The 288,358-nt window shown below is 41.9% G+C and overlaps 1 protein-coding gene and 1 non-coding gene across 2 annotated transcripts; both read right to left on the bottom strand.

The window, feature by feature from the left end:
* Positions 1 to 56,066: 56,066 nt before the first annotated feature.
* Positions 56,067 to 225,203, bottom strand: LOC126480760 (uncharacterized). The gene is made up of 5 exons (XM_050104048.1): positions 225,031 to 225,203; positions 81,383 to 81,521; positions 71,008 to 71,145; positions 62,376 to 62,528; positions 56,067 to 57,006 (listed from the first exon to the last, which is right to left on the bottom strand). Exons 2-5 carry the CDS (start codon positions 81,507 to 81,509, stop codon positions 56,984 to 56,986), a joined length of 441 nt encoding a protein of 146 aa, XP_049960005.1. The 5' UTR covers positions 81,510 to 81,521; positions 225,031 to 225,203; the 3' UTR covers positions 56,067 to 56,983.
* A 30,577-nt stretch (positions 225,204 to 255,780) lies between these two features.
* On the bottom strand, positions 255,781 to 255,855 carry Trnas-cga (transfer RNA serine (anticodon CGA)). Its single transcript has one exon. It is a non-coding gene; the product is annotated as a tRNA-Ser (tRNA).
* Positions 255,856 to 288,358: the final 32,503 nt, after the last annotated feature.

Genomic DNA, 288,358 nt, shown 5'->3' with positions numbered 1-288,358 from the left:
CAGTAGAGCTACATGCCCTAAGGAAATGTTGCAGCTGTAGTTTTCCCTTGCTTTCAGCCATACTGTAAATATATGGTCTGTATATGACTTTGTCTGCTACACTGGAAACCCTTTGAATTATGGTAAGCTTGCCTGTTATGCCTAGAAAGACAAGTACAGCTAGTCTATTATGCCTAGAAAAACAATGATGGTAAGATTTCTTCACATTATTCTGAAGTATGTCATGTGCACTACAAGACTAAAAGGATTTACCTTCACTTGTACAGTTAGTCTGAGCCCTGCTTTTATTCACTTTTACACCCGTTTTAGATTGAGTGCCTTGCATTCTCTGAACAACAGAAACAGACTGAAACCCAAAAGCAACTTCAGTTGTGTCCACAATGCTTTGAGACTGTACTATATTTATTTATTTAACCCGATCAGATTAGGGCCATCAGGCCCTCTCTTACATTGGACCAGTGTTCCACACATGCAGCATTTCACACATCAGAGTTACATCATGACAATAGTTTAAATAAGAAAATTAGATTACTCTAGTGACAATATGAATAAAGAGTAATGACTAAGTCCTAATAAAGTAAATGCTGGCAGTATTTTTACAACAGGTGCTATACATACAAATTATGATAAAAGCAATAATAATGACAGTAAAAAAATCAAATAATAATGATAAACATGAGAAAAATTGGCAATAGTAATGAAGATTTGTGCAGATGTACATTAATATCTTGGTGTGTTATATGTTTACTAGTATAGTGAGTTTTGGGGAAGGGAGATTTAAGGAGGGGGAAAGAGGGAAGTAATGAGGTGAAGTGCATTCACGTACAGAGGAAGGCATTACTGTTGCTTAAGTAGATACATCATTAACTGTTATTTGAAGCCGGACATGTTTTTAAGTTCTCTAACATAACGAGGGAGGTTATTCCAGAGTCGGGTTCCCGCTACTGTAAAGGACTTGGAGAAGGTGACTGAGCGATGCAGTGGAACAGAGAGGATTTTATTATGATGGGAACATGTGTTTCTGTCATGTTGTTCTGACATAAGCATTAAGGACGAGGAGAGATATGAGGGCCAGTGTACATTTATAAGGCAGTAGATGAGACAGAGTGTATGGAAATCTCTGCATTTATCTGCATGCAGCGAGGACAATTTTGCATATGCTGGTGAAATGTGATCAAAAAGTCAAACGTCACAGATATATCAGTCACAGGCATTCATAACCACTTCCAGACGTCACGAATTTTCCTGAGAGAGGCCTTGTTGGATAATATCGCTGTAGTCAATGATTGGAAGTATAAGCGTTTGTACTAATTTCTTTTTCAGATCGAAAGGGAAGAGTTTTTTATATTTTTGTAGGACATGAAGGGATGCTGATGCTTTTTTGTACACTGCAGTTATGTGCTCTGTCCAATTTAGATTTTCATCTATTATTACTTCCAAACTCTTTGCTGAGGGAGAGAAGTTAATATCTGTTCCATTTCGGATAAGAGATGGTACGGATTCCCAATGTTTTGGGCTGATGAACTTAGAGTGACCAACAAGTACCGCTTGGGTTTTAGATGGGTATAGTTTTAGTCCTATGTCCTGTGCCCATTTTGATAGTGCATCAAGGTCAGTATTGAAATTTTCAATAGCTTTCTTAAAATTGCTTGGTTTTGCACTTAGATACAACTGAAGGTCATCAGCATACATATGATATTTGCAATAGGTCAGAACCAATGACACATCATTGACATACAGAGAGAAGGGTATAGGACCTAATACTGAGCTTTGGGGAACGCCTGACACTACCTGCTGCCATTGTGATTTTATATACCCGGACAGGACGCACTGCTGACAAGACATCATATATGAGCGAAACCATATTGGTGAGAAATTGAGACCGCTAAGTTTGGCTAGTAAGATGTCAAAGTTGACAGTATCAAATGCTTTGCTGAAATCTAGGAAGCAAATGATAGTCGCTTCTTGTCTGTCCATGGCAAGTTTCAGGTCATCTGTCACCTTTATCAGTGCGGATGTTGTGCTTCGATGTCTACGGTAACCTGATTGATATTTGTGTAGTAGGTTGTTAGTAGTTAGGTAGTTGGTGAGCTGGTCATGGACTATATATTCTAAGGCCTTTGATAGTGCAGGAAGAAGGCAGATGGGGCGGTAGTCAGAGGGTGCTGTGGCGATGTCCTTTTTAGGCAGTGGCTTAATTTGTCCCAGTTTCCAGGCCTCATGGAAAACACTTGTGATTAATGAATCATTGAAAATGTCTGTTATAGAGGGCAGTAGTTGATCAATAATAAGTTTTACCATCTGGATAGTGATGCTCGATGTGCAGCATCTCTGAGATTCATGAGCTGTTTTAGTTCATCAATCAGCCAAGGTGCAGGTTTCCTTTTTACTTTTCTGGCCTTTATTGGAGCATATTTGTCATATAGTTGAGTAATTTTGTTAGTAAAGTCCTGGAGTTTGTCATTTGTGTCAATGAGGGGAGTAGAGGTCATCCCCCAAACTATTTCTTGTGCCTCAGTTTCGAGTTCAGGCAAATTTATGCGTTTGAAGTCTTGGTATGTAGACAGTTTTTGTTTCTTTCTAGGACATTCTAGTGAATATGTCATGAAAATGATGTCATGGGCAGACATGCCAGGTGCAGATATTTGTGAGGTATGGATTATTCTGTTTGGAGATTTCGTTGCGAATATATCTATGAAAGTGTGACTGGTAGTCATGTGATGAGTAGGTGCCAGCTGAAGTAGCGTCATATTTGAGGAAGAAAGCATCCTCTTAAATTTCCCAGTGGAAGGACTATTGCACAGAAAATTGATGTTAGTGTCACCTGCTATAATTACATGTTCATATGACGATTCGAGACTAGAGAGGGCAGTTTCGAAGCAGGCGAACCCACCTACTTTTGGAGGTTTGTAAAGGACACATATTAAGCACTTTCTGTTAAGGGATTTGATCTCTATGAACATCTACATTGTTGTCAGATGTATGTAGTACAGTAGGTGACAAATCAGAGCGTATGTATGCCCCTACTCCACCCCCTCGTCTGTTGCATCTGTTGTGCCTGAGAAAGATATAGCCATCTAGGTTTACGGAAGTTGTAGGAATACTTGTTTTGAGCCAAGTCTCTGACAAAAGTATTACATGTATATCAGTAGTCTAAAATATATATTTGAACTCGTCGAAGTGAGCTGGCAGAGATTGGACATTTACAAGCGCAATATGCAGCTTGGTGCGTTCGGGTGTTGATTGCCCGAGGAGACTGCCGACAGATGTTTGCGGGTCGTGGTTAGCAGTGACAAGAGGGTCTGGCATGAGGAATGCGGAAGGCGTGTGAAGGAGGGGGAGTGAGGGAGTGTCCTCCCAGTTCTGTGCAGTGAAAACGGCTGAGAGGGGGAGGGGGTGGGTCCCCGGGGAGGCAACGGGATCTGCGGCCAAGGTCAGCGAGGTTTGCAACAGTTCTGGAAGTAGCCATGGGCTGGTAGGGGAAGGAATTTCGCTATACACAATGGGAGTAATGTGCACGTAACGGTAGAGTGTGATATTAATTGCACTTATGAGGATAACAACTAAAGTATGATGGTGGGTTGCAAATTAAAGATTGAAGTGAGACTACCTTATGTAATAATTAACAAAATTACATGAGAAAAACAATTACAGATGAAAATAGTTATGTGGAGAAACGAAAAGCTGATGATACAAATAATAACAAAATTACATGAGAAAACAATTAGAGATAAAAAACTGTTTTCAGATCTGGATCTGACAGTTTTAGAATAGCAGTGATAATACACGTGTGTGGCACATTTTGCATGATTACATCCTTTATTGTATGATTATATCATAGCGGAACAAACACTGGTAGCAGTTACTTCTGTAAAATATCTGGGAGTATGCGTGTGGAACGATTTGAAGTGGAATGATCATATAAAATTAATTGTTGGTAAGGCGGGTACCAGGCTGAGATTCATTGGGAGAGTGCTTAGAAAATGTAGTCCATCAACAAGGGAGGTGGCTTACAAAACACTCGTTCAACCTATACTTGAGTATTGCTCATCAGTGTGGGATCCGTACCAGATCGGTTTGACGGAGGAGATAGAGAAGATCCAAAGAAGAGCGGCACGTTTCATCACAGGGTTATTTGGTAACCGTGATAGCATTACAGAGATGTTTAATAAACTCAAGTGGCAGACTCTACAAGAGAGGCGCTCTGCATCGCGGTGTAGCTTGTTGTCCAGGTTTCGAGATGAAGCAACCGTGGGTTGCGAAAGCTTGATGTTTGTGTGTGTGTTTGTGTGTTTTTTATTGTGTCTATCTACCAGTGCTTTCCCGTTTGGTAAGTCACAGCATCTTTTTTTAATATATGAAACTATAATTACAATCACCCCACATATGAACCACCATTTTGGATATTCCACTAAAGACAAGGAGGATTCTGAAGAGGAAATGCAGAGACAAATAACTGGACAGAGGGTAATGAAAATGGGTTCCCTAAATACATGTATGAGCAAGGAAAGTTTGGGTATGAGGAAGTAGCAGGAATGGAAACGTGGGGAAGGCGAAATGAGAAAGGATGAAAACTGTTAAGACTTTTGTAAAGGGAATGAACAAGCAGCGTGCAGCACTTGGTTTAAGAAGAAGGAACGTCATAAGGTAATATGGCACAGCTTTGATTTGATGAGTAAATCTATGGTAGACTACATAACGTGGGCCAGAAAGCAAAGCGAACAGTTGCAGATGTCAAGATAATACCTTCAGAAGCCCTAGATAGTGACCACCATCTTTTAGTGGTGACAGTCAGAGGGATTAAAGAAGAAAAGGGGAAAGAAAGATGGAAGAGGAGGATAAGAGTGTGGGAGTTGAAAGGGGAGAAGTGCAAAGAAGAATTTCAGGAACTAATAAAGAGCAACATACCAAGTGATGAAAAGCAGTCAGTAGAGGAGGAATGGGGAAGGTTCAAAACAAGAGTGGTGGAAGCAGCAGCAAAGTCTGCAAAAGAACCAATGATGCAAGAAGGTGGAAAGTAACACCATGACGTAATGATACAGTAAGATGTAAAGAAAAACAAAGCATTCTGTATATGGTTTCAGGAGAGGACAGAGAAAGCAAGAAAGAATTACAATGAGAAGGTGGCTAAGTGAGTAGTACCAGGAGAGAAGAGGAAATGGAAGGAAGAGTGGGCAAAAATGATGGAAGAGGACAGTTAGGGGAGTGGGAAGGCACTCTATGGAATGGATACAACTAACAAAAAAGACATGATGGAAAATGTCAGGATGATCAATGAAGAAGGAAAGGAAGTTGAAAATGCACTGGAAATCAAGAAGAAGTGGGCGGAATATTTTTAAGAATTAGTTAACTCCAGTGGAAATATGAAAGAGAAAAATGAGGAGCAAGGAAATATAGAGGATGTTGAGATGGACCTTACCTGGACAGAAGTAGGGGAAATGATGAAGACCTTGGAAGGGAGGAAAAGTGCCTGGACTGGATGAAGTAAGTGTGGAGATGGTGATATTAGCTGGAACTGCAGGAGTGTAATGGCTTTATCACATCATGGAAATAATATGGAAAGAAATAAGTATGCCTGAAGACTGGAAAAAGAAAGTCATGGTACCAATTTTTTTAAAGAAGGGTTGTATGTCAAAATTACAGGGGTGTCACTTTGACGTCTCATGGTGCCAAGGTATTTGGGAAGATTCTGGAAAAGAGAGTACAGAAGATAGCAGGAGGAGGACAGAGAGGTACAATATGTTTTTAGCCAGGAAGATTGATAGTGGATCTGATTTTCAGTGTAAGGCATCTCTATGAGAGATACCAGAACATGGTATGGATGTAGGCAATGGGGAGGAGTATGATAATGTGAAAATGAGCAATATGTGGAAAATTCTTTGGAAAAAGGAAACTGGAAGTGTGGTGACATCCACAGAATAAGGTAGCATGCAAAAGTTGGTACCTCAAGAAGGCACCACAAGTCAAGACAGTCGCTGCCAAATGCATTAACAAATCGGAAACATTGGCATAGAAACACCCCCATGTGTCTCCTTATGCTGCTGCAGCTGAAAAGTTACTCATAGCCAAGTGTGGAGCCACTCACCCCACTCTCCATGTAATCAGCGATCCACTGCAATCATTGCTTATGATGACAGCACTGTCATAGTGCACATGTGGCTGTGTGCCAATGTAACAGTTTTTCTGAACTTATTATTGGTTAAAGGCTATTGTACTCTGATGTGAAACCATCATTCTGTAAGGAAGTGCTACATGTTATAAGAGTCAGCAACAGCAACAATTGCATGTCATCTGTGTGAGTGTCACTGGTTTTCAAAGTTAAGTATTTAGCATTTTCAAGTTTTAATTACTTTATTACTAACAATATGTGTGTGTGCTGTATACACTCGACCTCCTCCTGAACTTGACTTGCTACAATATGCCACAATGCTGATGAAGGTGGCCCTTTTCAGTCTTTTGCCCACCACATAATGGCGATGCTGAAGGATGAATATTTATTCAGTGAATAGTCTTCCCATGCTTACATTGTGGCTTGTTGGGAAATGCTTGTTACAGTGGAATTCAATTGCACCTTTATCTTTGTATTCAACAAAGTGTTTAACTGAGTCTGAGCCCCCTGCCCAAGAAATGTCTCTAAACCAAGTTATTCAGTTTCAGCAAAGCAAATTGAACAACTGCTGCTTATTTTTCAACATAAGACCATGTTGTTGTCTCAACAAGCAGCACCACAACCAACTGCTGCTCCCAAGTTTTGCCACATTAACAGTAAAGATGTGGACTGGCTGGAATATCATGTGCAACTGGTAGCTCACTTCACACCTTACAACTTTAAAGATATGGTGGACACTGCTTATTTCCTGTTCACAATTCAAACTCACATGTACAGACTCTGTCTTAAGTGGTGGCCAGACTCTTGTCCTGAAGAACTTCCTTATGAGGACCTCATTTGTAAGCCGATGAGCATTTTGAAACACAGATCTACATAGCTGCAGTAAGATTTAAGTTTTTCTGTCTAAAGAAGCAGCCACAACAGTCATTAAAACAGTGGCTTGCTGAACCTAAAGGACTAACAAGAAATTGCAGAATCAAGTGTTCTTGGGGACTAAGTTACAGTTAAGTTACATCTACATCTACATCTACATTTATACTCCGCAAGCCACCCAACAGTGTGTGGCGGAGGGCACTTTACGTGCCACTGTCATTACCTCCCTTTCCTGTTCCAGTCGCGTATGGTTCGCGGGAAGAACGACTGTCTGAAAGCCTCCGTGCATGCTCTAATCTCTCTAATTTTACATTCGTGATCTCCTCAGGAGGTATAAGTAGGGGGAAGCAATATATTCAATACCTCAGGGACAGGTATACACTCGCACACATAGACATATCCATCTGCACTGTCTGCTTGTGTCTGTATATGTGCGGATGGATATGTGTGTGTGTGCGAGTGTGTACCTGTCCCTTTTTTCCCCTAAGGTAAGTCTTTCCACTCCTGGGATTGGAATGACTCCTTACCCTCTCCCTTAAAACCCACATCCTTTCGTCTTTCCCTCTCCTTCCCTCTTTACTGATGAAGCAACTGTGGGTTGTGAAAGCTTGATATTTGGTGTTTGTTTGTGTGTTTTTTATTGTGTCTGTCTACCAGTGCTTTCCTGTTTGGTAAGTCACAGCATCTTTTTTTAATATATTTTTCCCATATGAAATGTTTCTTTCTATTATATTCATATCATTAATTATAGTTTCAGTTTGAAATGCTGAAAAAAAAAGAACCAATGCTCAGAGCGACATCAAATTTGAATAGAAAATTATTGAAGAAGGGGGAAATGTTATGGAAACAATAACATTTACGAAAATTTTACCACTGTACGGTGCTGTAAGTGGCAGAATATGCAAAATAAAAGATTTCGAGTTCCCGCTGCTCCTCAATTTGGATCTGAGATGCTTGGCATTACTACTGCAACACAGGATTGTACACTACTGATAAAGCTCTTTTACAAGAATGGTGACTGTTCACCAGTGGTTCTGCAGAACTTCCAGACACTCAATGGCAGGGGCGGGCAGGAATCCTGCACATGTGCGGTGCACTTGCACGCATGCAGTTAACAGGTGTTCCGCGTGCACACAGGGGCCAGCTGGCCACCCGCTTATCTCCCATCCCCACCATACCTTCTGTCCGCTCCTTCCTCTGTAATGCGTTTTGTTTCCTAGCTTGCTTTATTGAGTGAATGAATAAGGTTAGTAGGAGTGCTTGAAAGAAATCGTGGTTTGAAAGAGTACCTATTACCTACGATACGTTTTATTTAATTATCGCAGATGGAGTTTACAATACGTTTAATATCTGGAACAAAATTTCTACATACAGACAAACACAAACAGTTACGTAAATTTTCATCACTGATGTTTGCTCTTAACCGAGACTTATTAATTCAGCAAATGGTTTTCCAGCTCTCGCTATATTAAGCGCAGTCTTATAACTTGCACGTACCGCTGGGCTATTATTGCTGTTGTCCTGAAAACTTGAAAACAGTGCTCCATAAAATGTTAAATCAGTTAGATGAGAGACATGACGAGAGAAAGTCGTAGATCTCTCGTGACAACAGCAACTACGACAAATTCAAATGGCTCTGAGCACTATGGGACTTAACTGCTGTGGTCATCAGTCCCCTAGAACTTAGAACTACTTAAACCTAACTAACCTAAGGACATCACACACATCCATGCCCGAGGCGGGATTCGAACCTGCGACCATAGCGGTCGCGCGGTTCCAGACTCGGCCGGACAACTACGACAGATTCATCTGGTATCGTCAGATCGCTCTTCTTAAGCTCAGTCAATTCCCCATCTGCTCATAATCCGACAATAAATTGTACTCGTCCTTGTGAAATTTATCATAATGGCCTTCAATACTAAACTTCTGTTGACCAGCGAGAATACTGCCACATATTAAAAATTTCGAATTTTCACGTTTTTGCACAAAGAATAAATGATTCTCCCATTACTTTTTAAAAGATGGCAAATCTCCACTTCTCCGTTTCTTGAAATACAACGTTCACTACATAGTGCTCTCTTCGCATCAACGTCCGCAGCTTAGCCTGGCACTACACTGCCGCAACCTGCCGGCTGTCGCCACAGCCCCGGTCGACGCCTGCACACGAGCAGCACACGTGCAGCGCTGTGCGCTCATGAGCCGCGTGCAACGTTTTCCCGCCCCTGCTCAAGGGAATGAAAAAAGGTTTTGGTCGACTGTTTGCCAAGAGTCTGGGGAAAATGGTTATGAAGTTCAAAAAGACTAGTTCTTTTGAAGTGCCATATGGCAGAGGGAGGAAAACAGTTTATCCAGCATCAGTAGATGATTGCAGGAGGGGTCAAGTGGTGCTGTGCAAAAATGTAGTGCACTGGGAACAGCCCGAACTTTAGATATGATTATGACCACAGCGCATAAAAATCTATGAAACATTCTGCACTTCTATCCATACAAAATTTTCCTTGTTAGGGAGTTGCTTCATGCTGATGTCCCTGTAAGACCAATGTTTGCTGTAGAACTTCTTGCTCATGTGGAAATGGACAATGAATGGCCATGGAACACTCTGTGGATGGATGAATCCCATTTTCATCTCCAAGGAAAGAACTATACACAAAACCTCAGAATATGGGCAATGGAAAATCCACTTGCACATCAACAGTTACTGCTTCATTCTGCAGAGGTAACTGTGTGGTACAGGTTGACGAAATTGTTTATCGTAGTGCCAATCTTTTTTGTGAGAAGATGAGTCTTGCAGGTCCTGTTACCTGTACAGTCATTGGTAAACACTTTGAGTCTCTTTGTGTACCTACATCATTCCAATAATGCCCTATAAGTTCCTTTAAGTCTAAATAATTTCTCTTATTTCCACTATTTTTCAGTTCATTGTGACCTACCTGACCTATTCCTTTAAGAGCTGTGTACTGAAGTACATTGGCAATAATTTCTGTGTGTCCTCTGCTTTCTTGAACTTCTAGAGCATATCTTTTATCTAGCAGGGCAGCAACTGATGCATTTTCTCCAAACTTACTTTTTAAAATTTTGAAAGACTTTCCAGCAACTACTGAGTTTTTGTGTGTGCAGCTCTTCTCATGCTGCTTCTAGGCAGATTTAAGCTCTGTTACTCATTTAGAATTAGTGAATCCCTCAGTTATAAAGTTAAGCAATTCACTGTTTGTATGATGACTTTGGAGACAGAAAATTTACAGACAAAAAAATGCAGTATCATTTATGGTACTATATTTCAGCCATGGATGAATTTTGTACCAAACTGGCTGGAAATTTCTCTCTCTGTATCCAAACAAGGGAAGAGGAGAATGCCTAAATAGGGGTTTTTTGTCTTATCAGTAGGTTTCATAGCTATATCACAAACTGAAGCAGTTGGATTAGTGCTGCTGGTGCTAGTGTTAGAAATAGAAAATAATGCTTTACCTTTATTTTCTTTGAGTTTTTCATTTTACAATTTTTTTAATTCTTTTCTACTTCCATTTCATCATCATCAAACACCATGTTTCACTTTCTGGATCATGAGAACTAACCTCTGCAGTTACAGATGGAGATGACCTAATTACCTCATTTAGTTTAATAAATTTTTGTTGCTGACTGAAGAAGTTTGCACAAATGGTCTCAGGTTTATTTAATCCATGGGAGAGTGTCACGGAGATACTGAAGGAATGAATTGGAAGACTCTTGAAGATAGATGCAAACTATCCTGATAAAATCTATTAACAAAGTTTCAAGAACCGTCTTTAAATGATTACTCTATGAATATGCTACAATCCCCTCGATATCGGTCACATAGGAATCATGAGGATAAGATTAGAATAATTACAGCAAGCACAGAGGTATTCAAACAATCATTTTTCCCACACTCCATACATGAATGGAACGGAAAGAAATCCTAATAACTGGTACAGCGGGACATATGCTCTGCCATGCACCTCACGGTTGTTTGCAGATCATGGATGTAGATGTAGATGCAGATGTAGATATGCTAGGCCATTTTGCCATGTTGCTACTTTCACTTCCAGCAACACATACAATTCACTAAACAAAAATGAGACACAGACCATGATGATAGAACATCAGTGTCTTCAAAACTAAGTTAGCTGAGGAGAAACTAAAGGATCAGAAAACAAATGGGAAAAAATTTTATAGGACAGTGGTGAAGCATTTCAACTGCTGCTGCCCTCTCAAAGAAATAACCAGGATATGAACCAACTCTCATCTTGAAAGTAATACTCTTGAAAGTAATACTAGGCTGAAACTTACACCTAGGCTGATTAAGATGAGGCAGAATATATATGATCTTGCCTGTTTATATAAGGAAACAAAGCTACATATATTTCAGGAAAAGTACAATCAACGCAAAAAAAACTTTTAAGACAGACCTTTTACACTTGAGGAAACAGATAAACAATGATGCAATAGAGTGTTCAGCCAACATTGGTAAGGCATCCTGGAGACTAATCAATAAACATTGTAAAGCCAGCAGCAAGGGACAGAGTGAACCAGTTAGCATTTGACATGAGGGCCATCTAGTGAAAGATCCAAATGAAATATGTAATTTATTCCATAAGCATTTTATCTCTCTTTTTGATCGACCAGTCCCTATTATAGATCTACAGGCTGGCACACCAAGTGATTCATGGATGGTATAGAGCTCGAATTTATGGAGGTGAATCAGCAGGAAATATTTAACACAATACAGAAGCTAAAGAACAAGTGCTCATCTGGAGTGTGGTGCTTAAGAAATGAGCCAATGAAATAACTAAATCCCTTACCTATCTTATCAAATGCATTATTAATGAAAACATATACCCAAATGCCTTAAAAATAAGTGTAATTCAGCCAATCCATAAGAAGGAGTGAAGAAGGAGTTTCAAATTATTGACCAATAATACTAATCCCTACCTTCAGTAAAATATTTGAAACAGTTGTCCTATCAGAAGTCACAACATTTTTCTCAAGACACAGAACGCTTACCGAGTCGCAGCCTGGGTTTAGGAAAGACCTAAGCACGGCCACTGCTGTTACCAGTTTCTTCCATGAAGTATATAGCTATATAGAACAGGGTACACACACAGCCAGAATATTCCTTGACCTGAGCAAATCTTTTGACTCAGTAAACCATGAGCTTCTCTTAAAAAAACTGCGGGTGTACAATATTAGTGATGCATTAATGAAACTATTATCCACCTCTCTGGTGAATTGAAAACAGTGTACCAAACTTACACATAAGATTGACAATAAGATCTTAATTTTTAAATCCACAAGTGAGACAGTGACACAGGGGGTCCCTCAGTGCTCAATTCTTGGGCCTTTCCTCTTTTTAGCATATATTAATCACATTGTACACCCCATTAACTCACACATTGTAAATTATGATGATGACACCTCAGTTTTATTTCATGGTAAAGATTGTGGGGAACTGAAATTTTCAGCAAGTAATGGGATACTAGAATTAAGTTCATAATTTCATGCACAAGGATTAAAGGTCAATGTAAATAAATCCCAGATTCTAATATTTACAACTGGCAGCTCACACCACTCATGCATAAATGAGGTATATGGCATAGTAGCAGAGGAAACAAATGAGTGTAAATTTCTAGGGGCCCATCTAGACTCAAACCTCTGGCTGATTAACCACATTAATGCTGTATACAAAAAAGTCAGCAATGGGCTGTATCTTCTTAGCCAACTGTCAAAAATGGTGCCCACCCACATGCTTAAAACTGTGTGATATGGGACAATCTATCCCCATCTTAGCTATTATATAGAAATATGGGGCTGTGCTGCAGACATTCACCTTAACAGATTACTATTGCTACAAAAAAGAGGGTTAAGGATTATACACAGACTAGGCTATAAAGACTCTTGCCGTGATGTTTTCAGACCGCACTAGTACTTCACCATATACGCTTTGTATCTTTATAAATTAATTACTTTTTTGTCTCAAAAAAACTGAAGTAACTAAATGTAGTAATATACAGGGTTATTACAAATGATTGAAGCGATTTCACGGCTCTACAATAACTTTATTATTTGAGATATTTTCACAATGCTTTGCACACACATACAAAAACTCAAAAAGTTTTTTTAGGCATTCACAAATGTTCGATATGTGCCCCTTTAGTGATTCGGCAGACATCAAGCCGATAATGAAGTTCCTCCCACACTCGGCGCAGCATGTCCCCATCAATGAGTTTGAAAGCATCGTTGATGCGAGCTCGCAGTTCTGGCACGTTTCTTGGTAGAGGAGGTTTAAACACTGAATCTTTCACATAACCCCACAGAAAGAAATTGCATGGGGTTAAGTCAGGAGAGCATGGAGGCCATGACATGAATTGCTGATCAAGATCTCCACCACCACCGATCCATCGGTTTTCCAATCTCCTGTTTAAGAAATGCCGAACACCATGATGGAAGTGCGGTGGAGCACCATGCTGTTGAAAGATGAAGTTGGCACTGTCGGTCTCCAGTTGTGGCATGAGCCAATTTTCCAGCATGTCCAGATACACATGTCCTGTAATGTTTTTTTTGCAGAAGAAAAAGGGGCCATAAACTTTAAACCGTGAGATTGCACAAAACACGTAAACTTTTGGTGAATTGCGAATTTGCTGCACAAATGCGTGAGGATTCTCTACCGCCCAGATTCGCACATTGTGTGTGTTCACTTCACCATTAAGAAAAAATGTTGCTTCATCACTGAAAACAAGTTTCGCATTGAACGCATCCTCTTCCATGAGCTGTTGCAACCGTGCCGAAAATTCAAAGTGTTTGACTTTGTCATCGGGTGTCAGGGCTTGTAGCAGTTGTAAACGGTAAGGCTTCTGATTTAGCCTTTTCCGTAAGATTTTCCAAACCGTCGGCTGTGGTACGTTTAGCTCCCTGCTTGCTTTATTCGTCGACTTCCGTGGGCTACGCATGAAACTTGCCCACACGCGTTCAACCGTTTCTTCGCTCACTGCAGGCCGACCCATTGATTTCCCCTTACAGAGGCATCCAGAAGCTTTAAACTGCGCATACCATCGCCGAATGGAGTTAGCAGTTGGTGGATCTTTGTTGAACTTCGTCCTGAAGTGCCGTTGCACTGTTATGACTGACTGATGTGAGTGCATTTCAAGCACGACATACGCTTTCTCGGCTCCTGTCGCCATTTTGTCTCAATCGAGCGCTCTGGCGGCAGAAACCTGAAGTGCGGCTTCAGCCGAACAAAACTTCATGAGTTTTTCTATGTATCTGTAGTGTGTCATGACCATATGTCAATGAATGGAGCTACAGTGAATTTATGAAACAGCTTCAATCATTTGTAATAGCCCTGTACATGACCACAACACCATGCCCAAAGAGAATTACTACCGGCGAAGAACAAGATTAAAAATGACGGACTAGAGCCCATATACTAATTTACTGGTATGGTATAATAAACTGCCAGAGTCCATGAAAAACAGTAATAAAAAGCAATTCAAATCAAAACTAAAAGAATTCTTAACTGAAAAGTGTCTCTACTAACTCAACAAATTTTAACTGGTTAAGTTTAAGAGCTGTAAAACAATGTATAAAAATAATTGGGTCTATTAATGTGTGTAAGATATAATTTATTTTGACAAACATCAATTTACTGTTTAATTATTACCTATAAGGCTAAGATCTAAATGTATTTTATGTTTGTAACAGTACTTGATGTTTGCAAAAGCCATCATATTGATGACTCTACGCAAGAAAATCTAAATAAATAAATGAACAAAAATATGCTTTTATTGTTTGCTGTTAATGGAACTTATAAAATACATGTGCAAACACAAAACAGAAACTAGGGAAGAACCACTCTTTCAGTAGATCAATCGGCTAGTTCATTTGCTTGTTTTTCAACATGCACAGATCATAGAATAGATTGTCCACCTGCTTAGCTGGATGGTAACGTGTTTGCCTCACATGCAAGCAGGCCCGGGTTTGACCCCCGACCAGGTTGGAGATTTTCTCTGCTTGTGGGCAGTGTTGTATTTGTCCTCATCATCATTTCATCCCCATCACCAGCTTGCAAGTCACACAATGTAGCTTCGACTGAAATAAGACTTAAACTTGGCAGCCAAACTTCCCCAGATGGAGCCTCCCGGCCACCAGTGCCATACACTCATTTCATTTCCATTGGCTAGATTAATGTTAACTTCATCATTATAAAACCCACTTCAGATATATTTATTTTATTTTATGGCTTCAATATGGGCCAATGCAAAATTGCTTATCAAATTAACAGAGGGGTTTGTCATATGTCTCTAACTGTATGCAAGTTATTTTAATTTTATAAAATGAAGTTTGACTTTAGACTTTGATTCCAAAATTTGTCTGCCTTATTTGGGTGGGCCAAACAAAATTTGGGTGGGCCCAGGCCCACCCCTGATGCTACCACTGTAACTACTGCCACTCCACATCTCCTTCCTTCCTCATTGTCAGCCCAGTACAGACAATGTCCAGTCCTCAATTCCTTACTTCATGTAGCCTTGCACCTGGTTTCTGACAATCATAGAATATCTAGTCTCCTCCTATATGTCAAGCACACCGCTTCCTACACCTCCTCTATCAGTGTGTGTGTCTGTTCAATGTACCAAACCATATTATCCATTTAATACTGATTGACCCCTGACTTTGAGCTCATATTCTGGTTACATCACATGTCGCATATCATTGTGTTGTATCTTGCTAGAATCATAGAAATGTCTGCTTTTATTCTATTTATGAATACTACATTTTAGTTGAAAATGGGGTAATATTTGCAATAATATTTAAGAAAAAGTGTGCTTCTTTGAGCATTTCCTTGTGAGGGTCATCTTTGAGGAGGCACAGAAGCCAGACCATAATTAGGAGGAAAGTTCCCTTTGCACTGCTTAAAGATACAACCAGGTTCTATATGTAGACAAACTTCCATTATTTTCTGAGTAGTTGTTTTATCACTGTAATGTCAAATGCCACATGCTGTGATTGAGCTTACATTGTAGCTTATGCGGCGCTGCTTCCATTGTATGTTATTACTACTGAATACTCCCTATATTTGTCAGTTAAGAGTTTGCAAAGTAATTGTGCTAGTAGTTCCAATCTATGTGAGGCTGTGGTGAAGCGTAGTTGTCATAAAAGCATGCTGTTACTCTAGTAATGTGCCAAAAGTGCCCATTCACCAGCAATTAATTGCAACTTTTTACCTGCTTCTAGTACAGCTTTGCCACAGTTAACTGTTGCAAGTAGAAGGCAATAAAATGAGAAATTGCAAATGAACAAGCAACATACAAGCAGCTGTCATAAATGAACAATGAAATTTAGTGTACATTTTAACAGGAAATGAAAAATCGATTAGCTTGAATAAATTATGCAGGAAAGAATGATGAATGAAATAAAACCTACGTTCATCACCTTCACTGGTGGGTGATGTCCTGTTGCCACTATTGCAGTTGCCTACCTGGAACAGCAATGGTTCTGTTGCTGTGTCAAGATGATGGGCTCTTTGCGTGTACGTGTTTTCAGGTGTGTACACATGACTCACTGAATTGTTCAAGACACTCTGAAGAACACTTCCCAGTGTGAAGTGACACAACTGTGAAGTATCATTGATCTTAAGGGCAAGAATGCACTTACCTGCTACTCACCAAGGTGTGTGGGGCACAATCACTGGTTATAACACTCTGGCTCGCTGATTGCTGCAGTGTGCGGGGTTTGCGGTTCTGCAATTTCGACAGGTTACAGTACACTGAACTACTAAAATCCACAGTGTGTGGGCTTGGTCTGTAATCTGTACTGCAAGTCCCATAGTAGATCTTGCTCTTTTAGTCATTTTGATCATAATACAGTAGATGAACATGTGGTGTCACCGCCAGACACCACACTTGCTAGGTGGTAGTTTTAAATCGGCCGCGGTCCATTAGTACATGTCGGACCCGCGTGTCGCCACTGTGTGATCGCAGACCGAGTGCCACCACAAGGCAGGTCTCGAGATACGGACTAGCACTCGCCCCAGTTGTACGGACGACGTAGCTAGCGATGCACACTGACGAAGCCTCGCTCATTTGCAGAGCAGACAGAATAGCCTTCAGCTAAGTCAATGGCTATGACCTAGCAAGGTGCCATTAGTAACATTGCATGTATCTAAAGAGTCTCACTTGTATCGCCACAATCTCCAGATGTACCAAAAGGATGGATTAAAGTTAAGTATTCCAGAAGCTACATGCTTTTCTTTATAGCATCATTACGTATCCTGTTTCAGACCTCACGCCATCCTGCTTTAACTTAGCGTGTGCCTTTCGGCTTCCTCTCATTGTGTCTAGGCTGTCTTGTCTAGATACAACAGAACATAATTTGTTTATGTGGATTATTGGAAATAATAAACAAAAATGAAAGTGCCTGCAGAAGCTGCTGTGACCATTTGGTTCTTGGTATGCCATTTGAAGAAGGAAATATGAAGCAGATGTGGAAAACACATATGCTCAGTGCATCCTTCCCTGCACCAAAGAAATACAAATGGAGTTTTTGTCGCCTTGCGCAAGGAGTTAAGGAAATATGAGGCTAAGTTTTTTATCTATACCAAAATGTCAACATCTTCCTTTTATGAACTGCTTTCAAAAATTAGAGAAACAGTAAATGGAATGACAACGCACTTGTGCTCATGTGTAGACCCTGAAGGAAAGCTACTGGTAACGATCAGATAAGCATCTTAATATTCAATTTAAATATTTTAATGCCATCAGGTTTCATATAATTAAATACACAGATCAGTAATACAAGGAGCATACAATAAATAATGCAACACATTTTTTTTCTCAGCCAATTTCAATTTCAAAAATGTAGAATTTGTTGTGGGACATTGTGGAATATTCCTGTTTCAGCCTCTGTAGTTTCATGAAATTCCAATAGGTGATGGCAGTATACATAACCTTCAAAATGGCATCTGTATTGGAGGTGCATTCCAAGCAGTGAGCTGTCAGTGAGTTTCTGTTGATGGAAAACCAGAGTGTTGCAGATATTTGTAGACACTTGCAGAATGTCTGTGGAGATCTGCTAGTAAACAAAAGCATGTGAGTTGTTGGTCAGTGCATCTGTCATCATCACAACAAGGTTGTACAGAATTGTCTGATCTCCCGTGTGCTGGTTAGCAACAAACAGCTGTGGCTCTTGCAATGTGGGAATATGCAGACACTCTCATTCGAGGTGATCAATGGATCACAATCAAACATCTCACAGCTTAATGAAGCCTGTCTGTTGGTAGTGCTGACACACTCATTCACCAGTTGGGGTACTCAAAGGTCCACACCTGTTGGGTTCCTCACTGCCTAGCACGAGACCATAAAGAGCAGTGAAGAATCATTTCTGTGGAACTGCTTGCACATTACAAGGCTGATTGTGACAACATTTTGTCAAACTTCATTGCAGGTAGTGAAACATGGGTTCACAAAACTGAACCAGAAAAAAAAAAACAACAACCCCAGAGTGGCACCACACTATCTCTCTTCTGAAGAAAAAGTTCAAAGCTGTGCCCTCAGCCTGTAAAGTCATGGTTATCTTCCGGGACTCTGAAATGGTTAATCTGTTTGATCCCCTCCAACATGGTGCAATGATCAACTTTAAGTGTATTCTGCTACATTCAGAAAACTGAAGAAACGGCTTCAGTATGTTTCTTGCCACAAAAATGCAAATGAACTTCTCCTCCTCCTTGACAAAGTGAGGCCTCACACAAGTCTGCCCACCTGCGAGGAGCTCACAAAATTTCATTGGACTGTTCTTCCTCATCCGCACTACAGCCTGGATCTCACTCCATCCGTTTGGGCCAATGAAGGATGCACTCTGCAGGAAGCAGTACATGGGTGATAAGGGGGTTATCGATGCAGCAAGATTTTTGCTCTGATGTTGACCAGTAGAGTGGGCACACAGGCCCTCTCAGTACAGTGGCGTAAGCCATTGCTGTGATTGGAAATTATGCTGAAAAATAGGGTTTTGTAGCCAAAATAGTGGGGAGTAATGCAGTGTATTGGAAGTCTGAGTAAAACCAACCCACTTTCAGAAGAAAAATGTTGCATTACTTATTGAATGTCCCCCATACACACTGTTTTATTGTAACTCAATACTAATTGTTTATGTTAGTCTGTGTGTTAGCAGTTTGGGATCATTTGATATCTGAGAGGAAGTTTCTGGAGACGTCACATCAGCTACATTTACATATACGTTTGTGTAGCTAGCTGATGGCTGGATGGTACTAATTACAGTGGTGTTCCATGGATAGATCTGGGGTGGTCGGTTCAGTTGAGAATGACTTTCATAGTATTAATTTTGGTTATTGTCTTCAGATGTTCAGGCAGTTGTCTGTGATCATTCAGCATTGATAACAATGAAGTGGGAACATTTAGGATTGCCGCTTACAGGTTAATGGTGCAGTGGGCCAGTATCATTGCCACACATACAATAGTACCTGACAAAGGTCATGTCTGTACGGTTATGCATTTATCTGTGGTGAAGGAATACACCTTCAATTAATAATATATTTTAATAATGAAAATCTGTGCTCTCATGATCGAATCGCCACAGTAACAGGTGTTGGACAATAGATCCACTCAAACGCTGTTCCCAGAGGGTGTACACTCCTCAGTGATAGAGCACATTGTTCAGTCAAAAAACGCTAAGAAAATTATGGACATGTGAGCGGACGAAACTGGTAACTGTCTTCCCAAACCACAGGCCGCAGTGTGCTTTCAATCAGAATGAAACGAGACTGATGAATGGACAATGCTGACTAAATTATCCTATATGTGTTGTGGGGAGCTCACATTAAGCTGTAGCCACATGGCTTGCAGCAAACAGAATCAGGCACCTGGGGAAGCATCTACAGCATTCCACTGCTCAGCTCTCAGTGATCTCTGCTTTGTCTCCTGCATACCCATGTACCTCAAGCTGTTACCAAAATCTGGCCTGATGGTACATCTACGGGCACACTGATGAATGCTGGGCTCCCTAGCTTGTGTTGGCTGGAGCTACAGCTTTGGCATTCATGCATTTCTCAGTGTGGCTGCCACACAGATCTGCCCTTGGAGAAAGGAGCTCAGGAGCTGTGAGAAGGCACTGTGAGAAGGCACCAGTGATCAGCTTGTGGCTAGCATATTTGGAGCTTGTGCACTTTGTTCTGACATCAGCATGAGTGCGATGGTGGCAGGCTGGTCTGCGGTGATTAGGTGGCAGCCAATGGCAATTGACACTAGTTTGAGTCATAGGCTGTTGGAGGTATTGTGGTGGAGGCTGTCCAGTTATTTGTTGCTCTGCTGTTCACAAACAAAGTCCTCAATGTTCACAGCAGGAATGGCACAAGTGTGGGACAAGCAGTTGTCGGTGGTATTGTCTATGCCAGAAATATTCTGAATGTCTGTGGAAAACTGTAACATGTACTTCAACTGCGGGGACTGGCATGACAAACATGTGGTGTATTTGTACAAAGTGTCAGCGATGGGCTTGTGGTTAGTGTAAATAATGAAGGAATGGGCTTCTGCTGATGGGCAGAAGTATTTTACTGGCCCATATACTGCAAGCAACTCATGATCATAGGCACTCCAAGGACAATATGACGTTGATAGCTCCCATGAGAAGAAGTTGAGTGGCTACTAACTACCAGAAATTTGCTGCTGAAGCACTGCAGATATAGTGGTCTGGCTAGCATTCACAACCATGGCCAGGTCAGCACCATATACTGGGTAAGTTAGCAGTATCACTTCTGCAAGGTTTCATTTGGTTTCAGGAAAGCCTTTATCCAGAAAGTCCAGCCAGCATCCAGTGCATGGGTATCCTTCCCTTCATGGTGGGACTGCGTAGAGCTACTGTCAGTAGTTCCTGCACATTGACAGCATTGGGGAGATGGCACCAATGAAAGTTCAGCATACTGAATTATAGTGGCATAATTCTTTATGCATCTATGGGGGCAGCATTTTTAAGAACACCTGTATCTTGCCAGGTAGTGGTGTGGATCTGCTCAGAATTATTAAGTGCCCCAGAAACTCTATTTCCATGGCACTGAACACGCACTTCAAGTGGTGAATAACAATGTCAGCCTCAGACAGGCACTGAAAGATGGTTGTTAGATGTTGGCGGTGGAGCTTAGACAACTTTGAGGAGACCAAGATGTCATCAAGATATGCGAATATGGTAATCCAAATAAGATGCCACCCAGTAAGTGCTGTCAGGTCTGAGCAGCTTTCCAAAGGCTGAACATCATATACACTATGTGATCAAAAGTATCCGGACACCCCCAAAAACATACATTTTTCATGTTAGGCGCATTGTGCTACCACCTACTGCCAGGTACTCCATATCAGCGACCTATCAGTAGTCATCAGACATCATGAGAGAGCAGAATGGGGCACTCCACAGAACTCAATGGACTTTGAATGTGGTCAGTAACTGGGTATCACTTGCATCATACACCTGTACACAAGATTTCCACACTCCTAAACATCCCTAGGCCCACTGTTTCCAATGTGATAGGGAAGTGGAAACGTGAAGGGACATGTACAGCACAAAAGCATACAGGCCGACCTCATCTGTTGACTGACAGAGACCGCCAACAGTTGAAGAGGGTTGTAATGTGTGATAGGCAGACATCTATCCAGACCATCACAAAGGAATTCCAAACTGCATCAGGATCCACTGCAAGTACTATGGCAGTTAGACGGAAGGTGGGAAAACTTGGATTTCATGGTCGAGCAGCTGCTCATAAGCCTCATGTCATGCTGGTAAATGCTAAACGACACCTCGCTTGGTGTAAGGAGCATAACCACTGGACAATTGAGCAATGGAAAACCATTGTGTGGAGTGACGAATCATGGTACACAATGTGGCAATCCAACGGCAGTGTGTGTGTATGGCGAATGACCAGTGAGCGTCATCTGCCAACGTGTGTAGTGCCAACAGTAAAATTCGGAGGTGGTGGTGTTATGGTGTGGTCGTGTTTTCCATGTAGGCAGCTTGCACCCCTTGTTGTACTGTGTGACACTATCACAGCACAGGCCTACACTGATGTTTTAAGCACCTTCTTGCTTTCCACTGTTGAAGAGCAATTTGGGGATGGCGATTGCATCTTTCAATACAATCGAGCACCTGTTCATAATGCAGACTGGTTACATGACAGTAACATTCCTGTATAGCACTGACCTGCGTAGAGTTCTGACCTGAATCCTATAGAACAATTTTGGGATGTTTTGGAATGCTGACTTCATGCCAGCTCTCACTGACCAACATCAATACCTCTCCTCAGTACAGCACTCCATGAAGAATGGGCTACCAATCCCCAAGTATCCTTCCACCACCTGATTGAATGTATGCCTGTGAGAGTGGAAGCTGTTTTCAAAGCTAAGGGTGGGTCAACACCATACTGAATTCCAGCATTACCGATGGAGGGCGCCACGAACTTGTAAGTCATTTTCAACCAGGTGTCTGGATACTTTTGATCACATTGTGTACGTGCTCTCGAAGAGTCCAGATGGGGTGCTGATTGCCATTTTTTGAATGTCCTTAGGTGCCATTAGAATTTGCATGAACTCCTTTTTGCAGCTGGTTTTGCTGAAAATTGCTGAGGCCTGTCTAAACGCCTGAATGTGCAGTACTGGATATCGATCCAGAACTGCTCGTGAATTCAAAGCATGTTAGTCACCCACATTGCCGCCACAAATTGTCTCTTTTGAGGAGTAAGTGCAAGGCAAAAGACAATGGCTGCTTGATGGTCAGACAGTGATTTGTTACAGCATGGCCTTGAACTCAGCCTTTGCTGCAGTGAGCCCACCGGCTGTAAGTCGACATGTATGGCATAAGGCGGGAGGACCAAGTGTAGTTTTGGTGTGGTGGACCACCCAATGTTTCACGTCCCTTGGAGCACCAGGCAGGCAAGTAAGCTCTGGAAATTTGTCATGATGTTGGCGTAGGGTATGGGGCACTTGACTGGTTTTACATTGATGAAAGTGATCTGCCACCATTGTCCCACTATATTCAAACTTGTGGTTGCATCTATCAGCTGATGAGGGTTTCTTTGCCTCATATTTAGCCCACTGATCCTTTATGGGTCCCCAGTGAAGTGGGAATGTGTAGGATTACCACTTACAAGTTAGTGGTGTATTAGGTTGGTCTCATTGCCACTGCCATGGTGACAATAACTGACAAAGAACATGCCTCCACAAGTATGCATTTATCTGTAGTAAAGGAATACACAACCAATTGACAATATTTTCTAATAGTGGATGTCTGTGCTCTCACAATCATGACTGCAATAGTAGGCATTGGACAATAGATTTACTCAAACGCTATTCCCAGAGGGTGTACACTCCTCAGTGATACAGCATATTGCCCAATCCCATAACGGTGAGAAAGAAATGGACACTTGAGTGGTCATAAATGATAACCCTCTCCCTGACCCATAGGGTGCTGTACAGTTCACAGTCATGATGAAACGAGATTGACAAATGGACAGTGCTGAGTAAATTATCTCATACAAGTTGTGAGGACCTCACGTTAAGCTCAACCCACATGACCCATGGCAAGCAGAATCAGACTCCTGCAGAAGTGACTACACCATTCTGTTCCTCAACTCTGACTGGTCTCTGCTTGGTCTCCTGCTTGTCTGTGCACATTGCACTGTTGCTAAGATTTATTCCAACAGTGAATCTGTCGGCATGCCAGCAAATGCCAGGTACTGCTAGCTCGTGCTGGCTGGAACTACAGTTCTGGCATTTCTGCATTTCTTGGTGTGGCTGCCACAATGGAAATGAATGGTCAGGGTCATCATCATTTCTTGCCAGACTTTCTGTCAATACTCCAACTAGCTATACTCCTTTGTTCTCAGTTTCTGTGTACTAGCCTTTGTCTTCTCCAGCATTAAGGGCCTTAACATGGAAGTCTCATATGGTTCTTCAGTAGCCTCAACTCTTTGTCCTGGTCTCCTATTTCAGTAGAGCTGAAACTGTTATACATATTATTTCTTACAACATTTACAAGAAACATAACCTCACTGAAGTAAACGTAAGTGGATTTCCTTGTAGCACTTGATCTTCTTTATAAACTGCTGACTTTCTTATACTACTTCCTGAAATTATCTCTCACATTTTCCCATTTCTTTTGCAGTGATTTTCCTGAAAAGAAATGTGTTTTATTTTTTGTGTACTTGACTTCTGGATGTTCTTTCGCTGATATTCACTACACATATTGCTTGGAAAGAACTGCAGTCAGTGAAATTATGCAACAAGTTTGTGAAGTGTTATGTATCAATATGAAAGCAAATGTCTAACCCAAGTGACAGAAGAAAATTGATTGGATATAGCTGACAATTTTGAATCCAAAGCAGATTTTTCTCATATTACAGGGACTATAAATGAGAAATATTTCTGTGGAATAAAACCAGGCAACATTATAAACATTTTTTTTCAGTAGTTTTTAATGGCACTCTGTGATAGAAAATATAAATTAATGTACATTGATATAACCACATTTGGGGGTTGTTAGTCCCCCATTATGCACCTCCTCAGGTGGTGGACTGGGGAAGCCTCCCGGATATGGATGGCACTGGGGAAATGAAATACCTGAGGTGAAGCAAAACTAGCAGCATAGGCAGTGTTTGTACTCCAGAGGAGCAGTCAGCCAAAGATGTCTGTACTCCACATTAGGAACAGTCTCAAAAATTGGATTTCGAATCAGTTCTGAACCAAGAATGGTGACTACACTTCAGACCTTTGAGTCACAATCTGCCACAGGAAGGTAAAATATTCCAGAGTTAAATTAGCCCAATTTACAGATCTCTAGGTGGGAAGCTGTTTTGAGTCATGACCTGCGACGGTAAGGTAAAATATTCCATAGTCAAATTAGTCCCATCTTCAGATCTCTGGGTGGGAGCTGCTCTAGTGTCACAAAATGCTAAGTCTTCAATATGAGAGAAGCAACCTTTTCAAATGTACCCATACTATTATTCACTAGTGGGAGGCAACAGAATGACAGAAATAGAAGATTAATTAGAAAAAAATAGCTAGAAGAGTAATTAGAAAAAAATAGCTGGAGCTATAGTGAAGTACGTCATAAAGGTGAAAAATTCCTTTAATTGAATTCAGGAAATCTTTTCTGTTTCTGTGGTGAACCAAATGGAAACCTAAATGGAGCCAGAGTTTAGTTAATAAAACCATAGTTAGTTAGTTAGTTAGTTCCATGTTCCATGGATCATTTTGTATGATGGATCATAATCTTATGGGATGAATCATTTTACATTCACATTGCAAATTAATTTGTACATGTGTTATCTTGAATACCTACACCATGGTGTTGACCACCATGTGACTGCAGGTCACATGTCACACAGCCTATGGCCAGCCATTCTTAGTGCAGGCACGGTGCTGGCAAATAGGGTAGTGCAGACATGGCCCAGCACATGCCCCACCATTGTACTCACATTAAATAGCTACATGACGGTACCATGCCAATCATAGCATCTCACACTGTTGTAGACTCATACTCCTATGGTGCCCGGGGCTTTAGAAGTGCGTGGAGCTCTCCAATTCAGTAGTCTCATCTTGGATTTTGCTACTGCTGGTACTGTGACACTACACCATTCAGATACTATCCTCAGGATATCAACCCCACTCTGGAACTGGACTACCCTAGGGATTCTGCTTCATGGCACTCTGACCTCAGTGTCAGCCAAGGACTTTGCTGATAACTGCCCCAGTGGCTGCTCTAGATCATTCCATGCTCTATAGTATTATTCTCTTTTGGCTTTACCCTTGTTGCAGAGTAAACCTGTTGTCTACTCACAACTAGTGTTCCAAAAATGAGGGTGTTTAGCTTTAAGTTTTGGGGGAGCTTCTCTTTGCTCTTGTGCTTGTCTTACTTTTTACTTATACTTTTTTGCCATGGCAGCTGCCCAGCAAGAGAAACCTGCATCATTACGTGAACTTCTTAAGTTTCAGGCAATGCAGTTAGATCAACTGATGGACAAGATGTCATTACTGTTGGAGGACTGACAGCTTCTGCAACAAGCCCTCTTCAGTGTCACCCACACTGATGAGAACAGCAGCAGACACCATTCAGTTCCACCATTCCACAAGTTTGACGCTGCCATAGGGGAATGGGACAAACTGCAACTGTTTCAACATTTCTTGGCCTTCAACATTTCGAAAGATGTTCAATGCTCATATTTCTTTTCTTGGGTTAGCGTGGATATCTTGCACATTTGCATTAAGTGTTTCCCCCATACTCAGCCTGAATATGTTCCTTTCCTGGAAGTCACTACCACTCTCAATAAATATTTCAACTCCCAGGTGTTGGTTGCTGCTGCTCGATATAAGTTCTTTTGAATGAAGTGCCGACGTACACAGCCCTATCAGCTCAGGTTCATGGTTTTACACGATATGACCCACATCTGCAAATTGGTATGTCCTTGTGGTATGTCTTACGTGGGTGCCATGGTGTGGAACACTAATATTCAAAATGTTACTGATTCCCAATTTTGGGCTGAGGTCCTCAAACTATCAGACCCTTTGCTTGAGGATGCCATTCATATAACCAAGGCACCCGGATTGTTTGACACATCAGAGCTGGAAATGTTGCCTTATGTGCTGCCTGTTGGCAATATCCACCATTCTTCCCCACATCATATGTCTGCTTCTTCTGGACACCATAAACAATCTATGACAGACTGCAGTGGTCTCACAATGGTGGCAAATTGCAATCCTGCCCTCAGTGTTACATCTCTCATGATAAGGATGCTTGTCATTTCCGCCGAGCCAAACATTTGGTTTTGCAAAAAGGTTGGGCACATCCAAGACATTTGCTGAAAGAAACTGTGAAGCCTGTCTGTTCTCACGGCAATCCACAGTTCTGAGGCAATGGATGTCCATCAGGTCAATGTCGATGATGCCACAATCCTGAACCACATGGCTGGGGGTGAACGAGGATGTTTAAACAGTTGCTCCCTGGCAACAAATTTGCGATGATGTCATGGGGCCATTTTTGGATTCATGGTGCCTTATTGTAGTGGACACTTTTTCTAAATTTCCTTTTGTGGTTCCTTTGAATTCCATGATGCTGGCCAGCAAGTTTCAAGCTTTAGTGACTATATTTTGCCAAGAGGGATTACCAATTACCATTATATCTGGTAATGGCCCACAGTTGACTTCAACAGAATTTGTATCATTCTGTAAAGCCAAAAGTCTGCTCAGCTACTTTCTCCCCACAAACCAATGAGGAAGTGGAAAGATTCATGTGTGCATTCAGGGTGCAAATGTTTAAATTAAGGCAGTCCCATTTGAAGGAAAATGCTCTGCTCCTATTCTTATTGATCTGCTGTATTATGCTGCAGGGGAATAAGTCACCGGCTGAACTTCTGCATGGCAGTTGTCATGGGAATATGCTACATCACCTCCATCCTCCACATTCCCCAGATGCCACCTCATCCTCCTTGAAATTTCAAGCCACTCATAAAGTATACTTCAGGGTTTTCAGCAGTGGTCATTCGTGGGAACCTGAGACTGTAGTCCAATCTGTGGGCAGAGCAACCTATGTTATTCAGGACAGGTCATGACACAATCATCTGAGACAGCAGAATCAGCTGTGCCCACAGACTATTTCTGATCCTGCTGTGGACCTTCCTGTTCCAGAACATGCTCCAGCAGATGATGTCTCCCCTAGCAGTCATCCATCACAGGTTGCAAGCCAGCTGCCTGGCTCTTCCAGCAGGATTCCTCTGTTGCAACCACCATCACCGCAGCCATTGGAGCCTGTGTCACCTCAGCCATGGGCTCCGCTCCCTCCACCACAGCAGCCCAGCTATCACAGGCCCTGATGTTACACCCGCCACCATCACAACATCCTTTGGTCCTACCACTGCCATCCCAACTGCCACTGCTTTCCTCTTCAGCGTCATCTACTGTAATGCCTACGGACCTGGACACACCTTTTCCATCACAGGAGTGCTCACACCCAGGGGGAGGAGGAGCATTCTGCCTCTGGTTTTTCTTCTAAATTTTCTGGGTTTCCAAGCAGTGGATGCTGGAATGTGGGTCAGCTATCTCTGGACCCAGCTCGTGGTCCGACCTCATCACCCTGCCTCCGTCCAAGATCTCGCCATCATCCCCATGGTCCTGCACAGTACATCACCATGGTGAGGCATTTTGGTGAAGTGTATGTGTGTGTGTGTGGGGGGGGGGGGGAGGGAAGGGGGAAGAGTGTGGTATCATCAATACCTACACCATGGTGACAGCCACCTCGTGACTGCAGGTCACATGTCACACAGCCCATGGCCAGCCATTATTAGCACAGTCACATTGCAGGTGAGATGGACAGCAGAGCACAGCCCATGCACATTGCTGTCTTCATGGTAATGCAGCAATGGTCAGACACTGTACCCAGGTCAAATAGCTACAGGACGGTACTGCGCCAGTCACGCTATGCCACGCCACAGTAGCCTCATTGACGGTGGGCATATTCCTATGCTGTCCAGAGCTTTATAAGGACGTACAGTCCCTCACTCGAGCAGTATCATCTTCAACTTCACTACCACTGATACTATGAGGCTACATGATTCGAATTCCCATCATCAGGATTTCAACTCTGCTCTGGAACTGAAGTACCCTAAGGATTCTGCTTCACAGCACTTCGAACTCAGTGTCGTCCAGGGCTCTACTGATAGCCATCCCTATTGGCTTTACCCTTCTTGTGGAATAAACTTGTCTACTCATGCCTGCTGTTATTTGTTGTTCCCCCTTCATGAGCCTAAGAGTATGTGTGGTTACATTCTTAAAATTTCTAACCCTTTTTTGTGATATTAGAAGGAACTTCAAGCAGATCAGCACATATGATCTACAAAATATCACAAGGTTATAAAATCCAAATACTCTAAGCGTGGTGCATCTACTTCTGTTCACTTGGATGAGGTGCTAGAATCTTTCTGAGTTCCTGAAAGAAACCTGTGAAAAAGGGAGAGCTGGTTTTTATAAATTAATAATGAGTGACTTTAATGCCAAAGTTAGAATGTATGAAAAAGGTGATTCATTTAATAGCAGATATGGAACAGATGAAAAAATTGCAAAGGTGAGAGACTGGTTCAATTTGCTGAATGTAAGGCAACACCTATTATGAAAACATTCTTCAAGAAGCAGCCTAGTCACAAGTGAAAAATGAAATAGACTTAATTTTTGCTAACAGGCCTCAAAATGTTAAAGATACCTCTGCGCTGAACAGTTTCAATGGAGTGATGATGATCTTTAGTTTGTGGGGCGCTGAACTGCACCCGTACAAGTTCCCAATTTTTTCACAGTCCAGTTTTTTACACAGTCCAATCTAGCCATTGTCATGAATGATGATGACGATGATGATGATGACAACACTAATACCCAGTCCCCGGACAGAGAAAATCCCCAACCTGGCCGGGAATCGAACCCGGGACCCTGTGACCTAGAGGCAGCAACACTAGCCACTAGGCCGCGAGCTGCGAACTTCAATACAGTGATAATTGGTTAAAAGTAAGATTTTAATTGAATGCAAAAGATGATTAATGGAAAAAGAAAAATTCTAAATTTCTAAAATCTTGAGGAATAGAAAGAGGAATTTCAGGAACGAATTAAGAGAAAATTAAAAAGAATGTGAAGCAGAAGAAGTACCAAAATTTACCAATCACAACAGCTGAAGAAGTGGGTGCACAAGGTGAAAATCTCAAAACCTAAGAAAGAAGCTTACAAATAAAATGATAAGTTTGTTGGACAAGAGAAGAAAAAATGAAAGTAGAAACAGACAAAGATAAGACAGAATATACAGAACTGTGCAAGGCTCTAAGAAAGAGCATGAAAGAAGACATGAAGAACTTTGAAGAAGATACACTAAAAGACAGTATCAAAAATAAATCTAATTTAATGACAACCAAGTGGAAGCTTATGATTGGAAAGGATCAGCTAATAGCTTTAGACACAGATCAAGACTGAATTATGGATAGGAAAGAGATAAAATGAACTGCTCCTTGCATAATGAAAACTTATGTTAACCTGGCCTGACACATTCCACATCATTACAAAATGTCATAGTCGTGATCTATGAAACAAGTAATAATGTAATGTAATATATCGCACTGTCAGTACAGTCATACTGCACAACATTTTTAGTAAAATTTTGACTGCCAGATTGAGCAACACACTTGACATAACTCAGCTCACTGAGCAAACTGGGTTTGACACAGGATTTGCTACAACTGATCGTATCCTCACTCTATGCCAAACCTTTAGTAGAACAAACGAGTACCATCTACCTCTTTGCCTTCCATTCATATATTTTGAAAAGGTATTTTATTTGATCAGTCAACCATCTGTGTTTGAGGCTCTAACAGAACAAGGACTAGAACAGGAATATGTTACATTTTCAGATTTATTTGTTTTTCATTTATTTATTTAACCAGATCGGATTAGGGTTATCAGGCCCTCTCTTACATTGGAACAGGGCTTCACACACACAGTACCTTTTTTACATCATAGTGATCTAAGAATTAATAATTTTAATATGAGAAATAGTATTAAAATGATTTTAGTATCTAAAGTGGCAATGTGTGTAAATAATACTGACTATGAACTACTAAAGTTAATACCGGCAGTACTTGTACTGGCACTGCTACCAGTAATAATGGTAACAGTAACAACAATAATGATAGTGGCAGATATAAAAAGAATTTCTAGGTGTAAAAGATAGATTTTTTCTGATATGGCAAGTTCTGGTGAAAGGAAATGTAAGGAGACTACACTAGCTAAGAACACTGGGAGATGAGTATAATCTAGATGGAAGGAAGGATGTACAAGGATAATAAGTGTGTACAGGCACAATGGTAATCATTATTGTTATCTTAGTAGATATGTCATTAATTGTCTTATGAAGCTGGAAATGTTATTCAGTTCTCTAATATAATGTGGGAGATTATTCCAGAGTTGGGTTCCTGCTATTGAAAGTGACTCAGAGAAAATGGCTTAACAATGGAGTGGGAAGAAAGGATTCTGTTCTGGTGGGAATGGGTGTTTCCACCATGTTGTTCTGACAAGAGTGTTAAGGTCGAGAAGAGATATGGGGGAAAATGTACATTGATAAAACAATAGAGAAGACAGAGGGTATGAAAATCTTTGTGCTTGTCTGTACACAGCCAGAATAGCTGTGAATATGAGGGTGAAATGTGATGATCTTCAAATATCAGAGATATAAGGAACACAGACATTCATAACCAGTGCCAGGCACTGTGAGCTTTATTGAGAAAGGCCTTGCAGGATAACATTGCTGTAAATAGTAGCTGGAAGTATAAGTGCTTGTACAAGTTTCTTTTTCAGGTCAAGAGAAAAGAGCCTTTTATATTTTTGTAGGGCATGGAGAGAAGCTGATGTATTCTTGCACATTGCAGTTAAATGCTCAGTCCAGTTTAAACTTTCATCTATTGTTACTCCTCTACTCTTTGCTCAAGGAGAAAAGTTGATATTTACTCCATTCAGGCCTAAAGAAACTAGGGATTCCCGATCATTTGGACCAATGAGCCTAGAATGACCAGCCAGTACCACTTGAATAGTGGATGGGTTGAGCTTTTAATGCTATAGCTTGCACCCATTTTGATAGAGCACACAGGGCAGTACTGAGATTCTTGATAGTTGTTGTCAGGTTTATTGGTTTTGCACTTAGATACAACTGGGGGTCTTCAACGTAGATGTGGTATCTGCAGTAGTATAAAACTGATGATACATCATTGACACACAATGAAAAGAGTATAGGACCTTATACAGAGCCCTGGGATTCCTTGATACTACCTGCCTCCACTGTGACTTCATTGTGCCGAGCATACCACATTGCTGGTGAGATGTCAGGTCTGAGTGAAACCATTGCACTGCATCTGGCAAGAAATTTAGGCTGCTATATTTGGCAAGTAAAATGTTGAAGTAGATGGTGTCAGAGGCCTTGCTGAAGTCTAAGAAGCACATTATAATTGCCTCTTTTGCATCCATGGCAAGCTTCATGTCATCTGTTAAGACAGAAGTTGTGCTGTGTTTATGGAAACCGGATTGGCATTTGTCTAGTAGGTTGTTTGTAGTTCAGTAGTTTGTTAGCTGGTCATGGACTATATATTCTAAGCCCCTGGACAGTGCAGGAAGAATGCAAATAGGTTAGTAAACAGAGGGTACTGTGCAACATCCTATTTAGGTAGTGGCTTAACTAGTTCCTGTTTTCAAGCTTCAGGCAAAACACTTTTGGATAAAGAGAACTGGAGATATCTGTTATAGTGGGTAGTAGTGAGTCAATACTAAGCTTCAACATTTGGACTGTGATGCCAGAATGTCCAGTAGATGCTGATGTGATATGCATGATAGATTTTTTTATGATATTCCAACTCCTAATGTAACCAAATACTTTCAAGAAAATGTCAGTTCAGTTGTACATAAGCTACCCAATCATACTTTAATCATTGGCAGAAACTTTAATCATCCAACAATTAATTGGGAAAATTACAGTTATGTTAGTGGTAGGTGTGATAAAATATCCTGTGAAACAGTACTAAGTGCCTGAACTCCACTCACGATGGAAAAATATTGGATGTAATTACACTGAACAGACCTGACCTCTTTGAGGATGTACACATTGAAACTGGTATCAGTGACCAAAGTGGTTGTGGCAACAATGATTACCAAAGTACAGAGGACAACTAAACCAAGCAGAAAGTTATGTGTGTTCAATAAACTAGATAAAAAATAAGTAGTGTCATATTTCAATGAGGAACTTGAAACCTTCAGCATAGGGCAGGAGCATGTAGAGGAACTAGGGCTCAAGTTTAAAAGATAGATATGTATCCAGTAGAACAGTCCATCATGGGAAGGAACCTCCATGGCATAAAGTCACTGTAAAGAAACTTCTAAAGAAACAGAGATTGAAAATAGTTGTAAAACAAAGTGTAGGGCTATGGGTAGAGAGATGCTGAGTGAAATGCATTTGGCTGCCAAGAGAGCGATGTGTGATTCCTTCAATGAATATTATAGCAGAATATAGTCAAATGATCATTCACAGAACCCACAGAAATTCTGGTCTTATGTAAAGGTTGTTAGTGGCACCAAAGTTAGTATCCAGTCCATAGTGAATGAGAGAGAAACTGAAATTGAGGGTAGCAAAGCAAAAGCTGAAATGCTTAACTCTTATTCTCTTATGTTGCTTTATGGAGGAAAATCCAGGAGAACTGCTCCAATTTAACCCTCGTATCTTTGAAAAGATGAAAGAAATATATATTAATGTCAGTACTGTTGAGAAACAGCTGAAATCATTAAAGTTTAACAAAGCTTCAGGGCCTGATGGAAACCCTGTTAGGTTCTATACTGAATTTATGGCTGAGTTAGGCCGTCTTCTAACCATAATCTGTCATAGATCCCTTGAACAAAAAACCCTACTCAGTTCTTGGGACTGAGCAAGGTGGTGCAGTGGTTAGCACACTGGACTCATATTCGGGAGGATGATGGTTCAATCCCGCATCCGGCCATCCTGATTTAGGTTTTCCGTGATTTCTCTAAGTCGCTCCAGGCAAATGCCAGGATGGTTCCTTTGTAAGGGCACGGCCGACTTCCTTCCCTAATCCGATGAGACCGATGACCTCACTGTTTGGTCTCTTCCCCGAAACAACCCAACCCTCAGTTCTTGGAAAAAGCAAAGATCGCATCCATCTACAAGAAGGATAGTAAAAGTGATCCACAAAATTACCATCCAGTATCCTTGACATCAATTTGTCGCAGAATCTTAGAACATACTGTGACCTCAAACATAAGGAGTATCTTGAACAGAATGACCTCCTCAATGCCAACCAGCATGGATTCCAAAAACTTTGATCATGTGAAACCCAACTTGCACTGTTTTCACAAGACATTATGAAAGCCTTGGATCAAGGCAATCAGGTAGATGCAGTAATTCTTGATTTCCAAAAAAGCATTTGTATCAGTAGCACATCTACACTTATTGTCAAAAGTTTGAGCATATGGAGTATCAACTGAAATTTGTGACTGGATTGAGGACTTTTTGGTAAGGAGGATATAGCATGTTATCTCAGAAGGAGAGTCACTGTCAGGTGTAGAAGTAACTTTGGAGGTACCACAGGGAAGTGTGTTGGGATGACTCTGCAGACAATATGAATAGTAACATCAAGCTTTTTGGAGATGGTGCAGTTATCTACAATGAAGTACTATCTGAAAGAAGCTGTATAAATATTCAGTCAGGTCTTGATAATATTTCAAAGTGGTACAAAGATTGGAAACTTACTTTAAATGTACAGAAATGTAAAACTGTATGCTTCACAAAATGAAAAAAAAACATAATATCCTATGACTATAATATGACTATAATATCAATGAGTCACTGCTGGAATCAGCCAACTCATACAAATACCTGGGTGCAACACTCTGTAGGGACAAGGTGGAGAGCGGGTGTAGGGCAGCTATGTGCAGTCTGGAGATTAGACGGAGGGCAGGGGAGAGGTGAGGAAGGGTGAGGGTAATGGGAAAGGAGAGAAGTGATGGTGGAATGAGGGCTGTGTAGTGCTGGAATGGGAGCAGGGAAGGGGTTGGATGGGTGATGACAATGACAAACTGTCCTGAGATAGTCTATTAACAGAGTTTCAAGGACCGACTTTAAATGGTGACTGTAGGAATGTACTACAATGTCTTACATATCGTTCACATAGGGATCATGAGAATAAGATTAGAACAAATTTCTGCATACAAACAATCATTCTTCTCGTGTTCCATACGTGAATTGAACAGGAAGAAACCCTAATGACTGCTACAATGGGATGTACCATCTGCAATGCACCTCACGATGGTTTGCATAGTATAGATCTAGATGTAAATGTAGGTGTAATGTGCTTTAGATAGAATTTTTCATGGCTACAGTTGTTTACCCCCATGAAGTAATCAATGAGTCTGTTTCGTTTGTGGTTCAGTTGTGGTTGTAGGTAATGTGAAGTACCAGTTCAGTTCTTCAGATGGAGTAATTGGATCAGCTGTAACTTTACTTTGCCTGTAGCAATAACATGCAGATTTTTCCATAGAGCAGCTAGTCTATTTCTGTTGTCAGTAAATGTATGGACACACCTGAGTTTTGCATTTGTCCCACGTTGATTGATTCTGTTCTGCTTCTGCTTTTAAGCAATATGATTTTCAGGCCTGGGGTGGAGTTTTTATGCTCATTATGCAGTCTGTCTGAAATTCATGATCTGTTTTAGTTTTTCATTTACCCAAGGTGCAGGTTTTCTTTTTACTTTCCTGGCCTTTATGGGGGCATTTTTGTCATAAGCTTGGTAAGTTTGTTAGTAAATATATGAGGTTTTTTGTTTATGACTGAGAATTGAATAGAAGATTTTCCCCAAACTATTTCTTGTGCCTCAGTTGCAGGTTCAGATAAATGAATGTGTTTGAAGTCTTGGCATGTAGTCAGTTGTATTTCTTTCTGGAACATTCTAGCAAGTATGTCACGAAAATTATGTCATGGGTAGACATGCCAGGAGCAGATATTTGAGAGATATGAATTACTCTGTTTGGGAATTTTGTTGCAAATACATCTATGAGAGTGTGACTACTGTTTGTATGATGGGTAGGAGCAAGCTGAAGGAGTGACAAGTTTGAAAAACAAAGTATCTGGTTAAATTTCACACTGGAAGGACTATTGTATGGAAAATTTGTGTTAGTGTCACCAGCTATGATTAAATGCATGCATGTCAATATGGGACTTGAAAGAGCAGTTTTGAAACAGGCAAACTTGCTTATTTTAGGAAATTTGTGGAATACACATATTGGGCACTTTCTGTTAAAGAATTTGGTGAATGTATGTTCAACTTGTTTACTTCACTATTGTTAGATGTGTGTAGCACAGTAGGTGATAAATCAGATTGTGTTTATGCCCATATTCCACCCCCTCCCCTTCCACCTCCAGTCTGTTGCACCTGTTGTGTCTCAGAAAGATTTAGATTTAGCCATCTACATTTACTGAACATGTGAGAATACTTTGTTTGAACCAGGTCTCCAACAAAAGTATTACATAGATGTCTATGTCCTGAAATATGTGACAGAAATCTGCAATATTAGCTGGCAGAGATTAGACATTTGCAAGTGTAATGTGGAACTTGGTATGTTCAGGTGCAGAGCTAGTGAGAACGCCACTGCTGGAATATTAGTGCCTCTGTGACAGGGCTAGCAAAGAAACAATGGATGGTGAAGCACACTGAGGTAGAAGAGTGCAGTTTTCCAGAAGTGAAAGCAGGAGATATCTCCAGGATGAGAGAGGTTTTGTGGCGAAGGCCAGGGGGCTTTGAATTGGTCATTAAACAACTGACTGGTGACAGGAAAAGAAATTTGCTAAACAGAGCTAGAATAATCTGTGCACAGCAGTATTGAAAGCAAGATAAACATAATAAAAACAGAGTGTACTATTAACAGTGCTAATGGTGATTAGCAGCAATAATATGATAAGAAATTGCTAAATAAAAATGGAGTAAGACTAAGTTGATACAGTGATTGACACAAAAACTTGAATTAATAGTGAAGGAAATCAAAATGGTTAACACATTAGTTATGTTATGGTTAACTATAATCTACAATAACAATACACACAAACTGGCAGCAGCAAGCTCCTAAAGACAGGTTTTCAAGTTCATTTGCTTTGCAAACTGAACTTTTTCAGTTTCTGATCTTCAGCATTATCCTGCCGTCATCTGTTGATATGTTTTGCAGCCCAAATTTTGAAACTGTGTTTTTCAAAATGCTTAATTTTTCAGAGGTGAGATCCTCTCATATTGTCAAACCTGACTTAATGATTTTCTTCTTTGCTTTGAAGATTTCAGATCATTTTCTGTATGACACAAATTTCACTATTATTGATCTAGATTTTGTAGATCCTGGCATCCTACATTCATCTCTGTGACTTCTGTCAATATCATTCAGTGTCTCATGGGTAAGATTAATCACCTGTTCATCTGTGTTTGCTCTACTACTCTCTGGAATCCCAAGCAGTCTGAGATTATTGTGTCTCTGTTACAGTTTGTCAGACTTATTGACCAATCTCCATTCAAGCAGTCATGCCCTATCCTCAGTTTCTTTTAATGACTTGTTCAGAGTGTGGCTCTTGTTCCCATTTGCCTCCACAGTTTGCTGTATTTTGTTTTTAACTGCCGTAGTGACAGTATCAGTGTTGGTCTGGACAACATGCCCAAGTGTGTCCTGTGCTTGCAGAATGGCACTAACCTCAGCCTTGATAAGTGCAGTGAAGTCAGCAATGCTGGGTGAAGCAGCCACACTTCCTGGTGTTGACGCGACCCAGCATTCCTGGTGGCTTGTCTGCTGGTGGTGCTGTATATGGTTCAGTGGTTTTACATTTTGAGAGCATATTCATGTAATATATACTCAAAATGACACTATGCACTTGCCACATGACTCTTGAATATATAGAACAGCCTAATTGCTTAATAAAACCTTCAAATTTATGGTAAACTCATGAGCCAAACTAGCGTTTGTCACTCACTCACTACCATCACACAACACAGAACATACAGGGTGAACATTAATAAAACTGACAAACTGCAGGGACGGATTTCTGAGTGGAAATGAAGGGAAAAAGGCCCTATTAACACATGTCTGGAAATGTGTCATTGCCACTTTAGATGGCACTGATGAATGAAAGTTCCTCAGACCATACGCCGTGTGTTCCTTGTGTGTTGCAGACTGTGTGATAGTGCAGCATACTGTAAGCAGCAGAAGGGTCTCGTATTCATATTGGGAACAGGCTGAGATGATGTTTGTGTATGGCCAAGTAGATGGAAATGGTCAAGAGGTAGCATGATTGTACCAAAACAGGTATCCTCACAGACACCAACCACATCATACAACATTTCAAGCCCTTTTTGGGTGTTTGTGTGATCATGGGTCCTTTCAGACAGAAGAATATGCAGGGAGATGGTAGACAGTGTGTACACTAGATTTGAAGGACTGAATTCTACAGGATATTGAGACAAAACCTAGTACAAGCTCCAGGCAAGTGGCCCACTATCATGGTGTAAGCCAAAGTACGGTTATGTGTATGCTGCATGATGATGCTACTACACCTATCACCTGCAGTGGTGCACGGATCATTAGCAGCAGATTTCCTTCTACAGGAAGTATTTTGTCAATGGTTTTGCACCAGACCACTGTAATTATGGGATTTCTGTCACCAGTCCTCTTTTACAATGAAGCAACCTTTGCCAGAACTGGGATCATCAATTTCCATAATCATAGTCTGTGGGCTACAAACAATCCTCAGGGAATGGTTGAGGCATCTCATCAGCATCGGTTCAGCATCAGTGTGTGGGCAGGGATGCATGGTGACCATGTATTTGGACCAGTTATTATTCCACAACACCTCAACAGAGGAACATACCTGGACTTCCCGCAGAATACTCTGCCTGGAATGCTTGAGAATGTACCTTTGGAAAAATGGCAGGTTATGTGGTTTCTGCATGACAGAGCACCACTCCACTTCTGCATTACAGTTTGCCAACACCTCAACAACATCTTCCTTGGATGCTCCATAGGACATGGAGGCCCTATAGCATGGCCTACTACATCACCAGACTTAAACCCCCTGGATTTTTACCTCTGGGCATCTGAAAAGCATTGCATATGCTGGAGCAGTTCCTGATGTGCAGACCCTTCAACAATGTGTTCACTAAGCATAGCACCCCATGGAGGCCACTTTAAGACTGTGTTCTGGGACAGTTTGTTGTCATTGCACACACACTGTCCATTTCTGGACACATGTTCGTAGGACCTTTTTTCCTCCATTTCCAGGTGGGATTCCATCACTACAGTTTGTCGGTTTCATTAATGTATACTCTGCATACAGAACCTCCACAGCATTTGTGAAAATTGTTACAGAAACCAATGAATTTCTCACTGACAGGAGTGTAAAGCAAGAGACTATATCTCGAAAACTGTTTTAGCTGTCTTAGAAATAGCAATGTCTAAATTTTATTGGAGAATGGAGGGAATCCAGACATATGGATAAGAGATTAAATAATCTAAGGTTTGCTGATGATATTGTTCTATTTGCAAATAATATAGAAGAACTTCAAATACTGGTTAGTGAACTTGTGTTAGTCCACTCTGAATTTAGTTTAAAAATGAACTATGATAAAACCAAGATCATGATGAATGAATACACACTGAAGGGAAATATATCTGTTGTAAGTTTCTATCTGTGAATGGTTACATAATATGTCTATATAGATTAACTTACTGAAGAAAACAGTTTTTCACCATTGTATACTGCCAGTAATAACTTATAGGTGTAAGATATGGACATTAAATGAATTCATTGTTAGAAAACTAATAGTAACCCAAAGAGGAACGCAAAGATCAGTGCTGAGTTGCACAAAGAAAGATGAAAGATGGAAAGAAAGCATCTGATATCGTATGGACAACAAAGGTCAGTGACATAATGGAAATGGCAGTGAGCTGGTCATGTCACTAGAAGAAATGGTGGTGGCAGGTGGTCAAACCAAGTGCTGGATTGGAGCCTAGTTTACCAAAAAAGATAAAGGAGAGGATAACTGGGCAGATGGGACAGAGACTTAAGAAAGATAAGTGATGATAGCCACAGCTGTTGAAATTTATGGTAAATTGACTTGAATAAAACCAAAAACAGCTGTTACTTGATGATTTATTCACATGACCGGCTTTGCTGAATTAAAGCAGTATCATCAGGTGATGCTACATATAGTTAAAAAATTAGGGATAGCGAATAGAAGTAAACCTAAATGAAAAGTAATTAAAGTAGTGCACATAGATTGACACACAGGGATTCCCCCAGTGTTCACCATCACAGAATCCAACCCCATGAAGAGGAGAAGTAGTCAACAAATAGCATTAGGGTGAATGGTGCGGAGGATGAGGGACTATGGCAATAAGAACCATAGTTAATGTAATAAATATGATTAAATTGTAATACAAGAAGCATAAAATAAGATACTAGCAGCAGAGTGTTTGTTTCAGAAGCATAACCCATTAACCAGCCCCATTACTACAAAGATAAAAACCCCAGAACAAAAAAGTTACACAAGATTAAAAATCAGGAAATGAGAAGTTAGTTAAGCTATTGGGCCTACATGTGCAAACTGAATGCAGATAAGGACCAAAAGGTATTTAAAAAAACTTACTCGTGTTCCCACCCAGATCTTTGTCCATCCTTGCCATCACTGTAGGTGGTGTCTCTCATCCTCAGGTCTGAGTGGTCTGCCATTACTTTTTAACCTTCCACGGCCTGTCCTTCCTTCCTCCCTGACAAAGGAAACATAAGTTCTGAAAACTGCATAGTGTGTCCCTTTCACTGTTATGTGTTTCTATTAGCAGCATTATACATTTTGCCTCCTGAAGGTAAAATAATGGTCAGCAATTCTGTCTGATTTATCAGTTTTCTTGATTGAATTTTCCTTTGATAGGATTGAGTGACACATCTCATCGTTAAAACAAATTTTTGTAACTACACACAGATCACAATAACGCAGCGTGGGAGCAGGTAACACATTAGTCTTTTAGATTATAGAGAGAGAGAAGAATTAAGGAACAGTACAAATACTGTAATTTGTTCTGAAGTGATACTGTGACTACCTTTTAGTTATATGGGGCTCCCAAAGGCAAGCGAATGCAGGTCACATGAGAACAGCCCCTGCTGTAGTACAGAAGCTTCCCACGAAAACACACACTATTGTATGTGCAGGTACCATTAAAAGTCCATTACAATTTTGTAAGTCGTTGAGGATTTATGATGTGGGGATATTTGACTGCTAAGCCACTCACACGAAAACAAATAAAATCTAAGTCAGCTTATGATATTGAGTTGTGCAAACAAGTTGTGATGTCTCTAATGCCTATCATGTGAAGGAGTCTGGGGAAGTTTCTGTGATGAACGTGTAACCTTATGATAGATGTTAAATATTGTCTGCTGCATATCCAGCCTATGATGAAAGCTCCTGTAATGAAAGTGTAACCTTATGATGGATGTTAAGTACTGTCTGCAGCATGTACAGCCTGCGAACCACGAACATTTATGGGAAGCAGGTTGTTCATTATACTACTGGCAACCTCTCTGCTATTGTGTTTCCGACCAATTCTCTTTACCAGGTGTTATGTTCTCTCACTTTTTAAGTTGAAGGATGTGGCAAGATGCATTGAAAATGGGGATACTTGAGTTCCCATATTGCATCTGTTGTTTTTGAGAAGGTCAACATACTTATTTTATTTGAGGTTTCACTGCAATGGAATTCAGAGAAAGTATGCCAGTGTTCCAAACTGCTGAAGACTTTATATTGATTCCCACATCTAAAGAAATTTGTGACTAAAAAATATTTTGAATCTTATGATGATGTTAGCAGATCTCCCATAATTACGCTTCAGGAATGGAATGTACTCATTGAGGAAACACTGGACAAAGCACATCGGCCTAAAATAGGACTATATCAAAAAATAAATCCTTCTTTGACTAAAAAAGCATAGTATTTCTCTGACAGGATAAGACATTTTTGCCTTATCCTTGCAAATATGTTCATGTTGTATTTCTGAGGTAGTCTGGCTATCCTCTGCCTAGTCTAGGTAACATATTTAAGCGATTAACACTGCAAGATCGCGGGTTAATGTAAGTGTAACCACCAGAATGTTGAATGCAAGCCAAGAATGCAAATGTGCATTCATTGTGTTATACAGGAGCCAGATGTCACTTTGTGGGATGGATTTCCAAGCCTGTTGCACTTAGTCAGACAGTACAAGGACTGTTAATGCCATTTGTGGATGACGCTGGAGTTGTCATCTAATGATGTCCTGCGTGTGCTCAATTGGAGACAGATCTGATGATGGAGCAGGCCAAGACAATATGTCAATACTCTATAGAGCTTGTTGGGCTACAACAGCGATATGTGAGTGAGTGTTATCCCACCGGAAAATATCTGCTGAAATGCTGTTCATGAATAGCAGCACAACAGGCCGAATCACTAGACTGATGTACAAATTTGCAGTTAGGATGTGTGGGATAACCACGAGAGTCTTCCTGCAGTCATATAAAACTGCACCCCAGGACATAACTCCAGCTGTAGGTCCAGTGTTCTAGCCATCACTGGCGCTGAGGAAGAACCAGCTTTCATCAGAAAACACAACAGACATCCACCCCAGTCTCCAATGAGCTGTCAATTGACATCACTGAAGTCACAAATGGCATCAATGGGATCAATGGCATGCACACTACTGGTCATCTGGTTCGGAACGACCTTGAAGTAACCAGTTTTTAACAGTTCATTGTGTCACTATGATGTCAACTGCTCCTCATATTGCTACTGCAGATGTAGTACAATATGTGAGAGCTACACACCGAACACAATGGTCTTCCCTCTTGGTAGTGCCAAGTGGCTGTCCAGAGCCTAGTCTTTGCAACCGTACACTCTCGTGACCACCACTGCTAGCAATCTTGTCCAATGACTACATTTCTGCCAAGTCTTCCTGTAATATCACAGAGGGAAAATCCAGCTTCTTGTAGCTTTATTACTTGACCTCATTCAAAATCAGTGAGGTTTTGATAGTGGCGTCTTTGTCACCTTAAAGGCATTCTTGACTAACATCAACTCACCATATCCAATGTCAAAGGTAACTAATACTCATGACCATTACAGCATGTATTTAAAGCAAACTTGATTTGCATTCTCGTAGTGGCACTACTAGTGTGAAATGTGAATAGACATTATCTTTCAAATGTAGAAACACACCTGTCCACTTCTATTAATGTCACACAACACCTTAGTGTTGGGATTTTTTTTCTGTCAGTGTATTTGTGTTGTACTCTCTTATTAGAATTGTGAGCCAATCTAAAATGAAGAGAAAGATTGAAGTGCTGAGAATAAATCTGTATTATTAGACCATAGTGTATGAACTGTTAGATGTTTTATTTGGGTTTGTTTATGTGCCCAGTCTACATTGTTGGCCAGCTCTGCAACAGAAATACTTTGACAGTGGAACAATCACATATAGTTGATGATGAATGGCTGGCTATCACTTGCTTTCAGGAGTTTTTTTCTAGGGAAGAAATGGGAACTGGTTGGGAAAGTAAGGCATTTTTGGTGGGCGACGGGGGTGGGGGAAGGGTGAGAATGTCCTAGACACTAGTTTGATAAGATCACAACAGTTGTGATGATGAGAGGAGGCAAATGTAGGACAAAAGTAACAACAGAGAGTAGGAGTACAAAGGGAATGCAGGGTAGTTTAAAAGCACACAAGTTTTGATATATCCCTTTATGAACTAAATTTTTGCAAAACACATTAACAAAATACATAAACATGTTCATTATCTTCCCATTTGTGGTATGGGAATAAATGCCTGGCATATGACCTCCTCTACTGTGCTGGCATGCAGGAAATCTGCCCTTGTAATTCACTATAACTACCTGATCGGACTCCACTTGTATTTCACCAATAACACATCAAATTTCCTCCTTTAACTTGTGGATGCTACAGGGTTTAACAACATATGTCAGTGGTTTAAGATAACTCTAAAGAAATAAATCACAAGGTGTTGAGCCACATGGCCATGGTTGTCACTGTTGGTCACCCTTACATGAGATGAGGTAGCCTGAAAACCATTTGTCGAGCAACTCAGACATTTCACAGGAAGTGTGAGAGATGGCACCATCCAGCCAGTACCACCATTTTTGAACATCCATTCTGTTGGAATAAGGCCACAAAAAGATCTGTCACTTCACAAAATTGGTTTCAATTAATAAAGCATGTCTTGCTTCATATTCATTAAAAAAGAGCTGATGGTGCCACCCACCGAAAAGCCACACCGAACCATTAACTGCTGTGGATGCATTTCCTACTCTTGAACCAAGCAAGGAATTTCTGACGTGTGGATATGGCAATTCTGTTTATTCATAAATTTATGTAAGTGGAAGTTAACCTCATCACTAAAGATGATGTTCCTCACAAAACTCCTGTCTTCTTGTTGTGTTCTCGTAAACCAGTCAATAAAATATTGCCTTTTCTCTTGATTGGCTTCTTTCAGATGGCACATTAATTGAATTGTAAGGGTGATAATAGATAGAATTCAATGTACTGAAGAATACCCTATGCCCAATTCTTAGGAATGTCAACGAACTGCCTTCACTGGCCTAGCAGCCACACTGTTGCAAGTCACCCACATCAACCAGAATAAGAGCACCAAAATTAATATTTGCTGTTGAGTCCATGTCATTGAAACTGACAACAAGTCTGTGAAATGTGGAATCATTTAGTGCTAGACTGCATGAAAGAGTCACACAGCTGCAGCACAACTTTCTACATTTTGATAAAATGTTTTCAGTATTAGCACATGCTGCATGAAAGTAAACTGCTTTTTAGTTTGACTCACAGTAAGAAATGTGAAAAATTGAGACTGAAGCATCGACTGGAATGTTTATGGAAACTGAAATGATAGAAGACAATGTGATCATGTGATAAATAAAAATGTACTATGCAATTAAAAGCTGACAAGATTTTTGTGCCATGTTTCATTGGGAGATAATTGAAATGACACGGTGAGAAGTAAAAATGTATTAAAAGAGGAAGAAAAATGAAAAATGGAAAGAATAATACAATTTGGAAATAGCAAGCAAGATGAAAAGTTAGGGGAAAATTTTAAATATTAGGGAAGACTGCTTTGATCCTTACACTTCTAAAAAGTCAAAAGCACTCCCCTTGTCTCTCAGCACCACCCAGGCCTTGAATTATTCATTAGATAACTCTGCCAGTGCTATGATTCTACCAAATTAAGCCCTGAAAGCAAATCATCTATTCTTGATATCCTCCCCACACCAGCCGTGGACACCTTCTGCTGCCCTACTTACTCTTGCAGCGTCTTCACTTGACTGTATTACATACCCAAACCATTACTGCTACCCTTGTAATTTTTCCTACTGCAAAATCTGCCCCATGCAATTGCTACTGCATACTGACCCCAATCACTGCTAAGTCCTACAACATTACAGGGAGAGCAACTTGTGAAACCATTTATGATGTTTACCAACTGACGAGTGATCACTGCATGGCCTTTTATACAGGAATGTCACCATTAAACTAGCTGTGCACATAAATGGACACAGGACTATCCACCTTCGTGATACCCATGCTGGACACACTCTACAGCTTGATTCGTGGGATCTGAGTCTGCTAAATCACATAGGTCATGTCATTATCACATAGGCCATGTCATCATCACATTTGGATCCACTTATCCAGTTCTGGTTTCCCAAAACACTGAAGATGGGAGCTTTCTTTCCAGCAGACCCTCTCATCTACCACCCTCCTGGACTTAACATTCATTAATAACTCCATTCCTTCCCCCTTCAACCCTTCCCCCCCCCCTCCCCCCCTCCCCTCCTTTCCCAGTTTGGTAGAATTTTGTATATTAAACTTTCTTTATTTTCCAGTCTCGGTTACAATAAGGATCATAACTGTTCCTGATTTCTTACAAATTCATCATGATATGATGTTTTTAAAAAGAAAGGGAAAGGTGGTAATAATGAAGCACTGCAAAAGTAGATTGCAAACTCAAACTTGTGTATTGCCTACAGGTTCACACAATTGACTACATTACACATTCATCAAACTATGACTGAACAAGCCAGGAGAGACACTCATAGTGTAAACTATCCTGATTGGTGGAACTGAAGCCATCAGTTAACTGCATAACACTATAAAGCCTGTAAGTCTTAAATAATAAAAAGAAGATTCACAACACAAAACTGAATGTGAGCTATACCCTCCTCAAAGCAAAAATCAGTAAAAATTACTTAACTACTGATACAACTGCCAGACATTGACTAGAAGCAAGTTAGATGACATTGCCTACATGTACAATCCACAAGAAGCCAAACACTGGGGAAAGAGGCATGTCATTCTCAATGGAGAGAAGTCTTCCGAAGTAAGAGTGATTTCAGGTGTGTAGGACCATTGCTATTCACAATATATATAAATGACCTTGTGGATAACATTGGAAGTTCACTGAGGCTTTTTGTGGATGATGTAGTGTTTCAAGAGGTTGTAACAATTGAAAATTGTACTGAAATGCAGGAGGATCTGCAATGAATTGACACATGGTGCAGGGAATGGCAATTGAATCTCGATGTAGACAAGTGTAATGTGCTGCGAATATATAGAAAGAAAGATCCAGTATCATTTAGCTACAATATAGCAAGTCAGCAACTGGAAGCAGTTAATTCCATAAATTATCTGGGAGCAGGCATTAGGAGTGATTTAAAATGGAATGACCATATAAAATTAATCATTGGTAAAGCAGATACCAGACTGAGATTCATTGGAAAAATCCTAAGGAAATGCAGTCTGAAAACAAAGGAAGTAGGTTACAGTACACTTGTTTGCCCATTGTTTGAGTACTGCTCACCAGTGTGGGATCCATGCCAGATAGGGTTGACAGAAGAGATAGAGAAGATCCAATGGAGAGCAGCGTGCTTCGTTACAAGATCATTTAGTAATCATAAAAGTGTTACAGAGATGATAGATAAACTCCAATGGAAGACTCTGCAAGAGAGAGTCTCAGTAGCTTGGTACGGGCTTTTTTTGAAGTTTCGGGAACATACCTTCACCGAGGAGTCAGGCAGTATATTGCTGCCTCCTATGTATATCTCGTGAAGAGACCATGAGGATAAAATCAGATAGATTAGAGCCCACACAGAAGCATACCAACAATCTTTCTTTCCATGAACAATACGAGACTGGAATAGAAGGGAGAACCAATAGAGGTACTCAAGGTACCCACCGCCACACACCGTCAGATGGCTTGCGGAGTATGGATGTAGATGTAGATGTAGATGTAGATGACAGATGTAAGGATTTCATTATTTACTCAATATCTGTTAATGTGCAAATATAATTTTATCTTCATTTTTCCCTCATTGTCTCTGTTCCACTCTCTCTCTCTATCTACAACTTTTTGAATTTTTCCATTTTCTCCTTTATCCTTTTTTCCAAGTGGGGTGCACTCAGTCCATGATGCCAATCGTGTAGTTACTTGAATGAGAAGTAGCAACTAGAAAGCCAATAGCAGTTAGGAAAGCAACATGCTGATCCTGTGCTCCTCGGTAATGAATCCAAATGATGCCATTAGCACAGGGTGAAACAATTGTTGCTAAGTCCTGGTTAGCCCATCTGTGTCAAAACTTGGAGCTCTTATTCTTCTTCTTCTTTCTATTTCCAGACTGAATTATTGGTTTCACTTTTTAATTCTCTTCTTCTCTTAATCCATCTTTACTTCTCACTCTGCCCCATCTGTCATTGCTGAACTGAAACTGTTGTGGTGCTTAACAATATATTCTCTGTGACCTCCTACTCTGTCACTCTTTACATCATCTTTGCAGCTCCAGGTCCTCACAACCTAGTGTGTAAGAGATCTAACCGCACCCCTCTCCCCCAACCCCACCATCCCCTTTTCCAAACTTCCACAGGCAATCCCTCTGTCTTCTCTGGACAAGGGACATCTAGTTAAAAAACTAGAATTACTACTTTCTGCATTAAGTACCTCTGTCAGCAATACAAGACATAATGTTTTGATGGTTAGTGTTGGCCATTCGTTCTATTCCTGTATTTTTAAAAATTTCCTCAAACTATATTTTCTATTTGATGCCATAGATAATAGATGGTCAGATCATCCCTAAAGTTTAGTTTTCTTTGTATTTAAGTGAGGTGCTGGATTCATACCTGTTTTTTTTTTTTTTTTTTTTGAGATGATTTTGGTGTGGGGGCAGGGTAATGACACAGTTGTGCTTGAAAAAATTATATAGGAGAAATGAAATGATAAGAGAATTCATTAAACTGCACCTTTGTCTTTATATCTCATTTTGGTTGCACATAGTCAGAACCTTACAATACATTACACACAAACTTCTCAAACACAGGGCACCTTTATGTTCAGCTAATTTGGGAGAATTCATTAAACTGCACCTTTGTCTTTATATCTCATTTTGGTTGCACATAGTCAGAACCTTACAATACATTACACACAAACTTCTCAAACACAGGGCACCTTTATGTTCAGCTAATTTGGGAGAATAACAAAGAAACCACAAATACAGTTATTATTTTGTTAAAAAATGAACTTGGTTGCTACTATTTGAATTCCACAAAATATCTAAAGGAATCTCGTATTCAGCCAAAAAATGCTGCACACTTGCACTTTATACAGAACAGTAAATATTGTAATCCTATACACTGAGTTCACTTAATTAAACAGTGCATGCCTCCACAGCTGGCCTAAAGAGGCCACCTCACATAGGCAGAGAAGCACAAAGTAGCTGTATACAAGCCAGCTCACTGGGCCCCTTGGCCACTCTGATGCTTATGGGACTTACAGATTACTTTGCTGTCAGACTGTGTTTCTATGTCATGTGTTTATACTTTTAATTACATTGTTCAGTGTTTCAGTATATTCCTGCGCGTGGAAGCAGATTAAAAGTTGATTGGTGGGAATTCTGATACTGTGTTTGTGCACCATTACAATACTTTTGGCAATGAGTGCAGTATTCTACTCAGCGTATTTCATTTCGAAACTCACGATCGCCAGTATGTCAGTAGGAGAAATTCTTCAGTCTCTTGTAGATTGCCAGTGGGCTCTCACCAATCAGCAGCAGGCTCTTTCGATTGCACTAAACAATCCAATGACATAGTTGATGCACCAGAGCTCCCCGCTGTTGATGTGACCCCCACTGTTTCTTTCATCTCATGATACTGCAGTAGGTTGGGATTCTTATGAAAAACGCCTTCAGCAACATTTCCAAGCTTTTGGTGTCTCTGAGCCAGGAATGTGTAAGGCTCTTTTTCTGTCATGGATTTCTCTTCCTGTTTATCACTTTTTGTGTCAGCTTACCCCTCTTTAGGAACCTGCCAGTCTCTCTTTTGATGAAATGTGTCAGTTGTTCTCTAACTATCACTGTAAATGTACCCATGTTATAGTTGTCTGCATTGAGTTCTACCATTGTCAAAAAGACCACAACAGTCATACAGAGTGTGTGTAGCAGAACATCATGGGCTTAGCCATTGTTGTTAGCGCTCACAGGGACTCATATTCTGATTCAATGGTTTGTGAGGCTATAATACAGTTGATGCCTGTTAGAGAAATTCATGAATGTGCCTTACAATATGAAAATTCCTCTCTCACAGAAGTTTTGAACATTGCTCAATCTTTTGAAGTATCCAGGGAAGCACAAAATCAGATAGAAGCTTTGTATTAAGTAGGTGCCATTACTTCTCCCCCTCAGCTGCCATTGGTTAGCTCATGGGGGGAAGATGAGACAACACAACCATGCAACCATAGCCTCCGTGTCACACAGGACAGCATCATGCTACACAGCAACAGCAGTCAGTATCACAACAGTGACCGCGTGTGCCTCTCCCATCATGCCCTTGTTGGTTTATTCATTATGAGCAGGCTGTGTACCCAATGCGTTGCGTGATGTGCAACCGTAGTAAAGAAAGGAGACGTATTGTGTCTGTATACAACTCTCAATCTCATTCATCAGACATGAACATGGTCATGAACAGTGTTTCCCAAGTGATTGAAGCTCCAACCAAAAGTTATGTTGAAATACACGTTATGAACAAAGTGTTAAAAATTCAAGTGGACACATGTGCGGCAGTAATAGCTTTGTTAAAGTCTCAACCTATGTGGATATCAGATCACTGGCATTGTCCCATCTCTTGTTATTTGGTAAGTTACAACCAACAAAAACTTCCTATATTGGAACAGTTTTCAACTCACATAGTGTGTAAAGCAGTGATTCAAATTATGCTAATACCAGTGCCATCCATTCAGCGTCGCTAGCACCCCTGCTCTTTTCCAATGATTTTTGGAGCAATTCATGGCTTCCACACCAGACCACATTAATTACCTGGATGATACTGTTGTCTCTGATTCCTCAACAGATGAACACTTGCAGAACCTTTGTGCCTTGTGGATGGTACTGCAGGCTGCTGGTTTGGAGTGTAACTTGGACAAATCACAATTCTTTCAACTATCTATCATCTATTTTGATTTTGAAGTCTTGCATGCTGGTGTCAAGCCTTTATGCCAGCATGGTGATGCCATTATGCTTTGCTGCATCCTACTAATATCAAAGAGTTACAGGCCTTTCTAGCAATATGCCACAGTGACTCTGCAACTTTGTACTCTTTTATGCAAAGATGTTCCTTTTCCCTTGTCACTGTCTGCAAACATACTTTTACTCTATGGAAGTAAAAATTGCACTTGGCAACTTCCTTGATTTCCTTCCAACTGAACCAACACCTTGTTTTGGCCACAGATGCCTCCCAGTCTGGCCCTGGGGCCATTCTTGCACACAAGTACATGGACAACTCCACACACTTGTTTGCATATGCTTCCAAAACCCCCTAATCAGATGCAACAGTGCTACTCACAGATAGCAAAAGAAGCCCTTACTATGGTGTATGCATTCAAAAAAGTTCTTGTTTTCCTTTATGGTTCTAAATTTAATTTTATTACAAATCATAAACATTTGGTTTCTCTTTTTCACTCTTTGGCATCTTTACTGGACAAATTAGGTCCACCTCCTGCAATGCTGAGCTCGATTTTTGTCATGCTATGAGATTCATTTCTGACTCAAGCACAACACACTGTTGCAGATGCTCTTTTGCAATTGCCAATTGGCCCCAATCTGGCATTTGATCAGGATGAAATGTTGTGTTTTCATTTAGCTGTTGAAGCCCAAAACACTGTGGATGGATTTCCCATTACCAATTCTTGGATTTCAGCAGCTGTCATGGATGATCCTATTTTGTATCAGGTTGTTCACTTTGTCCAATGCAGCTGGTCAGATGAACTACTGGGCATCAGATCCCTTATGTAATTATTGTGCTCTTTGCCATGACCTCACTGCTCTTGGTGACGTATTACTGTTGGCCACTGAAGAGCCAACCCCCAGGGTTGTGTACACATCTGCATTGTGACGAGACATCAAGTGCCTTCTCCACCTGGACCATTGGAATGTTTCTCATACAAAAGTGGCCAGCCACCCATGGTGTGTTTTGGCTGGGTATTGACAATGAGATCACACACGTTGCGTCGGCCAGCCCACAGTGTGGCACCCATCAAGCAGCACCATGGGCCTCCCTTTCCACATGCCCCACCCTTAGTGCCTCTGGGAGCATATTTGTGCTGATTTTCTGGGTCCCTTCCTTAGCTCCTTTTGGGTTTTGGTAGCTGACGCTTTCCCAAAATTTCCTTATGTGATTTGTTGCCAATCTACATTCACAGGAGCTATGGTCAAGGCCCTTGCAAAAATCTTTTCCTTTGAAGGATTACTGTATACACTTGGGATGGACAATATTCCACAATTTTTCTATTATGATTTTGAAAATTTTTGTACAAAGAGTGGCATCTGGCATGTTACAGTCCCTCCGTTTCATCCACAGTCAAACGGTGAAGTGGAGCAGCTGATCTGTACTTTAAAAACATGGATAAAAAAATACATCACATAGTCTTCTCCCTAGGAAGCCCTTGATAGGTTCTTGAGCTCAGGTAGGTTCACTCCCATTGGTGACCAAAGCCTGGCAAAGCAGCTTCACAGCCACCAGCCCTGTACAGTGCATCACCTGCTCTGGCTGACACCTGGCCACCCACCAGCACATATTTCGCAGTGGTTCCATCTGGCTCTGCTGTTTGGGCCCATGGGCTAGGCCAGTGCCCTAAGTGGATACCTGTTGCTATCCATCACTTTTGAGGCCACAATCTCTGTTTTATGCACACCTCCAATGGCCTGGTGCCACAACAGTACAACCAGCTCCACCCTTGCATGACCAACCTTGCACCAGAGACTCTGCTGCCCCTGGTGTTGCCTCTGCCATATGCACCAGCCCCTGCAGTGCAGTCTGTGGCCCTTTTGACTCCTGCACTCTCTTCATTCTGGATGCTGCCGCCTCCAGGTGGGGTGGTTAGTGCCAGGCCACCTCCATCTCTAGCCCCTGTTACTGCCACCACTGCCACTGCCACCACCATCCCCTTTGTTGTCTCTGCTGACTCTGTCATAGAGTGCCTGACTGCAATGTACACTCATGCTCATAAATTAAGGATAATGCTGATACATGGTGAAACAACGCGCTGGTGGGCAGTTTGTGGGTTTAAATCAACTTGGGGTATGACCATGTGGTGCATTTGACCTGCGGTCGTCGCACGGTGGCGCTGGCAGTGGTCCACATACGCAGAGGTATGTTGGTGCATGACAGAGTACGGTGCAGCGAGTAAGTGTGCAGACGTTTTCAGACATGCTAATGGTGACTGTTCATTGAACATGACTAAAAGAACACATATTGATGACGTTATGGAGGGTAGAAAACTAGGACGACTGGAGGCTGGTCAAACACAGCAGGTCGTAGCACGGGCCCTCCGTGTTACACAAAGTGTGATCTCAAGATTATGGTAACAATTCCAGCAGACAGAAAACATGTCCAGGCTCTACAGTACGATACGTTCACAGTGTAGAACACCACAAGAAGACCAATATCTCACCATCAGTGCCAGCAGACGGCCACAGATTACTGCAGGTACCCTTGCTTGTGACCTTACTGCAGCCACTGGAACAGTTGTATCCAGACACACAGTCCACAGACGACTGAACAGACATGGTTTATTAGCCCGGAGACCAGCAAGATGCATTCCACTGACCCCTGGTCACAGGAGAACCCATAAAATCTGGTGTCAAGAACACAGTACATGGTCATTGGAACAGTGGTCCCAGGTTATGTTCACAGATGAGTCCAGGTATAGTCTGAACAGTGATTCTCACCGAGTTTTCATCTGCCATGAACCAGGAACCTGATACCAACTCCTTGATGTCCTTGAAAGGGACCTGTATGGAGGTTGTGGTTTGATGGTGTGGGGTAGGATTATGATTGGTGCATGTACACCCCTGAATGTCTTTGTCAGAGGAACTGTAACAGGCCACGTGTATCTGGACGTCATTTTGCACCAGTATGTCTACTTTTTTCAGGGGTGCAGTAGGTCCCACCTTCCTCCTGATGGATGATAATGCACGACCCCACCAAGCTGCCATTGTGGAGGAGTACCTTGAAACAGAAAATATCAGGCAAATGGAGTGGCCTGCCTGTTCTCCAGACCTAAACCTGATCAAGCACATCTGGGATGCTCTCGGTCAACATATCACTGCACATCTTCAAACCCCTAGGACATTTCAGGAGCTCTGACAGGCACTGGTGCAAGAATGGGAGGCTATACCCCAGCAGCTGCTCAACCACCTGATCCAGAGTATGCCAACCCGTTGTGCGGCCTGTGTACGTGTGCATGGTGATCAAATCCCATATTGATGTCAGTGTACATGCTCAGGAAACAGTGGCGTTTTGTAGCACATGTGTTTCGGGACGGTTATCTCAACTTATCACCAATACCGTGGACTTACAGATCTGTGTCGTGTGTGTTCCCTATGTGCCTATGCTATTAGCACCAGTTTTGTGTAGTGCCAGGTTGTGTGGCACCACATTCTGCAGTTATCCTTAATTTATGAGAATGAGTGTTCATGAACGTGACACCCCAATCAATGATGCTTGGTTACGATCTCTCATGAGGGAGTGGGTGCCACACCTATACGCGCTTGCACCATTTCAGATTGCATTTTCTGGTAAAGGCATACCTGATCCAGGATCCAGCAGTTGTCCCCTTCTGATGATTACACAGACATCTCTGCAGTGAACAATTTCCCCAATGGGGAAGGAGTGTAGTAAGCCTACACAGCGAGTGCACACAATTTCTGGCTTATCATTTCCCATAAGGCCAAATGTCGTGGTGAACCACCAGCTAAATATAAGATACAAACAATAAACTCCACCTTTGAAAAAAAAAAAAAAAAAAAAAAAAAAAAAAAAAAAAAAAAAAAAAAAAAAAAAAAAAAAAACATGCACACTGGTCAATGCTGCCAGTAAGTTAAAATATAACTTGTATTTTACAAGTGGCTAAGCGGTTAAGTGTCTTACTATCAAGCTAAAGCTCTGGAGTTCAATTCCCAGTTGACTCAAGTATTTTTTGTTATTTTTCTTTCACATTTGGTAATGTGAAAAATGCCAAATGCATCATGGTGCAGAGTTCACACTAAACTGTAGGTCCCCCTACAACTAGCATAGTAAGTTACTTCAAAGTTGATGAGAAGGCAAGGGTGGAACAGCTCCAATAGGATCACACCTAATAAAGCAATGTGGTGTTCAAACCAACCTTGAATTCAAGGAAAGCTTTACCTCACTTTCCCACATCCTTCACATCTATATTGCATAATACTGAGAGTAAAACAATATTTTGATTGAAAGGCCAATTATTTTATTTTAATGAAATTAGTTACTGACAAATTAATGTCAGTTTGTAGTCCTTACACTTTTCTCCATGTTAGTTCATTATACACACATTCATTATACATACAACACAATACATAAATTGTTTGTCTTATATTTGTGCCTTTAACTTCAATTTATCAGCTGTGTAATTACTGCAACCAGAAATATACAGAAGTTTAGCATTATTTACTTGTGCAGTTGCCTTTATTATTTTGAAAAACAAAAGTTTTGTTCAGAAAAGTAATATATAGTCCCTTTTAATAACAACACTATTTTCAGTCAGAAAATGGAAAGCATTGACTTGTTCAGCAATAAACTACATGTAACCTAAGTATTGTGTCTCAATAAAAATACATCCCCAACATATTAAAGAGCAGCTTTACAATTTAGTACTGCTTAAATCTTGCTAATATCATCTAATATTTAAATATTATCAGAGTATACAAAACATGTCTAGCAGTTGTTTGAAAAATCCAAAGTTCTACCTTTGCAACAATAAGTAATCAAAAATCAGCAAAATTATAATTTTGAACATTTGTGACAAGTTAAAACTGTGTCCCTGAGTGGGATTTGAGCCTAGATCCACACCCTTCATGGGCTGTAAGTGACTGACTGTGCTATTTGAGCACTCCTTTTGGACTGGCTAAAAGTTTCAACTTGCCACTAGTTCCTGTCCTCCATAATTTTCATTCTCAAAGTGGAATGTTGCACTTTCAGATTGCATACCATTACTTTTGGATGTAGGGCGAGGGGGCTGGGAGATACGCCATGTGTGTTGTGGTGTACTAACAACAGAGTACAGATAACTATATAAAATTATGCCAAATTGTACTCTCTTTCAGGATCAACAACTGGCCATAAAATATATGCACAGAACATAGAAGAAATAGTATAATCATGGTCCAAATTCTGCAAAGTGCTTGCACCAATATGCAGGTAGCCTCTAAGTAGTACATGGGGTTAAATAACCATAATTTCTAATAAAAGTGTGTTTTATGACAGAACATGTAGCAGAAGTGTCATATTGCAGTGCTCTGAAAAACCGTTTTCTCAAAAGCTACAGGTTGAAATCCTGACTATCCTGCATGTTACAAGTAAAACTTGCCAGAAAATGCTCTTTCACTAGACTTTATGATGATGACTCTGTGGTCTATTGCTCATGCCCTCCCCCCCTCCCCCAACTCCCCCTGTATTATATCTACTATCAAGTACACAGATGATCTTACTCCTGCAGAGAAAAAATACTTACTGCTGCTTAATTTTGTTCACTGTGTTCCAGATATTTCATTTTTAGCTACTGAGTCACTACATTAGTACCATAATAATACATTCATATTACAATGTATATTCATGCCAAATGGGAGAAAAATGAAGGATTTTCTTTGGGTAGGGTAGCATGCATCTGGTATTGCGATTTATTTATGTATCAGAGACTGCCATCCTGTCAGCAGACCACTATACAACTGCAGTAAGAATACTATGCAAGTATTAATAGTTGTAGTAGAACTGTTTTTAAATATCAAATCTTCGGTATATATAATGCAGTTGGTATTCATAAACTTACTCCATTTGTGTTAAACATATCACATATATATGTGTAATGCATCACATAAAGTAGAAAAATGTTCTTTATTTTATTTACTTTCAAACATTAATGGCTTTGAACATTGCAGTCCATTATGGATATAACAAAACCGAGGTTAATGTATCCACAGTGGATCATACAGTGCACGAGCTGAAAACATGTCACTAGACATAACATGTTTTGTACCTGTTCTTCATATTTAATGGACCATTCATAAAGAGGAAATTCATTTATTAATGATTATAAGTTAACATATCATTGTAAGAAACAGCTTTTATTTCATAAAAAACAGCAATTATGACTACCAATGCAATATTCAAGCAATCAATATGTAGTTTTATTGTAACATCATATAAAACTGTTTTGCTAAAATGCTTCAGTTGGGAAGCATGTAAATAAATGAATCAATTACAATTTATCCATCAATTAACTGGTTCTAATACTCTTTTAATGGCTGATGTATTTCAGCTAGCAAAAACAAATAGCAGATTCATAGGACAGTCTAAACACATGCCACATATAGGAATTCTCTAACATCACTTTTGCTAATTACTACAAATAAACACTGGCATAAAAATATGAAATAAATGGTAGTACAAAATGGCACTTTAATGTGTGCTATTTCAAGGGAAATTTCTGCATTATGAACTATCTATCAATAATCCAAAGGCAGCACATTTTAAAATTTAAATCAATTACCTACAGCTTGGGAACAATGCACAGATTGCAGTATTTTTAATTACTACAATAATATTCCAAACATACATAAAACAAGTAAGTTCATGAATTATATGTAGGATGAATTGTGGAATCTATGTTTCATGGTATTTTCTTTTTTCATAAGTTTTCCTCAGTTTTGTTACAAACACACATTCCAGCAATACTGCACACACAGCTGCATGTGCAGGTGTGAAGACTTGCTTGCTCATTACTTCTCATATCTTACTGGCGGTTGCGTCGGCCTCCTGTGGAGAAACACATTTTAGTGAAACAGTTTCACCTAATTTATTTGTCATGTGAAATTTGTCAACTGGTGCGTTAAATAAAAATAATAACAGAGACAAATACTTCATGCAAAATAACTCTTTTAATTTGCCTATGGTACCATATATTTTGACACTCCACCAACAAATATCTATTGGAAGTGCTTTTTCTCCCAATATTTTATAGTGGAAATGATGTCTTTAACATTAGTAGATATTGTTCATATCCTTATTCTGTAAAGTGTGAGCATTTATCCTTGTCTCTTGCATATTTACATGTTAACAGAATGACTACTCATCCCTGTTTTAATAGTAGTCCACAAGTATGTTACCTGACTCCTCATATTTATGATAGCTTCCACTGGTGTTTTTAACTACAATTTCAGCTGCTATTACAGGAGTTCTCCTTTTGCAGCTAATTCTGAATGATTGCCTATATCTTTCACTTAGTCACTTATTCCATTAAATGCGTTCCAGTCAGCCTGCCCCTCTGCAAGATCTTGCAGGTACCTAATACTGATTCACCTCTCTCCACAAAAAAATCTTATTCTCCAATTTACAGACAAAATTCATTACAAACTGTACCAAAGCTGAAATCAAATTTCATTATTATATGTAACAGTGTGTATGTGTTTTTGAAGTGAAAAATAACACCATATACATTTTGGTATTACACATACATGTAAAATTTTATGTTTTAATCAAAGCCAATGAAAATATAATCATACAATATTAATAGTGGATATATTATATACTAGCCTTTTAAACAATGGCTTTGCCTGCTGATGGAAACAGGACATATAGTCCATAACTCTCCTCCTCCTTCTCTCTATCCCTGACTTCCCCCCCCCCCTCTGTCTGTGGATCGGCTTCTCCCCTCAGTCCATTCCATATTCTTTGTTCATATCCTCCTCTCCCTCTCTCTGACCATCTCCTTCCCCCACTTAACTCTATCTGTCCATCTCCTTTTCCCATCTCTCTGTATTCATCTCCTTCTCTCCCACTTCTCTCCGACTATCTCATCCTCCCCCTTGCTCTGTCCATCTCCTCCTCTCCCTCTTCCTTCTCCCCTTCTATGTCCTCATCCTCCTCACTGTCTGTTCACTTCCTCCTCCCCCCTCTCTCTATCCATCTCCTACTCCCACATCTACCTGTCCATCTCACCCTCCTCTCTTTCTCTGTCCTCCTCATCCTCATAACAAACTTGTCATGCAGGGCAGCCTAGATGTCATGGGGTTACCAGACCTTTTCACACCCACCCACATCTCTGTGGGAGGTAGATGGGTCTTATCAGGACAGTACTTCTTCCCACACAGTAATTACAGGATGTTCCTCTCAAAAGAGGCCCCACAAACATGTTTAGCAATTTCGGTGGAACTTCACCATGTAATTTGTGATGTCTGATGTGGCAACACTGCACTCTTGGAACATCATTCGATGCAACAGTGTGTTTCCATGCATAGCTATAGCTGGAGCTCAGTGTTTAATGTTTAGTGGCAATTGCAATTGCTATTGTGTCGAAGAGCACATCTTTCTCATAAAACAATATTAAATTACTGGTTCCATCAAGACATGTCAGTAATGTTTGTTGAACGGTTTGGTGATCAGCATATACTGTGTAAATGCTGCATGCAGAAGTTATTGAACAACATGGAGAGCACTAGAATGGTGCTGGGTCTTCACGGGTGGGGGACAGCTGCCATTATCAGAAGGAAAAGTGACTGACGTGAAATGATTACTGGTGTCTCCTGCATAGTCTGATTAGTGTTTATCTTAGGAATGTGGAATGTGATGGAGCACATGTCACAGAGCTGTGAAGAAAGCTAGCATGTATCCATACAGGTTTACAGTTGTTCACAAACTGAATGTCAATGACAAAGATAGAGACACATTACATTTTGCCATTGATTTCAGCAATTTATTGCTCATAGGCCAAGAATATTGCAGTACACATGCTTGAGTGATGAGATGTGGTTTCACTTCTCTGGCTATGTAAACTCTCAAATACACATTTGTAGTATAATGAAAATCCACATGCACTGGTCCACCAATCTCTGCATTCACAAAAGACTGACATGTTCTGTTCAGTATCACCGTGTGGCATCTTCGTACCTGTTCTTTTTCTTTTTTTTTTAATCTACAAATGCAGTTTACATCAGAATGTCTTGGGAATTTATGAACCAGTTGGATAATGAAGAACTTACCCTTGGCTGGTAACAACAGGATGGTGCCACATGCCACACATCTCAAGTGGCTGAGATTGAATCATTTTTCCCCAGCAGAGTGTTTTTGAAAGGACTGTAGCTCCCCAAGGTCACCTTAATTAAAACCACCTGACTTTTTCCTCTGGAAAGGTATACAGGAACAACCCACACAACTTGGAAGATTACAAGAGATCCTCATCTGTGAAATCCAGGCAGTAGCTCAAAGGTCCTGGCAGTGACATTCAAGAAACTACAGCATTGTGTCAACAGTGTTTACAAGTTGACAGTGGTCACTTCCAGAACTTTTTGTGATTCATTTCTATTTCCCCATGAACACAGTACAACATGTTAATTTCATTTCATTTCCTGTTTTTTTATGCAAAATCTTCAAGTGTAATTTAACCAAATTTTTGTTTGTGGGGCTTCTTTTGAGTGTGACACCCTGTAGTATGTGCACCACATTTGATTGAAATTGATCCAGTGGTTTATGAGGAGACATGGAACACACACAGCATTTAATACTGACAGGTTTGTCAATATAAATAAATATGCAGTTAACTGTACCTTCCAGCATGCATTACAGTGTTCCAGTTTATGAATCACAGGCTGTAAATACACAAATGTAGCCAATTATATTGTAACAGATAACGTTTCCTACAGCTGACTGATACTCTGGGTAACATGTTAGTATGAACAACTTTTCTGGAAGAACCTTCAACTAGCTAAACCTTCAGCAGTTGCAGTTATGGAGGCATTACAGCCAAACTAGTTGAAATTTTACACAGAGTGTAATTTTGGCCTGTAGATAATCCAACCATCTATTAGAATTTTAGAGATTTGATAAGACTGTGTCAGGATAAACTGACATGTATTTATATAATTCATTATTTTTCAAATTAAAACATTATTCTAATGAATAATTGCCATATTAATGAGTAATGGTTCTTAATATGTGTCTAACTGCTATATAATTCCATCTTTACACATTTCACAAAAGTGAGAAGAAGAGAGGAGCTGTGAAAAGGGAGGGGGGGGGGGGGGGGGGAGCACTGGCGGCATAAGATCAAGTTATGGGTTTGAGCTCCAGTGGGACACATACTTTTAATCTACCACATAGTTTTTATGTCATTCTGCTATTGGCATAGTGTTTTCATGCTTAGTATATAGTTTCTGCTTTGTCCACAGTATCTCACTCGAAATCAACAGATGTCACTATCATTCACTTCCACATGCGAATATAATGTTCCTATGTCATATCATTAGAGCTATTCACTTACCATATTTTACTAGTGAATAGATCTGAATGTCTTCACTGAATTCATTCATTACTTACTCATGCTTCAGACAAAGGTTTTGGAATTATGGCTCTGATTCACAAACGAACATCTGAACTGAAAGTTATTGCCCTACTTAGAAGCATTCACAAGTTACTACTTGAACAACAACAATTGTTTGAAACTTTCAGGCAGATTGAAACAACCACACAGTTTTAATTTATCAAGAAGTTTCACCACAGTGCACACACTGCTGCAGAGTGAAATATTCACTCTGAAAATAATATGTTAGGCTGTGGTTAAGCCATTTCTTTGCAATATCCTTTAGTCTGGGAGTTCACGCTCCATGAGATAACTATCATGAAGTTTGTAAAGTAGGGGAGAGGTACTGCCAGGAGAAAAGCTCTGAAGATGGGTCATAGTCATGCCTAAATAGCTCAGCTAGTAAGAACACTGCCCACATAAGGTGGGTTGCAGGTTTGAGTCCCGGTCTGTCACACAGTTTCAATCTGGATGAAAATTTCATGAAATTGAATGCTGCACTGCAGAATGAAAGATTCATTCTGGAAACAGTTATTTACTTTCAGATGAGCATTACTCTGAGATAAAACAACTTTGTTTTTAAAAACATCACAATTGTTTTCTTACATCGTGCACTGGCATCAAGAAAAGCAAAGCGTTCCAGGGTATGCTATTAAGATAAAAGGAAATATTTCAATTTTTATTCAAGCTATGTGCACATGCATTCCATGCAAAACATATATAAGTACTAAGTCTAAAATAACTAAATTATCTTTATTTTAATATTTTGAAGGGCATTAAATTGGGAAGCAAATTCCTTCAGTCTTAAAAAATTCTCTCTCTCTCTCTCACACACACACACACACACACACACACACACACACACACACACACACATTTTGTGTGTGTGTGTGTGTGTGTGCGTGTGTGTGTGTGTGAGTGAGAGTGAGAGTGAGAGAGAGAGAGAGAGAGAGAGAGCTGGCTGGAGTGCACTACTAATTATAAAATACTATCATGCTATTTATCCCTATTTCCTATTTGTGTTTGTATAGGTACCTATTAATTCAACTATCACAATCACTGTTATTGGAGTTATTCGTGGTTATAGCAAACTGCCTTTTTTCCAATAATTTGACTCCAAGACTTCTAAAATCTGTATTTTGTTGTTGCATGTATTGTTGAGTAAAGATGTAGTGATTACTTGCACAGACTGTTGTTAAGATTAACTGTATTAATCTATGTTGATATTACTGCTATTTACATACAATATTCCTGTTGTATGAGTATGGCTTCATTAATGCAACAGTGCTGTAGGTTATCTTAAATAAAACTTTTAAAAATAGAAGCTTAATCTTCTCATAACATCCAATTTACCTCCGAAAATACTATCAATGAATGAAGACAAATGTAATCCCATTTGACAAGCTTTTGCAGAGATCAGAAAACAGTCTGATAGTTTAAAATGTATGGCTATTCACTGGTATCAAAAGGATGTAAACGTAAATGTTTGCACAGTAATGGATTGATTGCTCTGCAAGATACATTGCAAACTTGTATATTATGATACCATCAGTTGAAATAATATTTCTCAGTGCTAATTTAGTAAGCCTCTAAGTTAACAGACCAATTGCTCACTGTATACAAGCTACACATTGTATAAAGAGTTGCAACTATGTTATTTATTTTTTCTTGCGGTGATATTCACGAATTAATGTGGCAAGAACATTGTATGCTGTCTTGTCTTTTAGAAATATTTAATTACTTCTCTTATCTGACACAGACACCTTAGATTAGATACAGATTATTTTCCTTATCTGTATGTTAGATCTGCAAGATACTTTGTGTGATTTACCTTTTCCAGCCTTAGCACCTTTGCTTTTACACTTCTTAGTTATTTGTCGGCTCTGTTCACATGAGGGGTCACTGTTGGCCTTAAGAGTGTCACTCCGTGACATTTGGTTTTGGGGGGAACACTCGCTCCATGTGCCTTTCTCATAACGGCAGGCTGCAGCAAGAATGGGCAACCATTAATATTGCCTTTTACTACAATTCTGTTATTGCACTCAACTACACAACATAACAAAACAACAAAACAGTAAATCAAAACCACAGCAGTTTTTAAGGCTGCTAAATTAAGAAGACACTGATTTACACCCATTTCACCAATAGTGAATCACTATATTTATACAACATCTTATTAATGTAATACTGCAGTCACATTTCAAACCCTATTATGAGCTTCCTCGTATTGAAATATGCAATGATACAACTGAACAAATAAACATGTGCTGTGTCTCATACTTCAATATATTTAAACATATAAGTTCAAAAATAGTGTTCCAGTCATGTATGTTTTGGTATGGAGGAGTATTGAATTTCATATGGCCCAACACGTGTGCAAACAGTGACAAATAAAGTGACAAGCCAACCTATAGGAATGGTGGGACATGATTAAATCTTTCCCATTCTCCTCCCGAGTTTTTTGCCAAGGATATTTTTCCAGCTGCTATTTATATTGTATGGGGAACAAGGTTAACTGATATTTGAAAAACTCAGAGAAGAGATAAAACATCATTGCAAAATGGAGTTCACATTACCTGATCATTATTAAAATAATCACCTAATTCTTCTTTCAAATTCAGAGTAATCTTCAGTATTACACCAAGAAATGTCTTCATTTATTCTGATGAAACATTTTTTTCCATGAATGCCACAATGAATTTTTTGTTAGTGGAGCCACCGTTTGTATTTTTCTGTTGCCAACACATTTGTTATGGTTACAATTTCACAAATAAAGCAATCCATAAAATAGAGCTGGGAAGATTCAAGTTCAGTTGTTGTTTGGCCACCTGCAGGAATCATGAACCCCTGTTGTTGGAGTGACAATGGAAACTTTATATGACCAACATCAGGAAAAACCTGTCATTAAAATCTGGTAGACTACACATTATTGTGTCTTTCTTCTTCATTTCTAATTTCACATTACCAGGGATTTATGACTGCTTTGACAAAAAGATAGTTCTTGCTCACTCTCACATGTAAACTCTTCTTCATCCTCAGTACCTTCTGAAACCAACTCTGTAATATCATTGCCAATTATACCCCTTATGCCTGCCATCTCCATTCAACTGTACAAAAAGGACTGAATTACTTGCATGTGTCTAAGCACTTGACCTAAGCACTTGGCCTAAGGGGGCTTAGGGTGAGAACAACCTGTGACTATGTCCTGATGATGCTGCTGTATATGGGAAAGTGTCATCATTGGAAAACTGTTGAAGCATACAGGGTGCCTTTGATAGAATTTCTATTTTGTGTGATGAATGGCAGCTTGTTCTAAATGTTGAAACATACAAGTTACTGCAGATGAGCAGGAAAAATAATCTTGTAATGTTCAAATACAGCATTTGTGGTGCACAGCTGAACACAGTCATGCTGATAAAATATCTAGGTGTAAATTTGCAAAGAAATATGAAATGAGACAAGCAATAAGATTTGTAGTAGGCAAATGGTCAACTTTAGCATAAATGTAGTCCAAAAGAGTGTTAGATGTCATTCAGCATTGGAACCAAATAAGAAAGTCTGTACTTTGGAGGAGGTCTGATGATGGAGTGAAAAGTGTTGAAAGCCCATAATAAATCTGAGTTTTGTGAACTGAATATCACCTTCATAAAATCTAGTACTGGATCTTAAGGCTTAATAATGTAACTTGTACTTTTGTGCAATATTTCAATCTCAGATCATTTCAGCTGCCAAATTATAATTTTTAGCTAGGTTGTCTTCTTATGTGCTGAGTAATTGTGTTCAGTGAACAAATGCATGTACAGGGTTTTTCACAATTCATGTTACACACGTCTAGAGGCTGTAGAGGGGACTTAGTAGATCAAGTTTTACACAGGAACCCATGTCTGGAAACGTCATCCAAGGACACTATGGAGTGTCAGAGTTATAGAACCGGCACCTGAAAATATATGAATATACAAGTTGAGTCCGTAATGAAGCTACAAACTTTTTAGAATGATGAAGGAGGATAACTGTATCGATTTGAGATAAGGATATTGGTACTGTTAACAAATGAGTTGAAAGTTATAAGTGAAAACCATTCTCATACCTCTGACAAAGGAACACTGTTATTGCTGAGATTGTAGGATAGGCAGCTTTCAGAGTTGGTAGTATGGATCAAAACATGGAAAAAATGTCCAGTAAATGTGGGCTCTAAAATTCATAACTGAGGACCTAGGAGCACATGTTCATCTTTGCTACTGTGAAACACATCTTCTTTACTGAACAAGTGCTCATAGTTCCTAAGGTGTGAAGTTTAGAGCCCATGTTTACCAAACATTTTTTCTTGTTTTGATGCTTACTAACACCTCTGAAAGGTTTCTACCCTACAATCTTAGCAACAACAGTACCAGTACATGCATTCTACTGTCGGAGGTACCAGAACAGTTTTCTTTTATAGTTTTCAATCCGTTTGTTTCTTGTACAGGGACCCTTGCCTCAAATTGATATATTTATCTTTCTCCATCATCCTAGAAAGTTTATAACATTGCCACTGACTCTACTTGTTTATACATACGTTTACAGGTACTGGCACCTATAACTTTGTTGCTCTGTAGCATCACTGGGTGACGTTTCCAGACATGGGTTCCTGTGTAAAACATTATCTACCAAGTCCCTTCTACAACCTCTAGAAGTGTGTAATGTGAATTATGAAACACCCTGTATATAGCTTGCACTTTTGGCTTTTGTGATACTGCTCACTGGGATAGCTTTCAGCACCATTTTAATGACACCAAAGGCAATTCCTGTTATTATTATTCATATTTTGTGCTTATCATAGTTTTACCCGTGTATGTTTCCACTGCTTATGGTGCTAATTTGACTACTTGCTTAGTCTGCTTGTTGTTTTTTAGTTGCTTTCTGACTGCACTTGTTAGTAGATTTATCCTTTTAGCAAATGGATGGAAAGTGTGCTTGTTGTGTGCTGATACATGGTGAGTTGGTTGCTGTCTAGAAACAGTAGGAGCTGCATTTGCCACAGCTGACAGACTTCAGGCTGCTGCCATGCACTTCTGTGGCTGCTGGAATTCTCTGGAAAACACGATGACACTGTCTTTTCTGATGTGAAGCATCTTATCAGTTTATCCTCACTGATAGGTGAGTGGTGGACAGAGTTGGATTCATATACCTTTGGAAAGAACACAAAAATGGGAACTGGCCATGTGGATATCCCCCCCACATCTTAACAACAGGTTTGAAGAGCTGCCCAGTGTTGATTACACATCAAAGCCAGCATGGTGGGCATTGCCTGTTGATCCAATAACCAGTTTTCCTGTCACATGTCAGCAAGCACAGAGGGTTCATATGCTGGTCATTGGAAGCCCCAACATTATGTGGGTAATAGAACCTACCAGCAAAATAGCAAGCAGCTCATGAAAAAGGGCCAGTAAGCACTGGATGTGCTTGTCAGGAGGTCACATCTGAGATGTGAAAGAGACTCTGCTGTCAGCTATTGACTGCACTAGGAGCAACTAGCATTTCATGGCTCACTGTTTGCAGCAACATACCCAGAACAAATCAGGGTCCTCTGGTATGACATGAACTGGAAGCTTTAAATCAGAGGCTCTGATGATTTTGCAGTGATCACAGGAACAAAGTTCTTGAGCCTCACTAATAATCTGAGAATTGTAGGGCCCCCATCAATAGATCAGGTATGAGTGCTAATCAGGTAGAATAGCATATGTTACATCCACATATAATTTCCCCCACCCCCACATTAAATGAAACCCACTCCCCCCTTCCCCATGGAGTTAATGATGCATTATGTGCAATATTGGGAAAAATATGAGCCATGTTACGCTCAGAGAATAACTTTTTTCTCTGTTGATCAGTATGAGAAGATGTTAATTTGTTAACAGCAAATTGCAGGTGCACCCACAGAACATCATCACAGAATTCATTTCACTTGTTAAAGGTGAACAGTGCCAACGCAATATTCGGAATAGAAAACTACTTGAAACTGGAAGTGAACAGCGGTATAATCCTAAATTAAGACTGGGATACATATCACATGGATAGATTATGCACCACAGTATCTAACTCTACAGTATCTAATGAAGTTCTTACAGATTTCAAATGTTAAATAAGCTGAGTGAATGAACGTAAGCATCACTGACAGATCACACATGGTAACTGGATGAAACTCCCTGACAGATTAAATCTGTATGCCAGACCAAGACTCAGACTCAGGATCTTTGCATTTTGCAGGCAAGTGCTCTACCAACTGAACTACCCAAATACGTGTGCAAACTTCACAGAAGTTCTCCTGTAAAACTTACAGGACTAGCACACCTGGAAGAAAGGTTATTGGGGAAACATGGCTTAGCTGCAGCCTGGGGGATGTTTGCAGACTGAATTTTCCACTCTGCAGTGGACTGTGCACTGATATGAAACTCCCTGGCAGATTAAAACTGTATTTTGGACTGAGATTCAAATTTGGGATTCCTGTTCAAGTCTCAGTCTGGCACACACTTTTAATCTCCCAGGAAGTTTCATATCAGTGTACATTCTGCTGCAGAGGAAAAAATTCCTTATGATAGTTGGATGTTTTCATAGACCACAAGGTATCAGAAACTGTAGTGTCAGAGCATTTCAGAGTAAATCTGGAGAACACTATTGCTTTTCTGTTCATGCTATTATAATAGAAGAGACTTCAATTTGCCAGCTATAGAATGGAAGAGTAATGTGGATAAAAGTGATGCCAGAGATGGGCTTGTGAGAGATTGTTCTAAATATTTTCTTTTTCTTCTTCTGAAAGAATAACCCAACTCATGAGAGCATGCTAGTAATTATCACACCTAAAATTTTAAATAAATTAACATGGATGTGAAATCACTAATTACATGTGTTACAGGGAACATTAATAAAGGTAGGAAAATATTTGTACTTAGCAAAAGTGGCAACAAACAAATTGCAAAGTAAATGAGCAGTCAACATTAGGTATTCAGCTCCAGGAATGTAGATGTGAAGCACTAACAGATAAAATTCGGGAGCATTGTACAATACACCTTTGGCCAGTAGATCTGAGCAAGGCTATAAGGGATTGGAAAGACCTGCAGTGGTTCAGTAACCTAGTTAGAAAGTTGCTATGAAAGCAAAGAGTGCTTCACCACACATTTCTATGCAGTAAAGGCCTTGTTGACAAACGAAATCTGAACAAGTTCAAAAAGGGTGTAAGGAGACCAGTTCAAGACATTTTCAATGAATTTGAAACTGCAATTTAGCTAGTCAATCTGATTAAAAATGCTGACAGTTTAGTCTGTATCAAATCATTAAGCACACTGAAACATCTATTCAGATGTTCAGTGACCATATTGGCATTGAAATGGGAGAGGAAGAGGGAAGGATGAAATAGTATATTTGGTTTAAGATCATAATATGGTTCCTCCTTTTAGTCACTTCACAGACACCTAAATAGCATATATTGGGATAGATGATCATGGAATAGAAAATCAACTAAAATTGTACAACTGTGGAAAGGCACCTTGACTGGACAAGATACCTGTGAGATTCTATGCAGATAACGCAAAAGAACTTGTCCCCTTGTACAAGCAGTTTATAAAAGGTTGCTAGAATCACAAAGGGTACCAAGGAACTAGAAAAAAGCACAGTAAGACCCTGTCACCAAAGGGTCATCTGGTGGAAGTGCATAATAATAGACCAGTCCCATTGACATCAGTTTATTGTTGAATTATGCAATATGTTTATATTCACACAGTATTACCTTTGTGGAGAGTGCAAAATCTGGTGTATAAAAACCAACATGGATTCTGCAAACAGAGATCTTGTGAAGCTCTGCTCATCCTGTCCATCCAAGAGATTAAAAATGCCATAGACTCTGGTGCTCTTGTTGATGCCATGTTGTTTGACTTACAAAAAGCATTTGATACAGTTTTGTGCTGTCATTTAGACAACAAAATATGAGCTTACCACATAGCCGACATTATCTGTGACTGGATTGAGGACTTCCTAGCAGATATAACTCAACAGGTCATTGTTAATTGGATGAAAGTATCAGGTGTAAAAGTAACATGGGAAGAACCCCAAGGGAATGTTATAGTTCTCCTACTGCTTACCTAAATGATCTAGTGCATAAAATAACAAGCTTTGTGAGATTGTTCTCAGAAAATGCCATTGTCTATAGGAAGCTAGAAAAACCTGCAGCAGATCGACGACTGGTGCACGGTTCACAGTTCACTGAACATAAATAAATGTATTGTATTGCATGTAAACAAATGAAGAGCTACATTACTGTTTGATTACAGCATTGGCAGATGCCAGACTGAGATTCATTGAAAAAATCTCAAGTATGTGTAATTCATCACAAAAGAAGTATGTTACAAAACACTCATTCAGGCAATTCCTGAGTATTGTTCATCAATCTGGGACTTTTAAAGGGTTGGATTAACAGAAAAGATGGAGAAGATCCAACAAAGAGTGGTGTGTCTCACATGGAATCATTAGGTAAATACAAGAAATTTAGGGATATGCTCACCAAACTCCAGTGGCAAATGCCACAAAAGAGAGTTGTTCATAATGGAGAGGTTTGCTCTGAGAGAATGTGTTAGCTGGGAAACATATCACTTCCTCCCACTTATGTCCCATGAAATGACTATGATGAGAAAATCAAATTTTTTAGAGCTCATACAGAGAATTACCAGAAGTTGTTCTTCCCATGCAGCACTCATGAACAGAACAGGGAAGAGAGGAAATGACAGCGGTACTGGACTTATCCTCTGCCACATACCATAAAGTGGCTAGCAGGGTACAGATATAGGTGTAGGTGTAAGGATGGGCAAACTATAGTCCATGGACCAGAGACAGCCCCAGTAAGATATATTCCAGCCTGTGGCAATTTTATTTATTTATTACCTCTATGATCATGATCATAGCCACAGTTCTCGTAATTTGAACATATGGTTCAAAATTTAATGTAATTTGCTCTTGAAGCTTTTCATTACTAAAAAAGTTGCAAATTGACCTCTTCTGATATTTTTGTCTTTTATTTAATCTGTATTCAGGAAAGTTTGTTAATCACTCACTTAGAATATAATGTTATTAGAGTGTGACATATGCTGCTGCATGTCAATCACTTCTGGTGTTTTAAGAACTAATCCTCTAACAACCATTGTCTATAATCAAGGAAAGCATGAACTGCAATGCATGATTTCAGCATATTTGCTTACTTAATGATATATGGTTCCAGGGACACAGACTTTGGCTTTGGCACAGGAATCAGAGAGTATAGAGATGTTGACTTTGGCCCATGATGTAATGCTGTTGTGGCATGTGACATTATATGCAGATTCACAGAAAGCAGTGAGGTTGCTAAGCTGCTGGCATTTATTGATGATATCCCTAGTACAAATACAAATACTCTCTTAAAGATACTGTAGACCAAAGGATGATGTGCAAAATGTCTTGTCTTGTATGATGGTCAAGCAGTCTGTTGCCAATGAGGTCAAATGACTCTGCCATGTGCAGCACTCTTACCTTTCTCCTTAAATCCGCGAAAGAGAGCAAAACAGCTGAAAATTTGCTGATGTTGACACAGAGACAAATGGAAATAAAATGAAATTGCTCTCAGATTACTTTTGTGCATCTTCATTTTGACATGTGGAATGTGTTCTCTTAGTGACAGTATTTTTTAACAGCTCTCACATCAGTTTATCTATTTTATTTGGGACATATGTAAATGGAATCAATATTCACCAACTCTCAAGCAGGATGGTATATAATTTAGTTATCTAATCGTACTAAGACTCAGTTTTTATTTCAAATGCTTATACGTCAACCTTATATTACACAGGAGCAATGATGTTCTTGTTCCAGGCATGCAGTGCTTGGTGGTCCACTTAAGAGGGAGTCAAGAACATATAAAATTCAAGGAATAACTGTTAGAACATAGACACTATTTTCTGTTACTGTTGATATATTTATTTGGCAAATAAGAAACCTAGAGGATGAACTTCAGAGTTGTGAATGCAGTGATGAAATTGCTTGGTTTAAAGTCATAAGCTTGGCCATGACAGTTAAAAAATGCAGCATTCAAGAGAAGCCCGTGCTAGGTATCATTTAATGGAAAGGAAGATTCAGCAGCAGTACTCATTCAGACCACATAACAAGCTTAAATCCAGCACAGCACTATTTCAACAGAAAATTTCATGCACACTTATACAGCTTTGGGCATGTCTAATTTCATTACTTTTTGGGCTCTTTAGGTACACTGTAAAACATAAATTAGTCTGTATTAAAATTACTTTTGTATTAGGATATACTCAGTAAAAATAATGAAGCAATGCAATGTATAAAAATTACATTTTGTCATGGTATTTGTTGCTTTTCCCAAAGACAAAGCACAAAACAACAGAGATGGATAAACTGTAGTAACACGGTGACAAACTGTGCTCCTTAACACAACCCACCTTTTTTGCACTTTTTCTGAATTGTCTTTGTCTGCTCACATGCTGCTTGGTCACCTTTCTTCAGTGTTAGAGTACGAGTTCTCATGTTAGTTTTTGGGTCACATTCTGACCATGCTCCCTTCAGGTAGCGACAGGGATCTGAAAGAATTAGGAGATGTCATAAGTTCTAATTCAGGCAATAAAATTTAAGTAAAGATTATTAAATTTCCAAATTTATGACAAATTAACAGCTTCTACATTTATTGCAAGAAGCAAACGTATAATTTATTTTGCTCAGTCACCTTTCATTACAATATTAAATCATGTTGTCATGAAATGTGATTTGTTTACTTTTGCAGTACACTGATTTACATGATGAAAATACAGGGTGTCCCACGGGGAATGGTCAGTATTCAGGGATATGACCGGAAGTACAATCTGAAGCAAAAAAGTCTAGTAAACATCAGCACTAAAATGTATAAATTATTAGTTATGAGCACTTGTTCAGTAGAACGACGTATTTTACAGCAGCGAAATCATCAAGTGCTCACTGCTCTTGAGGTATACACTTTAGAGCCCATATTAACTGAAAATTTTTTTCCTTGTTTTGATTCATGCTATCCTCTCAAAATATGGAGAGCTAAGAGCATGAGATTTGTTGCTCACAGCTCTTAAGGTATGCATTGTTGAGCCCACGTTTACTAGACTTCTTTATTTTGAATAATCGTTCCTGTATATCCCTGATTATTGACCACTGCTCCCGGGACACGTTGCATGCACGATGTTTCTATCAGTTTTCTGGGGATTTATGCCTCCTGAAGGCAAGTAGTGGTCAGACTGTCTCTCACTTTGTGACTTTAACATGTTTCTGAATGTAATTTTTTATATTTGCATGAATAGCAAAAAGATAACTTGGAAAACTGTTTGAGTAAACTCTTCAGTTTCAAGCCACATAATTTAAAATAAAATTCTTGAGCTTTCAAGTGTCTCCACCAATATCTTCGGGAGTAAACATGGCTAATTTCTGGCCTAGGCACTGCATTGTGCTTACTTAGGTGATGCAACACTAGAACCTTTCAGAAAAGAGCCAAATTGATGCATGTGTGGGAAAGTGAGTTGTGCAGTTTTCAGCGGTCCATCCCCTGTGAGACTGACAGATGTTGTGTGGGAGAAGGGGAAACACTGTATTTGAAACTTCTGCTCCTGCCTCCCTGTAAGTGTCAGCTATCTTTGTTTTCATTTGGCGTCCAAAGTCTGTCACCATGCCCTAATATGTTTCTGAGCCAAGGTCTCCATCTATTCAAATTGTTTGCCAGTGTCCTAGATTGTGTAGAGCTAGGCTGACTTCTCCAGCTCCCTTTGTTTTATGTCACAAATGTTCTATGCAAAACACTTAGTGACAATGGGAATTATTTGGCCTATATATGATTTGTGATCAAAAAGTAATGGGAATTTTTGTTTTTCTTAAAGTATTTTTATTGATACATACATCAACATCAACTTTGTCCCTTCAAAATAATGTCCTTCAGATGTAATACACTTATCATCATCATCATCATCATCATTGTCTTATTCCTTTCAAGGATGAGGCTGTTGCCTGTTCTGACTCACAAACAAAATCATTCCCACCTTTTTATAGGTCTTCCAACATATCTTTTCCCATTCAGCTTGTAGTTCAGGATCTTCTGAGGAATTATGTGACCTGTCATTCTCATGACCTGTTGTTTCACAATATTTTTGATTTTTTTCATTCATGCTGAAAACATTTAATTTGTTCAAATATATTCATTTCTGGTCATATCTCCTCTTATGCAGCTCTTCATCTTTCTTAGAAACCTCATCTCTGCTGTTTGATTTGTTGTTGTTGTTGTGGTAACCCAGATTTTGCTTCCACAGGACAACAATGGAACCACCACTGCTTTATAGAATTTCATGATGGTTTCTTTTTGTACTTTATGGTCCAATGTCCTGCTAATGGTACATGGTACCACGGACAAGTTGGAATTTGTGTATTTTATTTTCAATATCAGGGTCCAAATCAAAACTTATAGCACAGCCTAAATAGGAGATTTGAGACACTTGTCCTAAAACTGAATTATCCAATCAATTTTTGGTCTGACTGGAAATTTTTCTCAGAATACCATTAGTTTTGTTTCGTTACTAAAAATTTTAAAGTTGTACTTCTTACAATTTGTTTAGCTGGTATACTGATCTTTGGAGATCATCTTCATTCTTTTGAATAATAACAATGCCATCAGCAAACAATAGTACATTCAGGTATTCCTCATTCATTACCTTATTTCCATTGTTTACTTTACATTTCCATTTGTGAAGAATGAAGTCAGTGTAGATATTAACAAGGGTAGGTGGTAGTCCACATCCTTGTCCGACACTTTGGTCTATAATTATTTGTTCAAATTGATTCCTAACTGTGTTTATTACAGTGTGTGTAGCTTTGTAAAGCCTTTTCATTACCTCTATTAGATGATAGGGATATCTGCATTCAGACATAACCTTCCATAGGCTATCACAGCTCACACGGTCAAAGGCCTTCTCAAGGGCAATAAAGGCCATATTGGTTTATATATTACATTCTCTGTGATGTTTTTAATTACAAACACATTGTCTGTGCATAAATGACCTGATCAAAATCCATTTTGTTCTTCAGAAATAATAGCTTCATAATATTCTTCTGTCATTATTGATGATCTTTGAATATAGTTTGTAGCCAGTGTTTAGAAGACTTATGCCATGACAGTTTTTACAGTCATTAGGTTTCCCTTTTTTGAAAAGAGAGATTACTTCTGCTGTATACCAAGGATGTGGGATCTTGCATTTCAACCAACATTCATTTATTAATTGTAATACACATGTGCCATCACATTTTCCAATCTTGAAAGCACTACTGGAACTAATTTTCCATTACGGTTTTCAACTCTTTCAGAAATTTTGTATATGTCTCACCAATGGTGTCAAAATGACGTCTGTCCATGGTTCTCTTCAGCCTCAGGAATAGCAATACGTTGCAGGGGCCATGTCTGGTGAATAAGGTGGCTTGGGCAAAATAACTGTTGGTTTTTTTGCCAAAAAAATCAGGAACAAGAATTGAGATTTGAGTGAGAACATCATAGTGATACAATTTCCATGACTGATAGTGCCAAAATTTTGGTCATTTTTGTTGGATTGCTTCATGCAAATGGTGCATATCTTCCAGGTTGTTTTCCTTATTGACCATACAACCATAATGCAGGAACTCATGAGGTACTATCCTATTTAATAAAAAGACAGTGAGAAGAACCTTTATATGTGATCAAAATTGTTGAGATTTTTTTTCATTCTTGGCCTTTCAGGCAGTTTCCACAGGGATGATTCAGCCTTGGTTTCAATGTCATGCCCATGTACCTATGTTTCACCACATGTTATAACCTTCTTTAGAAGTTCTGGATAATTGTCAACTTCATTCAGCAATTCCTGAGTGGTATCTATGCAATGCTTTTTGTACAAATTCAAGTATTTCGGAACAAACTTTGCTGCTATGCATTTCATGCCCAAAACATCCGAAAAAATTGCTTGGCTTGAGCCAAAGAATGTGCCAACAGCATCATCAAGCTTTCTAATGGTGATTGAGCAATTTTCCAGATCCATTTTCTTTACTTCTTCCACATTGTCATCAGTAATAGGGAGTCCACGGCAGTCATCATCTTCAATGTCTTCTCAAGTTTTTAGATTAGATTAGATTTACTTTCATTCCAATTGATCCATAGTGAGGAGGTCCTCCAGGATGTGGAACATGTCAGAAAAACAACAATACATGAGAAATATTTACAACTAAAACAAATAAGCTAATGTACTATTCCACAGGTCCCAAGTGGAATGGTCGTCATTTTTTAATGAACACTATATGAAAGTCATTTTACAAATACTAATGCACTGAATTTAAAATAAAAAAAGTTTTTATTTATTTATAAGGTAATAAAAATGTAATACAACTACTATAATGCTTATTTACAATGAACTCATTACTGCACTGAAATGGTGCAGAAGTTAGATTATATATATTCAATTTTCCCAAAAGTAAAAATTCTCCAATTCAGCTGTCAATTATAAGCTAAATATTCAAAACAGCTGAAATGCAAAAATATATCAGGAACATGATTACCAACAAGATAAAAAAGCTTTGAAAATTCATATGTATAAGGCCAGCAAAATTAAAAAATTTCACATGTTTTTTTATCACACCTTGTAGATATTGCCAAATTCACATGGGACACTGTACATGTAGGGATATAAAGTGGAATGATCAGATAGGCTCAATCACAGTTAAAGGAGCTGGCACACTTCAGATCACTGGCAGGATACTGGGAAAATGCAGTTGGTCTTTGCAGTCTGTTTACAAATCACTTGTGTACCCCATCTCAGAATAATGCTCAGGTATGTGGGACCCATATGAAATAAGCCTAACAGGGAGACTGAAAGTGTACAAAGAAGGAGAATATGAATGGTCACAAATTTGTTTGACTCATGGGAAAGTAAAAAAACTTGAATTTGCAAATTCCACACAAAAGCCTACTTACAGAATTACAAGAACCAATATCTAGAGATATTCTTCATCCTTCCTATGTATCACTCCTGTAGGGACAGTGAAAATTATATGAGACTAATTACTTTATGCACAGAGGCATTTAAGCCATCATTCTTTTCATGTTCCTTATGTGATTAGAACAGGAAGAAACCATAATATTTGATACCATGCTAAGTATCCTCTGCTGTGCACTTCCCAATAGTTTGCAGAGTTTGTTTGTAGATGTAGGTGTACAGATTCTGGATCTTGGAGGCAATCTAGAATATTGGTTTTACTCCTCATCTCTGGAGCATGTTTGATATTTTGTTGGTCGTAGCCCCACTGCATGAAGAAATCACTGCCTTGTTCTCTTACACTGTGATGCAAGCATCTTTCATTTGCACCTGAAAAACTGTAATATCTTCTTTTACCTGGAAATGAGCCTCAAATGCTGAAATTCTGACTGGAGATTGTCATAATAATGTGTCATCGTAGGTCTCTGGACTGAGATGCTAAAGACAGTTTCTTTGTGCATGACATAATGAAACCTACTGGCATTGTGGTGGCAGCCTCAGTGGTTTTGTCTGGTATATATTAAATGACAAACTGGCCATCTGCCTTCTGGTCTGCTAACACACCCAGGAGAGGCAGCTTTCCATCCATGTCTATCTCACTATCTTTGGTCATGTGATCTACGAACTGCTGCAGAGTACTTACACTGTTCATCTAATAAAATGACATGGGACTTTGTACATGTCTTCATAATTGCACTGCATGATAAAAGAGGCAACCAGTATGAGATTGTATCTAACAGTTTTAACTGAGATCAGTGATACATATTTAGTCAGGCAGGGTAACGGGCTTCGGACACTCAATGAAAATGGTGAGGAATGCTTGGGGCTTATAGGGATGCAGCAGCAGCAGTTTCAAATGTGGTACTGGTCCCCTGTGCCATGAAATACCATTTGATCATGTGACAGAAGTTGCTCAACTTGCCCTCCCATGCATGCATCACTTGGTCAACATCCAGAAAGTTCTAGGTGCTGCTGTCTATCCTATATAATCAGAACACAGTGCCTACCCCAGTAGTCAGTACTTTTACTCCTGAAAGCAATGTCAACAACAGCCATCAAAAGCTCAGTGATGTGACTCGAATACTGAGAAATGTGTTGCCACTGCAAAAGACTCTGAGGATATAGAAAATTGTTAAAATCACAAACAGACAAATAGGGTTGTCATTACTTATATTCAGGAATCAAAACTCCTAGGACAATCAATAGGATCACAAATAAATACGACGCAGCAGTCCTAGCTGTCAGAACAATTTATTCTTTCACAACATAGCAAAGGTCTTCTCCTTCACCTTTGCCTCTCCCAAAGAAAAACTCTGTTTTTCTGGAAGCTAATATTACTGTGATATGTTGTTCTATATTCCCTTCACCAGTAGCTGCAGCAGTGAGGGAAAAATGAAGAGACTCACACAGCATACATTAGTGCGAGACCTACATCAAACTAGTCTTTGGATTGAAGACAACAAGTCTTCTGTAGACCCCATAAAGATAAACCTACAGGCATGTTGAATGAGTCAAGATATAGGTTAACACAGGGGAAGCAACTCTTAGAGACTTAATCTGTATGTTGTATTAACAGTGAAATATCTTTGGATTATTTAATGCTATTTATGTGTGTGTCAGCCAAATTTACCCTTTAATTAGAAAGAAAGGTGTTATTTTTTAAGATTCTGTGGCTTCTTCACCTATGTTTGATAATTATTCTTCATCTTCTATTGATAGATAAATATTTACTTAATTGCTTTGGTATTTTTAAGACAAATATTTACATTCTGTTATAATATACAACTACCTATCATGCATATCTGTGTTGCCACTTGCTATGGAGCTAACAGTAATTTTCAATCCAGGTAATAAGACATTTGTAGTAGATGCTAATGGGATATTTTTTTAATTTTTCTTTGAGTTAGTAGAGAGACGCAATTTCTTACATTATGTTAAATGGAAGTTGATTGAATACTGTTTCATCAGAGTACATAACTTGACTACCAAGCAAGCCTTTTGTGTCTTTATTATTTTTTAGTGTGTGAAAGTCTTTAACAAGCTGTCTTACTTCATAAGCTAATGAACTGAGGATAAGGGTTAATATTCCTTCTACAGCAACAATTAAAAAATAAATTTATGAGCTGCAAAATAGAGAGTAAACAATAGACAGAGTTTTAGACAGAGGACAGAGGACATTTTCATACTGCTATAAACCTTTCACATGCATGAAGATTATATCAAACAGAAATAAATTATACAGTGCCTGACAAAAAAAGTGAAGCACCCCAAAGGGAAGGAGGAAATAAAATGAAATCCTTTGCCATATTTTCAATGCATCACTTAAGTAACAAATAGTTCCTGAAAGACTGAAGTGTGCAGTTGTCAAACTTCTGCTTAAGAAGGGAGATAAGGCAGATACTGCAAACTATTGGCCAGTCTCACTACTGACAAGTTTTTCCAAGGTTTTATAGAAGCTAATGCAGGCTAGTATTGCTTAGCATCTCAGTGAGAATAATATTATCAGCAAAAATCAGGTTGTATTTCAGAAGGGATTATCAACAGAACATGCAATATTTGCAGCTGCTGCCATGTTTTAGGTGTCCAACAACAAAAAGATGATAATGGTTGGAATATTTTGTGTCCTATCAAAAGCATTTGACTGTGCCAGTCACCAAACACTTTCACACAAAGCAACATATCTAGGTATACGTGATGCAGCAGGGCTCAGAGGTCTGTTCTGGGCCCTTTACTTTTTATTAATAATCTACCTCTTTGTACAGAATATTGTAAATTTACCATTTTTGATGATGACTCTATGTGGCTTATTGACAATTTAATACACAAACTTGAGGTATCAGCTAATAATGATTGTAATGATATTTTAAACTTGTTTAGTTACATTAAAAAGATTATATTCAGTTTCACACAACCTCTAAAGATGAAAGAAAAACTGGGTGACCAGCAGATAACTAGGGTGGATGGTTCAAAATACCTGGCCTTACATACTGTTAGCAAACTAAATTGGTCAAACCACATCCTCAGCCTGCGTAAAGACTGAATTCTGCAACTTATGCCTTATGTATTGTTTGCTCCTATAAAAATATGGAAACCATTAGATCAGCTTATTATGATTATTTTCATGCCATTATGGCATATGGAATCATATTTTGGAGAAATCTTCAATTGTCTAGAAAAGCAGTATATGCACAGAAAAGGTTATAAGAATCATGAGTGGAGTCCATCCTAGAGTCAAGTGCAGAAATATTTTTAAGGAACTTGAATTCTTACATTGACTGCACAATATATATTCTCCCTGATTTTTTTCATAAGGAAAAAAAACCTTTTCAAACCTAATAGTGTGTTTCATAGTCATGAAACTAGAAGGAAAGGCGATATCCATTATGAGCATGCAAACCTGACTATGGTACAGAAGGCGGTCTACATTGGTGGCTGTGTGATTTATAATGGCCTCCTTTCACAAATTAAGCATCTAGTAGATGATGTGCTCTTGTTTTAAAAAACTTAAGGCAGTTCCTATTGTGAGAGCATTTTCCACTACAGAAGAGTTCCTAAACACAGTGAATAGTACCCATGTACTCTTGGATACAGTCCTAGAATTTTTATTTGGGTTTCCTGTCCCTTTATTATTGTAAATGTACTTATTTTTCTATAACAGATTTTCTTTAATATTTATTTTTTCTGTAACATTTATTTAACTGCAAAATTTATTTTTCTTTAATAGAACCAAGCTGTAGTATTTTGATGCAAAACTGATTAGCACTATTTATATACTACCACAACAAATTTGTAAAACTGACACTGATATATTTACAAGAAGGATCACTGGAACATGAAATAAGTAAACAAATAAACAAAATAACAACATTCTGGACTGAGAATTTTTTTATCACTCAGAAATTTTGTAGTTTTTAGGTCTTCTGTGCAGGTATACATCAATTAAATATGTGAATTTACAGTATGCTAACAAAGTTTTTATAATGTAAATCCCATCATTAAGTAGAGCTTTAAGGGATCTGTAATGAGTCAAGTCCTCAATTAAGAGTAAAAGTTTACTGTAGGTACTGGATAAAGAATTTTTTTTCAATTTACAAAATAATGGACTGTATCTATAATAAAACAGATACATACAGTTGCTATTCTTTTAGATGATTTTCATTGATGCAAAGATGTTATGGAAGTGTGGAGCTGCAAAATTACATCATGAGTATTTCATCCAAGGTTACTATATAGACAGTTTCAAATGGTATCTAATTTACAAAGTTCACCATCTCTCTGTCCCTGTAGTATTGCTAATTCATTTATTATTGTTTCTATAGACAGTTTCAAATGGTATACAATTTATAAAATTCATATAATCTTGATGTATAGAAATTAGATTGGTGGAATACATATGAAAGTAACGAATAAGTGGTAGTCCAATTGGGATACAGTGATTTATGTTTTACCTAATCACATAAAACCACTGGCTCCATACAAGCAGTAGAATAGGTAATAAAATAAATTGGAGATCACAAAAGGTGTTCTGAGACTCAAGTTTTTGGAAGGCTGACAGAACCAGAGGACGGTAATGTTACTATCTTTAGTTCTATCTGTGAATAAGAACATCCCTCTGTTTGAAACAAATTATGTAATGCATACCATTAGTGGTGACATTTATCTAACAAGTCAGGAACAGAGCAAATGGCATGGTAGTTTGAGACACACTGACAGCATACTTTACGAAACTGACCTACTTAGTAAAAAATAGTAACTCATTTAGAAACAGTCACCAGTACACTGCTCCAACATTGTTTTTATTTGGTTGGTGACTGTATGGAGACCAATAAATGTCAAATTTATGTGCCAATATAAAATTTCCTGATGCATTAGCTGATGATAGTCTTCTTGGATGTGCAGCCAGATCATACAATCATCTTGACACAATATTTCAGTGGACCATCTGGTTAGACGATTTATGATTTGGCTGCAAACATGACAAGAATTTGATGTCAAATTTCACTTAAATTTTGCTTATTGGGATAGTTAACTTCACATTAATTCTTATGTTGTTTTTATATGGTTGCAGAAATTATGGGGGTTAAATTTTATAATATGTATCTTTAATTTTGCTTATAATGCTATAATCATAAATCCAATAGTAGTCAACCTATAATTAAATCTTACAGTGATATGGTTAGCCTCATGTGCCCATTTCAGATCACATCTAAGTAAAACCAATTGCTGTCAAGAGAGATATACTTTATCAAAATTTGCATTAATGTGTAGCACATAAAATGAACATAATTTTTTGGATGAACAAATAACAAAAGAATAAAAGTTAATTTGGGACTTGGGAATAATTTCTGTAGCCTTTTTCTTTTGGTTCTTTTTTCTGTGGACATAAATAATATTACTTAAAGTGGAAACAATCTTGAGAACACCGACATAATGACTAAGTACTGTAATATGCGAGTACATAATATAATATAAAAATGACTTCTTGTAACTAGAGGAAAGGTTATGCAATTTTAAAGTATTGCTTAATCCTAAACAGTGCCAGTATAGCAACTGGACCATTATTTTTAAATAACTGCCCAATCCTATTGTAACTTTGGTGGTATATTAATTGTGCTAATGTTTTACCAATACTCTAGCATAGTAACTTCTCTATTGTTTTCAGTGTAGATATGAACAATAATGTTTATGGTTTTTGTTGACTGAGTTTAGAAATACTTAAAGTTATTGCATTACCATAACTCTATACATTTGTAACACATACCCCTATTCTTTGCACCCCTCTCGCTGCGGATGAGTACCTCGTGGTCATCTTCCTCCCATATTTCTCCCTCAGCCACAGCTACACTTACCAGGAGGAGGGCAGCAACGAGGATGGACACCCACTTCATCTTAAAATTGTGCTGTTGACATGAAAATGATTTCCTTACAGTCTCAGTTCAAAGAAACAAATGGTAATAATTATATAGATAGTTTAATAAATTGTGTCATGTTAAGGGTACTATGGCAATGTGGTACCAACCACTAAAATGCCTAGTACCATATATAACGAAAACACACATAAAAAACTGAACTTTAAATTTATTGCTTTGGTTTATAGCCTTTAAAAATGAAAATTGCATGAGTTTTATATCTCTCAATAAAATCATTATTTCTTGCTAAAGGTTTATGTATGTATCATTCTGGATCCTTCACCATTTCCTATCAATGTTCTAAGAATTCTCAGGAAATACTTCACATATTACCAGCATTAGCAATGCCAAGAAGTGCTCCAAATTCCAAATAAAAATTCTATGATAGCACTCATCATTATTGCATCAGCATCACAATGGAAATTTATCAGTTGGTGACCACTCATTCCATATCACTAATGATAAGCTATATGAGAAAATATAACAGGCAAAACTCATGTAGTGTGTTACATGACACATTGGACTAAGATACAATTCAATTCTGTTACATTTATATGTGTATTGTTGTATTTTTATCTTTTCAATCTACATAAGTTATTATTAATTACATTTGATGCTAGTATTTTACGTCAATGAATTATTTTTTATAAAACAATGTAAACTGCCATAAGAAATTACTACAATTGGAGACAAGTGAAATTTATAATGCAGTTCTGTTTAAAATTGGCATTTTGTGATATTAATTGTTAAAAATGCTAATGACATAATTTTTGGAATAGAAATCATCTGTACTTGATAAAACTGACAATAAAAACTATATTTATGTTCTATGCTTTGCAAAATGACAGACTTAAATAATTACATATATGTCTTTCATAAATGTAGGTTAATTAAATATTATGTCCGAATATATAAAACTCTTGTTATAGTTGCTGCAGCCACACCCACACAGAACTAGTAGCAGTGGCATTATGAGCATAGCTATTATTATACCAAGGTGAATTACGTACTGAGTTTTCAGGAGATAGTTAGTGAGTTTAATATTTTGAAAGGGAATACAAGTTTTGTTAAACTACAGATGATAACTGGAGAGAGGCTTTGGAAAAATTCCATCTCCATGAAAATACACTTACGCATAAAGAAGGTGCTCTGGAACTAAATTCTATCACTAACCCAAGTTTGGTGCCCCAATTGAAAGAACAGTTAGACAGTGATATGAGGAAAGGCCGTTTAGCTCTTGAGACAAGTTTACTGCCGTGCAATTTCTATGCCAACAAGAACTAGCAATTAGAGGGCACAAAGATGTAAACTCAATTTTTTTTCAATTGTTGGAACTCCTAAACAATGACATACATGAGTTTAAAGATTGGTTAGGGCGTTTGGGGTATAAGTGGATGTCCCACGATATTCAAAACGAGGTCATTGATCTACTCGGAAAGTCTGTGTTGAGAAAGGTATTGGCTTCAATCAAGAAGACTGAACATTTCTCTATTATGGTTGACAAAACAAGTGATTGTTTGATTCACGAACGAGTGTCATTTTGTACTCGTATTGTCAATGATTCCTTGATCATCAACGAAGACTTTATTGTCTTGAATGGGACTCCCAACACTGAATACAATTTGAAAGTCTTCATCACTACTCTATCTTGGTAAGTTCAGATTGTCTGAATAACAAACACATTTTCTTCAGAGCCCTGCCCAGTATCTTTCTATTGTACAGAATTGCATTGTAATGGAACCCACTTCCTTCAGGATAGTCCTTTCTGTGGCACATCAGTTGCCACAAGGTGATTAGATTAGATTAGATTAGATTAGATTAATACTAGTTCCATGGATCATGAATACGATATTTCGTAATGATGTGGAACGAGTCGAATTTTCCAATATATGACATAATTAGGTTAATTTAACAACATACTTAAGTTAATATAACAACTTTATTTTTTTGTGTTTTTTTGTTTTTCTTTATTTTTTATTTTTTTTATTTTATTTTTTTTAATATTTTTGTTTTTTTTTTTTCTTTTTTTTCTTAATTTATATCTAAAAATTCCTCTATGGAGTAGAAGGAGTTGTCATTCAGAAATTCTTTTAATTTCTTCTTAAATACTTGTTGGTTATCTGTCACACTTTTGATACTATTTGGTAAGTGACCAAAGACTTTAGTGCCAGTATAATTCACCCCTTTCTGTGCCAAAGTTAGATTTAATCTTGAATAGTGAAGATCGTCCTTTCTCCTAGTATTGTAGTTATGCACACTGCTATTACTTTTGAATTGGGTTTGGTTGTTAATAACAAATTTCATAAGAGAGTATATATACTGAGAAGCTACTGTGAATATCCCTAGATCCTTAAATAAATGTCTGCAGGATGATCTTGGGTGGACTCCAGCTATTATTCTGATTACACGCTTTTGTGCAATAAATACTTTATTCCTCAGTGATGAATTACCCCAAAATATGATGCCATATGAAAGCAATGAGTGAAAATAGGCGTAGTAAGCTAATTTACTAAGATGTTTATCACCAAAATTTGCAATGACCCTTATTGCATAAGTAGCTGAACTCAAACGTTTCAGCAGATCATCAATGTGTTTCTTCCAATTTAATCTCTCATCAATGGACATACCTAAAAATTTGGAATATTCTACCTTAGCTATATGCTTCTGATTAAGGTCTGTATTTATTAATGGCGTCATACCATTCACTGTACGGAACTGTATGTACTGTGTCTTATCAAAATTCAGTGAGAGTCCATTTACAAGGAACCACTTAGTAATTTTCTGAAAGACAGTATTGACAATTTCATCAGTTAATTCTTGTTTCTCAGGTGTGATTACTATACTTGTATCATCAGCGAAAAGAACTAACTTTGCCTCTTCATGAATATAGAATGGCAAGTCATTAATATATAATAAGAACAACAAAGGACCCAAGACTGACCCTTGTGGAACCCCATTCTTGATAGTTCCCCAGTTTGAGGAATGTGCTGATCTTTGCATGTTACGAGAACTACTTAGTTCAACTTTCTGCACTCTTCCAGTTAGGTACGAATTAAACCATTTGTGCACTGTCCCACTCATGCCACAATACTTGAGCTTGTCTAGCAGAATTTCATGATTTACACAATCAAACGCCTTTGAGAGATCACAAAAAATCCCAATGGGTGGTGTTCGGTTATTCAGATCATTCAAAATTTGACTGGTGAAAGCATATATGGCATCTTCTGTTGAAAAACCTTTCTGGAAACCAAACTGACATTTTGTTAGTACTTCATTTTTACAGATATGTGAAGCTACTCTTGAATACATTACTTTCTCAAAAATTTTGGATAAAGCTGTTAGAAGGGAGATTGGACGGTAATTGCTGACATCAGATCTATCCCCCTTTTTATGCAAAGGTATAACAATAGCATATTTCAGTCTATCAGGGAAAATGCCCTGTTCCAGAGAGCTATTACACAGGTGGCTGAGAATCTTACTTATCTGTTGAGAATAAGCTTTTAGTATTTTGCTGGAAATGCCATCAATTCCATGTGAGTTTTTGCTTTTAAGTAAGTTTATTATTTTCCTAATTTCAGAGGGAGAAGTGGGTGAGATTTCAATTGTATCAAATTGCATAGGTATGGCCTCTTCCATTAACAGCCTAGCATCTTCTAATGAACACCTGGATCCTACTATATCCACAACATTTAGAAAATGATTATTAAAAATATTTTCAACTTCTGACTTTCTGTTCGTAAAGTTTTCATTCAATTTGATGGTAATACTGTCTTCCTCTGCTCTTGGTTGACCTGTTTCTCTTTTAATAATATTCCAAATTGTTTTAATTTTATTATCAGAGTTGCTGATTTCAGACATGATACACATACTCCTGGATTTTTTAATAACTTTTCTTAATATAACACAGTAGTTTTTATAATTTTTGATAGTTTCTGGGTCACTACTCTTTCTTGCTGTCAGATACATTTCCTTTTTCCGGTTACAAGATATTTTTATACCCTTAGTAAGCCATGGTTTGTTACAAGGTTTCTTACGAACATATTTAACTATTTTCTTGGGGAAGCAGTTTTCAAATGCATTTACAAAAATGTCATGAAATAAATTATATTTTAAATTGGCATCAGGTTCACGGTACACCTCGTCCCAGTCTAACTGCTGTAGGCTTTCCCTGAAATTTGCAATTGTTAAATTGTTGACTGAACGTACTACTTTGGAGGACTGTTTAGTATTGCTGAATGGAGCTATGTCATATATTGTAACTAGCTGTGCACCATGATCAGAAAGACCATTCTCAACAGGCTGAGCATTTATCTGGTTAAACTTATCTTGGTCTATAAAGAAGTTATCTATCAGTGAGCTGCTATCCTTTACCACCCGAGTAGGAAAATCAATAACAGGTGTCAAATTGAAAGAACCGAGTAATACTTCAAGGTCATTTTTCCTATTACCCTCTTTCAGTGAATCTACATTGAAGTCCCCACAAATAATAATTTGCTTCCCCCTGTCTGACAGATAGCACAACAAGGAGTCCAAATTTTTTAGGAATAGATGAAAATTTCCTGATGGGGACCTATATACAGTTACAATTATAAATGTGCCTTTATTTAATTTAAGCTCACAGGCACATGCTTCTGTATGTTTCTCTACACAAAACTTTTTTGTTTCTATACTTTTTGCACAATGATAACTTTTGACATATATGGAAACTCCTCCTTTCTCCATATTTTCTCTCATTACATGTGCAGAGAGCTTATAACCACTTACATTTACCTTATCTATATCAGTAACAATGTGATGCTCAGACAGGCATAGTATATCTATTTCATTCTCAGCTTCTAAATCTTCCAAACAAACCAGAAGCTCATCTACTTTATTCTTTAAACTCCCAATATTTTGATGAAATATACTTACATTATTTTTAATTATACTTTTATGAGAACCTTTCCCTATTCTAACATTTGCAGTACTCTCCTGTCTGAGTTTCTCATTGTGCTTAGGCCTAGTTCCTATACCAGTGGTCACATGGTGTTCAGAGAGGCAGATTATGTCAATTGGGTTGGGTGACTTTAGTTCATCAATGCAATTACCTAGGACTGAGATACAACTTGGTGGAGATAAAATTTCTGGTGATTGGTGAAAATTTATAATTGATAGCTGTGATTGGTGATCCAATGTGCTAGAATTGTGCTGTTGAATTTCTTTCCTAAACCGAAGGTTTGTTTCAATCCTGACCTCTCGTAGAACTTGACATCTTTCTGTCTTACCTATCCTAAAAAAGGTGCTGCTCCAACACCTGTAACCACTGGTATTTTACCATTCATGGCAGTGCCTCCCCCCCTTAAATTTCCTGCTATTACCCCACAGCGTGTCTGTTAAACTCCTTTCTCTTAATGTAATTATCAATTTTTGGTGCTTAGGACGAACAAAATAAAAACACAATGGAGAGTTTCAAATAATAGTATATTTCAAAGTGATAATGTATTTAGCTTGTATTATATTCTGAAGAATGAAAAAAATCTTGTTTACACTTCGTTCATGTGTTATTTAGTAATGCAGACACAATCAGTGAGGCCACTGAGACTGAGGAAAAAAGCTAATACGACTGCATGGATGAATGCACATTATTTACGTTATGTACTACATACAGTATGTGATCAAAAGTATCCGGACACCTGGCTGAAAGTGACTTACAAGCTCGTGGCGCCCTCCATCGGAGGTTCGAGTCCTCCCTCGGGCATGGGTGTGTGTGTGTGTGTGTGTGTGTGTGTCGTCTTTAGCGTGAGTTAGTTTAAGTTAGATTAAGTAGTGCGTAAGCTAAGGGACCGATGACCTCAGTAGTTTGGTCCCATAAGACCTTACCACAAATTTCCAAATTTCCCTCCATCGGTAATGCTGGAATTCCCACTCTCGCAGGCATACGTTCAGTCAGGTGCTGGAAGGTTTCTTGGGGAATGACAGCCCATTCTTCACGGAGTGCTGCACTGAGGAGAGGTATCGATGTCGGTCGGTGAGGCCTGGCACGAAGTCGTCGGCGTTCCAAAACATCCCAAAGGTGTCCTATAGGATTCAGGTCAGGTCTCTGTGCAGGCCAGTCCATTACAGGGATATTACTGTCGTGTAACCACTCCGCCACAGGCCCTGTGTTATGAACAGGTGCTCGATCTAGTTGAAAGATGCGATCGCCTTCCCCGAATTGCTCTTCAACAGTGGGAAGCAAGAAGTTCCTTAAAACATGAATGTAGGCCTGTGCTGTGACAGTGCCATGCAAAACAACAAGGTGTGCAAGCCCCCTCCATGAAAAACACGATCCCACAATAACAGCACCGCCTCCGAATTTTAACGTTGGCGCTACACATGTCGGCAGATGACGTTCACCAGGCATTCGCCATACCCACACCCTGCCATCAGTTCGCCACATTGCGTACCGTGATTCATAACTCCACAAAACGTTTCTCCACAGTTCAATCGTCCAATGTTTACCCTCCTTACACCAAGCGAGTCGTCGTTTGGCATTTACCGGCGTAATGTGTGGCTTATGAGCAGCCGCTCGACCGTGAAATCCAAGTTTTCCCACCTCCCGCCTAACTGTCATAGTACTTGCAGTGGCTCCTGATGCAGTTTGGAATTCCCGTATGATTCCTATTATACATTACAACCCTCTTAAACTGTCGGCGGTATCTGTCAATCAAATAATAACTGACGAGGTCGGCCTGTACGCTTTTGTGCTGTGCGATTCCCTTCACGTTTCCACTTCACTATCTCATCGGAAACAGTGGACCTAGGGAAGTTTAGGAGTGTGGAAATCTCGCATACAGACGTTCGAAGTCCGTGAGTTCCGCGGAGTTCTCCTGCTCTCTCGCGATGTCTAATGACTACTGAAATCTCTGATATGGAGTACCTGGCAGTAGGTGGTAGCACAATGCACCTAATATAAAAAACGTATGTTTTTGGTGATGTCCGGATATTTTTGATCACATAGTGTATAAGATAAGGTGGGTAGATCACGTAACTAATGAGGAGGTATTGAATAGGATTGGGGAGAAGAGAAGTTTGTGGCACAACTTGACTAGAAGAAGGGATCGGTTGGTAGGACATGTTTTGAGGCATCAAGGGATCACAAATTTGGCATTGGAGGGCAGCGTGGAGGGTAAAAATCGTAGAGGGAGACCAAGAGATGAATACACTAAGCAGATTCAGAAGGATGTAGGTTGCGGTAGGTACTGGGAGATGAAGAAGCTTGCACAGGATAGAGTAGCATGGAGAGCTGCATCAGACCAGTCTCAGGACTGAAGACCACAACAACAACAACAGTGTATAAACTACACAACCCAGTATGCAATGCATGACGGACGGTATTTTGTACCAACTGCAATGTAACATTACCCTCTGACGACACATCTTTCAGTTTAGTTCCGCGATTTAGATATTCGCGCTTTTGGTTGTTCCTTACAGATTTCTTTTTACACAGTCAGAGAATTCACTTGAGACATTAATTCCGCTGTCAGCGTTAACTTCAAATGCTTTTTTTTTTTTTTTTTTTTTTTTTTTTTTTTTTTTTTATTAAATGCTTCAAATGGCTCTGAGCACTATGGGACTTAACTACTGAGGTCATCAGTCCCCGAGAACTTAGAACTACTTAAACCTAACTAACCTAAGGACATCACACACATCCATGCCCGAGGCAGGATTCGAACCTGCGACCGTAGCGGTCACGCGGTTCCAAACTGAAGCGCTTAGAACTCAGCGTTAACCTTCGGATGTCACCGGAACACGAAGACAAGGGTAAGGTGGGAGGAAATTTACTCGTTTTGAAGGAACAGAGGTCACATATGGGCGTTTGACTGACTCCATGAAGTGTCCTCAGAAACGGCTATATCAGTTATGGACTGGAAAGGATTGGGAACGTCAAAACCAGAAGTGGAAAGAGTTGCGAAAAATAACGAAGTACGTAGACAGTACCGCAACCGGCGCTGGACAGTAGACACCGGTCTGTCGTAAAATGTTTCAAGCCTTATTTTCAAAGTTTTCGTTGCTTCAAAACTAATACATAAACTTTTTCTTTTATTTCCAAGGATTGGTTGGACGTGCATTCATAGTTAATATTACAGACTTGCTTAGCAGCACTTACACTTAGTTTCTTCCCACTGCAGCAAAATTGCGCGCGCAACTTGAGTTGTGTGATTTATCATACTATGTGTTTGTTCACGTACAAGGAATGTCAAATTAAGACTTTGGGATTTTTTGATTGGTATCACAAAAATGACGGAGCAAATTACCGAAATTCCTGTAGCAACAGAGCCAGAGCAATAACGTTAGCCAAGTTAACCATGCTTACACGTGCTCTGACGGGTATAATTGAATCGCAGAAAAAACTGACCACGACAGTGTGAACACTGTCGGTAACGATCGGCAAAATATCTGCCAAGCAAGATGCAAAATTGGAAGCAAAGTCAGACACAGTCGACAAAATGTCCACCAGATATTTTAACCGAACACGAGGACACACTTTCAGTTTATCCCAAAACCAGGTAAAAATATTGAAAAAAATTTAGAAAAAAACCAATTGAAACCATTAGCAACTATCTCGAAAAATGGTTAAGAAAAACAATAAATTTGTTGAATTGTGTGATAGGAAATTCGACGATTATAAGAATAAACAACAAAGCCAAAAGTTGTTGTAATGCTACGAAACACAAGCGAAGGAACGTGAAAGACAATCCCGATAACGTATATGAGTCGCACACGGGATTCGACGAAGTTGTGACCGAAAAGTTAAATGAAAACTGTCTCGAATGAGCAGGGAGATTCGCGAAAATTAGAGTATAGGTGAAAGCAATCAGAACGTGACACGAAAAACTTACAAGCGCGCTCCAAGTCTCGCACAGTCTAGAGAATATACGAGAGGCAGTGAGGTAATATAAAACCCAAACATCATAAGAGACGCGCCTTTAGTGCGGAACTTGGAATCAGAATTAAAGCAGTTGGGTACTGAGATCAGCTTCGGATGTGCGATATTGCGAACAGGGGCAAAAACTTAATAGTGGCCCCCTTCCCCGCCCCTCTTCGAGCGTTTGAGACAGGACGTCAAATATTAAAAAAAAAAAAGATTTTTTCAAAAATACGTTCATTTTGTAGTGCACAGCTTTCAGAGGAGTTTGATGTATAAAACATACATGTTCGAGGAAGGTAAGACATGTTATTTGTTCTTAAGTGTGCAGAAGTCCAGTGCCACGCTCCTTCACACAGAATTATTCTATCGCACGCCATTGCATTTCGCTCTGTGGAATTCAAACGTGTATATTTTGTAATGGACGTCAATTAAAATGTCTTCTGTCTCTCCTGCGCCCCAGCCGGCTGGTTTGACATCCTACCCCCTTGAAAAAAAAAAAAGAAAAAAAAACTCACAATTAATAGTGGGTGGGATTATTTGTAACCAGGAGAATAAGAACTCTTCAGAAAACTTTCATTTTTTATTGCCTCTTTCTCTTTTGTGTGACGTAACATTAAATATAGGAAACATAAAACCAGTAAAGATAAAAGACAAGCAAGACAGTACGTATTTCTTCAGTCCTTAGCTCTTAGCATTTTTTTCTCTCTAATCTTGTTACAGCTTTGCACGGGGTGCTTTCCTTTCTGCGAAAGAATCTATTACCTCACCAAAGTTCGTCAGACGTTTTGCTACGTGAAAAATCAAAATGTTGTTGTCTGATACTAAAAATGGCTCTGAGCACTATGGGACTTAACTGCTAAGGTCTTCAGTCCCCTAGAACTTAGAACTACTTAAACCTAACTAACCTAAGGACATCACACACATCCATGCCCGAGGCAGGATTCAAACCTGCGACCGCAGCGGTCGCGCGGTTCCAGACTGTAGCACCTAGAACCGCTCGGCCATTCCGGCCGGCTGTCTGATACTGAAAAAGCTATTAATACGAATAGTACCCAAGACTAGCGTGGTTTCTCAATTTATTTACGTCTATTTTGTCACTGTCTGCTAGACAGAACGAAATTGGCCTTTCTAATATTGGAATAATTGTAACACACGCCAAACAAGCGAGGCTGTTTTGGCACAAATGGTCATCTTTTCCACGTCATTTACATAAATAACGCGACAGAACATAAATCACGAAGTACCAATAGCAAATGCCTATTAGGCCTATTACAAGCACAAAGTTTTATATTAGGAAATAGTTTCACATTTCATTGACACCCTCCAGTTTCTCAAGCTTGAGATCGAAAAGTAGTAGTACGAAATTTTTATATAAATTTGGGACCGTCATATTGTTTCATATAATTCGTGTGATGTCCCCGTTTCTTCTCCTTCCTCGTTCTAACGAACAATCTTGTCATCACTAATTCTGTAACTGTTCCTGCCATTCTCAAAACTTATTCTCCAGTTAACTTCACTAACGCTGCCAGAATCATCAGTGTAGTTATCCCGCGTTTATTCTCCGGTTAAGCGTTGTTACGTGTTCGTACAACGCGTTTTCTGCGCTGTTCCGAGAATAGAACTAAGGCGACTGCTAACCGGGGACTGTACAACTGGCCCTTCCTTAGTGGTGTAGCGATCTGGCAAAACTTTTCTGTCTAACTTTCATTTTCTTGGAGACACCGAGAAGATTAATATGTAATCTTCCTCACACGTTACTGCTGTTAGTCATTTATTTCCGCTCTGGTAGTCTGAATCTATGAATTTCGTTAATAATTATAACAACGCTGATCATTCGCACACTCAGTCAACCACATAAATATACAGCGATTGAAATTCACCCGCTCGGGTTTATTCGTCTTAGCTCGTATAGTCCTTTTGCCTGCGGGGAAACTTTTGTATTTCTAGGTGCGACAGGGATTCCCTGGCAGAGACATTACATACCCTATGCACTTATTCAAAAATCAACTTACGATTCGTTCAGAAATCAGCTTAGAATGTTCAAAAATGTTTAAAAACCAACAGGGATTAATTTCAAAAAATGTTCAGATGTGTGTGAATTCTGCTTAGGTCATCGGTCTCTAGACTTACACACTACTTAAACTAACTTATGCTAAGAACAACACACACACACACATGCCCGAGGGAAGACTCGAACCTCCAGCGGGAGGGACCGCGGATGGATTTCAAAATCAATAAATCAAATGAATAATCGATAGACCAACGTGCACTGGATGCTAGGCGCTTTGTGAAACAAGCTTTTTTGTGTCAAGAATATGAATCTGGCGCCCACTGAAATTGCCGCCCGGGGCAGATACCCGGGTTTGCCCCCCCCTCCGCTTTTCCCCTCCAAGATCCGGCCCTGACTGAGATGCGTGGCACGACCAACACGGTAAATATGTCATACTCGCAAATGCGTACCGGTATGATGTTATGAGGACTAAACTAAGTTTTTCCTTGTACATAAAAGAGAAAAAAATATTGTACAAACATTCAGTAGTTTTTATCTAGCTAACGCCACTTTTTATGAAGTCTTTTCACGGCGAGGTGCGACTTGAATAGATTAGTGGCATGTAAAAGATAACATAAGGGGAAATTTACACTACATTAGAGTTTTTCTTCGCTTTTCCATTCACGATATTAGGCGAGGGGGAAAAGACCGTCTATATGCCTCCGTACCTATGTACAACAAATGTAAAATTGCAAACGTCATATTGATATGAGGTACTTTATATGTCGAAAAATATCGAGATACGCTATTATAAACTTTTGTAATGTAGAGATAATTTCTGTGATTTTATGGCCACGTGTTTTATGAGACAAGTGCTACATGAATTTGCAGTTTTGTTTAAATTAGCTGTCTGTCAGTAGGCCTATGCACATACTGGTGCTCTGTTCATAGGCAGATAAAATTTATACATGACAGTTACCGACAATTTATGCATGTTCTCAAACCCTTTCTGCATGAGACAGTTTCCTATAGAGGATCGTTGCAATATAGTTAATCACAAAAGATTCGACAGTATGAATCATTGCAACGGAAAACTAAAAAAAAAGTTGCTGGCCGGCAGTCTTTTATTGCTCCAAAATTCGAGAAACGATCTTCTATGTTTTATTTATTTATTTTTGTACGTCGTGTATGGTTTTTACTTTTCTGATGAGATGATGAAAAAAGCTATTTTACTTGACTATAAAAAGCATAATGGTAAATAAAGAAAAATTGAAAATAATAATGGACAAAAGCAGGTGGTGCAAATGGTTCAAAGCACTATGGGACTTAACAGCTATGGTCATCAGTCCCCTAGAACTTAGAACTACTTAAATCTAACTAACCTAAGGACATCACACAACACCCAGTCATCACGAGGCAGAGAAAATCCCTGACCCCGCCGGGAATCGAACCCGGGAACCCGGGCGCGGGAAGCGAGAACGCTACCGCACGGCCATGAGCTGCGGACAGGTGCAAATCGCTTGCGTTATTTTTCCGAGTGTCATTGTAACGTAATCAATTAAAACAGAGATTTGACTATATAAATAAGCACAATAAAAAACGTAAAAAATATTGCTGGCCATCACTTCTTATCCCGTTAAAGTAAATAAAGTGGAATCTAAGTTAAAATACTGTGGCGAAATAGCACAATAACATTGCTCTTCGCCTCTACACATCTTTAAGCCAACTTCTGCTCGTGGTATCAGATTGTTAAGATGTCTGTAAAACGCTTATACAAAGGTTAACTGTACGTCTGAAGGTGATCTATTTGTAACAGTGAAGTAATAACACTCAAAATACGCTAAGCACTTTTTTGTGGTGCCATCAGTCACCTGACTGGTTTGATGCGGCCCGCCACGAATTTCTCTCCTGTGCCAATCTCTTCATTTCAGAGTAGCACTTGCAACCCACGTTCTCAGTTATTTGCTGGATGTATACCAGTCTCTGCCTTCCTCTACAGTTTTTTCCCTCTGCAGCTCCTTCTAGTAGACCACGAAGTCATTTCCAGATGTCAGAACAAATGTCCTATCATCCTGTCCCTTCTTCTTGTCAGATTCCTTTCCTCTCCGATTCTGCGCAGAACCTCCTGATTCCTTACCCTATCAGTCCACCTAATTGTCAACATTCGTCTGTAGCACCACATCTCAAATGTTTCGATTCTCCTCTGTTCCGATTTTCCCACAGTCCATGTTGCACTACCATACAATGCTGTGCTCCAAACATACATTCTCAGAAATTTCTTCCTCAAATTAAGGCCTATGTTTGATACTAGTAGACTTCTCTTGGCCAGGAAAGCCCTTTTTGCCAGTACTAGTCTGCTTTTGATGCTGTCCTTGGTCCGTCCGTCATTGGTTATTTTGCTGCCTAGGTAGCAGCTGTTGTTGTGGTCGTCAGTCCTGAGACTGGTTTGATGCAGCTCTCCATGCTACTCTATCCTGTGCAAGTTCCTTCACCTCCCAGTACCTACTGCAACCTAAATCCTTCTGAATCTGCTTAGTGTATTCATCTTTTGGTCTCCCCCTACGATTTTTACCCTCCACGCTGCCCTCCAATGCTAAATTTATGATCCCTTGATGCCTCAGGACATGTCCTACCAACCGATCCCTTCTTCTAGTCAAGTAGTGCCACAAACGTCTCTTCTCCCCAATCCTATTCAATACCTCTTCATTAGTTACGTGATCCACCCACCTAATCTTCAACATTCTTCTGTAGCACCACATTTCGAAAGCTTCTATTCTCTTCTTGTCCAAACTATTTATTGTCCATGTTTCACTTCTATACATGGCTACACTCCATACAAATACTTTCAGAAACGACTTCCTGACACTTAAATCTATACTCGATGTTAACAAGTATCTCTTCTTCAGAAACGCTTTCCTTGCCATTGCCAGTCTACATTTTATATCCTCTCTACTTCGACCATCATCAGTCATTTTGCTCCCCAAATAGCAAAACTCCTTTACTACTTTAAGTGTCTCATTTCCTAATCTAATTCCTTCAGCATCACCCGACTTAATTCGAAGGTAGCAGCCATACAGGCTAAAATGCGCCGTCCCAGAATCAAGTGACTCGAGCAGCAGCAGATGTTGCGCACAGAGTTCTCGTTCTGCGCAGTCGAATATTCAGCGCACAAATATTTATACTCTATGGCCCTCTACAGTTAGTGCGCAATAATGTCTTAGAAGACGGTATAATTATTTTTCAAACATTATAGTAGGACTGATACACGAATATCAGGAAAAATGAATAATTCATTCGAGTCAGCAAACAGCGGCTCCATGTATTCATTCAGCTGCTCTAAGCATCCCAAACACGTCACGTCGAAGCGCCTGCTGCCACCCGCCATGTTAGGGTGGCGCGCGAGATGAGTATTGATCAGGTCGGCAGGCGGACCGCGTCTTGGCTTCGATGTTACCGTGCGAGCTGGCTCGCTGCTGCGGGAGAATACGGCAGGTGCGTCATGGGACCACCACTGCAGGTGTGGTGAGATGCGTGGAAAATGTCCGGAACTACTGTCGTGGCTGAAGAACTAATTCAAGTACGTGTTGCAGTGGGGAATCTACGAGGGCAGTTCAATAAGTAATGCAACACATTTTTTTTTCTGAAACAGGGGTTGTTTTATTCAGCATTGAAATACACCAGGTTATTACCCATTCTTTTAGCTACACAACACTATTCTTCAACGTAATCTCCATTCAATGCTACGGCCTTACGCCACCTTGAAATGAGGGCCTGTATGCCTGCACGGTACCATTCCACTGGTCGATGTCGGAGCCAACGTCGTACTGCATCAATAACTTCTTCATCATCCGCGTAGTGCCTCCCACGGATTGCGTCCTTCATTGGGCCAAACATATGGAAATCCGACGGTACGAGATCGGGGCTGTAGGGTGCATGAGGAAGAACAGTCCACTGTAGTTTTGTGAGCTCCTCTCGGGTGCGAAGACTTGTGTGAGGTCTTGCGTTGTCATGAAGAAGGAGAAGTTCGTTCAGATTTTTGTGCCTACGAACACGCTGAAGTCGTTTCTTCAATTTCTGAAGAGTAGCACAATACACTTCAGAGTTGATCGTTTGACCATGGGGAAGGACATCGAACAGAATAACCCCTTCAGCGCCCCAGAAGACTGTAACCATGACTTTACTGGCTGAGGGTATGGCTTTAAACTTTTTCTTGGTAGGGGAGTGGGTGTGGCGCCACTCCATTGATTGCCGTTTTGTTTCAGGTTCGAAGTGATGAACCCATGTTTCATCGCCCGTAACAATCTTTGACAAGAAATTGTCACCCTCAGCCACATGACGAGCAAGCAATTCCGCACAGATGGTTCTCCTTTGCTCTTTATGGTGTTCGGTTAGACAACGAGGGACCCAGCGGGAACAAACCTTTGAATATCCCAACTGGTGAACAATTGTGACAGCACTACCAACAGAGATGTCAAGTTGAGCACTGAGTTGTTTGATGGTGATCCGTCGGTCATCTCGAACGAGTGTGTTCGCACGCTCCGCAATTGCAGGAGTCACAGCTGTGCACGGCCGGCCCGCACGCGGGAGATCAGACAGTCTTGCTTGACCTTGCGGCGATGATGACACACGCTTTGCCCAACGACTCACCGTGCTTTTGTCCACTGCCAGATCACCGTAGACATTCTGCAAGCGCCTATGAATATCTGAGATGCCCTGGTTTTCCGCCAAAAGAAACTCGATCACTGCCCGTTGTTTGCAATGCACATCCGTTACAGACGCCATTTTAACAGCTCCGTACAGCGCTGCCACCTGTCGGAAGTCAATGAAACTATACGAGACGAAGCGGGAATGTTTGAAAATATTCCACAAGAAATTTCCGGTTTTTTCAACCAAAATTGGCCGAGAAAAAAAATGTGTTGCATTACTTATTGAACTGCCCTCGTATTTACATATGATGTTAATCACGATATATGTTCTGAAACATGTTCTCTTATCTCATTAATTGCACATAGCTGAAAATGACAGTTTTAAAATAAATATACCATATGATTACATAATAAGCAAAATCTACTCTTTCTCTTTACAGGGCATACAACTATCTTCTCTGCATGTTGTTGTTGTTGTTGTTGTTGGCGTTGTCATTAGTCCTAAGACTGGTTTGATGCAGCTCTCCATGCTACTCTCTATCCTGTGGAAGACTCTTCATCCCTGAATAGCTACTGAAACCTACATTCTTCTCGATTTGTTTACTGTATTTATCTCTTGGCCTCCCTCTACGATCCCCTCCCCCTCCCCCCACTCTTCCCTCTTGTGCTAAATTGGTGATCCCTTGATGTCTCAGAGTGTGTTCGTCCAACCGATCCCTTGTTCTAGTCGGGTTGTGCCACAAATTTCTTTTCTCCCCAATTCTGTTCAGTACCTCCTCACTAGGTACATGATCTACCCATTTAATTTTCAGCATTCTTTTGCAGAACCACATTTCCAAAGCTTCTATTCTCTTCTTGTTCAAACTGTTTGTCGTCCATGTTTCTTCCATACATGGCTACATTCCACACAAATACTTTCAGAAAAAACAGTTAAATCTATACTTGGTGTTATCAAATTTCTTTTTTTCAGAAACGTATTTCTTGCCGTTGCCGGTCGACATTCTACATCTTCTCTACTTTCTCTAAGTCTGCAAATGCTGTAGACGTAGGTTTTCCTTTCCTTAATCTAACTTCTAAGATAAATCATAGGGCCAGTATTGCCTCGCATGTTCCTACAATTCTCCGGAATCCAGACTGATCTTCCCCGAGGTGGGCTTATACCAGTTTTTCATTCTACTACAAGGAATTCCTACCCATTATTATTGTAACTGTCTCACTGTAGCCCACGTATCTGTTCATATTCTTTGTGAGATCGTCGTATTTGTGTTTTATTTGTTCCTGCACAGCGTTTACGATCATGGATCTGGCCACCCTCTATGATAAAAAAAATTGCGTAAAGTTTTCATCGAAAGAATATGAGGGATATCTTGCGGCACACGACTAAGAAGAAAAAAGACGAAGAAACACATATAAAGGGCAATGAAAAGAAAGTGTTACGTGTAGTACACAATAGCTTCCTAACATCTGTTTAATATTTACAGCACATTCGAACAGGATTAAACAAATACTGTACAGAAAATTCGAAATGGGCGGAAGTTTCCATTTCCCACCATTAAGGAAGATTACGTGCAGCAAAAGAGAATGGAGCATGGACCGGGAGAATAGCTGTATTGGTAATGTTCCTAGTAACTACACAACACACACACACACACACATATTCACATTGCGCCAATGTCTAGGTAACATTACACCCAAGTGTGTACCGATCAAGGGCAGGATTGGGCAGAGACCAATCCTCCCCACCCCCCTCCCTCCCTTAAGGAAAAAAAAAAAAACTTCTTAAACCGAATCGCCTTTTATCCCGTCAGTCAAAAGTATTCGGGCACCTATTAGTGGACATGGAATGTGTTCACTCGTCACCACCTATGTGACTGCTTGAACTCTACTGGGGATGTTTTCAGTGAGTCGTCTTTGTCGTACCGGTACCCCCTCTCCTACTTCACTGTTCGGACTACGCAAGATGGCAGGTTACGTTTTCCAGACATTATTCACCAAATCCAAAGCCTTCCAACCGAGTGCCATAGGCTATAGCGTTATTTATCACTTGTTTCCAGCCATTCACTGTTCAGCGACGTCACTCTTTACACCATCTCAAGCACTGCTTAACACTCACTACAGAAATGTGTGGAGCTGCTCGACATTGTACCCCATTCTTTTTAACTCCCTACAAATAGTCATTGTGCTAGCTGCACTTTGGAATTCAGGAGTATTTCCGCTGATTTCATGTGACTTTTTGCAACCACCCTCCGCAATGTTCGACGCTCCCTGTCTTTCATCATTGTGACATTGAATTGATTCTGGCCATTGTGGAAGGGAGGCAGTAGTTGTTCTAGCGTAGAACAGCCGGCAGAGAAAGAGACTTACTGAACAGTAACAGTAGAAACATCAGGATTTTAGATTTGTGTGTGAATTTCGAGTGAAGTGATGCCATGAACATGCTGAGTTTTGTATCTACGAAACAGCATTTGCAGGTAAGTGCTACTCCTCTGCTATCATCTTACGAAATCTGCGGAAAGTCATCTTTTCCTAGCGGTAGAGTGTACTCTGTCGGAAACGACGAGCAGAGATTGTAAACAATTTTTGATGTTGCTGAGCAACAGTGAATAATTTTCTTAATTTATGGCCAGTTTCGAGCTTGATGTCCTGCAGTATATGATAATGGCATAAACTCAATCACTAGTGGCATAGAAGGCCGAAACCTGGGTCGTAATTAAATAGATAACATTAACGGTGGGTTCAATTATTTTTTTAAAAAAAGAGCAGAGACTGGTTTCGACGATTCAACGACAGCGGTTTTAAGTGCATGGCGCCCTGGTCGGTGTGGTGTGCTGTGAGCTGATCCAACTGATCACGGGGCGAATGCTGAACGCAGCGAAGCACTGTTACTCGTTTTGAATCGTGCGCTTAGATACAAACGCTCGAAATATGCTCACTGACATCAAAAATTCGTTCTGACTCATGACAATGTCAAACCACATGTTACAAAGTCGAGTGATTGTAACCTTGAATTGACTTCGATGGGATGTCTTCTCCCGTCCCCCCGCCTCTTCCATATTCACCAGTTACAGCCCCTTCCAATTGAAATTTCTTTCTGTACATGCAGCATGGCCTTTCTGAACAACACATCTTCAACCGATATCAAGAACAGTTTCGGTCACCTCAAAATAACCTGAATATTTTTATTGCGGAATTTATTTGTTACATACTCGCTAAGTAGGAAGAGGACACTACTTTCAGTAAATTATAACCTATTTTAGTTAATGTAATTATGCATGTGAGACAAAAAATGTTATTTTCTGACGTAAACAGTCAACGTCATTTTTTGTATCTTGTGTACAAATAACATCCGTGTATGCCGCACATCATTTTATCTGTGTTTGCGACATTCAGTTGTCACCTGAAGATGGCGTAAGAAAACGAAAGCCCCTTCGTGACTAAATAAATGTAATTTAGCATAACATCAGGAAGTGTTCCCTAACTAATATGATTGTCATTTTCTGCGGAAAATTCAGTTGATGTTATACCATTCCACTAAAATAAACTTACTTTTTCTGTCCAACAAACAGAATTAATTCAAGTATCCAGTACATGCGGTTTACCTAGTTTTTGGTTTAGCTGTCGTCGTTCCTTTGCTTTTTCACTTCACAGTCACATCACGAACAGTCGACTCGGGCAGTTTTAGAAAGGTTGAAATATCCCTGATGCGTTTCTTACACAGGGGACATCCAATGACCAGCCCACGTTGAAAGTCATTGAGCTCTCCTGATCGACCCATTCTGCTGTTATGCTTCTCTATTGACAACAAGGGTCTGTTGATGAAATATCGATATACTAGGGTCGTCCACAACGTAAGTTCCATTTCTATTTCTGTCCGCGGCAGCGCTACGATCGCAGTTCCGAGCAGGTACGGCAGTTACTCTGTGTTAGTGATGGGCTAAACTGCGATTTTCCGATATCAGTGATTTCTGTGAATGCTACTTTTCAGTATCTGTTATTCTTAACTGTGATTTGTCGCAGTTAAGGAACCTAGGTCGTTAATCCCTCCGCCACTGCTATTTTTGCGATTTCTGCTACTTCCGCGATTTCTGCGACTTCTGTGATTTCTGCTACTTCTGCGATTTCTGCGACTTCTGCGATTTCTGCTACTTCTGCGATTTCTGTGACTCCTGCGATTTCTGCGACTTACCACCGTATGAAGAAGTGACATCTGTCCACACAGAAAATTGCATCTCAACAAACCTTTCATTGGTAAGTATGTTTTACGTTTGATCTTCCGTTGGCTTTAATTTTGTATTGAAGAAACAACTGTGAAAATATTAATAGTGTAATTAATATGTAAGCAGCCATACAGTAGCGTAATAGTTCGTGTTTATAAAATGAATTCTACCATATTGTTATGTTCACAGGTACGCGAACTACATTTTAGTCGCTCAGTAAAGTGATAACTCAAAATATCATTGTCAACAGATCTGGAGAAATTGCCACTGCGTCTTTAGACCGTTTTCGTCAGACGAGAGGTTAGTTTCTAAGTGTTTCGATGGACTTAATTACTTCAGTGAGATCGTTCTTGCAAATGTGAAATATACCCCATTGAGTGGCTTTCATTAGAGCAAATTTTAGCAATCTGCTCTGTCAATTATATTACTTGTAATTAGTGACAGCAAAAATTGTTTAATAATCCTTGTGATTTTGCAGACACAGTTCTGACTCTGATTACTGGTTGGTGTACGTATCTATTCACATCAAGGCTGTTGAGAGAGACTCGTGAAGATTCAAGACAGCTCTTAGAAGATTTTGCAGTTTAAAAGTGACATAATTGTGAAATAAGTGTGCAGATGAGTGATTAAACTGTGTTTTATTGAAGTTGTGCGATTTTAAAGGAATAATAAATGTTAAATACAGTGAGTGAATAATGAAAATCTCATTTTCCACATGTTTAAGCCGTCCTATACCCGTAATTTTCCGCCACTTATTTACTGGTAAACACTAGTTGGAGAGTGACATGCCCCCTGTCTCCACAATCTTGGTGTGACACTGACCTGTAACATATCCCAAAGTCTACAATATGCATTTTGAGGCTGTTGATATGAAAGTGGGAAGTACAGATCTTCCATTTCAATCAGGAATAGCTTAAGTGCATTACTTGAAAGTAACACAGGAAAAGCTTCCTTATGTAGGTGGTAGTAGTGTCGGCAAAAAGTTCTTGTGTGTGAAGTTGCCATGTAGAACACCAGGTGTAAAACTTTTATCCCGAGTCGAACTGTGTCGGAACAAAAGTGAGGCATTCATATGACCCAATAATACGGTTTTCATTTCACTACACTTATACAGATGTCTGAGTTCCTCTGTGTTAACACTGCAAAGTCCTGTAGGCATGTGGAGTATTAAGCAAAACTGTCATATTGGAAGCAGAATCAAACATTTGTTACGTTACTTGATATTTTCGGGAGAAAAAGGCAATGTTGCTTCTTATTAATATAATACTTTCAGAGTCACAGCTGTGTTTGACCAACCATAAGTGATGCTGAATGTGCATGTCGTCATATAATGTGAAGGGCTTATTTCAATAGTGGTACAAGTCCACTACCTCCACTTTTCTGTCTATAATGCTTCTGAAATTAATGATCCAAACAAACATAAATAAAGGTTCATCTCTAGCAAGAAGCCATATGCTTGAATATTTCTGGTATCTCAACTGCAGATTTTTCAGCGCTCATTTAACTTTACGACTCTGTATCTCAAAATGAACAAAAATGGACTTGTACCACTAATGAAATGAGTCCTGCATATGCACACACAGCACACCGATCTCGTGAGGCACAAGGCTCTCATAACGAAGTACGTACGTCGGTCAACAGATGGCACTAGGAAAAGAATGTTAACTGCGCTTTTTAGTTGCTACTTGCGACTCTTAGTTGCGATTTGTCACAGAAATCGCAGTTTCTCGGTAGCGAATAGCGTAGTATGAACTTTGCTCAAAAGATGGCACTGCTAACTGCGCTTTTTAGTTGCTACTTGCGACTCTTAGTTGCGACTTGTCACGGAAATCGGAGTTGGACTCGACTGCGAATCGCAGAGACGAGCGTAGTACAAACTTTGACCAACAGATGCCACTGTTAACCGCGCTTTTTAGTTGCTACTTGCGACTCTTAGTTGCGACTTGTCACTGAAATCGCAGAAAGCAGTGCTAAATTCGACCAATAGATGGCTCACGTATTTGAATGTGAAATACTACTTGCGACTGCTAACTGTGACTGAAATCGCAGTTAGATTCTGTAAAGTTGTTATTGTGATATTTGCGACTTCTCAGTCACTGTGATTTCTAACAGATACGCGATTTCCTGCCCACCACTACTCTGTGTCAAGGAAAAGACACGTACGCCATTTTCAGATCGTTGCTGCTGACGTGTGCTTTGTAATGATTCTTTATAATGTCAGCCGTAATTGAAAATGCCGCCGCGTGTAAAATCAGATCTGTGATTCGTTTTCTAAATGCAAGGAAAGTGAAACAAAAGGAAATTCAACGGCAAATCTGCGAGATTTACGGACAAAATGCTATGAGTGATTGAATGGTTAGAAGATGGGTCAGACTGTTCAATGAAGGACGTGATCAAGTGCACAATGAAGAACGAAATGGACGCCCGTCTGTGGTTACTGATGAACTGGTTCACGCAATTGAAGAGAAGATTAAGCACAACCATAAGTTTACACATACGTTAGTGCCCTTGCCTTGAAAGTTTCTCACGATCACTAATTCGTGAAATTGTTACTGAAATTTCGAAAACTTTGCTCACGTTGGTTGAATACACAGGCGGTAAACTTCTGTGAAGAAGGCATACAAGAACTTGGGCTACGCTATGACGAGTGCCTACAAAATTGGGGAAGCTATGTAGAAAAGTAGTTTAATAGTTGTAGATTTTTGTACAATAAATATTTTTCCTGTATCTGTACACGTTTGTTTTGTATAACCAAACGGAACTTACTTTGTGGGCATATCTCGTATATCGGCAATATCTCTTACCTCGATATATCAATATTGAAATGGCAATATCGAGTGCCGAATTTTTATATAATATTTTTTCTTAATTTTGGTAAATATATGAAATTGCTTTTTTTAAATTGTAGAACGTAATTTTACTTTCGCTGTGTAAGGAGTCTAACTACTTTTTGAGCTCCCATCACGTCCAGTCTTTCTCTCTGACTGTGTGAAGCAAGTATAGGTAGCAGAAAGACGTTAGATTACACTGGAGGGTGGCGGTGTGAATGAAATGTCAGGATGGAGAAATAGCCTTCCATCGGACAATTTATAAAGCAGCTAGTGTGTTATTTCTTTACATCGGCATTCTTCAAAAACAGATGCTGAAAATGGTGAACAAAAAACTAAATGACAAGATTGGTCTTTATAGTGGACGGAAACATGTGAGGGGATATGCTGACGTACTCAGCACTCGGCGCTACCAACAAAAACTGCAACATTTAGCTTCACCACCCAATTTTGACATTACGCCTGCTATGTCGCTGGAGTTTGCAGAAATGAAAAAAAACAACCAAAAAAACAGTGAGGTCGGGATGAAGTGTTCCAGATAAACCGATATGTGACGAAACCAAGCGGCGGACCCATTGGACACCTTTTATTGTGCCCCTTACATGCGGTGTTCGCAAAATGGTTATCGCCAAGCGTTAACATGCATAGTTTTCCCTTCAATTCTTGCTCGAAAGCGATAAGGAGTCAGCTAGCTTGTTGATATACGGGATATCTAATAATAAATCAATGATTAAATATACAGAACTAAAACCGGCAATATACATTTACAATGTGCACTGCGCAGCCAGTATTTTTATAAACCGTACGTCGATAGTTTTTTCGTCGATATGTCGATACTTTTATATATATATATTATATCGATGACCGACCAAGATATTTTTTAAATATCAATATATCGGATTCCCAATATTTTCAAAAATATCTACAGTCCTACTGATAAAGTAATACTCCCGCCTCCTTTTATACCGCGAAAATGCTTCTCCTGAACTGCGGTGGTCAGCTTCATAGTACGTAGGGGTGTCCAGAAACTTTCGTTCAGATAGCATAACACACACAACTTGCTGAGTTCTGTTTGATAGGAAGTCATCGATCCTGGATCCGATGCTGCGCAGAAGTTAAAATAAAGAGAGGAGAAAAAAGCAGTGTCCATTACCTTCCGATGTGAAGTTTAGAACCGACCGTCGGAAAGGGGGTCTGGGGTGCCGCAGAGAGCAGTGTGGCGGGTGGCGGTTTTTTTTCTTTGTGCCGCCTGTGGAGGGTTGGCTGTGACGTGCGCCTGATGGATGACCCCCACCCCTCGCCCCTCCAGAGCCCGTGTATCATCAGGCCCATCTGCTACACAGCCGCCGAAATACTGCAGGCAGCGACCATTACTCCCCTGTCCCATCCCTCTCCGCCCCTCCCTCACAGCTCACTAGTCTTTTGCTGCTCAGGTGCTTTTGCCTTTACTATTTATAATATCGATGGGACAGTAGTGAAGCGTAAAACAGGGGCTGCTCTAGTTAGATTAGATTAGATTAATACTAGTTCCATGGATCATGAATACGATATTTCGTAATGATGTGGAACGAGTCAAATTTTCCAATACATGACATAATTAAGTTAATTTAACAACATAATTAAGTTAACATAACAACTTTTTTATTTTATGTTGTTTTTTTAATTTTTTTATAATTTTTTTGTTTTTTTTTTTCTTAATTTATATCTAAAAATTCCTCTGTGGAGTAGAAGGAGTTGTCATTCAGATATTCTTTTAATTTCTTCTTAAATACTTGTTGGTTATCTGTCAGACTTTTGATACTATTTGGTAAGTGACCAAAGACTTTAGTGGCAGTATAATTCACCCCTTTCTGTGCCAAAGTTAGATTTAATCCTGAATAGTGAATATCATCCTTTCTCCTAGTATTGTAGTTATGCACACTGCTATTACTTTTGAATTGGGTTTGGTTGTTAATAACAAATTTCATAAGAGAGTATATATAGTGAGAAGCTACTGTGAATATCCCTAGATCCTTAAATAATTGTCTGCAGGATGATCTTGGGTGGACTCCAGCTATTATTCTGATTACACGCTTTTGTGCAATAAATACTTTATTCCTCAGTGATGAATTACCCCAAAATATGATGCCATATGCAAGCAATGAGTGAAAATAGGCGTAGTAAGCTAATTTACTAAGATGTTTATCACCAAAATTTGCAATGACCCTTATTGCGTTAGTAGCTGAACTCAAACGTTTCAGCAGATCATCAATGTGTTTCTTCCAATTTAATCTCTCATCAATGGACACACCTAAAAATTTTGAATATTCTACCTTAGCTATATGCTTCTGATTAAGGTCTATATTTATTAATGGCGTCATACCATTTACTGTACAGAAGTGTATGTACTGTGTCTTATCAAAATTCAGTGAGAGTCCGTTTACAAGGAACCACTTAGTAATTTTCTGAAGGCACGAAACTAAATTTAGTTGAATTAGTGCTTTCCCTCGAGATTACGACAGACCTCTATGCAATTGCCCCAATTCTCTTCCCTGACCTCGAGATGACTGGGTGTTTGTGTTGTCCTCATCATTTCATCATTATTCATGCACGTGGCAAGACTGGACTGAGAAAAGGTTGGGAATTTGTACTGGCGCTGATAACCGCGCAGTTGGGCGCCCCACAATCCAATCATCATCATCATCTCTTCCCTGAAGAGTGTTTTTAATTAAACCTGTAGAAAAAATTACGGGGTTGACTTTGGCGATCAAAACACGAACAAAATATCCAACGAGCGTACTCTTTCGAGTGTGATTTGAAACTTTTGTATTGACAGTTTTTCCTGAAGATGAAGTCATTATCTCGATACATATTGCATTGCTGAAATAATTTAATCTAGATGACAAGTAATTGTGGGTGGTAGGGCTCTTTGTGGCGCCTGTTTGAGGATCTTAACTGACAATCACAGTTGGGTGCCAGCCGATGTGGCTGTAAATTGTTTCATACCAGAATGGAAGCACGTTATTGTCAAAAATTGACACTTCAGCCGGGTTCAAACACGCAGTAGTAGCAGTGTCGCCACAGCTAGTGGCAAACTGCAGTTGCAGTACAGATGCATGTGTGAACTGACAGTTTTCAGTGGCGCAACTTAAATAGACTCAACTTTTGCCACGCCACAAAAAGTTCAGATTGGTTGTATTTTGTTACGTCCTTTTTTTCCACCACTGCTCCCTGGTGGCTGTATTTCGAAACACGAGCATCCTGTCGCACTTATCGTCGAGTAATAGATGCTGTACGCCATTCGATTGCTACATGTTTTCATTTTATTACTGAAAAACGTCCAATCAGTGGTCGGTAGTTAAACTTCTGCAGCTTCTAGAAAAATAAGAGCAACTTACTATTAATTTTCTGTAGCAATGTGTGTGTGTGTGTCATATTTGTAGTCGAAGGTTTACACCTATCCCACAGTCTTGAAAGATTTTTAGATGAATGTATAAATAAAGAAACTTGATTTGCAACAAAAAATACAAGTCACTTGATTTCAGTTGCGCCTTGTTGAAGGCTGTGCAACTACGTATAAATTGTGGCGTCCCGTGTGAACTGTGGAGCACGGTGCCACTACAGAAAACCATAAGCTGTGGCGATACATTAGTTGCGTGTGTGGACCCGCTTTTACAGGCACTCGTACTGGCAGTTCGGAGAGTGCTGTGTTTTAGAAAGGAATAGCACTTTGCGCAACCTGCTATAATTATGGATGTACAAGGGAAGCAGCAGAATAGCTGTGAAGCATTTTTGTTGCAACTGGGGGGCATTCTTCAGTGCAGAAGGGAGTTTACAACGGGGATTCCTCGCAGGATTACGTTGAACACAGAACCTGTGTTATCGAGAGGCGAGTTAGGCCCCAGTGGCTTCAGATGCAAGGCCGCGCTCTAGGTTGTGAGGCGGACGACTTGTTTTCTTTTTATTTTTCCCTACCTCTTTGGTTGCCGTCTGAGGAGGGCGGAGCTGAGCCCCATTCTTCTTCCCGGAGGCTCGGGCCAGAGGGTGCGGACAAAGGCGACGCAAAAACTGGCAGCAGATAGTGCCGGAAGCACAAAGCAGGCTGGGCTTAACGAACGGCACGAGACGGTGGGGCAGGCGCTTTTCATAGCCAGGGCCTACCCCCAGCGGCGCTGCCTGAAGCTAGTGCGTGCCGACTACTGATCACTTTGTTTAGGCTTATCTCGTCAGAGGCCACCGGATGTAATTTCAATATTGTTGGATGTGAGGTCCGCCAGTTATGCAAAACACCGTTTTTCTCAGTACCCAAACATGTTTCGGCACCATTGTGCCATCGTCAGTAGGCTTTCATTTTTATTTATTCTGCAATGTGAACCTCTTTTGTTAAATGATTAAAAAATTATGTGCATTTTTAGTTCAAACAACAGGTCGTTCCTTTTTGTAAATACCTTTACATTTGGTGTGCATGAATTTTCTGAATCACTTGTGTGTTAATTACTACAGGTAGCTTGTCATCTGCAACCAAACGATGTTGATAAGTGTTTTTTTTATGGGAGTTAACCTATCTTCTAGAATGTAATTCAGTTTTTCGCGATGTTTTCGCGCCTATATTCGCTTTTACTTACGTTTTCGTGCGGCAAGTACTTCCATTCCCCACATAATGCTGCGGCCGGCCAAAGTGGCCGTGCGGTTAAAGGCGCTGCAGTCTGGAACCGCAAGGCTGCTACGGTCGCAGGTTCGAATCCTGCCTCGGGCATGGATGTTTGTGATGTCCTTAGGTTAGTTAGGTTTAACTAGTTCTAAGTTCTAGGGGACTAATGACCTCAGCAGTTGAGTCCCATAGTGCTCAGAGCCATTTGAACCATAATGCTGAGGTGTTGTGATGCACACGTAACTACAGGGCTATTACAAATGATTGAAGCGATTTCATAAATTCACTGTAGCTCCATTCATTGACATATGGTCACGACACATTACAGATACGTAGAAAAACTCATAAAGTTTTGTTCGGCTGAAGCAGCACTTCAGGCTTCTGCCGCCAGAGCGCTCGAGAGCGCAGTGAGACAAAATGGCGACAGGAGCCGAGAAAGCGTATGTCGTGCTTGAAATGCACTCACATCAGTCAGTCATAACAGTGCAACGACACTTCAGGACGAAGTTCAACAAAGATCCACCAACTGCTAACTCCATTCGGCGATGGCATGCGCAGTTTAAAGCTTCTGGATGCCTCTGTAAGGGGAAATCAACGGGTCGGCCTGCAGTGAGCGAAGAAACGGTTGAACGCGTGCGGGCAAGTTTCACGCGTAGCCGCGGAAGTCGACGAATAAAGCAAGCAGGGAGCTAAACGTACCACAGCCGACGGTTTGGAAAATCTTACGGAAAAGGCTAAAGCAGAAGCATTTCTTAAACAGGAGATTGGAAAACCGATGGATCGGTCGTGGTGGAGATCATGATCAACAATTCATGTCTCCCGACTTAACCCCATGCGATTTCTTTCTGTGGGGTTATGTGAAAGATTCAGTGTTAAACCTCTTCTACCAAGAAACGTGCCAGAACTGCGAGCTCGCATCAACGATGCTTTCGAACTCATTGATGGGGACATGCTGCGCCGAGTGTGGGAGGAACTTGATTATTGGCTTGATGTTTGCCGAATCACTAAAGGGGCACAACTTTTTGAGTTTTTGTATGTGTGTGCAAAGCATTGTGAAAATATCTCAAATAATAAAGTTATTGTAGAGCTGTGAAATCGCTTCAATCATTTGTAATAACCCTGTATAACAAGTATTTTTCACAAATAATGTAGTAAAACACTTTTCACTTCACTAACATGTTGTCAATTAGTTCCGTCACGTGCAGACGGACCACAAACTATCCTCCCCCCCCCCTCCCCCCCCCTCCCCCCCCCAAAAAAAACGATCCACTACAGTAGCTATAAGCATATTTTATGCCATCCTTCAGACCGTAAATACCACAGAACCATATCCCCATTGTGGTATTTTTCATCTTCAGAACGCCGCAAACTCGCTCTTTCTTAGACTAAACTTAAAGTCTCACAGTCCGTATTCACGTGTGAGAGCGTCGGTTGGCTTGACCAAAGAAAACGAACCGATTTTTATTTCACCAGTTATCGCCCTAAGTCTGTGCGTTCGGACGATGAGATCCACTACGGTGTGACCGCTTTAGTGCCGTACTGATCTGAAAAGATCGGCCGTCTTCGGCCGGTGTCAAGACGTCGGTGGAATCCACCGACATCGGTGCCACTGTGACCGCTGCCTTATCCGACTTCACGCACTTCCTTATTTGGGTACGAAACCACGAACCTGCGCGTGAGACAGCAATCAGTTTTATGTTCAAAACAGATAAAGCCTAAGTTCGAAATGTCGTAATTTATCCGAAATTACTAATCGGATTTCGAAGAGCGGAACACTGTTAAAGTTATCTCTTTTAGAACTACCGTACCAGCAGCAGAAATTACTATAAAATTTGAGAAACATAAGTTGACACCGATATCTTTTTGATTAGTATGGCGATGAAAAGAGATTATACGACATTTAGTGAGAATTTTCTAATAATTAATTTGGGTGAAAATAGAATTACGATGCATCGTAAGGTTACGAAAGTAATAAGGTGGTCAGGTTAGCTGTGGTACAATGGGAAGTATTCTCTGCCATGCATTTCAAAGTGGTTGCAGATTATGGATTTTTAAGTAATATGTAAGACGATACATTAAAGTATATGCTATCTTACTGATCTGATGGAATTAAATTTTCCTAACGCCATATGAGTCTCAACGAGAGTGGTCTGTGCGGGTGTGATAGTCACAATGCCGCGGCGATGATGTGGTTAGCACATATGTCTAGTAACAGCTAGGGCCTTCAAGTCGTGGCCTTGGCACAAATTTTAATTCATTACTTCAGCTTCTATCCTTGTCGAAAAAAATGCTATCTTATTGTTTTAATAAAACAACCTGTAATGTCCAAAATGGTTCAAATTGCTCTGAGCACTATGGGACTTAACTTCTGAGGTCATCAGTCCCATAGAACTTAGAACTACTTAAACCTAAATAACGTAAGGACATCACACACATCCGGGGTTACGACACTTGCGAGGAGCGACAGCTGGGAGGAGCGACATTTGTAAGGAGACCCGGCCGAACAGGTAGCGGGCGGTCTACAGGGACACCAAACAGGTAGCACACCGCAGTTCGGTACTGCATCGTCACATCACTGGCGTCACACAGAAGTGCAAAACGATAGCTGCAAATCATCAGGCAAGAAGCAAGGGATCTACACAAGATCCGACCGATGCTGCAGGAATATTTCTGCAAGAACATCATTTGCTAATGAATGATGGGGGCAAATTTTTACTTGCAGATGACGACAGAGGACCAAATGATAGGATATCGGTGTTCGCCAGCGAAAGGGGAAAACCCTGTTTAACAGACTGCAATTTGTTCTTTGTCGATGGAACGTTCAAAAGCCCCAGCAAGCAGTTTGGACAGTTATTTATTGTTCATGCCGATATTTCTAGTTCTGAGGAGGAAACAAACACAGTTCCAACCGTGTACGCTTTGCTACCCAATAAAAAGAGAGAAGCGTACGATCGCTTTTTCACAGCTCTTGAGAGCAACGTACCTGGATGGAATCCTACAGCTATCATGATCATGATGGATTTTGAAGCTGCAATCATCCAATCAGTAACACATTTGTTTCCTGATGCAAAGATTAATGGCTGCAACTGCCATTTCAATCAGTGGTTGTGGAGGCAAGTGCAGAATTGCGGCCTTGTTGCTGCCTACAAGGAAAACGAAGAAATTCGTTTTCACGTAAGATGGTGTTCCGCTTTGGCTCACATTCCCCTGGACATGTTAGATGATGGGTGGCTATGCATTCAGGACAGTACGCCAGATAATGAAAAACTGCAGGATTTTTACGACTATTTTGTTGAACAATGACTGGATAGTGAAGACATGCGAAGAGATATATGGAACTGCGCAGGAAGGCGTCACCGCACCAACAATGTTTCATAAGGATGGAATCGGAGGATAAATACATCAATTTCGAAGGTTCATCCACATTTTTACTCCTTAGTAAAAATTCTCAGAGAAGACAGAATATCATGGGCACCGACTAGTTTTAAATCTAGGTGGGAAAAGAAGAAAGAAGTCCGCAATTAAGACAGATGAGATAGTTTCTAAGACTCTTACAAGACTCCAAGTTGACGGCAATATAAAATCATTTCTTACTTGCGTGGCTTATGCACAGAAATTACGATGAAAAGGAAATGGCTGAAGCTACAACAACACTTGAAAATATTGAAAAGGGGTTCAGTTCACGCCGATAGCCCTACTGTAAGAATTGTAAATAAATAATCATCCTGTAAATAAATATAATGCGGGACGAAGAGAGACTACCTCCTCGTGGTGTTCCCTGGAAACGACACAAAGTCAGCTAAATGTCTCTTGCAAATTGAAAAAGATTCACTAGTGAAGTCTGAAAAGTCATAGCTTTTCTAACAATCACAATCAGCATTTTCGTGTAGAGAATTTCAGAAACAATGCCTGTTTGAGTGGACGATGAATACACCTTGTTTCAATACATAAATTGCATTCCTTAACGCTAATTGTTTGGAGGACTCACATTAGACCTCAGTACACTTCCCTGCGTGGTACGAAAAAATTGAGGTTTATTTCGAAATAATTAAAGAAAAAGTTTCTACCGAGAACCAAATTCTTTAGTTGGCTCCTCTTAATATATGGCAAAAAGGTTTCCACTCCTATGATATCAAATTTTGGGCGAGGGGTTGAAAGATGGAAAACATTTTCGGTATCTATAGTTTCTGTAAAATATATCGTTAATTATGAGGTTGAGCGAAAATTATGCCCTATGTAAGATTAATCAGAACAAAAATTCCAATGAAAAAGGTGTTACGCATAACTGTGCTGCAACTAATGGTTGACATGATATCGTGGGGGCAAAATCAGCTCCGATTTCTAATTTGACTAAGGTTACTCTTCCTTGCCCAAAAAAATTCTGAAATAATGTAACCTGGCTGCACTGGAGGAGTGTGAATGTCCCTCGGCAGCTGCCCGGGCCGGCACAAGCCGAGCGCTCAGTGACACTAAGCGGCAGCAGGTAGTGGCGCAGCATTTGCTACACACCCTGTGGCGGTTCCTTAGCATCCCGGATTTCTCACAAGTGTCGCCACATGCCAGCTTCTCACAAGTGTCGCTTCTCACAAGTGTCAACAACTCCACACATCCATGCCTGAGGCAGGATTCGAACCTGCGGCCGTAGCGGTGACTCGGTTCCAGACTGAAGAGCCTACAACCGCTCGGCCACCCCGGCCGGCTATAATGTCCAGCTTCATGCTGTAATTACGTGGTTATATAAAGTTCTGCAAGTCCCATCTCTCATGATAAGCCTGAAATGACTCGTAAATGAGTTAGTGAAAATGAAGTAGTAAAGTGGAGTGAGTGGTCGCAGCTACCTGCATTTATGTTTCACGGAACATACGACAATGGCGCCGGACCACTCACCAGTCATTAGTACTGCAGAGTACCCCGGCAAGAGCAGAGCGGTGTGTTGTTGTTGGTAGCGGAGGTAGAGCGACAGCGGCTATACCTGCGCGCTGCCCATTATACCTGAACGGCTGTCGCCGGCTGTACCACAGGCCAGTACCAGAACCGGTTGCGCTCGCTCGCTTTGTCCGAGCCAGGACGCCACTGTGCAGGCGGAAGGAAACGCAGGGCAAGCCGGACGAGGGCTCGCCTGCTAGAATTAATGACACGGCGCTCGACGGCCCGCCGGCAGCCCCACCGCGTCTACAAATGGTCGCGGCCGCGAGTAAATCTCCGAGCTGTCTGATAAACAGAAACACATTACGAGACAGCAACAGCCCTGGTCGGAATTCTGTTCACAAAAAGTGTAGGAGATCTGAGGCACAGAATTACGGACGAACGTCTGTTACAGCATCCTAGAGCAATTTCTGGACTGGAACGTTATGATGACCTTGGAGGGAAAGAAACAGCGTGGATCCAGGAAAAACGACACGTGTGAAACACAGCTTGACTTTATTCATACACAATATCTTGCAAACCATAGATGAATAGGTGGATTCGGTCTTCTTCGATTCCGGAAAAAGTAGGTATTTGACTTTGTACCACATTCTTGACTAATAACTAAAATACGACTGAACGGGGTATTTTTAGACGTATACGATTGTCTCTATGAAATTATACTAATATAATGAATAATCCCGCACATCACACTGGATGACGGATGTTCGACACAGACGAAAGTAACATCGGGTATGCTTCAAGGAAGCGTTACTTATGGGGCCTCTCATTTTCTCAAAACACAAACGGTTTATCTGATTGGGTCACCATCACTATGTGAACATTCGCTGACGGTGATGTAACCTACAGAAAAAATATCGTCGGTGTACGGTCGTAAGGAAATACAGAAAAACTGGGTAATATTTTCCAATCGGTGTGGGGAAAGATAGCTCTCTGTAAATATAGCTACACGGAAAATGACGCCAAGAAAAGAAAAAGAGCCCGACAGTATCCGATTTCATCATCAAGAGTTAATATCAGGAACAGTTCCCATAGTACAAATATTTCGAGGTAATACTAACAGCCGGCCGCGGTGGCCGAGCGGTTCTAGCGCTTCAGTCCGGAACCGCGCGACCGCTACGGTTGCAGGTTCGAATCCTGCCTAGGGCATGGATGTGTGTGATGCCCTTAGGTTAGTTAGGTTTAAGTAATTCTAAGTTCTAGGGGACTGATGACCTCAGAAGTTAAGTCCCATAGTGCTCAGAGCCATTTGAACCATCCTTTCAGATTCGACTTACAGCAGAACGCGTGAACCGTAGCATGGCGCTCCAGACCGCACGGCTACCCCGCACGGCGTGTATGATTTTCCTAGAACTCGTTTTATGTAGCTGTTCTTTTTTGGTCGCTCCGTACAAATAATCTTGCAAGCATTTGAGACACTCTAAGACAAAAAAAAGAAAGGTCGAAGCACGACGAAGGAATTACCCGCATGTGACGCAAATCGGTAGATGTGATGTGCATGGATAGACAAACACATGATAACAATTTCATAAAAATTGTCAGATTTATTCAAGAGAAACATCTTCACAAATTGAGCAAGTCAATAGCACGCTGGTCCACCTCCGGCCCTTATACAAGCAGTTACTCGGCTTGGCGTTGATTGTTAAGAGTAATGTTGTTAGATGTCCTCCTGAGAGATATTGGCCTGGAATCTTAATGACTGGAACAGAATTGTCTTCAGTGATGAGTTCTGCTTCCAACTCAGTCCCGATGACCAACGAAGACGTGTCTGGACATGCCCTGCGCAGCGGTGGGATACCAATCTGACTGCCCCCCGCCATACGACCCGACACACAGGAGTGATGGCCTGGGATGGCATCTCTTTTCATAGTAGGTCTCCTTTGGCTCATCCACTGCACTCTTACAGAACAGCGGTATGTCGACGATATCCTACGCCTCGTTTTGTTACCCTCCATGGCAAGCCTTCATGAGCTTATATTTCAGCAAGATAATGTCCGCCCACGCATGGTGAGAGTTTCTACTGCTTGTGTTCGTGCTTGTCAAACGCTACCTTGGCCAGCATTGTCGCCGGATCTCATCCTAACTGAAAACGTTTGGAGCATTATGGGCGCGGCCCTCCAACCATCACTGGATTTTGACGATCTAACGCGCCAATTGGACAGTACTTGGGACGGTGCCTCTCAGGAGGGCATCCAGCACCTGTCTCAAACAATGTCAAGCTGAACAACCGCTTGAGTAAGGGCGAGAGGTGGACCAACGTAATACTGATTTTCTCAGTTTGTAAAGCTCGTACTCTTGAATAAATCATCCAATTTTTGTGAAACTGTAATAATATTTTTGTACATGTATGTCACACTTACTCGATTTGCGTCTCATTTGGATAATTTCTTCGAGGTGCGTCATCTTTTCGTCTTAGAAATTAGTTGTTACTATATACCGTGGTTTATTGTCGGTAGTGTAATCTAACCAGTAACAGGTTCATACGCCTATTGATGAACGATGTACAACTGCAAGTCTCTGCACCAGCCGTCGATCCTCTGCAGGTCTTCCCCCATTTCACTACCGTCATCTAGACTTACAAACTACCTAAGGACAACAGCATCGTCCGCAAGCAGCCTGACATAGCCTCCAGTCTTGACCACTACTACATGAATATCAGTTGTATAGAGTAGTGCTTCCATAAAGCTTGACTGAGAGCTTGTCTTTACATTTTTGGATTTTGCTACGTTAAGAATGTGTTGAGTTCTATCTGCACGGGTATTCAGTCACAAATCAAGGCCTGCATTTGGAAAGCTCACATTAAACGTGGGAAGAATGAAAGCTTAAATGCGTCTCTTTTTTTCTTTATTGCTGTTTCATCCCTCTCGCCCCGTGTGCGTTTTCAACATTCCACTCTTCAGCCAAGAGCTTTTTTTGTAAAAAAATAAGACGAAAAACAAATATTATTAAAAGTGAAACTTTACAGATGGTTTTTTGGAAATGCTAAAAGGCTGAGTTTTGTTGACGTCTGCATAAAAAATTAACACCGTTGACTTCTTTTTTTTTACATTGAACTCTCAGGACTATAAGCTAAAAAAAGCCGCAAGTGATTTCAAAAACATATCATGGAAAGATGTATTCGACATTCCACTAAGATAAAGCACTCCACTTTCACTTAAAATCTGAAGGACCTGCACTGGAGGAAAATGATTTGGGGAGCGGAGAATATTCTTTACGGTATAAGGGTGCGGGTAGAAAAAAATAAGTATATAGTGCTTCGTTAGGTAGGAAGCTATGGAGATGAAGGTAGGTGTCGGAGTGAAAAATGGGAAGATAGATGAAGAGACGTTTGGTGAGTGGGTAAGGTAGTGGTATAAAAGATGGGGAGCGACGGAGAGGGGAAAGGGGGAGGAGGCCCTGATGATACTGGGTTAAGTGGAGAGGAGCTATAGTTGGTAGGACGGGTAAATATCGGGGCAAATATTGTGTCTGGAAGAGTGAGTCGGTTAAAGTTGAATATCTTCTTTTGCTCTGTATTTATCTACTCTTGTCTTCAAGGTACCTATGAGATCGGCACTATAGGCTCTAAGCACTATAGGACTTAACATCTGAGGCCATTAGTCCCCTAGATTTAGTACTAATTAAACCTAACTAACGTAAGGACATCACACACATCCATGCCCGAGGCTGGATTCGAACCTGCGACCGTAGCAGGCGCGCGGTTCCGGACTGAAGCGCCTAGAACCGCTCGGCCACAGTGGCCGGCGAAATTTGGTATTCTCGACACATTCTTGACTAACGATTTCCGAAATGGAATGCCCCGTGCGTCTAGCTCCAACTACCATTCCACGATCAAAGTTTGTTCTTTCCCGTCGTGCGGCCATAATCACGTAGGAAATCTTTTCATGTGAATTAACTGAGTTCAAATAACAGCTCCACCAATCACTGTCGTTTTGTACCTTGTGTATGCGATGCTACCGCCATCTGTGTATGTGCGTATCACTATCCCATGCCCCACAAACCAAACATCATATATATAATATCTTGTACTTCTTTTTTAATAAACCAGTTTTAATTATTTGCTATCGAGTTGCCTGTCGTATGTGTCACGGTAGTATTCGCTCAGTAACGACAGTTCAGTTGCAGTCTTGCAAGCATGCCACCAGAACAGATCAGCTGCTTTTATGTGACTTCCTGCTAGCTTTAATATTCGGCTCCAGAACTATTTGGTATATACAACAATTATAATGATGATGACAATCTCTGCTGGCTTGGTGATCATTTATGCCTTTGAAGTTTGGGCTCCTGTGAGCTTCAGTTGTACACTCTGTTTCAATGGGAGCTACATTCACCGAGCGCCTGCGTGTAGCCGTGGTAACAAGTGGTGTCGCAACCTCGCACTGGAACGCTATCGCGAGGCCTGCCCAGGCGTCAAACGCAGCCCGCACGACACGCCTTTGTGCCGCCCAGACGCCAACCAGCCGAGTCTGACAGAAGCCATGGGAAAGCGATATGCACATATGCAGATGGCCGTAGTATCGTCTAAACGAGGTATAATTGAGAAGTGCATTGGTGGAGCTGTCATTTTTACTGAGGTGATTCGTTCGAAAAGTTTTCCGATGTAATTATGGCCGTACGACGGGAACTAACACACTTTGAACGTGGAATGGTTGTTGACGATAGATGGATGCAGATCATTACGGAATTCAATAGTCCATGATCCACAGGGTCAACAGTGTGCCGAGAATAAAAAATTTCAGCCATTACCTCTCACCACGGGCAACACTGTGGCCAACGGCCTTCACTGAACGACCGAGAGCAGCAGCATTTGCGTACCGTTGTCAGTGCTAACAGACAAGCAACACTGCCAAGCAACACTGCATGAAATAACTATAGAAGTCATGGGGAACGTACGACGAACGTCTCCGTTCGGACAGTGCGGGGGAATTTTTGAGTTAATGGGCTATGGCAGCAGACGTCTGAGCGAATGCCTTTGCCAAGAGCATGACATCACCTGCTGCACCTCTCTTGGGCTCGTGAGCATATAGGCTGGACCTAGACGACTGAAAAACCGTGCTCTGGTCAGATGAGTTCAGATTTCAGTTGGTAAGAGCTGAGGTAGAGATCGAGTGTGCCATAGACCTCATGAAGCAATGGGCCCAGGTTGTCAACGTAGCAAGCTGGAAGTGGCTCCGTAATGGTATAGGCTGTGTTTACATGGAATGGACTGGGTTCCTTGGTCCAGCGGCAGGGATCACTGACTGGAAATTGATATGTTCGGATACTTCATTTTCAGCCAGTCATCGAGTTTATGTTCCCAAACAACGATACATTTTTATAGATGGCAATGGGCTTGCAGTACTACGACGGGCGAAGGGAGGTCCGATACGACAGATGGTAACACCTTCCTAGGGGGGAGGGGCGGGGGGAGCGGTGTTCCCAGCGGTGTGCAGGATGCACTGGTAAAAGAATCCCATCATTTGCTATCTTGAATATTCGTGCGACATTACACCACATCTAGAACCACATCAAAAGCCCCCATTCGACCTTATGGAGTGTGGCGAAGAGTACTTCTGCCATCTTCCCCTTCCTTGTTCTTTATTGTTTGACTCTTCCGGGATCGTACGCTCCCGGAATTTTAACAGTAAACCACATCGTAATGCAGAACACCTCTTTTTCAGCATCTGCCACTGGACGTGGCTGACCGTCTTCTGACGCTTTCGCTCTTACTAAATGGACCTGTAACGAAACGCGCTGCTGTTATTTGGATCTTCCCTGTTTCCTCTATCAGTTCCATTGGGTATGGATCCTTGACTGACGAGCAATATTCACATATTGGGTGAACGAGTGTCTTATAAGCCGAACTAGTGTCTTGTAAACTACTTGGTTTGTGTGTGAACTACACTTCCTGAGGAACGAATCTCAGTTTGGCCTCTACGGTACCTGTGATTAATTATAAATGGTCGTTACACTCAAACCACTCAACGCACAGTCCTAGATATTTCATGGATGTGACTGCTTCTAGTGAATGTTCCACAGTTGTGTAATCGGACGCTAATGATTCTTTCTGCCTCTTTATGTAAATATACACTACTGGCCATTAAAATTGCTACACCACGAAGGTGACGTGCTACAGACGAGATATTTAACCGACAGGAAGAAGATGCTGTGACATGCAAATGATTAGCTTTTCAGAGCATTCACACAAGGTTGGCGCCGGTGGCGACACCTACAACGTGCTCACGTGAGGAAAGTTTCCAACCGATTTCTCATACACAAACAGCAGTTGACCGGCATTGCCTGGTGAAACGTTGTTGTGATGCCTCGTGTAAGGAGGAGAAATGCGTACCATCACGTTTCCGACTTTGATAAAGGTCGGATTGTAGCCTAACGCGATTGCGGTTTATCGTATCGCGACATTGCTGCTCGCGTTGGTCGAGATCCAATGACTGTTAGCAGAATATGGAATCGGTGGATTCAGGAGGGTAATACGGAACGACGTGCTGGATCCCAACGGCCTCGTATCACTAGCAGTCGAGATGACAGGCATCTTATCCGCATGGCTGTAACGGATCGTGCAGCCACGTCTCGATCCCTGAGTCAACAGATGGGGAAGTTTGCAAGACAACAACCATCCGCACGAACAGTTCGACGACGTTTGCAGCAGCATGGACTATCAACTCGGAGACCATGGCTGCGGTTACCCTTGACGCTGCATCACAGACAGGAGCGCCTGCGATGGTGTACTCAAAGACGAACCTGGGTGCACGAATGGCAAAACGTCATTTTTTCGGATGAATCCAGGTTCTGTGTTTACAGCATCATGATGGTCGAATCCGTGTTTGGCGACATCGCGGTGAACGCGCGTTGGAAGCGTGTATTCGTCATCGCCATACTGGCGTATCACCCGGCGTGATGGTATGGGATGCCATTGGTTACACGTCTCGGTCACCTCTTGTTCGCATTGACGGCACTTTGAAGAGTGGACATTGCATTTCAGATGTGTTACGACCTGTGGCTCTACCCTTCATTCGATCCCTGCGAAACCCTACATTTCAGTAGGAAAATACACGACCGCATGTTGCAGGTCCTGTACGGGCCTTTCTGGATACAGAAAATGTTCGACTGCTGCCCTGGCCAGCACATTCTCCAGGTCTCTGACCAACTGAAAACGTCTGGTCAACGGTGCCCGAGCAACTGGCTCGTCACAATACGCCAGTCACTACTCTTGATGAACTGTGGTATCGCGTTGAAGCTGCATGGGCAGCTGTACCTGTACTCGCCATCCAAGCTCTGTTTGACTCAATGCTCAGGCGTATCAAGGCCGTTATTACGGCCAGAGGTGGTTGTTCTGGGTACTGATTTCTCAGGATCTATGCATCCAAATTTTGTGAAAATGTAATCACATGTCAGTTCTAGTAAAATATATTTGTCCAATGAATAGCCGTTCATCACCTGCATTTCTTCTTGGTGTAGCAATTTTAATGGCGAGTAGTGTATTATATCTGTTTATGTTGAGGGTCAGGTCTTCCTGCATTTCGCTGCAATTTTCTAGCGTCATTATTTCTCTTTAAACAACCTTATCAAGTAGGTGATTTATACAGAGTTGTCAGAAACAGACTGAAATGCTTGTCGCCGGCCGGTGTGGCCGTGCGGTTCTAGGCACTCCAGTCTGAAACCCCGTGACCGCTACGGTCGCAGGTTCGAATCCTGCCTCGGGCATGGATGTGTGTGATGTCCTTAGGGTAGTTAGTTTTAAGTAGTTCTAAGTTCTAGGGGACTGATGACCACAGATGTTAAGTCCCATAGTGCTCAGAGCCATTTTTGAAATGTTTGTCAAGGTGTTGCAGGCTAGGCTGTGCTGAGAAATGGTTGTTAAAAGTTTAGAGTTAATTAGCACTGAAGTTAGCCAATCAGGCCGTCATGCGCGCAAATTTAAGCAGCCTACCAGATACAATTAGTGCCAGTTGCTCCCACTGCGTAGATGATAGCGCACGGGACTGCTCAGCCTTTGAATCAGATTCAGTTCTTATTATCGTCCCATGTCCAATTTGTGTATCGCTCTCTTGGTCGGTTTTGGGAAACCAAACGAAGATTTTCGGTTTTGGTAAACCAAACGAAGAATACTGGTGGGCCGCTTGAATCTGCGCTAGCTACAGCCTGAAATGGTTCCTGAGTGCGTAGTAAACGTGTCTACGAATGATTTCGCCACCACGGCTTACTAAAACAGATTGTGCTGAGTAACTGGACCTAGAGATATTGGATCTAGAAATAGTATATCTCTTTCATCAATTGTAAAGTTGAGTGAGCTGTTTCATGACGTCCTGAGTGCATATGAAAAAACGCATTAGAACGGGAGTTTTGAAGATACCTTGTAGTATCATATGATTAGCGAAATGTAAACAGTATTTCTTCCGATATTTTAACACATAAAATCGTAAAATGTCTATTTCCGTATTTTTAGTAACTTCTCGTAACTGCGTTATAAAGGTGGCAAATCCTTACCAATTACGGACACACTGCTGCAGTTGGCAGCCATGTTGTAGTACGGGAAGAAGACCGATACCACTACGGTCCAAGGATCAAGTGAGGTTATTTTAATCTGATAGTAGAGAAGGCGGTAACAGGCAGAACACAATGCTTTCACAACCTCTGCGCAGTTAAGTCCACAAAGGTAGCAGTTTCAACGTATTTCTTCCCACGAAGCTTTTCCCACATTTTCCCAGGAACGCGAGAGATGTGGTTTTTTTATTTTTTATTTTAGTTCTCTTTTCAGTCAAACGCGGTGCCACGTGCACTGCTGCGGGACAGCTTCAAGTTCTGACGTCGCGGAGCGTCGGAAGAAATGGCGCTCGCGACTGGTAATGGATTCAATTTCGTGAGGCAATTTTGTCATTGGCCCGTATCAGCGCCGGGTTCCAGGAGGTGGTGGGAGGGGGAGGACAGAGATGGATGGGAGAGGTAACTGGGAAGGGGGTTGGGAGGGGAGGGAGGCGGCATCACAGATTGGGGCGGCGCGTGGCGTAATAGCACGCGTAGCAGCTCCTCTGGCGGCAGCTGCTGGCGTGTCGAGGCGCGAGGTGCGAACACCAGGCGGAGGGAAACTCGGAAGCCAAAGGCAACCGGCAGAGCCAGATAATGGCTCCGGCAGTAACGGCTGAGCTGTCAGAGGTGGCTGACGGGTAACGCGGTCGCGTACAAGATGGCAAAGTCACGAGATATTGCGAAGTGAAACTTTCAGTAACTTGTTTAGAGTCACTTCGCCCTCACATCGAAAAAGAAGACACAAGTACACCGAAAATATATTCTCTTCTACTTGTATCTCTAATGACACGTTTACTAAAATATCACGACGTAGAAACATATAGCCCACATCGTCCGTGGAAGATCTGGAGAACTTCGATATTTTTTTATTTCATTGCGAACAATAGAGATTTTTTCATAACCTCTTCTTGGGTAATATATGACTGGGAAAGGTGTGACACCTCTACCATTTTGGTAACTGCCAGTGCTGGTGCTGTTTCGTTTTTATCCTTGATCGGAGTTTCCACAGCTGTTGAAACTCACGATACAATGAGATCAATTGTAAGAAAACTATTTTTCACTTTACGTATGAGGCGAAACATCGACACAAACAACGTCCGCCATCTTGTCAGACTTTCCGTCAATCAAAATTTCTCGCAAATACTTCAAACTCGATGTGTGTTTGACAAACACGTCAAACAATACCGTACAGGGTCAAATGTGTGACAAGCACAGTAAAGTTTGACAGGTTTACTAAAATATCACGACGTGGAAACATATATCCCACATCATCCGTGGAAGATCTGGAGAACTTCGATCTTTTTTTATTTCATTGCGTACAATACTGATTTTTTCGTAACCTCTTCTTGGGTAATATATGACTGGGAAAGGTGTGCCACCTCTACCATTTTGGTAACTGCCAGTGCTGTTTCGTTTTTATCCTTGATCGTAGTTTCCACAGCTATTGAAACTCACGATACAATGAGATTAATTGTAAGAAAACTATTTTTCACTTTACGTATGGGGCGAAACATCGACACAAACAACGTCCGCCATCTTGTCAGACTTTCCGTCAATCAAAATTTCTCGCAAATACTTCAAACTCGATCTGTGTTTGACAAACACGTCAAATAGCACCGTACACGGTCAAATGTGTGACAAGCACAGTAAAGTTTAACAAAACGTTTGATCGTGAATGGGAACCTTTAGTTCCTTCGTCAGGGTGGAAAGACGGTTGTATTCTGTACCGCCTCCTTCAATAATCAGTTAGCTTTGTGTCTTACGAGGCATCACAGATGCACAAACAAAATCGAAATAAAGTAATTATATCCGTGAGACTTTTTAAAAATATAAACACTTCTGTTTTGGCATTTCGTACAGCGTTATTAAGCTAAATACGCCGATCATTCTTTCGGACAAGATTAGTACGCTCAAATTTAAAAAAAAGCTCTCGATAACTAATCACACTTTAATGCATTTGTTAATTATCGGAAGTGATACAGATTGAAATGGGTTTAAAATGAATTTTTTCCAGTAGAATGTTATCACATTACGATTGTAACGCCATAATGTTAATGCACTGGGTAATAAGTTTTGATTACACACTTAGTGCTCCAGCGTACCAATCATAATTTAACACCTAATTTACAGCGTCAGAAAACGCTTTTATGTTCTCGCTACAGAAGCATTAGGTAAACGGCTCAGTGAAATTTTATTGCTTAAGCATGACACACAAAAAACAATACACTGAACTGTAAACGATTTTGATCCCAAAGGCATGACGTACAGCTGTGTATTAAAAAAGGGAAAGCAAAGACTGAGACAGGGAATTCTGGGTTAAGAAACTGTGTTTTTTAATTTATAATTGACGATATCCGTCCCTATCCATGAACCGCCCCTAATAATATCAGCATCTCCTCCTCTCCCTGTCTCTGTTCATCTCCTCCTTTCCCTTTCCCTTTCCCTTTCTCTCTCCTTCTCCCCTTCTCGCTGTCCATTTCCTACTCTCTCCTCTCTCTGTCGATCTCCTCCTCTTTCCTTCTTCTGTCCACCACCTCCTCCTCCTCCTCTCCTCCTTCTGTCCATCTCTTACTCCCCCCTCCTCCCCCATCTTTGTACCTCTCCTCCTCTCCCATCACACTTTCTTCCCTTTCTGTCCATTTTACATTCCTGCTTTATCTGTCCAGCTCCTCCTCCTCTTCATCTCGTCCTTCCCCCTATCTCCTTCTGCCCTCTTCTCTCTGTGTTATCACTCCCACCCTAATAGTGGATTACCGGCTCTTACCCTAACAATATGTATTTCCAGATAGAAAGTAATATGTGTTCCCAGTGTTTCAGGAGATATGTAACATACATACTGTAAATACATCCACTTTTACACGGTCCAGTCACATTGTGACCGTTGCCTATGTTCGTCGTTAACACGCAATAACAATCACAGGCGACATGTGGCAGCGTGTCGGGAGGATGAGGAAAACAGTGTAGTCGTTGTCGAAATGTGGAAACAAGCGATTTATCTGACTGATATCAGCATTATCATTGGTTGTCAAGGGCCAACGGTTGAAGCATTTCCGAAACAAATAAGTTTGTAAACTGTTTGCGTGCCGCCATGTTTAAAGTATACCGAGCATGGCAAAATGGCGGTGTCCAAACCGGCGCCGAAGCAACCGTCGTGCACCACGGACCGTATATGACAGGGATGAGCTGCGGAGATGCGTAAGGGCGAATAGACGTGTCACTGTTGAGCAACTGACCACCCAGATGAACCGAGGGGCTACCAACAGTGTGTCGTTAACGGCCGTTCAGCGAACGTTGCTGCGTATGGGCTTCCGCAGCAGGCGCCTGTTTCATGCACCCGTGCCGACTGCTGTTCGTCGGCGGTGAAGGCTGGAATTTGCACGCCAATACCGCAACTGCACGTCCACTGAGTATGCACCATCAGACACATAGCCGTTGGCGTTTACTGTGTGAAACGTCGAAAAGAAAACACGCTGTAAAAAAGTTATTGTCCGGGAAATGTTTTCGTGGCGTTACCTGTGTGATCTCGTCATTCCGGAAGGCGTAATGGATCAACACAAGGATGCACCTATCCTCGGGGACCATGTCCACACCTACATGCAGTTTGTTTTTCCGCGGTAATATGGGATCTGCTAGGACATTGCAACGTGTCACACAGCTCACAGTGTACGCGCACGGTTCGAAGAGCTCTAGGGTGAGTTTACCGTTACTTCCCTGGCCACCAGACTCCCCGGATTTAATTGGGAAACTGTGGGACCACCTCGATCGTGCTGTTCACGCCATGGATCCTCAACCGAGATACCTAGCGCAGCTGGGCTCACATCCCAAAAAATGGCTCTGAGCACTATGGGACATAACTGCTGTTGTCATCAGTCCCCTAGAACTTAGAACTACTTAAACATAACTAACCTAAGGACATCATACACATCCATGCCCGAGGCAGGATTCGAACCTGCGACCGTAGCGGTGACGCGGCTCCAGACTGTAGCGCCTAGAGCCGCACGGCCACATCGGCCGGCGGCTCACATCCATGTTTGTGCCTTCCCAGAGTAGCAATTGCCCGCGCTGTCGGGCATCTGACAGGTGACTGGGCAGTGTATAATTATGTATGGATAATGAGACGAGCGACTCCTACGAAGAGGTAGATTACGTTGGTAGCTCCACTTGTGGTGTCATTCTTACAAAATATGCTTTAGGTACGGAGTTTACGTGATTAGCTGCATCGTGTTTTTGCCTGTTAGGACATCGTCTTACGCATGATTTTCTGTCCGACATTTCGTCCCCAGTTGTGCGAGAGATACCCAGAGTCTAACTTGAAACATGTCTAACTTAGCTGGTTCGAAAATCGAGTAGTCGACCCTTTTACAAATTACCAGAGAAAGTACAATTATGATCTTATTTACATGTATTTCGGTTGGGTCAGCCAACACTACCTCTAAAGTAGTTCGATGTTTTCTATTTTCGAAGCAATTTAGATATTCCCTATTATGTAAGTGTAGACCAGATATGGCTCAAATTCAAACATACAGTATCGACAGCAATAGATAGATTCACATCGCTTAAGTTAATAACACTGTTGCGGAAGCAACGAAAAAAGCATGCCAAATTCAGAAGAACACAAAATCCCCAAGACTGACTTAAGTTTCACGGAAGCTCGAAATTTAGTGCGGACGTCAATGCGAGACGCTTTTAATAGTTTCCACAATGAACTATTGTCTCAAAACTGAAAGAGATTCTGGTCGTATGTAAAGTACACCAGTGGCAAAAAACAGTCAATATCGTCATTGCGCGATAGCGATGGAAATGTTACCGATGACGGTGCCACTAAAGCGGCGTTACTAAATACAGTTTTCCGTAATTCCTTCACAAAAGAAGACGAAGTGAATATTCCAGCATACGAAACCAGAACAGCTGTTAGTATGAGTAACATAAAAGTAGATATCTTAGGAAACAACTCAAATCACCTAAGAAAGGAAAGTCTTCCGGTCCAGATGGTATACAAGTCAGGTTCCTCTCAGAGTATCCGGACACAATAGCGCCTTTCTTAGCAGTCATATACAACACCTCACTTGTCGAAAGGTCTGTTCCAAAAGACTGGAAAGTAGCACAGGTCACACCAATATTCAGAAAGGGAAATAGGAGTAAACTATTGAATTACAGACCCATATCACTGACCTCAATTTGCAGTAGGATTTCGGAGCATATACTGTACTCGAACATTATGAATCACCTTGAAGAAAATGACTTATTGATACATAACCAACACCGATTCAGAAAATATCGTTCTTGTGCAACACACATAGCTCTTCATTCCCATGAAGTAATGAGCGCTGTCGACAAGGGATCTCAGATCGATTCCGTATTCCTAGATATCCAGAAGGCTTTTGATACCGTTCCTCACAAGCGACTATTAATCAAATTGCGTGCATAGGGAGTGTCGTCACAGTTGTGTGACTGGATTTGTGATTTCCTTTCAGAGAGGTCACAGTTCGTAGTGACAGACGGTAAATCATCGAGTAGAATAGAAGTGATATCTGGAGTTCCGCAAGGTAGTGTCATAGGTCCTCTGCTGTATCTGGTTTACATAAATGATCTAGGTGATAATCTGAGCAGCCCCCTTAGATTGTTTGCAGGTGACGCTGTAATTAACCGTCTAGTAAAATCATCAGACGATCTACATCTACATCTACATCTATACTCCGCGAGCCACCTTACGGTGTGTGGCGGAGGGTACTTATTGTACCACTATCTGATCCCCCCTTCCCTGTTCCATTCACGAATTGTGCGTGGGAAGAACGACTGCTTGTAAGTCTCCGTATTTGCTCTAATTTCTCGGATCTTTTCGTTGTGATCATTACGCGAGATATATGTGGGCGGTAGTAATATGTTGCCCATCTCTTCCCGGAATGTGCTCTCTCGTAATTTCGATAATAAACCTCTCCGTATTGCGTAACGCCTTTCTTGAAGTGTCCGCCACTGGAGCTTGTTCAGCATCTCCGTAACGCTCTCGCGCTGACTAAATGTCCCCATGACGAATCGCGCTGCTTTTCGCTGGATCATGTCTATCTCTTCTATTAATCCAACCTGGTAAGGGTCCCATACTGATGAGCAATACTCAAGAATCGGACGAACAAGCGTTTTGTAAGCTACTTCTTTCGTCGATGAGTCACATTTTCTTAGAATTCTTCCTATGAATCTCAACCTGGCGCCTGCTTTTCCCACTATTTGTTTTATGTGATCATTCCACTTCAGATCGCTCCGGATAGTAACTCCTAAGTATTTTACGGTCGTTACCGCTTCCAATGATTTACCACCTATGGCATAATCGTACTGGAATGGATTTCTGCCCCTATGTATGCGCATTATATTACATTTATCTACGTTTAGGGAAAGCTGCCAGCTGTCGCACCATGCATTAATCCTCTGCAGGTCCTCCTGGAGTACGTACGAGTCTTCTGATGTTGCTACTTTCTTGTAGACAACCGTGTCATCTGCAAATAGCCTCACGGAGCTACCGATGTTGTCAACTAAGTCATTTATGTATATTGTAAACAATAAAGGTCCTATCACGCTTCCCTGCGGTACTCCCGAAATTACCTCTACATCTGCAGATTTTGAACCGTTAAGAATGACATGTTGTGTTCTTTCTTCTAGGAAATCCTGAATCCAATCACAAACCTGGTCCGATATTCCGTAAGCTCGTATTTTTTTCACTAAACGTAAGTGCGGAACCGTATCAAATGCCTTCCTGAAGTCCAGGAATACGGCATCAATCTGCTCGCCAGTGTCTACGGCACTGTGAATTTCTTGGGCAAATAGGGCGAGCTGAGTTTCACATGATCTCTGTTTGCGGAATCCATGTTGGTTATGATGAAGGAGATTTGTATTATCTAAGAACGTCATAATACGAGAACACAAAACATGTTCCATTATTCTACAACAGATTGACGTAAGCGAAATAGGCCTATAATTATTCGCATCTGATTTATGACCCTTCTTGAAAATGGGAACGACCTGCGCTTTCTTCCAGTCGCTAGGTACTTTACGTTCTTCCAGCGATCTACGATAAATTGCTGATAGAAAGGGGGCAAGTTCTTTAGCATAATCACTGTAGAATCTTAAGGGTATCTCGTCTGGTCCGGATGCTTTTCCGCTACTAAGTGATAGCAGTTGTTTTTCAATTCCGATATCGTTTATTTCAATATTTTCCATTTTGGCGTCCGTGCGACGGCTGAAGTCAGGGACCGTGTTACGATTTTCCGCAGTGAAACAGTTTCGGAACACTGAATTCAGTATTTCTGCCTTTCTTCGGTCGTCCTCTGTTTCGGTGCCATCGTGGTCAACGAGTGACTGAATAGGGGATTTAGATCCGCTTACCGATTTTACATATGACCAAAACTTTTTATGGTTCTTGTTTAGATTGTTTGCCAATGTTTTATGTTCGAATTCGTTGAATGCTTCTCTCATTGCTCTCTTTACGCTCTTTTTCGCTTCGTTCAGCTTTTCCTTATCAGCTATGATTCGACTACTCTTAAACCTATGATGAAGCTTTCTTTGTTTCCGTAGTACCTTTCGTACATGATTGTTATACCACGGTGGATCTTTCCCCTCGCTTTGGACCTTAGTTGGTACGAACTTATCTAAGGCGTATCAATTCCAATTACAAAATGATCTAGAGAGAATTTCTGTATGGTGCGAAAAGTGGCAATTAGCAATAAACAAAGAAAAGTGCGAGGTCATCCACATGGATACTAAAAGAAATCCGATAAATTTTGGGTATACGATAAACCGCACAAAAATAAGGGCTGTCAATTCGACTAAATACCTAGGAATTACAATTACGAGCAACTTAATATGGAAAGACCACATAGATAATATTGTGGGGAAGGCGGAACAAAGACTGCGCTTTGTTGACAGAACACTTAGAAGATGCGACAAACCCACTAAAGAGACAGCCTACATTACACTTGTCCGTCCTCTGCTGGAATATTGCTGCGCAGTAAGGGATCCTTACCAGGTAGGGTTGACGGAGGACATCGAAAAAGTGCAAAGAAGGGTAGCTCGTTTCGTGTTATCGCGCAATAGGGGTGAGAGTGTCACTGATATGATACGCGAGTTGGGGTGGCAGTCACTGAAACAAAGGTGGTTTTCCTTTCAGCGAGATCTATTTACGAAATTTAAAGCACCAACTTTCTCTTCCGAATGCGTAAATGTTTTGTTGACACCCACCTACGTAGGGAGAAATAATCATCATTATAAAATAAGAGAAATCAGAGCTCGAACGGAAAGATTTAGGTGTTCCTTTTTCCCACGCGCCATTCGAGAGTGGAATGGTAGAGAAGTAGTATGAAAATGGTTCATGAACCCTCTGCCAGGCACTTAAGTGTGAATTGCGGAGTAACCATGTAGATGTAGATGTAGATTTTTTCGCAGGAGCATCCGTGTGACGTCGTATCAGCTAAGACTAGCGCTTTGGAAGACGAGACACGCATCGTCATCACCAGGAACTAACTGACTGCAGATCTTGTATGGTACACTCCGATTAAAATAACCTTTTGATTGACGGAGCAGTAAGTTGAGTGGCAGGAGATAGCTGCCAATCAATCGTAGACCTTTGTCGAGCACCACGTGCTCGCTATATTGCCTGTTCTGTAGAGCTTTTCAGGCAAGGCTGGTTACAAGAGTCAGAGGCGGGAGAGCGAAACACAGAGTGAAACTGTTAGCTAGGTCAGGACTCGAGCCTAGGACCTTCTCTTTTGGCTGAAACAATCCTCCAGCCTGAGACTCTGGAAGGCTCAATGGATCAATATAAGTATGCATTTTATAACACTTGTTCCATGAGTTCCAGTGCTGCAAGGTATGTCGGAGAACGTCAGATAAGTTCGGAAGGTGGGAGATGAGGTAATGGTGGAAGCGCTGTGAGAGCTTCAAAAATGGTTCAAATGTCCCTGAGCATTATGGGACTTAACATCTGAGGTCATCAGTCCCCTGGACTTAGAACTACTTAAAGCTAACCAACCTAAGTACACATACACATCCATGCCCGAGGCAGGATTCGAACCTGGAACCGTAGCAGCAGCGCGGTTCCGGACCGAAGCGCCTAGAACCGCTCGGCCACAGCGGCCGGCGCTGTGAGAGCGGGTCATTATTTGTGCCTGTATAGCTGAGTCAGCAGAGCACTAGGCCATGAACAGGGAAGGGTCTCAGCATCTGGTTCCGATCTGACATAGAGTTTAAATCTGGCAGAAACTTTGAAATCGGCGCACATTCCACTCCAAAGTGAAAATTCATTCTGGAAAAAACATGAGTGCACACCAGTATCCTTCAGTTTTTTTTTTTTTTTTTAAGGTTATGACAAACTGCAAAATTCTCGTTGACCGCAACTATCATTTCCTAATTTGATGAAAATTTATTTCCAGCAAACCAAAGTTTCAAGTTAGGGAACAGGATGAAGTCACTTCGGTACTAAGTGTAGTGAATACGGTGGCTGAGGAACCAGCTCAAAGCCCAGTTGATGCACTTTCGCGATTGTTATGGCTGACGTATGGATGGTGCATTATCCCGGTGAAAGAGCACTTTCTTGCGTGCCAAACTTAGTCTTTTTTCAGACAACGCAAATTTCAGACTATCCAACAACGAAGCATGATAGGATCCAGTTATGGTTCCATCTTTTTCCAAGTAATCTGTTAGGGAGTCCCAAAAATAGTGGCCATTACCTTACCAGCTGGTAAAATGGTCTTTGCCTTCTTCAGTGCACTTTCAAAAGCCTTTGTCCATTGTTTTACCTGCCATTTTGACTCTGGTGTGTAGTGATGACGCCATATTTCATCAACAGTGGCAAATCGGAGCAAAAAGTCTTGCTGATTGCGATTAAACATCGCCAGACATTTTGTTGAAATGTTGTGCCGTATGTGCTTTTGGTGGATTGTGAGCAATAGCGGCACCTACCACTCACAATCATTCTTTATAATCAATTCCCCGTGCAGGATATTATGCACTCGCTCAGTTGAGATGCCTACAGTGCCAGCAATCTCAAGAATTTTTATTCGGCGGTCTGATTACCATATCATGGATTTTGTCAGTTGTTTCCTTTGTGGTGTCCTCATTTGGACGGCCGGAACATACTTCGTCTTCGGTGCTTGTCCGACTACTTTAAATTCATTAATCCAAAAGCAAATGGCCTTCAATTATGTGCAGAGTCCGAATGAACTTCCTCCAATTCTGTTTTGATTTGGAGGTAGTCCAACCCTTCAAATGCAAATGTTTAATAACAGCACGAAACTCAATTTTCTCCACTTTCAAAAGCAGCCAACACGTTTCTCAATTAAGGTCACTGTCAGCAATGAAAAATGTGCATCGTTGAAATTCTGTATACCACCCCTGGAATAATCAAGTTAACCACCACGAAGAACCAACAAAAATGCTGCATTTTTCATGGAAATTTACCAGACACATCAAACCACCCTAGTATATCAGTCACATGAGCACGTGACATGGCGGAAATTTGTTGAGTTATCTGGTTCACACTGACATCACCTGAGGCGAGAAGTGACTTCGTCGGTGCACTGGCATCAACTAACATGCCTCAATGCAGTGCGTCAGCTGGGGACGTAAGTGGGCCAGAAGATTAATGACTCTCAGGAGTCATCAAGCTAATACCGAGCAGCATCGGCTCTAGCGTTGAGAATGGTCTAAATTCGGCGAAACCCATGCTCATTCCTACAGAGTAGATTTCTAGTCTCCAGAAAAGTCATTACACTCGAACATAATACGTGTTCCAAAATTCTACAACTGATCGACGTTAGAGATACAGGTCTATAGTTCTGCACATCTGTTCGACGTCCCTCCTTGAAAACGGGGATGACCTGTGCCCTTTTCCAATCCTTTGGAACGCTACGCTCTTCTAGAGACCTACGGTACACCGCCGCAAGAAGGGGGGCAAGTTCCTTCGCGTACTCTGTGTAAAATCGTTACGTTGCACCCCTGTTTCAAATAGTCCCATACATTTTCTATGGAGTTAAAATTGAATGATTTAGAGGGTCCGTCGAGATGCGATAGGATACCTAAATGTTCGTCTAACCAGGAACGGTATGTGAATATGGCTGTTGCCATTTTGGTAAGTCTGGAGAGTCCACGGCTTGAGGATGTAGAAGAAAGGGCAGCATTCATCGATAATGTTGAAATGAAGAACCTTGTTCATGTCTATGGTAACATGAATAAGTGGGCACACTTCATGGTGCAAACAACCCTCCCAAAACATCAAAGAACCACCACTGGCCTGATCTACGTTCCCTCAAACATTATGGGTAAAACACTTCAGTGGGCGGTCGTATAACTTGTAGACAGGCAAACTTACGACTCGCTGGATCACGTTAGACGCTTCTAGGCATCTGCTGCCCATTTTCTTTGGTGTTTGGCCCATTGAAGGTGTGCAGCTATGGTCTTTTGTGAGGTACCCAACTCAAAATGGCATGCAGTTGCCTTCAAAATATTAGCTCGGAAATTGATTGAGATGGGCTTGCGATCACTTACAGCAGGAATTCCTGTCGGTTTTGAAACCGACACTCGTCTCTGATTCCTGACTGTTAGAATACTTTTACGACCTCTGCTCTTACGCGGTGTAAATTGCCTACGAGTCGTCCCATTTCTTCTAGACACTTTGGTTAGTCCATGCGATACACCAACAAATCGGTCAAGCAGCCTCTCAGCTGGCATTACAAGCATGAGTAGACCCGCTCCAGTTCTTCCTTCAATGAAAAAAACCCCGGCACGTCTGGGAATCGAACTAGGGGCCTCTCATGGCAGCCAGCTAAGGAGGCGGACAGATTTGCACGAATACAAGCCTCTATTTAATCAAACGTGGATACGTGATGACGAAGAATACTGTATTTGCGATTAATACTTCAGTAAATACTGGTGTAGGTTAAGTTAATATTTTTCTCTCACAGGCAGCAGAATGTTGTACACCCTCAACGAAAATGTCAGAATGAGCAGTATACGTGATACTTCGTAGCCTTTTAGTGGAAGACAACGCAAACATCGCTCCCACTACGACTTATCCCAGAATAGGAAATAGAACTCCTACATTGTTCCCAGCACTCTGAGTACGGCACTGACTTTGAAAACAGCGAAATTCAGGATACGAATAAATGGGAGAGGATGAAATGTACACTACTGGCCATTAAAATTGCTACACCAAGAAGAAATGCAGATGATAAACGAGTATTCATTGGACAAATATATTATACTAGAACTGACATGTGATTACATTTTCACACAATTTGTATGCATAGATCCTGAGAAATCAGTACCCAGAACAACCACCTCTGGCCGTAATAATGGCCTTGATACGGCTGGGCATTGAGTCAAACAGAGCCTGAATGGCGTGTACAGGTACAGCTGCCCATGCAGCTTCAACACGATACCACAGTTCATCAAGAGCAGTGACTGGCGTATTGTGACGAGCCAGTTGCTCGGGCACCGTTGACCAGACGTTTTCAATTGGTGAGAGATCTGGAGAATGTGCTGGCCAGGGCAGCAGTCGAACATTTTCTGTATCTAGAAAGGCCCGCACGGGACCCGCAATATGAGGTCGTGTATTATCGTGCTGAAATGTAGGGTTTCGCAGGGATCGAATGAAGGGTAAAGCCATGGGTCGTAACACATCCGAAATGCAACGTTCACTCTTCAAAGTGCCGTCAATGCGAACAAGAGGTGACCGAGACGTGTAACCAATGGCATCCCATACTATCACGCCGGGTGATACGCCAGTATGGCGATGACGAATACACGCTTCCAATGCGCGTTCACCGCGATGTCGCCAAACACGGATGCGACCATCATGATGCTGTAAACACAGAACCTGGATTCATCCGAAAAAGATGACGTTTTGCGATTCGTGCACCCAGGTTCGTCTTTGAGTACACCATCGCAGGCGCTCCTGTCTGTGGTGCAGCGTCAAGGGTAACCGCAGCCATGGTCTCCGAGGTGATAGTCCATGCTGCTGCAAACGTCGTCGAACTGTTCGTGCAGATGGTTGTTGTCTTGCAAACGTCCCCATCTGTAGACTCACGGATCGAGACGTGGCTGCACGATCCGTTACAACCATGCGGATAAGATGCCTGTCATCTCGACTGCTAGTGATACAAGGCCGTTGGGATCCAGCACGAAGTTCCGTATTACCCTCCTGAACCCACCGATTCCATATTCTGCTAACAGTCATCGGATACGATAAACCGCAATCGCGATAGGCTACAATCCGACCTTTTTAGGTGTCGGAAACGTGATGGTACGCATTTCTCCTCCTTACACGAGGCATCAGAACAACGTTTCACCAGACAACGTCGATCAACTGCTGTTTGTGTATGAGTAATCGGTTGGAAACTTTCCTCACGTGAGCACGTTGTAGGTGTCGCCACCGGCGCCAACCTTGTCTGAATGCTCTGAAAAGCTAATCGTTTGCATATAACAGCATTTTCTTCCTGTCGGTTAAGTTTCGTGTCTGTAGCACGTTATCTTCGTGGTGTAGCAATTTTAATGGTCAGTAGTGTATAAAATATGCCATGGGGAATCGTATGTGATGTAATGGGGAAACTGCGACCCCTCCTTATAGTAACCGTCACCTACGAAATCCAAGTGCGGCAAGTAACGTTGGGGACACCAGCGCGATCTCAGGACGCCTGGAGCTGCCTGTGGGGGATGGAGGCTTTTCGCGCCGACGCTGACGCCCGCGGTCGGCTCCCAGATTGGATCAGCTCGCTCGCCAATGACTTCTAAATTAGTTTATCCTGAGAAGGTTAGGGGTCGCTCGAGGTCCGCCGATAGCCGACCAAGGCTGTCCTCTATGCCGGAGGTCAGATGAAGCGACCTCCCCCCCTGCGGGGAGTCTTCCAACACTGGCGAACAGTTTCTCACTAGCGAAAAGCCTCCGGATCGGCAAGGCATTGTTAGCTGCCTCTTCCCCAGTTGGTTCCACACAAATATTATGACCTAACTGGAACAAAATAATCTTCTGCATGGAGAACAGCACGGATTCAAGAAACAGTGACCATGCAAAACTCAAGACACACTCTTCAAACATCCGTGGTGCAGTGAACAGAGGAAACAAAGTTGATTCTGTGTTTCTATACTTTCAAACATCTTTGATTCAGCACCACATAGACACTTTCTCAAGAAATAAGTTCGTATGGGACAACTAATCAGGTTTGCGCCTGTATCTAGTCTACATTTTTCTGACAGTCAGAATGTGTCACGGTATCCTGGACTGAGAGTTATTAAAGAAACCGAAGCAACATCTGGTGGTCCACAGCAGAGTAATTAGACCGCTGCTGTTCATTTTGTATTGGGTGCTAGATTTAATTCTCGCTGTTTGTTGGGGACAAGACACATTTATTAGCAAATTGTTTACTGAAAGAAGTGTTATTCGTTAGCTACAAACTTTTCCCACTTTTTGGGTAACAAATAATTCCGCGGTAAAAAAGAAAAATGAGGTTCGTTTGAGGTAATCCACTCATGAAGGCAATCATGGAGACTGTTGAAAGAATTTGAGGTGTTGTTTAGAAAAGCCATGCTGCATGGACCGAAACGAACAATAATCGGAATTGGCGATGTCTGATGAATATGACATATGGCGCGGTGGGGGGCATAATGACTTTTTTTTGGGGAGGGGGGGGGGAGGCGGAGGCACCCCATCGAGGTCCGTTCAAAATTTCCTGTTCTCGGTTTGCATGCGGTTTGTCACTGTCGTGAAGCACTATCAGTTCGTCCTGTCTCTGAGCATATTGCGGGCATTTGTCTTTTAGTGCACGATTCAAATTGGGTAACTGTGCAGAATGAAATTTACGCTCTCCAACGGACTGTGCGCTGATATGAAACTTCCTAGCAGATTAAAACTGTTTGCCAGGCCGAGACTCGACCTCGGTACCTTCATCTTTGGCGGGCATGCGCTCTACCAACTGAGCTACCCAAAGAGGACCCACGAGCCGTCCTCACAGCTTTACTTCCGCAAGTACCTAGTCTCCTACCTTCCAGACTTCACAGAATTTGGCCTGCGAAACTTGCGGGGCTAGTACGCCTGGAATAAAATCATTGTCGCCCAATCGTGGAAACCAATCGCATTTTTTCCGACAGAGCACGTTCTCCACAAGCTGCCACTAGCAAACAACGACTTACCGCCCCAGATTTGTTGAGATGAAAGAAGAATAGTAACATTTTACCTCAAATGTTGTTTTGTAGGTACAAAACCCGACATATTCAAGGCTCTAAATAGGTACGTTCTTTTCAACCCACTCGAAAGTCATACACACAGCTGAAAGCCTGAAGTTTTTACTGTTAAATGGGTTTTGTGTCGCACTACTTCCCTCTCTTCCTCAACGTGGAGAATTAATTCAAGCTCCTAATACAGTAATGACTCAATCGAGAGTATTAGTCGCAATGGCAAACTTTTCACAAATGACGTAGTGTCCATGAGAAAACTTTGCGCCGTACATATTGTTGCGCTATCCAGTTACTTCTCCACAAAATATCAGCCTCATGCAACAACTGGTAACTAACTCATTAATGCAGAGAAATGCAAAGTTGAAATTTTAACGAAACGCAAAACAGTTGTATCCTCTGATTTCAGGCTTAATGATTCACAATTAGTCATGTCATAAAAGTATTTGGAAGTTGCGGTGTGTAGAGATAAGAAAATGAACGATTTTACAGACTCAATTATAGGTAATGGAAATGGCAGGCTACGATTAACTGATAGGGTAAACCTGCATTTTTCGAAAATTAATCTAAAAAAATAATTGGAGGAGCCATATGCCAATAATGGCTACGCATGTGGTACCCAAATCAAGTCAAACTCCTCTAACGGTAGGTACATGTCTATGGTCTATCGAGAAGATTTTAGAAGTCTACGGAAATCAATTGCGTGTAGTGGTCCCCATAACAGCTCAAACGACTGGATGAATTACCTGGTTTCGCGTATAGAGATCTTAAGAGGTGCCAGCGAGGCACCGAAACTGGTAGTTAAATAAAGTTTTTAAATAAAATTACGGCTGTTGGTTTCTGTCTTCTTCAAGAAATGTTTTCGCAGTTGCGAATATGAACAACCATCAGTTGTATAATGGAATGACTACAATGAAAATTAGTGTGTAATTCGTAATAACACAGGTACTGCAACGTATTTTCTTCAAGTCTTCGACCAGCTGCAGTCCGACTCCATTTGCACAGGACGAAGTTAACACAGAATTCTGTATATCCAAAGTGGAGATCTGAACCGCCGTCTTCCCAAATGCGAGCCCAGCGTCTACATTACCACCCACACTCCGCAAGCCACCTTGCCGTTTGTGCCTTACAGCTGCGCAAACTATCTTGGTTAGCACTTGAGTTGAGGAGAAGTGTGGAACGAAGACGGCCGGGCTAACAGCTGACGCCGGGTGCGTCCGCGTTTCCTACACAGCCGTCCGTCCCTGCTCTCGTGTGGCCATTATGGAGACAGTTCTATAAGCGGTGACTCACACGCAGCCCAGAAGAGCCAGGCTCCAGGGCTGTCCAGTGGCAGGCACGCCCACGCGCCAGCCGCCTTGCCGCGCTCTACCTGCGGATACAGTTCTGCTGAGGGAGAACTGTGCGAGACAGGGGATGACCACAGGTCGCGTAAATGTAGACTCGCTGCGCATGCCAGTCTTGTTTACAAAACCGGTAATACAATGCATGCAAGAAAATCAGAAGCCAGCAGCGCTGACGTCCGTCTGCTGCTGGTGGAAGCCAATCTCCTCGCCATCTGCACGGCTTCACGTAAAACAACTTGGTACATCCATAGTTGAAATGTAGGACAGTGGGACGTCAGCTGGTATAAATTTATATTAAAATGGAGAAATTCCTCTAGCTGTATTTAAGGTGACGATTTTATTTTGGCAATTAGTTTGGCGCATCTCAAATGCACATCGAACCAAGTAAAACTTGTGATTCTTTGCCACAAAATGACCCATGCACCGATTCTGTAAGTCATCTCAATAAATCTCTATATCATTCCAAAGCTGCAAAGTTCTTTTTGACTCACGCTGTATTACTTTGCACGTAGTGAGGTACAACGACAATCATATAAGTGACTCAACTTATTTCAGAGGACTGAAAATCAGAAAAGAGTTACTAAAAATAACGGGACACGCTTCCTCTGTGAAACTCATTGACAACAATGATGGGGTGTAATAGAACAGACTTGTGTCATCGCTTCTTGGCAGGCAGTAGCGTAGTTCAGAACAAAAAAAAAAATGCAGTGGACATTTTTCGCACCCTGGACACTTTACCTCACTTTCCCTTACCATTTTAAGATAAGAAGTGACCATCTTGACCACGTCACGTCATATAAATATTTAGGGGTAATAATAAAGAACGTTATGGAGTACGCCGAACACGTAAAATCTATGATGGGGAAAGTAAATCTCGCACGAGAGTCCATTGCTACACTGGGGCAGCGCTTGGGCATTTGGAGTCATCGTCAAGTAGATATTACATCAAACATCGAAAGAATTCGCAGTCGTGCAGCTAACAGCACTTAATGTTACCGTGTCATGACTACTTATCCTTTTCAACCTATGTGAGAAACAATACCATTATTTTATGAATTTTTGCTCTATTGTGTGTTCTAATTTCGTTATTCAGCCTTATTCTGATGGTCCCACGTATACGTTCGAAGTGTTGCACCTTTATTTCTACATCTCTGTCCTTTTATAACTTATGTCAACCCACGCATTAGCGAAGTACGACACCTGTTCAGTAGTTTTGACAGAGATAGCTATATTTTTTTCGGTACGAATGTCGCCACTTTAGATCTTGGGATTGATATGTACATAGACCTTGTTTTTTGTATAATAGTAATAACGTCAGTGTACAAAAATAATAATTTTTTACACTGCGAGAGTTGAAAGAAGCACTGATATCAATTAATATAAGCAAATTACTAATAAGCAAATGCTATGCTAATTTATTTGATTTTATAAATCACTCGATGTGCGAGGAAATGAAGATGTTCCGGCTATGTCGTATTGGTAGGAACCGTCATGTCCTACAGCAACGATGATCGGCGAAACCATGGATTGCATATGTGATTCCATTAATCCCGTGATCTGCCAACACTTCTGCGCTGTTGTGTTTCACCAGAGTGACTTCAGGCAGGGGAGTGTCATGGGACCTTTGCTGTTCACAATATACATAAATGACCTGGTGGATGACATCGGAAGTTCACTGAGGCTTTTTGCAGATGATGCTGTGGTGTATCGAGAGGTTGTAACAGTGGAAAATTGTACTGAAATGCAGGAGGATCTGCAGCGAATTGACGCATGGTGCAAGGAATGGCAATTGAATCTCAATGTAGACAAGTGTGATGTGCTGCGAATACATAGAAAGATAGATCCCTTATCATTTAGCTACAAAATAGCAGGTCAGCAACTCGAAGCAGTTAATTCCATAAATTATCTGGGAGTACGCATTAGGAGTGATTTAAAATGGAATGATCATATAAAGGTGACCGTCGGTAAAGCGGATGCCAGACTGAGATTCATTGAAAGAATCCTAAGGAAATGCAATCCGAAAACGAAGGAAGTAGGTTACAGTACGCTTGTTCGTCCACTGCTTGAATACTGCTCATCAGTGTGGGATCCGTACCAGATAGGGTTGATAGAAGAGATAGAGAAGATCCAACGGAGAGCAGCGCGCTTCGTTACAGGATCATTTAGTAATCGCGAAAGCGTTACGGAGATGATAGATAAACTCCAGTGGAAGACTCTGCAGGAGAGACGCTCAGTAGCTCGGTACGGGCTTTTGTTAAAGTTTCGAGAACATACCTTCACCGAAGAGTCAAGCATTATATTGCTCCCTCCTACGTATATCTCGCGAAGAGACCATGAGGATAAAATCAGAGAGATTAGAGCCCACACAGTCCTTCTTTCCACGAACAATACGAGACTGGAATAGAAGGGAGAACCGATAGAGGTACTCAGGGTACACTCCGCCACACACCGTCAGGTGGCTTGCGGAGTATGGATGTAGATGTAGATTTTACATCATCCTTCATAGAAATTTAATTGCCCGCCTCTGCGCGGGACCGATATCCCGTTAACCTCATTTCCGAATTGGTCTTCCGGAAGCATGTTGAATGGAACATGCTTGCATGTGGAGACATCGTGACAATGACAGTGTCGGAAGTTACAAATCACTGTGAAGTGCACGGCGAAATATTCATTGTACAAAGTAGCACAGGTTTCTTCCAGTTGCATTCTCCGATGGAGTGAGAGAGGAATAGGTGCTGAGCGAGCTAGTGCTATGATCTGATTTTATCTGCACGCTTTCTGCGCAACAGATGCGATGGGGCTGAATAATATACGCACTTTCTGCCGAGAAAGAACAGTTCAAAAAATGGTTCAAATGGCTGTGAGCACTATCGGACTTAACATCTGAGGTCATCATCAGTCCCCTAGAACTTAGAACTACTTAAACCTAACTAACCTAAGGACATCACACATCCATGCCCGAGGCAGGATTCGAACCTGCGACCGTAGCGGTCGCGCGGTTCCAGACTGTAGCGCGTAGAACCGCTCGGGAACTGCGGCCGGCAAAGAACAGTTCTTACAGTTTTCTAAGCAGTGTCTCGTGAGATGTACGGCGTCTGTCGTCGACTGTGGAGTAATTAGGATTTTCCAGTGTTTCTATTAAAGTCTCTCGCCTGGCCGACGAGCACTTGTTTGTATACGCTCGATCTCCCTTGTTAGTCTGAGGTGGTGAGAGTTCGATACACTTTAACAACATTCAAGTATGGGCCCTACAGGCATTTTTTATGAAACTCTTATAGAGATATACTGCAATTTCCGAGTATCATATCCTTACTTTTAATAGTTTCCTTTCGGGATCCATTCTTTGTAAAAAACTGAACTAGATTCTCACATTTTCTTCTGTCTTTTACGCTTCATATGTCTAATCCGTTTATGCTACCAACATTTTCGTTTCTGTTTATTATTCCTTGACACTTCTCTGAAATCTCATCTGCGCGCTCGAAATCTGCATTTCTTGATTCTTGTTTACCGTTCATTATTCACTTCCGTATAATAGTGTTAGCCGAGCAACAATCAAGTAAGACTTTTAATCGCGTAAGTTTTTATTTTATTTTTCAGATATTTCCTCATTGTTCAACAAATATTACTAATCTTGTTCACTTTATTCCTTACTGTTAGCATTTTAAGCTGCTTTTCAACACAAATAGTGTTTATGACAGTGCAGTACATTTCATATCATACATGGTTATAATTAAACTTTCGCTATTTGAGCGGGCCCCAAGAAATATGAGTTGTTATAGGTCCTTGGAACTTTGTGGAATCATTTATAAGGACAAATAGAAGAGAAATAACAGATTAACCATTGAAAGAAACACATTTTAGGTTCCACATGACACGGTACCATTTGTTAATTTGTACCAGGTTTATGTTTCGTGTAGTAAATGTTGCTCAATGTGATGGCCGTCGGCATCCAAGACAACCTGGAACCGCACGAGAGATACCATTTCAGAATTGTTCACAGTACTTTTCGAACGGTGGACCATGGAATGTTCAGCTGTCATGGCACAGATCGTGCACTGCTTGAAGATCGCAAATTCCGTCAAGCATTCACAGCCATGGCAACAGTAACTTCTTCAACAACTTGTGGCGCAACTGGTCGCCGGCCACTCCCAAGAACAACTCCCGAATTACTAGTGAATTCGAACTTCCGAATTATGTTCTTCAACGCCAGTGCGTAAAGAGAGGATCTTTCCGTATTGCTTTAATGCGTCTATATTCGCGAAGAACAGCTGCACAATGCTCTCCTTTTGATAAGCTTTAAAAGGAAAGCTCTGCTCACCCGTGTTGACTGATACTTGCGGTTGAACCCTACGTCGCCGTTACAGTACAGGCGTCAAACTGCAAGTCATGACAGTAACTTTTCTAACAACTCAAATCCTGTAGCACACAGTCATAACATCATTCCTATAAAGTTGGTTACCCATACGGTAAATAATTTTCGTGGCGAAGATTTAATATTGTACCCGACCTGTGCATACCTTAGAACGTATTAAGAATTTCCTGGGAAACGCTTCCAGCGTTGAAATTCCTATTCCACACTTCCTAGCTCATCACCGGCCATTCAGTCTCGCAAAGAATATGCCAAAGCAGCGGAAATTATAGGTGTATTGCAGGAAGTTTGGCAAGTCGCGTGAGGTAACAAAATCCACACTGAACTCAGTCTGCAGGGCAGACGTTATGGCCGGACGCGCCCTTTTATCACGTGTCAATAACGGGAAAGTGCTCATAAAACGGGACTGCTCTGATAAGGGCGCAGGTAGCGGAAGGGCGGCCATAAAACGGCACAGAGGGGGGACGTAGATGGCACAGAAGGTGGCGACGCACGCGGGCTTGGGCCGAACTAACCTTACTGTCGCAATCCGGCAGGTGGCCGCCACAGCATGGTCATCGGTATCAAGTCGAGGGTAATTAGATTTGGAAATAGTCTTTATATAATTTTATTGGCATCTGATCTGCATTTTTTGCAGCCAGCTTTGAATTTAAACAATAGTACATCTTATGAATACCATAAAAAATGTAAATTCATATGGCATTCCTTCGAATCGCCAGAGTGGGCTGTTAGCATCTGTTTGCAAATTCTTGTTCTTAACCCACTTGTACTAGGGAAAGGACACCTACAGTTTAACGTTAAGTCCGAAACACATGTCATCCCTGGCATCACATCATTAACAGGTGATGGCTAGCGTAAAAGCAGACTGAAAATTCCGGTGTCTGACTGGTATTTGATACGGCGACCTTCTGGTCTACAGGCTGTAAGAGGTACATGATTAAGGAATTTGTTGCTAGCGCACTCGAGCAGATGTAATTTCGATGGATTGCTCACACGCTGCCTGCGATATGTAAGCTATAAGAGAGTCTCAGACCAGAGAGCAGTGTTGTATGCAGTAGGAACTGTGTAGTAGTAATAGCTAGCAGTCGTGTGTATGGAGTTGGCTGGGCCGGTCGTGGGGAGCGATGGCGGAGCCTGAGCGTTGTGGTCTGAGGTAAAAGCAGCCTCGCGCATATGTACTATTGTTATATCAAGTTCCATATAAATGTTTTAAAAAAATCTCTTAATAATAATCTTTCTCATAAAAGTAACCTTTTACAATCATTCATTTCAATTTAAAGAATTTACTAATTTCCCATGAACCATGGACCTTGCCGTTGGTGGGGACGCTTGCGTGCCTCACCGATACAGATGGCCGTACCGTAGGTGCAACCACAACGGAGGGGTATCTGTTGAGAGACCAGACAAACATGTGGTTCCTGAAGAGGGGCAGCAGCCTTTTCAGTAGTTGCAAGGGCAACAGTCTGGATGATTGACTGATCTGACCTTAGTAACATTAACCAAAACGGCCTTGCTGTGCTGGTACTGCCAACGGCTGAAAGCAAGGGGAAACTACAGCCGCCGGCCGAAGTGGCCGTGCGGTTAAAGGCGCTGCAGTCTGGAACCGCAAGACCGCTACGGTCGCAGGTTCGAATCCTGCCTCGGGCATGGATGTTTGTGATGTCCTAGGGTTAGTTAGGTTTAACTAGTTCTAAGTTCTAGGGGACTACTGACCTCAGCAGTTGAGTCCCATAGTGCTCAGAACAATTTGAACCAATTTGAAACTACAGCCGTAATTTTTCCCGAGGACATGCAGCATTACTGTATGATTAAATGTGGATGGCGTCCTCTTGGGTAAAATATTCCGGAGGTAAAATAGTCCCCCATTCGGATCTCCGGGCGGGGACTACTCAAGAGGACATCGTTATCAGGAGAAAGAAAACTGGCATTCTACGGATCGGAGCGTGGAATGTCAGATCCCTTAATCGGGCAGGTAGGTTAGAAAATTTAAAAAGGGAAATGGATAGGTTAAAGTTGGATGTAGTGGGAATTAGTGATGTTCGGTGGCAGGAGGAACAAGACTTTTGGTCAGGTGATTACAGGGTTAGAAATACAAAATCAAATAGGGGTAATGCAGGAGTAGGTTTAATAATGAATAAAAAAATAGGAGTGCGGGTTAGCTACTACAAACAGCATAGTGAACGCATTATTGTGGCCAAGATAGACACAAAGCCCATGTCTACTACAGTACTACAAGTTTATATGCCAACTAGCTCTGCAGATGATGAAGAAATTGATGAAATGTATGACGAGATAAAAGAAATTATTCAGGTAGTGAAGGGAGACGAAAATTTAATAGTCATGGGTGACTGGAATTCGTCAGTAGGAAAAGGGAGAGAAGGAAAGATAGTAGGTGAATATGGATTGGGGGGAAGAAATGAAAGAGGAATCCGCCTTGTAGAATTTTGCACAGAGCATAACTTAATTATAGCTAACACTTGGTTCAAGAATCATGAAAGAAGGTTGTATACCTGGAAGAATCCTGGAGATACTAAAAGGTATCAAATAGATTACATAATGGTAAGACAGAGATTTAGGAACCAGGTTTTAAATTGTAAGACATTTCCAGGGGCAGATGTGGATTCTGACCACAATCTATTGGTTATGAACTGCAGATTGAAACTGAAGAAACTGCAAAAAGGCGGGAATTTAAGGAGATGGGACCTGGATAAACTGAAAGAACCAGAGGTTGTACAGAGTTTCAGGGAGAGCATAAGGGAACAATTGACAGGAATGGGGGAAAGAAATACAGTAGAAGAAGAATGGGTAGCTCTGAGGAATGAAGTAGTGAAGGCAGCAGAGGATCAAGAAGGTAAAAAGACGAGGGCTAATAGAAATCCTTGGGTAATAGAAGAAATATTGAATTTAATTGATGAAAGGAGAAAATATAAAAATGCAGTAAATGAAGCAGGCAATAAGGAATACAAACGTCTCAAAAATGAGATCGACAGGAAGTGCAAAATGGCTAAGCAGGGATGGCTAGAGGACAAATGTAAGGATGTAGAGGCTTGTCTCACTAGGGGTAAGATAGATAGTGCCTACAGGAAAATTAAAGAGACCTCTGGAGAGAAGAGAACCACTTGTATGAATATCAAGAGCTCAGATGGCAACCCAGTTCTAAGCAAAGAAGGGAAGGCAGAAAGGTGGAAGGAGTATATAGAGGGTTTATACAAGTGCGATGTACTTGAGGAGAATATTATGGAAATGGAAGAGGATGTAGATGAAGATGAAATGGGAGATAATGTACTGCGTGAAGAGTTTGACAAAGCACTGAAAGACCTGAGTCGAAACAAAGCCCCGGGAGTAGACAACATTCCATTAGAACTACTGATGGCCTTGGGAGAGCCAGTCATGACCAAACTCTACCATCTGGTGAGCAAGATGTATGAGACAGGCGAAATACCCACAGACTTCAAGAAGAATATAATAATTCCAATCCCAAAGAAAGCAGGTGTTGACAGATGTGAAAATTACCGAACTATCAGTTTAATAAGTCACAGCTGCAAAATACTAACGCGAATTCTTTACAGACGAATGGAAAAACTGGTAGAAGCGGACCTCGGGGAAGATCAGTTTGGATTCCGTAGAAATGTTGGAACACGTGAGGCAATACTAACCTTACGACTTATCTTAGAAGAAAGATTAAGAAAAGGCAAACCTACGTTTCTAGCATTTGTAGACTTAGAGAAAGCTTTTGACAACGTTAACTGGAATACTCTCTTTCAAATTCTGAAGGTGGCAGGGGTAAAATACAGGGAGCGAAAGGCTATTTACAATTTGTACAGAAACCAGATGGCAGTTATAAGAGTCGAGGGGCATGAAAGGGAAGCAGTGGTTGGGAAAGGAGTGAGACACGGTTGTAGCCTCTCCCCGATGTTATTCAATCTGTATATTGAGCAAGCAGTAAAGGAAACAAAAGAAAAATTCGGAGTAGGTATTAAAATCCATGGAGAAGAAATAAAAACTTTGAGGTTCGCCGATGACATTGTAATTCTGTCAGAGACAGCAAAGGACTTGGAAGAGCAGTTGAACGGAATGGACAGTGTCTTGAAAGGAGGATATAAGATGAACATCAACAAAAGCAAAACGAGGATAATGGAATGTAGTCAAATTAAATCGGGTGATGGTGAGGGGATTAGATTAGGAAATGAGACACTTAAAGTAGTAAAGGAGTTTTGCTATTTAGGGAGTAAAATAACTGATGATGGTCGAAGTAGAGAGGATATAAAATGTAGACTGGCAATGGCAAGGAAATCGTTTCTGAAGAAGAGAAATTTGTTAACATCGAGTATAGATTTAAGTGTCAGGAAGTCGTTTCTGAAACTATTTGTATGGTGAGTAGCCATGTATGGAAGTGAAACATGGACGATAACCAGTTTGGACAAGAAGAGAATAGAAGCTTTCGAAATGTGGTGCTACAGAAGAATGCTGAAGATAAGGTGGGTAGATCACGTAACTAATGAGGAGGTATTGAATAGGATTGGGGAGAAGAGAAGTTTGTGGCACAACTTGACTAGAAGAAGGGATCGGTTGGTAGGACATGTTTTGAAGCATCAAGGGATCTCAAATTTAGCATTGGAGGGCAGCGTGGAGGGTAAAAATCGTAGAGGGAGACCAAGAGATCAATACACTAAGCAGATTCAGAAGGATGTAGGTTGCAGTAGGTACTGGGAGATGAAGAAGCTTGCACAGGATAGAGTAGCATGGAGAGCTGCATCAAACCAGTTTCAGGACTGAAGACCACAACAACAATACTAATTTCTCCAATCCTTGGTCATCCCGATTATTGAAAAGAAAAATCAGTTGTTTCTTTTTATACATGACAAATCTATCGGCCAGCATTGCACTCGGCTGTGCCAGAAAAATTTCTTATAGGAGCAGATGTATATGCGTTATCCGGCGACCTTATTGAGGTAAGAATTTTCAATTTATATTCAGATTGATCTTTCAGGGCCATGGCGCAGCACTGCTGACGTCCAAAATTTGTAACCTCCCAACAGTAAAAATATGTATTTCATTCACATTTAGCGTTATTTCCCAATAAATAACTTCAGTAACCTATCAATAATAAAATGTGACTGATCTCTCAATAAAAAATTGTGGCTCAGTTATAACCTTTCAATAATTGACTGTGAATCTAAACTGGTAAATTATAAATTGAAAATTCTTACCTCAATAAGGTCGCCGGATAACGCATATACATCTGCTCCTATAAGAAATTTTTCTGGCACAGCCGAGTGCAATGCTGGCCGATAGATTTGTCATGTATAAAAAGAAACAACTGATTTTTCTTTTCAATAATCGGGATGACCTAGGATTGGAGAAATTAGTAAATTCTTTAAATTGAAATGAATGATTGTAAAAGGTTACTTTTATGAGAAAGATTATTATTAAGAGATTTTTTTAAAACATTTACATGGGACTTGATATAACAAAAGTACATATGCGCGATGCTGCTTTTACCTTAGACTACTACGCTCAGGCTCCGCCATCGCTCCCCACGACCGGCCCAGCCAACTCCATACACACGACTGCTAGCTATTACTACTAGACAGTTCCTACTGCATACAACACTGCTCTCTGGTCTGAGACTCTCTTATAGCTTACATATCGCAGGCAGCGCGTGAGCAATCCATCGAAATTACATCTGCTCGAGTGCGCTAGCAACAAATTCCTTAATCATGGACCTCTTACAAGGCTAGCACTTTACCACTAGGCCACCAAGTCCGGCCATGAGTACAATAGATTTATGTTCGTAGATACACTGTCCCGTCACATTAATGTGACCATCTGCCAATCTTCTGCAGCGCGAACCACTACGAGACGTGCAGGAAGACAGTCAGTGACGGTTTGGAAGATATCGACCAGGTTGTGGAGCCATGTTGACTGGTAAGCTGCGATAGGTTTCTCGGTTGAGTGTCCGTGGTGATAGCAGCCCGATCTAGGTGGACCCACAGATTCTCGACTGGCTTTAAATCTGGGGAGTCTGGTGGCCTAGTGCTCTTCGTAACCGCGCACGCAGACTGTGAGCTGAGTGTATTGTCCTGCTGGTAGATGTTATCGTATCCAGGTAAAACAAACTGCTTGTAGGAGCGGGCATGGTCCCAAAAGATAGATGCATACTTGCGTTGATCCAGAGTGCCTTCCAGAATGACGAGATCACTCAGGGAAGGCCACGAAAACATTTCCCAGACCATAACTCTCCCTCCTCCGGCCTCGACGATTGTTGCAGGTTGTATGGTTTCAGACGTTTCACGCCGTACACGCTAAAGGCCATCTGTCCGATGGAGCAGAAAACGTGATTCGTCTGAAAAGGCCAAGAGTCGCATCACAGCTGACATGAAGTTGCGGTACTGGCGTGCAAATTCCACGCTTCGTCGCCGTGAACAGCTGAACATGGCTGCATAAACCAGGCGTCTGCTGCGGAATCCCACACATGGAAACATTCGCTGAACGCTCGCCAACGATACATTCTTGGTAGCACCTTGGTTCATCTGGGTGGTTAGTTGCCCAACAATTACACTTCTACACCTCATTCAGCTCTGCAGCCATCCTGTCATATATGGCTCGAGGGGCACCACAATTGCCTCGGCGTCAGCTTTGGAAAGCGCCACTTTGACATGCCTGGTACAGATTAACCACATCAGCACTCGAACAGTTTACAAACGTAGCCGTTTCGGAAATCCTTCCACTCTTGACTCGAAAGTTAATGATCATATCATTTTTGGACGTCAGATAAATCGCTCCGCGATCGGCTATCTTTGGTAGTGTTGTTGGTCCGTCTGCTTGAGGGCGCTCACACAGAGCGAATTACACTGAAGAGCCAAAGAAACTGGTACACTTGCTTAGTATCGTGTAGTGCCCCCGCGAGCACACAGAGGCGCCGCAGTACGACAGGACATGGACTCGATTAATGGGTTAAGTAGTGCTGGAGAGAATTGATACCATGAATCCTGCACGGATGTCCATAAATCCATAAGAGTACGAGGGGGTGGAGATCTCTTCTGAACAGCACGTTGCAAGGCATCCCAGCTATGCTCAATAATGTTCATGTCTGGGGAGTTTGGTGACCAGTGGAAGTGTTTAAACTCAGAAGAGTGTTCCTGGAGCCAACCTGCAGCAATTCAGGACATCTGGGGTGTCTTATTGTCCTGCTGGAATTGGCCAAGTCCGTCGGAACGGACAATGGACACGAATGGATGCAGGTGATCAGACAGGATGCTTAAGTACGTGTCGACTGTCAGAGTCGTATTTAGACGTACCAAGTGTCCCATATCACTCCAACTACACACGCCCCACACCGTTATAGAGCCTCCACCAGCTTGAACAGTACCCTGCTGACGTACAGGGTCCATGGATTCACGAGGTTCGTCTCCATACCCGTACATGTCCGCCCGCTCCATGCAATTTGAAACGAGACTCGTTCGACCAGGCAACATATTTCCAATCATCAAAAGTCCATTGTCGGTGTTGACGGGCCCAAGTGAGGTGTAAAGCTTTATGTCGTGCAGTCATCAAGGGTACACGAGTGGGCCTTCGGCTCCGAAAGCCCATATCGATGATGTTTCGTTGAATGGTCCGCACGCTGACACTTGTTGATGGCCCAGCATTGAAATCGGCAGCAATTTGCATAAGGGGTTGTACTTCTGTCACGTTGAACGATTCTCTTCAGTCGTCGTTGGTCCCGTTCTTGCGGGATCTTCTTCCAGCCTCAGAGATGTCGGAGATTTGATGTCTTACCGGATTCCTGATATTCTCGGTACACTCGTGAAATGCTCGGACGGGAATGTCCCTTCGTCGCTGCCTCGGAGATGCTGTGTCCCATCGCTCTTGCGCCAACTATAAAACCACGTTCAAACTCTCTTAAACCTTGATAACCTGCCATTGTAGCAGCAGTAATCCATCTAACAACTGCGCCAGGCACTTGTTGTCTTATAAAGGCATTGCCGACCGCAGTATTGTATTCTTCCTGTTTACAATACGCATACCTATACCAGTTTCTTTGGCGCTTCATTGTATTAATAGTCGACGTATGATGGGAAGCAGACGCGTAACTGAATGGTCAAGGAATTTTTTCTGAAATTGAGCTGCTAAATACTGAATATAGATTTGCTGGCAATGATTGAACAAGATGACGATGAGAGTATTAATGGATTTTGAAAAGAGTTTCGTGAAGAATTGTGATTCAAGGTAAATCCGCTGTTTTACGTCCTTGGGCCTGGTTAAAACTGAGTTGTAAAAGTAATTTTCGTACCGAAATATGGTTGAAACTTATCTCATGGATTGCTCACAGCTAGGAAAGTTAATTCCCTCCCCCTCCACCCCCCTCCCCCGCCATATACGTTTTATGAAAGAATAGAGGTTGTTCTGGGTAGGTTAATCTTTGTGGAAAGTAAAATTTTTGAATAACCAATCTGTCAAAATAACCAGTCATTCTTGTATAAAGTCAGTATTGTTCACGATCTTGAAGTCAAGCAACAAAATACTTCTTTCTTACAAATTTGTTCCAGAAAAATCATTTGTAAAACTTTAGCATCCAAAATTATTCCCATGCAAGAAATAATTTGTTTCTTGTGTCCGCCTTGCACTTGGCGGTATATACGCTTTTGAATGTCATTTGTAGCATACCATTTTAACTTAGCTTTACTGCGGCGCTGCTTGCTGTGCTCAATTTTTGTGAAAACTTTTACCGTCCAGTGTTGAACTTTTACCGTCCAGTGTTAAGTGCGAGAATATTTCAGGGCCATAGTCATACTATTACATTATATATACAGAACAGTATCAGTACACAATTAATCAGTGTTTAGATCTTACAGCTTACGTTACGTTTGGAAGTTGTTTTCTTGTTATACAAAGTACATTCCGGTGAATAGTGTGTCAGATCTGTGTGTGAAACAATTTACGTATTCTGAGTTTTGTTTCACAACTTATGTACGTAAATCTGCAGCAATTTGGATAATTTATTCAGACAAACGTCAGTAGCTCATTTGATGTATGATTTTTGTTAGTTTTTTGTTGGCATATTTTTGAGATGTTTAAAACTGTCCACTGTGACGTCTGGTAACACACCACTGTTCATTCGACAGGGCTTAAGTGATCACATTTTCACTAATTAATTTCCTGTACTTCACTCTATACTCCCCCCCCCCCCCCCCCCCCACACACAGACAGAGAGAGAGAGAGAGAGAGAGAGAGAGAGAGAGTTTGGGGTTTGGGGGGGGGGGGGGGGGGCGGGTGAAGAAGAAGTTACAGAATGTATCACTGTTGTCCTTTGCTGTATCTGCTGACATCCGTTTCCGGGCCTAATAAACCACTGAAAACTACCAAAAATAGTCCGAGATATTCACGCCAGTCTCGTTCACCTTGCAGCGGCTATTCTCGGATGGCTTCTCATTATCAGTTATGATAGCGAGTTGGCAGCACGGCGAACACTGAAACTCGAACAGTCCTACCTCCTGGTTCCGAGCGATACTACTGCATTGTCTACAGAGCCTCGCGGGGAGGCAGTACTGGTTTGCCTCCTTATTCGGCCGTGTTGTCTGAAACCTTGAGGAGTCGCCAGTCCTTTTTATTCCGGCGTCTCCTGGCGGAAGGACGTTCATGCCTCGGATGAAACGGGGCAGTGGCTGCACCTCTAGAATTACTGTGAACTCAGACACTGTTCCTCGTCTTTAGGCTTTCAAAAAGATTCTGATTCAGTTCCACATCGAAGCCTTTTGAAGAAAATATACTGCTAAGGGATGTCTTACCAAGTTTGCCTCTGGAATATCTTAACAGGTTTGCGGCTAAAACGAAAATTCCGCGACAGTCAGGACGCAACACGTTGTGAAAGATCGAGAGAATTGTTTATTTACATGACACAGTCGCAGACCAAGGGCAGTGTAGGTTATTTTGCGTCTTTTGCTAATGATAAGAACTGTTGATTTAGAAAAGGCAGTTTAGAAGTTAAAAGCGATAAATTTCTGACAGTGAATTGTACTTACAGGGATGGCAGAGTTGTAAACGGTCTGCATACTGTTGCCTGATGTACGAGGGCTATTCACAAAGTACATTACGTTTTCGTTTGTGTCCGTTAGGGGCGGGGCTAGCGCGGCCATCTTGGTGTCATGGCATTCCGCCGCTCAGTCGGCATCCTGCCGTGCTAGTGAGAGGTTCGTGCTGTACTCCGTTGAGTTACTGTGACAGTTTAAAATGTCAGTGTTAATTGAAAATGCCGCGAAGTGAGTGTGAAGTGCGTGCTGTAATAAGGTTTCTGACTGCAAAAAACTGTACACCGATAGAAATCTATCGGCAGCTTTGTGAAGTGTATGGGGACACCATAATCACTGAAGGTGGAGTGCGTCAATGGGTCATAAGATTTAAAAATGACCGAACTAACGTTCACGACGAAGAGCGAAGTGGAATACCCAGCATAGTGACTGCCGAACTTGTCGAAAAAGTCGATGCCGCGGTCCGTGAAAACCGTAATTTCACAATAACGGAACTCTCTATGAGTTTTCCACAAATTTCACGAAGTTTGTTGCACGAAATCATTACCGAAAAGCTTGGTTACCACAAGTTTTATGCAAGATGGCTACCAAAAATCTTGACAGAGATTCACAAAAATCAGCGAATGGCTGCAGCGTTAACGTTTTTGGACGCTTACGAGAAAGATGGGGACTCATTACTCGATCGCATCGTTACTGGTGACGAAACATGGGTTAAGAATGTGAACTGCGAGACAAAATTGCAGTCAATGCAGCGGGGGCACACAAATTCCCCCAAAAACCCAAGAAATGCATGGAGACAATGTCGGCAAGGAAGGTGATGGCGACTGTCTTTTGGGACAGAAAAGGTGTGATTTTTGTGGATTTCCTGGAAAGAGGCACTACAATAAACTCTCAAAGGTATTGTCAAACTCTGCACAACCTCAGAAGAGCAATACAAAACAAGCGCAGGTGAAAGTTGGGCTCAAAGATTTTGCTGATTCACGACAACGCCCGGGCCCACACGGCAAATGCCACTCGTGAAGTTCTCGAATCTTTTAAGTGGGAGTTGTTTCCTCATCCGCCGTACAGTCCCGACCTAGCACCGAGCGACTTCCACTTATTCCCAGCAATGAAGAAGTGGTTGGCTATGCAGCGTTTTGATGACGACGCACAGCTTCAAGAAGAGGTAACCAAAGAGGTAACCACGTGGTTGAAGGCGCAGGCGGCCGAATTTTACGATGAAGGAATTTCCAAGCTCGTCCATCGCTACGATAAGTGCCTTAATTTAAATGGCAACTATGTAGAAAAGTAGTATTTAAGTGTGGCTTTCATCAGTATATAATAAAAAAAATTTCCAATACTTTATTTATTTTTAATTCCAAAACGTAATGTACTTTGTGGATAGCCCTCGTATATCCTCTCCACTGCACATTACATTTACACTGTCGTTTCAAAGAAGCTGTCCATGATATAGATAGTTTTTTTTTTTTTTTTTTTTTTTTTTACATTACATACAGAGATACAGTATTAAGTGGTTTCTGCAAAAATGTTTTTCTCTTTTAAATGATTATAAATATGTTTCAACTTCACAAGCAATTTGACTACAGATGATTAACCGGTACGTGAGGTGTACTAGTTTTATGTGGGACACCCTGTATCAAAACAGACAAAAATATTTATAAAGAGCGTGCAATATTTTGTCGATGCACTTCGGGTTTCCTTTATGTATTTCGTCCCCATATTTGGAGTACCGGAGTAGCTTCAAGGGGCATTGGTGCCTTTTACTCGCAGCCGCTCGCTGAAGTGAAGGGGAACTGGAGTTACATTTACGGCCTAATCGTCGTGCTGTGCGGAGTGACGGTGGCGTCCATTATGCAACAACAAGCCCGGTGGTCGACTGGTTTACGCGCGGCTTGAATACTGGAGGATGCGGCCGTGCGGCTCCCGTCCCCGTGGTCCCTCTAATTGATGAACAGTGTTACGTCTTCCCACTGGACACGCCGCGGCACTCTTGACAGCCAGAGTCGTGAGTAATGTGGCGGATATTTAGCGACCAGCACTCATAGATGCAGCAGCGCACTATCGCCCGGCGGCAGGGCTTTTGTCGGCCTCCTAAAGATCTGTTAGATGGTCGGACAGCTCTATAAATTGCAATCGCCCATTCCAGCCAAACGCATGCTGATGTTTCACGCACATTTGTTAACTAGTCACCCCACCCCCGCCCCCCTCTCCCACACCTCTTTACACGGGACGATCTCGTTGGCCTTGGTGCAGTTCTCCTTTTCGGAACATTCACGAAGATGAAACACAGAATAATTCTGCACAACGTGCTACAAGCCAGAACCACAGTGACGAAAGTCATGGGATAGCGATTTGCGTATATACAGGATTGCGTACACAACGTGTAAAAGGGCAGAACATTAGCGGGACTGTCGTTTGTACTAAGGCGATGCGTGTGAAGAGGTTTCCAACATGATTATGGCCACAAGTTGGGAATTAACAGGCTTTGAACGCTGAGCGGTAGCTAGAGCTAGACGCGTGGGACATCCTATTTCGGAAATCTTTTGGGAAGTCAATATTCCTAGATCCGCAGAGTCACGAATGTGCTGAGGATACCAAATTTCAGGCATTACCTCTCACCGAGGACAACACAGTAGAATTGTCAATGCTAATAGACAAGCAACACTGTTTGAAATAACTGCAGAAATCAATGTGGGATGTATGACAAACGTATCCGTTGGTGTTAATGGGCTACAGCAGCAGACGAGCGCCTTTGCTGACAACACGACATCGCCTGCAGCGCCTCTCCTGGGCTCGTGACCATAGCGGTTGGACCCTAGACGACTGGAAAACTCTGGCCTGGTCAGATGAGTCCCGATTTCAGTTGGGAAGAGCTGATGGTAGGGTTCCATTGTGGTGCAGACCCCACGAAGCCATGGACCCTATGCCAACAAGGCATTGTGCAAGTTGGTGGTTTCACCCTAGTGGTGTCGCTGTGTTTATATGGAATGGTCTGGGTTTTCTGGTTCATCTGAACCGATCATTGGAAGTGATCATTTTCGGCTACTCTGAGACTACTTGCAGCTTTTCATGAACATTGTGTTCCCTAACAACGATGGAATTTTTATAGATGACAGTATGCCATGCCGCGGGCCACAGCTTTTCGCGATTGGTCTGAAGAACATTCTGGCCAATTCGTCCGAACGATTTGGCCACGCATCGAACATTTATGGGACATAATCGAGAGGACAGTTCGTGATCAATATACTGCACCGGCTACACTTTCGCAATGGAAATGGAAATGCCGTGTGGCTAGGGCCTCCCGTCGGGTAGATCGGTCATCTGGCGCAAGTCTTTCGAGTTGACGCCACTTTGGCGACTTGCGTGTCGATGGGGATGAAATGATGATGATGAGGACAACACAACACCTAGTCCCTGAGCGGGGAAAATCTCCGACCCAGCCGGGAATCGAACCTGGGCCGTGAGGTATGACATTCCGTCGCGCTGACCACTTGGCTACCAGGGGCGGAGACTTTCGCAATTATGGACGGCTATAGAGGTAGCATTGCTGAACATTTCTGCAGGGGACTTCCAACGACTTGTTGAATCCATGCCAAGTCGAAATGCTGCACCAAGCCGGACAAAAGGAACACGATAATAGGAGGTGTCCCATGACTTTTGTCACCTCAGTAGACAGTGATATGTGATCGTTGTAACGTCAAGCTTGGTTTACACCGTTTCGAACACAACCTAACGAGAATTCTCTTTCGTGTAATCCGTAGGCTAGCGCGAACAGCATTCGGTCGTGTTCGGTTCGCATTTGATGGCGCTCGCTCGTATGCCACTGGTTGTCGGTCTTTTGGCGAACCATCAAAGGAAGTTCGCGTCCCTTTCGGCACTAGCAGTACAGAGAGAATTCATCTGCTGGCTTTCGTGCTAATTGTTTTCATTGATGACACGATTTGCGTGAGTGATGGAGTGCTCGGAAGAGAATGTATTGTCGGTGTTAGAGCAACGTAGATATCATAAATGCCCCTGGGATTCAAGAGATTGACAGCAAAAATGCCGAAGAAAAAGAAATATGAGGGGTAGTAAACTGCCAAAGCACCCAAAAGTCCAACGGAGACACGATAAAAACGATAAATTAATCAGATACTTCCATCAGGCTGGAACGGAGTGAATAATAACTAGCTTTTTATTTCTTTTTACAGAATGTCCCACATACAAACGGTACGTCTCACGTACTGGTTAATCATCTCTAGTCGAATTTCTTGTGAAGTGGCAACACCGTCTCGAAAGTTGGCTACGCTCTATTTTATCGGAAAGTTGAGTTCACCTGTGTGTTCGTGCGTCAATTGTTGTGAGAAGCTCTTATTGTTGAGAAGTTACAGAAATGAGGCAGTTTGCATTAGAATGGTAAATTGATATTATGAAGTGTTACATAAAGACGGGTTTCACCAAAGAATGTAAGTAAAAGTCGGTAAGGAGACTATCGTAGCAGGTTGGTGTATCTCGTACATCGTGTACTAAAATATATGAAATTAAAAGCCTAACGTCTGAGTGTGGTACAAGACTTGAAACTGGAGGATTAGGAAAACATTATTGTAACTGGCTGTTAACATCAATTGCTAATGGTTTGTTGGACCTCTTGCTTTGTTTCACGCCAGATGAGACCTGGTGTCATTAGTCAGGTTATGTAAACTCCCAGGATTACAGGTACTGGTCACAGGATAACCCACATATTCTCCATGAAGAACCTCTCCACTCGTAGAAAGTAGGTGTTTGATGTGCTTGTCTGGCATGCGCATTATTGGCCCCACATTTTTTAACTACACCTTAAACAGTCTCAGATATCTAGAGACCTTTCACTCTTTCTATGCACAGTTAATAGACGCAGAGAAGGTGTATGCATATTCCAATAAGGCGAAACAAACGCTCACACGTCGAACCAAAGTATGGCCCACATCACCAAAGTCAGACTTGTCAGTAGAGGTCTTCTGACCCACAAGGTCCCCGAACTTAACATCGTGTGATTTTTATTTATGGGACACACTGAAAAGCAAAGTGTATGCTGACGACAATCCTCGCACGATAGACGATCTTATATGGAAATTACTAGAGAAATTAACAACGTCACGCCTGCAGAATTACGGCGCGTTGCTGGTAACGTCATCACATGAAGTCAGCGATGCCTGGATTCCGATGGTCACCACTTCCAGTGTCTCCTATAAACAGGTAACTACATGTTTTTAACGTTATTTTTTTCAGTTAGTTCATTGTTACCTGAATGTCAGCCGTGAGGCGTACCGATTTTATGTAGGACAGCCTGTATTAAAAAGAACAGCACAATAAATTTAATTGAATGTAAACACTTACAAATATGTACGGTGCTTACGTTCATGGTAGCTGCAATTACATGGGTGATGTGTCACTGTGTAGCAGATTTTATGAAGTACACGTGTGACAGTCTGTATATGTTTTTCACATTTCATTAATCATACTTTACTGTTATTATCGTTATTAAATCTTTGAATACAACGCCACTGTGTACATTACTCATTGAAGCAAAGTGAACTGAGGACATCAGGAACTACATGTGATGCAGCAGGTATGGAAATGCAAAACTGTTGCCAACGTAAGTGTCTCTAGTTTTTAATAAGTAAAAATGCTCGCCTTTCTTCTGACTATGTTCTCCGTTCTAACAGGCCTCAGAAGGTCCAACGATACCGACCGATCGCCGTGTCATCCTCGGCTGCTGCGCGTCGCTGGATGTGGATATGCAGGGACACGTGGTCAGTACGTCGCTCTCCCACCCGTTGTAGCTTTTGTGATCGGAGCTGCCACTTCTCAATCAAGTAGCTCCTCATTTGGCCCTCTATGAGGGCTGAGTGCACCGCAATTGCCAACAGCGCTCGACAAACCCGGATAGTCATCCATCCAAGTGCTACAAGAACAACAGCGCTTAACTGTTACCAATGCGGCAAGGACGTTATATTGCTCGTCGGTAATTAGTGTTCTGCGTTTAAATTTCCTCTCGTTGTAATGAGAAACCAGCGAAAAGCGACGACTTATATTATGTGCAAAATGTTTCGCCGGAGCTGCGATTCAGTGTTATGTGCATTACTTCCACGCGTTTCACGCTTACCTGACGTACACATTCAAATAAATTCTTCTTTTCCTACCCTATTTTGCTTGCTTCTTCAAAAATAATGCGCTCGAGATGCAAAATAGTCCTACCTGAACACCTAAGACTTGGATTCTGCCTGCAAATATCATTGTACTGAATAAAACCATATGACAACTAATAATGCAGCTTGGTAGGTCGACAAGCTCTACTCGTTCCCTCAAATGCATACACTTCTTCACGGGTAAATGGTAGTGAAAACTGACAAACTGTCTGCGAGTGATTGGTCATAGCTAACACTTGGTTTAAGAATCATGAAAGAAGGTTGTATACATGGAAGAACCCCGGAGATGCTAAAAGGTATCAAATAGATTATATAATGGTAAGACAGAGATTTAGGAACCAGGTTTTAAATTGTAAGACATTTCCAGGGGCAGATGTGGACTCTGACCACAATCTATTGGTTATGACCTGTAGATTAAAACTGAAGAAACTGCAAAAAGCCCGCAGCTCGTGGTCGTGCGGTAGCGTTCTCGCTTCCCACGCCCGGGTACCGGGTTCGATTCCCGGCGGGGTCAGGGATTTCCTCTGCCTCGTGATGGCTGGGTGTTGTGTGGTGTCCTTAGGTTAGTTAGGTTTAAGTAGTTCTAAGTTCTAGGGGACTGATGACCATAGATGTTAAGTCCCATAGTGCTCAGAGCCATTTGAACCATTTGAACTGCAAAAAGGTGGGAATTTAAGGAGATGGGACCTGGATAAACTGAAAGAACCACAGGTTGTACAGAGTTTCAGGGAGAGCATAAGGGAACAATTGACAGGAATGGGGGAAAGAAATACAGTAGAAGGCGAATGGGTAGCTTTGAGGGATGAAGTAGTGAAGGCAGCAGAGGATCAAGTAGGTAAAAAGACGAGGGCTAGTAGAAATCCTTGGGTAACAGAAGAAATATTGAATTTAATTGATTAAAGGAGAAAATATAAAAATGCAGTAAATGAAGCAGGCAAAAAGAAATACAAACGTCTCAAAAATGAGATCGACAGGAAGTGCAAAATGGCTAAGCAGGGGTAGCTAGAGAACAAATGTAAGGATGTAGAGGCTTATCTCACTAGGGGTAAGATAGATACTGCCTACAGGAAAATTAAAGAGACCTAGCGCTTCCATAAGCTCCATTGTAAATGAGGCTCTGCAGGAATACGTACTCGACTAGAACTTTCTAGAGCGAGAGACCCTAAGGTATCCGGTGTCGTTTCATCGTCGAGGGGACTTTAGACCTTAATCTTCCTAAATTTTACCGATTTTAACTGTGCCTCTGCAGGCATAGAAACTAAAACATAGTAATGGCATTTTTAAAAATCGCGCCCGTGGCCGTACCTTCTTCGAAGCTGCGATATGCACTCTGGGTCAACAACTCGAATCAAAATATCTTGTGCGCCGCCAACGACAGTTCAAAAAAAAAAAAAAAAATGGTTCAAATGGCTCTGAGCACTATGGGACTTAACAGCTGCGGTCATCAGTCCCCTAGAACTTAGAACTACTTAAACCTAACCAACCTAAGGACATCACACACATCCATGCCCGAGGCAGGATTCGAACCTGCGACCGTAGCAGTCGCGCGGTTCCAGACTGCGCGCCTAGAACCGCTCGGCCACCGCGGCCGGCGCCAACGACAGTATTATTGCACAGTCCTCTCAAGAACGTGGACACTTTCTACTCGAAATATCTTTATGTTGACGCCCATTTCAGTTCCGTTACGTCCCGATCCGTTCCATAGTCGGTCTATGTAATTGTTGCCATGTGAAACTAATGTGGAATGTTCTGATGTACCGCCGAGTATGAGGAAGGCCAGTGTCGTCGTCTGCTAACTTCGAGTGCTTACCTATTACCCCCCTCCCCCCACTCGTGTTACATAAGTAGATTTTATGTTTTCTTAATCTTTATTCCTTGCTTTGTTTTTATGATATAGTGGTAAAGGTGCATGACGATTTTTCGTATGATCGTTCTTAGACAAAAGAACCCGCATACCTGAAAACGAAAAGAAAATAATACTTGAAAATACATGGGCGAAAGAAATACCTGCCCTCCGCATAAACAAGTATATACGTTAAACAGTTATCACTAAATATGTCTTTTGTAATAGTGAAGAAGTCAGATCTGTTGAGAGAGAAAAATACTGTTGCTTTTGCTTTATTTGGCACTTAGGAACGTAAAAAGCGCAATGGACAAACAAAATATTTTATACATTATCTTCGAAGTATAGTTTTATGTGTTTATGTTATATATAAATATATATCAGTGTTTCTAAATGTCTGGATGACAGTTTTTCTATTGTTTCTCTTCTCACGTTTAGTAAGGTTAGATCATCCATTATGAATTTGCTTTGGAAATTAACAAACTTGATCACTGCTCGTATAGTATCTTGCCAGTAATTCCCACCTCAGTGTATAAAATGTTGATATATTTGGGGTTAGAAAAGTCGATACCCAATTCAGCCTTGCGCTCCTCTACCGCCAGGAGGTAGGCAAGTTCCACAGAAGGGTGTGGAAGAGGTTGTCTAACCCCCAGGTGCTAGATTAGCCGCATGGTTGATTTGGTGTCGAAGTTTCTGACAGTTGCATTTTTAACGTGCTCAACAAAGGTGCATCGGTGGCAACCAGGGTGTTGCCGAACCAAGTGGTCTCAGACAGACACTTTGCTATTTTAGTCACACATGTGTCGATGTTGAATTCTCCCGTATCACGCCTTAGGTAGGCGCGAGAACGGAGGTATAAAAAAGCACAAAAACACCATTCTGCTTCGGATCAAGTTCAAACTTGAACAGACACCATATCCATGTAAGTACCTTCTTCTGCGTGGATGCGCACATATTCCCCGAACTCTTACGGGACTTGGTAAGAATGGCTTCCACGAGTAATGAGTGTGTTGGGGTGGGACACTACGAATGTAGTGTGTGGACATACAAGGTGAGAATGTGGGTCTCGCGGGAGGCGTGCGCGAAAATAGTCCCTGCAGTCGCGCTATCCTCTGTGCCCTCGGTGACTCAGATGGATAGAGCGTCTGCCTTGTAAGCTGGAGATCCCGGGTACGAATACCGGTCGCGGCACATATTTTCACCTGTCCCCATTGATATATGTCAACGCTCGTTAGCAGCTTAAGGTATTAATACTATTCTAATTAAGTTCAAAATTCGTCGAACTGTTTTGAGTTATCCCTAGTGGTTCTGCCTCATGTGGCATAGCAAACATCGCTGTCACGCTAGTCCAAAAGGTTGCTATCACATTCAATGGGGTTGCAGCCCCGCAGTGTCCGTAGAGTAGGCTTTAAATACCATGGAGAGGGGGGGAGGGGGGAGATTGTAGCAGTGGCCAGACTTGTCGGAACGTGGACCTGTTGCTCATCGGACGCCTAAGGTGAGGGATGGCTTCACTGACACCCTTCATGGCAACCCCAGAGGTCTTTTGCGTATCGATTCTGAGCGGTGGTATGTCTGAAATGCTTTTCTCGGCCACCCATAACAAAACTGCGAGATTTCAGAAGGGTGTGTCTCGGTTCTGACCTGCATCGCAGGGGCGTCAAAAAAAGGGGTGAAAAGTGAATAAGGGGGTGGGTATGACAATTGGAAACGTGGTGCGACACGCCCACTGTGGCGCTGAACAGAATTGCAGTTAAATCTGGTGCCAATGTAACATCATTTACCCACCTTACAGCTCACATGAACTTCTGAGCTGTGGCCTTTCCTTCGCACGGGTCGAGACCTTTCTTGTTCGAAGCGTAGCGGAACCGGAGGTTGAAGACGCTAAGCGCCACTCTTTTGTACCATTACAGAGAAAGGTTATTGGCACGCTCGAGCCAAATTTCATACTTATGCGTCCCAGTGGGGGACAATTACGGTGTTTCGAAAAACGACACTTTCACCATTCTGTACTGGGCTAAGTGAAGAGCCGTTCTACATCTACATATATACTCCGCTAGCCACCAAGCGGTGTGTGCCGGAGGGCACAATTCACGCCAAAGTCATATTTCCTCCCCTCTGTTCCATTCGCGGATCGCGCGAGGGAAAAACGACTGTCTGAACGCCTCAGTACGAGCTCTTATTTCCCATATCTTTGAAAGATGATTATTACGCGATTTGAAAGTTGGTGGTAATAATATATGCTCTACATCCTCGGCGAAGATTGGATTTCGGAATTTAGTGAGCAGCTCCTTCTGTTTGGCGCGTCGTCTATCTGCAAGTGTATCCCACTTCAAACTTTCTATGAGATTTGCAACGCTCTCGCGATGGCTAAATGTACCAGTCACGAATCTTGCCGCTCTTCTTTGGACCTTCCCAATCTCTTGAATCAGACCCAACTGGTAAGGGTCCCATACAGACGAACAATACTCTAGGACTGGACGAACTAACGTATTGTAAGCTATTTCCTTTGTTGAAGGACTGCATCGCTTCAGCATTCTACCAACAAACCGCAATCTAGAGTTCGCCTTACCCGTTACTTGTGTAATCTGATCATTCCATTTGAGATCATTTCGAATAGTCACACCCAGCCAAAGACTGATCATTTATTTTGTACTCATACATTAATGCCCCCCCCCCCCCCCCCCCCCCCATGAACCATGGACCTTGCCGTTGGTGGGGAGGCTTGCGTGCCTCAGCGATACAGATAGCCGTACCGTAGGTACAACCACAACGGAGGGGTATCTGTTGAGAGGCCAGACAAACATGTGGTTCCTGAAGAGGGGCAGCAGCCTTTTCAGTAGTTGCAAGGGCAACAGTCTGGATGATTGACTGATCTGGCCTTGTAACAATAACCAAAACGGCCTTGCTGTGCTGGTACAGCGAACGGCTGAAAGCAAGGGGAAACTACAGCCGTAATTTTTCCCGAGGGCATGCAGCTTTACTGTATGATTAAACGATGATGGCGTCCTCTTGGGTAAAATATTCCGGAGGTAAAATAGTCCCCCATTCGGATCTCCGGGCGGGGACTACTCAAGAGGATGTCGTTATCAGGAGAAAGAAAACTGGCGTTCTACGGATCGGAGCGTGGAATGTCAGATCCCTTAATCGGGCAGGTAGGTTAGAAAATTTAAAAAGGGAAATGGATAGGTTAAAGTTAGATATAGTGGAATTAGTGAAGTTCGGTGGCAGGAGGATCAAGACTTCTGGTCAGGTGACTACAGGGTTATAAACACAAAATCAAATAGGGGTAATGCAGGAGTAGGTTTAATAATGAATAGGAAAATAGGAGTGCGGGAATACTACTACAAACAGCACAGTGAACGCATTATTGTGGCCAAGATAGATACGAAGCCCACACCTTCTACACTAGTACAAGTTTATATGCCAACTAGCTCTGCAGATGACGAAGAAATTGAAGAAATGTGTGATGAAATAAAAGGAATTATTCAGATAGTGAAGGGAGACGAAAATTTAATAGTCATGGGTGATTGGAATTCGAGAGTAGGAAAAGGGAGAGAAGGAAACGTAGTAGGTGAATATGGATTGGGGCTAAGAAATGAAAGATGAAGCCGCCTGGTAGAATTTTGCACAGAGCATGACTTAATCATAGCTAATACTTGGTTCAAGAATCATAAAAGAAGGTTGTATACATGGAAGAACTCCGGAGATGCTAAAAGGTATCAAATAGATTATATAATGGTAAGACAGAGATTTAGGAACCAGGTTTTAAATTGTAAGACATTTCCAGGGGCAGATGTGGACTCTGACCACAATCTATTGGTTATGACCTGTAGATTAAAACTGAAGAAACTGCAAAAAGCCCGCAGCTCGTGGTCGTGCGGTAGCGTTCTCGCTTCCCACGCCCGGGTACCGGGTTCGATTCCCGGCGGGGTCAGGGATTTCCTCTGCCTCGTGATGGCTGGGTGTTGTGTGGTGTCCTTAGGTTAGTTAGGTTTAAGTAGTTCTAAGTTCTAGGGGACTGATGACCATAGATGTTAAGTCCCATAGTGCTCAGAGCCATTTGAACCATTTGAACTGCAAAAAGGTGGGAATTTAAGGAGATGGGACCTGGATAAACTGAAAGAACCACAGGTTGTACAGAGTTTCAGGGAGAGCATAAGGGAACAATTGACAGGAATGGGGGAAAGAAATACAGTAGAAGGCGAATGGGTAGCTTTGAGGGATGAAGTAGTGAAGGCAGCAGAGGATCAAGTAGGTAAAAAGACGAGGGCTAGTAGAAATCCTTGGGTAACAGAAGAAATATTGAATTTAATTGATTAAAGGAGAAAATATAAAAATGCAGTAAATGAAGCAGGCAAAAAGAAATACAAACGTCTCAAAAATGAGATCGACAGGAAGTGCAAAATGGCTAAGCAGGGGTAGCTAGAGAACAAATGTAAGGATGTAGAGGCTTATCTCACTAGGGGTAAGATAGATACTGCCTACAGGAAAATTAAAGAGACCTAGCGCTTCCATAAGCTCCATTGTAAATGAGGCTCTGCAGGAATACGTACTCGACTAGAACTTTCTAGAGCGAGAGACCCTAAGGTATCCGGTGTCGTTTCATCGTCGAGGGGACTTTAGACCTTAATCTTCCTAAATTTTACCGATTTTAACTGTGCCTCTGCAGGCATAGAAACTAAAACATAGTAATGGCATTTTTAAAAATCGCGCCCGTGGCCGTACCTTCTTCGAAGCTGCGATATGCACTCTGGGTCAACAACTCGAATCAAAATATCTTGTGCGCCGCCAACGACAGTTCAAAAAAAAAAAAAAAAAAAGGTTCAAATGGCTCTGAGCACTATGGGACTTAACAGCTGCGGTCATCAGTCCCCTAGAACTTAGAACTACTTAAACCTAACCAACCTAAGGACATCACACACATCCATGCCCGAGGCAGGATTCGAACCTGCGACCGTAGCAGTCGCGCGGTTCCAGACTGCGCGCCTAGAACCGCTCGGCCACCGCGGCCGGCGCCAACGACAGTATTATTGCACAGTCCTCTCAAGAACGTGGACACTTTCTACTCGAAATATCTTTATGTTGACGCCCATTTCAGTTCCGTTACGTCCCGATCCGTTCCATAGTCGGTCTATGTAATTGTTGCCATGTGAAACTAATGTGGAATGTTCTGATGTACCGCCGAGTATGAGGAAGGCCAGTGTCGTCGTCTGCTAACTTCGAGTGCTTACCTATTACCCCCCTCCCCCCACTCGTGTTACATAAGTAGATTTTATGTTTTCTTAATCTTTATTCCTTGCTTTGTTTTTATGATATAGTGGTAAAGGTGCATGACGATTTTTCGTATGATCGTTCTTAGACAAAAGAACCCGCATACCTGAAAACGAAAAGAAAATAATACTTGAAAATACATGGGCGAAAGAAATACCTGCCCTCCGCATAAACAAGTATATACGTTAAACAGTTATCACTAAATATGTCTTTTGTAATAGTGAAGAAGTCAGATCTGTTGAGAGAGAAAAATACTGTTGCTTTTGCTTTATTTGGCACTTAGGAACGTAAAAAGCGCAATGGACAAACAAAATATTTTATACATTATCTTCGAAGTATAGTTTTATGTGTTTATGTTATATATAAATATATATCAGTGTTTCTAAATGTCTGGATGACAGTTTTTCTATTGTTTCTCTTCTCACGTTTAGTAAGGTTAGATCATCCATTATGAATTTGCTTTGGAAATTAACAAACTTGATCACTGCTCGTATAGTATCTTGCCAGTAATTCCCACCTCAGTGTATAAAATGTTGATATATTTGGGGTTAGAAAAGTCGATACCCAATTCAGCCTTGCGCTCCTCTACCGCCAGGAGGTAGGCAAGTTCCACAGAAGGGTGTGGAAGAGGTTGTCTAACCCCCAGGTGCTAGATTAGCCGCATGGTTGATTTGGTGTCGAAGTTTCTGACAGTTGCATTTTTAACGTGCTCAACAAAGGTGCATCGGTGGCAACCAGGGTGTTGCCGAACCAAGTGGTCTCAGACAGACACTTTGCTATTTTAGTCACACATGTGTCGATGTTGAATTCTCCCGTATCACGCCTTAGGTAGGCGCGAGAACGGAGGTATAAAAAAGCACAAAAACACCATTCTGCTTCGGATCAAGTTCAAACTTGAACAGACACCATATCCATGTAAGTACCTTCTTCTGCGTGGATGCGCACATATTCCCCGAACTCTTACGGGACTTGGTAAGAATGGCTTCCACGAGTAATGAGTGTGTTGGGGTGGGACACTACGAATGTAGTGTGTGGACATACAAGGTGAGAATGTGGGTCTCGCGGGAGGCGTGCGCGAAAATAGTCCCTGCAGTCGCGCTATCCTCTGTGCCCTCGGTGACTCAGATGGATAGAGCGTCTGCCTTGTAAGCTGGAGATCCCGGGTACGAATACCGGTCGCGGCACATATTTTCACCTGTCCCCATTGATATATGTCAACGCTCGTTAGCAGCTTAAGGTATTAATACTATTCTAATTAAGTTCAAAATTCGTCGAACTGTTTTGAGTTATCCCTAGTGGTTCTGCCTCATGTGGCATAGCAAACATCGCTGTCACGCTAGTCCAAAAGGTTGCTATCACATTCAATGGGGTTGCAGCCCCGCAGTGTCCGTAGAGTAGGCTTTAAATACCATGGAGAGGGGGGGAGGGGGGAGATTGTAGCAGTGGCCAGACTTGTCGGAACGTGGACCTGTTGCTCATCGGACGCCTAAGGTGAGGGATGGCTTCACTGACACCCTTCATGGCAACCCCAGAGGTCTTTTGCGTATCGATTCTGAGCGGTGGTATGTCTGAAATGCTTTTCTCGGCCACCCATAACAAAACTGCGAGATTTCAGAAGGGTGTGTCTCGGTTCTGACCTGCATCGCAGGGGCGTCAAAAAAAGGGGTGAAAAGTGAATAAGGGGGTGGGTATGACAATTGGAAACGTGGTGCGACACGCCCACTGTGGCGCTGAACAGAATTGCAGTTAAATCTGGTGCCAATGTAACATCATTTACCCACCTTACAGCTCACATGAACTTCTGAGCTGTGGCCTTTCCTTCGCACGGGTCGAGACCTTTCTTGTTCGAAGCGTAGCGGAACCGGAGGTTGAAGACGCTAAGCGCCACTCTTTTGTACCATTACAGAGAAAGGTTATTGGCACGCTCGAGCCAAATTTCATACTTATGCGTCCCAGTGGGGGACAATTACGGTGTTTCGAAAAACGACACTTTCACCATTCTGTACTGGGCTAAGTGAAGAGCCGTTCTACATCTACATATATACTCCGCTAGCCACCAAGCGGTGTGTGCCGGAGGGCACAATTCACGCCAAAGTCATATTTCCTCCCCTCTGTTCCATTCGCGGATCGCGCGAGGGAAAAACGACTGTCTGAACGCCTCAGTACGAGCTCTTATTTCCCATATCTTTGAAAGATGATTATTACGCGATTTGAAAGTTGGTGGTAATAATATATGCTCTACATCCTCGGCGAAGATTGGATTTCGGAATTTAGTGAGCAGCTCCTTCTGTTTGGCGCGTCGTCTATCTGCAAGTGTATCCCACTTCAAACTTTCTATGAGATTTGCAACGCTCTCGCGATGGCTAAATGTACCAGTCACGAATCTTGCCGCTCTTCTTTGGACCTTCCCAATCTCTTGAATCAGACCCAACTGGTAAGGGTCCCATACAGACGAACAATACTCTAGGACTGGACGAACTAACGTATTGTAAGCTATTTCCTTTGTTGAAGGACTGCATCGCTTCAGCATTCTACCAACAAACCGCAATCTAGAGTTCGCCTTACCCGTTACTTGTGTAATCTGATCATTCCATTTGAGATCATTTCGAATAGTCACACCCAGCCAAAGACTGATCATTTATTTTGTACTCATACATTAATGCCCCCCCCCCCCCCCCCCCCCCCCCCATGAACCATGGACCTTGCCGTTGGTGGGGAGGCTTGCGTGCCTCAGCGATACAGATAGCCGTACCGTAGGTACAACCACAACGGAGGGGTATCTGTTGAGAGGCCAGACAAACATGTGGTTCCTGAAGAGGGGCAGCAGCCTTTTCAGTAGTTGCAAGGGCAACAGTCTGGATGATTGACTGATCTGGCCTTGTAACAATAACCAAAACGGCCTTGCTGTGCTGGTACAGCGAACGGCTGAAAGCAAGGGGAAACTACAGCCGTAATTTTTCCCGAGGGCATGCAGCTTTACTGTATGATTAAACGATGATGGCGTCCTCTTGGGTAAAATATTCCGGAGGTAAAATAGTCCCCCATTCGGATCTCCGGGCGGGGACTACTCAAGAGGATGTCGTTATCAGGAGAAAGAAAACTGGCGTTCTACGGATCGGAGCGTGGAATGTCAGATCCCTTAATCGGGCAGGTAGGTTAGAAAATTTAAAAAGGGAAATGGATAGGTTAAAGTTAGATATAGTGGAATTAGTGAAGTTCGGTGGCAGGAGGATCAAGACTTCTGGTCAGGTGACTACAGGGTTATAAACACAAAATCAAATAGGGGTAATGCAGGAGTAGGTTTAATAATGAATAGGAAAATAGGAGTGCGGGAATACTACTACAAACAGCACAGTGAACGCATTATTGTGGCCAAGATAGATACGAAGCCCACACCTTCTACACTAGTACAAGTTTATATGCCAACTAGCTCTGCAGATGACGAAGAAATTGAAGAAATGTGTGATGAAATAAAAGGAATTATTCAGATAGTGAAGGGAGACGAAAATTTAATAGTCATGGGTGATTGGAATTCGAGAGTAGGAAAAGGGAGAGAAGGAAACGTAGTAGGTGAATATGGATTGGGGCTAAGAAATGAAAGATGAAGCCGCCTGGTAGAATTTTGCACAGAGCATAACTTAATCATAGCTAATACTTGGTTCAAGAATCATAAAAGAAGGTTGTATACATGGAAGAAGCCTGGAGATACTAAAAGGTATCAGATAGATTATATAATGGTAAGACAGAGATTTAGGAACCAGGTTTTAAATTGTAAGACATTTCCAGGGGCAGATGTGGACTCTGACCACAATCTATTGGTTATGACCTGTAGATTAAAACTGAAGAAACTGCAAAAAGCCCGCAGCTCGTGGTCGTGCGGTAGCGTTCTCGCTTCCCTCGCCCGGGTTCCTGGGTTCGATTCCCGGCGGGGTCAGGGATTTTCTCTGCCTCGTGATGGCTGTGTGTAGTGCGGTGTCCTTAGGTTAGTTAGGTTTAAGTAGTTCTAAGTTCTAGGGGACTGATGACTATAGATGTTAAGTCCCATAGTGCTCAGAGCCATTTGAACCAATTGAACTGCAAAAAGGTGGGAATTTAAGGAGATGGGACCTGGATAAACTGAAAGAACCAGAGGTTGTACAGAGTTCCAGGGAGAGCATAAGGGAACAATTGACAGGAATGGGGGAAAGAAATACAGTAGAAGGCGAATGGGTAGCTTTGAGGGATGAAGTAGTGAAGGCAGCAGAGGATCAAGTAGGTAAAAAGACGAGGGCTAGTAGAAATCCTTGGGTAACAGAAGATATATTGAATTTAATTGATGAAAGGAGAAAATATAAAAATGCAGTAAATGAAGCAGGCAAAAAGGAATACAAACGTCTCAAAAATGAGGTCGACAGGAAGTGCAAAATGGCTAAGCAGGGATGGCTAGAGAACAAATGTAAGGATGTAGAGGCTTATCTCATGAGGGGTAAGATAGATACTGCCTACAGGAAAATTAAAGAGACCTTTGGAGATAAGAGAACCACTTGTATGAACATCAAGAGTTCAGATGGAAACCCAGTTCTAAGCAAAGAAGGGAAAGCAGAAAGGTGGAAGGAGTATATAGAGGGTCTATACAAGGGCGATGTACTTGAGGACAATATCATGGAAATGGAAGAGGATGTAGATGAAGATGAAATAGGAGATATGATACTGCGTGAAAAGTTTGACAGAGCACTGAAAGACCTGAGTCGAAACAAGGGCCCCGGAGTAGACAACATTCCATTGGAACTACTGACGGCCTTGGGAGAGCCAGTCCTGACAAAACACTACCATCTGGTGAGCAAGATGTATGAAACAGGCGAAATACCCTCAGACTTCAAGAAGAGTATAATAATTTCAATCCCAAAGAAAGCAGGTGTTGACAGATGTGAAAATTACCGAACAATCAGTTCAATAAGTCACAGCTGCAAAATAATAACACGAATTATTTACAGACGAATGGAAAAACTAGTAGAAGCCGACCTCGGGGAAGATCAGTTTGGATTCCGTAGAAATACTGTAACACGTGAGGCAATTCTGACCTTACGACTTATCTTAGAAGAAAGACTAAGGAAAGGCAAACCTACGTGTCTAGCATTTGTAGACTTAGAGAAAGCTTTTGACAATGTTGATTGGAATGCTCTCTTTCAAATTCTGAAGGTGGCAGGGGTAAAATACAGGTAGCGAAAGGCTATTTACAATTTGTACAGAAACCAGATGGCTGTTATAAGAGTCGAGGGGCATGAAAGGGAAGCAGAGGTTGGGAAGGGAGTGAGACAGGGTTGTAGCCTCTCCCCAATGTTATTCAATCTGTATATAGAGCAATCAGTAAAGCAAACAAAAGAAAAATTCGGAGTAGGTATTAAAATCCATGGAGAAGAAATAAAAACTGTGAGATTCGCCTATGACATTGTAATTCACTCAGAGACAGCAAAGGACTTGGAAGAGCAGTTGAATGGAATGGATAGTGTCTTGAAAGGAGGATATAAGATGAACATCAACAAAAGCAAAACGAGGATAGTGGAATGTAGTCGCATTAAGTCAGGTGATTCTGAGGGAATTAGATTAGGAAATGAGACACTTAAAGTAGTAAAGGAGTTTTGCTATTTGGGGAGCAAAATAACTGATGATGGTCGAAGTAGAGAGGATATAAAATGTAGACTGGCAATGGCAAGGAAAGCGTTTCTGAAGAAGAGAAATTTGTTAACATCGAGTATTGATTTAAGTGTCAGGAAGTCATTTCTGAAAGCATTTGTATGGAGTGTAGCCATGTATGGAAGTGAAACGTGGACAATAAATAGTTTGGACAAGAAGAGAATATAAGCTTTCGAAATGTGGTGCTACAGAAGAATGCTGAAGATTAGATGGGTAGATCACACAACTAATGAGGAAGTATTGAATAGGATTGGAGAGAAGAGAAGTTTGTGGCACAACTTCACGAGAAGAAGGGATCGGTTGGTAGGACATGTTCTGAGGCATCAAGGGATCACCAATTTAGTATTGGAGGGCAGCGTGGCGGGTAAAAATCGTAGAGGGAGACCAAGAAATGAATACACTAAGCAGATTCAGAAGGATGCAGGTTGCAGTAGGTACTGGGAGATGAAGAAGCTTGCACAGGATAGAGTAGCATGGAGAGCTGCATCAAATCAGTCTCAGGACTGAAGACCACAACAACAACAAACTTTAATGGGGATTTTCGCTTTGTTATACGCAGTAGGTTACACTTACTAATATTGAGAGATAACTGCCAGTCATTACACCACGCATTTATTTTCTGCAAATCTTCATTGATTTGTTCACAACTTTCGTGTGATACTACTTTCCTGTAGACTACAGCACCATCGGCAAACAGTCTAAGGCCGCTGTCAATACCATCAACCAGATCGTTTATGTAAATCGTAAAAAGCAGAAGACCTATTACACTGCCCTGGGGCACACATGAAGTTACTCTTGTTTCTGTTGAAGTTACGCCGTTCAGAACGACATACTGCTCCCTGTCTGTTACAAAACTTTCTATCCAGCCGCATATGTCATCGGATAGACCGTAAGCGCGCACTTTTTGTAGCAAGCGACAGTGCGAAACTGATTCGAACGCCTTTCGAAAGTCGAGAAATATTGCATCAACCTGGGAGCCGGTATCTAGAGCCTGTTGTATATCCGCACAAAGAGGGTCGGTTGTGTCTCGCATGACCGCTGTTTCCTAAAACCGTGCAGGTTTCTGCAGATGAGCTTCTCAGAGTCTAGAAAGGTCATTATGTCTGAACACAAAATATGTTCCACGATTCTACAACAAATCGATGTCAGTAAAATTGGCCGATAATTATGTGCATCCGATTTTCTATCCTTTTTCTAGATTGCTTTGACCTGGGCCTTCTTCCAGTCCCGTGGAACTTTCCACCGTTCCAATGATCTCTGACAGATGATGGATAAGAATGGTGCTATATTTGTAGCATGTTGTTGTTGTGGTCTTCAGTCCTGAGACTGGTTTGATGCAGCTCTCCATGCTACTCTATCCTGTGCAAGCTTCTTCGTCTCCCAGTACCTACTGCAGCCTACATCCTTCTGAATCTGCTTAGTGTATTCATCTCTTGGTCTCCCTCTACGATTTCTACCCTCCACGCTGCCCTCCAATACTAAATTGGTGATCCCTCGATGTCTCAGAACATGTCCTACCAACTGATCCCTTCTAGTCAAGTTGTACCGCAAACTCCTCTTCTCCCCAATTCTATTCAATAACTTCTCATTAGTTATGTGATCTACCCATCTAATCTTCAGCATTCTTCTGTAGCACCACATTTCGAAAGCTTCTATTCTCTTCTTGTCTAAACTATTTATTGTCTACGTTTCACTTCCATATAAGGCTACACTCCATACAAATACTTTCAGAAACGACTTCCTGACATTTAAATCTATTCTCGATGTTAACAAATTTTTCTTCTTCAGAAACGCTTTCCTTGCCATTGCCAGTCTACAATTTATATCCTCTCTACTTCGACCATCATCAGTTATTTTGCTCCCCAAATAGCAAAACTCCTTCACTACTTTAAGTGTCTCATTTCCTAATCTAATTCCGTCAGCGTCACCTGACTTAATTCGACTACATTCCATTATCCTCGTTTTGCTTTTGTTGATGTCCATCTTGTACCCTCCTTTCAAAACACTGTCCATTCCGTTTAACTGCTCATCCAAGTCCTTTGCTGTCTCTGACAGAAATACAATGTCATCGGCGAACCTCAATGTTTTTATTTCTTCTCCATGGATTTTAATACCTACTCCGAACTTTTCTTTTGTTTCCTTTATTGCTTGCTCAATATACAGATTGAGTATCATCGGGGATAGGCTACAACCCTGTCTAACTCCCTTCCCAACCACTGCTTCCCTTTCATACCCCTCGACTCGTATGACTGCCATCTGGTTTCTGTACAAATTGTAAGTAGCCTTTCGCTCCCTGTATTTTACCCCTGCCACCTTCAGAATTAGAAAGAGAGTATTCCAATCAACATTGTCAAAAACTTTTCTAAGTCTACAAATGCTAGAAACGTAGGTTTGCCTTTCCTTAATCTTTCTTCTAAGATAAGTTGTAGGGTCAGTGTTGCCTCACGTGTTCCAACATTTCTACAGAATTCAAACTGATCTTCCCCGAGGTCCGCTTCTATCAGTTTTTCCATTCGTCTGTAAATAATTCGTGTTACTATTTTGCAGCTGTGACTTATTAAACTGATAGTTCGGTAATTTTCACATCTGTCAACACCTGCTTTCTTTGGGATTGGAATTATTATATTCTTCTTGAAGTCTGAGGATATTTCGCCTGTCTCATACATCTTGCTCACCAGATGGTAGAGTTTTGTCATAGTCAACATAAAATCTTACAGGGATACCGTCTGGGCCAGATGCCTTTCTGGCGTCTGAGGATCAGTCTAGTGTGAACACAGCACCATTTGATGCCGCCTATCTCGGGAGCAGAGTGGGTGGTGCTGTGCCCGTCTCGGGAGCCGGCACGTGCGACCTTAGCCCCTGGCCGGCACACAAGTCGGACGGCGGTCACCGGAGCCGCCTCTTCCTTCGCCCCCACCGCCCCCAGGCCGTAATCTCGTGGCCGCGGCTCTCATTTCCTGCTCTCAGGGGGGCGGCAACCAGACGCCGGGGTTCCGCCGCCGACGTCATCAGCGGTCCTACCGCCCTCCCCCTCACCGGGACACAAATATGCGATAACGACGCGGTCCACAAGGGGACGCAACTTTTTACACCTTCATTCCTCTCCGTGCACTCGACGAAGAAAAAACGCTCCTGCTTTTTTTTCACATACGACTTCTTTCGAGCTGTAGATCCACATTAACAGGTAGTATCGTCTCGCGCGGGGACAACACGAGAGTCAGATTTTCGTATTATTTTACATTTATGCTACGTGAAGTTCAGAACTCAAATGTCGGTCCGGTAAGGCAGCTCGATGCAACTGTTACAGATTCTCGAGAAAATCGAGTTTGATGTTTTCCGACCGTCTCTAATACGCTAAATCGTGATCAGTTTTTGTCGACTTGTCATGTGCCTATGTGGTAGAATGCTCGCCTTCCACATGTGTACCACGGCTTCCGTTCCCAGCCCTGCCAGAATTTTAAACAAAGACGCATGTTCCATGACTATTGCCTTGAAGCGTACAATACATCACAACGAAAAAGGTTTCAATTTGATATGTTTTTTACTCAAAACATTTTTTTGTAAAATATCAGTAATTAAGGATTTATACGAAGTGTGATCAAAAAGTTTCGGGAATTGTCGTTTCTCTTAAAGATTCTTTATGTATTCATCATTGTCAAAGTAATCCCCCTCAGATATAATACAATTGTGCGAGATCTTTTTCCAATCTTGGAAACAATTCTGGAACTCACTTTTCGTTATGGTAGTCAGACCCTTCAGCTGTTCTGTTTTTATCTCACCAGTGGTGGCAAAACGACGTCCTTTCACGGTTCTCTTCAGCCTTGATAATAGAAAGAAGTCACTGGGGGTCAAGTCCGGTGAATACGGTGTCTGAGGCAACATAACGGTTCCAAAAAATCACGAATAAGCATTGAGACGTGAGCGGGAACATTATCGTAATGCAATTTCTACGAATAGTTTTGCCACGTTTCCGGTCGTTTTCTCCGGACGGCTTAACGCAAACGGTGCATAACTTCCAGGTAGTATTCCTTATTGACCGTACGACCGTATGGCAGGAACTCGTGATGCACTGTCCCATTATAATCGAAGGAAACTGTGAGAAGAACCTTCACATGTGATCTAACTTACCGAATTTTTTTCGGTCTTGGCCCTTCAGGTTGTTTCCATTGGGACTATGGGGTCTTCGTTTCGACGTCGCACCGTATACCCATGTTTCGTCACGTGTATTGATCTTCTTTACAAGTTCTGGATCGTTGTCAACGTCATCCAGCAGTTCCTGAGTGATGTCTACGCGACGTCGTTCTTGGACGAAATTCGACAATTTTGGAACAAACTTTGCTGTTACACGTTTCGTACCCGCCGACATCATCAACAGCTTCTCTGATTGTGATTCGGCGATTTTCCAGAACCGTTTTTTTTCGCTTCTTTCACGTTGTCGTTAGTAATTGATGTGCTAGGATGTGAAGGGCGATCGTCGTCTTCAACGACTTCCCGTGCCTTTTCGAAATGTTTATACCACTCGTAAACTCTTGTCTTACTCACAGTAGATTCGCCAAAAACCAATGTCAGCAATTCGAATGCAGTGCTGCACTCCATTCCATTTTTCAAGCAAAATTTGCTGCAAATTGTTTGATCTTTTTTTTGTAAGAGTACAAATTTGTCGAGCATTCGAAAACATGAATAACATTTTCGAGTGTCAACAATGAACAAAATATCCAAAACAGCTGAAAACGCAAACATGCATCAGGAACATGTGTACCAACAAGATTCAAAAATTTTGAATATCGTATGTATAAAGCCCGTGAAATTAAACAGTTTCCATTACTTTTTGATCACGCTTCGTATTTGCTATGAAAACACGATTTTTTGTGAATTATGTAATTAGAAATAAGAAGACGAGTATTTTCATAAAGGTAACAATTAGATACGTGTTAAGTAGCATATATTTGTTGAATTTTACATTTAAATGACGTAGATATTCGAACTGAACAAAAAAAAAAAAAACCGAAAGAAAAGACCGAAACGAGATTTGATCCAGCCATTATCAGTTTTCAGGGCTACTGATTTTTTCCGTCTTTATGTGTTTTAAAATTTTCGGAATTGCTAGTAGAACATGCACCTCTGTTTTGACATTTGCTTCATGGGGGGACAGAACCTAAAACCCCTAAGCGGGAGCCGAGCATTCAACCACACAACCAGACGGCGTGTCGAGCTGTGGCCTGTTGTGGGGTTGTGAACCATTGAGGGCTACGGCGGGACGAAGCCTTTCCGTCGTTTCTAGGTCCCCGGTTTAATACATACGTACAAGGTAGTTCTATGTTTTTTTTTGCATGTTTTGTCAGACCTAATGCACTGCGCTGTATGTAATGTTAAGAGGGTGTAATTTAGTTTCTTTTACTAATTTCAATAATTATCTCATTCTGTTGATTAAATTAATTGTAATGTGACTGAAATTGGTACCTAATGTTTAATCTCCAAGTAGTTATGAACTGTCCTTAGTTTTGTGAAAAATCCCGTATTTTTAGGTGGATGTCCTTTACTTCTTTTATCAAAAAATGGCAACCCTGCTGATGATGCTTATACGCCAGGAATAAAATCTGTCTCGGAACATTTTGAGCGAACAGTGTATATCAGTCTCTTACATCCTATGAGAACCACGAGTAAATTTCAGGGAGATAAAGGCAGTCTACAACTGTTACGGAAACCAGCCTGTAGTTGTAAGACTGGAAGTGTATGAAATGGAAGCAGTAGCACTGAAGAGAGTGAGACATCGTTTATAGGCAGGGACAGCAACGGAAAGGATAGTGTCTCCGAAAGAAGTTGTAGAATGAACACCAAGGAAAGTAAAACAAGATTATTGGCATATAGTCGAAAGAAATCAAGTGATACTGAGGTAACTATATTAATATATGAGGCACTAAAAATGTAGACAAGTTTTGCTATTTGGGGAGCAAAGTAACTGAAATTGGTTGAAGGCGAGAGGATATAAAATGTAGATTAGAAATAGCTAGAAAATAATTCGTGAATAAGGAAAATTTGTTGATATCTAATATAAATTTAGGTGTTAGGAATTATTTTCTGACGGTATTTGTCTACAGTGAAACGTGGGCGATAAGAAGTGCAGTCAAGAAAAAGACAGAAGCTTCTGAAATGTTATGCTATAGAAGAATGCTGAAGATTACATGGACAGATCGAATAACAAATGATGATGTACTGAATTGTACGTCGTAGAGGGAAACCAAGGTTTGACTATAGCAAGCAGGATCAAATGCATGTATTGTGTTGGTGCATAAGTTCGTAGAGTTTTTTTATAAGTCGGATACATATGACAGAGATTTTAGTCGTCAACAGCACATTCTTCTTCACTGTTCACAATAGTCTGCCAACGCTGGGGTAACTTCTCGATTCCGCGACTGCAGAAATCACGTGGTTTTGTGGCGAAGAACTCTTAGAGTCATATTCGGAACGCATTTTCATCCGGAAAGGAAGGTCCTTGAATATTGTCCGACAGAGACAGGAAAACGTGACAGTCTGTGGGCTCAAGATCAGCTGAATACGATGGGTGGAGAATGACTACCCAATTCAGCTCCTGTATAGCGTTTTTTGTCGGGCTACCAGAATGCGGTGGAGGGGGGGGGGCATTATCGTGGAGTAGTATCACTCCAACACACATACTGCTGGTTGTTCTTGGATTGCGACTGCAAGACGTCTCAGTTATTGACAGTAAATATCAGCAGTGATGGTTACACCACGGGGAAGCAATTCGCAGTATCTTTTGTGATTGCGCGCAGGTGTTTGTACGGGGGAGCTGCTATGTTGCTTGGGGTCAAACATTCCTGTCTTTTCCTTATGTTAGGACAAAGACACCATTTCTCGTCACCAAGCCAGTTGATGACTAGCAAGCAGAGATGCATATATGGCCACCTTCTGATTTTTGTGATTTTGGTTCAGAGCATGCGGCACCCATACACCATGTTTTTTAGCCTTCCCCATTGCATGCAAATATCGCTCGATGATGGAATGATCGCAGTTCATAACATTTGTCAGTTCACGAGTACACTGGCGTGGATCATAGTGGGTTAATCGTTTAACCGATCTCCATCAAACCCTGAAGGTCTTTCTGAACGTGGAGAGTCACTATCGACAAAATGATCCTCCTTGAAATGAGGAAACCATTGTTTCGCGGTGCTCTATCCAAAGGCATTATCCTCATGACGGCGCAAATGTTTCTGGTTGCTTCCACTGCTGTTAGCCCGCTACTGAACTGAAACGGAAGAAATGTTCCGATTTCTCCACATGTCACTCCAGTTTCTAGCGTCCACAGCCCCACTATCTCCAAATGACAAAATGACAACCGAGCGGTCCTAGGCGCTTCAGTCCGGAACCGCGCTGCTGCTATGGTTGCAGGTTCGAATCCCGCCTCGGGCATGGATGTGTGTGATGTCCTTAGGTTTAAGTAGTTCTAAGTCTAGGGGACTGATGACCTCCGATGTTAAGTGCTTAGAACCATTTGAACAAAATGACAACTTAAACAGCAGCAGTGTACTACAAATAAAAAATGATAATCAGTAAATAAACTCATAGGAACCGGAATACCAATATGCAAATGAAAACTCCACGAAGTTACGCACCAAACTGATAGATTGCATTAGTTGTGCAGGGATGAAGAGAATTGCACAGGATAGGCTAGAATGGAGAGCTGAATCAAACCAGGCTTTCGGACGGAAAACGACAAGATCTACGGGCGTGCAATTGAAAAGGGACAAACACCTAATCAGTAGAAGGGATGACGAACGGTGACACCAGTTCTAGGCTACTGCTACGCCGTGTGGAGTCGTTATCAAGTGCTCATTACATCAGACATCGAACAAATTCAGAAAAAAAATTTGGTAGAATTGGCGTAAAAATGGTTCAAATGGCTCTGAACACTATGGTACTTAACATCTGAGGTCATTAGTCCCTTAGAACTACTTAAACCTAGCTAACTTAAGGACATCACACACATGTGTGTTGTCCCTTGCTTTCAACAGTGCTTTGGGACTGCTCCATTAGGCCAAAAGTTGTAGGCACTAAGCGTAACCTATCCATTTCTCGCGTATATCCTTGATATGCCAAAGACTTCATGATAATCAATTATGCCGATGACCTAGCATTAGTCTTCCAGAGTAAAGACTTGTTGCATTGTGAGAGTGTGCTGACATGTGATCTGACGAAACTGAATGATTACTTCTAACCTAAATGAAACTGAGGTTACAGCAGTCCACCTAAATAATAAAAAAGCCCAAAGGAGGCCACAAATGACTTTCAGTGGGATTGAAGTACCACATAACTACAATGCAGGATATCTAGAAATCACTCTGGATCGGTCCTTGACATTCAAACAACACCTAAGAGCTCTCCCTTGTTGATGCCCTACAAGATCCACCAACAACTCATCTGAAATCAAGCAAACTACCCTGAGCTGATTTAGAAAGTATCGGTTCTTCTGACATGACCCCCAAATGGCGACAACGCTGGAACGAACATTCACCCAACAACGCTGACCTGTTTCAAGATCCAACAAAGAAGGTCGAGGGATTCGAAGTACCACGCCAAATCTGGTTGAGGCTGAGCCGCATTATGACTGGCGAAAGAAGATGTAGTTGCACCTATAGTTTCCGTCCATCTGGTGACTGCGACTGTGGAGTGGAGGTGCGTTAAGGAGTACCCACTTCGAGCATTTGACGATGATCTGAGGACTTTACATTAAGTGCCTCAAAGTGCTCTTGATTGGTTTCACAATTGGAAATTTTCATTTCACTGTACTTTCGTGTACTTGAAACACCATACGATAAATAAATAGATAAGTAAATAAACCAGACAGAAAAAAAAACATTTTGGAGACCGACAGGCAAGCGACCAAAACAGGCTTCCCAACGCTGACGAACCCCGTAGTGAACTTTTTGTTGACTGTTTCATTAGCCTGGTGGGTCGACCCTCCACGAACAGCGTGATGTCTCCCGTTATCATTCGCGGACTCTCGGTCCTTAATGAGCCCGCCGTCGACGGGCCGTTAACCCCGCGACGCGCCTGCGTGTATGACGCACGCTGGCCCGCTATCGCGGCCAGACAGCCAATTTGCCGGCACCAACCGAGCGTCGCAGGAGCGGCGCCATGTCTCCTCCTCGTTATCTGTAATTGGCGCAGTCGGCGAGCGGCGGCCCCTCTGCGCGTGCGTCTTGCCGGCTCCCGCGTTGCGCACTGCAGCTAGCGTGAGGGCAACGCGACAGTTGAAGGACGCGCGCGCGCGCACGCGCTCGCGAAATTGTGACAAACGAATAATAGCCTGTCCCTGTGCCCCATACATTGTACAGGGTGATTCAGGTGCCTCTACCGCTAGGTTTTATGCAGCCCGCAATGCCTTTAAATACCGGGCGCAAGATATTCATATTCTCTCGCTCGCTACGTTCAAACTCTTAGTCCCACAGAAAAAATGAACAGGACATGTTTGAAGAAAAATTAACATAGTTGAATTTTTGTACTGGGATGCGTTTTCAAATTATTCAAGCAAAACATATAAAAATGATTGTCAAATGCGATGTTCTTGAATAACTCGAAAATCTTGGACTTCAGCATAATATAACTACATTAAATTTCCTAAAAAAAAGGCCCTGTACGTTTTTCCTGAAGGAATAATACAATACTTGCCATTAAAATTGCTACACAAAGAAGAAATACAGATGATAAACGGGTATTCATTAGACAAATATATTATTCTAGAACTGACATATGATTACTTTTTCACCCAATGTGGGTACATAGATTCTGAGAAACCAGTACCCAGAACAACCACCTCTGGCCATAATGACGGCATGATACGCCTGGGCATTGAGTCAAACAGAGCTTGGATGGCATGTACAGGTACAGCTGCCCTTGCAGCTTCAACACGATACCACAGTTCATCAACAGTAGTGACTGGCGTATTGTGACGAGTCAGTTGCTCGGCCACCATTGTCCAGACGGTCTCAATGGGTGAGAGATCTGGAGAATGTGCTGGCCAGGGCAGCAGTCGAACATTTTCTGTATCCAGAAAGGCCCGTACAGGACCTGCAACATGCAGTCGTGTATTATCCTGCTGAAATGTAGAGTTTCGCAGGGATCGAATGAAGGGTAGAGCCACGGGTCGTAACTGAAATGTAACGTCCACTGTTCAAAGTGCCATCAGTGCAAACAAGAGGTGACCGAGACGTGTAACCAATGGCACCCCGTACCATCACGCCAGGTGATACGCCAGTATGGCGATGGCTGCTGCAAACGTCGTCGAACTGTTCCTGCAGATGGTTGTTGTCTTGCAAGCGTCCCCATCTGTTGACTTAGGGATCGTGGCTCTGAGTACTATGGGACTCAACTTCTGAGGTCATTAGTCCCCTAGAACTTAGAACTAGTTAAACCTAACTAACCGAAGGACATCACACACATCCATGCCCGAGGCAGGATTCGAACCTGCGACCGTAGCGGTCACGCAGTTCCAGACTGCAGCGCCTAGAACCGCACGGCCACTTCGGCCGGTTAGGGATCGAGACGTGGCTGCACAATCCGTTACAGCCATGCGGATAAGATGCCTGTCATCTCGACTGCTAGTGATACGAGGCCGTTGGGATCCAGCACGTCGTTCCGTATTACCCTCCTGAACCCACCGATTCCATATTCTGCTAAGTCATTGGATCTCGACCAACGCGAGCAGCAATGTCGCGATACGATAAACCGCAATCGCGATAGGCTACTATTCGACCTTTATCAAAGTCGAAAACGTGATGGTACGCATTTCTGCTCCCCCCAGAGGCATCACAACAACGTTTCACCAGGCAATGCCGCTCAACTGCTGTTTGTGTATGAGAAATCGGCTGGAAACTTTCCTCATGTCAGCACGTTGTAGGTGTCGCCACCGGCGCCAACCTTGTGTGAATGCTCTGAAAAGCTAATCATTTGCATATCACAGCATGTTCTTCCTGTCGGTTAAATTTCGCGTCTGTAGCACGTCATCTTCGTGGTGTAGCAATTTTAATGGCCAGTAGTGTAGTTTGCACGTCACGAGCGAGGTATTTGATAGGATTGCGGGATGCATAACACCCAGTGGTAGGGGCAGCTGAGTTACTCTGTATACTCGTAGTAACCGACTGCTCATTGTTGCCCAGTTATACAGGGTGGTCAGAAAATGTGTGAAATGCTTGTAGGGGTGTTACAGGGCAGGTTGTACTGAGACATAAATGCTAAGAAAGAAATTCGATACGTTGCTCCGTTTCCGAGTTATTTAGCATAGAATTTAGCCAATAGGCGCGTCGCGCGCTTGCATTCAAGTGGCCTGCCAGGGGCGGTGTTGCCCAACGAGTGCTTTGTCTCGTTAGCTGAAACTTGAATTTACGCGCGCGTTGATCTGATTGGCTAACTTCAATGCTAAATAACTCGGAAACGGCGCAAGGTATCGAATTTCTTTCTTAACATTTGTGTTTCAGTACAACCTGCCCTGTAACATCCCTACAAGCATTTCACACATTTTCTGACCACCCTGTATATCTACCCCTTACCCAGATCATTTGGACCATCCACGTAGTTCGTATTTGGTTTTATGTGTACAAGATGTACGAGTAGAATGATTTCTCAAAACACCGAGGTGTTGGAAATCGACCTCATGCATTTTTGATGTCGTCTAGAAAGTTCCACCGAGCTATATTCGTTCTGTTCGACTTAAACATCAAAGTGACTGTCTTCATTCAGCCTAATGACACCAAAAAGTATGTCCTCAACACTAACATCGGTCATCTCTGATTATTCCTTCGTGTAACATTCCTCATACCGCTATACCAGTGCCTTGCGGTGCATAGGTTGCCGTATCTACACAGTACTTTTGTCTAGATAGTATGCTATACGTGTACTACATATTGACGCAACTTTAGGAGATTTAGAAACAGTAATAAGAAAACAGAAACTCCTTCTTCATCTATTATGTAGTACTTCTAGTACTTGGCTAACGTTGGAAACATAAACAAACAAACTAACAGTACAGTTACATTTTCAGTTTTTACTTTTTCCCATTGTTTACGTTATTTTCTCCTTGTTTCATCCTGAACCCTATTCTCCTAATTAACTGTTGCTCTGACATTAAAAATTTCGTTTCTCGTGTGGATAACATTTCTCAAAGTTGGTGCTTTTGAACTACTACCACAGCTTTAACAACGATCGTCAAATCGACTTATGTGGGAGCTACAGTGCATCACGATTCCTGTCACGAACAACCAGTAGGATAATACTTAGTATAAAACAACACAATCTGTTTCAAAATCCAAATCGTTTTGGGTACTACGTGAAATGTTGGTGGCACTTTTAGGGTCACTTTCAAAATGTTTTCACAATGTTTTACCACCTGACTGCGCTCTAAATTGCAACAAATCATCAAAAAACAGAATCTGAATTTGCTTTTTCATTTAAAGTCATGTATTGCACAAAAACAATATGCAAGAAACAACTGATTTCAATATAGCGCAGTTAATTTGTACTATTCCGCAAAGTTTTTATCGACATGTTGTTCTGTACTCCTGGTTCTGTTAGTTATAACAACCACAAAATTTCTTGGCTTTTCAAGTGAATTCAAAATTCATGAGTATTTCTGTAGATTCCTAAAACTTTCTGAAACTGGTAAAGGACGGCTTATGAAAACACCATGATAAGTGTTATGTGTTATATGTAGTCAAAATTGCACTCACGGCCTACAAAGCTGCTTTATAATAAACAAATCACGGATATGATGGCAGCCAGTCCAATCGAAATGTTCTCTTTATGCTATTTACGTCATTCTTGAAATTATAATTTTTGTGTGGTTACTATGGATTGAATAAAACCTTGCTTTTTTCGGATCGTGCGTGCATTATACACTTAACTCTGTTCGAACAGGCCTCGTAAGGCCCAACGGTACCTACCGACCACCAAGATAGGCGTCAGTAGATGCAGATATGGAGCGGCATGTGGCCAGTACACTGCTCTCTCAGCAGCTTTCAGTTTTCATGACTGGATCCGCTTCTTCTCAGCCAAGTACCTCCTCTATTGGACTCACAAGGGCTGAGTGCACTCCGCTTGCCTATAGCACTCGGTAGACCACAACGGTCACCCGTCCAATTGCTAGCCAAGCCCGACAGCACTTTACTTCGATGTCCTGCCTGGAACCGGTGTTATCACTGTGGCAAAGCCCTTGGTACATTATACACCGCATTTGACAGTAAATGTTGAAAGAGTAGATTGCATACTAGGAGGTAATAAGTGCAAAAAACTGATAAGTTGCTACCAACAATGGCGAATTGTATGCAGAATCTTATTTGCTTGATTTTTATGTTGTTTCATATAGTGTGAGAGGATGATAGAGTGCGAGAGGGACAAGCAGTTTGTGTTTGTTTTTGGTTCATGGTGTGTCTCAGTTTTGAGCAAAGTTTGGTGCAAAGTTCCCTGTTCATACCCTTCGCTCAAATAGCCATCCCCTACATACCAAACGAGTTGGAACAGCGGGTAAGATTCGGGATTCACATTCTAGAATACGATGGTTCGATCCCCATCCTGCTCTCCCGATGAAGGTTTTCTGTGGCTTCTCTGAGCCGCTTACGGCAAGTGGCAAGATTTGAGGAAAGACACTAGCGAATTATACTCTAGAAAGGAAAAAAACCTATGCATCACGAAGGAATTATACGAGTGGGACGGAAATCGGTAGATGTCATGTGCATGTACAGACAAGCAGGTGATTATTCAGGTTCAAATGGTTTAAATGGCTCTAAGCACTGTGGGGTTTAACATCTGAGGTCATCAGTCCCCTAGACTTAGAACTACTTGAACCTAACTAAGGACATCACACACATCCATGCCCGAGGCAGGATTCGAACCTGCGACCGTAGCAGCAGCGCGGCTCCGGACTGAAGCGCCTAGAACCGGATTACGCAGGCTTGGTATTGATTGCTAGAGTTGTTGGGTCTCCTTCTGAGGGATATCGTGCCAAATTCTGTCCAATCGGCGGGTTATATCGTCAAAATCCCAAGCTGGCTGGAGGCCCGTGCCTATAAAGGTCCAAACGTTCCCAGTTGGAGAGAGATACGGCGCGCTTGGCAAGAGGGTTTGGCAAGCACGGAGACAAGCAGTAGGAACTCTCGTCGTGTGCAAGCGAGTATTATCTTGCTGAAATGTAAATATAAGATAGTGTGTCATGTATCTGGTTCGTATCTGGGCGTCTCCAAACAAGTCTTAGGCCTAGAATCTCACTGACTGGAGTAGAAGTGTCTTCAGTGACGTGTCGCGCTTTGAACTGAGCCACGATGACCAGGAAGGACGTGTCTGGAGACGCCACAGACAGAGATGGGGCACCAACCTGGCTATCGCCCGCTATGCGGCTCGACAACCAGGAGTGATGGACGGTCTGGGATGCCGCTTTATTTCATAGCAGGGCCCCTTTGATTGTCATTCGCGGCACTACTAAAGCACAGCAGTACGTCAACGATATTCTACGCCCCATTTTGTTTCCTTTCATGGCATGCCATCCTGGATTTACATTTCAACGAGATAATGCCCCCCCCCCCCCCCCCCCCCCCGCACACGGCGAGAGTTTCTACTACTTGCCTTCGTGCTTGTTAAATAATACCTTGGCCAGCAAGGTCGCTGGATCTCTCTCCACTTGAGAAAGTTTGGAGTTTTTTGGGCAGGTCCCTCCAACCAGCTCGGGGTTTCGACGATATGACGGGCCAATTGGACAGAAATTGGCACTATATGCCTCAGGAGCGCGTCCAACAACTCTATCGATCAATGCCCAGCCGAATAAAGATTGCATAAGGGCCAGAGGCAGGCCAACGCGTTACTGACTTGTTCAATTTGTTAATTTCTTTCTCCTGATTAATCGTGTAGTTTTTCTGAAACTGTAATCATCCTTTTGTCTGCAAATGTACGTCACGTCTACCGATTCGCCCCCCCCCCCCCCCCCCGCCCCCTCCCCACTTTCGGATAATTCGTGGTGAGGCTTTTTTTAGAATGTACTTCCCTAATATAAGCTTGTGCCCAGTATCTAATGACATCAAATCGTTTTTGCCCAGGTAAACACTCACATAGTTAATACCGGCTCATACAAATGGTTCAAATGGCTGTGATCACTATGGGACTTAACTTCTGAGGTCATCAGTCCCCTAGAACTTAGAACTACTTAAACCTAACTAACCTAAGGACATCACACACATCCATGCCCGAGGCAGGTTTCGAACCTGCGACCGTAGCGGTCGCGAGGTTCCAGACTGTAGCGCCTAGAACCGCATGGCCACTCCGGCCGGCCCGGCTCATACAGTCCAGTAGCTGTTGTAAACTCGAAGCTCTGACTGGCGGTGGGATGAGCAATAAAGACTGTCTCTGCTTTGCGGTCATTCCTATGTACACACGCTTAGCAGCAGCTATGGCGATTTCTTGTGTCTAGACCAAACGAATTACATGTAGCTGCTAATGGGCACTGATTTACGTCGGTGGAGAAAGCTGAAAATTTGTGCCGGACTGGGATTCAAACACAGGTCTCCTGCTTACTTGTCAGATGCTCTCACCACTGAACCACCCGCATACAGTGATCATTCGAACTGCAGGGACTACAATAGCACGCCTCTCGTCAGACACAAATTCCCAGCTTATCCGCACACTACTGACGTATTACCGCTGCCCATTATCCTCATTACTCGCGGCGTTTCGCCGATACAGTTTGAGCATGGTGTGCATCTGCACTGAAGGGATAACTGGCCAGAGTCGCCTTAACTGTATATGTGGTGTCTGTTCATTCGGACATGTCCGAAACAACAGACACCATATGATTTCTTCTGTGCCTACGTTATCAAGGGCGTGCAGCAGGATAATAGATGGCAGTTTCAGTTACAGGCAGCTATTAATCAAAATGAAAGGGCGACGCAGTTACAGTACGGGCCGCTGTTCCAGCTCGCACCCGATGTATCTAGTTCCCATTCCAAACGCAGGCGACCCGGCACGACATTATCACGGAAACATCTGACCCGCGGGCGGCTATCAGCACGCACCAGTGGTCGAGCTACAAGCAATTACTCCATCACTGCGACGGACGTCTCATTAGTTAGTGGCGTTTCGTCACGAGGAGGCATTATCAGGCGCTCTCATGGCCTCGTGCTTATCGTCGTTCACGCTGCGGCATTGAAATACACAGTTTAATGAAATGTAGTGTTCCCAAAATAGTTTAAGCAAAACCAGTCATTTTTCAAAATATTGTACAAAAATTTAGGACTAGTGGTAAAAAGGCAGGATCGAATTTTCAGCCATGCAGATGTACTACCGACATATTTGCTCTAAATAGGGTATCAGTAAGCATTACTGGGTATACAAATCAATTATCAACGCAAATGTTACAGGTTTTGAATTGAAGTTGATAGAATAGGCTGTTGGTAAGTACTAAGATACCTTTCTTTCTATGAACAATCAATACAGAATCCAGACTGAAGTCTGCGCAGCTAGAAGAATGGATAGTAATTTAAATAGATTGCGCTACTTCAAGATCGTGAAGTAGTTGTTCCATGCCGAGTGATGCAATTATGTTCGTTATAAATAAATTTAATTCAGTCAGAGATTATGAAAACTGCTGATTGTGTAATTTTGTGCAATATGATGCATCCATGAAGCTAGTTCACTAGTTATTCATCACAGTGTGGTATCCAAATCAGTTATTTGCGTTGCTAGTGTTGTTCCAATGTTTGTAACTGTGTTCACTGATAGGTTGTTTTATTTTGAATAGCAAGTTCTTATCGGTTTGTTTTCATAGGAGTTGTAATATCAGTTCGTCCTCTGCGACGAATGCTACATTTCGTACGACAAGCTGTGCGATCATCACTCTTACCCTGTCTTTTATGAACGGAAAATCTTACAGTAACTTACTCTTTAGTTTACAATTACGTTTCTCCATGACGAAAATAGGAAATATTGCGCTACCAAAGTGATGGATGCAAGTACGAGGAGCGCTTACTAAATAAGCCAAAACACTTTTTTCTGAAATAAGGTAGGTTTCATTCAGAATTACAAAACACCATATTATTCCGCATTCTTTTGGCTACAAAAACCTATTTCTCAACATAATTTCCATTCAATCCAACTGGCGTATGCCACCTTATTGGGAGGCCCTGTATGCCCGCATGCTATCACTCTATACTGATCGACAGCGTAGCCAACGTCTCGCTGCATCAGTAATCTCCCCATCATCCAATACCGCCTCCCGTGGAGTGTACCCTTCATTGGGTCGAACAGATGGCAGTCGGAAGGTGCGAGAGCCTGGCTGTAGCGTGGATGAGAAAGAACAGTCCAATGAAGTTTTCTGAGCTTTCTGTAACTAACCCTCACGACAGTTACAGCGTTTCTTTACGACAAACTTGAATTGCACCCTCATAGTGGCCCTACTTGCGCCACTCTTAGTCAGCTGGCGCGAAATTTCAAGACAGCATCTTTCAGATGTAGAAACGTGCCTACAAACTTTCGTTTATGTCGCACAGCTCCTCCTTGGCGTTGCGATTTTTTTCCGTCAGTGTATTTGCAATTTCGTGTTTGCAATGTGTAAGTGGAGTCAGCCCAAACAAATATTGCTCATCACGTAGCATCAGTTTGTTCCTCATTAAAAAAAAAAAAAAAGAGTGATTTTTCAAGCGGAATTTTACGTGCCCGTTCAATAGAGTGGTCCCAAATTAGTCTAGTGCGATATTTGTTTTGTCGAGATGTATACATGGAAATAATCAGCAATCAGTTTCGAAAAAAGAAATTTTAATTCCTCAGCTGGTTCAAATGGCTCTGAGCACTATGGGACTCAACTGCCGAGGTCATCAGTCCCTAGAACTTAGAGCTACTTAAACCTAACTAACCTAAGGACAGCACACGCATCCATGCCCGAGGCAGGATTCGAACCTGCGGTCGCGCGGTTCCAGACTGTAGCGCCTAGAACCACTCGGCCACCCCGGACGGCTTTCTCAGCTGGTTTCAGGGACTTAGTGCCATTCTTCAGGCGGATACAACTGTCGCACCATTTGCGAGTGTCAACAATAAGACGCATGTAGCATACTACTGTGGTCGAATGGTTCACAGTGTATGACCACATCAATACGCTGCATGCATTTTATTTTTGACGCTCGCAAATAATGCCGTAGTTATATCCTTCTGGGGAAGGGCGCTAAGAGCCTGAAACCGGTTAAGGAAATAAAATTTCTTTTGTGGAGCTGTTCGCTGATTATTTCGACATAAACTACAGTTGCTGAAGATGAATAAATACCAAATTATCGATATGTGTTGACAGGGACAGTAAAAGTCGAAGATAACCAGTACTCCAGCAACGAATGAACAGCGCTGTGGTTGGTGGTCGCACAGCACGGGTCAAGGCGGGGCTGTCGCCGTGCGTCGCATGAAAGACGTGAAGGGCAACGTTTGTTTGGCCTAACTCGAACTACACATTGCAAAAACGAAATTGCAAATATCTGCCGAAACATCAGAGAATATGCACATGACGACTCTTGGGAGACACACCGTCTACGTCCAACGTAGGGGCTTTGTGAATATGCTAGGAGTGAGATTAGGACATGTACTGAGGCGTACACACAGTCATTTACTTTTTGCATGATACGTGAACGGAATAGGGCACAAAATCGGTAACACTGGCATCATATGCCCTCCGCCACGCACTCTACAGTGGAATGCGGTGTTTATAAGCAGGTTTACTTGTAGATTAATGATTTCATATTACTTAAACAGGCCGAACCACTGGAGGTAAAAGTTTTAAAAATGGGCTTATAAACTTCGTCTCATCAAAAAAGTAAATAAACATATGAAGACAAACAATGAAAATAATCAAGTGACATAATTAATGCTATCCATCGATTCGGTTAATACTTCAGCGTGACTGGGGCGGAACAAGATACTAAGTTCAGTAGTGAAAGGCGTAGAGGAGGAAAGGAAAAAAAAATGGTTCAAATGGCTCTGAGCAGTATGGGACTTAACATCTGAGGTCATCAGTCCCGCCGGCCGCAGTGGCCGAGCGGTTCTAGGCGCTACAGTCTGGAACCGCGCGACCGTTCCGGTCGCAGGTTGGAATCCTGGCCTCGGGCGTGGACGTGTGTGATGTTAGTTAGGTTTAATTAGTTCTAAGTTCTAGGGGAAAGATGACCTCAGAAGTTGAGTCCCATAGTGCTCAGAGCCATTTGAACCATTTCATCAGTCCCCTAGAACTTAGAACTACTTAAACCTAAGTAACCTAAGGACATCACACACATCAATGCCCGAGGCAGGATTCGAACCTTCGACCGTAGCGGTCGCGCGATTCCAGACTGAAGCGCCTAGAACTGCTCGGTCACACCGGCCGGCAGGAAAGGTAACTCTAGGGATTTACACTGAGATGACAATACCTTTTACTATCGTATCGGATCGCTTTTTGCCTGGCGTAGTGAAGCAACCCGACGTGACATGGGCTCAACAAGTCGTTGGAAGTCCCCTGCAGGTATACTGAGCCATGCTGCCTCTGTAGCAGTCCATAATCGCGAAAGCGTTGCCGGTGCAGGATTTGGTGTAAGAACTCACCTCTCGATTATGCCCCATAAATGTTCGTTGGGATTCATGTCGGGCGATGTGTGTGGCCAAACCATTCGCTCCAACTGTTCAGAATGTTCTTCAAAGCAATCGCTGGCAATTGTGGCCCGATGGCATGGCGCATTGTTTTCCACAAAATGCCATCATTTTTTGGTGACTGAAGTCCATGAATGGCTGCAAACGGTTTCCAAATTGAAGAACATAACCATTTCCAGTCAATCACCGGTTCATTTGGACCAGAGGACCCAGTCCACTCCATGTAAACACAGCCCACTCCATTATGGAGTGCCTTATTGATAACTTGGGTCCATGGGTTCGTGCGGTCTCCGCCACACTCGAACCTATCAGTTTTTACCACCTCAAATCGGGACTCATCTGACCACGCCATGGTTTTATAGTCGCCTAGGGTCCAACAAGAGAGGCGCTGCAGGCGATGTGCTGTTAGCAAAGACACTCGCGTCGGACGCCTGCTGCCATGGTCCATTAACGCCAAATTTCGCCCCATTGTCCTAACGGATACACTGGTCTACGTCCCACATAGATCTCTGCCATTATTTCACGCAGTGTTGCTTGTCTTTTAGCACTGTCAACTCTGGGCAAACGCCGCTGCTCTCGGTTGTTACATGAAGGCCGTCGACCAATGCGTTGCCCGTGGCGCGAAGTAATGCATAAAATTGGGTACTCTCGACGCACTCTTACTATCGTAATATTGAATTCCCTAACGATCTCTGAAGTGGAAAGTCACATGCGTCTAGCTCCAACTACCATTCCGCGTTCAAATTCTATTAATTCCCGTCGAGCGGCCATAATAATGTTGAAAACTTTTTCACGTGAATCACCTGAGTACAAATGACAGCTCCACCAATGCACTGCCCTCTTATACCTTGTGTAACTATACTACCGCTATCTGTAAATGCGCATTTCGCTATCCCATGAATTTTATCACTTGAGTGTATGAGACACAGTACTAGGTTTCAGAATATAAAAGCAACCAGGACAAACATTCTCAAGTCAGAATGAGCATTTCAACGTCGTTTGACTTATGCCGCATAACACTTAGGCGCCCAATGTAGAGCTGAAACCGGTCAAAACTAAAAACGTGCTCTGTGGTTGTGTATGGAAGGAACAAAAAGAAGTGTCTAGGCTGCAGTTTCCCAGTATCTTACCGCTGCATCGTAGTCAACCATTCGTTCCATCTACAAATCATCATCATCATCATCATCATCATCATGTCCTACTCGCCGTGTCCGGCGACAGCGACTCCATCAGTCGTTTAGTCCGTATTGTGTCGGGCTCGGATGTGGCTTGCAAAACCGAGCTTTGCTTCGAAGATCCGGTCGCACAAAGTGCAATGCAGTTGCCCAGTGGAGTTATTCGTATAGATGTAAATAGGCCTGGGCTTAGATTTGCGGAGCATTCGTTTATCGTCCAGGTTCTTTAGGCGGATATGCTCGAACTGTTCCACACTCTTGTGCACAGTTGAGCGCCACTCTGACCGGTGCAATGCAAACTCCTCCCATCGTTTGCTCGGAATGCCACAGGCTGTGAGGTGGCGTTTGATGGTGTCTTTATATCGCAGGTGTTGGCCACCTTGCCGCCGCTTTCCACACGAGAGCTCTGAATAGAACACCGCTTTGGGAAGTCTACTGTTGTCCAAGCGTATGGTATGGCCATTCCATCTCAGTTGGTGTTTCATTAAGAGAGCTTTAATGCCAGGCAGTTTCACGGGACGCAATATCTCCGTGTTTGGAACGCGGTCTTCCTATTTCACGCGGAGAATTGATCTCAGACAGCGTGTCTAGCCTCCTAATGTCAGCTTTATAACAGCACCAGGTTTCCGAGGCGTATAGTAAAATCTACAAATCTACAAATACGCTTGTGTCGTCGTTCCAATTATTATCTATACACAGTTTTACTCACAGTTATTTGTATGACTTGCTAGACTAGTTGTGGCTCATTAATCTTGTACCCAAAGGATACCACGCTCTTACGTGCCGTGAAGTACTGATATTTACATTTCGATACGTTATGAGTTACTTGCCAATCTTTGCGCCAGGCTGATATATCGTTGCCATATAACTGGGTATTTCTGTAACTTTTTACCGGATAGAATTTCCCCATAGAGAACTGCATCACTGCTAAAAGCCTGAGATTTAGATGACTCTCCATACAGGATAACGTGCTGCGTCCTGCTGGTCATGAAATTTTCGATCTAGCAGCAAACCTGGTTAGATGTGCCATAGAAATGCAGTCTCTTTACAACGAAACGTTGTGGTACTTAATCAAAAGCTTTTCAGTCTTGTTCCCTCTATTCTCTGTACTGAAGATATCGGGTGAGAAGTGGGCGAGTTGATTTTCGCGTGATCGATGTTTTCATAATTCGTGCTGATTTGCGAGGAGAACGTTAGTTTATTCTAGGTAGTTTATTTTGTTGTAACTCGTATGTTTGAGGATTCTGGTACTAGCAGATCTGAGTGATACTGAATGGTAGTTCTGTGGGTCCGTTGTATTTCCTTTTGTACGGACGTGTGTGACCTGTTATGTTTTTGAATGACTGTGAACATTTTCTCTGCTCAATGAATCTGTCAACAGTGGAGCCCATTCACTCACAGATAATGTATATAACTTCACAGGAACTCTATTAATCTCTGGAGTCTTATCAGGTGTGAGATATTAAAGCCACTCTTCACCCTACTACTAATGATTACTATGTCCCTGGCTACGGGATGATGGCAGCATACGTTGATTTCCCTCTGCTGAATGAACGTTTTAAATCAGATTGTTTTTTACTCTTGGTTTGGTATTTTATATTTCGATTCCCACCTCACGCATTCCCCTTCTGTCAGCGAAGCACGTTTCACCTAGGATCTGTCGGTCTGGTAATGTACGCTTTCTTTCGCACGTCTTGTGCAACAGGGGGAGTTTCTTCAGATGCTTCCCAGCATTAACTTTACACTGCCGAGGAGAACATGGGAAGTGCCGTAATCCGATTTCCCAGAAACTTCACTCAGTGGAAGAGGAGTCAACGTAAGCGACCACGTATCTCGACTCATCTGTAAATACTCGATCGTTTCTGAAAAAACGACGGGCAAAGTTTTGGACGTGCTTTAGATACCCTTTAGCTCGCGATAATCTCAGCCGAAATGGTGACACAGTGGCTAGCGTCGCAGTCTCTTACTTTTGCGCCCCGTGTTCGATACCCGACTATTGTTTTTATTTATTGTCTTTTATTTTTATCTATCTTCCTTCTCCCATGAAGGTTACTACACGAATGTTTCTCTCAAGTTAGGGGATACATGGGAGTTATATTAATTGTAGATTTTCAATTGGATTTCGCAATAAATGTCATACATTTGTCATATAATATAAGTGTATGGTATTTTCATGGATTACAATCTTCTTGTGCCGGCCGAAGTGGCCGTGCGGTTAAAGGCGCTGCAGTCTGGAACCGCAAGACCGCTACGGTCGCAGGTTCGAATCCTGCCTCGGGCATGGATGTGTGTGATGTCCTTAGGTTAGTTAGATTTAACTAGTTCTAAGTTCTAGGGGACTAATGACCTCAGCAGTTGAGTCCCATAGTGCTCAGAGCCATTTGAGCCAATCTTCTTAAATTGGCATACTCTGTATTTCATTCTAATATCAATTATTTAGGAAGATTTGGTGCAGTCCCTTTGATGATACCGACCGCAGAAACATTCGAAAATGGTAATTCTAAACACCTCGAGCATTGCGCGAAGGCAGGTTTGCCGTAGTGACATTTCTTTGTACGAATATCACTCGGGAAAGAAACTTCGTTAACATTGCTGAAGATTTCACGCGTTGATAATAATTACGCTGTAAACCACGCATAACGAGCAATTTACCGAATACTGGCGCTTGCAATTTATGAGTCAAGATACACTACAGGAATTTCCCCGAAACGAATTTCAAATAAATTTATCGTTCACTTATTACTTTATTTTATTAAATTTATTCACCACACATACAATTAATCGACGAATAACGACAACTTTGTTTCAGTATACTTTTGTACAACATTCGTGTAGGAATCTTCACGGACCTGGGTAGCTAAATGAAAAACAAAATTAAAAATAATAATCTGGCTTCGAACACGAAGTGCAAAAGTTTGCCACCGCTCCGGTTGAACTGCTTACTCGCTAAAAGGCATATAAAGTACGTCAAAACTTTGCCCGTCGTTTTTTCAGAAACGGTCCTCTGTCTGCGGATGAGCCGCGACAAGTGTTCGGTCATTTTGACTCCTCTTCCACTGAGCGAAGTTTCTGGGAAACAGAGTTCTGTGTTCTCCTCGTAAGTGCTGGACTGCAGTCTTTGCTTCTTTTGATATGTGTTTATTTTGCTAGATGTTGTCAAGTATTCATATGAACTTAAAGACAATTCCTCCACTTGTCCACGGGGCGAATCACGCAATTCTAGCTCTTGCCTGAGAGATGAATGAACTTCCTCCTTACTCATTGTATTGAACATGTGGACTACTGAACTTGCTTGAGAGCTAGTCTACGGCCTGCTCGTGCAATAACCGGGCCATTGGCGACCGGGCAGACAGTTGGCTTGGTTTTTCAGCAGCACTGCCTGGCTTCCAGCCGTGAGCGGACGCACCCTGCCTGTATTTTTGAGACTTCCTGTTTACATCCTGCGCGCGTGTCATCGCCCCTCCCCTCTCCACCCCTCCCACACCCCCTGTCAACAAGATATTATAAATAGCGCTCCGTGTTGAATCTCTCGGTTTATAGAATGATATCCTTGTTTGAATAACGGATGCGCGGGACATAATACGTGCCACGGGAATGGGCCGTGAAGAGAGTGGGCTAAAACTAGACTTCACACCGGAACCAAGTACGCTTCCATCTCCATCCCCCCGTCTGTACCCCAGCCCCCAATCATTGTCTACCCAACATCACTACACCTCCCTTCCACAGATAATTTCACACATTTGAATACAGATTTCAGAGAGTGTCCTGGAAAGAATGTCCCGTATCTTATTAACAGCTTGGGCAGTCGAGTCTTGGACATAGAGTGTGGTTTGAAAGACACTGTAACAGGGAGCTGACATGCCTGTTGACATTCATAAATATGAAATTATACAATGTAAGTTGTACTGGCGTATGATGACGATACTGCAATGCAATCCTTATTTATTGCCCATATATTACAAAGCACAATTGTCACGTTGTAATAACTAACTCATAGTTTAAACATCCTTAAAATACATGGTAAGAGCAAATGCATTATATTTGCAGATAAATAGTATAGTTGGTTTAAAGTGTCAGGGCTGGTGCGTTTGTTCCCGTACAACCTACTGAAGGGTCGTTTAAGCGGCAAGTCACTGGACATTATGTCGCTTTTAACTGTTTTCTTCTTTTATTTGCATGTTCTTGGAACACTGTTTGCCGTCACATATTTGACACTTTCAAATATATATTGTGCAATTTGTTTGAGCCATACAAAGCACGCAATCGATCAGACAGCACCATGTTCCAAATTCAGTACATGTTGAGCTTACTCTGACGCGTTTGGCGCCAACAATTTATATATACGTATGTTCCCAGCTTCCAGTGCCTTCTAAAACAGGATATGGTCCAAAATAGCATTAATATGAATGTCTTAACTGAAATTATTTTTCAGATTTAATTTATATATTGTTTCCTGAAAATCATTATTTACGTGAAGATTCATAGGTCTAATGGTTAACAACAAAGACTGCAAATTTTGACAATATGAAAAGCAGAAGTTTCCTGTTCTTTTATAAAATCGATTTCATTATCGATGGTAAAATTAGAAAAATTATAAATGAAGACAAAAATTTTTTTTACATGAAAAGTGAAGCATAACAATATTACATTTAGATAATTTAAGCTGATAACTGAGATTACTAATTGTCATGGAACAAGATCGATATTACGAAATGGATCGAAATGAATAATAAAAATGTATTAACAGAAAAATAGTTTCATGGCAATCAAATATGTTCGGAAAAATCTACAGATCATAAATATAATTTAAGTATGAAAATTTACCAAAATCTGGCCAAACTATATACGGAATCCAACATTTTGCTTCCCAAGAAGAGGTTCCGAGGAGGTTGGGTTCATTACTCTTCTAAGTAGTAAACTGTATAGGCGATAGTAGAAATCTGTGGAAGACGCTTGTCAGAAGAAGAGAAAGGTTTGCGGGATATGTACTAGCTGATCAGAACTGCAGACGCTGTTTCAAGGAGGTTTAAGATGCATGGAGAACTGCACCTGTGCATACCATAGTTCAACACGACAACGCTCGAACTGTATGGCGAGGTATGTGCGAGCCTTCTTTGAAGAACTGCTACACTACACAGTCATACGACATGGCGCTTATCGAACATGGCCGAGACATGTTTTGTCGGTGGCATGTTCTCGAGAAAAGTTAATGAACGTAAAATTAGTCAGGTTGCATGCTTTTTGCGGACGAGGCCGGCCAAATGTACACAGCTCAGCCGTGTTAGGCTTTTGTTAGGCTTTTTAGCGTTGACATACAGAACACACAACTAAGGTTCGTTCCAAACTAATAAAGTAAGCGTGACGAAGAAGTATAAGGATAACAGGGAGGTAAATCATCAGGATATACAGATACATCAATTATTAAAATTGGCAGGATATTACTTTGCTGTTTCAGCCCATTAGGCCACCGTCGAATGGGACACAATCACAAAGGTGATTTAGTATTTATCCACCTTCAGCAACTGCAATCATATTTACCAAAATGATCAGCAACCAACTGCACAAAAGGAATTTTATTATTTTAACTGGTTTCCTACACTTAGTGCCCTGAGGTCATGTGGTTCGTAGTGACTATATAAAAATGGTATAAAGATGCCAACCATTTTTGTACAGGCTCTATGAAACACATGACCACAGCAATACGCTCATGCGTCTTATTGTTGACACTCGCAAATAATGCGATAGTTCCAGTCTTCTTTACAACCTTCTGAAGAAGGGCACTAAGTGCCAGGAACCGGTTAAAATAATAAAATTTCTTTTGTGCAGTTGGTTGCTAATTGTTCGGATAAACACAAGGATGATGTTGTTGTGTAATTTAAAAATAGTTCCGTCAATAGCGTTCTTGATGAAATTGATTCAAGTGAGAAATATTAACACTAAACTGCAGATTATTGTTATTCCTTTATAAGCCTAATTGGAATGACCAAGGTACTTTTCAGCCTCAGAAGAATAAATAATTGTTTATTTTTGTTTAGTGTAGAACTTTTAGTTTATTTTGACATAAGATTATCTTAGAAAGAAGACTGGGGAATTAAGAAGACTGAGCACATAGTTGCTTTCATAATTGCCAAATTATGACGCTATTTATTGATTGTTTTTTAGTTTAAGGGCTTTAATGTTGATCCAAAACAAACTAATTATTAATGAACGACTGAACATAGCCAAGTGACTATTTCTGACTAAAATAGTAGTCCGGCTTTTAGGGTAAAATGTCGAGAAAAGTATAACGCTGAGTCCAAGTTCTCTATTTTTGGGCGTTAAATTCTGCATGAAGGCTCACCAACCATCGTAAAAAAGTAAACAAACACCACCCACCAGGAAGGAATTATCCGAATGGGACGGAAATCGGCAGGTATACGTGATGTACATGTACAAACAAACAAATGATTACAAACTGAGAAAAACTGGATAATTTATTCAAAAGAAAGAGCTTCAGAAATTGACTAGTCAATAACGCATTGGCCCGCCTCTGGCATATATACGACCAGTTATTCGGCTTGGCATTGATGTATAGGGTTGTTGGTTGACCTCCTGAGGGGATATCGTGCTAAATTCTGTCCAACTGGTGTGTAAAATCTTCAAAATACCGAGATTGTTGGATGGCCGTGTCCACAACGCTCCAAACGTTTTCAATTAGAGAGAGATCTGTCGGCCTTGATGTCCATGGTAGGGTTTGATAAGCACGAATACAAGTAGCAGAAACTCTCACCGTGTGCGGACGGGCATTATCTTGCCGGAATGTAAGCCCAGGATGGCTTACCATGAAGGGCGACAAAACTAAGTGTAAAATATCGTCCACGTACCGCTGTGCTGAAAGGATGCGGGGGATGACAACCAAATGGGTATTGCTGTCAAAAGAAGTGGCACGCCGGACGATCATTCCTGGATATCGAGCCGGATGGTGGGCGACAGTTAGGTTGGTATCCCATCGCGGAGCGGGGTGTCTCTCGACACCTCTTTGGCCTAAAATCTGATTGACTGGAGTAGAACTGTATTCATTGATAAGTAACGCTTCGAATTAAGCCCTGGGCAGCGGTGGGATACCACAACCTGAGTGTCGCTCGCCATAAGGTCCGACAACCAGGAGTGATGGTCTGGGATGCCAAATCTTTTCATAGCAGGACCCCTTCGGTTGTCATCCGCGGCACAGTTTTAGCACAACGGCACATCGACGATATTCTACGCTCCATTTGGTTTCCTCGTGGAAATCTATCCTGGGCTTACATTTCAGCAAGATAACGCCCGTCTGCACACGGCGAGAGTTTCTGCAGCTTCTCTTCGTGCTTCTCAAACCCTACCTTGGCCAGGTCGGTCGCCCGAGCTCTCCCCAACTGGGAACGTTTGGTGCATTGTGGGCTAGGCCCTCCAACTGGCTAAGGATTTCTACAATCTAATGCTCGAACTGGACAGACTTTGGCACAATATCCCTCAGGAGGCCATCCAGCAAGTCGATCAATTAATGCCAAGCAAAATAACTCTTGCATAAGGGCCAGAGGTGGATCGATACGTTACTGACTTGTCAATTTGTGAAGTTCTTTCTGTTGAATAAATCATCAACTTTTTCTGAAACTGAAATCATTTACGTGACTGCACATGTACATCATATTTACCGATTTTCATCCCATTCAGATAATTCCTCCGTGTTGCGTCGTTTTTTTGTCTTAGGGTGCAGATGCAGATATATGTCGATTTATGTCTTTGGCTATACAGAAGAAGAATGGTGTATTTGCCACTTACCTTGTGAAATAAGCGGACATCGTTTTACTTTTTGAGTTGTTCACACTGTACAGAGCCTCCAATATTCTTTTCATGGCCTCAAAACCTTAAAACGAACCATATCGGGCTGCTGATGTTGGAGACAGTTGTTGGTGTCTGACAACAGCATAACAGCCAGAGAGCTAACTACAGAGATAAAAAGGTCACGCCAAAATGTCCAGTGAACGGCAACAGGAAGACTGACCTCATTACAGATACAGATACAGACACTGCTCGGCTTAAATAAAACAGCACACATCTAAGTATTTGTTTGCGAGTGTATGCTTAGAGGCTAAGTTTCGACTACTACCACTACCTACAAGAATGTGGGGCATTTTTCTCTCCAAAGATGTACGCGAACTAGTACGTCTTGATTATATTGTCTTTATTTGTTTGCTTCCCATGACACAAACTCCTAAATCTCCTTTAACGTGGTTACTATTTTCCCACTGATGACGTACAGAACTTCCGTGCAGTACGAGAGCTCATGGCTACAATGCGTTGGTCTTCAGTTCCAAAACTTGGTGAATGACGGGGATTTTAGGCGTCAAGTTTTTAATTTTACATCAATAAAATGTCCTTAATAATAATTCCACTACATATTGCGCATCTTGTCTCAATATTATTTCAGAATCTTCCTTCTTTTCTAGTACGTTTTCCCAGCATCGACGCAGGGGTCAGCGTGTTTATTTTCGGACATAGCGTGGTTAATTTAAGGAGTGGCGGATGCCCTTCCTGTTACCACCCCGTGTGTCCCCAGCTGTCTGCCTCGAGTGTTATTCATGTGGAAGTGTACTGAGTTTTATACACGTTTGCAAATCGTGTAACTAATGTGGGACTTGTAAACCAGGCCGGTATTCTCCTGCTTGGACTTGGGAAACCTAAAAACCACATCCATACTGGCCGGCACACAGACCTTGGTCCTTAATTCATCGGCCGGATTCGATCCGGGGCCAGAGCACCTTCCAGTCCCGGACGCGGTGCTGTAATACGCACGGCTGTCCAAGACGGGTTCAGTACTGTTTCAGAATCTATACCACGTTTAGCAAAAATCGTAAAACACACCCGCCTATTTTGCTCAAATATGGAACTTGACGGATGTCATTTCTGATTATGATGTTGTTGTTGTTGTGGTCTTCAGACCTGAGACTGGTTTGATGCAGCTCTCCATGCTACTCTATGCTGTGCAAGCTGCTGCATCTCCCAGTACGTTCTGCAGCCTACATCCTTCTGAATCTGATTAGTGTATTCATCTCCAGGTCTCCCTCTACGATTTTTACCCTCCACACTGCCCTCCAATACTAAATTGGTGATCCCTTGATGACTCAGAACGTATCCTACCAACCGATCCCTTCTTCTAGTCAAGTTGTGCCACAAACTCCTCTTCTTCCCAATTCTATTCAATACCCCCTCATTAGTTATGTGATCTACCCATCTAATCTTCAGCATTCTTCTGCAGCACGACATTTCGAAAGCTTCTATTCTCTTCTTGTCTAAACTATTTATCGTCCAGGTTTCACTTCCATACAGGGCTACACTCCATACAAATACTTTCAGAAACGACTTCCTGACACTTAAATCTATACTCGATGTTAACAAATTTCTCTTCTTCAGAAACGCTTTCCTTGCCATTGCCAGTCTACATTTTATATCCTCTCTACTTCGACCATCATCAGCTATTTTGCTCCCCAAATAAGAAAACTCTTTTACTACTTTAAGTGTCTCATTTCCTAATCTAATTCCCTCGGCATCACCCGATTTAATTCGACTACATTCCATTATCCTCGTTTTGCTTTTGTTGATGTTCATCTTATACCCTCCTTTCAAGACACTGTCCATTCCATCCAACTGCTCTTCCAAGTCCTTTGCTGTCTCTGACAGAATTACAATGTCATCGGCGAACCTAAAAGTTTTTATTTCTTCTCCACCTACTCCGATTTTTTCTTTTGTTTCCTTTACTGCTTGCTCAATATACAGATTCAATAACATCGGGGAGAGGCTACAACCCTGTCTCACTCCCTTCCCAACCACTGCTTCCCTTTCGTGTCCCTCGACTCTTATAACTGCCATCTGGTTTCTGTACAAGTTGTAAACAGCCTTTCGCTCCCTGTATTTTACCCCTGCCACCTTCAGAATTTGAAAGAGAGTATTCCAGTCAACATTGTCAAAAGCTTTCTCTAAGTCTACAAATGCTAGAAACGTAGGTTTGCCCTTTCTTAATCTAGCTTCTAAGATAAGTCGTAGGGTCAGTATTGCCTCACATGTTCCAATATTTCTACGGAATCCAAACTGATATGGAACACATTTTCATACTTTTTTTCGAGGAATCGTCTGAAACCGGAAGTATTGCTACTCAACTGATACCGTCTCGGCCAGTTCTGCGTAAATGGTGAGCGGCAAATTCACTGAAGAAAAGATAATTCTGATGTTTCGGAAAAGTATACACGGACAGAACTATGAATGCACTGCTCTGCAGTGCGCAGCTTGTGGTCTAGTCGCGCCGGCACGGTAGCTCAGCGTGTGCGGTCAGAGGGCTGCTCGCCCTCTGTAATAAAAAACTGAGTAAAGCAATCAACGATCAACTTGAACAGATGTCTTGTGACGTCCGCCCAGACCAAACGCAACGAACTATATCGAACAAAATGAAAATAAAAGAAAATAAGTGGAAAATAACAATAAAAAAGGTTGCTAGGGTTGCTGCCTCTGGATCACGGGGTCCAGGGTTCGATTCCCGGCCGGGTCGGGGATTTTCTCCGCCCGGGGATTGGGTTTTTGTGTTGTCTGCATCATTTTATCGTCATTCGGGAAAATGGCGAGATTGGACTGTGAAAAGACTGGGAATTTAACCGAGCGACGATAACCACGCAGTTGAGCGCCCCACAAACGAAGTCTCATCAACACTGCTGCGCAAAACTTAAGGGCGAGTAGATAAAGCAGCATGATATATGAAATACTCGGTGGAAATGAATGAAAGTGCGGGGGCTCCCAGTCCCGCACAGATTGCTAGACGTCACAGCGAGGTCAGCGCGGAATGGGCCTGGCCTTGCAACACGAGTTGGTTGAAGGAACGGGAGAAAGCTGTGTGTCAACCAGCGAGCAGAGCAGTGCTCTGTGGTCCTGTTCTTCATGGCCCGGAGACATTTAGACGACTTCACACAGGGAAGTATCATAGGGAAACTGGAAGAAAGACAAAGTGTGACGAGTATAGCTCAGGAGCTTGGTATTACTCACAGCATTGTTACACGTGTTTGGGGAGTGGTCCGAACCACAGACCCTGTTGCCCAAAGGAGAGGAAGCGGTCGACAACGGTCAAGTGCAGCAGTAGGTGACCGCTACGTTGTGCGACGGGGAAGAAGGGACCCATGTCAAACAGTAGGTTCAACTGCAAAACATTTAACAGGATTTCAAGACACGCAGTCTCGTGCTTCACAGTGGCGTCGGAGTGGTCTCTTTGCCCGACACCCGGTGCGTTGTGTTCCGTTTGAACCCGCGCATTGGCGCATCGTTTGCAATGTTGCCCACAGCATAATTTGCTGTCATATGTACAGTTTGGTTTAAGAAATGGTTGAACAACTGAAAATTCTATATTCTCTTTTCTCTGTGAGGTTTTGGACGGATTAAATAAAAGGTTGCGAACGCTAGGTGTTTTCTTTGATTTAACGAAGGTTTTTGACTGTGTTGAGCACAAAATATTACTGTAGAAGTTGGACCATTATGGAGTAAGGGGAGTAGCTTACAATTGGTTCGCCTCTTACTTTAAGAACAGAAAGCAGAAGGTAATTCTCCGCAATATTGAGATTGGTAGTGATCTTCAGTCCCAATGGGGCACTGGTAAGTGGGGCGTTCCCCAAGGGTCAGTGCTGGGGCCACTGCTGTTTCTTACTTATATAAATAATATGCCTTCTAGTATTACAGGTGATTCAAAAATATTTCTGTTTGCTGATGACACCAGCTTGGTAGTGAAAGATCTTGTGTGTAATATTGAAACAGTATCAAATAATGTAGTTCATGAAATAAGTTCGTGGCTTATGGAAAATATTTGATGCTAAATCACAGTAAGACTCCCTTTTTACAGTTTCTAACTCACAATTCAACAAGAACCGATATTATAAGCGAGACGGAACAGTTCAAGTTCCTAGGCGTTCGTATAGATGGTAAGCTGTTGTGGAAAGCCCATGTTCAGGATCTTGTTCAGAAAGTAAGTGATGCTTTATTTAGCATTAGAACAGTATCTGAAATAAGTGACAGTTCAACACGAAAAATAGTGTACTTCGCATATTTTCATAGGCTTATGTCGTATGGTATTATTTTTTGGGGTGATTCTTCTGATTCAAAAAGGGTATTTTTGGCTCAAAAACGGGCTGTTCGAGCCATATGTGGTGTAAGTTCGAGAACCTCTTGTCGACCGCTATTCAGTAGACTGGGAATTCTGACATTGCCCTCACAGTCGTTTGTTGTTAGCACTATTAGCTTATCCCCAAGAGTTAGCAGCTTTCACTCAGTTAATACTAGGCAGAAATCAAATCTGCATGTGGAATGCACTTCCTTGACTCTTGTGCAGAAAGGAGTGTAGCATTCTGCTGCATCCATTTTCAATAAGCTACCACAAGAACTCAAAAATCTTAGCAGTAGCCCAAACTCTTTTAAGTCTAAACTGAAGAGTTTCCTCATGGCTCACTCCTTCTATTCTGTCGAGGAGCTCCTGGAAGAACTGAAAAATTAAGCAAATTCCAGTGTTACATTGTTGATTTTCTTTATTTAAACTTACGACTTGTCACCAGAATATGTTTCTTATATTTCATTTTATCTGTTTCTACTATCGTGTTATGATTTCATGTATTGACTCGTTCCATGACCATGAAGACTTCTCTTTAATTTTGTCCCACAGAACAATAAATAAATAGGGATTGGACTAATAAGGACTAGGGTCGCTTTCTCTCCTCGGACGAGAGCAGGTTCAGTCTGAATAGTGATTCTGGGTGTAGCTCCATATGGTGAGAGGTGGGAACACGTAATGCAGCCAGGGACACTGTCGAAGGAGCTCATTTTGCCGGTCCAGGTGTTACGGTATGGGGAAGCGTAACGTTGAATTGGCCTACTGACCTCCAAATCTTTCAACATGGCCAAGTCATTGGTCAGCGTTGTTATACTCCGTACCCACGTTCGTCTTTTCAGGGGTGCTGTCGGGCCTGACTTCATTTTTATGGATGATAATGCGCGACAGCATTGAACAGTACAGTTGGGGGAGCACTTGGAACTAGAAGATATTCGGCGAATGGACTTGCCCGCCTGTTCCCCCGACTTAAATCCCACCGAGCACGTGTGGGATGCGTTGGAGAGAGACGTCTTGCAGCAGTTGTCAACCGCGTTGGTGGAGGAACGGAACACCCAACCACAAGAACTCGACACCAACCTTGTGACCAGAATAGGAGCACGTTGCAGTAATTATTGTCATTCAATAAAAGTCTACTCCTGGTGGCGGAACGGAACATCCAACCACAAGAACTCGACACCAACCTTGTGACCAGAATAGGAGCACGTTGCAGTAATTATTGTCATTCAATAAAAGTCTACTCCTGGTGGCGGAACGGAACATCCAACCACAAGAACTCGACACCAACCTTGTGACCAGAATAGGAGCACGTTGCAGTAATTATTGTCATTCAATAAAAGTCTACTCCTGGTGGCGGAACGGAACATCCAACCACAAGAACTCGACGCCAACCTTGTGACCAGAATAGGATCACGTTGCAGTAATTATTGTCATTCAATAAAAGTCTACTCCTCTTCGTTTCATTGCGTATTTATTTCAGTTAGCTTCTATACTGTACTGTAGCAGCTCTTTCTATGTATGGTCCAAATTTCATCTTAAGTTTTGTAAACGACGTTTTTATCTTTGTTGTGTTTTTATCTGTTCGAATATAAAACCAAGAGCCGTCGCATTAATGCTCGATATTATACTACAGGCCATTAAACTTGCTACACCAAGAAGAAATGCAGATGATAAACGGGTATTCATTGGACAAATACATTATACTAGAACTGACATGTGATTAGATTTTCACGCAATTTGGGTGCATAGATCCTGAGAAATCAGTACCCAGAACAACCACCTCTGGCCGTAATAACGGCCGTGATGCGCCTGGGCATTGAGTCAAACAGAGCTTGGATGGCGTGTACAGGTGCAGCTGCCCATGCAGCTTCAACACGATACAACAGTTCATCAAGAGTAATGACTGGCGTATTGTGACGAACCAGTTGCTCGGCCACCATTGACCACACGTTTTCAGTTGGTGAGATATCTGGAGAATGTGCTGGCCAGGGCAGCAGTCGAACATTTTCTGTATCCATAAAGGCCCTTACAGAACCTGCAACATCCGGTCGTGCATTATCCTGCTGAAATGAAGGATTTAGCAGGGATCGAATGAAGGCTAGAGCCACGGGTCGTAACACATCTGAAATGTAACGTCCACCGCTCAAAGTGCCGTCAATGCGAACAAGAGGTGACCGAGACGTGTAACCAATGGCACCCCATACCATCACGCCGGGTGATACGCCAGTATGGCGATGAAGAATGCACGCTTCCAATGTGCGTTCATCGCGATGTCGCCAAACACGGATGCGACCATCATGATGCTGTAAACAGAACCTGGATTCATACAAAAAAATGACGCTTTGCCATTCGTGCACCCAAGTTCGTCGTTGAGTACACCATAGCAGGCCCTCCTGTCTGTGATGCAGCGTTAAGGGTAACCGCAGCCATGGTCTCCGAGCTGATAGTCCATGCTGCTGCAAACGTCGTCGAACTGTTCCTGCAGATGGTTGTTGTCTTGCAAACGTCCCCATCTGTTGACTCAGGGTTCGAGACGTGGCTGCACGTCCCGTTACAGCCATGCGGATAAGATGCCTGTCATCTCGACTGCTAGTGATACGAGGCCGTTGGGATCCAGCACGGCGTTCCGTATTACCCTCCTGAACCCACCGATTCCATATTCTGCTATCGGTCATTGGATCTCGACCAACGGGAGCAGCAATGTCGCGATACGATAAACCGCAATCGCGATAGGCTACAACCCGACCTTTCTCAAAGTTGGAAACGTGATGGTACGCATCTCTCCTGCTTACACGAAGCATCACAACAACGTTTCACCAGGCAACGCCGGTCAACTGCTGTTTGTGTATGAGAAATCGGTTGGAAACTTTCCTCACCGGCGCCAACCTTGTGTGAATGCTCTGTAAAGCTAATCATTTGCATATCACAGCATCTTCTTCCTGTCGGTTAAATTTCGCGTCTGTAGTGCGTCATCTTCGTGGTGTAGCAATTTTAATGGCCAGTAGTGTAATTGTGTTGCTACGTGTGTAATACTAGTACAGTAGGTTTAAGTTCTTAACATCCATGCTTGATTTCATCTGTAAATTACAACTACGTGTTTCTGTCAACTCCACGTATACATAACGCGTATTCATAGTCGGATTGCCTTATTCCACCCGTCACGAGGTACGATGTCGGTTTCGGAGACCAGTACAGCAGACTTGGGGGCAATCGCTGTCTATTTTTATATTATTGTCTGAGTGGAAGAGGATGACGGGAACTTATGGAACGAAGTGACTTGTAAGTCTTCGGTTCAGTTTCTCTCCCTGTGTTATGTTGGTTCTCTAACTTTGTTCTTGTTTAACTTGGAGCTAACCTGCGGCCAAGTTTTCCCGAACTCAGGACGGAAAGATATTGCTCCGCATCGGTTAACTTCTTCTGTTTCTTTTTCGTTCAGTGTTAGTCCAGTTCTATCGAAAATGGTGACCGATTCAGAAAAAACAGGCGACTTAACAATCTTTCTCGAACAAAGTATTCTCTCGATTAAAGTAGCGTGGATCTTTGTTCTTCCTTTCTTATTCTCGCAGCACGACGGGTGGCGTTCAGTAGCCTCACATCTTATGCGTGTAAACGCAAATTTGTCATCATCGTCATCTTTCGTATATTATGCATAGTTGCCTCTTATGTCTCCTTCGTCTGCTGTGTGACGAACTAACTGAGCTCGCTATTCAGTTTGAAATTTTTTATGGTAGCTTGAAAATTCCCTTTTATCCAAGATGCTGAATTCAATTTTGCCCTTATCCTTGAAAGTATTTTACTATCGACGTGAAGGCGACGTATTCTCGGGAAGGAAGTTTCAACGATGATCTTGGTGGAGTGATCTTCTTCTGTCAGCGGAAGTAAACCTATTATCATCGCGTTCACTCACGCTGTAGAAAGTAGTGCGTTTTGTGCTCTGCTGGGTGCTTACTTTTTATTTCATTGCTTTGTTTGTTTTTGTCACATACTGCGAGAGAAGATTGAAGACAATTTCCAGCTAGAGGTTTCCGATAATAGATTAAATGTCGGAACACGAAACATGATTTCGTTTTCACAATATCTCGACAACAAAATACCATTCTGCATAAATAAGAACATAAAGAGAGGAAGATTTTTCAATCAAAATTTTTTCAACAGTGAGAATGTCAGGAGTGCTGGGAGTACAAAATATAGATTTTTTGATGCTATTTTACAGTTAGACACTAACGAGGAGAACACGGCAAGTGCCATCCCGATTTCCCATAAACTTCGATCAGTGGAAGAGGGGTCAAAATAAGCGAACACGCATCTTGGCTTATTCGTAGGTACTCAACCGTTTGTGAAGAAACGACGATCAGTTTCTTAGAGGAATTTTCCCGGTACTGCATGTGCCTTTTACCGCGCTATGTATTGAGACGAGGTGGTGGTGGAATAATGATTAGAGCCGCAGGTTCTGAATATTGCGCCCCGTGTTCGAAACTCGGTTATTACTTTTATTTTGTTTTTATTTATATATCCATGTCCGTAGAAGATTACTACACTAATGTTTTCAAGTGTATATTGCTGTAACGCTGTCCTCGTTCGTCTACAAATTGTATGTCAGATGAATGAATTAGGAAAAAAAATGAGAAAATTATTTGAAATTGTTTTCGATGAAATTCCTGTAGTATATCTTGATTCATAATAAATTGCAAGCGCCAGTTTTCGAAAAAGTGATCGAAAATTATTGCCAACGCGCGAAATCTTCACCAGCGTTTCTTTATCGAGTGATAGTCATGCGAAGAAATGTCACGTGGTAAACCACTTTCGCTCAGTGCTCGTGGTATTCGGTATATTTGTGTTTCGAATGTTTCTAAAATCGATATCATCCAAGGGAAAGCAGCAAATCATCCTGAAGAATAAACATATGAACAAAATGTAAGATTTGACATGAGAATGAAATATCGCAATACTAGAATTTAATAATACTGTAACCCTTCAATATACCATACAGACAAATATATAAAATATGTGTGACACTTATTGTGAAATCCATTCGTAGTTTCTCCATAACTATAACACATTTGTATGCCCTAACTTTATCAGAAAAATTCATGTAGTAACCTTCTACAGTCATGGGTAGATAAATGAAAACAATAAAAATAAAGCGCGACCGCTACGGTCGCAGGTTCGAATCCTGCCTCGGGCATGGATGTGTGTGATGGCCTTAGGTTAGTTACGTTTAAGTAGTTCTAAGTTCTAGGGGACTGATGACCAAAGATGTTAAGTCCCATAGTGCTCAGAGCCAATAAAAATAAAAAAAATACAATAATCGTGTTTCGAACACGGGGTGGAAAATTAAAAAGCAACGGCGCTGACCACCGAGTAGTTTGACGATATCGCATCGTAAACGGCACATAAAGCACCTCGAAAACTTTGACCGTCGTTTTTTCGAGAATCGACTGATAAGCCGAGACACGTGTTCGGGTATTTTGACTCCTCTTCAACTGAGCGAAGTTATCGGAACACTTGCCGTGTTCTCCTCGTACGGATGAAGTAAAAAGGAGCCGTGTAGTCCTTTCAGAATTATTTTATCTGTAGATATTTTCTGGAGCAAATAAATGTTGAAGTTCTGAAGTGCTTGGAACACAGTTTGAATATTCGTTGAGCTCCATATGACCCAAGTGAAGAACTCTTCCTATGCAGTTTGCTTCTGTCACTCATTTCCGAGAAAGAACGCTCCTAGAAGAAAGAGCCTATGTATTGCATCCTTGAACACACACCTCGCGGAGAGACAGCTAGGGAGGGTCGAACTCACACGGAGGCTTACCAATAGTTGTTCTTCTCACGCGCCGTTCTTCAAAATAGGAACTGGAAAGGGAGAAAATGAGAGTGGTGCACAAATTACCTTCCGCCACGCAATGTATGGCGAACTACAAAAAATGAAATCTACTACTATTGCTAGTGCCTTAATGCTGACACCACATCTGATAAGACAATAAGTCGGACGCTCGCTCATGACTTCACTTTCACCTTTCGGTGCTATGCTAAAGCCGCCCTCTCGAGGGACGTGAAAACGCACGTGGACGAGGAGATGGTGACGTCACAGCGTAGGATTCCACGTTCCACTACGATGCGGAGAGTCAAATACAGAATACGGTATATCAGATTTTTACCTCGTGGAGAGAAACGTGGCCAATGAATTGCAACATCTTTTTACGTTACAAGCAGAAGATAGAAGCTGGCACACACTGATGTCGTTAAATAACGTATTTGGTGGGTTTTCTTTCACATAGGCCGGCCGTTGTGGCCGAAAGGTTCCAGGCGCTTCAGTCTGGAACCGCGCGACCGCTACGGTCGCAGGTTCGAATCCTGCCTCGGGCATGGATGTGTGTGATGTCGTTAGGTTAGTTAGGTTTAAGTAGTTCTAAGTTCTGGGGGAGTGATGACCTCAGATGTTAAGTCCCGTAGTGCTCAGAGCCATTTGAACCATTTGAACCATTCACATAGAGTACATGGTATGAATATAAGCTGTTTCAAACCATCAGCAAATTGAGAACCTCTCGAAAACGCGTCGTTTTAGCTACTATTTGTTATAATTAAATGTCAGGAAAATAAATGTCTGTACTTGCTGCAGTTGTTTTAATGTTGTAACTTGAGCGCTACGAAAAATATACCGTTTCATTGCTACGGTGCAAAGATGATCTACCGAAAACGTGTCTTTCTCGTAAAATTTGCGTATAAAATATGAAATAATCACATTTGTAGATACAGTCTTTTTATAGACTGTGTACGATACACGGGGGAACGACTGAAATGTCGAAGCTGTAGCGTAGTTGATCGTCGTGGGCTGTGAGCTGAGTAGTAAAAGCTCGCATTTTAGCGTCCGCCACCTTTCATAATTTTTTTTTCTTTTCTAACAGATTAACAGATTCTGGGTCTTTCTTTTTCATTTAATAGAAGTATTATCTCAAAAGTCGGTGTTATTTACTGTAAATAATGTATTTTCTGCAATTCTTATTGCAAAGGCTAACGACTGGGGTGTTTCCCCAGTGGCTGGAAATCTTACCGTGACTGCCACTTAATGTCAAAGTAAAAGCAAGTTACGCACTTGAAGTTTCTGCTGTTATGAAACTTCCTTTAAATACTTATAGACCTATCAGTGAGTTAATGGACTAGTTCACGTTTGGTTTCTTGCCGGTAAATATCTTTTTCAATGACGGTGAGAAGCTTCGAAAAAATTTCCTCTTCCATTCAAATGAAATTAGGAAAAGAATCTCGATCTTGAAGCCTATGTGATGAAGCACGTTATTTCAGAGAGTTAGTAGTAAATGCAACATCGAGAACATATGGATTATGCACGCGTCAACTGACATTAAACGCTATACCTTAACTGTGTTCTATTTAAAACCGAAGATGGGATAAAAACTCAATTGAGTTACCAAATAACTTCTACTAGTATGTATCTCAGATTGTTGTACAGCATTATATAGTGTTCCTCTACCAGAAATTCGCTGTTCAAGCCATCGATGAGTCAATAATCTTCTTCGCGGGTTTATTCACTCTTCTTTGACAATCGCAATCTTACGCGCATCCATTTTCGTAGGGATTGTGTGGTCTGCGAGCCAAATAAAGCCGACAACGGTGCTGGAGAGAGCGCAGATTACTTTAACCAGGTCGTCCCGTGTGCCGACGGTGCTCTGCCGCATGTCCTGTTCATGTCAACGTTAGCTGCCTCCTCCCATGTGAGGACGGCTTAAGCGAGTTATCTTGATGAACGTTCCGTTTCCTGCGATCACACTTGCATCTGACAGTGTTGTTCCGCTGACGTCCAGCACAGCAGCGAGAGGGGAGGGGGGGGGGGAGGCTGGAGAAGGGAGGGTAGTTTTTTTACGGCGCCATTGTCTCAGACAGGTCCTCCCCCCACCCCTCGTGGCGTTCACTTCACTTCTTTTGCTTTCCGCCGCCGCCGCCATCCTCTTGCTCTCGTGTGCCTGAGTCACTCATTAGCGGCAGAGCCTGTGCCCCCGCCTATCGCCGGCACTAACTAACCAGTCTCTGTCCTCACCACCCTCTGCCACGCTCCACTGTCTCCCGCTTCTTCCCCCCTCCCCCTCCCCATGCTCATCGTCAGTGCTTCTTCACTACACAGGCTGCACTAGGGTGATGCCTCGACTCGTAGAAGCGTCGATACCTGCCAGCACGAATCTGTGGCGGAGTGTATACACCGTTGTGAAAGAACTCGAATTCGTTCCATCATGCAGCCTGCAACTGTTAATTTTTAGCATATTTTCGTATTATTGTACAATTTCTGCCTGAGGTCGTTTTCAAGTGCCATTGATTACCTGTTGGTCATCAACAATCTCGCTGTCCGAACAGGCCTCGGAGGGCCCAACGGTTCATTAGATGCGAGTATGGATGAGCAATGTGGTCAGCACATCGCTCTCCCGCCAGCTGTCAGCTTTCGTGACTAGAGTCCCTGCTTCTCAATAAAGTAGCTCCTCAGTCGGTTTCACAAGGGCTGAGTGCACCCCACTTGCCAAAAGCGCTCGGCACCCTCGGACGTCACTCATCCATGTGCTAGCCAACCCAACAGCGCTTAACTTCGGTGATCTGACGGAAGCTGATGTTATTACTTCATCACCAATCTGCATTGTTAAATATTACAATACTGGTATTGTGTACGTTTTGTATATGAAATATGCCCTTAACCTAGTACTTACTAGTGTCATACATTATGTTATCAAAAGTATCCGGACACCTGGCTGAAAATGACTTACAAAGTTCGTGGCGCCCTCCATCGGTAATGCTGCAATTCAATATGGTGTTAGCTCACCCTTAGCCTTGATGACAGCTTCCTCTCTCGCAGGCATCAATAAGGTGCTGGAAGGCTTCTTGGGGAATGGCAGCCCATTTTTCACGGAGTGGTGCACTGAGGAGAGGTATCTATGTCGGTCGATGAGGCCTGGCACGAAGCCGGCACAAAACATCCCAAAGGTGTGTCAGGTCAGGACTCTGTGCAGGCCAGTCCATTACAGGGATGTCGTGTAACCACTCCGCCGCAGGTCGAGCATTATGAAAAGGTGCTCGATGGTGTTGACAGATGCAATCGACATCCCCGAACTGCTCTTCAACAGTGGGAAGCAAGAGGGTGCTTAAGACATCACTGAAGGGCTGTGCTGTGATAGTACCACGCAAAACAACGAAGGGTGCAAGCCTCCTCCATGAAAAACACGACCACACCGTAACACCACCGCCTCCGAATTTTACTGTTGGCACTACACACGCTGGCAGATGACGTTCACGGGGCATTTGCCATACCCACACCCTGCAATCGGATCACCACATTGTGTACCGTGATTCGTCATTCCACACAACGTTTTTCCACTGTTCAATCGTTCAATGTTTACACTCCTTACACTAAACGAGGCGTCGTTTGGCATTTACCGGCGTGATGTGTGGCTTATGAGCAGCCGCTCGACCATGAAATCCAAGTTTTCTCACCTCCCGCCTAACTGTCACAGTACTTGCAGTGGATCCTGACGCAGTTTGGAATTCCTGTGTGATGGTCTGGATAGATGTCTGCCTATTACACATTACGACCCTCTTCAACTGTCGGCGGTCTCTTACAGTCAACAGATGAGGTCGGCCTGTAAGCTTTTGTGCTGTACGTGCCCCTTCACGTTTCCACTTCACTATCACATCGGAAACAGTGGACCAAGGGATGTTTAGGAGTGTGGAAATGTCGCGTTCAGACGTATGACACAAGTGACACCAAATCGCCTGACCACGTTCGAAGTCCGTGAGTTCCGCGGAGCGCCCCATTCTGGTCTCTCACGGTGTCTAATGACTACTGAGGTCGCCGGTATGGAGTACCTGGCAGTAGATGGCAGCACAATGCACCTAATATGAGAAACGTATGTTTTTTGGGGTGTCTGGATACTTTTGATCAGATAGTGCACATAACGTTCGTCACTCCAAATTGAGTGCGCATTATTAGAGGAGCCTGGTACCAAAGGCAAATCCATTTTTTTTTTCGATTTTCTGATATCGACTAGTGTTTGCCGCTTTGAATCGGATAGTAGCCTCACTGTCAAAAACCGACAAAAATGCCTGAAAAAGCCGTTTAGAACAGTGGCTTTGCTTCAAAAACGGCCAAGTCCTAGCACGTGTTGTTTCACAAGTGTCCAACTCCAACACTAGGTATTCATAAGACCGGACGCCGTATAGGGCATCTATCTTGTTCTGTTTACCCGCGTGCTGTGTGGGTATTAGCACTGTTTATTAATGCGTTTTTGTTAACTTTCGAATTGGCTGTTTCCTGTGAAAATGGAAGTGATTATGTCAGAAATTCCTCGTAACGATCGACGCAAAAGTTCCATTCTTTCTATAGTGTATGTTTATTCTATACTAAGTACCAATAGTGTCATTCGTAAAACAAAAGTGCATGAGGCATGGACTGTTAACTATTTTTTTTAAACTTATAGCAATAACTAATCTAAGATTTTTACGCCTTAGCTATTGATTTTTGCCACGTTCTCGTTGATGAATGTCATTTACTTGACATAAAAGAGAGCAGACAAAAAATTTCACAGGCGCAGGTATTCTGCTAATGTGGCTTTCAGTTTTCCGTCTTTTCTGAAAAAAAAAAGAAATGTAGACTGGCCATCTTTGAATTTATGTTCCTTATTTTCTTAAACATAAAGTTTATTTACCATACTTTTGGTATCTTTACAGTATGTTGATAGCTTATTGAGAGACAAAATTCCCTATCTGCACATCATATCCGTCTCTTCCAACTGCCTCTCGCCACTGGGAAACTAAGGCCTGTATTCGCGCACGGTAGAAGTTAGTACCAGAACGTCTGAGCCACTGTCTAGCAGCCTTCAGACGGGAGTCCTCATCTTAAAACCTCGCCCCGCAAAGGGGCTACTTTAGTATACCGAAGACGTGGTAACGACACGCTGCCTGATCGTGAATCTATGATGGATGTTTCAGTGTTGTTCCCCAAGCTTTGTGATCTCGGAACCCACATGAAGCAAACCGTTTTCAGCTTCAGCTGTCTCAGTATTCTGTGCATACTGCCGTCTGGCTGACAGTTGGTTCACTGTTACGTGTTTGTCAGCCAAAACCAGATTATGAACACCTTGAACATGGCCAGTAGTCTGTTCAGTGCTCGATCTGCTCTGGCTCTTGAAGGAAGCAAGAGAGATTAGTGGCAATGTCATCATTAGAGACAGAGCAGAAGCTTGGATTAAGGAAGGTGGGGAAGGAAATAGATCGTACCTTTTCGAAGGAACCTACCCAACATTTGCCTTAAGCGATTTAGGCAAATCATAGAAAATCTAAACAGGAATTTGAACCGTCGTCCTCCCGAATGGGAGTCCAGTGTGCTAACAACTGTAACAACATAACCTGCTTGCCGAATGATTGATTGTACTGCGATCAACAGCGTCCTCCCCATACACCTTCTTTAATCTCTTGTGAATTTTTGTCACTGGTGTAATAACACGCTGCTTCAGACGAACATCAAGTGCCGCGACCATCTTGATGGAGAGTTATGGCAGAGCGACATGTTTTACTGCTATGTGTAACGTGACGTGCTATCATCGCAGTAGGACTACTTGTAAGTCATTTAAGAGGCCCTTTGGCAACTGTGGACAGGGCTTCAAAGAAAACCACACACCCTTGTCTTTCGTGGGGAATTGTGTTACACACTGAGCTACCCATGCACGGCACAAAACGCGCCATGACAGCTCCAGGACCGTTCCCCTTTTCAATCTCAGAACCTCTTGTACGTACCTTTCTTATTAGGATATTACGGAGATATTGCTTAGCCATTAGCTGTTTAGGGAGTTGTTCCCAGGTTGACCTTTCGCTCTGCAGCAGAGTACTGGATTTCTGTAAACTTACTGACAGATTAAAACTGTGTGTAGGCCGGGACTCGATCCCAGTACCTTGACATGCTGGCACGAATTCAGGCAATTCCTTCTTGATGCTTAAAAATGCCGTAGGTAATGTGCTGGAATTTAAAAACAAAAAAGGAAAAATAAAATGAAGAAGTTTTAAAATTTGTACATGGCTGGAGCAGCAACCGTAGAATAAAATCTTCTTGTAGAAATAGCAAACAGCCAATCAGTTGCAAATTGGAAGGTTTCTTAAAATCCCGTTACCATGGCTTTAACGTTTATACAAATGTCTTATTCAGAACGAAATGTAGACAACGAGACTACATGTTGAGGCAGAGGTACGTTAAAATATAGCCGAAAGGCGTCAGCCAAATATAAAATTATTATGGACGTGAAATTTTATATTTCACTGGCGCCTTTCGGCTATATTTTAACGTATCTCTCTCATAACATGTAATCCAGTTGTCTGTATTTCCTTCTGAAGAAGATATTTTTATAAACTTTGAAATCATCGTAAAGGGGTTTTAATAAACCTTACAATTTGCAACAGACTGGCTGTTTGCTATTTCTACAAGAAAATTGAAGAAGGTCCTGCCAGCCAATTCATTACGTTGTATCAGTGATCTCTATACTAATTGGGCGTGGAGTGATTAATGCATCACGCTATATTGTTATGGGCCGGCCGTTGTGGCCGAGCGGTTCTAGGCGCTTCAGTCTGGAACCGTGCGACCGCTACGGTCGCAAGTTTGAATCCTGCCTCGGGCGTGGATGTGTGTGATGTCCTTAGGTTAGTTAGGTTTAAGAAGTTCTAAGTTCTAGGGGACTGATGACCTCGGATGTTAAGTCCCATAGTGCTCAGAGCCATTTGAGCCATTTATACTGTTGTGGCAATCCGATGGAAGGGTTTGGTTTGACAGATGCCTGGAGAATGTTTCCTGTACTATGTGTGGAGCCAACCGAGTAGGTGGTGTTGTGGTATGGAAGTGTTTTTCGCGATTAGGGTGTGGTCCGCTAGTTGCACTTAAGAAAACACGAAACGCTACGACAACATTTTACAGCATAGTATACTGCATACGGTAGAGGGACAGTTCGGAGACGATATTAATTCACCCTGTCATGTAGCAGCGTCGGTGAGGCAATGGTTTGTGGATAATAACGTTCTTGGAATGGACTGGTATGCCCAGAGATCCGAGCTCAACCTAGTGGCACACGTTTGGGATGAGTCAGAAAGCCGATTTCGCTCCAAACCACCACAGCGTCAAACATCACTGCGTTCTCCGATTTTGGCTCTTGAGGAAGAACGAACTGTCATTCCTTCACAGACATTCAGATACCTCACTGAAAATGTCCCCAGCAGAGCTCTAGACCGATAAAGGCGAAACGTGGACGCGCCTCTGTATTGATGTCCACTACTGAGTTTCCAGATACTTTTAATTATATAATGCACTTGTAGATATATTATGTTTGTCACTGTTTCGAGTGATTTAACACTAGTAATGTAATCGAAAAGTAATGTTTCTTTCCACCTATTTGTGCTCAGAACCTTATATTTAATTACGTTTAGAATTAATTGCCAACTCATGAACCTAACGTCGATCCTCCTCTCGTCTTCCTGCATTCCGTTGCTCTCTTGCGGCACTGCAACCAAACTGTAAGCAGCCTCACGAAGTTTCCTACTTTTCCACCAGTTCCACCGTCTCTCCATGCAAAGAACAGGGAATTGCCGAGTGAAATACTGATTTTGGAAGCAATTCCCTAGGCTGCGTCTAAGCCGTTTCTCCGTGATTTCCAGTCTTCCGTGAGTTCTAGTCCAGAAAGATGTTCTGGAAAAGTATTAAGTGAGGAAGCAGATGAGACAGGCGGAACTGAAGCTCTGAAGGTGGGAAAAGGGGGGGGGGGATGAATCGTGAGTCGTGCCTGGGTAACTAAGTCGGTAACAAGGTTGTTTACTTGCAGCTTTGGCAAGTCATCTGTCACATCCGATCACTAAGTCACCGAAATTACCTAGCGTTCTATTTTATCATGCTCTATCCATTTCAACCTGTCTCTACATATACTCTGGACGATGTATGACGCAAGGTATTTATTTACTCAACAACAAGATCTCGTTCAACGGCGTGGTCATTAGGAGCGCGGCGCAATTTCGGCAGGAAACACGGACCTCGGAATTCGCCGGAAGCAATTTAACGGACCGAGAGATATCTAGATCAGAATGACCGAACGGTGATCTGAACCGGCGTCCTCCTAAGTGCGAATCATGTGTCTCACCACAACTCTAACAGGAGAATATGTCGGAAATATTCCGAATTCTCGACTTTCCACTCCAGTTTCTAGCGTCTACAGTTCCTCTCACCATCCCTAAATGACAATATGTTAACTCAAGCCGGCCGAAGTGGCCGAGCGGTTCTAGACGCTACAGTTCGGAACCGCGCGACCGCTACGGTCGCAGGTTCGAATCCTGACTCAGGAATGGATGTGTGTGATGTCCTTAGGTTAGTTAGGTTTAAGTAGTTCTAAGTTCTAGGGGACTGGTGACCTCAGAAGTTAAGTCCCATAGTGGTCAGAGCCATTTTTTTTGTAAACTCAAATAGTAATTGTGAACTACAACTGACAATCGATATATCGATAAATAAACCCAAACCGCAATACCAACATTAAAAACAAACACGATACTAGCTTATGCACTAACTGAATACTAAGAACTGGAGTACAGTAGCTAAAAGGGGATCCGATAACGTACGTAAGAAGAAGTAGGGATTACTATAGCGATCGATTGCAAGATTGATGGTGGAGATCTGAAGCATGCCACTTGTTTTAAATATGGAGGGTTGATACCAACAAGCGCCGGCCGAAGTGGCCGTGCGGTTAACGGCGCTGCAGTCTGGAACCGCAAGACCGCTACGGTCGCAGGTTCGAATCCTGCCTCGGGCATGGATGTTTGTGATGTCCTTAGGTTAGTTAGGTTTAACTAGTTCTAAGTTCTAGGGGACTGATGACCTCAGCAGTTGAGTCCCATAGTGCTCAGAGCCATTTGAACCATTTTTGATACCAACAAGCGATATGAAATGAGGCGAAATTATTAACTCGGTAGCAGGAACGGCGAAGGAAGGCTTAGATTTATTGGAAATGTCATAAGAAAGTGTACCACATCAGTAAAGGAAATCACATACATAACGCTACTGTGATAAAATCGAGGGTACAGCTCCACCATTTGGCGATCTTGTCAAGCAGACATGACAGCAGACACGCGACTAGTTCTGCGACACGCTCCTAGGACCGTAACAGGTCTGTAGAGCCCATCCCACGCGAAAGGACGACAGAGATGGTCAGGAATTTAAGTGGTAGAATGACGACGTTTTTCTGGCGAAACCCTATTAAGCAAATTTAGAGAACTGGTATTCCAGGAAGAGTGTACTGCAACTCAGCTGCCAGTATCCTAAATTCTGCGTAGGGGTAATAACGTATGAGAGTTTAGTGCGCCTACAGAGGCGCATAGTGAATGCACTATGCAGGTAAGGGACAGAATGGTTTTTAGACAATACTGATGCGAAGTATCCTTCGCCACGCACTGTATGTGCGGTCGCGTGTGTGAACTAAAAAGCAGAATGCAAACGCAACTGGTCACAACTTCTCGTCCCCGTTAAAACATAGCTCGTAGAAAGTCTAAATTGGTTTCTGCATAACCCATTACCGTGTAGTTATAAAAGAATAATGAGTACACTATGTACCCTGCCCCAAACACCGTCAGGTTGCGAACGAGGTATAATTATAGAGGTATAATTTCCATGAAAGAATGGAACATTTTGTTGCGCTTTCATGGTTGGTAAGCTCGAGTGTTTCAACGATCGTATAAACGATTTCAACAATGTACAGTAATTAGTTGGTTGTTGACAGCCGTCTGAATTGGACATTGTGTCAACTGCGACTGAAAATGGAGAAAAATGAGTTTTGTGCTGTTATTAAACATTTTCACTTGAAGTGTTTGACTGCCACACAAATCAAAACAGAACTGGATGAAGTTCTCGCGGACTCTGCACCCTCATTGAAGAGCATTTACTTCTGGATTAATGAATTTAAATGTGGTCACACAAGCACCCAAGACGAAGCGCTTTCCGGCTGTCCAACTGAGGTCACCACAAAGGAAAAATGACAAAATCCATGATATGGTAATGCAAGACCGCCGAACAAAAATTCATGAGATTGCTGAGACTGTAGGGATGAGCGAGTGCATAATATGTTTCACAGTGAATTGGATATAAAGAAGCTGTGTGCGATATGGATACCGGCCGGCCGGCGTGGCCGAGCGGTTCTAGGCGCTTCAGTCTGATCCGCGCGACCGCTACGGCCGCAGGTTCGAATCCTGCCTCGGACATGGATGTGTGTGATGTCCTTAGGTTGGTTAGGTTTAAGAAGTTCTAAATTCTAGGGGACTGATGACTTCAGATGTTAAGTCCCATACTGCTCAGAGCCATTTTTTTGTGGATACCGCGATTGCTCACAGTCGGCCGAAAGTGTATCCGGTACAGCACTTCAGCACAATGTCTGGCGATGTTTAATCACAATCCACAAGACTTTTTGTTCCAATTTGTGAGCTGGATTTATCATTACACATCAGAATCAGAAGGGCAGTCAACACAGTGGACAAAGGCTGGTGAAGGTGTACCGAAGAAGGCATAGACCATTTTGTCAGTTTGTAAGGTGATGGCCACTATTTTTTGAGATTCCCAAGGCATAAATCGCGTACATTACTTGGGAAAAGGCAGAACCGTAATCGGACCCTATTATGCTTCATTGCTGGATCGTTTGAAACCTGAGCTGAGTGAAAGAAACACCAAGGTTGGCACGCAAAGAAATGCCCTTTCACCAGGATAATGCACCATGCCACACATCAGCGACAATGACAAAAGTGCATCAAATGGGCTTCGAATTGGTTCCTCATTCATCCTATTCTCCAGACTTAGCCCCAAATTACTTCTTTTTGTTCCCTAACTTGGAATTTTGGCTTGCTGAGAAGAAATTTTCATCAAGGGAGGACCTGATAGTTGCAGTCAACGAGTATTTTGCAGATTTTGACAGACCACATTTCTTCAATGGAATGAAAAAACTGGAGGATCACTGGACCAACCGTGCATCCCTCAAAGGAGACTAGGTCAAGAAGTAAGGTGAATTGTTTACTAAACAACCATTTCCTTGCTTTTTTACCAGGCTTGTCAAACCACCTTTGTAAAGCCAGGTGATGAAAAGAGGTGCAGCAGTCCCAAAAACCACTGAGCTAGTTTCGGTGCCCAAAATCTATCTTCGTTTGGAATTACACACACCAACACACAAAGGCGCGCACACACACACACACACACACACACACACACACACACACAGTAATTTTTATTCTTCTGGAAGAGGAGCACCGTACGTGAAATGTGCATCGCTGAAAAACCAGTGAAAAAAATGACATTTTATTTTTGCTTAAGCATCGAGAATTAATTTCACTTACGTTTACTTCCGGATGTCCTTCTACGTGCTCCTGAAAACATGCTATAAAGTTTAACTTAAAGAAGGGTGCGTATCAGCGATTACAACTTTGAAGCTGACCAAGACTCGAACCTGGACGCTTGCCTTCGAGTACTTGTCAGGTACTCGGTTTTAATCAGCCAGAATGTTTCAAAACAGCGCACATTCCGCTGCATAGTAAAAGGTTCAGTCTAGTACAAATCGCAACTGATTACTGTTTGATAATCAGTTTCGGTAATACACCCATCCTCAGACCAATTTCATACCAACGGCGACATGGCACCTGTTACCAACCCAAAGATTGGTTTGAACACCACAGTGCTCTCCTAAGTATGGTTGTTCCTTCCTCCAGCCTTTGAGTTGATTTACGCAGCCAGTGCAACTCGACGTTTTTCACATTACGAAATAACTACCAAAGATATAAAGAGAGGTGTAGTTGACAGTACCGACTGTGGATAAAACTTAGTACATTGGCATCTGTAGTCTGGCAGTTACAAACTAATTTGACGCTGTGTTGTATTTGCTAGATGGATTTACTTCCTCGATGTTGCCGCCTCACCATTCAAATTGAAATGGCCTGCAGAAGGTTGTACAACAGAAAACCGTTAATGAGATACAGTAAACTGCGATTCTGATAGTCAACAGCTGCTGTTCCTTAGATGCTAGGTATAAAAAATTGCTAGATCGTCCTCGGTGGGACAATCTCATATTTTGTTACAGGTGTACGTTGGTGGTTAAAAGACGCCTGCTCTGTTTGTGGAGCGCGTTTTTCTTCCGTTCCCAGCTGCAGTGGACGCGTCTGCATATTGATGAAGCACTCGGCGATTGTCGAATCGTTTATCAGTGCACCAGAAATGAATAACTCAAGTTGAAAACTTGGATACCGTCTTACCAGATTTCCGAAAGGCGTTCCACACTGTATCACATCGCCAACTACCACATAAGATAGGATCGTGCCGAGATGCGTGAATGGCGATATGTGAATGGCTGAATTGTTTTTTCCACTAATAGGACCCAGTAAGTTGTACTGAACTACGAATGTTCAACAGGAACGAAAGTAATAGCGGGTGTGGCCCATGGAAAGCAGTAGGACATCTTTTGTTCTGAATGTACTGCACATCAGCGATTTATCAGAAGTGTCAGCAGCACCAACAATTTGTTCGCTGACGTTGCTGTTGCCGTAGGCATATCCAGAGGGGCATATCCAGAGGGGCTACAGTTCCCCCCAGAACCACACCTGTTCCTTCTTAATTTAAAGAGAGAGAGAGAGAGAGAGAGAGAGAGAGATACATTCTTTGTAACACAGCTTTCACACTTAACAATCTCTAAAATATTCTCGCTATATTGTAGTTGGTATTATAATAGATTACAGAAATACCTTCGTTTGCTGCGATGTGGTGCATCTGGAAAAGAAATCTCATACAAGACGCTAGTACGTCCAGTCTTAGAGCATTTCTCATGTATTTACAGTGCTTACCAAGTAGGCGTGCAAGCCAGTTGTCCTACGAAAGTCTACTTAAAAAGTATAAAGAACCAATAAGTGAAGAATATAGAGGTGTTATTGAGTCCCCTGAGTATCGCTCCCGTAGGAACCGTGACAAGGTTAAACTTATTACAAAGGCATTCCTGCTCTCCATTCGCGATTTTAACGGGAAGGATCCCTAACATGTGGTACCACGCTAAGTACCCTCGACCATGAACTTCTTAATGCTTTGCAGCATATGTATTCAGGGCGTGCTGGAGGAATCGTCAGTATTCAGGAACACGACATGAACGACCATTTCAAGAAAAAATGTCGAGTCAACATGGGCTCCAAAATGCATACCTTTAAGTACAACGAGCATTTATTCGTCTTAGAGACTGTGAAACAAATCTCTTCTATCGCCAAGTTCTTTGCCTTCCACACTTTGAGAGATTGTTCTATGGCCAAAAACAAGAAAAAATCGAGTAAACATGTGCTCTAAAACGCATACCTTAAGAGCTGTTGTGAGCACTTGTTCATCATCGCTACTGTGAAAAACATCTCTTCTAAAGAACAAGTGCTCATGGCTCTTATGTTAAGCATCTTAGAGTCCATGTTTACGAGGCTTTTCTGTTTCGAATGATCGTTCCTATCATACTGACCATTCTTCCCGCGACACTACGTGTAGATGTACAGCAGAAATCGAAAGAATTCGGATTTTGGTGCTAGGACCATAGCAGATCGGTGTGGCCCATAGGGAAGTGTAGGAGAGATGCTACAAGAACTTGGACGGGAATGTTTCAAAGAAATGCGACGGTGCTCTCGATAGATGCTACCCAGTTTATTCAGAAACCGGTATTCTATGAAGTCTGAGGCAGCTCTGATGCCTTGGTAATATATATGAAAGGTAATATGTAAGGTAAGAGAGTGATTACAGCGCATACAGAGACATAAAGCCATTTTCCCTCGCTCAGTATGCAAATGCAATGGGACTGAATTAGCTCTGATATTGGTACGATTTATCTTCGACCACGAAAAGTACAGTGGATCGCGCTGTACATGTAATGCGGGTAGCTGCACGGCGTGTGGCAGGAGCTGTAACGCGGGCTTACCTGAGTAAGGCGAGATGTGTAGGTAGCTATGAGCTGCTGTGTGTGTCGTGTGGCTCGACCGCTGCTGCTGCTGTCGTCTCGCCGCTTCGCTGCTCAGAGTCCGTCTCCAGTGGGCTAGGCGGGTGCAGCCGGCACAGTGGAGAGCGTCGTATTGATCGGCGCAGCCGCCAGACTGCGCACGAGGCGCCGCCCCAGCGCCCTACCTACTTGGGGGTGGTGTGGGGAGGGGTGGGGTGGGGGCCCGGCAGTGGCGGCCGCTGGACCGCAGCATCAGCTGTAGCTGCTGCCATCTGCCGCCGCCGGCGCCAACTCTTCCAGGTCACGTACACAAAGCCAGAGCGAGCAGCACACAATACAACACTGCGCAACACAACACTCCAGCGCCCGTGGCGGCGCCGGCAGCTGGAGCTGGAACACACGGGCGTGCCTGTCTGTGCATAGACTGGAAACGAGCGCCGAGTTACCCTCCAGCGGCACCATCATTATGCCGCCGCAATGATTTTATTGTTCTCTCTGCTGGCTGCTCTAGGTAATGAGTGAACACTTTCAACGGCCTCCGTCACTATGTTAGCCAAGTTTTTTTTTTTCCTTTCCTGATCGGCATTCTACAAGTTTCGAGGGCGCTTCCTCTCGCCAAGAATTTTTTACACGTGCTACAATGCATGCGAACAATTTTCCAAAAGTAATAGCTGAACAGCCCTACAGTTGGTTCACAGCAAAGAGTTGCAGTCTAAATCTCACAAAGGCTTGCATGTTACAATTCCATTCAAACAAAAATTACCGCCGGCCGGGGAGGCCGTGCGGTTCTAGGCGCTACAGTCTGGAACCGAGCGACCGCTACGGTCGCAGGTTCGAATCCTGCCTCGGGCATGAATGTGTGTGATGTCCTTAGGTTAGTTAGGTTTAAGTAGTTCTAAGCCTAGGGGACTGATGACCTCAGATGTTAAATCCCATAGTGCTCAGAGCCATTTGAACCATCACAGTTCATCGCATTTGCTAGTTCTCGCATAGAATGAGGTGATTCATTGTGGATTAAGGCTCGTATCTAGTGAGGCGGGGTAGGGGTGGGGGGAGGCAAACTGAGGCATCTTCCCCGGGCGGCAATTTTAGGGGGCGGCAAATTCATATTCTTGAAGAAAAAAAAAACCTTGTGTCACAAAGAGCCTAGCATCCAGCGCACATTGGTCTATCGATTTTTCATCTGATACTGTATGACATTGAAACACATCCCAGTTGGTTTTAGATATTTTTGAACACATTTTAAGTTGATTTCTGAAGGAATCATAAGTTGATTTTTGAATTTGTGCATAGTGTAAGTGATGCCTCTGCCAGGGGAATCCCCATCGCATCTAGAAATAAAAAAAAAATTCCCGTAGACAAAAGGGGGTGGGGCTATACCAAGTGAACCGAGTAAACTCGAACGGGCGAATGCCAATCGCTGTTTGTTTATGTGGTTGATTGGGTGTGCGAATGATCAGCATTGTTATAATTACTAACGAAATCCATAGATTCAGACTACCAGAGTGGAAGTAAACGACTAATAGGAATAACAGGTAAGAAAGTTTACATATTATCTTCTCAGTGTATCTTTTTTTTTTTTTTTTTTTTTTTTTAATTTCTAAGGGCCCAACTGCTTAGATCATCGGTCCCTAGACTTACACACTACTTAAATTAACTTATCCTAAGAACAACACAAACACCCATTCCCGAGGGAGGACTCGAACCTCCGGCAGGAGGGGCTGCGCAGTCCGTGACATGACGCCTCAAACCGCGCGGTCACTACGCACGGCCCAGTGTATCCAAGAAAATGAAATTTTGACACAAAATTTTTGCCAGATTCCCGGTTAGCAGCCACTTTAAGTTCTGTTCTCGGGATACCGCGGAAAACACCGCCTTGTTCGAACACGTAATAACACATAACCGGAGAATAAACGCGGGATAACTGAACCTGTGATTCTGGCAGCGTTAACGAAGTTAAGCGGAGAAAAAGTTTTCACAGTGGCAGCAATAGTTACAGAATTAATGATGACAAGATTGTTTGTTAGAACGAGGAAGGAGAAGAAACGGGGACATCACACAAATTATGTGGAAGAATATGACGATTCCAAATTTATATAAACATTTCGTACCACTACTTTTCGATCTAGTGCTTGAGAAACCGGAGCGTATGGATGAAATACGAAACTATTTCCTAACATAAAACTTTTCGCTTGTAGTAGGCCTAATAGGCATTTGATATTGGTACTTCATGAATTATTTTCTGTATTGTTATTTGTGTAAATGAGGTAGATAAAAATGACCATTTGTGCCAAAACAGTCTCAGTTATTTGGCATGTTACAATTGCTGCAAAATTAGAAAGGCCTATTTCGTTTTATTTAGAAGACAGTGGCAAAATATACGTAATCAAATTGTATTAACAGATTTTTCAGTATGAGACAACAACATTTTGATTTGTCAAGTGGCAAAACGTTTGACGGACTTTGATGTAGTAATACATTCTTTCACAGAAAGGAAAGCACGTCGTGTAAAGTTGTAGCAAGATTAGAGAGAAAAAAAATTGCTGGGACCTAAGGGTTGAAGAAATGTGTACTATCTTGCTTATCTCTTGGCTTTATTGGTTTTATGTTTCCTGTACTTAATTTTATGTAACACACAAGGGAAAGTTATTAGCTAATAGGCAAAAAAGAGTGCAGATTTTCAGAGGAATTTATATTCCCCCGATCACAAATAATTCCACCCAGTATCAATTGTGAGCTTTTTTTTAAGGGGGATAGGATATCAAAATGGTCGACTGGGAGCATGATAGGGTCCACAGGACATTTTAATTTCCACTGTCCTGAATATAGGTTAGATGAATTCCATTACAAAATATAGATATTTCAATTCCACAGAGCGAAATACAGTGAAGTGCGATTGAAGAATGTTGTGTGGAGAGGCATGGCTCTGAACTTTGGCACACTTACATTTCCTCGAACATATATGTTTTATATATCAAACTCTTCAAAAAGACGTGCACTACAAAATAAACGTACCTTTTAAAAATCAATTTTTTTAAAAAAATTTGACGTCTTCTTTCAAACGTCGGGTGGGGGGGGGGGGGGGGGGGGAGGGGGAAAGGGGTGCCTCTTTCAAGTTTTTGCCCTGTTTCGGAAATATCGTAGATCCGGGGCTGGATTAATGCGTTTAAACGATCTTCATCAAACCCCGAAGGTCTTCCTGAACGTGGAGAGTCACTAATGTCAAGACGATCGTCCTTAAAAGAGAAAACCATTTTCTTTCCGTGCTCTGTCCAATAGCACTATCCCCATAAACAGCCAAAAGTTTTTTTGGTTTCCTCCGCTTCAGTCACTCCTCTATTCAACTCAAACTGAAGAATATGTCTCGGAAATGTTCCGAATTCTCTACTTAGCACTCAATTTTCTATCTATAGCTCGACTCCTTGCCTCCAAATGACAAAATGACAATATGTAATCTTAAAGAGCAACAGTGAACAACAAAAAAAAGACAATCGACAGATAAACCCATAGTAATCAGAATGCCAACACTCAAAACAGAAACGCTACAAAATCATGCAACAGCCTAATAGGTGCAGATAAACTAAACTAGAAGATCAGTTAAAACTGTTTTGCTCTATAAAATGTCTTTCATTGTGTCGACCTGGGGACATGGGTGTTCGTTTGTTGCAGCCTCCAGTCCGAAGAGTGGTTTAACGCAGCTCTCCATGCTATTCCATCCTATGCAAGCCTCTTCTTTGCATGATTACTGCAACCTACATCCATTCGAACCTCGTTACTGTACTTGTGCCATAGTCTTCAGCTACAAATATAGGCATCTACACATCAACACATTACCAAATTGGTGATTCCTTGATTCCTCATGATGTTTGCTGTTAACTAACCTCTTCTTTTAATCAAATTTGGCCATCTAATTCTCAGCATTTTTCTGTAGTGTCGCTACATTTGACACTCTTTTATTATCTTCTTGTCACTTCTGTAAAGAACTATTTTCCAGAGATACAGATTGAGAAGGAACTTCCACATTAAAAGTTTAAATATACCTTTTTTTCAATTATTTTTACTCCCCCAAACCCAAAACTCTTCTCTCAGTACCTCATTTCCTAATTCAATTGCCTCGGCATCTCCAGATTTATTCGACTACACACCTTTACCCTGATTTTGTTTCTGTTTATGTTCGTTTTATAACCTCTTTCCGAGACACTATCCGCTCCTTCCAAGTGGCCTTCCAAGTCCTTTACAGTCTCTGATAGACTTACAGTGCCATCGACAAACCTTAAAGATTTAATTTCTTCTGCCTGAACTTCCCAAATTTCTCCTTGTTTTACTTTACTGCCGAATAACATGAATAAGCTGCAAGCTTGTGACTCTCTATTCTTTACCGCTGCTTACTTTTCATGTCTAGGAAAAAAAAATTAGGTATGGCTTTCAAAGCGAGGGATTAACTAATATTATTAAAGAAATAATCCCCTGTGAGATTTGTCAGCTGCCATCTGGCTCGTCCCCAGGATGGGTAGGGAAATGCCCGGCAGATATGCAAGGTAGGTGTGAAACAAAATACCACACGCGGACGAAAATCGTTGCTACGTCTAATTTGGAGCAAGCGGTGTGTGCTGAGCGTCTGTTCACCAAGAGGTGCATCTGTAAACATGCTCCAGGAACTCACAGTCCCTGATTCTACACCTAGAAAATTGATGACAAGCAAACGTGACTCGTGCAAATAACACATAATTACCCAAGGTGGACCATTCACCCATTCTACAGTGGGATTCTAGGGAGCTTGGACTTACGAGAGGGCAAGTCGGAGTGCTCTCTAAACTTCCATGAAGAGCACACACATTCATTGGCACTTTCAACTTTCAGACACTCATTTGAGCAGGAAAGCAACACAATCTCACAACAGAACTCATTAAGCAGAAAATCCAAATTCTCGCCCTGCAAGAAACACGCTTCATAGATTCAGAAACGATAGACTACAATAATTATAGAATCTTAAAAAGTGGAACAAACAAGAAAATGGGCAAAGGAGCAGCTCTATTTGGGATGACCTTCGTTGTAGACAAAGTTTTGGATTCTGTAAAAGATACGAAGCTCAACAACAACCGACTTATGACCTTAAGAATCAAACACACAAACAAAAACTACACCTATATTAACGTACATGCACCAAAGAATGGTGACACTGAAAAAGAGCCCGAAGAAACAGAAAGGTTCTGGGAAGTTGAAACAGTGATGGCGTAAAGTCCAAAAGATGATGAGAGAATTCTATTCGATGATTTTAATGCCCAAATTGTCAGGGAACGCATGGAAGACTATTCGGCTCAGAAGGTCGCCAATAAAAATGGTACATGACTCGTTGAGTTATGCCAACAAAACAATCTGAACATTACCTCAAGTTCGCTTTGGGAAAAGCCCAATGGCGATGGCGACCACCTATCCATCATTAAGAAGAATTTCAGATTGATCACATGGCAATATCGTACGATTAGGAAAAATAAATTCACGATGTGCAATTACGAAGACATGCAAACACTTATTTGGACCATTATTTAACCAGAATCAAAATTAAATTCACACCCAAAAGAAAATTCAACGGGAAAATGTAGTAATCTCAAAATTTGATCTACAGAAAATCAAGGACTCTAAAATAACAGAAAAATGGAAAGAACAGCCAGCAGAAGACTGGGAGAAATTTCAAACTAAAATCAACGAAGTAGTGAAAGATTTGCTTCGTCATCACAAAAATCCTTAACATCCATGGCACAATCAAGACTGTGAAAATGCACTGGAAGATAGAAAAAAGGCATTTCAAAATTACAATTGCAACAAATCAGAAAAAAACCATAGAAGAAATTTCTCGAAGTCTGAAAACAGTTATCAAGATTTTAAGACAAAACAAACGGATGTATGTCAATAAACAACTGGAGTCAGTTGAAGACAACTTCAAAAAATTACAACACACACGATTTCTACGAGACCTTTGCGAACCAAATCAAAGGTTACTCGCCACAGAACCGATGCTTTCGAAAACAAGTTGGTAAATTAGTCTTTACAAATAAAGAAAATTTCTAACAACCAGTCACATATTTTTCACAGCTTTCAAATTGTCCGGAACCCAACGAGAGATTCCCGAAAACATATCCAGAAATCACAACAGAAAGTTCGTCACCACCAACACGAGGTGAAATTTATTCACACATCAAGAAACTTAAAAACAACAAAGCATCAGGGTAGGACGAAATTGTGGCTGAACACTTGAAACATTTAGGCACAAATTCACTCAAAGAAATTACACAAATAATCCGAAACATTTGGCAAACCGAAAAGACCTGGATGACTGGAAATTTGCTCTAATGCCTCCAACAAGAGGCAAATCAGATGTAAACAGTTGTAGAGAGATCTCCCTTTACCGCTCATCTACAAAATTCTATTAGCTTGTCTCTTGAATAGTGTACGAAAACTATTAGAATCCAAATTAGCAGAATGTTAGTCAGGATTCAGACCGAACGGGTCATGCTCGGAACAAATTTTTAACCTCAAAACCGTACTCAAAATGGGAGCGCTCAGACAGAAACCTCTAGCATGCACAATTGTAAGTTCCAAAAAGACATAAGACTCGGTAGATAGGCCCTCAGTATTCCAAATTTTAGAGGAGAGGGGATTAGATCTCAAAACTCGTAAAATAACCATTAACAGGCACAAAATCTAAAGTAAAATGTATGGGGGAAATCTGAGAGCCCTTTGACATTCAAACAGGTGTGAGACAAGGAGTTGGTCTCTCTCGTTTTCGGTTCAAGATCATTCCTGGACAAGGTTATCGAAGGATGGGAGAAATAACTCAAGAAAAGCCAGTCCTACTGGAGTTTCCGAAAAACAACCCCAACACATCATATCTCGCATTTGCGGGCGACCTGGTGATACTTGCAGAGAACGAAGAGACGGCTGTCGCAGACAGCTCGAGACACTTAAACGATGTGCGGAAAAAGTAGGGTTATAAATCTCAACTGAGAAAATTGAATTCTTATGTTCAAAGACAGAATCACAAGCCTGAAAAATATGGTAAAATCAGTAGCGTCCCTTACTTTAAATATCTCGGAGAATTGCTCTAACCGTCAGGGTTTAAAAAAAATCTCACAGCAAAACCACCTCCAGAAAGTCAAAAAAGAATAATGGTTAGTGCAAAACCTCTACAATGAAAAAATCCGTGTCCAAACAGACAAAAAATCGGCACTACAGCACAGTCATAAAAACAACAGCCCTATATATAAGCGAAACGCTGACTTAACAGGAAACACGAACTTTAAGAAATCAAAAAAGGAGAGGGAAAGATCATTAGGAAACTTTTGGGAGCAAGACATACCTAAGATGGTTACAGGCTATAATCAGTCAAAACAACAGAAAGTTTCCAAACATCGAAATTGACATTAAGAAAAGGCGAATGAAATTGTTTGGATATCACAACAGAGTACCAGGAAAGCGACTGACAAAAAGGATAACAAACCATGTTAACTTGAGAACTCAACACGTTGGCTGAATGAAGTCCGAAAGGACTTCAACAGTGCAAACATAAAAGACCAACTGACATTTTAGAAAGAGACATCTTCAGACGCAAAGAAGACAAATGGGAAGTTACATCAGAGCCACCAAAACAAGAACAGTACAGACTAAAGTGGTCGGAATAACATAAACAAACCTTTTCGGAACAATAAGAAGAACCTAAAGAAAAGTCGATCGAGTTATTGCTTACTGTCTTCCATTTATTGGGAGAACTCGCTAATAATAATAATAATAAATTATTTAATTATAGTAACAAACTACCACAAATGAAAATAAAAGAACATGAAATGGAACTGAAAATTCTAAAAAACGTGATTTTGTGATTGGGTATAATTAGTGCTCGTGAGGCCGTTGTATTTCTTTCTGTTGCGTGGTGGCATCAGCGCTAGGTGCAAGTCATTTTAGTTGACGCCACTTGCTTGTCGGTGACAATGAGGTGATGATGAGGACAACATAACAACGAATTCCCGCCCGAGCGGAAAAACTCCTCTAGCCAGCCGGGAGTCGAACTCTGGTCTCTTAGGTAGGTGTCCAGCCAAGCTGACTCCCCAGCTACCGTGACGGAGAGCTGTTGTACTCTTCATCTGCAGTCCGCTGATTGTGGTATAGTGGCTAACATTTCTGCCTCTGGATCACGGGGTCACAGGTTCGATTCCCGGCCGGGTCGGGGGTCTTCTCCGTCCAGGACTGGGTGTTTGTCTTGTCCTCATCATTTCATCATCATGCGGGAAAAGTGGCGAGACTGGACCGTGACACGATTGGGAACTTGTATGGCCGCTCATAACCACGCAGTTGTGTGCCCCACCAACCAAATATCATCATCATCATCATCATCATCTACACATGCACTTGAGGGAAGGCAAACCAATAATGGAAGTTTACGATTAGGTGCTCAGAACGCTGCAGCACCTCTGGAACTAGGAATGATGTCAGATCTGGTAAACCTGTTCCATGTAGGATGCCGTGCACTTGGCGTGACTTCGGTCCTATCCGTTGTCTGACACTGCAGACACTGTTGGTGTGTTGTCTTTCCTTGCTTTACTACTGCCATACATTGTACAAGTTCATGTCTTGGAAATGGCATCAAAATTGGCATCAAGCAAGAAGGAAAGAAAGATGGAGCCTTGTGGCATGGTTGGCTGGGAGATCCCGAGGGTAGGCTCAGCCGCTTATTCGGAAAGCGTTTTCCCCTCCACACACACATCTCGCCCTGTGTGAAAGTTCTGGGTGTATCTGTTGACTGCAAGATATTATAAAGACTGTATGTTTAGTGTGGTGTCATACATGTTTCGTATGGTGACAAGAAAAGGGACAAGCCAAAATCAGCTACCAGCACGTAGCCCACTACTCTCAAAAAACGCTGAGGCCGCCAGGAGTTCGATGTGGGATGGCTCAAAAGCCTTCAACTTAACACACTGTTGGAAAAAGACGCAAAACCAATAAGAAGTTGTACAGCATAGTTTAGTATGTTGTGAGCGTGGGGTTGATCTGAGATTCTGTTATTCTACGCAATGGATTAATCTAAGATGTACCCTTTACCCTGTGGCTCCTGCAAGATGCAATTTCCACCCCCACACTGCTACAGAAGTCAGACAGACGCTCCTAACGTTCTAAGGAGAAACGCCTAAAAACTTTCAGCAATAAATATCTTCTGGAGTCGTCCGCTGTAAGGAAATGACACAAAAATTCACAAAATTTCTTACGTAAGTAGTGGGATACTTGGGTACTGGAGTAGTGCTAGTTAGTGTAAGAAAAACATGAAACTTACGAAAGTTATTATTTATTTTGCAAAAATTCTGAGAAATCACAATGGCACTTTTAGTTATGAATTGAACAAGTTATATCCTGGTTCTTTTCGGAATGTGAAGTTACCTCTCAAGGATAGGATTCGCTAATGAAATTTCTATACAAAGTTTAAGATGGTTGTTGACTTGGCAAAATGGCTGACAGGTGCACCTATTCAACTTGAGTAATTATCCTTTAGAATGTTGCTAGGTGTGGTCGAGGCTGTTGTGTGTGAAATGCAGTGAAGTGTACTCTCCCTGGGGCTCGCAATAGCTGTAGCACACAATACCGTAAGCTGCAATGACTGCTGTTTGCGCCGCTCGCTGCTGACAAATAAGATAACTCTCGTTCTATCTGGATTGACCTTCGGCAATCAAACTCTCCCCTACGCCTTGATGAAGTCAAGGATTCCTATTCGCCCCCAGTCTAACTATTGGCGTGGTACACCAGTCAGATAACCAGTCCACCGCGATGCCACTCAAAAATTCGCTCGCAGGCGTTTAATTATAACTCTGTTCATAAGTGTGTCGGTCAACACAGTGAACAACGCATAATCGCAAGGACTCAATATAGAGAGTCTCCACTTCGATTCGCTCTCGACAGAGGTGCTCTCCCAGTGGAGTACTGAGGAGAGACTTGTTCCTCGCTCCAAGAGCGACAACGGAACGACCCCTCTGCATGCCAGATGTGAAGGGGCGTATCTTTCGTCTCTTCCATTACTTCTTCAGCTCAAGGCATCAGAAATATCGTCTGCCAATCAGCACTGCTCTTCTAAAACGGGAGAATGACGTTGCGTTTAAGGTGACCAATCAGGAAATCCGTAGCATTGGCGTTTGAGGTTTGCTGTCTCCCTGCGAAAATCTCTGAAACTGCGTGCTATGTGTAAAGAATGCATAGGCTGGCCGCTCTCACACAATGTAGTGGAATTTGCTTTTAAGCCGAACACGGGGTCGTTCCTCCTTTCCCTCGGGCACACGCTGTCCGCTGCACGGGCGGTCACCGGCCAACATAGATAGGCTGGGTCGTCCTCTGAAGGGACCAGCATCCTCTTGTGTGGTTTCTCTCCCGAACTAAAAGCTCCTGTAACCGTCGTGTCTCGAATGTATGTGTGTACGCCAGCCTCGAGTATTTCAACCCCGGTGCGCTTACTTGTTATTTGCATATGGTTTACATGAATTCATACAACATTGACTTTATCTTATGGAGTTTGATTTCGAATGAAGCGTCTTGATGCGCGGAATATGATTGTGAGGGCGGAATACGTAAGCAATGAAGGTCAGGAGACCACGACGTCTTACAATGTCTGTACATCTGACAGACGATGTCTATTTAAATTTCGTGCTAGTAGCTCCACTATGAGGATACAAATCAGATTTGTTTAAATACAAGCTGTGACGTGTGTACGTGGGTATTGACTAACTTTGAAAATAGAGGTGGTTAGTTGATGTTAGTCAAGAATGCCTTTAAGGCGACAAAGACGCCATTATCAATATCTCACTGAGTTTGAACTTGGTCATATAATGGGATTAGAGAAGCTGGATGTTCCTTCCGTGATACTGCAGAAAGACTTGGCAGTAATGTAGCCACTGTACATGATTGCTGGCAGCTGTGGCCACGAGAATGTTCGGTCGCAAGAGCTCCGGTCGGTCACGCGGCACTGCCGAGAGGGAAGATCATTGTGTTGGGCGTGGGGCTCTGTCGCATCGTACCGCATCTGCAGCTGCAATGTGAGCAGCAGTTGGCACTACAGTGACGCAACGAACTATTACAAATCGGTTACTTCAAGGACAACTCCGAACTAGAGCCCTGTAGCGTGCATTCCACTGATCCCACAACACCACCATTTGCGACTCCAGTGGCGTCAAGCGAGAGCTCATTGGTGGGCAGGGAGGAGGTCTGTTTTGTTTCTGATGAAAGCTGGTACTGCCTCGTTGCCAGTGATGGCCGTGTGTTGGTTAGAAGGAGGCCAATTGAGCGCCTGCAGCCAAACTATCTGCGTGCTAGACACACTGGACCTACACATGGAGTTATGGTCTGGTGTGCGATTTTGTATGACAGCAGATGTGCTCTCGTGGCTATCCCACCCACCCTGACTGGAAAACTATACGTGAGCCTGGTCATTTGACCTGTTAGGCTGACATTCAAGAACAGCATTCCAGAGTTTTTCTTTCCCCCGATAGGATAATGCTCGCCCACATAGCGCTGTTGTTCTACACAGTTTCGATGTCGCCTCGTCCTGCTCTGTCATGAGATTCCTTGCCAGTCGAGCACATATGGGACATCAGATGACGACTCCAGCGTCATTCACAAACACCATTAGCGTCCATGTATTGACCGAGCAAATGCAACAGGCATGGAACTCCATTCCACAAACTGACGTCCGGTACCTGTACAATCCAATGCATAAACGCTTGCATATTTGCATTCAATATTCTGGCGGTTACACCAGTTACTAATGTACCAGCACTTCACATTTTCAGTGGCTTATCTCGCGATTACATTAACCTGGGATCTTGCAGTGTTAATCACTTAAATATGATACCTAGAGAAATTTATTCCCGAAATTTCATTACTCTACACTAATTATTTTTCGCCGTTGCGATTTTTTCCGTCAGTGAACTGTCAGTAATGGAAGTAGTTGTACTGTGGACTACAAAGTAAAAGAAATTTCTCTAACAAATTGCATTGCAAAACGATTAAATAACGATTAAATATCTACATTTTGGGTACCTCACAGAAATTCTCAATTTGTGTAAAAATGGTATATATCAATATTTTAAGAACTTTACCTGAAATCGGCACCCAAAAATACATTGCAAAGGACCTTTACATTTAAGAAAAAAATTATCGTCAACCAGTGCAGTCTATCTGAAACCTTCCTTTGTCTCCAGGACTCTTCGACGTACACAACATTCTATCATGACTCTTAAACGAGGTGTTAGAAATAGGTACGTTAAATTTCATTGAAACGATCTGGTAACCCTACTTGGAAGCTAACGAAGGTGCGGCAAACTAGTGAAGGAAATTCTCAATCTTTTATGTGGGAAAGTTCCGTAAGTTAAACGTAATGAAAAATGGCGGCTAAGTCGAGCAGTGAAAGAAATTAATGGCGTTGTTACCCGAGAAGGCGAACTGGTAGTGCTACAACAGCTGGGAGTCGCTTGAGCTCTAACCGAAAGGGCCTGGGTTCGATTCCCGGTTGAGTCGGAGATTTTTCTCCGCTCGGAGACTGGGTGTTGTGTTGGCCTTACATTTGTATCGTCATTACTGATACGAAAATCTCATCAAACACAGCCTAGTATCGTCTTTCCCCTACTGGGTGGGGGGGTGGGTCTACAAGGACACGAACCGAAAGCCAATAAACCGAAATAAAAAAAAAGCTTGAGCACGTGACTAGGTACAGTCACACTGCGAGTGGAGTAGCGTGCATTGTTATACCTCTATGCAAACTTGAAAGGTGAGAGCGAAAAATGTCTACCCGGTCACGCGTGACAGCTTGCAGTTAACGTGATTAAATTTTGGTGGCTGTGAGAAAGAGGAGGGATTTATCATGCCGGTGAAGAAGGCGATGGAACGTGCTGCCAAGATCTTAAAGCTGAGCAAGAGTATGATTTGCAGATTACGAAAAAGAGGGACACGAAACTGAGCAGAAAGAAATTTAATTTCTACGCCAAAGAAGGAGAAAAAAGATGTTCACAATAAGTATTCCACTGACGATATGGATAAATGTATTATCAGGCAGAATTTCTCCGCTATTACGAACAATAAAAAGAAATACCAATACCAACTTTGGGAAAAGTACACAGCTTTTGTCGCACAGGACTCAACTTCAAGTCTGGCGAGGAAATTTTTTTAGAAAAACTGGCTATGGAATTTAATTGAAGAACGAGCCCAAATAAACCTGTTATTTGTGAACGAGAGGACATGGTTGTAAAAAGAGATACTGCATTAGGTTTTCTACGTAAGAATGAAGCATCAGAATTAAAGCAGCCAGTGGTTCACTTAGATGAAACTGGATTTACACACTTCACGCCGTAAATAAATGTTGGCATATTGATACTGTGAGACGAGTATTGACGCATGAAAGTGCAAATTGGCCTTTCATTGTGGTGCGTGAAGGCTGTGGCACGGGTTGATCATAAAGTGTTCACTTGTCATATGTGACTCAAAAACCAAAACGTCGGACTATCACTCAGAAATGGACCATGAAATCTTTTCTTTATTTATTTGAAGTGAATCACATTTTCTCTTTCTTTGACGAAACAAGATTTACAAATGCAGAAATATTTTCCAAATTAACAAAACAAAACTAATTGGCGACAACCGTTTAATTCTTCGTAGCAGGCTAGTTTGTTAATTATTATATCTACTTTGTCTTACTGGCAAACGTCCTCGTCCGCAATCAGACGCTGGTGATAAGACATTCGGTAACTCACAAAGGGAGGGATGGGAACGATTTTTTGAAACGCCCTATAAGGTGTTTAACGGTAATATGATGATTACAATGACGTGGCAAATGATTAGAAATTAAAAATAGGATTAATTGAATACAAAAAATGAAAAAAGTCATTTTGATAAATATTTAATAATAAAAATTTCAGTGCACCTGAACGGATATGAACTCACAACCTCCTGCTTAGATACATATTTTATGTCCTGATGCGACGCCACTATTCAGGACAACACTATTAGTTTCAATGCTCTAGACTTGTTGTAGTCAACCTGGTCCCTAAGGCATACTAGTAGGTGTTCCAGCTTTCATGATGGGTGGCAGGCGGTATGGATTCTAAATACATTTTCATTAGGTTTTCATAAAATTTTGATAAGGTATTTGGTGAATAATTATTATTATATATTTTAACTTGCTGTAGCTCTGCTTTGTAACTTTAAAGTGGGTAGTAGGTAAAATGGTTGACTGCCCTTGCTCTAGACTCTAGAGTCCAGAGCATCACGCAGATTCTTTTTGTTGATTACTCGCAATGTCTTTATCCATTCAGTATATTTCTAGCCGTGCCAAATGTCCAAAATGTTTGATTACAATAATTTCAACTAGTGATCACTGCACAATAATTTTCCATATTACGCGTTGTAATGATACTTGAATTACGTAACCATTACGGCACCTCATCTCAACCTCTCGATACCAACAATATTCTACTGTGTTTCTGTAGAATAGTTAACATATTTTTGTGACAACATTCAGGTCTGATTTCATTAATGTAAATGTACTTTGATACATCGATATGTTTATATTGCAATGATATTATTCTTATGTGAATTCTTTATTTTTGTCACTATGATCTTTGACGTACTTGTAACTCTGATTTTTGGGCTCGTAAGCGGTTATTAGAGAGTCAAGTCTTGGTCGTCAAGACGCAAATTGTAGTCAGTTTATAAAATGTGAACTTTAACAGTGAGGAAGATATTTTCAAGTATGTTTTATATCGTAAAGTGATATTTTGTGAGTTACGTGATATTGCAACAAAAGTAATAAAAAAGAAGTGTAGCTTAAATTCGGAGTGCTGATTACTATTTTACATCACCATTGTCCTAACTTGCAGAAGTTTAATATTCAAGAATGGTTTGTGAAGCGCATCTATAAAACTTCTGAATATCGCAGAATAACACTTAGGCCTCTTTACGTCCGAGCTTGGAATCATCACTATCTAGATTTTCGACGATTGAGCTATGAGTTCACAACGACACCAGCGTGGGAAACAGGAAAAAAAGTGTGCCTAGTTTATCCATTATTTCATGAATGACTTTATTAACTGTGCTCTAACGTCACCTGCCACATAATGTAACTTTGTTGTTGCCCGAAAATGCAATATTTAGCAGCGTGAGCAACACTACAATCATAATTAAATTTTACCTTTGTTGTGGTAGGGTTGTTAGAGCGTGATCCGTCGGGAGTAACAAAATAGTCTGGCACGGGTAAGATTTTTAAATCTTACTTCGTGAGTAGCCTCCTCCTATATTAAATAAAAAAAAAAAACTACGAAGGCGTTGATAATCTCATTTCACAGAGTTGGAAACCGGTATTTGAAGGGTTTATCAAAATAGATACAAGCCTAACACGACACTATTTGTAGATGGTAATGACTGTTACAGCCATATGGAAGGTAAGGGATTTAGAGACCGAACCCACTCTTTGTGAAACACGCATTGTATTCTCGATGGACTAGCGTACTACAAAATGAATATATTGCCTCGTCAATATGACAGTCAGTTTTAAAAATTTTACCATTTATTAGCTTTCTTAGTGCTCGCTGCTTCGCTCACGTAGGCTACATGGTCTGTACAGAATTTTTTTTTAAATTTATCTTTAATCGAATTTTTATGTTGTTCACAAATTGAAACGCCTTCTAAACTTTTTGCGCTAATTTGGCCATAGGAGCATGATCTTTTCCAAATGCACTTCTGATCAAAAAGCGATTCTGGTGGCTGGAGTCCAAGATTTTTGTTAATCATGCCTTTTGCGTTCTTGTGGTGATATTTCCATAAACACTTTCATCCTCAAACATATTACTTTCTATCTTGCCAAGAAGTGAAATACCAACTTTAACAGATCAAGCTTTAAAAATTTCTTAATTCAACGAAATGGTTCCTTAACAATTTTCATTTTCTATTTCACCTCATTTGGGGCTGAATTTCCAAAAACAATGGAACACGTATTTTTTTATATCTGACAGAGAACACAAATACAAATTTTCATAGACTCAGCTTTGAAAATTCTTTCATAATTTGTAAGATGGCAAGAACTATGCCCCTTACATGAAGTCATTAAGGATCACCTAACTCACGTTGAGCGAACAGTAGGGCTGAACAAAAATGACTGACAAGGCACAATGCATCTTGTAGACGGCATAGTATGGACGTATTAAAATAATTAATGTAGGGTGATGGTTTTAAAGTAATTAACATGACATGAAAACTTTGTGGAAACGCGTCGATTTACTGGAGGCTAGTTTATCTCAGGGAAGTACTCAGAATTGACCGTGGCCACCAAGGGAGCGGTTAAGGGAAGTGACAATAGGCAGCTTAGGGAGGCTCGAGCTCTGAGAAAGCTGTAACGGGGCGCGACCTCCAGTCGCCTTGAGATGAGTGACAGTGAGTGGGTGGTTGACCCCGACCCCATGCTGGTGTACCGGGAAGCTGACGGAGAACTTGTATGCCTGTTGATAAATGTCCGTTGTCCCGTTTTCAGTGAAACATGCGTGAAAGCCGCGCAAAGCTATGGTGGAGCGGTCAACAGAGGTCAAAATATGCGTGTTCATGACTATAGCAACTTCACACTGAATTCACAGTCCCCAGAGTCTGAAGTAAATCAGGTGAAGAGCGACAGAATGAAATATGCCGGCTTCCGATTGGGAACGTGGGACCAAGGAATTTGAAGTACTCATCTGGGAGTCAGAATTCCAGAAAAATTGGTGTTTGTGCAGACGCTAACCTTGATGGGAGGCCTGGGAGGAGCTAAATAGCAGAAGTTGAGAGGAAGGGAAATTTTGTGGGAATTTGTTCACTTCCCAGAGCAGGCATTGGTCGGCGCTGGGAAGCGACGCATAATTAACGCGACTTGTGCTGCAATTGGCGTAAGTGATTTTGCTGGAGGGGAAACCGAGGTGAAGAGCAGACTGGGAGAAGTCAACGTAGAGGTCCTCCATTCCCAGCTCGCCTAGAGTGCGGACGTGGCGTTCTTTACTCAGCTTGCCTGAGAAAGAGTGAGCATCTCTGCAGTTTAGGACTTAGCAAATGGAAGGATTGAGCTTGGAGACAGAAAGTTTTGGTTAGTTATGTACTGAGCAAGGTAGCTAGGAGCGAATAGACGAGCGCAGCCTTTCAGTACCACGAGGTCGGTCGACGTCCACACAACGACGCTGCTTCGCCATGCTGTATTTGGTGATATTGCGCCCGCTCCGGCCACTGATTAATTTGTTGGATCACGTCGGCAAAGTTTCCACGAGGGTTTCATGGACAATGTATTGTAGAATTCTTCTCACACTTCCCATTACGCCTGGGTCAGTCGATAGGAATTACTTTTGAGTTATCATGCTTGACTCCACGCAAACGCAATTTATTACCACTGCCTGGTAGGAGAGTCATGTAATGTGATGATTGAAGGTCATGAGTTAAAATAAATTTGTGCTAATCGACTGCATCTGTTTTCAATGATAGAGTTCTAGCTTCCCGCGCCCAGGTTCCCGGGTTCGATTCCCGGCGGGGTCAGGAATTTTCTCTGCCTCGTGATGACTGGGTGTTGTGTGATGTCCTTAGGTTAGTTAGGTTTAAGTAGTTCTAAGTTCTAGGGGACTGATGACCATAGATGTTAAGTCCCATAGTGCTCAGGGCCATTTTAACCTTTTTTTTGTTTTCAATCAAGTAGTTGAAATCCCAAGTAATTTTCTTAGTTAATTTTATGTTCAACATTTGCATCTGGTGTTCAATAGCTGAATATAACATCAATGTGCACCCGTTTTTAATTAAAAGTGAACAATTCTGAATCAATTAATGTCAGCACTGCTACCGCAGTTCAGTCAGGAGTCACAGGGCCTTAATACTTTCCTTGCGTTATCCGATATTGCGGCGGTTTTGCGCTCTCTGTTGATCTGTTAGCCAATTAGCTGGGCTGAACACACGCCAAAACCAGATAAGTGACGGGTGGGGTGTTACAAATTAAATAATTATATAAAACTTTTCATTCCCTGTTTCACTCCCTTAGGGGATAGATTTTTCCAAAACCACTGACTCACTTATTTTTTAATTTCTAACTGAAAAGTCAAATACTAGTTGCCATAGATGTAGCTTTAAAAGTGCTTTAGTAGCTCTTTAATAGTGATTTATTTTCAAAAAACTTTCACCCACTGTTTTACCCCCTTAGTGGTTGTATTTTCAAAAATGCTGAAACACGTATTTTTTGATTTCTGACTGGGGCATCAGATACCAATTTTCGTATTTCTAGTTTCAAAATTGCCTTAATAGTGACGTAGTTTTCAAATAGCCTTTCGTCCCCTATTTCACCGTATCCGGAGTTGAATATCTAACATCCTTTCTTTAATGCTGCCTACAGTCTACTCCAAACTTCAAGTTTCTATCCTTAGCGGTTTGGGCTGGGCGACGATGAGTCTGTCCCTATTTCAGCCCCTCAGTGGGATGAATTTCCAAAAACACTGAAACACATATTTTTATTTCTCCCGAGAAGTCACATACCAATTTTCATAGATGCACCTTTAAAAACTCTTAAGTAGTTCTTTCATAACGATTTATTTTTAAAAAATTATTCACCCAGTATTTCACCATCGTAGGGGTTAAATTACCGAAAATGCTGAAACACGTATTTATTTATTTCTGACCGAGACACCGAAAACCAATTTTCGTAGATCTAGCTTCAAAATTACCTTACTAGTGACATATTACTAAAAAAAACTTTTGATCCCACATTTCACTCCCTTAGGGGCTGGATGTCGAAAAATCCGTTCTTAAAAGTATAAGATCAATAACCTCTGCAGATTTCAAATTTCTGTCCTTAGCGTTTTGGACTGAACAATGATGAGTCAGTGTGTCAGTTAGTCGGGACAAGGCCTTCTAAATATAGAGATTAATTTTTATAACATTTGCATTCGTTCGAAACAAGTGCGATTATTAATTGTTGACATTGATTTGTTTTTGGAACCAGTAGTGTTAATAATTAAAATGCTGCAAGGTCAGAAAAAGTTTCAATGTGAGAGGGCCCAAGGCCTGGGTTTGCGGGAATGGGAGGTCACCCTTTCTAAGTCATTCCTGGCTGGCTGGGAGTTGTGGCGCTGTCGTGTAAACCGAGCTACTGGGAGGCCGCTGTGTGGTGGAGACCTGTAGATAAACTAGAGTGTTCAACTGCTTCATGAGGTCTAAAGCGTCCGCGCAGCTTCCATCGTACTCTCGAATAATCCAGCTCACAGTGCGGAGAATTTCGACAGCGGCTCTCTGAAAGTTAAAGAAGCCAGACGTACAAAACTAACCTCCGGAATCTGAAGCGCAAGCCAAGCCGTGGCGTGATGGAACCACGAAAACAAATATGTGATCGAAAATGCAACTTCGAGAAGTCGAACTTTGAAGCCGTTACTGAGCTGAGGTTCCACATATCGAAGGCAATCTGTTCAAGACCGCTCGATCACAAAACGATTTTCTTTACCAGTTTCTGTTACTCTTTGTAGTGTGACATATTAATCATCTTTAGTTACCTCCTTGTCACACCATCAGATTCCCACATAAGAATGTTATTATTGCACTACATCAGAAGGTACGAACTAAGTGTGAATGTCTTACTACAGCAGTACACAGACGGATGGAAGGAAAATAGATGAGACAGTGCATGACCTCTGATCGGTTTTAGTTAAAAGTTACATTAAAACTACAAACTTATGACTTTTAAACATGTCCATATTTTGTCTCTTTTTTTTCTTGTTTAGGTGTGAAGAACAGCCGTTTGCACTCAAAAAAAGTAAATTATGCCAAAATACCCTGCAGATGGGTTATTTCCTGATTGTGCATTTTTGAGGCGTATTAGTCAAAGGCACATTGTAAATGACTAGTTTAGCGTCCGCTGCTTTGTCCTGGTAGACTGTACGGTGTACACAGATTTTTGTTGTTTTTTTCTATACTCTGATTTTTATGTTGTTCACAAATTGCAACACTTTCTAAACTTCTCACGCTTGATAAGGTCATTGAAGCATGGTCTCTTCCGTATTTACTTCAGTCCAAAATAGGATTCTGTTACCTGCGGTCCAAAGGTTTTGTTAAACACGCATTTTGCGTTCTTGCGGTGGTATTTCCATAGAAACTTCATCGTCTAACACTTATTTCCTTATATCTAACAGAGAAGTAAAATACCAATTTTCATAAATATACCTTTAAATTTTTTAAACTGACGAGATATTTTCTTAAAAATTTTCATCCCCTATTTTAACCTCTCTTTGGATGAATCTCCAAAAATGCTGAATTTAAATACCGATTTTTATAAATCTAGCTTTAAAAATACTTTAGTAGTTCTTTAATAATGTTTTATTTTCACAAAAACTTTCTTCCATTATTTTACCCTCACAGGGGTTAATTTCAAAACATGCTGGATCACTTATTTTCTTAATTCTGATCGAGAAAACGAATAACGATTTTCATAGGTTTACCTTCAAAATTACCTTAATAGCGACATCTTCTCAAAAAACCTTCTATTTCCTATTTCATTCGCTTAGCAATGGAATTTCGAAAAAAAAACCTTCTTAAACGATTCCTACAATATAAGGTCAACACCCTCTCCAAATTTTAAATTTCTTTCATTAGTGGTTTGGGCTGGGCGATGATGAGTCACTGAGTGAGACAGTCAGTCAGGACATTGTCTATTATACATAGAGATTACAATAATGCACATCCATCAGGATTGTTGATTTAACGATCTCTTTCTATTTCAGATTTTTAATTTTCAGTAACAATAACAGTTTTGTGTGGATTAATGGCTGGTACAAATCTATCAGCTGGACGCCATTTCAGCACCTGCAGTTTAACGTGGAATCCGAATTATGTGTCGACTCTGGCGACTTCTTATATCATGGAGGTGTGAAGCCTAGCCGAAAAACCAGACTGAAAAGTCCGTCGTCCAAAAGGGGTTCAATCCTGCGACCATTCGCTTTCCAGGGACACAGTTTACACCTGCAGCACCAAACCAGACAGTTTTCAGTGTCAACCTAATATTATCGATATAATTATGAACAAATTATCTTTTGCGAATAGTTTATATTTTTCCTAAATCGTTGATCGTTTTGTTGGATACTTCCTGGATTTAATAATGCAAAAAATGGTAGGATAACATAATTTGAAATTATTAAATTAAATGCGTTTCATCAACAGTCATATTAATATTCTTTTGTTTGTTTGCATGGCTATCTTCTGCACCAGCTGTTAAAATCAAAGCCGGCCGCTGTGGCCGAGCGGTTCTAGGCGTTTCAGTGTGGAACCGCGCGACCGCTAAGGTCGCAGGTTCGAATCCTGCCTTGGGCATGGATGTGTGTGCTGTCCTTAGGTTAGTTAGGTTTAAGTAGTTCTAAGTTCAAGGGGACTGATGACCTCAGATGTTGAGTCCCATAGTGCTCAGACCCATTTGAACCATTTGTTAAAATCAAATATTATTGGTTTCGTTGTCTTAAGTGTACTGCATTTAACTAAGGAAAATTTTACACTAGACACTTTTCGCTTGTACTTACAAACAAAAGAGTCGTCCTAACCGCCATCTGCTTCACGTCTGCTGTGCAGCGAGCTACCTTAATTTAAGTATTAACTGTATTTTTCTTACTTGTCACTTCTTATCCGTGTGTTTTTGCTTTTAGGAAGCTTTAATTGTCGAGTGCTATTAATAGTGTTCCATAGATTTCGTGTTTGTTTTGAATACAGTCAGAGAGAGTTCCTTTAGTCAACCATAGTGCCAGTAGTGCTAGTGTTTGTTTCAATACAATCCAGAGACAGGTAGTGCTAATTTCATTGTTTTCTACAAGAAGTGGCTAGCAATCACAGTTTAGTCAATAATCAACCGCCTTTAGTGAATTAGCAGTCTAGTTAAAATTTGATTAACTCTCTTCAGTAAATTGATTCCTTAGGATGGATTGGATGTGTGACTGCTGTGTACGGACGCAGGAGGAGCTGGCCACTGTTCGCGAACAGCTGAACGTGTTGATGGCCGCGGTCAGCCCTCTTCAGGCTGCTGCCTCGGAGTGTAGCGGCAGTGGGGAGTCTGGTGCGTCGCAAGGTACACCCCAGGTGTTACATGCTTCACCCACTGTCCCTTCTGTCGAGACATCTTCGCGGGTACTGGGCGCGGATGGGCCACTCTCTCCACAAGGGGAGTGGCGGGTTCAGCGGCGTTCGCGGCGCACGAGGCGGAGGGTAAATGTGGAAGCTGGCTGTGTGGCATCGCCCGCTCTGCCTGTGAGTGCACATGTGGCCGCTCCTTCAGCAAGGTCCGAGCAGGCACACGGGGGGAGGGGTTTATTAGTTACTGGGAGCTCCAACGTTAGGCGGGTGATGGAGCCCCTTTAGGGAAATGGCGGAAAGGTCGGGGAAGAAGGCCAGTGTTCACTCTGTCTGCTTGCCGGGGGTCTCATCCGAGATGTGGAGGAGGCCCTACCGGCGGCGATAGAGAGCACTGGGTGCACCCGACTGCAAATTTTTGCTCATGTCGGCACCAATGACTCCTGCCCTCTGGGTTCAGAGGTCATCCTCAGTTCGTACAGGCGGCTGGCGGAATTGGTGAAGCCGGAAAGCCTCGCTCGCGGGGTGGAATCAGAGCTAACTATTTGTAGTATCGTTCCCAGAACCGATCGCGGTCCTCTGGTTTTGAGCCGAGTGTAAGGCTTAAACCAGAGGCTCAGACGATTCTGCGGAGATCTGGGGTGCAAATTTCTCGACCTCCGCTATCGGGTGGAGAAATGTAGGGTCCTCCTGAATAGGTCAGGCGTGCACTACAAGCCGGAAGCGGCTACAAGGGTAGCGGAGTACGTGTGGAGTGCACATGGGGGTTTTTTAGGTTAGAGAATTCCCTCCCTAGGCCCGACAAGACGCCTCCTGAGACGCGGCAGGGTAGGAGTAGGCAAAATGCAACAGGGAATAGCAATATTAATGTGCTAATAGTAAACTGCAGGAGCGTCTATAGAAAGGTCCCAGAACTGCTCTCATTAATAAACGGTCACAACGCCCATATACACTCCTGGAAATGGAAAAAAGAACACATTGACACCGGTGTGTCAGACCCACCATACTTACTCCGGACACTGCGAGAGGGCTGTACAAGCAATGATCACACGCACGGCACAGCGGACACACCAGGAACCGCGGTGTTGGCCATCTAATGGCGCTAGCTGCGCAGCATTTGTGCACCGCCGCCGTCAGTGTCAGCCAGTTTGCCGTGGCATACGGAGCTCCATCGCAGTCTTTAACACTGGTAGCATGCCGCGACAGCGTGGACGTGAACCGTATGTGCAGCTGACGGACTTTGAGCGAGGGCGCATAATTGGCATGCGGGAGGCCGGGTGGACGTACCACCGAATTGCTCAACACGTGGGGCGTGAGGTCTCCACAGTACATCGATGTTGTCGCCAGTGGTGGGCGGAAGGTGCACGTGCCCGTCGACCTGGGACCGGACCGCAGCGACGCACGGATGCACGCTAAGACCGTAGGATCCTACGCAGTGCCGTAGGGGATCGCACCGCCACTTCCCAGCAAATTAGGGACACTGTTGCTCCTGGGGTATCGGCGAGGACCATTCGCAACCGTCTCCATGAAGCTGGGCTACGGTCCCGCACACCGTTAGGCCGTCTTCCGCTCACGCCCCAACATCGTGCAGCCCGCCTCCAGTGGTGTCGCGACAGGCGTGAATGGAGGGACGAATGGAGACGTGTCGTCTTCAGCGATGAGAGTCGCTTCTGCCTTGGTGCCAATGATGGTCGTATGCGTGTTTGGCGCCGTGCAGGTGAGCGCCACAATCAGGACTGCATACGACCGAGGCACACAGGGCCAACAAAAAAAATGGTTCAAATGGCTCTGAGCACTATGGGACTCAACTGCTGAGGTCATTAGTCCCCTAGAACTTAGAACTAGTTAAACCTAACTAACCTAAGGACATCACAAACATCCATGCCCGAAGCAGGATTCGAACCTGTGACCGTAGCGGTCTTGCGGCTCCAGACTGCAGCGCCTTTAACCGCACGGCCACTTCGGCCGGCAGGGCCAACACCCGGCATCATGGTGTGGGGAGCGATCTCCTACACTGGCCGTACACCACTGGTGATCGTCGAGGGGACACTGAATAGTGCACGGTACATCCAAACCGTCATCGAACCCATCGTTCTACCATTCCTAGACCGGCAAGGGAACTTGCTGTTCCAACAGGACAATGCACGTCCGCATGTATCCCGTGCCACCCAACGTGCTCTAGAAGGTGTAAGTCAACTACCCTGGCCAGCAAGATCTCCGGATCTGTCCCCCATTGAGCATGTTTGGGACTGGATGAAGCGTCGTCTCACGCGGTCTGCACGTCCAGCACGAACGCTGGTCCAACTGAGGCGCCAGGTGGAAATGGCATGGCAAGCCGTTCCACAGGACTACATCCAGCATCTCTACGATCGTCTCCATGGGAGAATAGCAGCCTGCATTGCTGCGAAAGGTGGATATACACTGTACTAGTGCCGACATTGTGCATGCTCTGTTGCCTGTGTCTATGTGCCTGTGGTTCTGTCAGTGTGAGCATGTGATGTATCTGACCCCAGGAATGTGTCAATAAAGTTTCCCCTTCCTGGGACAATGAATTCACGGTGTTCTTATTTCAATTTCCAGGAGTGTAGTACTAGGGACAGAAAGTTGGCTGAAACCAGACGTAAACACTAATGAAATCCTAAACTCAGATTGGAATGTATACCGCAGAGACAGGCTGGACAGTGAAGGGGGAGACGTGTTTATAGCGATAAGAAGTGCAATAGTATCGAAGAAAATTGACGGAGATCCGAAATGTAAAATGATTTGGGTGAAGGTCACGGTTAAAGCAGGCTCAGACATGGTAATTGGATGTCTCTATAGGCCCCCGGGCTCAGGAGCTGTCGTGGCTGAGCACCTGAAGGATAATTTGGCTAATATTTCGAGTAGATTTCCCCACCATGTTATAGTTCTGGGTGGAGATTTTAATTTGCCGGATATAGACTGGGAGACTCAAACGTTCATAACGGGTGGCAGGGACAAAGAATCCACTGAAATTTTTTTAAGTGCTTTATCTGAAAACTACCTTGAGCAGTTAAAGAGAGAACCGACTCGTGGCGATAACATATTAGACCTTCTGGTGACAAACAGACCCGAGCTATTTGAAACAGTTAACGCAGAACAGGGAATCAGCGATCATAAAGCGGTTACGGCATCGATGATTTCAGCCGTAAATAGAAATATTAAAAAAGGTAGGAAGATTTTTCTGTTTAGCAAACGTGACAAAAAGCAGATTACAGAGTACCTGACGGCTCAACACAAAAGTTTTGTCTCAAGTACAGATAGTGTTGAGGATCAGTGGACAAAGTTCAAAACCATCGTACAATATGCGTTAGATGAGTATGTGCCAAGCAAGATCGTAAGAGATGGAAAAGAGCCAAACAAAAATTACGCGAAGCGAAATGTAGTGTGAGGAGGGCTATGCGAGAGGTGTTCAATGAATTCGAAAGTAAAGTTCTATGTACTGACTTGGCATAAAATCCTAAGAAATTTTGGTTTTATGTCAAAGCGGTAGGTGGATCAAAACAAAATGTCCAGACACTCTGTGACCAAAATGGTACTGAAACAGAGGATGACAGACTAAAGACCGAAATACTAAATGACTTTTTCCAAAGCTGTTTCACAGAGGAAGACTGCACTGTAGTTCCTTCTCTAGATTGTCGCACAGATGACAAAATGGTAGATATAGAAATAGACGACAGAGGGATAGAGAAACAATTAAAATCGCTCAAAAGAGGAAAGGCCGCTGGACCTGATGGGATACCAGTTCGATTTTACACAGAGTACGCGAAGGAACTTGCCGCCCCCCCCCCCCCCACCCCTCTTGTAGCGGTGTACCGTAGGTCTCTAGAAGAGCGTAGCGTTCCAAAGGATTGGAAAAGGGCACAGGTCATCCCCGTTTTCAAGAAGGGACGTCGAACAGATGTGCAGGACTATAGACCTATATCTCTAACGTCGATCAGTTGTAGAATTTTGGAACACGTATTATGTTCGAGTATAATGACTTTTCTGGAGACTAGAAATCTACTCTGTAGGAATCAGCATGGGTTTCGAAAAAGGCGGTCGTGTGAAACCCAGCTCGCGCTATTCGTCCACGAGACTCAGAGGGCCATAGACACGGGTTCACAGGTAGATGCCGTGTTTCTTGACTTCCGCAAGGCGTTCGATACAGTTCCTCACAGTCGTTTAATGAACAAAGTAAGAGCATACGGACTATCAGACCAATTGTGTTATTGGATTGAAGAGTTCCTAGATAACAGAACGCAGCATGTCATTCTCAATGGAGAGAAGTCTTCCGAAGTAAGAGTGATTTCAGGTGTGCCGCAGGGCAGTGTCATAGGACCGTTGCTATTCACAATATACATAAATGACCTTGTGGATGACATCGGAAATTCGCTGAGGCTTTTTGCAGATGATGCTATGGTGTATCGAGAGGTTGTAACAATGGAAAATTGTACTGAAATGAGAGAGGATCTGCAGCGAATTGACGCATGGTGCAGGGAATGGCAATTGAATCTCAATGTAGACAAGTGTAATGTGCTACGAATACATAGAAAGATAGATCCCTTATCGTTTAGCTACAAAATAGCAGGTCAGCAACTGGAAGCAGTTAATTCCATAAATTATCTGGGAGTACGCATTAGGAGTGATTTAAAATGGAATGATCATATAAAGTTGATCGTCGGTAAAGCAGATGCCAGACTGAGATTCATTGGAAGAATCCTAAGGAAATGCAATCCGAACACAAACGAAGTAAGTTACAGTACGCTTGTTCGCCCACTGCTTGAATACTGCTCAGCAGTGTGGGATCCGTACCAGATAGGGTTGATAGAAGAGATAGAGAAGATCCAACGGAGAGCAGCGCGCTTCGTTACAGGATCATTTAGTAATCGCGAAAGCGTTACGGAGATGATAGATAAACTCCAGTGGAAGACTCTGCAGGAGAGACGCTTAGTAGCTCGGTACGGGCTTTTGTTAAAGTTTCGAGAACATACCTTCACCGAAGAGTCAAGCAGTATGTTGCTCCCTCCTACGTATATCTCGCGAAGAGACCATGAGGATAAAATCAGAGAGATTAGAGCCCACACAGAAGCATACCGACAATCCTTCTTACCACGAACAATACGAGACTGGAATAGAAGGGAGAACAGGTAGTGGTACTCAGGGTACCCTCCGCCACACACCGTCAGGTGGCTTGCGGAGTATGGATGTAGATGTAGATGTAGATGTACTGTGGTCATTCTGTGGATACATATGCTTACATGTTTGTAGATTTTGGTCGATGTAAATGAAATACAGTATTTCTTTATTTCGCTGGCTCTCTTTGTTTTGTTTTATTATTACTCGCGTAACAACTAATATATGAGATAAAATATGTTGCTAAGAAAAGAGCCCCGAAATACCTTTAAGTGATACTGTGCTGTGACTTTCTTTGGATCATTAATTTTCAAGAAAACAAAATATATTATGTTCTTATTATTCTGGATTTGGCTTTCTATTAAAGGAACATTTTTTCGTTACTGTAAATCGCCATTAAGTTCAACAAATCTTCCTTACTTTACAGTTATTGAAAAGGTTAATGAAAATTATTTTGTTACCAATCAATACTGATGTTACAGTACGCAATGATTGTTCAACATCAAAATTTTGCAGTGGATTTTTGTTAACAGTAAGACACCAATAAGTACCACGACTAACACGAGAACATGAGACTATTATCATAGAGAAAGATGTTTTTACTATAAGGTTTGCCAGACCAGAACTACGCACAGCAAGATTTCTTTTATGTTATGAAGGTAAATTATCTTTTTGCACTGTTAAGAACATATTATCAGCAGCCCGCGTCAACCTGTAAAACACACCATAAAATCTGCTCTGCAATTCCGAAAACTGAAAGAAATAATTTTTGTTCACTATTACCTGCCCGCTTCTTTGCGGTGTGATTGGTTTCGTTTAATGCAGTTTGAATGCGCCGCGGCAGCGGCTCTTTCGTTCGTAGCGCAGCTCTGCACCACGAATAATATTTAAATAAATGAAAATTCTTAAAGGGATGGGATAAAATACCAGGCAAGCTTATTAGAAATCATAATACAAGTTTTCACTAAGTAACTCTATTCAAAACATTTAAACAGATTAAATTATTACACACCTTTACAAATCAGTGTCTAATGGCGTCCTTCTCTCAATCTTGACAAAAGAATGCTACGCAAGCGTACAATATAACGTCACAGGCTCTTCCTACTCACGTAACTCCAAGAAGACGACAGAGAAATTAATGTTCGGTCATTACTATTTATACTAGTCTCATATTCTCATCTTTGTTTGATATTTAATAAGTATCGTCTGTGGCGGTTTCAGTACTCGTCGACACAGATATTATTTTTTGAAAAAATCAGTACATAATTCTATACAATAACAAAACATGACACATAATGCTTTCTCTTTACTACATAAAGCTCACACAATCGTTGTCCACGCAATTACAATCATCCAGTTAAATTATTCTTTTCTCTTTTTGTTTTTTTTACCACATATAATATGTCTATTGCTAAGAGACGTTACATTTATAAAGTTGGCGAACTCTTGTTCAGATATTTTGCAAACCATTGCCTTTTATTTTTTTGTTAGTTGAGTTTTGTGCAGTCCTAAAGCATTGACTGCACACCGACCAGCACAGCGCTGTGAATGCATCAAGAAGGCGCTGACCCGCACGCCAATTGAAAGAGCGGACAGCGCCACACCTCCAGGAAGATCGAGTTCAGTGCGTCCTGTGAACACAGATTTAACTGACCGCCCAAAGCTGGTGGGTCCAGTTTGGTCGCACACTTCGAGAGTATCAGTACTAGGTAATAGAAAGCTGATACTTAGTCTGCGTTGTGCAAGTAGTAACAGCGAAAAGTATTGCATGTGTTAGCACTTGGAAGCAAGTTAAGTTGTGTTTCTTGTCTTTTTATAAATTAAGTGTTCAATTAATCTTGCAGATCATTTTGGATTCCTGCCATCGCCCGCCGCAGATTCTCTCCTTGCTAGTTTGTGTCCATGCTCACTCGCACAGTAGCCGACACAACGAGGTTGAAGTCGAAAGAAACTTTGTTGTGCATTTGCACTTGCATTACTGTTACTTGCACTTCACCTCACTTTTGGAAATAGAGCTGCAGTTATATGTGTTCACACTCTGGTGTGTTTATGGTTGTCCATTTGCTTTTCGTATCAGAGTGGTCCATTGATAGTGACCGGGTCAAATATCACACGAAATAAGCATCGAACGAAAAAAACTACAAAGAACAAAACTCGTCTAGCTTGAAGGGGGAAACCAGATGACGCTGTGGTTGGCCCGCTAGATGGCGCTGCCATAGGTAAAACGGATATCAACTGCGTTTTTTTAAAATATGAACCCCCATTTTTATTACATATTCGTGTAGTAGATAAAGAAATATGAATGTTTTAGTTGGAACACTTTTTTCGCTTTGTGATAGATGGCGCTGTAACAGTCACAAACATATGGCTCACAATTTTAGACGAACAGTTGGTAACAGGTAGGTTTATTAAATTAAAATACACAACGTAGGTACGTTTGAACATTTTATTTCGGGTTGTTCCAATGTGATACATGTACCTTTCTGAACGTATCATTTCTGAGAACGCATGCTGTTACAGCGTGATTACCTGTTAATACCACATTAATGCAATAAATGCTCAAAATGACTCCAATGCAGCCTCAATGTATTTGGCAATACGTGTAACGACATTCCTCTCAACAGCGAGTAGTTCGCCTTCCGTAATGTTCGCACATGCATTGATAATGCGCTGACGCATGTTGTCAGGCGTTGTCGGTGGATCACGATAGCAAATATCCTTTAACTTTCCCCAAGAAAGAAATCCGGGGACGTCAGATCCGGTGAACGTGTGGGCCATGGTATGGTGCTTCGACGACCAATCCACCTATCATGAAATATGCTATTCAATACCGCTTCAACCGCACTCAAGTTATGTGCCGGACATCCATCATGTTGGAAGTACATCGCCATTCTGTCATGCACTAAAACACCTTGTGTAACATAGGTAGAACATTACGTAGGAAATCAGCATATATTGCACCATTTAGATTGCCATCCTTCCTCCCATAATGCCACACCATACATTAACCGCCAAGGTCGCTGATGTTTCACTTGTCGAAGCCATCGTGGATTTTCCGTTGCCCAATAGTGGATATTATGCCGGTTTACGTTACCGCTGCTGCTGAATGACGCTTCGTCACTAAATAGAACGCGTGCAAAAAATCGGTCATCGTCCCGTAATTTCTCTTGTGCCCAGTGGCAGAACTGTACACGACGTTCAAAGTCGTCGCCATGCAATTGCTGGTGCACAGAAATATGGTACGGTTGATGTAGCATTCTCTACACCGACGTTTTTGGGATTCCCGATTCTCGCACAATTTGACTGCTACTGATGTTCGGATTAGCCGCGACAGCAGCTAAAACACCTACTTGGGTATCATCATTTGTTGCAGGTCGTGGTTGACGTTTCACATGTGGCTGAGCACGTCCTGTTTCCTTAAATAACGTAACTATCCGGCGAACGGTCCGGACACTTGGATGATGAAACTTCCTGGCAGATTAAAACTGTGTGCCGGACCGAGACTCGAACTCGGGACCTTTGCCTTTCGCGGGCAAATGCTCTACCAACTGAGCTACCCAAGCACGACTCACGCCCCGTCCTCACAGCCTTAATTCCGCCAGTACCTCTTCCAGGATACCGAGCAGCATACATAGCACACGCCCGTTCGGCATTTTGATCACAATAGCCATACATCAACACGATACCGACCGCATTGTCAACTATAAAATTCCGACGTTTCGGCGACTATTGCAAGACGGCTTCCTCAGGGTGTATGGATAACTGCTGATGGTGTATTGCTAACTCTGATGGTCAGTTTCGACGTGAAGTTTTTATTCACGAATGTACCAGTAACGGCCACCATGAACATCTTTTAGAAACGCATGGCACCTGATATCAGCGAGCTAGTGCGCCACTGTTTGACGACCACCTATTTCAGGAGGAAAAGGGATTTCTGTTAGCAGACGGACAGTGTAGTTACGGGTTCCTCTCTATCGTCTGTTGCAGCAGACATTTTTATGCAAGCGTTCAAAGAAAGAGCACTTAAGTCTGCACCACTACGCCCAGATATGTTGACGATACCTTTGTCATCTGGCCACACGGAGAAGAAGACCTTCAGAACTTCCACCATTTCATCAGCAGCACAGCAAAATTCGCTTCACCATGGAGATAGAAAAGTACGGGGTATTGCCTTTTCTTGACGTAGAAGTTTACCGAAGCCTGATGGGAAGCATGGACACAGAGTTTATAGAAAGCCCATCAACAGGGCCAGGTACCTGCATGCATCCTCCCACCACCATCCTACGCAAAAGAAATCGGCCCTTCAAACTTGAACTAAAAGAGCCTACAGGGTCAACGATGAACACAATCTCAAAGCTGAACTACAGAAACTCCAGGTCCATTTCTTGGAGCTAATGGCTACATGAGGATGATACATAAATCTATGGCGCCAAAGGAGGAGGGTAATAGCGAAATGCGGAACGAACAGGGAACACAATCCTTCTACCATACGTGCGAGGGTTCACTGAACGTCTGGGCAAAATTCTCCGTGGGACAGGTATTAAGCCGATTTTTCGTAGCAGCAACAAAATTAAAGCCGTTCGGGGTTCGACGAAAGATACAATTGTCAAGTTTCATACCGCCGGAGTTTATGAAATCGGCTCCGAATGTGGACTGGTGTATGTATGCGAGACTGGGCGTCCAATAAGCACTCGGTTAGCTGAACACGAGAGATATACCCGTCTCAAACAATACAACTAATCGGCGGTGGCAGAACACGGGGAACAGTGCAGGATGAAGATTGAATTTCGAGAGGCCCGCGTACCGGCGAAACAGCCGTTTAGCTTGAGGAGGAAGATCAGAGAGGCTATAGAAGTAGCGAAGCGACCCCACAACATGAGTAGAAAAGACGGGTACCGACTCCCAGCGTCTTGGCTGCCACCAGTGACAGCTCTGCGAGGGGACAGCTCTCGCAAAGCAACAGGCGCGCGGCAGGCCACAGCGGCGGAGGGTACACAGAGCGCTGACGCGCCCTAGCCGATACCAGGCAGATAGTAAACAACGCTCCGCTGCAGTCACCGCTCAATTTCCTATTCGTCGATTTCCATCAATGACAAGCAATAAACGTAACTGCAATGGAAAACATTTCCACCAATGACAACGCGAAATGCAAAGACCAATAAAAGAACACCTAACATCCTTCCTCCTCACCCTCATATTCGACGATAGTCCTCCTCCATAATATATAAGTAAACAAACCAGCCCCCGTTCAGTAGTTAGCAAGACAGCCTGAGGAAGGTGTCTTGCAATAGTCGCCGAAACATCGCAATTTTGCAGTCGACAATGAAGTCCCAAACGCATAAGAATTTTATTGACTGAAAATATTTCTTAGCTCTTCCCATGTAGAGGATAATTCATGCATGAGCATTTAACCTGTGCAGGACTCTGAAAACCGGCTTTACAAATTTTAATAGTATGGGTTGATCCGCTTCATGAAATAGTGAGAGGTGCGATGAGCCCCCTCTCATATTTCTATCTTACTCTGAGTAATTCGATTTTCCTCACTAATTGTATGCGGTGAAAAGTTGCTATTCCTTCACACGCAGACTTCCCACACAGCGTCTCTCGTCATCCGGGTGGTCCAGTGACAGGTGGGTCCTGCTGAGCTTGAAAGGGTTAAGCCGACGGGTGTGAGGGAGTCGAGTGGATGCTTTCCAGACGCCGACATTGTCATAAGAGCGGGAGCGACACGCCCACAGGGGCCTGAAGGAGCGGCTGGGCTAGAGATTCCGTTACTTCGCAGAAACTTAGTGAAAACACTTTCTGGCGGGCTGCCAGCGAGGCGTGTGAATGACTTGTGTTCCCAGGCAGTCATAGCGGGCAAATTCCCGCGTTTTCTGCAAAATCGTAACTGTGATTTGCTTGCTCAGGGCATAGCTCCGTGACGTAGCAAAATCGGAGCAGAAATTGGCGCCAAGAATCCCCATTGGTGGAATGGTAGTGCTTCGGCAATAGAGTGGAATTTTCCGCCGGTTTTTCGGGTTGCTGATTGGAACGTTTTAACCACGACCACTGTCGTGGGGGCGCGAATGTTCTGTGTTCGGTTTGTACGGGTGCTCTTGAGGTAGTCGTCTCTCGCCTTTTAGTCGAGGTAGGTTACAAGACTGAGCTCTCGCTGCTCTGGACACTCTGCCTTCCGTTGGCTGTCTAATATACTTTCATTTAATTGTAACTGTTTGACGAAGTTGCTGAAGTTTTGACTTCAATGTAACTTTCCGAGTACAGTTGGCAATTGAGCGTTCTGTGCACAAGCGGCCTCAGTTGTCCGCCTTGAGCAGTTTTGGCTAAAGTTTACTGTATCTGAGTTACTGTGTGACTTCGCTTGTTAAAATCAATCACTGTACCGTCAGTGATTGTGTGGCGAGCCTTCTTCGTCTCCGTCAGAGGCGCATTTGTATTGATAGGAAGTCTTTAGTCTGGAACAACCAGACCAGGACAATTTGTTTCGGGCTATATTCGCGACATTATCATCAGCACGATGGGACGTCGAAGCAACCAGCCATCGCTTCTGGTACGCCAGATCGTGTCCTTTCAGTTAAGAAGACAGCTTGGTAATGTATGTCCGCAGCACCGGCAGATTAGGGAATTTGCTCTGTGATAATCAGAGCTCAGCAGAGCGCGCCTGTTCCCGTCTTTTCTTACGAGGTTCTGTCTTGGATGTTCATTGCCTGAGTTCTCACTACTGTATCAGCAATTAATGTTGGGTTGGCTCGGTGTATGTCTTAAGATTTGAGTTGCAAGGAATTGGCTCCACGTACCACTTGGGCATAAATGTCACAATCTAGTTTATGGACAACCTCACCTTCACAGCATTTATTTGAGTATCCAATTTTGATGTATTGTAAATGTTTCATGTTTTTTGTTTACTATTTTGAATTTAGTCATAATAAATCAAATTGTTATTTTGGACAGACTTTTCATTCTGTTAATCGGTAGAGCAACCCTTTCATTTCTCACTACGTTAATGAAACTTTCCTTTATCTAATTAATTTCTATCAAATTTAATTATTGTAGGTGCCAAACTTTTTTCTACTCCACTTGCAGGGTCGATTACAGTCAGTTCGCGTTTCTTCTTAATCTATGTGCAACAGCAAAAGTCGGAGTTAGAAAAGGGGGGGGGGGGGCTTAGAGCATCATTTCCATATGAAGATTCTAGAAGAATTTAGTGTTAAATACACTGCTAGCCCCGGCACCTCGCAATAGTTCAAAAACGGTCCTCTTTATTTATACATTCATTTAATGCAGATTTCGTACCATCGAAAGCCTGGGGAATGAGTTTAATGGCATCATTAATGGTAATGTTAGATACTGCTCCACTATCGGCAACTGTGTTGATAGGCGAGAACATGACTTACTTTATTTGCTGGCAAGTTATTCAGAGGTAAGGTGAGATAACACCGTCGCTGAATGAGCTGTGCTGGGCTGTGCTGAGCTAGGCATGGCACGACTGTGTGATGCATACCGTGTCACACTTCTTTCAGCTATGTGTGTTGGGCCGTTGCCCACTGCTTGCTGCCTACCTGGCCACTGTTAAGGCCTTCGCTTCTGGACCGCGCTGATGCTGCTGGTTGTTGCCCTGATGGTCCTCTCAGGACCACCATTTCTGCTCCGTTCGGCCTTTTCTGCGTTCCCCTGCATTATCGTCGGTCTCGAAGGCAGGCTAACCTGGCCACGTCTTCTGTCGTCCGATGCCAATCTCCGGATGTCTACTTGTTTCTTCTTCTCTTCTCACTCCATATGTTCTCACTGGAGTGTAAGTGCTGCTTCTTATAAAAGTCTCAAAGCTGTCAGCCAAGTCAGGACGAGGGCCTGATAGGTGCAAAGTGCCTGTTTGTCTAAAAAATAATTAAGGAACCCTATACCTAGTACCAGAAATTATTTACTTATGTCGAGTCCTAGCATATGTAAAGGGAAAATGGGGGTTACAGGTAAGTGTGCATTCGCGAGTGCCTAGGAGCAAATGCAAAAAGACAGACCTCTAGTAATAGCAGTTTGACTGCTTCGATCAGCGCCAAATACTGTCGCAGGGCACCTAAGAGAAGTGTGGATTTTCGGACGCCATAGGATGCTTGCAGGAGACTCAGGAGATTCAAGGGTCTGAATAAACTTATTTACTTCCTTCAGTCTAACTAATACATTGGAGGCTAATTCTAAGCACTACAAAAGCAAAGGTTGCTACTGGCTGCACAACAGAAGTCAGTGTTTGAAGTAGCAGTCACTAGTAGCAATGTAAAGTAGAAATACTGAGAGCAGCATTGCAAGTGAGAAAAATAGACTTGTCTGAGCTTACCCGGGACTAGCGACGAGCGACCCCACGTTCAGTTCCTTTCCCTCTGTGCAAATATATATGTAAAGGGTACATAAATAAATATAGAGATTAATAGAAATCAATTATTTTCAATTAATGCTCAAATTTTGGATTTTTATAGTTTCTCTTCTTTGAGTCCGTTTTAACTTACTTCCAAGTAGTAGGGATCTACACACTCCTGTTAGGTGCTTCTTTGTCCGGCACCGCAAAACTTATTCTTCTTGACCGTGTAGGTAATGTAATTTTCGTTTATCGGACTTATTCCATATATATATATATATATATATATATATATATATATATATATATATATATATATATATACAGGCTGCACTCGTGACATGACATTTACGTATTACGTGGAAGATAACTGAATAGCTTCTTCGTTTTCTTCCAATAATAATTATTATTCAGAAACACAAATTTCACATCAAAATTCTTGCCATCCAAGAGACGCGCTTCGTAGATGAAAACCATTTCGACACAGAACATTACAGAATTTACAAAGGTAAACCTGCTGTCAGAAGAGGAACACCATTATTGTTTGGTACAGGGTTTGCAGTACACAAATCAGTCATGGATAACATCATAGACTTCAATTCAATATCAGAACGTATCTCGACACTGTCCTTCAAATCAGGTAATAAAGCATACACAATTATCAACGCACATGCACCTACAAATGACCATAACAGAAAGAAGCCACAAGAAATTGAAGACTTCTGGGAAGACATGGAGGAAGTAACTAACAACGTACCAGAAAGACATGTGAAAATTGTAATGGGTGATTTCAATGCGCAGCTTGGTAAGGAGAGAAAATTCAGAGAAATAACAGGCCCGTACTCAGCACATATTCGCACGAACAGAAATGGGGAACACCTCATAAAATATTGTCAAAACTTTAACCTCAAAATCATGTCAACACAATTTCAAAAACCAAGACGAAAACTTACAACATGGAAAGCACCCAACACAGTGTGGGGAGAATTTCAGATTGATCATGTGGCCATATCCAAGAAAAATTCGCGGGAAATTCTAAATGTCAGAACACGTAAAGGAGTCTTCGAGTCTGATCATTATTTGCTACAAGTTAAGATTAGGCCAATCCCAAGACTGAAACAGACAGCGCAAAACAAAATAGTCAAACCTGATCCGGAATACTTGAAGATAAACAGGGATAAAATAGTTGAAGAAATTAATAGGCACTCAATAGACACATGGACAGATCTGGCGAAGGCGGTTCAGAAGACTATGTGCTGGGGACAACCACCTAGAAAACGCAAACATAGGTGGTGGAACGCAAAATGTGATAAAGCCATTGAGAGAAGAAAGCAAGCATGGGACAAGTTCAGTAGCTACAGAAATTCAGAAACATGGAAAGAATTTCACGAAGTTCAGAAACTAGCATCGAAGGAAATCAGAAGGGAAAAACGAGCATATGACAATAACAGACTAAAAGAAATTGAGGAAGATTTCAAAAGAAATAACACAAGAAATTTTTACAGAACTTTCAAAGAAAATATTAAGGGCTATCAACCCCCTAGCCTCTGCTTCCGAAGAACAGATGGATCCCTGGAAACAAACACAAAAGAAAACTGTAAAATTCTCAAACATTACTTTGATAAACTTCTTAATTGCAAAAAACCTACAGGAAAATTAACATTCCAAAAGACCACATCTAATGCCGATTCTGATCCACCCACAATAGAAGAGATAGAGGAAATCATAAAACAAATGAAAAATAACAGAGCTGCCGGAGAAGATGGTATTATCGCCGAGATCTGGAAACTCCAAGATGAAAACATCACCAAAAAAATCCATAAGATTATCTCCGAAATTTGGATCACAGAGAAAGTGCCAGAGGAATGGAAATGTGCATTGATCCATCCGTTACATAAAAAGGGTGATAAGTCAGATCCAAACAATTACAGAGGCATTTCGCTAGTACCAGTTACATACAAAATTTTCTCTAAGGTGCTATTAAACAGACTAGAACCACAAGCAGATCTGCAAATTGGGGAATACCAGGCAGGCTTCAGAAAAGGGAGATCATGCATCGAACAGATCTGGAACTTGAGAACACTTTTGAAAGTCAGACAGGCAAGAAACACTGTAGTTACCTTTGTGGACTTTAAAAAAGCATATGATTCCATAGACAGACAGACACTCTTTGACGTACTGGAAGAATATGGTATCGACAGAAAAACCAGGGCACTTATACAACAGACGCTTACAGACACTACCTCCAAGATTAAGTTCATGGGAGAAATTTCGGAACCCTTCCACATACACACAGGTGTCCGACAAGGAGACGGGCTCTCACCAATCCTGTTCAACATGGTGTTAGACAAAATTATCAAGCAGTGGGAGGAACAAGTTAAAGGAATACAGCTGGGAAGAACACGTGAAACCAAAACAATCATAAAATGTCTGGCATTTGCAGATGATATAGCCATACTCAGCAATAATACACAGGAGGCAAAGGAAGCACTGGAATGCTTGCGTGAAATAGCTGCCAAAACAGGTCTGCAGGTATCTTACGAGAAGACACAATATATGGAACGACAGACCAACAATGTACACACCATGCATACGGTATATGGATCCGTAGAAAGAGTCGAAAAATTTAAGTATTTAGGGGAGTACATACAAATGGGAGGATCAAACAAGGCGGCTAACATGGAACGAACGAAGAAACTCCAGAAGGCATACAAACTCACATGGTCACATTATAATAAGAAAAGCATATCGAGGCAGGCCAAACTTAGGCACTACAAAACAGTTGTATTACCAGAAGCATTGTACGCGTCAGAAACAACCACAATTGGAGCATCAGGCATTTAGACACAGAAAAAATAGAACGCAAAATTCTCAGAAATATATTTGGACCAATTCACAGAGATGGCATATGGATGAAGCGACCTACCAAAGAGCTGTACCAGCACACTGACAGACTAACAGACGCGATCAGAAAACGCAGATTAACTTTCTATGGGCACATACAGAGAATGGACAACAACCGACTTACAAAGAAAATTTTTGATGTAGTAAACAGCTCAAGCAAGAAAACAAATTGGTATCATGAAATAGACGAAGACTTAAGGCAGATAGGGATCAACAGGCAAATGATAGGAGACAGGAAATACTTCAGAAACAAAGTTAGGAGTGCAAAATTTATTGTAAAGGAGAGAAAGAAGAAAGGAACATTATGGACAGAGCAAAGGAAACAGGAGCACAGCCAAAGGATGAAGAGATTTTGGGAAGAGAAGAGGAAGAAAGGAAAGAAGTGAAAATTGTGTCATCATGTGATTTTCGAGTTCAAACACTGTCCATAAGGGCAACAATGAAATGAATGAATGAAATGGCTACTACACACATCTTACAAAAAATACGTCTTTTCCACTCAAGAACTAAAGGCAGTTACACTCTAATGATTGACAAAAAAATTGAAAGCAGTTTTTCTTATCATTTGTTATTCGCCTTCCGGCGTAGCAAAATATATCTTTATCGACGCTTACAGCGGCCGCGCTAATAATTATTATCATTGGTTTTAAATTTTTGTCATAGCTTGTTTGCGATTTTCCTTATGTACCTATACACCTCCTTCTGCTACGTAGATAGTGATGCTCCTGGCTTTTACACTAACGAACTCCGAGTTTCTTAGCAATACCATTTAGCTGAAAGCTAAACGTCACTGCCCATCTTATTATGGCTAGCAACAACACTGTTCTACATCATTTTGCCCCACTGTGAGGACTCTCGTGAGTGGGGACCGCTATCCGAGCACCTCTACTCATTTTCCAGCTCACTCTAATCTGTACGAATCCAGGAATGTTGCTGTTCTCAGAAGCAAGTATCAAGATTGTTGCCTACGCTAAGATGTGTCTGTTTGAGACCATCTTCTGATGCGACACCTTTCAACAGTTTCTGGCCGGCGTATGAAGTTAACAGTTATTTCTCTGAAGTGAAGCTCCTACACTGGAACAGCTGACGTTGACAGGCTTGCACCGCTACTGTTTACCTCTGGCAATCTAAACATTAACACTTTTGCGTTCTCTCTGAATTGTGTCTCTGATTTCCTATCTTGGAATGCCTCTTTGGCCTCCAATAGCCTTAACCTTAACAATGTACAAGTCAGTAAGTAGATAATACGTGACGCTGTGAAGCAGCCGCATCAATATAAATGATCTATTCAATAGTGTTGGAAGATCTATGAAGCTGGTATACTCCATTCGAAAAACTGTAACAGGAAAGCTCGGAGAAAGGACGACATATTTCTCCCGAAACGCTGTTGGGTAAATTTAAAGAAACTGCTATCTAAATCGACTATACTGTGTACAAAGATCTGAAGAGGATCGCCAATTGGTGCAGGGACTGGACGTGAATAAATAAAACATACTGGGCATACGTACGAGAAGAAATCCTGTACTGTACAATTACGCTATCGGTGGCAACAGCAACAGTAACATAAAGGAAATGTAACACATTCACAAAAGAAGCGGGTTACAGAACACTTATACGACCGATTTTTCGAATATTGCTTATCAGTCTGATACACTTTTCAGATTGGATTAATAGAAGATCCAATGTAAAGCAGTTGTTTAGTCAGTGCAACTCCTGTGGTAGATGCTACAAAGGGGGCGGTTTATTTTTTCCCCTTTGTGATACTGATGCACAGGTGCTGGGGTTCGAGATAGCTTTCTATCTAACGGAATGGTAATGCTGCAATGTGATCAGGTTCCGAGATAATGCTAGATGAAATCCTTAAACAGCATTGTTGTTGTTGTTGTGGTCTTCAGTCCTGAGACTGGTTTGATGCAGCTCTCCATGCTACTCTATCCTGTGCAAGCTTTTTCATCTCCCAGTACCTACTGCAACCTACATCCTTCTGAATCTGCTTAGTGTATTCATCTCTTGGTCTCCCTCTACGATTTTTATCCTCCACGCTGCCCTCCAATACTAAATTGGTGATCCCTTGATGCCTCAGAACATGTCCTACCAACCGATCCCTTCTTTTGGTCAAGTTGTGCCACAAACTTCTCTTCTCCCCAATCCTATTCACTACTTCCTCATTAATTATGTGATCTACCCATCTAATCTTCAGCATTCTTCTGTAGCACCACATTTCGAATGCTTCTATTCTCTTCTTGTCCAAACTATTTATCGTCCATGTTTCACTTCCATACATGGCTACACTCCATACGAATACTTTCAGAAATGACTTCCTGACACTTAAATCAATACTGGATGTTAACAAATTTCTCTTCTTCAGAAACGCTTTCCTTGCCATTGCCAGCCTACATTTTATATCCTCTCTACTTCGACCATCATCAGTTATTTTGCTCCCCAAATAGTAAAACTCCTTTACTACTTTAAGTGCCTCATTTCCTAATCTAATTCCCTCAGCATCACCCGACTTAATTCGACTACATTCCATTATCCTCGTCTTGCTTTTGTTGATGTTCATCTTATATCCTCCTTTCAAGACACTGTCAATTCTATTCAACTGCTCTTCCAAGTCCTTTGCTGTCTCTGACAGAATTACAATGTCATTGGCGAACCTCAAAGTTTTTATTTCTTCTCCATGAATTTTAATACCTACTCCGAATTTTTCTTTTGTTTCCTTTACTGCTTGCTCAATATACAGATTGAACAACATCGGGGAGAGGCTACAACCCAGTCTTACTCCCTTCCCAACCACTGCTTCCCTTTCATGTGTCATTTGTAATGCATAGATGGGAAACCAGCCGAAGAGTTTCATATGCTGATGTTCGACTTGGGTTTGTACCAGGTTAATCCCATCCACATACCACCTAGAAGTTCTGAACTACAATTCGATTCCGTCTTCAGGAAGAAGTGTTTTGTTTCTAAAATAACTACCTCCAAGCATATGCTTACTGCCAATGTGGCAGAAGATATATGCTACTCTAACCTAAATCTGATACTAAAGTCATTCCACTCTGGAAAACTTAAGAATGCGTGTATTAAACCCGTTAGCATTGTGTGTTACCATATCACGGGAAAATACTCTTGTACTAAATAATGTTGGTCTGTCGATGTTATACTAAGCAATGTACAATTAAAGATGCAGCAACAAGGCTCACTGCTTTGGAGAACTATTAGTCTGCCTTTCCCTACTTTCTCGCCATTAAGGTTATTGTCTTCAAGAAATGCAACATGTGCTAATTTCGTCTTCTCAGTTTTGAAATGTTCGTTGCTTATGGTCGTCATGACTTTTCTTTCTGCAATGGTTAGATCACAGTTTGGTGACTGTCCAATTCTGTACATGGTGGTAGGCCCTCTACAGATTTTAGGGGCTTTTCTGCCCTTTCTTCCATGGAATACTATTGACTACAGTAACGGCCGGCCGAAGTGGCCGTGCGGTTAAAGGCGCTGCAGTCTGGAACCGCAAGACCGCTACGGTCGCAGGTTCGAATCCTGCCTCGGGCATGGATGTTTGTGATGTCCTTAGGTTAGTTAGGTTTAAATAGTTCTAAGTTCTAGGGGACTAATGACCTCAGCAGTTGAGTCCCATAGTGCTCAGAGCCATTTGAACCATTTTGAACTAGTAACGTTGTTACGCACATGCGATTCCAGTGCTTGAATTTTTTGTTTGCTAAAATCAACCAGAGAATAGCAAAAACTATGTTGAAAGATAAAGTGATCTGCTAACTCATTCATCATATTCTGTTGCCCGGCCGGCACCCAACCGGCGGCGGTGCTGGCGCGGAGTATATTTCCCCTCTGCTACGAGGCAGCCTGTCAGAAGACTGAACGTGCTAGGGAAACTAGAAAATCTAAAAAGAGAAGTGTGAAGGCTCAATCTAGATAAAGCGGTAGTCAGTGAAATGAAATGGAAAGAAGACAAGGATTTCTGGTCAGACGAGTATGGGGTAATATCAACAGCAGCAGAAAATGGTATAGCGGGAGTAGGATTCGTTATGAATAGGAAGGTAGGGCAGAGAGTGTATTACTGTGAACTTTTCAGTTAGAAGTCACCCCATTCTGCTAACGGCCTTGTCAAAGAGGGCACTCTCTTGTCCCAGTGGTGGGAAACTGCCCCTAAAGGCGGAAGAATCAGCAATGATCAACGGTATGAGGATGCAGAAGGCAATGGAAACCACTGCATTAAAGACACGTAATTGGTATCCACAGGACATGTGGCATGTAATTGAAGAAGTGTCAAGATGATCTCTACATTGGCAAAAGTTTCCGGAATAGTCCCCCATTCGGATCTCCGGGAGGGGAATGCCAAGGGGGAGGTTACCATGAGAAAAAGATTGAATAATCAACGAAAGGATAACGTTCTACGAGTCGGGGCGTGGAATGTCAGAAGCTTGAACGTGGTAGGGAAACTAGAAATTTGAAAAGGAAAATGAAAAGGCTCAATTTAGATATAGTAGGGGTCAGTGAATTGAATTGGAAAGAAGACAAGGGTTTCTGGTCAGATGAGTACAGGGTAATATCAACAGCAGCAGAAAATGGTGTAACAGGAGTAGGATTCGTTATGCCCTACCTTCCTATTCATAACGAATCCTACTCCTGTTACACCATTTTCTGCTGCTCTGGCGGTCGAAGTGGCCGTGCGGTTAAAGGCGCTGCAGTCTGGAACCGCAAGACCGCTACGGTCGCAGGTTCGAATCCTGCCTCGGGCATGGATGTTTGTGATGTCCTTAGGTTAGTTAGGTTTAACTAGTTCTAAGTTCTAGGGGACTAATGACCTCAGAAGTTGAGTCCCATAGTGCTCAGAGCCATTTGAACCATTTTTTTCTGCTGCTCTGCTGTTCTGTGAACAGTTTAGTGACAGGGTCGTTCTTATCAGAATCGACAGCAAACCAACACCGACAACGATAGTTCATGTATACGTGCCGACGTCGCAAGGTGAAGATGAAGAGATAGAGAATGTATATGAGGATATTGAAAGGGTAATACAGTACGAACAGGGAGACGAAAATCTAATAGTCATGGGGGACTGGAATGCGGTTGTAGGGGAAGGAGTAGAAGAAATGGTTACGGGAAAATATGGGCTAGGGGCAAGGAAGGAGAGAGGAGAAAAACTAATTGAGTTCTCTAATAAATTTCAGCCAGCAATAGGAAGAACTCTGTTCAAGAATCACAAGAGGGAAGATATACTTAGAAAAGGCCGGTTGATATGGGAGGATTTCAGTTAGATTAAATCATGGTCAGACAGAGATTCAGAAACCGGATACTGGATTGTAAGGCGTATGCAGGAGCAGACACAGACTCAGATCACAATGTAGTGGTGATGAAGAGTAGGCTGAAGTTCAAGAGATTAGTACGAAGGAGTCAATATGCAGAGAAGTGGGATACGGCAGTACTAAGGAATGAAGAGATACGATTGATGTTCTCTAAGGCTCTAGATACTACAATAGGAATAGCTCAGTAGGCAGTACAGTTGAAGAGGAATGGACATCTCTAGAAAGGGCAATCACAGGAGTTGGAAAGGAAAACATTGGTACAAAAAAGGTAACTGAGAAGAAACCGTGGGTAATAGAAGAAATACTTCAATTTATTGATGAAAGAAGGAAGTACAAAAAAGTTTAGGGAAATTCTGGAATACAGAAATACAAGTCGCTGAGCCATGAAATAAATAGAAAGTGCAAGGAAACTAGGACGAAATGGCTGCATGAAAAATGCGAAGAAATCGAAAAAGAAATGATTGTCGGAAGGACTGACAGCATATAGGAAAGTCAAAACAATTTTCGGTGAAATTAAAATGAAGGGTGGTAACATTAAGAATGCAACGGGAACTCCAGTATCAGATGCAGAGGAGAGAGCGGATAGGTGGCTGGAGTACATTGAAGGCCTCTGTGAGGGGGAAGTTTTGTCTGATGTGATAGCAGAAGAAACAGGAGTCGATTTAGGAGAGGTAGGGGATCAGAATTTAAACGAGCTTTGGAAGACTTAATATAAAATAAGGTAAAAGGAACAGATAACATTCTATCAGTATTTCAGAATCATTGGTAGAAGTGGCAACAAAAGGACTATTCACGTTTGTGTGTAGAATGTATGAGTCTGGCGATATAGCATTTGACTTTCTGAAAAATATCATACACACAATTCCAAAGACTGCAAGAACTGACAACTGAGAGAATTATCGCACAACCAGTTTAACGGCTCATACATCCAAGTTGCTGACAAGAATAATATAATGAAGAATGGATAAGAAAATTGAGAATGTGTTAGGTGACGATCAGTTTGGCTTAGGAAAAGTAAAGGCACCAAAGATGCAATTATGACGTTGCGGTTGATAATGAAAGCAAGAATAAAGAAAAATCAAAACACGTTCATAGAATTTGTCGACCTCGAAAAAGCATTCGACAATGTTAAGTGGTGCAAGATGTTCGAAATTCTGAGGAAAAAGGGGTAAGCCGCAGGGAGAGACGTGTAATATACAAGATGTACAAGAGCCAAGAGGAAATACCAAGAGTGGAAGACCATGAACGAAGTACTCGGATTGAAAAGGATATAAGACAAGGATATAGTCTTTTGACCCTCTATTCAGTGTATACATCGAAGACGCAGTGATGGAAATAAAAGTTTCAGAAGTGGAATTAAATTACAAGGTGAAAGGATATCAGTGATACGATTTGCTGATGGCATTGCTATCCTGAGTGAAAGTGAAGAAGAATTACATGGCCTCCTGAATGGAATGAAGAGTCTAATGAGTACAGAATATGGATTGGGAGTAAATCGAAGAAAGACGAAAGTAATGAGAAGTAGCGGAAATGAGAACAGCGAGAAACTTAATATCAGGATTGATCGTCACGAATTAGATGAAGTTAAGGAATTCTGCCACCTAGGCAGCAAAATAACCAATGACGGACGGAACAAGGAGAACATCAAAAGCAGACTAGCACTGGCAAAAAGGGCATTCCTGAATAAGAGAAGTCTTCTAGTATCGAACGCAGGTCTTAATTTGAAGAATAAATTTCTGAGAATGTACTTTTGGAACACTACGTTGTATGGCAGTGAAACATAGATTGTGGGAAAATGGGAACGGAAGAGAATCGAAGCATTTGAGATGTGGTGCTATATACGAATGTTGAAAATTAGGTGAACTGATAAGGTAAGGAATGTGGAGGTTCGGCGCAGAATCGGAGAGGAAAGAAATATGCAGGAAACACTGACAAGAAGTGACAGCATTGTAGGACATCTGCTAATACGTCACGGAATTATACTGGAATACATCCAGCAAACAGGTAGGCTGCAAGTGCTGCTCTGAGATGAAGGGGTTGGCACAGGAGAGGAATTCGTGTCGGACCGCATCAAACCAGTCAGAAGACTGGTGAAAAATAAATCCAATAGCGGTGGTTATTCATCAGGTTAAAATCAGTGGGGCGTAGCACCTGTTAATCTGTTTAGCAAAGTGTATTGGCGCTACGAGTCTCACCGACATCTGCCGCTCATAATTTGCAGTGATCCTGATGTCACACATCCATCATTGCTCGACTGTTTATATCATGCCACGATATGCGCAATGAGCCACTACAGTGCTATGGCCTACACCACCAAATACGGCACTTAACTTGTCACAAGTTAAATGGCTCATATCTCTACAGGTTTTGGAAAACTGGAAATTTGTGGTAAGGTCTTACGGGACCAAACTACTGAGGTCATCGGTCCGTAAGCTTACACACTACTTAATCTAACTTACTCTAAGGACAACATACACATCCATGCCCGGGGGAGGACTCTAACCTCCGTCGGGGGAGACAGGTTTTGGTTTTCGGACAAACAGTTACGTGAACTTTCCTGCTAGTTTTGACATATACTACCTCTTGTAACAATAACTGAAACTTTTTTAAACACCCTGCATATATATATATATATATATATATATATATATATATATATATATATATATATATTGAGAGGCACCCACATGCCTTGCTCATACTGTGGCATCAAGCAGTCAGGCCTGCAAGATGAGTGGTCTGCCAAGCGAGTGGATTCATTCTTATTTATCGAGTAACATGAACTCTCGTACTCACAATTAAGTTACCAATTATCCTCCTATATGACTAATACGCAACGGAAACGCACATCTGACTATCAGTGATTTACAGGACTCTGACTGTTCACTACGCACTGGCAATACCACATTTTCTTTTTTTGTCTTTTATTTAACGGCTTTTATCAACACGTGGCCACCGCACTGAATATGAATGGCGCACACATTATAAATTCGGGACATCATGACAACATACAATTCGAAGGAAAAGTCCACCAATCTTTTTCTTTTCACTATCATATTTATTCCGATAAATTCTATAACCTAAACACACAAATTCTATAACCTACAACAATAACACATTAGAAATTCCGCCCATTGGGCATGGCTTTACAATGGTGAATCTCTATATTATGGTCTCGTAAGTATGCACTTTCTGGATAGGATGGTGGATCTTTTATTATTTCTCACACTTCGACTCTCACAATCATCATCACGAGACTTTCCACCAGACCGAGCAGTACAAAAGGAACATGCATACCCACTACCTCTGAAACTACCTTGCTACTCTCCCATGCAAACCACACATACCCAAATTACATGACATACATCACACTACAATATGAAATACAAAACACTAAATAGTCACAACACTATCACTTTCAGCTTTCCCACTTCAATTAATATTTATCCCACACGACACTGCCCCACTTCGTAATTCTACTTTCCTACTATGAACTCTGGAGATATTTGCACGTCTTCCTGTGCAATGCAAGCCAAGTGGCGTTGCTGGATAGACGACCGACTCACCTTGCTTCTCTCTCAGAGTTTAAATCTAGCGTCACACAGATTCATATCACGCAAAGTAATATTAAGAACATATTCATCACACACGCGGGTCCTCAACTGATACCATGGACGAGTACTTCTCTTTATCCTTTGTCTCATACACAGATTGAGACTTACACAGTACTCACCACGTGGAAGTACTCGTCTCTAATTTCAAGTTCTGCACACGCCATTTCTTAAATATTTCAACTTATGGTACACACGCTATTTCTTAAATATTTCAACTTATTGTACACACGCTAGTAATTCAGCTTAACTTAAGCACACGGAAGTATTTCAACTTATTGCTACACGTGTTTTCATTGTGACCGTTGGTCACTTCCGAAGATTACTACAATCCCATTAATATTACCTGCCTGACATTTAATTCTCCCCACAAAAGTTCCTGAAATAGAGAAATTATTATTTCAAACTACTCTTAAATATTCCACATGCATACCATGTCTCCACTCTTTTGTCATTACGGAGCACAACTAAAAAAGGTCTTAACAGCACAAGATCCAGCGGCAGAGTGCTGAAACATGGCCGTTCTCCAGGTCCTCTCACACCTCTGTCGAAGTGGGGGAGCACCTTGCTACCGTATTGGTCAGCCACATTTCAGGCGCTCAAAGCTCAGGTAAATTTCATCTATTTGGTCCCACCAAAGGTGGCCAAAGGATCGACTCAAAGATGATCATATATTCACAGTCACTATCTGCGGTTAGCAGACGACCATACATTCATTCATTTCACAGATCTCACCAAACTGGATGTAGGGATTTACTTTGTGGGAGTGCACATGTGATCAATTAAATAAATAAATTGTCATTCTTTCCCACACTGGTATCCGGCTTCGCTGTATTAATTGAAATTGAGTTATTTTACAAAAAAAAATGTGTTGTTCTGACAAAAATAATGAAGTATGTTGTACCTATTTTCAATGTCAGGCGGTACTGTACCCTTTCTATATATATATATATACACTTATCATCTGATGGTGAGGACTGCAATTCTTAGAGCTTCTCGCCGTCAGATGCTGTGATTTTACATCTAGGTCAGTTCCTGTTTTTTCATCTGCTTGCATTTGCTCTCCTCCGTTTCTACATTTGCCTTACAATCTAATTTTACTGTCTAACGTATACTTATTTTCGTGAGACTCCGGTGACTATAAATTTAGTTCTTTTTCTATGTTGGTCCGTCTTACTCCCGCCTGATCTGCTACCTCTATTAGTCTGGAACCGCGCGACCGCTACGGTCGTAGGTTCGAATCCTACCTCAGGCATGGATGTGTGTGATGTCCTTAGGTTAGTTAGGTTTGAGTAGTTCTAAGTTCTAGGGTACAGATGACCTCAGATGTTAAGTCCCATAGTGCTCAGAGCCATTTGAACCATTTTTTTTTTTTGCTACCTCTATTACTTTGCTCCTTGCCACCTGTGCTGTCAGCGCTGTATGTATTCTTTATGTAGCGCTCCAGATATTCTACCGATACAGTCTTTGGGATCTGTCCATAGTCTGGTTTCCAAGCGATTGTGTTATATCGCTGAGTGAGTGCTTAAGTCGTCGTACCTGTGAGCAACAGTAACAGTACAGAACCAAGTGTTCTGGTGCCCCTCACTTTTATGGGTGCACTGAGCCTTTTGAGCGAGGTTTACATACAGCAAATGCTTGCGATAGGCCCATAGCCAGGTAATAAATGAATCATGCCCCAACTGGGATTGACATGTTTTATTGTCAAGCGCTCCTTGATGCTGGGGAAGAATGCGTATACCCTACAGGCCTTATTGCAGTTGTCTCACTACCTTTGACAAGAGATCGCTTTCCAATTTTTGAGCTCTCTCACACTGTTCCACCCCCCCCCCCCCCCTCTCAGATGTCTCTCACTATGACTGGTATGCCCGTATCCAGCCAATACGTTGATGTATGATACTTAACTATGTTACTTCTGTCAGGTATATCCAGAGCACCACACATGATGCCTTCTGTACCGTGGTGACGAATGCCCGACAACAGTAGGAACACATTCTTCGCCCATTAACAACTATTAAACAGAACTAAGTAGTTTTATTGACTAGTAGTACATTCTTATCGATAAAAAGTTTGTCCGCTATTTCTGAAAGTGTATCTGGTCTCGCTGCGTCGCCAGAGAAGAAACATGGCTAGAAAGATCGGCTATTTTCGTCCACGAGCGCTACATCCTGTTCAACAATTTTAACAGGAATATTACCTGTAACGGACATTCTAGCAAACAATACCTGACGAAGACTTTTCTTCATGAGCTACGTAAATGTCATTTATTTATTTGTTTGGTTCGTTTCTACAGCAAAGGTTCGCGAGTGACTTGTGGAGCACATTCTCTTCCTTATCCTACTTCTGTGTTTTTCATTCTGATACGAGTATCAGTCTATCTGTATGGAGCAGCCGAAAAGCACGTAGAAGACTGCAGCTGAAAATGGCCTTTATAAAGACCGTTCTGACCTCTATCCGCAACATGAAAGTCGTTTCTGGTGAATTCCCTGTTTCTACATCCCGAATACTCTTCTCTGTTGCACAAAGTTGCTAGGAAATTTTGTTAATCCTGCCACTCTGAATACACCTGAGGTGGTTTGTAAACAGCGGGATTCCCCTGTGGTAGGCTGTGCTATACTACCCAGCGCAAACGGATAGGAACGTTGCTGTAGCTATTTGATATTTTGAGTTTTGAAGCTTGACGTTCAGATTGCGAGCGCTTCCCTTCGGTAAAATCTTCGCTTCAAACAAACTATCGGAGTCGAGGAGCAGTTTCCATTGGAAGGAGACAAAACTACATCTGCATATACGAAATAAGCGTCAAACGAAAAAACTGCAAAGAACGAAACTTGTCTAGCTTGAAGGGGGAAACCAGATGGCGCTATGGTTGGCCCGCTAGATTGCATGCCATAGGTGAAACAGATATCAACTGCGATTTTTAAATAGGAACGCCCATTTTTTATTACGTTTTCTTGTGTTCGTAAAGAAATATGAATGTTTTTGTTGGACCACTTTTTTCGCTTTGTGATAGACGGCGCTGTAATAGTGACAAACACATGGCTCACAATTTTAGACGAACAGTTGGTAACAGATAGGTTTTTTTAAATTAAAATACAGAACGTAGGTACGTTTGAACATTTTATTTCGGTTGTTCCAATGTGATACATGTACCTTTGTGAACTTATCATTTCTGAGAACGCATGCTGTTACAGCGTGATTACTTGTGAATATCACATTAATGCAATAAATGCTCAAAATGATGTCCGTCAACCTCAATGCATTTGGCAATACACGTAACGACATTCCTCTCAACAGCGAGTAGTTCGCCTTCCGTAATGTTCGCACACACATTGACAATGCGCTGACGCATGTTATCAGGCGTTGTCGATGGATCACGATAGCAAATATCCTTCAACTTTCCCCACAGAAAGAAATCCGGGGACGTCAGAATCGGTGAACATGCGGGCCATGGTATGGTGCTTCGACGACCAATCCACCTGCCATGAAATATACTATTCAGTAGCGCTTCAACCGCACGCGAGCTATGTGCCGGACAGCCATCATGTTGGAAGTACATTGCTATTTCGTCATGCAGTGAAACATCTTGTAGTAACATCGGTAGTACATTACGTCGGAAATCAGCATACATTGCACCATTTAGATTGCCATCGATAAAATGGGGGCCAGTTATCCTTCCTCCCATAATGCCGCGCCATACATGAACCCGCCAAGGTCGTTGATGTTCCACTTGTCGCAGCCATCGTGGATTTTGCGTTGCCAAGTAGTGTATATTATGCCGGTTTACGTTACCGCTGTTGGTGAATGACGTTTCCTCGCTCAATAGAATGCGTGCAAAAAAATCTATCATCGTCCCGTAATTTCTCTTGTGCTCAGAGGCAGAACTGTACACGATGTTCATAGTCGTCGCAATGCAATTGCTGGTGCATAGAAATATGGTACAGGTGCAATCGATGTTGATGTAGCATTCTCAACACCGACTTTTTCAGATTCCCGATTCTCGCGCAGTTTGTCTGCTAATGATGTGCGGGTTAGCCGCGACAGCAGCTAAAACACCTACTTGGGCATCATCATTTGTTGCAGGTCGTCGTTGACGTTTCACATGTGGCTGAACACTTTCCGTTTCCTTAAATAACGTAACTATCCGGCGAACGGCCCGGACACTTGGATGATGTCGTCCTGGACACCGAGCAGCATACATAGCACACGCCCGTTGGGCATTTTGATCACAATATCCATACATCAACACGATATCGACCTTTTCCGCAATTGGTAAACGGTCCATTTTAACACGGGTAATGTATCACGAAGCAAATACCATCCGCACTGGCGGAATGTTACATGATACCTCGTACTTAAACGTTTGTGACTATTACAGCGCCATCTACCACAGAGCGAAAAAACTGGTCCAACTAAAACATTCATATTTATTTACGTACTACACGAATATGTAATAAAGAACGGGGGCTCCTATTTAAAAAAAAAACGCAGTTGATATCCGTTTGACCTATGGCAGCGCCATCTGGTTACCCCCTTCAAGCTAGACGAGTTTCGTTCTTTGTAGTTTTTTCGCTTGATGCTTATTTGGTGCGATATTTGGCCCGGTCACTATTAATGGACCACCTTGTATACTTTGTATACCACTGTATCTTCCCCCCCCCCCCTTTTCAGTTTCATTCGGAATGGTAAGCGAAAAGACCGGTTGTTGGTAAGACTCCGCGTGAGCTCGAATCTCTACTATTTCACATTCATGATCTTTTCGCGAGATACATACTGTCTAATGAAAAGTATCCAGGCTCAATTATGTAATGCGTAATTGAGAATAGATGTCACGAGACGCGGACACACCAGAATATATAGAGGTGACAAAAGACGCAGGATAGCGACGTGCCCGTGTACACATGGCGGTAGTATCACGTACGCAAGGTATAAAGGGACAGTGCGTTGCCGGAGATGTCATTTGTACTCATGTGACCCATGTGAAGTGGACGTTATGATGGCCGCACGACGGAAATTAACAGATTTTGAACGTATGGGACATTCCATTTCGTAAATCGTTAGGGAATTCAGTATATTGAGATCCACGATGTCAAGAGGGTGTCGAGAATACTATGTTTCAGGTATTACCCCTCATCACGAACAACGCATTGGCCGGCGGCCTTCACTTAACGACCGAGAGCAGCAGTGTTTGCGTAGAGTGGTCAGTGCTAACAAACAAGCAACACCGCCTGAAATAACTGCAGAAATCAATGTTGGACGTACGACAAATGTATCCGTTAGGGCAGTGCGGCGAAATTTGACGACTAAAGCCAGTGCTTTTGCTAGTGCCTTTGGGAACAGCATAACATCACCTGCAGCGCTTCTCCTGCATTCGTGCTTCTGTCGGTTGGACCCTAGACAACTGAAAACCCGTGATTCTGTCAGACGAGTCCCGATTTCAATTGATGAGCGTTGATGGTAGTGTTCGATTGTGGCCCATAATCGCACGACGCCATGGACCTGTTGTCAAAAAGGCACTGTGCAAGATGGTGGTGGCTCCATAATTGTGTAGGCTGTGTTTACGTGGAATGGACTGGGCCCTCTGGTCCAACTGAATGGATCATTGACTGGAAATGATTATGTTCGGCTACTTGGAGACCATTTGCAGCCATGTTCCCAAACAACGGTGTCATATCACCAGGCCACAGTCGTTCGCGATTGGTTTGAAGAACATTCTGGACAACGCGAGCGAATGATTTGGCCATACAGTTTGCCCGACATGAGCCGCATCGAACATTTATGGGAGATAATAAAGGGTTAGTTCCTGCACAAAATCCTGCACCGACAACACTTTCGCAGTTATGGACAGCTATAGAGGCAGTGTGGCTCACTGTTTCTGCAGGGGGCTTCCAACGAGTTGTTGAGTCCATGTCACGTCGAGCTGTTGCACTACGCGGGAAAAAGGAGGTCCGACACGATATTTGGAGGTATCCTGTGTCACCTCGGTGTATAAGGGGCAAGAGAGTATTGTGTAGTCAGTACAGAAGAAGTACCAGCGGAAATGATCGTTCAGGAGATATCAGTGAGTTCGGACGTTCTACATCTACATTCATCTACATTTATACTCCGCAAGCCACCCAACGGTGTGTGGCGGAGGGCACTTTACGTGCCACTGTCATTGCCTCCCTTTTCTGTCCCAGTAGCGTATGGTTCGCGGGAAGAACGACTGTCTGAAAGCCTCCGTGCGCGCTCGAATCTCTCTAATTTTACATTCGTGATCTCCTCGGGAGGTATAAGTAGGGGGAAGCAATATATTCGATACCTCATCCAGAAACGCACCCTCTCGAAACCTGGCGAGCAAGCTACACCGCGATGCAGAGCGCCTCTCTTGCAGAGTCTGCCACTTGAGTTTATTAAACATCTCCGTAACGCTATCACGGTTACCAAATAACCCTGTGACGAAACGCGCCGCTCTTCTTTGGATCTTCTCTGTCTCCTCCGACAAACCGATCTGGTACGGATCCCACACTGATGAGCAATACTCAAGTATAGGTCGAACGAGTGTTTTGTAAGCCACCTCCTTTGTTGATGGACTACATTTTCTAAGCACTCTCCCAATGAATCTCAACCTGGTACCCGCCTTACCAACAATTAATTTTATATGATCATTCCACTTCAAATCGTTCCGCATGCATACTCCCAGATATTTTACAGAAGTAACTGCTACCAGTGTTTGTTCCGCTATCATGTTATCATACAATAAAGGATCCTTCTTTCTATGTATTCGCAATACATTACATTTGTCTATGTTAAGGGTCAGTTGCCACTCCCTGCACCAAGTGCCTATCCGCTGCAGATCTTCCTGCATTTCGCTACAATTTTCTAATGCTGCAACTTCTCTGTATACTACAGCATCATCCACGAAAAGCCGCATGGAACTTCCGACACTATCTACTAGGTTGGTGGTAATTGGATGTCACCTGAGTAACAAATCGAACGGGAACAAGTCAGTTCTTCTAAAGTTCCTCGGGTCATCTTTTGGTGCTGCAGCTGTGAAGTGGAAACGTCAAGTAAAAACCACCACTATTTCAAGACCAAGCAGACCTCAAGTAGTAATGGACGCTGACCACCATGCACTGCCGAGGGTGGTTGCTAAAAATCACATGCAGTCAGTGAGAGGAATCACTCATCACTGGAGCTAGCACACTGACTGTGCGTAGGGAGGTAAAAAGAATGTTGCATCAGGGTCAGGCAGCTGTTCATAAGCCACGCGTTTCTGTAGTCAGTGCTTAGCGGAGCTTGAGGTGGTGTTAAGAGCGGCAATACGATGGAAGGCTTTGTGTTTGGTGAATCCCTGGAGAGCGTTACCTGACATCGTGTTTAGTGACAACAGTGAAGTCCAGAGGAGGTAGTGTTACGGGAATGCAGAAAAATACTACAATCCCGTGCGTATCACTCCCGTAGACATCGTGAGGACAACATGAAATATTACTGTATCTCATTGCCCTATCAGAACCCCTCGGAGAGCATTAAAGATAAACACCAGTCCTAATTGCATGATTGTAAAGCGACCTGTTTCCAAATTACATACAAAAATAACCACTATTTCAGTATACATATAATTCGAAAATGATGCTTTGCTGATTAACATTGTTCTTATGTGAAAAACACAATATAAATGTGAAATTAATACTGTAATTAATCGAAAGAAATGTAACACATGGTCAGGTGTACCAGTAAACCTATCATTATAAAATTACTACAGCAAATTTAATAGAACATATAAATAAAGCATGTTAATTGGATCTTCGATATACGTTAGCACTAGAATTCAGGCACTAGTTGATTTGTTATAAACAAATTTAGAAATGTAGTTGTTACCTGTAACATAATAAGTCAGAAAATGTTATATTAACTCGTAACTAAGTTGAAAATAGGTTCACCTTGCTCAGCACTGAGATTGTAAATCTTTAACAATGTGTATCTCATATTCGGTTTAACTTTTAATTGTGATTTTACATAAAATTGTAATTTTCATTGTAGGTAATTGTTAACAAAAGTATAAATAGAGGTCACACAGGCGCCTTGGGACACTCGTTTTTTTGGCTAGGGTTGCGAGCAAATGTATTGTAGGCTCACTCGTTTGTTGATTGTTGTGAATTCTGTGTCGTTTGATGTCACGTTGGGTACATGTGATGTAACCGGTACAGTTCACAAGCCTCGGACACCAGAGTCCTGAAAATATATTGGTGTTAAAACTGCACTGTACTTTGGAATTTATTTGGGAGTCTTCCGCAATCCTTTTCATAGGCTGCACAGCGAGGAGACGAATCCAGGAATTTTACAACACCCCGAGAACTAAACAACTCTTACTGTTGGTAGAATTGACGTGAAAAAAAAAGCACATCGACTGGGCATTTCACTCAAAAGTCAAAACATTTGCAACGCGGAGGTGGGAAAATATAAACATCTCAAACATTAGATTAATTTCAGGGCGCACAGAGGCATTTAAACATTCTTCCCGCGCTCCAAGCGTGAATGAAACGGAAAGAAGGCATAATAACACTCACAGTTCAAATGGCTCTGAGCACTATGGGACTTAACATCTGTGGTCATCAGTCCCCTAGAACTTAGAACTACTTAAACCTAACTAACCTAAGGACATTACACACATCCATGCCCGAGGCAGGATTCGAACCTGCGACCGTAGCGGTCACGCGGTTCCAGACTGAAGCGCCTAGAACCGCACGGCCACACCGGCCGGCAACACTCACAGTGGCAAGTACTTTCTGCCATGTACTTCATAGTGATTTGTTGAGTATAGACGTAGATTTAGAGATCTTTTTCGAGGTAAGCTTGTGTTCTCCTTATTTCGCTTAAGGAAACGCTAAATTCGGAAGAATATGATCGCATTTTTCAGTATTGTGTTCTGTGTACAATAAAAGAATAGTTCCGAGATAATGACTGTTTATATCAGAAGGACAGTGCTCCCTGTCACAAAGCGGCATCTATGGGACAGCGGTTTGTGGACAATAACATCCCTGAAACGGTCTGGCCAGTGCAGAGTCCCTACCTGAACCCAAGGGAACGGCTTTGAGATGGGTTAGAATGTTGACATCGCTCCAGACCCCACCGTCGAACATCACTACCTTCTTTATCTTCGGCTCTTGAGGAAGAATGGTCTGCTATTCGCCCACAGCCATTCAGACACCTCATTGAAAATGTCCGCAGCAGCGTAAAGCCGTCATGAAGGCAGACTGTAGTCACACACCGGATTAATGTCCAGTAATATCTGATCAGATAATTTTCATCATATAGTGTACATAGGAGGAAGCAATATATTGGATGACTCTTCTAGGAATGACCACTCGCGGTATTTTAATCCTAAATCATGCCCTCTTTTGTAGCGGCTGCCACGAGAGTAGGGTGAGCTTACCCACCTCGCTTCTGCGCTTGCTAAATAAATCTGTAATGAAACGTGCTGCTCTTCTGTGGATCTCCTTTGATTCCTCTGTAAGTCCTATCTATTACGTATCCCAGACAGATGAGCACTGTTTACTTATTGGTAGAACGAAGGTTTTGTAAGCTACCTCTACAATATATAGACATCAGAGATACAAGTATAGGTCTATAGGTTAGTGCGTCTGTTCGACGGCGCTTCTTGGCAATGGGAATGTTCTGCGCACTTTTCTAGTCCTTGGGAACAATTAATTCTTTCAGAGACCTACGCTACACTGCTACCAGAAGAGGAGCAAGTTCTTTAGCGCATTCTACGTGAATTTAGCCCAGGAAAATTAGTAAAAATAAAACACGAAAAGGGGGAAATAATGTATGAAGTGTTGAAAATTCGGACTTCGCGAAAATAGGAACAAGGAGTGTCGTAGTAAGAAACAGAAATGTCCGCTTTCTCACCCCCTCCCCTGTAGAGGGGGCGCTTTCCTCCACCAAAAAGAAGAGAATTGTAATTACAAAAAAAGTCTTCCTCGTACAATTATACACAAAAACGTCTTGTACATATTTTAAGTCAAACGCAAGTGTTGGAATAGTATTCTATTAACGCACAATTTTTGCGGCTATTACTGGTTTGTCAGCTATGTAGATGAAAAAGGCATTAATTATATGGAAATATTTCGTATATTTTCAACTTGATGAAATTTCTTGAGTGTTCAGTGTTGCTGAATTGAACATTAGGTGCCTAACTATGAATACAGTAAGTTTCCCTACCCATTCACTCACCATTCCTCTACCACTGTTGCTGCCGTTTTTCCTACGTTTCCGGTTTACGTGAGTTTATGTCGTGAAATGATTAAAGCCGCGCGAAACAATTTATTTATATGTGTTCTCTAGTGTTTCTACTTACTCTCTTTCCTTTTGCGTGGACTGAGAGAGGAATAATGCTGGACCCTACCACCTACTATATTTGCGATAAATCTATTTCGAAAGGAGAGACGTCACACGTGACGAAGCTGTCGTAAAGTTTGATAAATGTCAGCAAGAAACAAAATGATAACTCTCATACTCTTCTAAAAAAAGTTGGCGTGATTGAAGTGCATGTCGACGTGAATATATTAAGCAACACAACGTGAAGAAATTAATTAATCAGGAAGCTGCATACGTAGATGACAAAAGTTTAAGGTCTTCGCCTTATCCACTTTCGGAAAAGACTGTTTAATATGTGCTGAAAAATGTGACTTATAGGTTGAAAGAAAAAAAAACCCTCCAAAAACGTTGTGGAATGTTTGAAGTTCGTTCTTTAACTCTGAAACATACACTGCGTGAAAAGGCAGAGAAACGCGATGATTTCGGTAGAAAAGTTGCCGAATGCATCAGCAGTGATTTGTGTTTAGTAGTTTCAGAAGGGCATTATCGTCACGATTGCTATGCTAAATTAGTGTCCTCCCACTCATCTCTTCGAATAATCGAATAAGAGGGCACTTTCATGATACCAACTTTGATGCTGCTTTCCGATAAATATGCAAATTTGTAGATTCTCCACAGCAATGTCAGTTTTTACTGCACCATTTATTGCAGAAAGTCAATAAATGTCTTCCAGAAGGACATGCAGCGACCATAAAAGCTCTGAAAGTCAAATTGACTCACACAACGATGATGGAATATTGTTTGCTATAATACCAGAAAACCGTCCTGTTGTATGTTTTCATTGCATTGTTGAACCATTGGTACAATGAACTAGCTGTCAGTGAAAAGTTGAGCGAGTGAGAATAGTGGAAGCAGCCGCAGGCATCTTCCTGCGTGAAAATAGAGAATGACTCCTTACAGTATTATCGATTATCTAGGTCACTGATATTACTGAGAATTCTGAAGTTTTGGTTCCTGAAATTTTACAAGGATTTGGAAAGGGTGTAGTTGTGAGAAGAAAATTAGTGTACAATCCCATTTAAGAAAATGACTAATCCCCATTGAAACTCGATCTTGCACAGTACTTGCTTCCCACAGTGGGATCAAAAATCATTGTTGAAACTATCTCGAATATGGGTTTCTGCTCTTCCTATAGTAGTTTAGCTTTATCTTAGGCTTCCGCTGTTCAGTTCTGGAAACCAGATATTTAAAATGATTCGTTATCATCCCTGTTTCCATCTTTCATGAGACGACCACCAGCTCCAGACGAGGAATTACTACTGATTTCATGTGGTTGCACTCAAGGTTGCGGAGGAAATGCAAGTGAATGAAAGCTGACTTATGGTGCACAATAATGTGTAAAACTTGTCGAGGACAAAACTGAACTAACGTGACCCGCAGTGGTTTGACAGAGGATTTCGAAGATGATTTTCTGTGAATAATTATACACATCAGCTTATTTGTTCAACGGCTTCTGTGTTATTTTATTTGTGTATACTGAATGTGTTATTAAGGGTCGCGGAATTAATATGAAATTTAATCTTGTTGGGGATGTAACTTTGAATAAAAGTATTCAGTTTGCGTACATCGCGAACCTGTAGAAGTAAGAGATGTAAATAGAACTACACATTGATCTTGTTAAAGGCTGAGAAGCGATTTCTTCTTTACTTTTGTTGCCTTGGCTCTCAACTCATTATGTTGTTCTCTGGGTTCTGAATAGATTACGTAATCAATGAAATGTGCTGTTGCGGCCTGTTGACCTTGGCCGCTGACAAGAACTTGGCCCTGAACGCGCGAGTCGTGCCACTAGAATACCTTCTGGCATTGCGACGCTAAATTCACGGACTTAGAAAGTTTTTCGCCATCTTATTTGCATATTGCTATACAACTAATGTACATGTTAAGACGGCAGTCAGTCGTCGAAACGCCGCGCCGACGGATACGTCGTGCATGAAAATGGCGTACTACTAGCTACAAGACTGTGTTAGATGTTGAGACGGAGTATAATACGAATTTTGATGCTGGTAAACATTGATGTTTTGTATGGTCAGACAGTTTTTCGTGGTGGACTTTTGACTTTGCTTTGACGGGTGTTGAGATGCGTCCTGGACAAGCGTGGTCAACTGTAGGTATTGTTCGTCTTGATGTATGGTCAGACAGTTTTTCGTGGTGGACTTTTGACTTTGCTTTGACGGGTGTTGAGATGCGTCCTGGACAAGCGTGGTCAACTGTAGGTATTGTTCGTCTTGATGCAGCTCTACGACCTTCTGCTACTGGATTGTAGAGTTTATCGCCGCGTGATATATTAGTATATAGGACATTTATGATTACCAAATCTGATGTTATGACTCATAGTCTTATGACGATTGTTTTATGAAGACAGTAGTTGTTGATTAACTCTACAATAATTCTTAATTTTCATGACGAATGTTTTTGATTTCGATGTAAATATCAAGGAGCATTAAAACTGAACATAAAAATGTATAGCAGAATTGCTCTGAATCAAGAAATGTCACTTTTAAAACGAATTTCGCTCTCTTCTTTTATTTACCGTCAGGTTTTAGTACTTACATTTCTGTGCTACATGTCTGTTTCCAATATATTTATAAAGGCAAGCTGTTGTGCAGAAACAGAAGAAAGAATTAACGGAATTAAGATCGAAGTTGAAAATTATGACAAAATCAAAGGGTAATGGATTTGAAATCTCCCAGATAGAGTGTCAAAAAAACTGGTTATCTTGATTAAATTATGCATATGACCGTCTTCGAGCTGAATTTCGCTAAAAATATTTTTGTTGTATTAGGTGTCTTCTGAAGATGAACTTTTTTCATAAAAATGAAAAAAACGCCAAAAACTGAATTAACTATTCCTTCCTACTACATCCCTTATAAGTGTTTTCCCAAAGTTTCAAAATTGTCTCACATTTTTCCTGATTTGCTTAAGTTAATAGTATGAGTATTCCCTCAGGACCAGTCGCATTTCCTCTGTTGAGCGATTTCAGTTAATTTTCCATCCCGCGGTCAATTATTTCGACATATGTCATTATGATCGTGCGACGATTAAGTCTCTGAAATGGGTTTCTGCTTGAAAAGAACGTGTCAGACCTGGTAATTCGGTGATTAGCACCGTCTTCTGCGTGGTATCGTCTTCCAGGCAGACTGCTCGTGCACACACACACACACACACACACACACACACACACACAAACAAACAATATCTGCAGTCTGATTGTCGAGGAATTTACTGCTGGCGCCCACATACGCGTGGTCTATGTTCCACAGTGAAGTCTACAACGCAGGGTTCAAGCCGAGCGTTAAATGAGACCCGCCGTATACTGCCCGTGCGCAAGGCAAGCAAGAGCATTTTGATTCATGAGTGGTGTGTTTGTATACTGACTGATCGTCCACTACACCATACTCTTTAGCGTCTCTGAGCTTGCCACGACTCCATCGCTATATGAAAGCACTGAACAGAAACTCGACATCGATACTTAAACACTGCGCAACAGATTTAGATATCACTTTCTCGAAACCCCGTAACAGTTTCCCAATGCGACACAAAAGTTTGAAATTTGGCTCAAAAGTGCCTAAAAGCTTTTTCTGTAATGATCTAAATGCTTGGCACCCTGAGACGTCACCCTCGGGCTCGACGACGCTAAAAGCGAGGTGTCGGCACAATTGAAAAAAGGTCACAGCTCAGAATTTCATGTGACGTGTAAAGTGAATTAATGATGTCACATTGACATCAAATTTCACCAAAATTCTGTAAAACGCCACCGTGGACGTGTCATACGGTATGAAGGTCGTCACAGTCCCTCTTACCCACATTTCATCTTTTCGTTTGACGGATTAACGATGGAGGTCAGAACCTCGACGCCCGGCGTTGAAATCTGGCCAGTAAAAACTTTTCTTTTAAGACACACCGCTGCGCAGAATGGACAGCAAAACGCATCGGTGAGTGGCATAAAAGGTGCCAACGAAACCATCCCTTTCCTTAGGCTATTGGTTCCTACACATTTTGCGGTCGGAAACGATCGTTTACAGCGCGATGAGCAATAGGAAGACGTTCTTGATAATCTTTGATACTGCTGACATCTCCCTGAAACTTCAGCTAATCTTTAAGAACATCGTGGTCCAGTAACCCCATTGAACGTGATCTCACCCATAACTTTTACTTGTAAGAACATACGATTGGTTGACTCCCATTCGAATAACTACGCATCCTTTCAAAACGTAACCCTTCAGGAAACGAATTATAGTCCAGAAAGCTTAGCGCCTGCTGCTTCACTCGTGTAGATCGCACAGATTTTTTTTATTTATGTTTAAGGATTTTTTTACGTGGTCCACAAATTGCAATATCTTCTAAACTTTTCACGCTAATGAAGGCCCTAGTATCATGGTCGTATCCGAATTTTCTTCTGACCAAAAGCAATTCTGGTATCTGGAGTCAGAGATCTTTGTTAATTGTGCCTCTTGAGTTCTCGCTGTGGTATTTCCGTAGAAACTATTATCCCCTAACAAATATTTCCTTAGAAGTCAATACCAGTTTCCATAGGTTTTGCTTCTGAAGTGTTTTAATGTGTCAGCAACGAAATATTTCATTAAAACTTTTTTAGTTTCTAGCCGAGAAGCTAAATACAAATTTTTAGTGATTCAGTTTTAAAAATGGTTTCATAATGAAATATTTTCATAAAAATTTTCATCCCCTGTTTCACCCACCTTAGGCTTTGAATAACCAAAAAGACTGAAACATATTTTTCTTATTTTTAAGTGAGAAATCAAATACCAATTTTCATTGATGTGCTTTAGAATGATTTATTTTAATTAAGTAATCATTAATAATGATTTATTTTCAAAATAACTTTCACCCACTATTTTACCCTCTTTGTGGTTGAATTTCAGAAAATGCTGAAGCATGCATTTTTTTTTGTTTCGGACCGAGAAACCATATACCAAAGCTCGCACCTCTAGCTTAAAAATTGCCTAATAGCAACGTATTTTCAAACGGTTCAAAGATTTATTCGTTTTGGAGGGAAACTATTTTACCCCCATTGTGGTTGAATTTCAGAAAATACTGAGGCATGCATTTTTTTTTTTTTGTTTCTGACCGAAAAACCAAATACCAAAGTTCGCACCTCTAGCTTAAAAATTGCCTAATAGCGACGTATTTTCAAACGGTTCAAAGATTTATTCGTTTTGGAGGGAAACCAGAGTGTCATATTTTCAAAAAACCTTTCATTCCCTATTTCACCCCCTTAGTGGACGAATTTCGAACAATCCCTTGCTAAACGATACTGTCAGTATAAGATTAACACATTCTCCAAGTTTCAGTTTCCTGTCGTATGCAGTTTGGGCTTGGTGGTGATGAGTCAGTCAGTCAGGTCACTGTCTTTTATAAACACAGTTTAGTTTCCATTGACACATACGATCATGCTCGGACTTAAAAACCCAAAGGGATAGCATTATCAGGTGGATATGCTGTTGGAGTAACTCCTTAGAGTGTTACAAACTGTGGAGTCTTACCCACTCGACTCGTATAGGGTGCCTGAGGGACGT

This window comes from Schistocerca serialis, chromosome 5, assembly GCF_023864345.2.
Source record: "Schistocerca serialis cubense isolate TAMUIC-IGC-003099 chromosome 5, iqSchSeri2.2, whole genome shotgun sequence".
NCBI classification, from domain to species: domain Eukaryota; kingdom Metazoa; phylum Arthropoda; class Insecta; order Orthoptera; family Acrididae; genus Schistocerca; species Schistocerca serialis.
This window is presented reverse-complemented; position numbering and strand designations above follow the sequence as displayed.

Excerpts from the sequence above, each read along its gene's own strand:
- LOC126480760 (XM_050104048.1), bottom strand. The coding sequence starts at position 81,509 with ATGAAGTGGGTGTCCATCCTCGTTGCTGCCCTCCTCCTGGTAAGTGTA. Across the intron at positions 62,529-71,007 it reads TCAGAAAAAGTGCAAAAAAG|CCTGCCGTTATGAGAAAGGC; the intron begins GTGGGTTGTGTT and ends TTCTTGCTGCAG. Across the intron at positions 57,007-62,375 it reads AGGTGCTAAGGCTGGAAAAG|GAGGCCGACGCAACCGCCAG; the intron begins GTAAATCACACA and ends GTTTCTCCACAG.